This window comes from Scyliorhinus canicula, chromosome 1 (assembly GCF_902713615.1).
Source record: "Scyliorhinus canicula chromosome 1, sScyCan1.1, whole genome shotgun sequence".
Classification (NCBI taxonomy): domain Eukaryota; kingdom Metazoa; phylum Chordata; class Chondrichthyes; order Carcharhiniformes; family Scyliorhinidae; genus Scyliorhinus; species Scyliorhinus canicula.
In genome coordinates this window covers 303456130-303744487 of record NC_052146.1, presented here as the reverse complement: position 1 = coordinate 303744487, position 288358 = coordinate 303456130, and the positions used below count along the sequence as shown (strand labels likewise).

Genomic DNA, 288358 nt, shown 5'->3' with positions numbered 1-288358 from the left:
CCTTCTGCACTGTAAATTCTATGTAAACAATGGATTACTTTTAAGTCTGTTGAATCGTGCACCAAGGTATTGTTCAGAAGGATTCAAGTGGGAAAAAAATGTTCTGAGTTAAAGAGACAATGACAGTAAGTAGATTTAGAACATAGAACATGCAGTGCAGAAGGAGGCCATTCGGCCCATTGAACTGCACCGACCCACTTAAGACCTCACTTCCACCCTATCCCCGTAACCCAATAACCCCTCAAACATTTTTGGTCACTAAGGGCAATTTATCATGGCCAATCTACCTAACCTGCACGTCTTTGGACTGTGGGAGGAAACCGGAGCACCCGGAGGAAACCCACACAGACACGGGGAGAACGTGCAGACTCCGCACAGACAGTGACCCAGCGGGGAATCGAACCTGGCCCCCTGGCGCTGTGAAGCCACAGTGCTATCCACTTGTGCTACCGTGTGCCCAAAGTGGGACTTAAAGTGAGATAACAGACTTCAGAGTTAGAAAAAACATTCGGTGTCATTTTAATACAGTCTGGGATTCGAGAGTCAAGGCAATTGTCAGCTGTTTGCACAGCAGTCAAGAAAAGAGACACTAAAGAGGAGTTGGAGATCCCGGCCTGGATTTTCTGTCAAAAGTTGAATGAAAGCTTTGTTCAAAAGAGTCACTTGTGCAACCTGGGCTGGTTTTCAGAATGTGAACCACCGCGAGACAGCATTATTGTGAGAGAAGATGTTAAAGTGTGTTTTGGGGGTGGGCTTTGGAAACTGTCATGTGGCATTCATCTGGGAGGATTCTGAGGAGAAATACACAGACACTAACTTGGATTCAGAGTGGAGTGAGTGTATTTGACCACGGCCAATCCATGTGCTTAAAAGAGACTTTGTGTTAATGTGACCATTGTAGTTTAAGATGTAAATTGTATTCCATGTTAATCTTAAAATCTGCGCGTAATTGTTGAACTAAAGGGCGAGTGGAGGAGTATTGCATCACGGTTAATCATTTTTTGATGCTGTTAAAACTAATTAGCAGTCCCGTGACTCTGTTCCTCCATGTTTTATTAAAAAATGTAAAAGTTGCCGTTTTGTGAGCCAGGGTTCTATTCTGAGGTCTTCCCTTCCAGTTACTGGATCAACTGGGCCCGTAACACTATTGTCAACATTTGATGTTTGTATAATAATTCTATTTTGTGCATTAAAGGCTACATTGCAGTTCCAGTACAAAGGGATACAATTAAAAGCAATCAAGCGGAATATCTTCAGAAGGAGTTTTGGAATGAGTTACTCGGGGAATGCATTGAAACAGATCTGGACATCTGAGATGTCTAGTGAGAAGGAGTTGAAAAGGATTTGGACCCGTTAAGTCTCTTGGGCTTTTCCCAGTTCCTGAAAGTTCTGCCGCACTTAATCTCTTTAAAATAAGAATAATCGAGTTTGAACTTGTTTCTAAGCAGCGGGAAACAGTTGCTGGAACTTGCTGTCTGTGCATGGTTTCATCATTAGCTCAATATTGACAGTGTGTCGCCATTTCTTCATCAGCACGAGAACAATCCCCTTTGCGATGGCACTCCCTATCTTTTCCCTCTGGGGCAGGCCTCTCTTCGGCCAACATTGCTTCACTAGGATCTGACCGAGTTTCATTCATCATCCCCCAACCTGGCACTACTTCACTGGTGCTTCTTAAAGATGTTTCAAACAATACTCCGCAATGCAGCCATTAATATAAACCTGTCAACTGCTCTGGCAAAGAGTCATCCAGACTCGAAATCCCTTTCCTCTCCACAGATGCTGTCAGACCTGCTGGGGTTGTCCAGTATTTTCTCTTTTAGTTTCAGATTCCAGCATCCGCAGTAATTTGCTTTTAATGTAAACCTGTGGTTCACTTCAAATATACAGCTCATTCTCAGCCCCACTCACTAACAGCACAGAAACATCCCATTGACCCAGCAGATCTATGCGTCACACAGGTCTCCTCATACCTTACCATATCCAGATTCAGTACTCCAGTTCCGGGAGTGGGATTTGAACCTGCACCTCTCAACTGTGAAGCACTGTTGCTTCACAGCGCCAGGGTCCCAGGTTCGATTCCAAGCTTGGGTCATTGTCTGTGCGGAGTCCGTACATTCTCCCCATGTCTGCGTGGGTTTCCTCCGGCTGCTCCGGTTTCCTCACCAACTGAGCCATGGTTGGCACTGAATCGCTGCTTATTCCAGCTTTTGAACATGCCTGACTGATAAAATGCAAGGTTTCCCTTCAAGCCTGACTCCAGAGCTCTATTTGAAATAGGTTTGGTCCAAGGCTGGTTTAGAGTGCTCACAGCACAAGATACGCCACTAATTTGTAACCAACTAATTTGCAATGAAGTTTCTGTGATAAGCTCCTAGTCGCCACACTCCGGCGCCTATTCGGGTACACAGAGGGAGAATTCAGAATGTCCAATTCATCTAACAGTGTCTTTCGGGACTTGTGGGAGGAAGCCGGAGCACCCGGAGGAAACCCACGCAGACACGGGGCGAATGAGCAGACTCCGCACAGACAGTGACCCAAGCTGGAAATTGAACCTGGGACCCTGGCGCTGTGAAGCAACAGTTCTTAACCACTGTGCTACCTTGCCGCCCCTCCATGAGGGCCTGGTGGAGGATGGTTTCACCAGTGCGGCACATCCAGACTTTCCAGTCTTAGACCCCAGCTATTGTAACTTCACCGACTCCGACAAGTGACACCTGACCGCTACCCACTCATGGTGCCAATGAGACGGTGCTGTTGGTGGGAGGAAACATGGCAGGAGAACTCCAGCAGTGAACCACGGCAGCTGTTTCAGGTAAAAGCAAGTCTTTGCTGATGCTGTGGTCACCATCAAGGGAAGGGTAGAATTCCAAAATTCCCTCGCGGGGATGGGAACGCTTCTTCCCCCTTTAAAAATGCATTTGCAGGATATGGGCATCATATATGCCCCCCGTGAGGAAATCCTTGCAAGAACTTCAACGCTTATGTTAAGAAGGCAGACGTCAGATGGTCTATCAATCGCACAGGGACTAATATTCACTGCGGGAGACAGCACACAATGTGTGATATAGATCTGACTCTATGTCAGACAACTCTCTCCATTTGCATTCTCGTTAAAGTCATCAGAGAGAGAGAGAGACGTAAAAGGCGCGGCTTGTCCGACCTCACTCGTTTCCTTCCATCAACCCCCAGCACGTTATGAAATGAACTCATGATGTGCATCAAAATTCGGGGTCATTCAAGGGGCCAAACTGCCCCCTTACCCCAAAGGTCACGTTGGGGAATGCCAAGTGATTTTTTTTAAAAGGTGAAAATAAAGAAAGGTCAAAGGATAATTTACAGAGGACCTTCACGAAACCGCAGAATTCCAATTATTAACAGGAAGACCAGAAATTAATGTAAGGAAGATAAGTGAGCAACTTTAGTGCATTTAGTGCATGCGGATTTAGTGAGTTCAGTGCATGCGAATGTTCCTTCTCTCTCTGTTTAAGTGAAACTCCCTAATACATACCACACTCACCAGAAGCAGAAACAAAGACCAGAATACTACGGATTCTGGAGAACCACAAGAGAGAACATGGAAATGTTGCCAACATTCAGAAGCTGTAGGCTACTGGTGCGGTGACAGAACAGAGTTAAGTTTCACCCATTGTCAGTGGCTCTTTACAGAGTTCACACTCAAATCTTTAACTGTTCTGCTCTCTCCACAGAAGCTGTCTGACCTGCTGAGTGTTTCTGTTTATTCATTTTTTTTTTAACTTAATGATAAGGTTAAAGCGTTTCCACTGGCAGGGGAAAAATATGCAGATAACTGGCAAATGAACAGGGCAGGAGATGAGCACAAATCCTTTCGAATGTTTTATTCGTATCACGAGTAGGCTTACATTAACACTGCAATGAAGTTACTGTGAAAATCCCCTCATCGCCACATTCCGGCGCCTGTTCGGGTACACAGAGGGAGAATTCAGAATGTCCAATCCACCCAACAAGCACGTCTTTCGGGGACTTTGTGGGAGGAAACCGGAGCACCCGGAGGAAACCCACGCAGACACGGGGAGAACGTGCACACTGCGCACAGACAGTGACCCAAACCTGGAATGGAACCTGGGACCCCGGCGCTGTGAAGCACCAGTGCTAACCACTATGCTACCTTTTGCGATCATCTGGAATATGCTGCCTGACGGGGAAGCAGTTTCAATGGTAACTTTCAAAAAAGGGATTCAATAAATGCTTGCAAAGGAAATCATTTGCAAATGTACGGGGAACGGACAGGGGAATGGGACTATTTTGATAGTTCGAGTTAACGCAAACACGAAGGGCCAAATGGCCTCTCTCTGTGGTGGAAGTGTCGAACCAGGGATCGCAGCCTCAGGAGTGGGATGAGGGAAAATATCCTCACTCGGCGGGTTCTAAATGTTTGAAATTCTCATCCATGTTGAGCTATTAGATGTGTTCAAGACTGAGGGCAATAGATTCCTGGATACTAGTGCATGGGAATTATGGCATGGGGATAAGATGAGAACGTGAGGTTGAGGGGCTTTTCACATTAACTTCATTGAAGCCTACTCGTGACAATAAGCGATTTTCATTTCATTTTCATTTTCAGGTGTAAGATTAACCACGATCATATTGAATGGTGAAACAGGCCATGGGGAGCTATGTGGTCTACTCCTGCTCCTATTTATTTTGTTCTTATGTATGATTCTCTGAACATTACCTGTAATATTACCAGTGTTCTAACTGTCCACAAGATGTCCTCAGTCCGTTTCCTGATACAATGCTCCAGGTCCTGTAGCGGTAAGAGAACAGAAGCAACTAATTTCTAATGAGGCCTTTGCTTAGGCATGGTGAATAGCAAGTTTTAACTCAAAGTGTTACCTTTGAAGTGGTGGAGGTTTATCAGTTTGGGAGGTGCTACATGTGCCCATCAAGCCTAAATTTTAATCATCAGATCATGAGACACAGGAGCTGAAGTAGGCCATTTGGCCCATCGGGCCTGCTCCTCCATTCAGTGGGATCATGACTGACCTGATGTGATAACCCTCAGCTCCACTTTCAGGCCTCATCCCCATAACAACTTGTTTGGAAACGAGAAACGTCATCAACACAAAGAAGATAAATTGGTCAGTCACCACCTCTCCTGTGCTCTGGCATTCAATTAGGTAATCAGGTCATTGGCTGATCACCATCTTTATCCATAAAAAACAATCTCCATCTTGAAAATTTCAATTGACCCCCAACACCCAAAGCCCTGTGGGAGAGCGTTAAAGACTCTTCTCTCTCCCCCCCTTGCCCCTTGCCTCTCTTCCCCTTCCTCTCTCCCTTTCTCTCTCGCTCTCTCCCTCACACTTAAATCCTTGTGAATTATCAGTCTCTCCCAATTTCCTTTCCTCCCCCCGATCGCAAGCAGTTTTTCCCGGAGTTAAAATCCATGCGGAATATTGCAAGCTGGAAACATGATCTCCCCATAAATTGACATACCCTCATAACTGGAGATAGAAGCAGCAATTTCAGATCAGTTTCATGTAAGTCAGCAATCCTTGTGTGGAGTGATACAGGAAGGAACTGCCAGAAGCTAGATTACTATTGCAGCGAGACAGAAACCAATCCTGAAAGGAAAAACAGAATTACGATGAGACCCGAGATATGATTAATTCGCTTTGAATTTTTAAGCTATTTGTTTTGCTCGTGAGCTGAGTTCAGATTAAACCCATCTCCAATTTACGGAGAGATGTTATGCTTGGATATGGAAACTCTTTTGGATCTAGGCATGGATGCATTGCACTGCCTGTACCTTTTATTTCAATTCAGCCCCAAGCAAAGCATTTGGGAAAGTACTTGAATGGAAAAGATACATTTAGCATATGGAAGCTATTGGGTAGAATAAGTGCTGTTATTGTGAGGTGGGATTTCCTTCAGAGTGAAAGACATACACTGGGAACTTCCTTAACAAAACAAGACAAATGGATCATTGGGAAAATATTTTACCCGGGATGTGAAGGTCTTTTAAATTTTATACTTGAAGCAGAATTCCTTACCAGAGAAGTGAGAGAGACGTTGACTGCTTAAGCCAGTAGAACATAGAACAGTACAGCACAGAACAGGCCCTTCGGCCCTCGATGTTGTGCCGAGCAATGATCACCCTACTTAAACCCATATACCCGTAACCCAACAATCCCCCCATTAACCTTACACTACGGGCAATTTAGCATCGCCAATCCACCTAACCCACACATCTTTGGACTGTGGGAGGAAACCGGAGCACCCGGAGGAAACCCACGCACACACGGGGAGGACGTGCAGACTCCTAGTGTGATGTGATTGAACCACAGAGTGGAAAGTTACAGGTTGGGTTCTTAACTCGAATGATATCAGCTGCATTGAGCAATAAACTACAACATGATCAAAGTAGAAAACTTGAATGTTATTGCACTTTATATGATGGCCATTTTGAAATGTTGGGAATTTTCTTTATGATATTTTACGAATAAAATATATTTTTACAAACAAAAACTTTGACATGGACCCCACAAGGTCAAAAGAGAGGTGAACACTGATTGGCTTGCCTCAGTGGTTGGTCATTGAGCCCACCTCCATTAGAGAGGAGGGAATAGAATGCCGATGGACGATCCTACACAAGTTTGTTTTCGAGTCCCCCGCTGGCTCATTCAATCTCACTGAGATGCAGTTACAGAAGACTTGGCCAAAAAGGAAGATTTTGGAAAGGTTTCTAAAAGTGGGAAGAGACGGGGGAGTCAAGGGGGAGAAGGTTTAAATTACGCCACTGAGAGGGTAATTGTTCAATGTCACATCTGAAAGACAGCTCAGGCTAGTTTGTTTTAATGTATGTTCACACCTTCCCCATTGGGGAAGTGGTGGAAAGATTCTCAAGCTGACTATCAGCCCATTCAACCACGTTATGAACCTTTTTTCTGTGGCCAACATGACCTGGAGCTGAACTTTAATAATAATAACCATAATCTTTATTGTCACAAGTAGGCTAACATTAACACTGCAATCAAGTTAGTGTGAAACGCCCCTAGTTACCACATTCCGGCGTCTGTTCGGATACACAGAGGGAGAATTCAGAATGTTCAAATTACCCAACAGCATGTCTTTTGAGACTTGTGGGAGGAAACCGTTGCACCCGGAGGAAACCCACACAGACACAGGGAGAACGTGCAAACTCCACACAGTGACCCAAGACGGGAATTGAACATGGGACCTTGGCGCTGTGAGCAGAAGTGCTAACCATTGTGCTAAGTTTCAGATCCAGAGGTAGGGAATGCTAACACAGTGCCACAAGACCTCTTCCTGACAGTGCAGCACTCCCTCAGTACAACTCAGGTTATGTATTTAAATAGCTGGAGTGGGACTTAAACCCATAACGTTATATCACTCATATCAGAGTATCTGCCCACTGAACCAATCACCATCACCTGCCAACTTGCAGTCACGTGACTCATTTAACATTGGAACTATCACAGCACGCTTTTCATTGGAGCGGAAAGCAAAAGGTTTGGAGAAGGGATGAAGAATTCAGATTGGGCAGCACGGTGGCGCAGTGGGTTATCCCTGCTGCCTCACGGCGCCGAGGTCCCAGGTTCGATCCCGGCTCTGGGTCACTGCTCGTGTGGAGTTTGCACATTCTCCCCGTGTTTGCGTGGGTTTCGCCCCCCACAACCCAAAGATGTGCAGGCTAGGTGGATTGGCCACGCTAAATTGCCCCGTAATTGGAAAAAATGAATTGGGTACTCTAAATTTTTTTTTTTAAATTCAGATTGAAGTTACAGTGTGACAGTCAGGAGAGGGGACAGTAAAATTGAGAAAGGATAGGTTTTGAGAAGGTTTACCGAGTTGGAGAGATGGGGTTGAATGGAGGGGATGAGGGAGGGAACTCCAAAGAGCAAGAATGAGGCAACAAAAGGCTGTACCAATGGTGGGGAAAAAGGGATGCTGCCATGAGCTCTGTGGGAATCCATAAACTAAGGTAACCAAATTTTCCGAAAGATGCCCAAATGAGGAAAATACCAACCATATTTCACATTTTGTAACTTTTCTTTTAACATTAGTCAGAATCAATGTGAACTAAATGTACATTGACAGATGAATCACGATTGGTATGAATTAGAACTTACACATGGAAGAGCAGATACAACAGGGACAATCTCACTGATTCTCCAAGCAGTTCCCTCAGTCTGCCTCATCCCAATTCCAGACGCCCAGTTCTCCCAAGCAGGTGTCCAGTCACTTTTCCTCAAGGACTTAGTTGGTTCTCCGCAGGCAGCAGCTCCTGTAAACAAGATTCTGCAACGTGCAATGTTCCCTGTTTGCCGCACATTTTTTTCTGGAAAATTCCCAACTCTCATGTCTCATTTGTCTTGGTCGCGTGGATCTACCAGAACAACCTTCACCTTCTCATGCTAAGGTCAATTCGGGGTTTTAATCGCTCGGAGGTGAAAGAAACCTAGCAGCATTTCTATACGTGTTTTCCCGACTGCTCAAGAATCAAACTCCCTCCTTTCCTCGTTCCCGTTGACTGCCAGCATCTGGTTTTCATGGGTGGAATTTAATGTCCTCCCCAAAGTGAGTTTTAATAGTGGGTGGGCAATTGATTGGGAGGGGGTGTGGCAAAAAGGCCGTGTTTCCCACCCCACTGCCTATTGAAGCCAGTAAGTGGGCCTGAAGTGTCCTCTTCAGTGCCTCAGCCCACTGCCACTGATATTCACTGAGCAGTGGGTGGAGAAATCACCAGGGAAAGGCCAGAAAGCAAACCCAGTCAGGGTTGCTCCCTTCAATGCACCCTGTACCTGATCGAGAGGCCTGACATCAGGAAGGAATGGCCTGGTGATAGATGCCCCTCTGTCCTTCTCCCTGTAACATCAAACCCGCAACCCCACTCCAGCCATCCTCCACCTATGGCCTGTCCCCTTCAATGATCTTTCTGGAGAGGGTCTTCCGTTAGGACTGTCACAATATTTCCTTGACTGCCGGGGAACTTAAGCTGAGCTCTGATTTGATGAACGACTATTTACACAGGTGTCTTCAGTTGAGGAATGGTCACTTTAACACAAAGCCCCACCCCACGCCCACCAGAGGACATTGCTCTTTGAGTACCTTGTGGCTCCTGAGCCCCTTTCCCTACATTCTCCTGCGATAGGGCCATTTCAGTAGCCTTTTCTAGATCCAGATTGGGCTCTGCCAGTAGCCTTTTATGAGTTTTCACTTTGCTTGTTCCGCACACCAATCTTTCTCACAACATCTCTGTCAGGGATGGGCCGAATGGACAATGTTCTGCCTGTTTCCTCAATCTGGTCAAATATTCAGTGACAGGTTTCCCCCAGGGTTCTCTCTGCTGTGTAAAAGTGGTATCTCTGGAGGATGAAAGAGGGATTCAGATCAGAGCGATTTCACACTAGGTCAATGAGCTCATCACATGTTTTTGAGTCGGGGCATCTGGGTAGGTCAGGCTTTTCAATCATGCTAAATATCGGGTCCCGCATACTGGCAGCGGAATCACTTTATGCTTCTCAGCTCCCACAATGTTATTAGCCCAGAAGAGGAAACACATGAGCCTATTGGGCTCAGTCTTCTCCGTTCAAGTCATAGTGTCCGATTTTATTGAAGACAGGCATTTTGGTTCTTACCGGAGAGGCCCTCATGTTTGACTCTGAAGGTTGCTGAGAAATCCGTATCTTTACTCTTCATCGGCAGTGTAATAACTTTGCCAAGGTCAGTCTTCCCACAACACATCCCTTTATTGCAATAATGAGAAAGGCTGCTGCCGCGGCTTACAACACAAGCGTCCAAGCGTGGGGACATTCGGAGATGCCAGGTTGAGCAGCCGGGTTTAAGGTCCAACCACATTTCCTATTGGGTGAGCTATCACCCACTTAATAGGCAAACTCATATTCCACCAAACCCATCGGATATCTAGTGAAGCTCCCCTGTGCCCTTTGTGTGCACCGTAATATGGCCAATGAAGAACTCAAAACTACAGGTACCGAACACCTTGGTGAAGACTTAGACCATAGCACGGTAAGCACGGTAGCATTGTGGATAGCACAATGGCTTCACAGCTCCAGGGTCCCAGGTTCGATTCTGGCTTGGGTCACTGTCTGTGCGGAGTCTGCACATCCTCCCCGTTTGTGTGTGGGTTTCCTCCGGGTGCTCCGGTTTCCTCCCACAGTCCAAAGATGTGCAGGTTAGGTGGATTGGCCATGCTAAATTGCCCTTAGTGTCCAAAATTGCCCTTAGTGTTGGGTGGGGTTACTGGGTTATGGGGATAGGGTGGAGGTGTTGACCTTGGGTAGGGTGCTCTTTCCAAGAGCTGGTGCAGACTCGATGGGCCGAATGGCCTCCTTCTGCACTGTAAATTCTATGATCTGTAAATTCTATGATCTATAAGACCATAAGACATAGGAGCAGAATTAGGCCACTCGGCCCATCGAGTCTGCTCCACCATTCAATCATGGCTGATATTTTCTCATCCCCATTCTCCTGCCTTCTCCCCATAACCCCTGATCCCCTTGGGTGGCTTGATGGCTTGGCAGTAGGAACGAGAGCTGGCACAGTTAGAGACTGTGTTACGGTCTGGTCTGGACAGTGCAGAGTTTCAAACTCATGTTCCTGTTGAAACATTTCTCACTCGCTCTGTTTGACTTTCTGATTGATCTTATCTGGATCTCAACAAAGAAGCCCCAAGCTCAGAGGAGGGAGGATGAACAGACGGTTGGGGTTTAACTGTAGTTCATTCAGGGGCAAGAGGATGCATGGAGCAGAAGTACAGGAACAAACTGGGGAGAAGAATCATTTGGAAAATTCAAGAGAGACTCTGATGGATATTTGGCAGAGGAAGCGTATGAGAGCTGAAGTAGTTTGGAACATTTTGTTAACTTCTGAATTTGACCAGATATACCACAACGGTCTAGTCTGCCCAGACTCTCTGCATTTTTTAGGGTCCCATGGCTTTCACCTCCCTTCGTCCTTCAATCCTGTCTCCCACATTCTGACCAGGCCAGCTGGCATAGAAACTGACCCTCAAAGACAACAAAAGGAGGGGAGGAGGTTTCCACATTGCAGTAATACAATTCCATTTGAAAGTATGGGAAGTCAATTGAGCGTCCGTGATGATGATTAATGTGAGGAAATGTGAAAGGAGAACTTTACTGCGGTCTATAAACAGGAAGATTTTCAGGACATTTGGGAATCGGGGCTTGCTGTATCTCAGAGAATGACATTCACACATGGCCGAAAGTGATGCATTAGCCCTTGTCCCTCCAGCCCAGCAGCATTGACAGGTGGAGGGAGAGGAGCCTCAGCCTGCTGATGAATGTTTGCAGATTGTTTCCTCCATGTCCTCACCTTTGGGGGAGGGAGTGATGGGGGGAGCTGGGGGGGAGGTTGCTCCAAGAACCTATTTAACTCATAGCATTCTGCACCACTGCCTCCAGCTTTCAATGGATGCAATCGTCCCAGTCCCACAGAAGAGGTCCGAAGGCGGGACTAGGAGATCACCTGACTATGAGGGCAATGGGTTAGGGGCCTGACATGTTTCAGCCTCCAGACAGTCATGCCAGGGATTGGCTATCACCAGCAGGAGCTCCGACCCAATGGCAGTGGGTAGCAAATTTAAATAATGAAGTGGTCATTTGGGGTTGATTGGGGATGTCACTGGGAGCAGTGGACAGGCTACACTCAGGCCAATGTACCAGCCTGAAGCCAGTTTGTTGGCAGCTGGGTAGGGTGGCCTGCAAGATCCCCTGTTCATGCCTCCCCTCTGGAACAGCATGGATAAGAGGCTCCAACAGTGACTGCTCACCGTCCAGTGGAGGGTTTTCATCTCTACAGGGGTGGCCTGGCAGCTATGGTCACAGGTTAATTTTACATCACAAACTGCTCAGAGCGTGCCTCAAAACGGAGGCAACTGCGAGGTTCCCATCCTGCAGCGGCAGCTTCCACTTAAAGAACAAAGAAAAGTACAGCACAGGAACAGGCCCTTCGGCCCTCCAAGCCTGTGCCGACCATGCTGCCCGACTAAACTACAATCTTCTACACTTCCTGGGTCCCTATCCCTCTATTCCCATCCTATTCATGTATTTAAACATGAATTTAAACATGTACTTCTGGCTTGCAGCCTCAGGATCCTGCCCACTGCAGTGTATTGAAAAGTGCAATGTGCATTTTGTCCACTTGAGGCTACCATTCAGACACGTGCAAGCAGAGGGAGACTGTTAGGGAAGATAATAAAGGAACGATGCTTAATAGCTCATGAAGTTGGAATTTTAAATACTGCTGCTCACATACATAACTATTTCTGTCCCAAGACCTTCAAACCTGTCATCATTAATTGGACCTGGATAGATCCAGATGCAACCCATGGAAAGATTCCCTTGGCAGATGTACTGGCAGCAAGCACAGATTCTGGATCTGGAAATGGTCCGAGCTCTCAATTATTTTTCGGAGACATCCTGGGGTTACCATTGACCAGAAATGGAATTGGACTAGACAAATAAATACTGTGGCTACCAGAGCAGGTCAGAGTCCAGGAATCCTGCGGTGAGTAACTCACCTCCTGGCTCTCCAAATCTTGTCCTCAGAACACAGGTCAGGAGTGTGTTGGAATATTCTCCACTTGCCTGGGTGCGTACGGCTCCAACAACACTCAGGAATCTCAACATCATCCAGGATAGCCCCCTTGATTGACACCCCATTCACAAACATTCAATCTCACAGACGCACAGTAGCAGCCGTGTGTATTATCTACAAGGAACTCAGCAAGACTCCTTCGGCAGCACCCTCCAATCCCATAACCGCTGCCATCTAGAAGGACAAGAGCAGCAGATGCCTGGAAACACAACCACCTGAAGGTTCTCCTCCAAGTCACTCATCACCCTGACTGAAAATATATCGCCGTTCCTTCACTGTCGCTGGGTCAAAATCCTGGAACTCCTTCCCTAACAGCACAGTGGGTGTACCTAAACTACATGGACTGCAGCGGTTCAGGAAGGCAGCTCACCACTACCTTCTCAAGGCCAATTACAAATGGGCAACAAATGCCACATCCCGTAAAAATGGATTTAAAAAGGATTCCACCCAGTGACTCCAATTCAAAATGTAATGAACAAAACTCAACAGGGGCTGCCTCCAGCGATTGGTTTGGTAAGTATGTTGCGCCGTGTGATACTGAGCCTCATTACCCAGGGTACTTCAGTTTGTGTTGAGTTGGCTGAACTCAGCAAAGTTTGAAAGTGGAAATTGCCTGGCCTAAGAAGTGAACAGTTATCGGGGTTTTCACTCCCAATCACAATGTGACCAAATACAAGTGTGATTATTCTATAATCTGGTGGGTGTCTGATCCAAGTTTTAGAGTCGTCGAACCATAGGATTCCTACAGTACAGAAGGAGGCCATTCGGCCCATCAAGTCTTCACCAACCCTTCGAAAGAGCACCAATCCCGTGCCCTATCCCCATAACCCCACGCAAATTTTGGAAACATAAGGGGCAATTTTAGCCTGGCCAATCCACCTAACCTACACATGTTTGGACTGTGGGAGGAAATCTAAGCACCGGGAAGAAACCCACGCAGACGTGGAGAGAAAGTGAAAACTCCACACAGGCAGTCACTCAAGATCAGGGGTGGGATTCTCCGTCTCTCCGCCGGGTCGGAGAATCCCGGGGGGGGGGGGGGGGGGGGGGGGGGGGGGGCGAATGCCGCCCCAACGCCGGCTGCCGTATTCTCCAGCGCCGTTTTACGTGCGGGGGCGAGATTCCCGCCTTGCTGGTCGGGGGCCATTGACAGCGGCCCCCCGGTGATTCTCCGGGCCTCAATGGGCGAGCGGCCATCCACTTTTGGCCAGTCCCACCGGCGTGGGTTACGTATGGTCCCACATGGGGGGACCTCGCAGGTAAGTCGGTGGGGTCGGTCCTTGGGGGTGGGTATCCGACCCCGGGGGGGGGCCCCACAATAGCCTGGCCCGCGAAAGGGGCCCACCAATCTGCGGGCGGGCCTAATCCGTGGCGGCACTTCTTCCATCCGCGCTGGCCCCTGTAGGGCTCCGCCATGGCCGGCGCGGAGAAGAGAACCCCCTGCCCATGCGCCAAAATATGCCGACGATTCCGTTCACGCACGAGATCACGACGGCCGTTCCGCGCATGCATGAACTCACGGCGGCCATTAGGCGCTTGCTGGAGTGGTGCCAACCCCACTGGCATCAACCTAGCCCCGAGACAGGTGAGAATTCCTCATCTTGGGGGGCCATTGACGCTGGAGTTGTTTTCCCGCCGGTGTGGGGGCTTAGTCCCCAGAAGGGAGAATCCCGGCCCAGAATCGAACCCGGGTCCCTGGCACTGTGATGTAGCGGTGCTAACCATCATGCTATGTTAATCTTGCTCAATATTAAATATTTACTCCCATAGGTACCCAGTCACCAAATCATCTTTGATCGGACTCCCCACACTCTTCTCTTCCACCAGCTGCAAGAAAAAGGTCATCAGGTGTCTGGGAAATCAATCACTTTCAAAGTCCTCTCCAATTTACACCTCATGAAATGAAATGAAATGAAAATCGCTTATTGTCACGAGTAGGCTTCAATGAAGTTACTGTGAAAAGCCCCTAGTCGCCACATTCCGGCGCCTATCCGGGGAGGCTGGTACGGGAACCGAACCATGCTGCTGGCCTGCTTGGTCTGCTTTAAAAGCCAGCGATTTAGCCGAGTGAGCTAAACCAGCCCCTGAAAATATATTGGTCATGTCTTCATTGCCACTATGTCAAAATAATGGCATTTCCCGCCCAACACTTTGGTGGGACCGTCTCTACCCATGAGATTGCAGTGGTCCAGGAATGTCCACCACCGTCACTAGTGAGCGAGGTACGATGGCCTCGTTGGCCAGTGGGACCCACATCCCGAGAATTAATCACAAAAAGTAAACGCTTGGGGATACACAGTTTAACCCACACACAGGGTTGTAATTCAAGCAAAGTACTGTCAGGATTACGACAAATAAACAGGGTCCCACATCTCATTCACGCATCGTAGCTCATATGCATTCTCCAGGAAGGCCCCCTGTGTGGGACACAGAACCAGGCTCTGACGTGAATTTATATCAAAAGATGTTTGCAGGGCCAGAGACTTTAAGATTAAACACACATCACCTACGTGGACAGGGAAAAAGACAATACTTTCTCCTCCGCAGGGAAAGCTGCTCATGGTCCCTTTCGTTCTAGTCAATAGTCATTGCTCTCTTTCTGTAGCCCTTCAGTGATCGCACAGCCAGTGGCTCGTTCCATTATGTTCTTATAACTGAACTCTCTGTAACGCCCTGAATCAGAGAGGTGGGACATTAGGAGATGGAAGAGCTCACTCATGGCTGTGCTTTACTTCAGCTTAATATTCCCAGTATTACTCCATATCACTTAGCCAGCAGAAATATATCGATCTCACCTCAGCTCCAATTGACCCCCAGTTTCAAATTTCTACTCAATTTAGCGAGAGCCTCCTTCCTCAAGGCCTTTAATAATTGTCACGTGCTGTAGACCTCCCCTGTCAGAGGAAATTGACCCTCCATGTCGACCAATTCAAAACAGTTTATTTATTTAGAACATACAGTGCAGAAGGAGGCCATTCGGCCCATCGAATCTGCACTGACCCATTTAAGCCCTCACTTCCACCTTATCCCCATAATCCAATAACCCTTCCGAACCTTTTTTGGACATGAAGGGCAATCTATCATGGCCAATCCACCTAACCTGCACGTCTTTGGACTGTGGGAGGAAACCGGAGCACCCGGAGGAAACCCACGCAGACACGGGGAGAACGTGCAGACTTCGCACAGACAGTGACCCAGCGGGGAATCGAACCTGGGACGCTGGTGCTGTGAAGCCACAATGCTATCCACTTGTGCTACCGTGCTGCACAATCATTTTTCATCATTAAAAACATTGATCAGATCACCCAGCAATCTCCGCTACTCAAGGGAGTACAAGCCAAGTTCATGCAACCGCTCCTCGTAACTTAACCCTTTAAATTCCAGTATAATTCAGCTGAATCTGCCGACCTGGGGCCTGAAGCTGTGAAGTAAGGTTTCTGTTGTGTGACTTTCTTAAGACTCTCGTGTACCATTTCTCCATTTGCTACAGAAACAAAATCTTCAACCTGTTTAAATGACCGTCCACACATACAAATTAGAAGCAGCCGTAGGCCATTCGGCGCCTTGAACCTCCTCAGCCATTTGATATTTGTCAGCCGAGAATATACCTTACCTCGCCTTAAGAACATTCAATAACCCAGAGCCTCCAGCTCTCTGGGTAAGAGAATTCCCCAGACTAGTGACTCTTTGAGAGATTACAATTCTGCTCATCTCCCTCTTACATTAGAGACCTCTTATTTTTAAACTGTGTCCCCTAGTCCCAGTCTCTCCCACAAGGGCTAACATCCTCCCAGTATCCAAACTCAGGATCTAGTATGTTTCAATAAGAGCACCTCTCTTCTAAACTTCACGGGGTGTCGGCCCAACCTGCCAACCTTTCTTAATAAGACAACCCGTCTTATCCCAGGAATCAGTTGAGTAAACACATCTTCTGATTCAACTGTTTCTTTGAAATATTGAACAGAGAGATACCAGGACTAAATCGACGCCAGAAATGCCAGTCCTGTAATCATCTCAAAGTGACCTTTTGCCAATGAACCCATCCTTTTCTCTTCCTTGTTGCTACTCACACTGCAGAAGGTGTTGGCCTTCCTTCCGTTGTAACAATCCCAACTCCAGGGATTTGAACAGAAAGTCTGATGGAGTACTGCACTGTCGGAGGTCCAATCATTTAGGTGAGATGTAAAATCTAGGCCCTGTCCACCTTCTCAGTTGGATGCGAAAGAGCACCTAGCACTACTTAAAGAAGTGCTGAGATGTCCTCCCTTTTGCCCGATTCAATATTTATCTCTCAAGCAACAGAACGCAGATTGTGTGGTCATTTATTTCAATGTTGCTTTGTGAGCTCTAGCTGTGTGAAATTTGGCCGCTGTGTTTCCTGCATGACAACAGAGCCCGCACCACAAAAGTATGCGATTGGCCGCAAAGTGCTTGAGGACGCCGTGGGGTTGTGAAAGCCGTTATGGAAACATAAGTTCAGTCTTTCTTTCTGTTTCAACTCAGTCTAATTGAAAAGCACAGCTTAGTGAAGGATGCAGAGCGGCCGGCATGTGTGGAATGTTTCATTTCTGCTGATGCTGGCGCAAACACAATCCACTCTGGAAATCGGGAAAGCCATATGAAAGATAATTGGTGTGACAACGGAGGCTGAGGACCAACATTCAGAATCATTTGTCATGAAGCCAAAATAAAACCCATTTCCTCTCCCATTGTGCTTTTTGGCAGCTGTTATTTGCAACTATGCAGTAAAGTGAAATACGGACTGTCCTTTTACGGTACTGCTCCTCAAATAAAGCTATATTGGTAACAAGTCACCGATCACAAGAGAGACTCTTAACTGTGTCCAAACAACTATTGTCAGTGCTCCAGCAAGGTCAGCGATCGGGTAACAACTTGCCTCAATTCTTGAAAGCGGGAGCATTCCTGTGGTCTGTGGCAGCCTTCCGTCTCACAAGACAATGGTTGGCACGATGGTGGTCAACTCTCGGGGGAGGTGGTGGTGTCGTGGTACTGTCACTGGACTAGTAGACCAGAGGCCCAGATGCTCTGGGGATCAAATCCCATCTCTGCAGATGGTGCAATTTGAATTCAATGAAAGTCTGGAATTAAAAGCCCAATGACCCATCTGGTTCACTCATATCCTTTAGGGAAGGAAATCTGCCATTCTTACCTGGTCTGGCCTACATGTGACCCCAGATCCACAGCAATGTGGTTGACTCTTAAGTGCACCCTCGAGGGCAATTAGGAATAGGCAATAAATGTTGGCAGAGCCTGCGAAGCCCACGCCCCATGAACGAATAAAGAAAACTCTGTTAGGCATCACCTGATGTGACTCAGGAGCTCCACTCTGGCATGGCTGTCTCTGATGTAGTTGCTTCAGAGGAAGACAGTGGGCTGAGAACATAGGAAGAAGAGCAGGAGTAGGCCATTGAGCCCCTCGAGCCTGCTCCCCCATTCAACTCGAGCATGGTGGATCTTTTACTTCAATGCCATATCCCCATATCCCCGACGCCTCAAATATCTGGAAATCTATCGATCTTGAACATGCTCAATGATCGCGCCTTAATAGCTCTGTAGAATAGAGGATTCTAAAGATTCACCACCCTCTGAATGAAGAAACTCCTCCTCATCTCAGTCCTACATGGCCTACCTCCTGGAATGAAGAACTTGTTGTATGAGGAAAGTTTGAGGACTTTGGGTCTGTACTCATTGGAGTTTAGAAGGATGAAGGGGGATCTTATTGAAACTTACAAGATACTGCGAGGTCTGGATAGAGTGGACGCGGAGAGAATGTTTCCACTTGTAGGAAAAACTAGAACCAGAGGACACCATCTCAGACTAAAGGGACGATCCTTTAAAACAGAGATGAGGAGGAATTTCTTCAGCCAGAGGTTGGCGAATCTGTGGAACTCTTTGCCGCAGAAAGCTGTGGAGGCCAAATCACTGAGTTTCTTGAAGACAGGTAGATAGGTTCTTGATAAATAAGGAGATCAGGGATTATGGGGAGAAGGCAGAAGAATGGGGATGAGAAAATATCAGCAATGATTGAATGGCGGAGCAGAATCAATGGGCCGAGTGGCCGTATTCTACTCCTATGACTTGTGGCCTTATGGTCTACTAAGGCCACCAAAACTGTACACAATACTCCACTAAGATTCTATACAACTGCAGCAGACCATCGGTATGTCTATACTCAGATCCTCTCACAATAAAGGCCACCTTACTATTTGCTTCCTACTTGCTGGCTGCCGCTGTATGTTAGCTTTCAGTGACTCGTGAAGAAGGCGGCCCACGTTCCCTTAGAGACCAACACTTCCCAATCTCTCCCTATTTAAAAAATACTCCACATTTCTGCTTTCCCATCAAATGGGGAATGAGGGGCTGTTTAGCACAGGGCTAAATCGCTGGCTTTGAAGGCAGACCAAGCAGGCCAGCAGCACGGTTCGATTCCCGTAACAGCCTCCCCAAACAGGCGCCGGAATGTGGCGACTAGGGGCTTTTCACAGTAACTTCATTTGAAGCCTACTGGTGACAATAAGCGATTTTCATTTTTCAAATGTGAACAACTTCACATTTTTACACATTATATTCCATATTGCGAGGAAAATAGATATATTTTAAATAAGTTATATTTGTATTTGTATGTGTTGAGGATAAGCTACAGATTTAAGTTTAACTTGATTCATCTTTCTTCTGTTTTAGTTTTTAAAAGCTGCCCGTAATTCTGTGGAGATGTTTGGATACCTGTTTTATAATAAGGTTTTTGTACGACCCCAAAAACAAACACAGGTTACAAAAAAACACGAGGCTGCTGCTTAGCAACCAGGGACCAACACAGAAAAGGATGAGCAGTTAGTTCAGAGAAAATAAGTGCAGTTGAAAGAAGGTAATCCAGGAGTAAGCACATCTCATAGAAACCGCTAGAACAGGCTAGACAATGCACAGGAATAGAAAGCCAGACCCAAGCTAAAGAACAGAAAGTCCCAAAATCCAGGGAGTAGGACAGAGGAGAGTTCCAGGAAGACTTTGAATTGAAGGAACAAAGAACAGGAATCTGGAAAAAAGGTTCTGTGCTGTGAAGTTGAGAGAGGGCAGCCAGGAAAGGCTCCAAGTTAAAAGGCACAGCTGAAAGAGGCAGCCGTAAAAACAAGTTAGAGGTCCAAGGTGATGATAAGGTTGTGAGACCTTAATATGGGTTGTGAAGCAATGGTGTTCTGATGATAGCTGGGATCTGAGAGAAGGCACATGAATATACTCGGCCATCGGGGCAAAAGAAAACCAGAAGGAGAGATTAGGGGCGGGATTCTCTGACCCTGAGGCTAAGTGTTGTCGCCGTCATAAACAACACCGCATTTCTCGACGGCGTCAACATGGCCTCGGGAGCAGCGATTCTGACCCCTACAGGGGGCCGGAATGGCACCGGAGTGACCCACGCCACTCCAACTGCTGATCCAGGCATCAGCTGAGCGCCGCGTGTCTGCACATGCGCAGTGGGACCGGCGCGATTTCCATGCATGCGCAGTGGGACCGGCGCGATTTCCGTGCATGCGCAGTGGGACTGGCGCGATTTCCATGCATGCGCAGTGGGACTGGCGCGATTTCCGTGCATGCGCAGTGGGACCGGCGCGATTTCCATGCATGCGCAGTGGGACTGGCGCGATTTCCGTGCATGCGCAGTGGGACCGGCGCGATTTCCATGCATGCGCAGTGGGACCGGCGCGATTTCCATGCATGCGCAGTGGGACCGGCGCGATTTCCATGCATGCGCAGTGGGACCGGCGCGATTTCCATGCATGCGCAGTGGGACCGGCGCGATTTCCATGCATGCGCAGTGGGACTGGTGCGATTTCCGTGCATGCGCAGTGGCTCCCTTCTCCGCGCCGGCCCCGACGCAACATGGCGTAGGGCTACAGGGGCTGGCGCGAGAGGCCCCCAGCCTGAGAGGCCGGCCCACCGATCGGAAGGCCCCGATCGTGGGCCAGGCCACAGCGGAGGCCTTCCCCCCCCCCCCCCCCCCCCCCCACCACCACCAGGCCGCCCCCAGATTCTTCACGCCGAGGTCCCGCCAGGTAAGATCAGGTGTGAACGGCACTGGCGGGATTTGGGGATTTTCTACGGCCGCTCGGCCCATTCCGGGCAGAAAATCGTCGGGGGGTCCGCGTAGAGCGGCCCCCAACCGGCACCGCACTAACCGTGCCACGCCAATGTCGCTGATTCTCCGCTCTCTGGAGAATCGGCGGACTGGCGTCGGGGCGGCGTCGTGTAATTCGCGTCCTTTCCGGTGATTCTCCGGCCTGGCCCCCGGAGCGGGAGGATCCCGCCCTGGAATGCTGGAACTGGATCTTTGATGAATAAATCCGGGGAAAGTGTCATTTGGGAGAAGATTCCAAGATGTGTTCTTCGATATTGTGGATATTGTAAGGCTCCCCGTGTGGAAGATAGAGTTCTAAATGGCAGCTCATTGGTTAGCACTGCTGCCTCACCGGGCCAGAGACCTGGGTTCAATTCCGGTCTCGGGTGACTGTCTGTGTGGAGTTTGCACTTTGATTGATCATGCTAAATTGCCCCATCATCCAACGATGTGGGGTTATGGGGATGGGTGGGGGAGTGGGCCTCGGTGGGGTGCTCTTTCAGAGGATTGGTGGAGACTCGATGGGCCAAATGAACTCCTTATGCACTGTAGGAATTCTATCTTACTAGCCCACACCACTATAACCAAGAAGATACATGAGAGAAACATAACATGCCAATCCCCCTCTGAGCCACTCACCATCCGAACTTGGAAATATATCGCCATTCCTTCACTGTCACTGGGTCAAAATCCTGGAACTCCCTCCCTAACAGCACAGTGTGTGTACCTACACTACAGAGATCACAGAGGCTTAAGAAGGCAGCTCACCACCACCTTCTCAAGAGAGGGGCAATAAATGCTGATCTCGCCAGTGATGTCCACAATCATGGACGAGTAGATTTTTAAAAGCGGAATGTTACTGTCTTTGGGATAAGTTAAATGGTAGAAGATCCAAAACAAATTTGTAGCTGGTAGCTGCTCTCTCCCACAGGTACATAAGGGGCCAGCACCAATGTTTCAACCGTGGAGATTGGCCAAGCAGAGGTTGTGGCCAGTTCTGAACGTGCAGCACAGTAGCACTGCTGCCTCACAACTCCAGGGACCCGGGTTCAATTCCAGCCTTGGATGACAGTCTGTATGGAGTTTGCATTTTCTCCCCGTGTCTGAGTGGGTTGCCTCTGGGTTCCTCCCCCAGTCCAAAGGTGTGCAGGTTAGGTGGATTGGCCATGATCAATTGCCTCTTATTGTCCAGTGATGTGCAGATTATATTACAGGGCTACAGGGAGAGGGTGGACCTGGGTAGCATGCTCTTTCCGATGGGCTGAACGGCCTCGCTCAGCACTGTAGGAATTCTATGATTCTATGAAACTGATGAGAAATTCACAGAAATTGTTTGGGTGGCAAATGTCACTTCGGGCCACATTATCCGCACAACCTGCTGTGTGTTTCACGGAGGAGGGGCAGACGGCCCGTCATTGGCTGACAACAGGACCTTCTGGTCCCTCCATTGTCAGGGCTTCCCACTGAACGCATACCTCGCTGTCAGGAAACTTGGGGCAGGGCTGTGCCTTCGCTGAGAGTGGGAGATCCCATCAGTGTGAACGGCCGCAAACTTCCGACCCTGGTTTCAGAGTTTGATGTGCCTGACCACAGTTTGCCTATTGGTTTACACGGATTGTGTAGTTACTGAGAGCATTAGAGTATAAAATCGATTTTGTAACTTGTGTTATCCTTAAATGCCTGTATATTTGAGTAAAGGCGTTAGTTCTATTTAATAAATGTTTTCTTCTCCTTTTTCTCGAGCAGTCCCTCAGGGTCGAGGATAGCTTGCATCCATTCCGGGGAGGTGGGTTCTGCGATGGCCGAATCGCCCAATCCTGGATCCGCAGACTCTGCCACAGGATTGGCAGGTGGTGTTTGATGGGTGGGACGCTCAGGAATCTGTGTTCTCCTTCCACCGTTTACACTTGGCCTCCGCGAGCTCCACCCTGTGATGCCCGAGGTGATTGGTGCCTTCATGGATGCTTCTTTTCATTTGGATGTGGTGGGTGGGGTTGGGGTAGGAGACGCCTGTGTGTGGATTCTTTTAACGTGGGATGGTCGCTGAGCACCAACCACTGCGCGGTGCCAGAGGAGCGAGGTCTTGGCCTAGTGGCAGGGAAATCCGGGACCAGGTTTTGCTGCAGGATGGAGACTAACAAACACTCATCATAATTGTTTTATTCTTTTGATAAATGTTCATCGGCAGACCTATGACCCTATTCTGAAGCCACCTTCCACAAGTCTAAACAAAAAAAGAAAGGTTAGGGCACATCAAGTCCAGTTCCACGCTGGGAGCTGACTTGTCCAGTGGTAACTTCAGCTGGGATCATAGCAATCTGCCATGTTCTTACCCACTTTCTTAACCGGTGTGTGTCATGCATATCGCAGAGTGGCTGCATGTTCTTCCAGGGGAGGATGAACAGACAGAAGTGGCGGTCCATATTGGTACCGATGACTTGGGTAGGATGGGGGATGGAGTCCTGCAATCAAAACTTGGGGAGCTGTGCAGACAATTAGCAAACAGGACCTCAAAGGTTGTAATCTCTGCATCACTCCCAGTGCCATGTGAAAGTGAGTACAGAAGTAGGAGGACAAGGCAGATGAATGCATGGTTGGAAAAATGGAGCATTTGAGATTCCTGGGACACTGGGACTGGCTCAGGTGGAGATGGTACCTGTACAAGACGGATGGGTTACACCTGAAGAGAACTGGGACTGAGTTTCTCATGGGCCATTTTGCTATTGCTGTTGGAAGGGCTTTACACTAATTCAGCAGGGATGTGGGAAGTAAGAGGGAATATTGGAGAGGAATACCAGTGTTAGCGGGCATGAAGTAGAACAATCACTCGACACTCGGGTATGCTTGTTGCACAAACGGGGAGCAGTCAGCTGAGCATACCACGCGTCTGTCCACTGGACATAAGAAATCATAAACATTTCATAGAATCATAGAATGTACAGTGCAAAAGGAGGCCATTCGGCCTATCGAGTCTGCATCGGCTCTTGGAAAGAGCACCCTACCCCAGCCCACACGTCCACTCTATCCCCATAACCCAGTAACCCCACGCAACACGGGCAGCAGGGTAGCATGGTGGTTAGCATAAATGCTTCACAGCTCCAGGGTCCCAGGTTCGATTCCCGGCTGGGTCACTGTCTGTGTGGAGTCTGCACGTCCTCCCCCTGTGTGCGTGGGTTTCCTCCGGGTGCTCCGGTTTCCTCCCACAGTCCAAAGATGTGCGGGTTAGGTGGATTGGCCATGCTAAATTGCCCGTAGTGTCCTAATAAAAGTAGGGTTAAGGGGGAGGTTGTTGGGTTACGGGTATAGGGTGGATACGTGGGTTTAAGTAGGGTGATCATGGCTCGGCACAACATTGAGGACCGAAGGGCCTGTTCTGTGCTGTACTGTTCTACTGTTCTATGTCTAACACGAAGGGCAATTTTGGACACAAAGGACAATTTATCATGGCCAATTCACCTAGCCTGCACATCTTTGGACTGTGGGATGAAACCGGAGCACCCGGAGGAAACCCACGCACACACTGTAAGAACGTTCAGACTCCGCACAGACAGTGACCCAAACCAGGAATCAAACCTGGGGCCTATGTTGTTCCTTGTGTCTTAATAACGCTAGTAGTCTTAAAGTTGAAGTAGATACTTTATTGTGAGTTTGTTCTCTCTTCAGTGCTTAAACCATGTTACATCTATGCTGCCAGTCTGTGTCTTGCTACCAGCTCCCGTTCCTGTGAAGTGCGTCCTGACTTCCTGTTCGTGTGTATTTATACCTCTCCCATGCTCCCTCTAGTGCTAGTTCAGTTGTATTGCTGTCTTCACAGATATACAATCACCACATCCCCCCATTTTTCTTTACATATTTTCTGTACAGTGTTAAAGAAAATTGTACAAAACAGTTAAATTACTTATGATATTTTACAAAGCCAATTAATATTTATGAGTCCAATCTTAATAAAAACATTCATGAGTCCAAACGTTTTTTTTTATAAATGTTATTTATTGGGTTTTTGAACAAAGTATATTTACCGTTATGTACACAGGATAAGAGACATATATAATATACACATATATAGAAGAGAAAGGCACACCCAAACATACCAAAGAAAAGAAAATAGTAAAGAATAAAAATTTTCAAAAAATAATAATAAAATAGAATAACTGGTCGGTTACTGTGCAGCAGCTCAACAGCAGCAACTCTGTACACCTGGCAAAATTATTTACAACACATAAGTGGGCGACTGTTGGTAGGGGGGAGGGGGTTGGAGACTGGGGAGGTAGATATACATTTGGGTGCCTGAGAGACAATTACAGTGGGCAATACTCGAATGGGTTTGGTGTTGGTGTTGTCGCTTGCTTCTCCTGGATGGATCTCGCTGCCGTCTCGCGCTCACCTCCACTTCTGCCGTTCCTCCCGTCTTTCGTCTTCATTCTCGCTCCCTGCTCCTGGAGATGCCATGTTCGTTATTGTATCCCGTGCCTTCCTTCCGGCTCTCATTTCCCTGCCTCCCCCCCACCTCCCTGGTTCTCCTCTCTTATTCCCTATCTCTTCCCTCGCCCCCCTCCCCCCCCCCCCCCCCTCCTGTGATTCGCCTTTCTTTCCTCTTAGGTTTAGCTCTCTCCGCCCCCCCCCCCGCCCCTTCCAGGTCTATCTCTCCCTCTCATGCTTTGGCGACTTTCCCCTGATTCTTGGCTACCTGGCTATTCTTACGCTTGTACGTTGGCCACAAACAGGTCCCGGAACAATTGGGTGAATGACTCCCACGTTCTGTGGAAGCCGCCGTCTGACCCTTGGATGGCGAATTTGATTTTCTCCATTTAGAGAGATTCCGAGAGGTCGGACAGCCAGTCTGCAGCTTTGGGTGGTGCTGCTGACCGCCAGCCAAACAGGATTCTATGGCTGGCGATCAGGGAGGCAAAGGTAAGGGCGTCCGCCCTCCTCCCCAGGAATATATCTGGCTGGTCCGAAACCCCGATAACCGCCACTTTCGGGCATGGCTCCACCCTCATCCCCACCTTGATGAATTTGTTTGTTGAGTTTTTTTTTCTTTTTCGTTGTTGACGTGGTGATATTGATATTGCAACTCCGTTGTGAATGTTGTCGGTGTTCTTATTTTTAAGTAACCAACAAGTCATCCTGAGGTGTTTGAATGGTCGAACTACTGATGTTGACTGACATGGACGTTTTTCTGTGCTTGTGGTATCGATTTAGTGTGTCATCTGCCTTGAAAGCTGGTGTGTTTGCTTGTTCTGGAGCAGATGTGAATTTGTGAGATTCTTTATCATGCCATGGCATGTTTGTAGTCTTGTCATTGTTTTGCAGTGTGCTGCGGCATTGTCCTTCATGTGCCGAGTTGTACCATTTTGCACAGGTCGTTGTTTCATTGTTGTTGTTTCTGTCGTTTCTGTCTTTGTTGTTTTCGTTGTTGTTCTTGTTGCTGTTTTTGTCGTGCTTGTTGTTTCTGTTTTTGTTGTTTTCGTCGTTGTTCTTGTTGTTTTTCTTGTGCTTGTTGTTTCTGTTTTTGTTGTTTTCGTCGTTGTTCTTCTTGTGCTTTTTGTTGTCTTTGTGATGCTTCTTGTTGTTTTTGTTGTTGTTCTTGGAGTTTTTGTTGTTGTGCATGTAGTTTTTGTTGTTGCTGTTGCTGTTCTTGTTTCTGCAGTGCTTCTTGTGGTTTTTGTTTTTTTTGTTGCGCTCAATGAGTGTTCCGTGTGGATAATTTGCGTAATTGTCACAGTTATTGGTGCGAGTGTCCTTTGTGGTGTCTGTTACATTGAGCATTTCATCTAGAGAATGATCTGATGTTGCATTGATGTTTGTTACATCAGTCATTTGTGGTGGATTTGATTCCTCTTCTTTGCTTTCTTGGTGCTCCTCTTCTGGAGTCAAAATCTTCAAGATTTCATTCTCTTGTGGGTCTTGGTGCTCCTCTTCTGGAGTCAAAATCTTCAAGATTTCAATTGACGTGGTCTGTCTGGACTCTTGGGTAGCCCTACTCTGTGTTTCTGTACAGACGAGCTGAGATCTGTCTGTCTCGCTGTGATCCTGCACCTCCTGTATGTCGAGTGTGATCACATTGTCACTGTTTTCGCATGCAGTGGGTGGACTTACATCATCTTCTTCTTGATTATGTGAGCTTGGTAGACTTTCATAGTCTGCTTGTGGTTGCTCAGATACAGTGGGTTGACCTTCATGGTCTTGTTCGTGCATGGCGTTCGGTATGAAGTGTTTGCTTGCTTCCATTTTGGAGTCTGTCAATGAGCTGTCTATGGAGGCTTGCCTTGCTCTCTCCATGGAGGCTTGTGTCGCTCTCTCTGTGGAGTCATGCAGTGTTCTCTCTGTGGAGTCAATCTGTGCTCTCTCAACTGAGTCGTTCTGTGCCCTTTGTGTGGCGTCGTCTTCATCTTGGGTATTGCTGTCATCCAATGTCTTGTCGATCTGCCTTGGCATCATGGTATTGGATTAATCTACCATGAGTAGAGTCATGTTGAGCTTTGCAACCGTGTTGCTGATGCTGTGATCAGCATATCCAAATAACTCAGCCATGTCTGAGTAGTATTGTTAGAAAAACAAATCATCATTTTTTGTTTCGGATTTGTTATTGTTCTCTTCACTTTGGGTGGTGCAGACTGCTTGTTCCAGGGTGTTGTGAAAGTTATCTTCCACTGCTGGAATAAGTTGAGGCATGGTTCTGTCTTTTGAGGTAAGAAAATTGGGTTTTACAGCTTTAAGTTTCTTGTTTTCAATTTTCGGTCATTCCCCTTTTAAGTGGGCGTGATCCGGGGCCTCTGACATCATGACGCTCGTGACATCATGCGTAGGAATCGATTGCGCATGTACAAATCGATCTTCCTTTACTCTGCGTTTTTTTGTACACTGCGCATGTGCGGCTTCGGTTTCCTGCGCATGCGCGGACGCAGATGTTCATCTTTTGTTTCCCGGAGACTGTGAAATGTGCTCTGACGCCATTTTACAGTGTTTTTCAGCATGTTTGCTTTGTGAGACATTAAAGTTACTTTTTTCTTTCGATCTGGACTTTTCAATCGCGATTTTCAGAGTTAACCCTTTCTGTTCTGGTTTTGATTGTTTGAGTTTTCCATCACTCATTCCCTGTGCAATCTGGTCTCTGGGCATTGAATGTTTTAAAGCAGCATTGTTACTGATGTTACAGTAATCTTCAATTTTTTTCAGTATTACTTCCATTTTGGTGCTGTCTTCACCTTTCAAGTACTTGAAGCAATTATAGATTTTTCTAGCTTTCTGTCCCGCTGTTGCGAGTAGCAGCATTATTTTTGTTGCGTCAGAGACTGCGTTCATATCATTTGCTACGATACATATCCCGAACATTTGTTTAAAGCTTTTCCAATTGCTACTTAAATTACCGGTTGTTACCAGCTGTGGTGGAGGTCCAAATTGCAGTAAACAGCAAAGTCTTCCAACGTCTTTCTTACCATTTTGGTGTTCTGGGTCTTCAGCTTGTGTAATCTTAAAGTAAGCGTTCCGAAGCCAGTCCTGGTACCATGTGTTGTTCCTTGTGTCTTAATAACGCTAGTAGTCTTAAAGTTGAAGTAGATACTTTATTGTGAGTTTGTTCTCTCTTCAGTGCTTAAAGTTTAAACCATATTACATCTATGCTGCCAGTCTGTGTCTTGCTACCAGCTCCCGTTCCTGTGAAGTGTGTCCTGACTTCCTGTTTGTGAGTATTTATACCTCTCCCATGCTCCCTCTAGTGCTTGCTCAGTTGTACTGCTTCTACACAGATAGACAATCACCACAGGAACCTGGAGCTGTGAAGAAATTGTGCTAACCACTATGCTACCGTGCCCAAGTTACACATTTGTACAGTTACACAGCCTATGTCGGCTGGACAAAATTCCAGAACAAAGATTGATTGCTAGGCAGCGCAGGGCTGTGAGCCTGCTCAACAACAGATGGAATCCTCCCTTCTCAGCTGTCCTTGGGAGCTAAGGAACAGAAAGGGTGCAATTACATTGCTCGGTGTCGTCTATAGGCGGCCAACAGGTGAGAGGGATGGAGCTGAACAAATCCGCAGGGAATGTACAGAGAGATGCAATTATATAGTAGTTATAATGGGGGACTTTAATTACCCAAATGTAGATTGAGACTGTGGTAGTGTAAAGGGTGGAGAGGGACAAACGTTCCAACATAATGTTCAGGAATATTTTCTGCAGCATTATGTATCCCGTGCAACAAGAAAGAATGCACTTATGGACCTGGTTCTTGGAAATGAGGTGGGCCAAATAGATCAAGTTACATACAGTGGGGGAACAGTCAGGAGACTGTGATCATTGCATCGTAAAGTTTAAGATGAGGATAGAAAAAGATAACCGGAAATCCAGAGTAAAAATAATTAATTGGGAAGAGATGACTTCAACGTGACAAGCTGGAACTGGGCCGATTGGACTGGAATGAGAGATTGGCTGGAAAAGCTAGTTAAACAATGGGCTACCTTCAAAACAGAAAATGACAGTGTAAAGGTATATTCCCTTAAAAGGCAAAAGTAAGATATAATAGTCCAGAGCTTCCTGGATGATAAAGGAGATAGAAGATAAATAATGAAGAAGCAGTGTGCTTATTAGCTTTTGACAGGTGTCACATAGGAAATACACAGTTAAGAACCAAATGGAATATATAAGATTCAGGGATAAGGTGAAAAAGCACATTGGAGAAGCGAAGAGGGTTATGAGAAAAGACTGACAGCCAATGTAAAGGGGAATTCCAGACTCTTCCAAAGGTGTATATAGTAAAAGGGTGGTAAAAGAAGGAATACTTTGCATCCGTCTTTACCAAGGAGGTAGATGCTAGCCAAGCTATGGCGAAGGATGAGGGACGAGATTCTGCGAAAATCAGCGGGGCGGGAAACTCCGGCGCGAAGGAATAGCATGAACCACTCCGGCGTCGGGCCGCCCCAAAGGTGCAGAATCCTCCGCACCTTCAAGGGCAAGGCCGGCGCCGGAGTAGTTTGCGCCATGCCGGCCGGCACGCAAGGGGCTTGGCGCCACGCCAACTGGTGCCGAAGGGCCTCCGCCGGCCGGCGCGAGTTGGCACATGCGCGGGAGTGCCAGCGTGTGCCTGCGTCATCCCAGCACATGTGCGGGGGGGGGGTTCATCTTTGTGTCGGCCATCGTGGAGGTCCACAGCCGCCGACGCAGAGGAATAGAGTGCCCCCATGGCACAGGCCCACCCGCGGATCGGTGGGCCCCGATCGCGGGCCAGGCCACTGTGGGGGCATCTCCCGGGGCCAGATCCCCCAGCACCCCACCGGAGGCCCGCCGGAGGCCCGCCGGCGCAGCCAAATCCTGCCGGTAAGTACCTGTTGTAATTTAAGCTGGAAGGACCGGCCTAAAACGGACGGTTACTTGGCCCATCGCGGGCCCGAACATCGCCGGGGAGTTCACTGCCAGCGGCCGCCGACCGGCGCGGCGCGATTCCTACCCCGCCAAATCCCTGGCGCCAGAGAATTCGGCAGCCGGCAGGGGCGGGATTCACGCCACCCCCCGGCGATTCTCTGACCTGGCGGAGGGGTTGGAGAATCACGCCCGAGGAAACTCAGTCCTTAGAAGGAGGATGTGTTGAATAGATTGTCCTTATTGTAAATTGATAAGACATTGGGACCAGATACAAAACTGGCTGAACAATAGGAAGAGTGTAATGGGTAATGGATATTTTTCGGGCTGGATGGAGTTTTGTAGTGGAGTGCCCCAGGGGTTGGTATTGGACCCTTGCTTTTTCTGATATATATTAATGATCCAGACCTAGATATGCAGGGGACTATTTCAAAGCTTGCGGATGACAAAACCTGGAAGTATTGCAAACTGTGAGGAGGGCAGTGTAAAACTTCAAAAGGACATGAACAAATTGGTGGAGTGGGCAGATAGGTGAGAAATGAAGTTCAAACTGGAGAAGTGTGAGGGGATGGATTTTGGTAGAAAGAACATGGAGAGACAGTATAAAATAAGGGGTACAATTCTTAAGGAGGTACTGTGCAGAGGGACAGTTATTAAAGGTGGCAGGACAGGTGGAGAGGGTAGTTAGTAAAATAGAGAATCATAGAACTCCTACAGTGCAGAAGGAGGCCATTCAGCCCATCGAGTCTGCACAGACCCTCTGAAAGAGCGCCCAAAGGCCCACTCCCCCGTCCTATCCCTGTAACCCCCCTTAACCTTTGGAAACATTAAGGGGCAATTTAGCACGGGCAATTTACCGGACATCTTTGGACTGTGGGAAGACACCAGAGCACCCAGAGGAAACCCACGCAGCCAAAGGGAAAACATACAAACCCCACACAGACAGTCACCCAAGGTCAGAATTGAACCCTGCCATGTCCTCTGGGCTTTATTAATAGGGGCATAGAATACAAGGACAAGGTAGTTATGCTGAACTTATACAATATATTAGGTAGACCTCAACTGGAATACTGTGCACGTTTCTGGGCACCACACTCTAGGCAGGATGTGAATACGTTGGAGAGAGTACAGAAGAGGTTTACAGGAATGGTTCCAGAGACACGAAACTTCAGGGTAGATTGGAGAGGTTGGGACTGTTCTCCTTGGAGAGAAGAAGGCTAAAAGGAGATTTGATGGAGATATTTAAAATCATGAGTGGGGTTGTACAGAGTGGATCGGGGGAAACTGATCCCACTCGTAAAAAAGGATCAAGAGCGTGAGAGGACGCAGATTTGAAGTGATTTTCAAAAGAAACAAATGTGATGTGAGAAGAAACGTTTTCACACAGTGAGTGAGTAGTTTGGGTGTGGAATGCTCTGTCTGGAAGTGCGTTGGAAGCAGGTTCAATGGAGGCATTCAAGAGGGAATTAAATAATTATTTGAATAGAAACAATGCAGGTGTATAGGAGCAAAGACAAGAGAATGGCACTAAGTCATAAAGATTGCTTGGAGAACCAGTGCCGACACAATGGGCCGAATGGCCTCCTTCCGTGAAATGAAAATCGCTTATTGTTACGAGTAGGCTTCAAATGAAGTTACTGTGAAAAGCCCCTAGTCGCCACATTCCGGCACCTGTTCGGGGAGGCTGTAACGGGAATTGAACCGTGCTGCTAGCTTGCCTTGGTCTGCTTTCAAAGCCAGCGATTAGCCCTGTGAGCTAAACAGCACAGTGGCATAACAATTCCACGATTCTTCATTAAAACTTTGAGGGATTGCAGCATGAGATCACTGGAAGGGAAGTGTGTCATGCAATCCAGTCTAGGTTTTACTTTGGCCACTGGGCAGAGCACTCACACATAACTCTGCTGCTGAAGTCCACAAGATTTCTATCTTTGAATAAATGCTCCCGTGTGTCTAAATGAATGCATGAAATGGGTGCCTTTATATCATAAAAACAACACTTCTCTGAAGTGCAACTATACCCCTTCTTAATTAGCAGACCAAAATGTTGGCCATTTATGTCCAACAGTGCCAGAGCGATTCATCATTCTTATATTGCAGATGAGGACCTAACGGCTTTGATGAGTCTGGCACTAGATGCGTCAAATAGCAGCAAAGATCAACACTGGTTGGTATGGTCCTGGAGTCACATAGAGTTCCAGACCAAGTACGGATGGTATGTTTACTCTCCTGAAGCCCACCAGCGAGGTCGGTGGTGTTTTTATAACATCCATCTTCTTCCTGGTCACATTTACTGATACCAACATTTTATTTCCAGATCTTTTAAAACTAATGTTAAATTCTCAAATTGCCCATGGCGGATTTAAGCTCACATTCCTCTGGGTTTAAGGTCCTGGCTTCCTGATTATTAACCCAATAAGCTAATCGTAACAATGTGTGGCACAGCTCAGAATGTTTTACTTCGGAAGATTCATCCAATGTTGCCAGCATTAAGTCAGTATTCCGAGCTTCGTCTCATCCTTAGGCGGCACGGTAGCACAGTGGTTAGCACTGTTGCTTCACAGCTCCAGGGTCCCAGGTTCGATTCCCGGCTTGGGTCACTGTCTATGCGGAGTCTGCACGTTCTCCCCGTGTCTGCGTGGGTTTCCTCTGGGTGCTCCGGTTTCGTCCCACAGTCCAAAGATGTGCAGGTTAGGCAGATTGATCATGATAAATTGCCCTTAGTGTGCAAAAGGTTAGGTGAGGTTACTGGGTCATGGGGATAGGGTGGAGGTGTGAGCTTAGGTAGGCTGCTCTTTAAAAGGGCCAGTGCAGACTCGATGGGTCGAATTGCCTCCTTCTGCACTGTAAATTCTATGAATCATGGAGGTGACTTTCTCAACTTACTCCCCTTCATAGAATCATAGAACCTATGGCATGGAGACAGGCTCTTTGGCCCAAACTGGTCCATGCCAACCAAAAGCCCATCTTAAGTATTTGGCCCAGGTAACCTCTAAACCAGGGATGGGCAAACTTTTCCGTGCAAGGGCCACATTCAGAAATTCACAATTTTAAAGGGCCGCATAGTATATTAATTATTAGTCCCGGTTGTAACCAATTAGCGTGCGGCATATACCTCAGCGCTTCCCCCGGCGGTATCCTGCCTTTAGCCCTCTTTTTCTCTACTTTTCAAAAATGGCGCTTCACCTGGTTATGATTCTGGGCGCCTCATATAGAACATAGAACATAGAACAGTACAGCACAGAACAGGCCCTTCGGCCCTCGATGTTGTGCCGAGCAATGATCACCCTACTCAAGTCAACGTATCCACCCTATACCAGTAACCCAACAGCCCCCCCCCCCATTAACCTTATAAAAAATATATTAAAAATTAAAAAAAAAAAATTTTGTTTTAAAAAAAAAAATTTTTTTTTAATATGACTTGATCTTGGTGCCCACCCCTGCTCTAAACCTTTCCTATACATGTATCTGTCCAAATGCCTTTTCAATGTTGTCAATGTCCCTGCCTCAACCACTTCCTCAGCAGCTCATTCCACAAACGTACCACCCTCTGTGTAAAATAAGTTGTCCCTCAGGTTCCCATTAATTCTTTCACCTCTTAACTTAAACCAAAGCCCTCTAGTTCTCAATTCTGGGAAAAAAGACCGAGTGCATTCACCCTATCCGTGCCTCAAATGATCTTATTCACCTCTATAAGATCACCCAAAATTCCCCCACGCTCCAAAGAAAAAAGTCCCAGCCTGCCCAATCTTCCCCTATAACTCAGTCCCTTGAGTCCTGGTAACATCCTTATAAATCTCTTCTGCACTCTCTCCAGGTTAATAACACCTTTCCTGTAGCAAGGTGACCAAAACCTGGCAACAACCTTGTTCCCAGGTTCAAGTTCAAGTTCCATCCAGGTTAAAGGTCACGACGTTCAAGCAACTCACAGAGTTACCATTTGTGTTGTTTTTAATGGCGGTCTCTCATTGGATCCTGCACAGTCAAGGATTGTGAGGGCAAGGGCTGTTGTTTTGTAGCCAGCACCGTTATCTTGTCCTTTCTGATGAACAGTGACATTTATTTGCTCTGCAGTTTTATAACAGGCTGGAACCATTTTTTCTTTGAAATCAAACAAATTTGTCGGTTGCCAGGGAATTTGAACACTTGCTAAGACTCGTCCTAACAGCGGTTTTGTGGACGGATTGCTCCAGTATTTATGATTAAGAGCAGCAAAGAAAGCTAAGTAATTTTGGATTAAGAATGAAATAAGATGTGTGCTTGGGATAGCCAGGTTCACCAAGCGGTCATGCGAAAGGTTTTGAATGATCTCAGTCCCTAACACCAGAGGCAACTACTATTTTATATTTTGAAGCATCATTTTAATAGATTATTTTCCTTCAGGTGTTTGAAGAAATGTGCTGTCACTAACCGACAGACACAATTTTCCATACATGGCTAGAGCTATCCACTAATGAGAAAAAATGATGATAGGTTATCCATCTATCAAGGCACACTTGCTGTCCATATTAAGCTGACTTCTAGAACTACGTCTCTTAAGTCAAGCTTCTTATATCAACATTAGAACATTGCAAAACCTTGGGTCGACATTTTAGCACAGTGTCAGTTATGTCTGAGTGGATTGCATTCTCTTGTACTCTGAATCCAAAGGTTATTATCCGTTCAAATCGCTCCCCAGTGAACAAGGCCGTATATTACAGGTTGACACAGTGCTGCCCTCTCAGAGACATCTTTTAGTGAAATACAAACAGAGGGTTCACAGTCCCCTTCGAGCGCATATTAAAGATCCCATGACATCCTTTTTAAGATGGTTGAGAGAAGATTTAATAGAGGTGCTCAAAGCTATGAGGGATTGTGCTCGAGGGGATAGTAGAAAAACTGTTCCCATTGGCAGGGCCGTGGGGTGGGGGTGGGGGTGGGGGTGGGGGGTGGGGGGGGTGTGGGGGGGGAGGTGTTATCAAGAACTAGGGGGCACAGATTTTAGATGATTTGTGAAAGCGTCAGAGGCGACATTTTTCATGCAGGATCAGGAATAGTGAGAGGCAGATATAATCTGGGATTCCAAAAGGGAATTGGAGAAGCAGTTGAAGAGAAACGCAATGAAGAGCAACAGAGAAAGGACGGGGGAATGGTACTTACTCAATTGCTCTTGCAAGGAACCAACATGAACATGATGGGCCAAATGGCCTCCTTCTGTGCTGTAACGATTCCATGATTCGATGAAGAACATGAACAGTCCCTCTCGCCAACCCCTCCACCCACCAAGTACCCCCCCCTCCCCCCCCCCACCTGCACCCCCCCCCCCCCCAACCTGGTGTCCTGGCCCTTATTTACCTCTCAATCAACATCAGATTTTATCATTACTCACATTGTTTATTGTGTAAGCTTGTTGAACACAAATATAATGGGGCATTGGTAGCACTGTTGATAATCCCTTCCATCACATTACTGTTTATCAAGTGCAGACTGATAGGATGTATTTGTCCTACTTTTTATGTACAGAACATACTTGGGCAATGTTCCACATTGCCGGGTAGATGCCAATGTTTCTCTGTACTGCAACAGCTTGACTAGGCGCACAGCAAGTTATGGAGCACAAGTCTTCAATACTGTTGCCAGAGCATTATCAGGCCCATAGTCTTGCAGTATTCAGTGCCTTCAGATGTTACATGATATCACATTGAATCAATCAAATCGGCTGCAGACTGGTAACTACCATGCTGGGGACCTACGGAGGAGCCTGAGAATGATCATCCACTCAGCACTTCTGGCTGAAGATTGTTGTGTGTGGAATCTTTTTCTTCATTAGCCAAGGTCTAGAATACCAAGGTCATGCTGGAACTGTACGAAACATTAGTTAGACCACAACTTGAATACTGTGTGAAGTTCTGGCCTTCGATAGAGAAAGGTTGTAATTAGATTAGAAAGACGCAGAAGAGATTTACGAGGATGTTGCCATGACTAGAAAATTAATAACAATATTCTTTATTAGTGTCACAAGAAGGCTTACATTAACACTGCAATGTGGTTACTGTGAAAAGCCCCTAGTCGCCACACTCCGGCCCCTGTTCGGGTACACTGAGGGAGAATTCAGAATGTCCAATTCACCTAACAAGCACGTCTTTCGGGACTTGTGGGAGAAAACCGGGGCACCCGGAGGAAACCCACACAGACACGGGGCAGAACGTGCAGGCTCCACACAGACAGTGACCCAAGCCGAGAATCCAACCTGTGACCCTGGACCAATGAAGCAACAGTGCTAGCCACTGTGCTACCGTGACGCATCTATGAGGAAAGTTTGGACTGGCTGCGTTTGTCCTCCTTGGAACAGAGGAGGCTGAGAGGAGACTTAATTGAGATGTACAAAATTGTGAAGGGCCTGGATAGAGTGGATAGTCATTGGACGGGCGTAGATTTAAACAAATTGGTAGAAATATTAGCGGGGAGAGGAGGAATGACATTTCACAAACAGGAGTTTATTAATAATAATAATAATAATCGCTGATTGTCACAAGTGGGCTTCAATGAAGTTACTGTGAAAAGCCCCGAGTCGGCACATTCCACCGCCTGTTCGGGGAGGCCGGTACGAGAATTGAACCCGCGCTGCTGGCCTTATTCTGCAACTCAAACCAGCTATTTAGCCCACTGTGCTAAACCAACCCCTTTTGGGGCTCTTTGGGGGTTCTGGAACATAGGAACAAGAGGAGGCCATTCAGCCCTTGGACATGCTCCACCATTCAGTGAGATCAGTGCTGATCTGTGGCCTAACTGCACACACCAACCTTTGGCTGGAACTCATTGCCTGAAAGAGGCAGAAATGCTCAATTCATTTGAAAGGTGTCTGGCTGTGCACCTGAAGGGTCGTAACCTGCAGAGCTACGGATCAAATAGTGGAAAGCGGGATAAGGCTGGGTGGCTCAATTTTCAGCTGACGCAGACATGATGGACTATGAAGTGCCGTAAAATTTCAATGATTCAATAATGACAACACATGCCAGCCAATGACCCCACAAATCACCGTTTGCCCTGGCATCCTTTGTGCCAACTCACCAAGTATCCTGGGGCCCTTCTTGGAGAGCATTGATAGCCATGGGACTTTTGGATAGCTTGAAAGTTCCTTGACAGCTGGGAAATTCCTTGACAGTTCCATGACAACTGGACAGTTCTTTGATATCTGGACAGTTTCTTGACAGTTTGATAGTTCCAATGCGTTTAAATAGTGGACAGTCATGTTTAACTCAAGCAATCCCAAAGGGAGCCTTACCTGCCCCAAATGTGACCCCGGGCTCAATCTAAAAGGGTACCTTACCATTTCAAATTGATATGCGACCTATCCAAAGAATACGCCCAGACTTCGTCTGACCTTTCCAGAGTTCAGAAATTGGAAATCAGTGGAGGCTGTTTGTGATTTAAATGGCCAGTTGCCCTCCGCGAATAGTGTGTTGGTGAACCCCTGCCCTCCCCCACTCCCAGCTTCGCGAAGTCGGGAAAGCCTGGTTTGTGGACGGGATTTATAAAGTTCAGTCATTTCTGGAATTTTCAACATGAGGGAGAGAGAGCTGGTGTGTATTTAAAGGGCTGTTCCTCCTTGGTTCAAGTGTTGAAGCAATAACCTTATATCTTTCCAGCCATTCCTCCTAAAAGGATGTGCCATTCGTGCTAACTCTGCTTCCCTTTCAAACTCACAGAGAGCCATGTGTCTCATTAACATTTCTTTTAACGGGGCGGCATGGTGGCGCAGTGGGTTAGCACTGCAGCCTCACGGCGCCGAGGTCCCAGGTTCAATCCTGGTTCTGGGTCACTGTCCGTGTGGAGTTTCCACATTATCCCCGTGTTTGCGTGGGTTTCGCCCCCACAACCCAAAAATGTGCAAGCTAGGTGGATTGGACACGCTAAATTGCCCTTTAAGTGGAAAAAATTAATTGGGTACTCTAAATGCTTTTTTTTTTAATTTGTTTTAACACTAGCCCACAGTACAGAAAAAACATAGGACCAGGTGTCATAGTGATTAAGCTATCATAATTGATTGACAGTGGAGTGTGGACTGACCTGACTAGAAATACGAAATAAGCTCAGGTCAAGGCAAAGAGAGCATCCTGTCTGCATTTGCAAAGAAGGTCAGAACATTTACTTTGAGATTAAAATTGAAAGAACTCCATCCGCCTCCCATTCGTTGACTGTGTCTCCAACTCTCACTGCCTTGGAAAAGCGAGTAGCATAATCAAAGACCCCTCCTACCCAGGTTATTCTCTCTTCCAACTTCTTCCATCGGGCAGGAGATACAAAAGTCTGAGAACACGTACTAACAGGTTCAAAAACAGTTTCTTCCCCGATTGACCCTCTTACGGACTGAACTGATCTCTTCGCACATCTTCTCTACTGAGTAGTACTACACTCCTGTATGCTTCACCCGATGCCTGTGTCTATGTATTTACATTGTGCATTTCTGTATGTTTTTTCATGTGTGGAACGATCTGTCTGGACTGCATGCAGAACAATATTTCTCATTGTACCTCAGTACACGTGACAATAAACAAATCTTAAATCCAATTGGCTTTTGGGTGATTTTCTATTTCTAAAGAATTTTTTAACACCAATCCTACAATGTTTATCTTTGCTGATCTGATGAGGTCATGAAAAGGCTCAGAGAGAACATTGGTTAACAAACCAGAGATATGGTGATTGGGTCATAAGAACAGCATAAGAATTAGAAGCAGGGGGAAGTCATAGAACTCCTCAAGCCTGCTCCTCCATTAACTAACACCATGGCTGATCTGATTGTACAATAAGACAAAAGAGCAGAAATAGGCCACTCGGCCCATCGAGTCTGCTCCGCCATTCAATCATGGCTGATACTCATAACTCCTGATCCCCTTATTAATCAAGAACCTATCTATCTCTGTCTTAAAGACACTCGGTGACTTAGCCTCCACAGTCTTCTGATGCAAAGAGTTCCACAAATTGACTCCCTTGCCTGTCAAAAACCAGTCTAATGTAGCCTTGGATAAACTCAGTGGCCCAAACCCCCATTGCACTCTGGGGAACAGAATTCCAATGTCTAATGATCTTCTAAGAGAAAAAAATCCTCCTAATCTCCAACTTAAGTGGAGATATTTCTTCACCCAAAGAGTGGTGAGCCTGTGGAATTCATTATTACAGGACGTAATTGATGCTAAACATTGAATATATTCAAGAGGCGGCTAGATATAGCACTTGGGGAGAATGGGATCAAAGGTTATGGGGAGAAAGCAGGATTAGACTATTGAGTTGGATAATCAGCCATGATCGGGATGAATGGCGGAGCAGGCTCGAAGGGCCAAAAGGCCTCCTCCTGCTCCTATCTTCTATATCCCTTCAGAATCTTATGTTTCATTAAGATCACTTCTCATTCTTCTAAACTCCAGCCCCTTCATCCCAGGAATCAGCTGAGTCAACCGTCTCTGAAATGCTTTCAATGCAATTATATCCCTCCTTAAGCATAAAAGAGACCAAAACTGCACACATACTCCAGGTGAGGCCTTGTGCAGTTCTAGCCCGACGTCCCTACTTCCAAGCCCCATTGCATTGCAATAAAGGCCCAAATGGACAGCACGGTGGCACAGTGGTTAGCACTGTGGCTTCACAGCGCCAGGGTTCCAGGTTCGATTCCCGGCTTGGGTGACTGTCTGTGTGGGGTCTGCACGTTCTCCCCATGTCTGCATGAATTTCCCCCTGGTGCTCCAGTTTCCTCCCACTAGTCTCGAAAGACGAGCTGTTCGGTAAATTGGACATTCAGAATTCTCCCTCAGTGTACCCAAACAGGTGCCGGAATGTGGCGACTAGGGGATTTTCACAGTAACATCATTGCAGTGTTAATGTAAGCCTACTTGTGACAATAAACATTATTATTAATTCCATTTTCCTTCCCAATTACTTGCTGTACTTGCACACTAGCTTTTTGTGATTCATGTAACAGGATAACTAGGTCCCTCTATACCAGAGATTTCTTCAATCTGCTCCATTTAACTAATATTCTGCTTCTTTATTCTTCCTGCCAAATTGGACAAGCCTACATTTTAACCAAATTAAACTCCATCTGTCAAACCTTTGTCAATTCAGTTAACTTATCTATATCCCTTTGCAGACAATTTGTGTTCTCCTCACAACTACCCTACCTAAGTAGATTAACAAATGCTCAATCCATTGGGACCTATCCGGAATCTGGGAAGTTTTGAAAGATTACAACCATCCAAGGAGGGCAGGTTTACCACAGGGCTAAATCGCTGGCTTTTAAAGCAGACCAAGGCAGGCCAGCAGCACGGTTCAATTCCCGTACCAGCTTCCCCGAACAGGCGCCGGAATGTGACAACTAGGGGTTTTTCACAGTAACTTCATTGAAGCCTACTTGTGACAATAAGCCATTTTCATTTCATTTCAGGGTGGTGTGAGGTGGCCATCTTCCAGTGCTGCCGCTGTCAAAGGAGTTTCCTGTTGAATGCACCCTTCCCCTCCCAGCCTGGATGAATGGCCGGAAAATCTCACGCTAGATCTTGCGGAGGGGAGGGAAGGGGTAGGGGAAGGAACCAGTGGAAGTGGGGGAATAGATGCTCTGTAGACTTGTGATTCCTAGCTGTTATATCATTGCTGATTCAATCTAATCCTGTGACAGAATTACTTACTGACCACAAGTACGAGGACAACTTGACATTAGAAAGAACTTTTAGTCTCACACACCAACACTCGGTACATTGTGTAGCCGAGAACAGTCATTGCTGCCAGATCACTGAGTAAGCAACTGCAGCTACAGGAATGATTGGGTGACAGGGTCACAGAGCCGTAGAAAGTGCAGCACAAGAGTGCACAAATGCTGCTTGCCCATCAGTCTACTTGGGTGCTAGGTTTTCCAAATCTGTTGCAATGTTTACAATGTTTGGAGATTGCACATTCCGGCAGATAAACAATGGAGTTACTCACGATCAGCTTCAGAAATGTGCCGGGGAAGTGTTTGAAAAAGTGAAATGTATCGGCTCATGTTTGGGCAGCTGTTACATTTTGGAGATTATTTTCGACATTCTGCTCACGTTTACCACCACTGAATATGCTTTATAAACGGACCTCACCTCTGTGTGCCTTTACTTGCCCAACATCTAACTTACAACGGCAAGGCCCGCATGTAATCACGTCCCTCTTCCTCGTGCCTGATAAATGGATGTACTCCCTGTCAGAGTTAATGTCAGGCTGCAAACTGACAAGAGAATTTATTTAAACTGGAACAAGTAAATGAACTGCAATCAGTGGGAAAGAGTGTAGCCCTGAGGCGTGGAATTATCCACAGCCCTTGTTATCACTGTAGGGGACGATTGGCAGAAACCCAGAATTTCACTGTGTAAATGATCATTTTCAGCCTTTCTCGCAGCTTTACATGTTTCTTGTCAAAGGGTCTCGGCAAAAAATTTCAAGCATGTCACTGACGCTCTCACCTCTGAGACATCTGGGGGCGATTCAACAACCCCAATGCTCCTGCCGCAGATCGGGGCGCAACAGGCAGCACGGTAGCACAAGTCGATAGCATTGTGGCTTCACAGCGCCAGGGTCTCAGGTTCGATTCCCCACTGGGTCACTGTCTGTGCAGAGTCCGCACGTTCTCCCCGTGTCTGAGTGGGTTTCCTCCGGGTGCTCCGGTTTCCTCCCCCAGTCGAAAGATGTGCAGGTTAGGTGGATTGGCCATGCTAAATTGCCCTTACTGTCCAAAAACGTTAGGAGGAGTTATTGGGTTACTGGGATAGGGTGGAAGTGAGGGCTTAAGTGGGTCAGTGTGGACTCGATGGGCCGAATGGCCTCCTTCTGTGCTGCATGTTCTATGTTCTTGGTGAACCGCGCATCAGCTCCAAATCGGACTCCGTTCTGGACGTGAAACTTCGCCGGCGGAATCTGGATCTCGCCCTTACTGGGGGTGATCCAGGTCTGAATATTTAAATGAGCCAACCCGGACACTGGTTCACCTGGTGCCTGAGACTCACCGGCGGTGCCTGAGGGTCCTCGCCAGGGCACCGGTCAGAACTGGTCCACACCAACATGGACCAACCGTAACAGAACCTGGGGAGGTCTCCCAGTCCACTGGAGACTCCCCGGTGGCTGGAGACGCGGCAGGGTAGCACCCACAACGTTCGGCTGGCACCTGGGCACCTTGCTACTGCCAGAGCACCAGGGGAACAGCCAGGGTGCAGGGCTAGCAGTGCCAGGGTGCCCAGTTGCCAGGTTGGCACTGACAGGGTTCAGGATCAGAGGGTGAGGGGAGGTTCCCCGGGGGCCTTCCCAAGGTTGGCGGGGTGAGGGGTCAAAAAAGCATGGGGGGGCCTGAAAGGACAGGGGGCGGGGTGAAAGATTGGGGCAGCCTTCCAAAGTGGCACCCGATCTGCGGGGAGCCTTTACTGCTGGCATGCTTCGATGTGCCAGCAGGAAATCCCTCCAGTGCGGCCTCGCCTGAAGGCCATCCCTACAGTGCCAGTGCGGCCTCGCCAGCAGGAAATCCCGCCAGTGCGGTCTTGCCAGCAGGAAATCCCTCCAGTGCGGCCTCGCCTGAAGGCCATCCCTACAGTGCCAGTGCGGCCTCGGCAGCAGGAAATCCCTCCAGTGCGGCCTCGCCTGAAGGCCATCCCTACAGTGCCAGTGCGGCCTCGCCAGCAGGAAATCCCGCCAGTGCGGTCTTGCCAGCAGGAAATCCCTCCAGTGCGGCCTCGCCTGAAGGCCATCCCTACAGTGCCAGTGCGGCCTCGGCAGCAGGAAATCCCGCCAGTGCGGTCTTGCCAGCAGGAAATCCCTCCAGTGCGGCCTCGCCTGAAGGCCATCCCTACAGTGCCAGTGCGGCCTCGGCAGCAGGAAATCCCGCCAGTGCGGTCTCAGCAGAGAGAAACTCTCCGAGGCCAAATGAAGTGGCAAAATGATGTTCTATAGCCGGTTGTTTCTCAGCACCACAGCTGTGGAGAAACATCCCACTTTAACTTGAGGATACCCTCTATCTTGATGTATCGCACAAACATTGTGCTGAATGAGATAAACATTGAACCGATCTAGCAACTCAAGACTGGGCTGTGGGCCATCAGCAGCAGAATTGTATTCAGCCACAATCTGCAACCTCATGGACCGGCGTATCCCCCACTCTACCATTACCACCAAGCCAGGGATTAACCCTGGTTCAATTAGTGCAGGAGAGCGTGCCAGGAGCAAGATCAGGTATACCGGAAAATGAGGTGTCGACCTGGTGAAGCTACAACACAGGATTACTTGTGCACAGTAGAGAAACAGTGGAGAACCTTCCAAGCGATTTTTCACAGTGTTCAGCAAAGGTTTATACCAACAAAAAGGAAGGACGGTAGAAAGAGGGAAAATCGACCGTGGATATCTAAGGAAATAAGGGAGAGTATCAAATTGAAGGAAAAAGCATACAAAGTGGCAAAGATTAGTGGGGGACTGGAGGACTTGAAAGTCTTTAGGGGCCAACAGAAAGCGACTAAAAAAGCTATAAAGAAGAATAAGATAGATTATGAGAGTGAACTGGCTCAGAATATAAAAGCAGATAGTAAAAGTTTCTGCAAATATATAAAACAAAAAAGAGTGGCAAAGATAAATATTGGTCCTTTAGAGGATGAGAAGGGAGATTTAATAATGGGAGATGAGGAAATGGTTAAGGAACTGAACACGTTTTTTGGGTCGGTCTTCACAGTGGAAGACACAAATAACATGCCAGCGACTGATAGAAATGAGGCTATGACAGGTGAGGACCTTGAGATGATTGCCCCTGCGGATTGGAAATTAGCAAACGTGACACCACTGTTTAAAAAAGGAGGTAGGCAGGAAGCGGGTAATTATAGGCCAATTAGATTAACTTTGTTTGTAGGGAAGATGCTGGAATCTATCATCAAGGAAGAAATAGCGAGGCATCTGGATAGAAATTGTCCCATTGGGCAGACGCAGCATGGGTTCATAAAGGGCAGGTCGTGCCTAACTAATTTAGTGGAATTTTTAAGGACATTACCAGTGCGGTAGATAACGGGGAGCCAATGGATGTGGTATATCTGGATTTCCAGAAAGTTTTTGACAAGGTGCCACACAAAAGGTTGCTGCATAAGATAAAGATTAATGGAAAGCAAAGAGTGGGGATTAATGGGTGTTTCTCTGGTTGGCAATCAGTAGCTAGTGGTGCCCCTCAGGGATCAATGTTGGGCCAACAATTGTTCACAATTTACATGGATGATTTGGAATTGGAACCAAGTGCAATGTGTCCAAGTTTGCAGATGACACTAAGATGAGTTGTGAAGTAAAAAGTGCAGAGGATACCGGAAGTCTGCAGAGGGATTTAGATAGGTTAAGTGAATGGGCTAAGGTCTGGCAGATGGAATATAATGTTGACAAATGTGAGGTTATCCATTTTGGGAGGAATAACAGCAAAAGGGATTATTAATTTGAATGATAAAATATTAAAACATGCTGCTGTGCAGAGAGACCTGGGTGTGCTAGTGCATGAGTCGCAAAAAGTTGGTTTACAACTGCAACAGGTGATTAAGATGGCAAATGGCGTTTTGTCCTTCATTGCTAGAGGGATGGAGTTTAAGACCAGGGAGGTTATGCTGCAATTGTATAAGGTGTTAGTGAGGCCACACCTGGAGTATTGTGTTCAGTTTCGGTCTCCTACCTGAGAAAGGACATACTGACACTGGAGGGTGTGCAGAGGAGATTCACTAGGTTAATCCCAGAGCTGAAGGGTTGAATCACGAGGAGAGGTTGAATAGACTGGGACTGTACTTGTTGGAATGTAAATGGATGCGGGGGGGGGGGGGGGGGGGGGATTTTATAGAAACATCTAAAATTATTAAAGGAATAGATAGGATAGATGCGGGCAGGTTGTTTCCACTGGCGGGTGAAAGCAGAACTAGGAGGCATAGCCTCAAAATAAGGGGAAGTAGATTTAGGACTGAGCTTAGGAGGAACTTCATCACCCAATGGGTTGTGAATCTATGGAATTCCTTCCCCAGTGAAGCAGTTGAGGCTCCTTCATTAAATATTTTTAACATAAAGATAGATAGTTTTTTGAAGAATAGAGGGATTAAGGGTTATGGTGTTCGGGCCGGAAAGTGGAGCTGAGTCCACAAAAGATCAGCCATGATCTCATTGAATGGTGGAGCAGGCTCGAGGGGCCAGATGGCCTACTCCTGCTCATAGTTCTTATGTTCTTATGTGCCAAACAGCATAAGCAGCAAGTGATAGACAGAACTAAGCGACCCCACAAACAACTAATTCGATCTAAGAACTGCAGTCTTGCTATATCCAGTCGAGAATGGTGGTGGACAATTAAACAACTCATTGGAGGAGGAGGCTCCACAAACATCCCCATCCTCAATGGAGCAGTCATTATTGAAGAATTCACAATAATCTTCAGCCAGAACTGCCGAGTGGATGATCCATCTCTGTCTCCTCAGGAGATCCCCAGCATCACAGATATCAGTCTTCAACCAATACAATTCACTCAATATGACATCAAGATTGAAGGCACTGGATACTGCAAAGATTGTGAGGCCTGACAATATCCCAGCAATAGTACTAAAGATTTGTGCTCTGGAACTTGCCGCACCCCTAGCCAACCTGTTCCAGTATAGCTACAACACTGGCATCTACCCGGCAATGTGGAAAAGTGCCCACATGTGTACTGTGAACAAAAAGCAGAACAAATCAAAACTGGCCAATTACCGCCCTGTCAGCCTACTCTGAAATATCAGTAAACTGATGGAAGGGGTCATCAGCAGTGCAATCAAGCGGCCCTTACTCAGCAATAACCTGCTCACCCACACTCAGCTTGTGTTCTGCCAGGGTCACACCTGGCACAAAGGTAGATGGTTGTGGTTGTTGGGGTTCAATCACCTCAGTCCTGGGTCATCACTGCAGGAGTTCCTCAGGGTAGTGTCCTTGGCCCAACCACCTTCAGCTGTTTCACCTTCCTTCCAACATAAGGTCAGATATGGATTTATTCGCTGATAATTTCACTCCTCAGACACGTGCAGTCCACGTGCAAATGCGGCAAGACCTGGACAATATCCGGGCTTGGGCTGACAAGTGGCAAGTTACATTTGCGCCACACAAGTGCCAGGCAATGACCACCTACAAGAGAGGAGCTAAGCATCACCCCTTGACATTCAATGGCATTACCATCGCTGAATCCCCCACAGTCAACATCCTGGGGGTTACCATTGACCAGAAACTGAGCTGGACTAGCCACATTAATACTGTGGCTACCAGAGCAGGTCAAAGTTGAGGAAGTCGAGGAATCCTACGGCAAGTAACTCACCTCCTGACTCCCCGAAGCCTGTCCACCATCCAGAAGGCACAAGTCAAGAGTGTGATGAAATCCTCCTCACTTTCCTTGATGAGTGCAGCTCCAACAATACTCAAGACGCTCAACACCATCCAGGACAAAGCAGCCCCGCTTGATTGGTCCCCCTTCCACAAACATTCACTTTCTCCACCACCAATGCACAGTAGCAGCCGTGTGTAGCATCTATAAAATGCTCTGCAGGAACTCACCAAGGCTCCTTAGGCAGCACCTTCCAAACATATGACCATTACCATCTAGAAGGACAAGAGCAGCAGATACCTGGGAACCCCACCACCTGGATGTATCTCTGCAAGTCACTCACCACCCGGACTTGGAAATATACCGCCGTTCCTTCACTACCGCTGGGTCAAAATCCTGGAATTCACTCCCTAACAGCACTACGGGTGTACCTACACCACATGGATTACAGCAGTTCAAGATGGCAGCTCATCACCACCTTCTCGAAGGCAATTGGGGATTGTCAACAAATGGTGGCCTAGCCAGCGATGCCCACATCCTGTAAAAATGAAGTTAAAAAAACAAATGGCATGGTCCATAAACTCTGATGGAAATATATCTCCCAGTTACAGTTCTTCCCTTTCTTGCACTTTGTGACTCTTCCATTCCCTCTGATTAACACAAGGGTGGGATCTCCCTGTGGCTATGACTCATCTTTCATTCTCACTCCACAGTATAAATATTTCCCACTGTTCAAACACACCCCTGGCTGTCCTTCCACAATCCACCCTCTGTCAGTTTGAATCTGTAGAATAAAAGTCCGGCACATCAAGGGTTAACATGGGATTGAGTATCGTATGTCCTACACAGTGAAGTAGTAGAACACATGACCCTCACCTCGGAGATCGTGTCGTGTTGGACAGAGCCACGTGTAGAAGCAAGCATGGAAACAGCTTAACTGTGTCTTTGTATTTAGTTTTGAATAACTAACCAATATTTACTGTTGAATTACCTAAAACTGCTTGTAACATAATAACAGCTCGCAAACTACACCCAACACCTGACAACAATATCCTGCAAACATCTGCTGTTGTGTCCCAACTCATATCAAGTCCATCAGTCATGTATTCACTGACTTACATTAGCGCCCAGTTAAAAAACACCCCCATTTTGAAATTCCCATCCTTGTTTTCAGGTCCATCTATGGCCTCAGTCCTCTGTATTCTTATAATCACCTCCCATCCTGCAGCGCTCTGAGATATCCATGGTCCTCCAATTCTAGCCTCTCGCACGTACTCAATTTTAATCGTTCCCCGCCATCGACAGCCATGCCTTGTTGTTGCTGTTGCTCCAGCCTGTCTCCATCACAGAAATAGGTCAGTCCGTGCAACGGCTCCATGTCTGGAAAATGGAAAGAAAAAGATTTCCCAGTCTGGAACTGCTGAGGGGAAGTTTTCCAAATACGTCCTTCACGTGGACGGCAGAGATGAATCCTCCAATCAGTTTGGTCAAACCAACTCAGCAGGCAGCTCCGTCATGTCTGAGTTGACAGGTCAGGTGGGTGTAACTGCCCCTCTTATCCACAGGTGGGATTCTGGAATAAACAGTGGGACTTGTGGAAAAGCAACGTCTGCCCTGTGCCAGCAGCCAATGTCATCGGAATTTGGGAGGCGGCTCTGGTGTATCGAATGTGTGCCCCATAATCTGCGCCCCTATCTCAGAAGGTCTTTTCTCAGAAAGGTCAAAGGATTGCAAGGGCAGCGTTTGATTTTGTTTCAAAATTTATCCCCTCCGAAATTATTCCTTGTTCCGTCAGTTAAATCACGTTAAATTTTCAGTTACTTGCGGCCAGACATGGATGGAGGGGGGGAGTGGGGGGCGGGGGTGGGGTGGGGGAGGTTGGTGGGAGGGGGGGAGCGGGAGGGAGGAGGGGGGGGGGCGAGCTGACTGCTAATTTCATGACTGATTGCTCGGCTTTGCGCATGCAGAATCTCTCTTTCACCAAGCATTCTTTGCCTGAGATGCGTTCTTAGAAACAGCTTTTGCAGCTGTGAAGCATCTCGCAAGGGTCAAAATTCACCAATGCTTCCGCAGAGACACATGGAACATGTGGACTGCATGTTAAATCTTGGCCCCAGACTCAAGCCAGTGGAACTACCAAAAACAAAAACAATTGCGCACTGCACTCCTGATTAATAGCAGGAGCAAGAACATATTACTGGCCAAGAAAATCCACTCAGGAGATCTAGCAAAGATAGTAATTTTGCAGATTGTGGTGGAGTAGGAAGTCTAAATTCCAAGGGAAGAGAAGTCCATTTGCTCTTCAAAGAAACAATTTTTTTTTGAACAGGACTGGCTTGCATATGCAGCACATTGAAGGGTGCAGCTCCTGTGAGGATTGACAGACACACTCACACAGCAGACAGGCATGATTCGATGATTCGCAAGAATCTAGCTACAACATAGGAACAGGAGGAGGCCAGTCAATCCCTCGAGCCTGATTTTCTATTTAATGAGATCTTGGCTGGGCTGCATCTAAACTCTATTTATCGCCTTTGGTTCCATTACGTTTAATACTATTGCCGAACAAAAGTCTATCAATCTCAGCTCTGAAATTTTCAACTGACCACCAGCCCCAACCACATTTTGGGTGAGAAGAGTTCCAAATTTTCAATATGCTTTGTGTGAAAAAGTGATTGTTTCTCTCAACTCGCAACAGCTTTGCTCTAATTTTCAAGATTGTGTCCCTTTTTTGTCTTATTCAGAAAAAAGTGTTTCTCTCAATTTTCCCCATTTTCATAGAATCTACTGTGCGGAAGGAGGCCATTCAGCCCATCAGGTCTGCACCGGCCCTTGGAAGGAGCACCCCAGCCAGGCCCACACCTCCAGCACCATCCCCGTAACCCCACCCAACCTTTTTGGCCACTAACGGCAATTTATCATGGCCAACCCACCTAACCTGCACAATTTTAGACTGTGGGAGGAAGCCGGAGCACCCGGAGGAAACCCTCGCACACACGGGGAGAACGTGCAGACTCCGCACAGACAGTGAGCCAAGCCGGGAATCGACCCTGGGAACCTGGAGCTGTGAAGCAAGTGTGCTAACCAATGTGCTGCTGTGCGGCCCATCAATTATTTAGGCACCTCGATTACATTATCCCTCGGTTTTCTATGCTCAAGGCAATGTTTGATTAATGCTCAGTTTCAGATTGGTTAGGACTGATTGTGACAATAATAAAGATTATTATTAATTCAGAGCAGGAGTAACCCACTTGAGCCTCCTCTGCCATTGAATAAGATTTTTTTTTTCTAAATTTAGAGTACCCAATTATTTTCTTCCAATTACGGGGCAATTTAGTGTGGCCAATCCACCTATCTTGCACACCTTTGGGTTGCGGGGGTGAAACCCACGCAGACACGGGGAGAATGTGCAAACTCCTCACGGACAGTGACCCAGAGCCGGGATTCGAACCCGGGTCCTCAGCGCCGTGGGCAGCAATGCTAACCACTGTGCCACTCCATTGAATAAGATAATGGCTGATCTGATTGTAAAGTCAACTCCATATTCCCACTTGCTCCCGGTTACCTTTGACCCCCTTGCTCAGCAAGAATCTATCTTGCTCTGCCTGAAAAATATTCAAGCACTTCGCTTCCGCTGCCTTTTGAGGAAGTGAGTTTCAAAGATTCACGACCCTCTGAGAGAAAATAATTCTTCTCATCCCTGTCTTAATGGGCTACTCCTAATTTTTAAATAGTGAGCCCTAGTTTTAGATTGATGAGGAAAAAGCCAAGTGCACTGAAGTACAGAAGGCATCCATTTCTGCTTCAATCTGCAAAAGAATGTCATTGTCCAGTGCGCTAAATTTAACAAGTGTCAACGGCAAGGGGAAAGTATTGATACGTTTTTCAAAGATCTATATGGACTGGCAGACAAGTATGAATATGGTAACTTTAAAGATGAAGTAATGATGGACAGAATTGTTGTCACAGTCTTGGATGAAGCACTGTCTGACCACGTAAAGACGAGACCTCAACCTTAATAAAGGCAGTGTAACTGACAACCTAACTGTGTCAAGAAGTTAAACTAATCAGTGATTCGGGCTGATAGGAAGAACCATATCACAAAACGACTGACTCGGTGGAATATATTAAATGTAAAAATAATGAGATGACCGCACTCGGTCGGTGGCAACAAGGTTTTATTTAAAATAAACCCTTCCCTTGTAGATACCTTTTCCCAGTCCGAATGTATTTATTTTTCGAAGGAGCCAATTTAAACGGACTTTCCAGAGTCAACGAAAGAGTAAGTTTATTCGTTAGAAATAAAAAACTCGAGAAAAATAAAAAAGGACACAACAGACACATTCACACTCTGATCAGGTCAGAAGAGTCTAGATAAAGGTAAAGGAAGCATATAGGCATCAATGATTGGTTTTCTGTGAGGGTAAATGATGGTGTGTTGAGGCCGTTAAGTTGGGTGATTCCAGAGGAACTGACTCAAGCAGTTAGTTTGAAGACACTGGGTTCTGCAGGCTGGCTAAACAGCTGGCTTGTAATACAGAACAAGGCAGCAGCGTGGGTTCAATTCCCAAACACGCCTCCCCGAACAGGAGCCGGAATGTGGTGACTAGGGGCTTTTCACAGTAACTTCATTGAAGCCTACTCGTGACAATAAGCGATTATTATTATGTTGCTTTGCTAAGCATTCTCCAGCAGCGGAGAGAGAGAGAGAGATCATTATTTGCCTGCAAGCTTTGCCTGCTGTTTCTTATTGTCTCTATGTCACACTCACTCACACTGACAGTCCAGCATCAGTACACACAGAATAGATCTTCAGTTGTTTTTCTTTTATCCCAGTTCCCTGTGCATCCTGAAAGGGAACAAACAATAGGCACGATTCACCCAAAAAATGGCTAAGAGTCATTCTGGTTGGGTTTTGTGGGACAATTTGGGTGTCTGGGCACAATCCAGATTGCAATTGACACACATTTAGTCATTTTTTTTGGACCTTTGGGATATTTTCGCTGAAAAAACCCACACTTCGAATCCCACTTTCTGCAGTGGGGAACGAAAGACCATTTTTGAATGGTACCCAGATCTCAATGTTAGGTTGAGGGTCCCTCACAGCCCCCAGCCCACGGACATCGCAAACCCCTGCAGACATGGACACCACCCCCAACCCAATGATCCAACGAAGAGCTTGTCGTATGAGGAGCGGTTGAAGATTCTGGGTCTGTACTCAATGGAGTTTAAAAGGATAAGGGGGGATCTCATTGAAACCTGGATAGAGTGGACGTGGAGAGGATGTTTCCACTACTAGGAGAGATTAGAACCCGAGGCCACAGCCTCAGACTCAAGGGACGATCCTTTACAACAGAAATTAGGAGGAATTTCTTCAGCCAGAGGGTGGTGAATCTGTGGAACTTTTTTCTGCAAAAGGCTGTGGAGACCAAGTCATTGAGTATCTTTAAGACAGAGATTGATAGGTTCTTGATTAATGAGGCGATCAAGGTTATGGGCAGAAGTCAGGAGAATGGGGATGAGAAACATATCAGCTATGATTGAATGGCGGAGCAGACTCGATGGGCTGAGTGGTCTAATTCTGTTCCTATATCTTATGGTCTTATGGATTCCCTTATTACTTCCTTTTGGGTGGCTCTTGTTTGCCTTCCTCGCTTTCACCTTAGAAGATGGCCTTATATTTTAAAACAATTTGTTCTCTCTTTTTTCAAATTCCAGAATTTCAGTTAAGGATTTTGAAAAACTAATTTCAGGGCTGGGATTCTCTGATCCTGTGTTGACACCATCGTAAACGCCATCGCGTGTCCCGACAGCATCAACATGGCCTCAGGAGCAACGATTCTGACCCCTACAGGGGGCCAGCACGGCACTGGAGTGACCCACACCACTCCAGCTGCCATTCCCAGTGTTAGGTGGGCGCCGCGGGGTCCGCACATGCACTGGCGCCAATACATGCATGCGCAGTGTGACCTGTGTGATTTCCGTGCATGCGCGGTGTCTCCCTTCTCCGTACTGGCCCCGACGCAACATGGCTACGGGGCCGGCGCGGAACAAAGGAGGCCCCCAGCCCGAGAGGCCAGCCTGCCGATCGGGGGTCCCGATCGCAGGCCAGGCCACAGCGGAGACCCTCCCCGGAGTCGGACCCCTCCCCTCACCCCCATCAGGCCGCCCTCGGATCCTTGCACGCCGAGGTCCAGCCGGGTAAGACCAGGTTAGAACGGCGCCGGCGGGACTCGAGTTTTTCGGTACGACCGTTCGGCCCATCCCAGGCGGAGAATCCCTGGGGGGCCCCACAGAGCAGCCCCCAGCCGACGCCGATTCTTCGCTCTGCGGAGAATCGCGTCCCGGCGTCGGAGCGGCGTGGCACAATTCGTGCCAGTCACACCGATCCTCTGGCCCAGCCCCGGGCTGAGAGAATCCTGCCCCAGAGCTTTAACACTGTGACAAGACTTGCATCTGATTTGGAAAGGTGAGAAAATCAGCCGATACACTTCAGACTGGGACCTCCACCACTTACACAGGAGCAGATAGATTAAAGACAGCGTTCCATGTGACCCTTCATCCTGAAATTAAGCCAAATGCCTTGGCGGTTCTCACTGGTGGGATCTTTTGGTCCTGCTGACAGTGACCGCCCACAATGGGTTCCCCAGCGGCAGTGGTTACAAACAACGGGAAAGTCCATTGTCAGTGACGGGGCTGGAAGATGCCGCCACCAGCCAATGGCGGGCTGCCTCCGACGCGGCGAGCGGGTTCCAACAAGTTGATGCACGGGGATAGTCTCTATGACAAAGTCCAACAGATTTATCATAATTTTCATTGGTGTCGTCTACTGACGAAAGTTTAGAAAAATTGCGAAAGTGTTCAACTTTCACAAAGTGAGATGCCAATGGTTTTGTTTTGACAACTACACCTTAAAGAAGAATGTAAGGTGCACACCGCCTTCGTTACTCCATTTGGGAGGTTTTGCTTCAGCAGATTCCCCTTCGGTACCACACTAGAGCCAGAAATCTTCCTGAGGACAATGTCAAGTATCCCAGGATGGAGGACTGGATGGAGTCGTATGTCACACGGACGACGCCTTGATCCAGGGATCCACTCAGGAAGAATGTGACGGAGCGTGCTGCAGTGCCCACAGGAAGCAGAACTTACGCTGGACAACAAATGGGAATTTTCACAGCCGACTGACAAGTTCATTGGACATATTTGGGTATATCCGGTGTCAGAGTTGATGCACAGAAGACAAGAGCAATCAAAGGGTTTCCAGCACCTCAGAATATGGCCAAGCTCCAGAGATTCATGGGTAATGGTGAATCAAGTCTGAAACATTTTACCAACCTCGCTGTTGTCAATGAGCCATTGCAGCAGCTGGAAGACAGTACATGATACTGGGAGAGCACACAACAGGGGTCTCATGAAAATCAAAGAGATGTTGATATTTTAGCTCCGTATGACCCAGAACGACCCACTATAACAGGGGCTGTTTAGCTCACAGGGCTAATCGCTGGCTTTGAAAGCAGACCAAGGCAAGCCAGCAGCACGGTTCGATTCCCGTAACAGCCTCCCCGAACAGGTGCCGGAATGTGGCGACTAGGGGCTTTTCACAGTAACTTCATTTGAAGCCTACTTGTGACAATAAGCGATTTTCATTCATTTCATTCATAATGACTGATAATGCATCTTCGACAGCATTGGGAGATGTACGCTTTCAGATACATGGAAAGTGCAGAGTAGTTTAGTACTCGCCCTGTGCATTGACGGAGTTTGAGGGCACTTTGGAGTGATGGAGAAAGAAGCATTAGCTTCTGCATTGGCTTGTGAAAGGTTTACAGGTTATGTTATTGGTTTCCACTTCAAGGTAGATACAGATCACAAACACTTACACCGGAATTCTCTGGCCAGTCGCTGACAGCGGGATTCTCTTGTTTTGCGGGTTTTCCAATGGTTTGGGATGGCTTCAGTGGGAATTCCCATTGACAGCGGCGGGAACAGCAAACAGCACGCCCCCTTCCACTGCCGAGACAATAATGGCTGGGGGGGAACAGTGAATCCCATCCTTAGTGACGCTCTTTAATTTTATGGAGTTAGCCTCCAAGAGTACAACGATTTGGGTTGAGGACTCAACTTCCTGCTTTCCCACACACACTCATGCTGCAAGTACAAGGTAATGACTTGGGAAAGGTGAGAGAGAAAGAGAGCGAACACCACAAGGGACCCAACCTATCAGATCTCCAACCAGGAGAGGCCGATTTGGTTTGAAATCAAGTTTATTATGGACAGGTGATTGAGCAGACATCACATCCATGATCATATGAAGCAGGAGTGGGCCCCTCAGACTGATAATCTTTGATTCCCTTCCCTAACAAGAATCTATCGACCTCCGACTTTAAAATATTGAATGACCCTGTTCCTACTGCCTTCTGAGGCAGAGAAATCCTCTGAGAGAATAAAATGCTCCTCATCTCTGTCCTAGAAAGGGTAACCCCTAATTTTAAGAGTGCCCCTTCGTTCTGGACTCACCCACAAGAGGAAACATCCTTCCCACGTCCACCTTGGCAATATTGTTCAGTATCGTATATACTTCAATCCAATCACCCCTCTCTCTTCTAAACTCCAGTGGAAACAATCCCAGTCTGTCCAACCTTTCCTCATAAGATTCCTTGCTCATTCCAGGTATCAATCTAGTAAATGTCCTCTGAACCACCTTCAATGCATTTATATCCTTCTTTAAATGAAGTGAAATGAAATGAAATGAACATCGCTTATTGTCACGAGTAGGCTTCAATGAAGTTACTGTGAAAAGCCCCTAGTCGCCACATTCCGGCACCTGTTTGGGGAGGCTTGTACGGGAAATAAGGAGACCAATACTGCATACACTGTTTGAGATGTGATCTCACCAATGCTCTATAATAAATATTTAATTTTAATTCAATTTTATTTTCATGTACTAAATGATCTGTTTGAGCTGCTCGCAGAAAAATACTTTTCACTGTACCTCGGTACACATGACAACAAACAAACTCCAATCCAATAGATAATGGGCACGGTGAGACAGAACAGATTGTGGACTAATTTTTACACAGCATGAACCTTCTACACAGTTGAAGCAGTCATCGGCACAACTGAACAGACTGGAGAGACTGCATTCATCAGGAGTTCCAAACGATGGCTTGATGGTTGATCCGGAATCATTTGTCAATTCAACATCTGCCCAATAGAATCTGAGGAGCAACAGATCTCCTCCAGAGGAGCTGAGGACCCGTTTGGGGAGACGAGTGGAACCACCGCAGCCTATAAAAAATTGATTGAAGTCAGAGACTTAAGGGAAATGTATTCAAAGTGATGCAATGTCTTATGATATTTTTATATCGGCTCGTGGCAAGCTATAGCGACTGCAAAATAGTTCTCAATAAAAATTAATCTCTTCCTTATCTCAGCATACTCTTGTAAATATTTTGTGTTGGCACAATGGGACCACGAATACCAGAGTATCTATCGTTGTATAGGGAGAGATGCATAATTGAGATGGCCACACATTGTGAATGGGTGTGCTGCATGTCAGAGTGTGTACGTCATGAATAGAGATGATTAAAGGGGAGTGCAATGAGAGGTTTAAGGCATCAATGGGCAGTAAATTGTGAATGGCAATTCTTTTTTTTTGTTCTTTCACAGGATGCGGGCATTGCTGGCAAGGCCAGCCTTTCTTGCCCCATCCCTAATTTCCCTTGAGCTGTGTGGCTTTGCGGGAATTAAGAGTCGACCACATCGCTGGTGTCTGGAGTTACGGGTGGGCCAGATTTAGTTCCCTGAAGGGGATTTGTGACAATCATTTCATGGTCATCGTTAGGCTTTTACTTCCAGATTTTTCTTGGACTCAGTTTCACCGTTGGCCCTGGGGGATTGGAACCTGGGACCCAGAGCATTACCCTGGGTGGCTGGATTATAATAATAATAATCAACTTTATTAGTGTCACAAGTAGGCTTGCATTAATACTGCAATGAAGTTACCGTGAAAAGCCCCTAGCCGCTACATTCCGGCGCCTGTTTTGGTACACAGAGGGGGAATTCGGAATGTCCAATTCACTTAACAAGCACGTCTTTTGGGACTCGTGGGGGGAAACCGGAGCACCCGGAGGAAACCCACCCAGACACGGGGAGAACGTGCCGTCTCCACACAGACAGTGACCCAAGCCGGGAATTGAATCTGGGCCCTGGCGCTGTGAAGCAACAGTGCTAGCCACTGTGCTGCCGTGCCGCACGCTTATTCGACCATTGCCACTGCCTCTGACCACTGGAGGTGATGGCAAGAGAACACTTTAAATTGAGAGTGGAGGAGGCCGTAAACATCCCATGGCATCACGATTTTTGGCCTGCCTTAAATTTATTTCTCAATCAAGATTATTAAAACAGATTATCCGTTCATTTGCCTCATTGGTGTCTGTGGGAGCCTGCTATTACTGCTACATAAAATGTAGCAAGCTATTCAATATATATGTTTTATACTATCTCTGTTTTCAGAGCTAATAGGGTTAGATGCAAACATATGAAGTAGGAGTCGGCTACTCGACCCCTCAATCCTGCTCCACCATTCAATAAAATCAGATTGCAACCTCAACTCTACATTCCCGCCTACACCCGCTAACCTTTCACTTCCTTGCTTGTCAAGAATCGATCTCCCTCTGCCTTAAAATTGTTACATTATGCAATAAATTGGCTTGAAACCCCTTGTGTTTGCACTGAGATGTGGTTTAAACAAGGCCCGAAACTACTGAAAGGATTTGATAGTGTGGACATGAAACGTTGTTTCCTCAGGTGGGAGAATGAAAAACAAGGGGAAAGGTTAGGTTCTCTTGGAGCGAAATCAGGAAGCATTTTTGTTGTGGTAAACCCGAACACTCTCCCTTAAAAGCTTTGGATGCTGGGCGTTCAACAAGGACCCTCAAGATTGAGAATAAATTATGTTAGTTGGGTTAAGGTTACCAAGGAGTAGGGAGCAAAGACAGGAAAAGGGGTGGCGGTGCAGCTCATTCATTATCGAATTCAATGGCAGAACAGACTTGAGGGGCTGAATGGCCTCCTCCTCTTCCTAGGGTTTGCCATGGCTGCATGACGAGCAGTGAATCATTCAGCGGGGAACAAAGTCAAGCTTACCTGCATTTCAGCAAGGTTTATGAGACCAGAATCAGATCTGAGACTTTTCAGAACATTACTTACTACCAGTCAATTATTTCCAGAGGTGTTTTGCCTCGTATAGGGCTCACACTCAACAAATCGTAAGCGTTAAACTCCCTGAACTGTGTGATTGAGAGTTTCCCAGATATTGAGCTGCAATGATTTGTTACCAGGTTATTTTGGGAGGTGAATAATTGCCACCATATGAATGATTTCACGGGCCTGATTGAAGCTAGTCAACCAAATGCACAGGGTTTCAGCTGTAGCCTGGGATCTCTACCGGGATCACCGACAAACAAGGACCCCCATCCCTCCTCCCCACCGATCGCCTTCACAAAGTCAACACCGCTTTCTGTCAGAGGAGAACAACCATAGCGTCTTTACTGATACATTAAAACATCCCATGGTACCTCAGAGGCATGTTACCAGACAAAACTTGACAGCCAACCGCACAAGGAGGTATCAGAACAAGTGGAAATGGCAGGTGTTAAGCAGCTTCACCAAAAGGAATGAGAGTTGGAGAAGTTTAGGGAGGATATTTCAGAGTGTAGGGCCCAGGAAGCTGAAGGCACGGCTGTCAATGGTGAGGCGAAGGAGGGGGGGGGAGAGTGTTCAAGAGGCCTGCCTTAGAAGAACGCAGAGATTTCGGAGGGTTGTAGCGCAGGATGGAATTCCAGCGATGTAACGTTCTCTATATGCACAGATAGCGAGATCTTTGTCGTTGAAGTGATCAGAGAACATACGGCTTTGTAAATGAACAAAATTGTTTATTAATTGACTAAAACACCAAGGATTACTGAGATTATAGTTGGATTCAACGGCTAAATACAAACAACTCTGATTAACTATTACTAATTACTGTTGACTAAGGAGCTGCTCGATCTGTGAGTGCTCTCTGTGCCTCTGTCCAGCGTGTGTGTCTCCCTGTGCTGTCCAGGAGAATACGTCCTGTCTCCCATGTGGCCTGTTTTCCAGTGACCTGCTCCTGCAGCCACACCACCTGTGGTCGGATGCTACAATACATCCCTTGTGGGTGTCTTAATTTAATAATCTTTATTGTCACAAGTAGGCTTACATTAACACTGCAATGAAGTTACTGTGAAAAGCCCCTAGTCGCCACACTCCGGCGCCTGTTCGGGTTCGCGGAGGGAGAATTGAGGATGTCCACATTACCTCATAATACGTCTTTCGGGACTTGTGGGAGGAAACCGGAGCACCCGGAGGAATCCCACGCAGACATGGGGAGAACATTCAGATTCCACACAGACAGTGGCCCAAGCCGGGAATCGAACCTCAGACAATGGCGCTGTGAAGCCATAGTGCTAACCACTGTGCTACCATGTTGCCCACAGTTACCTACTCCTGTAGCCACGCCACATGTGGTCAGATGCTAGAATTATAATATATGCATGCAGACATTAATGTTTATGTGCAGTTTGGTTATTATGTTATATACACAAATTATATTCTGCATATCATTACAAGCGGGCGGGATGAGGCCCGTAGTTTAGAAACGGCACAAGGTCCCATTCTCTGAAACATTTCTTAACACAATCGGGAGTGAATGAAATGAAAAATGAAAATCGCTTATTGTCACAAGTAGGCTTGAAATTGAGTTACTGTGAAAAGCCCCTAGTCGCCACATTCCGGCGCCTGTTTGGGAAGGCTGGTGTGGGAAGAAGGAGGGTTGGGGGCTGGGGGAGGGGGGGAATGGGGTTGATGCGGGGGCAGTCGGTGGAACAGCAATGCCAGTTACTGCCAGCAGCAGTGAACTCGGGCAGAGCTCCCTCTCTTCAGCAATCTCACCACCACAACGGATCGAGCCCTCTCAGCAGGCCCAAGGAGCTGAAACCCAGCGGTCTGTCCAAGTCTTAAAAGACTGTGCTTTTTCACGGGTGCACGTGAATGAAATGTCTCTTTGATGAAGTGCGGGCGATGGGGGAGAGTTGGGGGGTGCAAACTGACGCTGCAGTGAAAATAAAAGTGTCTAAAGGCTCCACCGGGACTGAATCTGTGCCTAATATTTAATAATTTCTGCCAACTTTTCTGTTGCTGCTTTGTGCTGCTGATGAGCTCACAGCTGTGTAGGATTACAATATTATTTTTGTTTCATGTAAAATTACATGTTGGGGAGATTTTTTTAATATTATCTGTTTTCCATTACACGTCCTGACTGCATCTTGGCGCTTGATGCTCAGTGACAGGGATTTTTATTTCCCTCCCTTGAACTAAAGAAAAGGTTCAGTAATTTGTTCCTGATTAATTTTATAACATAACTGCGTGAGTGATCTAAGCGCTGTGGAAAACACAAAACCACAGGTGTCCTCTTACAATGTTTACTACATCAGGGCAATAAACCAACAAACGCATATCAAATCTCACCTGGGAGCCTCAAGAGCAATTCTTGAACAGTGACAGAATATCCTGTGAGCTTATTTCTTTTCCCTCATGCAGAAGTAGCCAGCTCCCTATTCATCTTCATCAAACTGCTGCTTGCAATCGTTCCTTCCCCAGCCCAGTGGAATCCATCACCCCCAAGTGTTAAGCGGAGACAGTTATGCGCACAATACCCTGAGCTGCAAGCATTAAGAACGCTGGGCGTTTTGGAAATACAACGTCCGATGAGATCGCTCATTTCTGAAGGGTCAGTCATCCCCCTCCTCACACCCCTCAACTCCTCTTCACTGAGAAAGATCTGGGCCCAGTCCCAGTCCCCGGGTCCATTCGTGGCCCTACTTCCTGGGCCCAAAACTCTGGAACTTAAAACTCTTCCTCTACTCCACATTCCTTTTTGAGAAGCTCCTTAAAACCTCTTTCACCTTTTCCAATATCACCCTGTGTGCGTTGCTGTCAAGATTTGTCTGATAACAGAAAGTACCTTTGGGAAGTTTTAACATACATTAAAGGGTGCTATATAAAGGCACCTGGTTGTTGCACTGTAACGGAAAACACTGTTGATTTGGGAAGGCAAGCAGGAGAGAGGGGTGGGGTTTGTCGGTGACCCCGGTAGAGATCCCAAGCTGCGGCTGAAACCCTGTGCATTTGGTTAACTAGCTTGGGTCAGACCAGTGAAATCATTCATATGGTGGTAATTATTCATCTCCCAAAATAACCTGGTAATATTTCACACTGCTCGGATCTGGGAAACTCTAAATCACACTGCTCAGGGAGTTAAATGCTTACAATTTTTTGAGGGAGACCTCTAGCCAATGTTGTCTAGTCTATATTACCCTCTGCTGAGGAAACTGTAGCTGGGTTTCCTTTGTTTCGACTCTAATCTTCCTTTTTGTCAACTTGCAGCATGTGTTCGAAGCTTCCTCTTAATGAGAAACTTGCCTGGATGGGAATAAGAAGCTGAATTTCTATAGCACCTTTCCACAAACTCAGGGCATCCCAAAGCACCTCCTGTCAGTGAAACATAGTCCCCGGGGGTAAAGTAGCAAATGCAAGTCCATTTATGGACAGAAAGATCCCACACGCAATCATGAGATAATGACCAGAGAAGTGGGGCGATTTACCGGAAACGTTTCTCAGTGTGGTAACGAGCGGGAACTGTCATGAAATTCCCGACGGTCAACCTGGTGAGGCCGTCACCGATATCAAACATTAAATGAGCTACTTAACAGGGCCCCACAGGCTTCATGTCGCAAATGATAGACCCGCAGCTAATTCGCTTCGACCGTGCCCGCCAGCTCCCCGTTAACAAGGAGGATCAGCACTTAAACTGAACCCGCAGAGCAAACACCACACAGCTTGCAACAATACCACCACGTAGACCAGCTCCACGATTCGGGGATGCCGACCTGGCCAGAATGCTCGACACAGTTGAGTCCAGACGGGGAGCTCTGTTCCTCTGAAGGACTCTGAGGGTCAACCACAGGCAACCTGTGCCACCTGGGTGAAAGTGGCAGCGGCCGTCAGCTCGGGGAGCATCACTGGGCAGACTGGCACCCGGACAATCAACAATGTCCACAGGGCCACATGGGTGAGTTGGCACCGGACCCCTGGCACGGCCTGGCCTGCCACCCCCCCCGCCCCCACCGATGACCATGCACCTGGCACCACCCTCGCCCAGCACTATAGCGTGCCTCAGCCAACCCATGACCAGCAGTGGTGCCCCCCCCCCGCCCAGCGATGCATGAAGGATGCGGCTGACGATGCCCCTCTGTGTCCCCGCAGGAGAAGTTGACCCACGCAGACGGCAGAGGGCTCAGACAGGCGGCGGGGTTTCAGACATCAGAGCCCTCACCCCCTACGGGAAATAGGCCCTGGAGGCTGCGGGGGTGGCTGGGGACAGATCTGTCACCAGGATGTTGCCTGGTATGGAGGGTGCTAGCGATGAAGAAAGGTTGAGTAGATTAGGATTGCTTTCGTTGGAAAAATTGAGGTGATTGGGGGAACAGGGGGGACCTGATTGAGGTCTACAAAATTATGAGAGGTATGGACAGGGTGGATAGCAACAAGCTTTTTCCAAGAGTAGGGGTGTCGATTACAAGGGATCATGATTTCAAAGTGAGAGGGGGAAAGTTTAAGGAAATTTGCGTGGGAAGATTTTTACGCAGAGGGTGGTGGGTGCCTGGAACACTTTGCCAGAGGAGGTGGTAGAGGCGGGCACGATAACATAATTTAAGATGCATCTAGACAGATATATGAACGGGCGGGGAACAGAGGGAAGTAGACCTTGAAAAATAGGCGACAGGTTTAGATAAAGGATCTGGATCGGCGCAGGTTGGGAGGGCCGAAGGGCCTGTTCCTGTGCTGTAATTTTCTTTGTTCTTTGTTCTAACTTAGGGGTTGGCGTATGACGCAGGGTAAGGATCCATTGGCCCCACCCAGGTGACCTGTCGCACCTCATTTGTTCATGTCAGACAGTATGATCTGACCATTTGTCCTTTCTCCGGCAGGATCCATCCAATGGCGCCGGCCCAACTGGGGTGGTTCACCCCCCCCTCCGGAAAGACCTCCATTGATGCGTCACAGCTGTCAACCCCACTTTCCACCAACGCAGAGACACACACCTCGGTGGGCAACGTTAGTGGACAGGTTTCTGGGGCACACTCTGGTGAGAACCTCACAGCTGATAATGTACATCAGGTGGAGGCAGGAACCCCCAGGCGAGGCAGCAGTCTGAGGGCTGCTGGATCCCAGGACCCAGCTGTGTCCCAGTCAGATGCTGAGCCTCTGGACCAGGTTTACCCGGAGCTGATGCAGACGATAGGGAGCAGCCATGATAATCAGAGAGGGCTGTCAGCAACCCTCCAGCGGTTCAAAAGCCGATTGGAGGAGTCGCAAAGGCTTGGGGCACACGAGATGGCAATGGTGATGTGTGGCACGGAGGGCAACACTGCCAGGGTGGTAACCGCAGTGGAGAGCCTGGTGCATGATGCCAGCAGCATGAATGGTGGTGTCCAAGGCGTGGCTCAGTCAGTGACAGCCAAGGCTGAGCCCCTCACAGCCTGTCCCAGTCACTGGACGAGATGTCCTTGAGTGGGTTTGCTGAGGCATTCCAGACATTATACCAGTCGCTGGGGGCAGGTCCCGGTCTCAGCTGGACCGTGCCAGGCACTCCAGAGCATGTTCCGGTCACTGAGGAGCATCGCGGAGGGCATCAACACCAGGGTGCAGACATTAGGGAGCCACCAGGCGGCAGAGCCACATAATGTAGGGGCAACCGGAGCTCAGTCCAGCTGTCCCTCTGACTTGAGGTGACCCCCAGACCCCTACTGGCACTGACCAGGAGGAAGGGGCACTGGGTGCTAACCTGGAGCCTCCCTAAGGGGTGGTGAAGGCAGGCATCAGCTCCACCGAGATCCACCCCAACCCTCCCCCAACAACACCGCGTCTCGGAGTCAGTGTGGCACGGCGAGGCATGTGATCCTGGCAAGTGGGCCAGGCAAGACCCCAGGGCCTCCAGAGGACGCATTCCAGGGCATCAAAGGTCCCGGGGTGCTGTAAGCAGCGGGATGCCCCCACCTCTGATGTGTATCCCGGGGACATACCCAGGCATAGCGTCAGAGAATGGAAGGCTAAGCAGGTCGAAGGTCACTGCAGGAGGCGGGGGGGGGGGGGGGGGGGGGGGGAATGGGGGGAAGTGGAGGGAGGAGGGGTGGGAAGGGGTGAGATGGGGATGAAGAGAGGTGCGGAAGGCAGGGGGGTGGCACCATCGGGGACCAGGGGCCGTTGAGGTCACAATTGTGCAGCATTAAAACATGCTGCGCCCGAGACATGTGAAGCCTCTAGCACATTTCTCCACAATTTGGGCCGGCCTCCAGGCCCTGCACAGCCCCGCGAACATAGTGGTTCTGGATTGTGCCCCCCATCCCCCACCCAAGGCATGCCACGTGCAGGTGATGGGTGTGAGCGCTGAGCTGGCAGACAGGTGTCAGACTATGGCATAGATTGAGGAGCATCAGCACCCACTCACAACCGGTTATCATCACCCCCCTGCCTTCGACAGAGACCCGCCGCTGACAGTGCCAACACAGGCCCATCACCCTGGGGTGATGTCACACAGACCCTGGGAGGGTAGAACAGGTGGGGAGGGGAGCGGAGGTGGGTGATGCGAGCCTGATGGGTGATGGGGGAACGGGTGTGATGTGACAGTGTGTGAGAAGGTGGGGGGGGGTGAGATGATGGTGCAGGGAGGTGAGATGATGGACAAACCCACGTCCTGTGAGAAGCGGGTGAGAATGAGGGCCTCCTTGACCGTCCGGGCATGCAGCCTGTCCTCCAGCCTCTGGCTGGTCCTGCGGGTCCTCCCAGAGCTCGTCCTCCAGCCCCGCCTGATCTGGTGCCTGCGCGTCCTCGGCCTCCTCCTCGAAGGCGGCTGCATGATGTTCCTCCTCCACCTCCAGTACATCGCCCACTGCTGCACCAGGAAGTGGAGGGCACAGCAGACCGCCACGAGGTGGGCGACCCTCTGGTGGGCATGCTGCTGGGCACCAGCAGAGCCGTCGCGGCATCACAACCGCGTTTTGAGGGCCTGATGCACCGCTCAATGACAGCCCGGGTGGCTGCATTGGCCTGGTTGTATCGGGTCTCCGCATCGGTCACTGGTCCTGGCTATCCTGGGTTGGTCCTCGCAGAGGCCAGGGATCACCGACTGCCCCAGGATATAGCTGTCATACACACTCCCTGGGATGCGACATGCTGTCACCTATTACCCCCGGGACCTGGGGAAACTTGGCCATGGTGAGGAATCCTGTTACCCGGGAATCCTGTTGGATTTGGACAAGGTCAAAGTTTATATAATTAGCTGCCCGGACAAACAGGCATCTGTGACCTCACGGATGCAATTGTGGGCTGTAGGTTGTGAAATACCGCACAAGTCTTCCGGACTGGACTGGTGGCAAAGATGTTGAAGGCTGCAGTGACGTTGACAGCCACCAGGGGAGGGCATCCTCCTGTTCCACTTGGTGTAAAGTCCGCAAGGACATGGCACAGGTGCCACACCGTCCCCTTGTTGATCCCGAACCTCCTACGCCATGCACTGTCCATCATCTGCTCCAAAGTCCAGCGGCGCCTGTACACCTTGGCCCATTGCTGGCCTCCCCCTCTGGGTCCCACCCTGGCCTGCGGAGCTGCCAGGCCCTCAGGCTGTGGGGCGGGGACCTGCACATGGGCCGCTGCCTTGAACCTCTGTCGATGCTGTTGCTGCCTTTCCGGCGTCTGGCCGTCTGACCTGCCACCAACATCGCAATGGCAGCCTCCACGGGGTCCAAGATATCATCTATCTTGTGCAATATTTGGAAGGAATTGGAGAGGGTGTGATGTACCATCAATTCACTACAAGACGATGAGAATGAGTGAACATAGGCTTTATTATCCAAGAACTTGCCTTCCTATGACTCCTGTAACAAAGAGCGCCGTCCACAGGCGGCTGGTCTATATACCGCCCGGAGGGGGCGGAGCCAGAGGCGGAGCCCACCAGTGTAATACATGGAAGGAGATCATATTACCATTCCCTGGCCAAAGGCCACAGCATTATACAGACAACTTTATTATGGTGAATACATTCACCACAGGGTGATAGACAGACAACCAGCGATGGCTTCCACCCTGAGATCCTCCAGTCCCCCCATAGCTGCCCCCACCGTCACATCCCTCAGTCTGCCATCCAACCTGCCCTGCCCACGCACCACTGGTTGCAGCAGGATTCTTGGGCACCAGACCCCAGACCCTGTACCCCAGACACCTGCTGGTAATGTTGCCTAGTTCAGGCACCGGCTCCCTTACCGGTGCACACACCCAGCCTCTGATTGCGGGAATGTCTCCAATGCTGAGGCCCAGGCCCTGGGTGTTTGGACGTTGGCTGCTGCATCTATGGTGTTGAGGTCTCCAGTGCTCTGGCAAAGTGTCCAGGCCTCATAGTCTGATTGAAATGCGAGGAAATAACTCTCACCTGGGACATGGCATGCCTAGCCACAGGAACCCACTTGGGAGCTGTGAAGTGCTCACAGTACTACAATTCCCAATTCTCTACCAGCAAAAGCCTTCAGCCAAGCGGCCAGAGGCCTCCATGGGCAGTGGGAGGGTTGGTGGGACAGACAGGCAGGAGCTGGAGTTTCCCCCATTGTGGGTACACACAATCCAGGGGGCGGCATGGAGGCCCCATGATCTCTGAGGCACCCCCCACCCCCTCGCCCACCTCCCCCACCCCCCCCCCCCCCCCCCCCCCCCCCCCCCCCCCCCCCGAGCACCGGGACAGCAACCCCAGTGCCGCTAGGCTCGCTGCCCGGGCTCGAAGATGGCGACTCACCTCCTCGGATCCCCACTGCAGCCGTTCCAGCAGTTTCATGTTTTTAACTAATCGGAGCCCACATGACTGCTTGCTGGGGAGGAGTTTAGATCACAGGTGGCCATTAGATAGGGGGCTGTTCCCATTGACAGTATGGAGATTTCTCGCCGCATCGTGGTGGCATTTGGTTCTCAACAGCGAGGACAGGCCGGTTAGATCACAAACCGATCGGCGCCAAGCGCGGTTCCCAGTATTGGCCTCGCCTGTAATCTTGGTCAAGCAAGAGGCGCCCGTTAAATGGCACCCAAGGTGTTTTTGTGATGGTCATTGTGGGATAAATATTGGTCAAAGCACCAGTGATAACTCCCCTTCTCATCTACCAAATACGGCCATCTGAACACTTCCATCCCCCAAAGTCTATGGTTAATGTCTCATCCAAAAGATGGCACCTCCTACAGTGCAGCACCTGGCTGGTGCTGCCAACCTGAATTCTGTGCTCATGTTTCTGGAGTGGAGCTTAAACCCACACACCACTGACCCAGTGACAGGAGTAACATTTGTCAAAACTGCTCCGTGTCTTCACTTACATTTTTCAACATTTTCTATTCATAGAATTTACAGTGCAGAAGGAGGCCATTCGGCCCATCGAGTCTGCACCGGCTCTTGGAAAGAGCACCCTACCCAAGGTCAACACCTCCACACTATCCCCATAACCCAGTAATCCTACCCAACACTAAGGGAAATTTTGGACACTAAGGGCAATTTATCACGGCCAATCCACCTGACCTGCACATCTTTGGACTGTGGGAGGAAACCGGAGCACCCGGAGGAAACCCACGCACACACGGGGAGGATGTACAGTCTCCGCACAGACAGTGACCCAAGCCGGAATCGAACCTGGGACCCTGGAGCTGTGAAGCAATTGTGCTAACCACTGTGCTACTGTGCTGCCCTATTGTATATCACGGCTTAGAAATGACTGTTGCCAATATCAGCAGATCTCTTTTCCTTGCCTTTACGTGGCACTATTAATGAAAGATAAATGGACCAATCCTGCGTTAAACCCACAGGCCAAGGGATGTCAATCTCCTGTGTGAGGCTCCAGTGATCTGAAACTGTTTTTCTGCTGAAAGCATTATTGTTCTTTTCATGACCTTAAAAGGATTCTCAAGATATCTTGGCAGCAATTATCCGGCACTGGCCAATTCTATTTAAAAGAAGCCCAACCACCAAAGTCAATCTGGACTCTCGCTGGTGGTACACTCCCTCTGGGTGATTTTCATCTTGCAATTGTATTTTTAAACGAACCCGCTGAGTGGAAATGTCACGGGATTGGGTGGAATGCTGCTTTTACAGTGTAAAATGTCAGGCAAGAGAATACTCGGGAGCGCCGACTGTAGAAAAACTTAGATTTATTTTACTTATCGAGTTCCACCTCCTGCTCCCTCACGGTTCTCCTGCCCCACTCGTGGGCCGATTATTTATGTCCCACAAGCCCCTGGGTTAAGGAGGTGGCTCCGCCTCCCTCATCCAGGTAGATTGTACTCAGGTGAAGCTGTAGGGATTCTGAGATTGCAGATACCCCCCCCCCATTCCCCCTTGTGGTAAACCACTGTTGCACCTCTATTAGAGGATGTATGGTAGGACCTGTACTACAGGTACGTTGGTAGTCCCTGAATATAAATGTGTGTGTCTTCCATGCTGCAGCCATTTCGCCAGCTGCTGTGGGCGGCCACACCTCTTCGAGCAATAAAGCCTCAGTTGTATCCAACTCAAGTCTTTGTGCAATTGAACGTGCATCAATTTATTGCTCCAAGATTTTCAAAAGGTGGACCTCCATATCAAACCGCATCGCCTGCAGCTGGATCCGCATTAAAGCAACGCCAAAAAGGACTTTCAACATTGGCTAACTTGTTTCGAGGCGTACATCAACTCAGCGCCCAGCCCTGTCTCGGAGGCTCAGAAGAGACAGATCCTGTACTCACGGTTGAGCTCCAGCATCTTTCCGCTAATCCAGGATGCGCCAAACCAGGCTGAAGCCATCACGCTTCTCAAAGAGAATTACACTCAGAAGACGAACACGCTCTTCGCCAGGCACATACTCGCCACTCGCTCTCAACTCCCTGGTGAGTCCATAGAAGACTTCTGGCGGGCCCTAATCCCACTCATCCGGGACTGTGACTGTCAGGCCGTTACAGCCACTGAACATTCAAACCTCCTTCTGCGGGACGCGTTTGTTACGGGGATTGGGTCGGACCTGGTACGCCAGGGACTATTAGAAGGGGCCACGCTTGACCTAGCAGAGATGAAGATTCTAGCACTCTCTGTGACAGTTGCCTCACGCAACGTTCAGGCCTACACCCCCAGCCGCGCGGCCCACCCTTCCTATGCATCTTGGACCCCAAAGACGGCCACCCCAGCGGGGTCCTTACCCTGTCAATACACCTGTGCCACGTGCCAGCCAGCGAACCCCCGGAGTCCTCTATGTAATTTTTCCGGCCAGCAGAAACACCCCCGCCAACGCTGCCCGGCCCGCGCTACCCTTTGTAAGGCTTGCGGCAAGAAGGGGCACTTCGCCGCGGTGTGCCAGGCCAGTGCAGTCACCGCTATCGCCCCCACCCTCCTCATTTATGGACAATGGGCACCGCCATCTTCACCTGTCCGGACCATGCGCGGCCAGTGGGCAGCGCCATCTTCTCCTCCTCAGACCACACGCGGCCAGTGGGCACTGCCACTTCCCCTCCGAGCAACACGTGCGGCCCATGGGTGCCGCCATCTTGTTCAACCCCCGCCACGTGCGGCCATGGGTGCCGCCATTTTGTCCTCCTCAAGATCTTCAGGAGCCGCCATGTTGTCTCCTCCACGGCACATGGGCACTGCCAGCTTTCCAGGACCTGTGCCCCCCGGGCTCCACATCATCCGGCACCAGCGATGACCAACCACGACTCGCCTCAGTGACCATCGACCAGTCCGCACAACCTGGCCACCGCATCAACCAGCGTTAACATCGTCGGACACGTGACCTCTTGCCTGCTGGACTCCGGGAGCACCAAAAGCTTCATCTACCCAGATACGGTAAGGAGCTTCTCCCTCGCGGTACACTCCGCCAACCAAAGAATCTCCCTGGCCTCCGGATCCCATTCTGTGGTGATCCGGGGGTACTGTCCGGTCACACTCACGGTCCAGGGCGTAGAATTCAGCGGCTTCCGCCTCTACGTCCTCCCTAATCTCTGCGTTGCCCTACTACTCGACCTGGACTTCCAGTGTAACCGCCGGAGCCGAACCCTGAAATTCGGCAGCCCCCTACCACCCTTCACTGTGTGCGGCCTCGCGACCCTAAATGTCGATCCCCCTTCCCTCTTCGCAAATCTAACCTCGGATTGCAAACCTGTCGCCACCAGGAGCAGATGATAGAGCGCCCAGGACAGGACCTTCATCAGGTCCAAGGTCCAGAGGCTGCTTCAGGAAGGCATCATCGAGGCCAGCAACAGCCCCTGGAGAGCCCAAGTGGTAGTAGTTAAAACTGGGGAGAAACACAGAATAGTCGTGGACTACAGCCAGACCATCAATCGGTACAAGCAGCTCGACGCGTACCCCCTCCCACGCATATCTGACATGGTCAATCAGATTGCACAGTACCGGGTCTTCTCAATGTTAGACCTCAAATCCGCCGACCGCCAGCTCCCCATTCGTAAATCGGACCATCCATACACTGCCTTCGAGCGAATGGCTGCCTCTATCACTTCCTCAGGGTTCCCTTTGGCATCTGATGCACGATCAATTGTACAAAGACTAAAGTTGGATAAAACTGTGGCTTTATTGCAGTAAGATGTGTGCCTCCGACAGCAGCTGGCGAAATGGTTGCTGAATAGAGGACACGCATATTTATACTCCGCCTACTGGGCGGGGCCAGCAGGCAGGGGCTACCAGCGAACCTGTAGTACGGGTCCTACCTTACATCACCTAATACAGGTGCCACAGTGGTTTACCAAACTCATCCCCTGTTAAAAATGAGTCTGGCGGGGGTGGTGGAGAACTATATACAGTAGTGAATTTATGTAGTGTTTTATCAGGGAAAAAAAAATGTCCTTTGAAAGTCTGGTGCCAGTTAGAGATTCAACCGGTCTGGTGCGTTGACCTTCCGCTGGGAGCGACGTAGCGGTGGCGGCGATGTCGCTGCTGGCGATGTCGATGCTGGCCTGACTCCGGGAGTGTGCCGAAATCCTCTTCATTCTCTGGCGTGGGCAGGGGAAGGAGGGATGGTCCTGGTGAGGTTAATGTTGGGAGCGGCGGGGGAGGGGAGGGTGGTGCCGGGCTGCAGAAGTGTGTATGGGTGGAACCTGCTGGTGCCAGGTCCCTGAGGGAGACAATGTCTTGGCGGCCGTCGGGGTAAGCCACATAGGTATACTGGGGGTTGGCATGGAGCAAGTGCACCCTATCCACCAACAGGTCCGATTTGTGGAGTCGGACATGCCTATGGAGCAGGACCGGTCCTGGAGCTGCGAGCCAAGCCGGGAGCAACACCACGGATATAGACTTCTTGGGGAAGGTAAAAAGACGCTAATGGGGTGTGTTATTCATAGCGGTTCACAGTAGTGACCGGGTGGAGTGTAGTGCATCAGGGAGGACCTGCTGCCAGCGAGCGGCTGGGAGGTTTCTGGACTGTAGGGCCAGTTGGACAGCATTCCATACCATCCCGCTCTCCCTCTCTACCTGCCCGTTTCCCCAGGGATTATAGCTGGTCGTCCTGCTGGAGGCGATACCCCTGCTGAGCAGGAAATGACACAGCTCATCACTCATGAATGAGGATCCCCTGTCGCTGTGGATGTATGCAGGGAAACCAAACAGAGCGAAGATTGTGTTGAGGGCTTTGATGACGGTGGAAGATGTCATATCGGGGCATGGGATGGCGAAGGTGAATCTGGAGTACTCATCGATCACACTGAGAATATATGTGTTTCGGTCGGTGGAGGGTAGGGGCCCTTTGAAATCCACGTTGAGGCGTTCAAAGGGGCGGGAGGCCTTCAGCAGGCGCGCACGGTCCGGCCAGTAGAAGTGTGGCTTGCACTCCGCACAGACCTGGCAGTCCCTGGTGACTGTCCGTACTTCCTCAACTGAGTAGGGCAGATTGCGAGCCTTGACAAGATGGTACAGTCGTGTGACCCCCGGGTGACAAAGGCTGTCGTGCAGGGCCCGGAGTTGGTCTACTTGTGAGCTGGCACATGTACCTCAGGATAGGGGGCTTTTCTACTTACCCCCCTATCGGCCCTTGGTATCATCAGAAACTTTAGCAACCCTACAGTCAGTTTCTTCATCAAAGTCACTGATATAGATTGTAAATAATTTGATGCCCCCACAATGATTCCTGCGGCACACCATTGGATATATCTCTACTCTCTACTTCCTGTTAGCTAGCCAATCCACTATCCCTGCTGATAGGTTGCCCTCTATGCCAAGAGTTCTTATTTTATGCAATAACTTTTGACATAACATCTTGTCAAATTCGTGGCACCTCTCAATGGGCGGCAAGGTAGCACAATGGTTAGCACTGTTGCTTCACAGCTCCAGGGTCCCAGGTTCGATTCCTGGCTTGGGTCACTGTCTGTGTGGAGTCTGCACATTCTCACTGTGTCTGCGTGGGTTTCCTCCGGGTGCTCCGGTTTCCTCCGACAAGTCCCGAAAGACGTGCTGTTGGGTGAATTGGGCATTTTGAATTCTCGCTCAGTGAACCCGAACAGGCGCCGGAATGCGGCGACGAGGGAGTTTTCACAGTAACTTCATTGCAGTGTTAATGTTAGCCTACTTGTGATAATAATAAAGATTGTTATTGTTCTCTTCATGCATCTCGAGGTGAAGTCGAGGTGTTTAGGGCATGTCTAACCCAATGAACACCTCACCTGCCCAACCTTTCAAACATCAGCGGCGGGATTCTCTCAGCCCGGGGCCAGGCCGGAGAATCGCCGTGACCGGCGGGAATCGCACCACGCCGCCCCGACGCGGCACACCATTCTCCACAGAGCGGAGAATTGGCGCCATTGGCACTGGCATGGTTGGCGGTGCAGCGGTCGGGGGTGCTCGACGCGGCCCCCCTGCCAATTCTCGGCCCAGATGGGCCGAGCGGCCGTCGTGAAAAGCCCGAGTCCCGCCACCGCCATCCACACCTGCTCTCAGCCGGCGGGAATTCGGCGTGGAAGGGTCGGAAGGTGGCCTGTGGGGGGGGGGGCGCGGGGGGGGGGGGGGGGGGGGGCAACACCGGGGTGAGCCTCCGATGTGGCCTGGCCTGCGATCGGCTCCACCGATCGGCGGGCCGGCCTTTCTGGCTGGGGGACCTCCTTTCATCCGCGCCGGCCCCGATGCAACATAGCGCAGGGCTGCAGGGGCCGGCACGTTGAAGGGAGCCACTGCGCACGTGCACGTTGGCGCCGATGCCACTGCGCATGCGTGGGATCAGCAGCCGGAGCGACGTAACCCACTCCAGTGCCGTGCTGGCCCCCTGTAGGGGTCCAGAATTGCTGATTCTGAGGCCGTGTCGACGCCGTCGAGAAACGCGACGGCGTTTCCCACAGAGTCAACACTTAGCCTCAGTATCACAGAATCCCACCCCACCTGCTCAGCCCTTCAAACACCACCTGTCCTACATGTGGCGGAGTAGGCAGATCGTACGCTGGACCGACCAGACCAGCCATCTCAGAGCCAGGCTGGAAGCACATCATCCGGTGTATGTGCGTGTACATGCGTGTGCATGTGCATGTCTGTGTGATCAAATAACCAAGAACGGAGCTGAGAGGATATATTTCCCGAACACAACAGAGGATTGGATCAATTGGCATTCCCAGTGTAATTTTCATCAGCCTTTACATCAGAAAGCTGTACGGAATTCAGCAGCTATCACACATTCGGCAGGAAGTCAACATCATAGAATATGTCATATTTATAGCATGTGCGACTGAAGCTGAAATCTGAGCAACAGATGACTAACGGAACAGGAATTTGCAATTGAGAACTGTTCTATTAACGTGGATTAATGCTAGACGTGGATAACAGAAATATTTTCCAATCATTGCGCTCTGTTAAGTCAATAACCTGTCCCTACGGAAGTTTGAGAGGTACCAGACTGACTTGTTTGCTTCTGTGCATTGCTTACGCGTGCATCACACTCTTACAGTGCTCTTCTCTCTGAGAAAATAATTGGCTGATTTCTGCAGAGTCCTGTTGCATCCGATCTACACTTCCTGTCTCCACATCTGTACCTTCCCTGTGTACAGCCCTGTATAAATTCCTAATCCATCCATTGTCCATTCCACTGGACCTAACCTGCACCTTCCTCATTATCTGTTCCTCTACCTGTTCTTTGGTTTGGTATCTATCCATATTTACTGTGGTAAATTCTATTCATTGTTTCAGAAAGGTATGTCACTGTGTGATGTCCTCCTCCCCAATTATAATTGAGTTGACTCATCTCCTGACCCCCCTCCTAAAGCCTGTCCAGAATCTACACACACAAGTCAGGAGTGTAACGGAATACTCTCCACTTGCCTGGATGAGTGCAGCTCCAATTACACTCAAGAAGCTCAACACCATCCAGGGCAAAGCAGCCCCGCTTGATTGCTCCCCCTTCCACAAACATTCAATCCCTCCACCACCAGCAAACAGTGGCAGCCTTTTGTACCATCTACAAGATGCACTGCAGTAACTCACCAAGGTTCCATAGACAGCACCTTCCAAACCCACGGCAGCTACCATCTAGAAGGAGAAGGGCAGAAGACATATGGAAACCCCACCACCTGGAGGTTCCCCTCCAAGTCACTCCCCACCCTGACTTGGAAATATATCCCTGTTCCTTCACTGTCGCTGGGGCAAAATCCTGGAACTCCCTAACAGCACTGTGGGTATACCTACACAACACACACTGCAACGGTTCAAGAAGGCAGCTCACCACCACCTTCTGAAGGGCAAGTAGAGATGAACAAGAAATGATGGCCTAGCCAGCGAAGCCCACATCCCAGGGAGGACAATGACAAATGTTTGGATTTTCCAGAGGCACTGTGAGCTGTGCAGGGCTGAAATAGGAGTCAATACAAGAGATGCTCTGGCAACAGTTGGAAATGTCAATGCAGAAAGAAATGAAAGAAGCTGCAGTGAGCTGGTCAATCATGGAGAGGGGTTGGAGGAGGATGATATGGTTAACAGAGGTTGCAGAGTGGCCAAGAAGGACATTGAAAATGTACCGTTGCCACATCGCAGAAGATGTCTTTGGTAACTTTGATGAGGAGGCAGGCGCTGAAACCTGATTGGAGAGATTGAAATATGGATTTGCGGGAAGGATGGGAACAGATTGGTCACAGGGAGGTGACAACGTGTCCAAAAACATTGAAGAAGAAGGTGATGTTGGCAATGGGATGACAATTTGAAACGTCTGAAAGATTGAGAATGGTTTTATTAACAAGGGAGTTTTCATGGGTGTTTTGAGAAGAGGGATCCATTTACAATATCAGCTAGCAAATACTTACTGCGATATTCGGAGTATCAATGAACAAATAATTTTTCTCCCTCTGTTGACGCCTATCTGCCAATCGCTGCCTTTGACAAATGCCCCGTTGCACAGCGATGGGTTAATTGGAATGATCCAAAAATACATTTATTCTCTTACCCTAAGGCATCTGCAGATATTATCACCAGTTAATATTTCAAGGACCTCAACATTCACACAATATCATTTGTAGGAATAATAGGCGGCCACTATATAGCAGGGATAGAAATGGCTCAGCCACACCTCTTTGAAGGAGGCATGCTGTCTCGCAAACACTTAATTCCTCATCCGCAAGGGAATGAGATTGGTCCCAGTCCAAATAGCATCACGCCTCCTTCTGAATAACAGGGTTGTTGTCACTATTTAACTAAATAAAAACCGCTTAGCACCAAATGCAAAGTAACAGAGCTCATCAACATCTTTGGCATCTGTAAGAGCCCAATATTGATCTGTCCTCAAAATGATGCCCAAGGGGCAGTTTAGACAAGTAAATTTTGACAGACCTCGAGGGAAGGGTTGCGGATGGAGCTGAAGCAGGATTTACAGAGGAGGTTGTGGCAGACTTGTCTCTGATCCAGGAGAGGCACTGGGGCACCCAGCTAATTATAACAGCCGGGACTCATTAATATGTCTCTGTTCAGAGTTGCCAAACAAGAACTGACAAGATAGTCAGCAGCAAGCAGCTGTACGAACGGGATGCCTCGTATTCTAGCAGTCAACTCCAATTAGAGTGGGGAAGGAGGTAGGCAGAGGGTTGGGAGGGCTAGTTACACAGGGCAGTCAACAGCAGGGTGAGGGCTGAATCTCAACAACAGGAAGCTCACACTTCCCCTACCTAATGCCTACTGCGAGCAAGACATTTCTCCAATCTCTTCCAAAGGGACGATTGGTGCCACTTTACCTGGGAGTTCACTCTACATATCCAGAGCTCTGTCAGGAAGCAGTTTCCAGATCGGCTCTCAAACCCTCCACAAAGTTTGTTAACCTTATGCTGAAATCTTCAAGTTCAGCACTTTGCGTTCAAATAACACAGACCTGATGGAATTCACATTAGCCATTCAATGTTTTAAAGGCTGGCTCACATCCCATCGCAATCATCCACCATCCAATGAAAACAACTTCAGTCCTATGAATCTCGCCTCATACTTTTGAACTCTGAGTTGATGAACCATCTCTCTTCATTCATTGGGTTTGCTTCAACAATGTCTCTTTGAAAGAAGAGGGCACAAACATGGATTACAAACTCCAAAGCAACCCTCACTGGTAACCCATCCATGACCGTTCGTCAAATGCATAAAGTTTTTAGGTGCAATTTGGGTATATTTGCTGCTTAGGAAGTTAGCAATAGTCTTCTCAGCGGGCCACTGATGCAGTGGAGGATTTATCACACATCAGGCCTTCAATGCAGGTTTATTTGGATTTTCAGAAGGCTTTCCGCAAAGTCCCACATAAGAGGTGGTCGTGTAAAACTAAAGGGAGTGGGGATAATGTGTTGAGATGGATAGAAAACTGGTTGGCAGACAGGAAACAAAGAGTAGAAATAAACGGGTCCTTTTTCCCAAGCGACAGTCAGTGACGAGTGGGGTATCGCAGGGATCGGTGCCGGGGACCCAGCTACTCACAATATATATTAATGATTTAGATAAGGGAACTGAAATGTAACATCTACAAATTTGCAAAGCTGGGTGGGAAGGTGAACTGTGAGGAGATTGCAGAATGCTTCAAGTTGAGTGGGCAGATGCATAGCAGATGTGGTATAATTTGGATAAATGTGGGGTAGTGAAACAGGAAGGGAGATTATTATCTGAATGGCTATGGATTGAGAGAGGGGAACTTGCAATGAAACCTGGGTGTCGTCGTATACCAGTTGCTGAAAGTATGCATGCAGGTTCAGCAGGCAGGAAAGAAGGAAAATCGTATTTTGGCCTTCATAATGAGGGAATTTGAGTACAGAAGCTAGGATGTCTTGCTGTAATTGCTCAGGGCCTTGGTGAGACCACACCTGGAATATTGTGTGCAGTTTTGGTCTCCTTTCCTGAGGAAGGATGTTCTTGCTCTCGAGGGAGTGCAGCGAAGGTTCACCAGACTGATTACTGAAATGGTGGGATTGAAATATGAGGAGAGATTCAGCCGGTTAAGATTATATTCACTGAGGGCAGCATGGTGGCCTAGTGGTTAGCACAACCGCCTCACGGCGCTGAGGTCCCAGGTTCGATCCCGGCTCTGGGTCACTGTCCGTGTGGAGTTTGCACATTCTCCCCGTGTCTGCGTGGGTTTCGCCCCCACAACCCAAAGATGTGCAGAGTAGGTGGATTGGCCACGCTAAATTGCCCCTTAATAGAAAAAATAATTGGGTAATCTAAATTTTTAAAAAAAGATTATATTCACTGGAGTTCAGAACAGTGAGGGATTTCATAGAATTTACAGTGCAGAAGGAGGCCATTCAGCCCATCGAGTCTGCACCGGCTCTTGGAAAGAGCACCCTACCCAAGGTCAACACCTCCACCCTATCCCCATAACCCAGTAACCCCACCCAACACTAAGGGCAATTTTGGACACTAAGGGCAATTTATCATGGCCAATCCACCTAACCTGCACATCTTTGGACTGTGGGAGGAAACCGGAGCACCCGGAGGAAACCCACGCACACAAGGGGAGGATGTGCAGACTCCGCACAGACAGTGACACAAGCCGGAATCGAACCTGGGACACTGGAGCTGTGAAGCGATTGTGCTATCCACAATGCTACCGTGCTGCCCTCTATGATATCTCATAGACACTATAAAATTCTAACAGGACTAGACAAGATCGATGCAGGTCGTATGTTCCTGATGGTGGGCAAGTCCAGAACCAAAAGTTTGCAATCTAAGGGTATGGGGTAAATCATATAGGACTGAGATGGGGAGAAATTTCTTCACCCACAGAGTGGTTAGTCTGTGTCAACGTTGACCATTTTCACTATCACCTGTAACAGGACTGAAAGAAAGAAAAGGTGTTGCATTTAAAGAACATATTTCATGATTTCAGGAGGGTTCCATAATGCTTTACAGCCAATAAAGTAATTTTGAAGTGTAGCCACTGTTGAATTGTTGGGACATTGCTGTCGAGTTTACACAGCCAACTGCCACAATTAGCAATCTAATAAACGACCCAGGTAATTTGTTGTAGGTGTTGATATTACATTTTACATTTACCGCCACTCAGCTAGGCATAAAATGTGTTGACCTGGGCTGTAACAATGATATCATAATCCTGAACACTCCTCCACATGCACTTGGTCAATCTGCTAAAGGGTGGAGTCATTCTAGCGAGATAAGGGTAGATATGAAACATCAAAGTGATTTAATTCAGGGTCAGTAGTGGCTGCGCTGCCGTTTCAAGTGAGCCATTGGAACCCTATCTTTTCTATCCCAATTTTAGAACACCCAATAACAAGAAGACACAGAAGGTCACTAAACAATTTAAGCAGCAGTGCCACACAAGTAAAGTATGCACTCGTACTAATCACTGCCTTTCACTGCAAACATTACTCATCGTATTCACTATAAGCCATGGGGGCTGTAGTGGGCAAGTATGTACTCTGTCCGATCAGGAGTTCAATCTGCTATTCATAAAGTTCTTTGCAACAGTCTTCATTAATCCATTTTAAAATGTTACCACTACTGTAGAGACTGTTAATGTTTGTAAAGACTTAGATTTTAACCCCCATTCTACTTTTAATTCTACCCAAGAGTTCCTTCATAAATTATAATATCTTGACTGCACATTCATTTCTTCTGGGACCGAGCCAATGTATGCCACAGGTCTCTGGAATTCACTTTGTTTTCTCCTCAGTTTTCCAGCTATTTCTCTGAGATATGAGAGTTAATGAAAATCCTTCCACTAGCTTTTGATTTACTGATCCTCAAACTCCCCTCCAAGGTCTCACAATGATGGACTTCTCAGCAACACCTTGGGACCCCACTGAATTCTTGCTTTGTGACTTTTAACATCAGAAAAATCACTTTTAGTTTCTAATAGGCCTTTGTTATGGTTTCACACCACTTCCCAGCTCTCGGCAGATTCTATCTCCCTCTGTCTTCAGCCAAGATGCTCCAAGCTGATTGCCTGTGTGCTGTGAGAAAATACACAGATGAAACCCACAACAGTGCACTCTTATTTATAAATGTGCTTTTAGCTTTGTTGATCTGTGGACTACATTACTAATTTACATCCCCCAATGAAATAGTTATAGACACCCTATCCCTAGCAAGATCTCAGAGATTGATCATCCATTGTTTATGGTATCCCCACTTCCAATCAGACCTTGCAAGAAACCAGAGGTTACCCTTTGAACTGTAATTGAACCAATTACGTTAGATTCCTTACCAGCTCCTCAACCAAGATTTTCCATGTTTTATATTTAAAAATACAAATTCCAAATCTGAAACTTATATTTCTAAAACATGTTAGATTTTTGCAACGAGAGATTTTATCGCGGGTTTGGTTCCATTGTTTTGCCTCATTGCGACTGACACGTTTTCGAATTTAGCTGAAGAAAAGCTTTTTGATATAGTTTAACTTAATTTATGTTAAGTTAAGGGGAAACACTGGGCAGAATATTTACTCCCAGAGCGCCTTTGATCAGCAGTGTTAAGGAATACAACACATGTGAGCTCGGAACAGCGGTGAAATGCCAAATCACACAGTGGGTGGCTTTATTAGTCAATACACGCTCAGAACTTTCAATCAAGTATTTTCAGACCAGTTGAAATAATTCCTCTTTAAGCAAGAAGGCGATCCATCGAGGACACAGCCTTTAAACGTTGTATTACTCACCAAGGGAAAGCAACCCACTGTACCCTCCAGGGAGGAGTCCATCGATAATCCAAAAGCTTTGTGAATGACTCATTCTCAAGGATCGCTTTCCTCGAGGTGATTCGTTTCAGTGCCTATTTTCCTGGTGTAATATGCCGCTTCATGAGAGAGTCCTTAACGGACTTTCCGGTATTGCTTCCATCGGCATGTGGATATTGTTCTTCAGGGAGCAGCTGAAGTCCACTGGAGGTCCCTTCCTGGACCATTCTTCATTACCTCCTCTCAAGAGTCTGACGTTGGGCAGCTGCCTGTTGGAGACAGCATTGGCCGCAGTTCATAACTGCCTCAAGGAAGAACTCTCCACGGTCGCTTCATCAGCTGCCTTTAACTCGTGCCAGACAGATTGTTTCAGCTGCTCCACAGGTACCAGCTTCTCCCAGATGCTGACGCACTTCCTGCGTGGTTCTCTGGGCACACATGCCTTGGCAGCAGTAGGCTGACTTTTGTTTGGAAAGCACTTCTCCTGGGAAAGGCTGCCTAACGGTGACCTCACAGCATGAACATGGGCACTGTAGTTTGGGAGCAACATGCAAATTGAGGGCTAGCGGCGGTGTTGGGATGGCGGGGGGGGCGGGGGGGCGGGGGGGGGGGGGGGTGTTGGTGGTCAAGTCGGGTTGAATTGAAAGTCGATTCCAAAGAAGAGTCATACTGATCTCGAGCAAAGTAATTAATTATAATTGTGTGATATTCACACGATAAAGCCCCAAAGTGCTGCGCATTACTGAAGAAAATGCGATCTCTGTAAAAGATCTGTTCAACTCAGGCCCCATCTTCCCTCTCACTGGGCAATATTTGATGGGAGAAATTATTCCCGATCGAGGATGAGGATGATTTAAAATGATTTGCAAAAGTACCAAATGTGATGTGAGAATAATAAAATTTCACCCAGCGAGAGGCTCGGGTCTAGAATCCACGGACGGGACGTGTGGTGGAGGCAGGTTTGGTCGAGGCATCCAAGAGGACTTTAGATGATTATCAGAATATGCAGGGTCATCACAGGATCCCAATAGTGCAGCAGGAGGCCATTCGGCCCAGCGGGTCTGCACCGACCCTCCAAAAGAGAACTCCACCTAATCTTTGGACACTAAGGGGCAAATAGCCTGGCCTATCCACCTAACCTACACATCTTTAAACTGTGGGAGGAAACTAGAGCACCCGGAGGAAACCCTCGCAGACACAGGAAGGACATGCAAACTCCACAGACAGTAACCCAAGGCCAGAATTGAACCCATGGCCCTGGCGCTGTGAGGTAGCAGTGCTAACCATTGTGCAACCGTGCCGCCCCCTGGGCTAGCGCACAGTCGCTTCCAGACGTGATCCAAGTCGCAACACAGGTGAATTTAGATGTTATTTTAAAATGCCTGAGGACCTTGGCTGAGCCCAAAGCACAGCGGTCACCAGGGGCTGGATTCTCCCCTACCCGGCGTGACGGGGGGTCCCGGCGTAGGGGAGTGGCACCAACCACTCTGGGGTCGGGCCTCCCCAAAGGTGGGGAATTCTCTGCACCTTTGGGGGCTAGCCCCGCGCCGGAGCAGTTGGCACCACGACGACTGGCGCAAAAACCGGCGCCAGTGGCCTTTCAGGCCCGTCGCCCGGTGCCGGGGTTGGCCGAAATTCTTTTGCCAGTTCGCGCATACGCGCTGTGGGTTTCTCTTCCGCTCTCGCCATGGCGGAGGCCGTGGCGGCGGCAGAGGAGAAAGAGTGCCTCCAGGGCACTGGCCCGATCCCTGATCGGTGGGCCCCGATCGCGGGCCTGGCCACCGTGGGGGCACCTCCCAGGGTCCGATCGCCCCGCGCCCCCCCCAGGACCCCGGGGGACCGGTCGCGCCGCTGATCCCGCCGCCACCAGAGGTGGTTCAAACCTCGGCGGCGGGTGAGGCCTCCCAGCGGTGGGACTTCGGCCCACCGCGGGCCGGAGAATCGCCGCAGGGGCCTCGCCGCTCGACATGGCGCGATTCCCGCTCCCGCCAATTTCCGGGTGGCGGAGAATAGTGGTTAGCACTGTGGCTTCACAGCACCAGGGTCCCAGGTTCGATTCCCCGCTGGGTCACTGTTTGTGCAGAGTCTGCACTCTCTCCCCTTGTCTGCGTGGGTTTCCTCCGGGTGCTCCGGTTTCCTTCCACAGTCCAAAGACGTGCAGGTTAGATGGATTGGCCGTGCTAAAATTGTCCTTAGTGTCCAAAAAATGTTAGGAGGGGTTAATGGGGGATGGGGTGGAGGTAAGGGCTTGGGTGGGTTGGTGCAGACTCGATGGGCCGAATGGCCTCCTTCCATACTGCATGTTCTATGTCCCTCTCAATTTCTCCATCATATCCTTTGCCTTTTTTGTATATCATCAGCTGCAATAGCCAAGGACGATGCAGCCCTATTCTAATCTGATCAATTCAAATGGGCGAGACCTGATCTCTATAGCGCAGCAGCCGCTTTTCAGTCACTAACCAACTGACCAGTGGAAGACAGGAAGTGAGCGCCAATTCCTGGCTGGAGTTGTGCCGCTCACCATATTGGTAGAGCTAGACATGGAGCATTGGACTACAGACTGCACATAAGCCGTTCTCACGCACCCATTAATTGTCATTTGAAAGGACAGAAATGGTACTAGTATGAGAGAAGATCAATAAGCGCGCCAGAAAATTGTTAAAAACAGCTGGAGCAAGAGAAAAAGAAACAAATTCAAATGGAATTGGCTAAAGAAAAAAGAAATGAATTGACTGGTTTGAGTTACTGAAAAATGCCGATGAATATGATCATAATTAATTTTTTTAAGTAATTAACTCATGCTTGGACTTCGAAAACATCAAAACTCTTGTTCTCACTGAATCACATTTTACATCATAGGATGTGGCTATTTGGCCCATCATATCTGTACCAGCTCTTTGAAAGAACTATCCAATTAGTCCCAACCCCTCTTCTCTTTCCCTATAGCCCTTCATATTTTTCTTAAAGTTCATTTTCATATCCATTAACTTCATATCTTGCTTTCAGCTGTCTTTTTGTTGAGGTTTGGATGTCCAAGTGGTGAGGACAGAGAGGCCTGTTCACTGTAAAGAAGGTCCTTGGGTATATCCATCCAATGAGATTAGAGCTTCTTCGCAATGAGTAGATGCTGATGGAATTAGCATGATTCAGGACCTCCAAGTTGGTGACCTTGTCCTGCCAAGAGATATTGAGGATGCATCTGAGACAGTAAAGGTGGAAACTGCTTGGCCTTTTCCCCTGCCCAGTATATGTTATCCAGATCTCCTTCTGTAGGGGAATGCATCGAGGATGCAGGCTTGATACAATCAGAGTTTGATGTTCTCAGTCAGGTTACTATTGTTCCACACACTCTTTGTCTCTGCAGGCTGACTGTTTGGAGGGGTGTTGGAAGAGTCAAGCAGAAAGAAAAAGCTCAGCTGGCCGAGAAGAGGGCACAGAGAAAACCGAGGACAAGCGAATCGTGCACCTTCTCAGCCCTACCGTCTTCATCTGCAGTAAATGTGGCAGAGACTAATGTTCTAAAGTGGGGCTCCTGAGCCACATTAGGTGATGCTTAACAAACAGTTGACCACCCACGGCATAAACCTTCATCCTATGAGAGAAAAGGTGCCACAATAATATATCCATCCGGACCCATCTTCCATCTCTCACCTACAAGCTTTTGAAAGTCAAGATTTGGGGTCAATTAGTCATCATTTCTTGGTTCATTTTACCCTCACGCTTACACTTTCCAATCTTCAGGACAACTTGTATCAAATGAAAATCTCAATTTCTGTATCCACCTCATCCCGAGTACCAACTGAATGCCAGGAACAAATGTTTCCTCCCTGAATTTCAGCCATTTTCAATCTTTCTATCCTTCCAAATTCTGAAGTCTAAATGGCACAATTTGGTCTAAAGTCAATAATAAGTATAAACCTGCTGCATAAATGTGATGTGTTCCCCGACTAGTAACCCAAAGACTGGGAATTCAGGATACCATCACAGTTAATTGCGAAATTAACCGTAATAAACTCAGTATCAGGCATACATGATGGGAAATTTTCAATCAGAAGATCATGGGCGGGATTTTCCGATCTCCCAGCCACGTGTTTCTCAGCGACGGGAGGCGGCACGCCACTGTCAATGGGAATTCCGTCGGGAAATGAATGGGCGGGGATGCGCTGCCGGCAGGACCAAAGAATCCCACCTCCAACGAATGGCCAGAGAATTCCGGCCCATGGGCCAGATCCACACCAAAGACGGGAGCATAAAATACAGGCTAATGGTCCAGTGCTGTGCTGAGGGAATGCTGCATTGTCAGAGATGCTGCACGGGTTTCTCCGTCACGTCGTACCAAATTTCTGGTGCGGCACGCCATTGGGAAGCTCCGTTTCGCCGACTGGTCAATGGGATTTCCCATTGTGGGGCAGCCCCACACCGTCGGGAAATCCCCTGTCTGCCGGCAAAACGGAGAATCCCGACGGCGGAGAATTCAACCCGTTGTCTTCCAAGTCAGTTATGTTATGAAATCAAGACCCCATTTACTTTCTCGGAATGACATAAGGAATACCAAAAGCGTTATTCATGGAAGAGGAGGGATTATCTCTTCCCTCGCTGGATGTGAAACACTCAATTAGGATGTCCTGAGAATGTGAGAGATGTGATATTAATGAAACCTTTATTTCTATCTTTTGTGGATTGGTTCATCAATGCCCAACAAGGAAGGTTAGTTTGCAGATCAGAGTCTTCAAATGAAAGCAAGGACATTTAAGAAGAGAATCGGGAAACATTTTCTCCATGGAAGAAAGTGGAAATCCAGAATTTAGTACCTTAAATCCCTGTGGATGCTGGGCGTCAATGGGAGACTGAGATTGGCAGATTTTCTTTCAGAAAGGATAAAAAGCAATGTAGAAAAAAAAGGTTGACAAATTGAACCATGATCAATCATTGATCAACCATGATTTGATTGAATGATAGAATACATATGAGGGCTGAATGGCAGAGGGAGAGAATGGCCTACACCTATTCCAACATTCTCATGTTATGTCGAAAATCTAGCGAACAATTAAACTCCTATTCAGTCTATGTGGTTGACTCTCAGCTTTGCAATGTGATCACTATAAAGGAAGACCTTCCCAACACCTTCTCAGGGTAACTAGAGACGGGCAACAAATGCAATCTGGCCAGTGTCACCGCATTAAACCACCTTCAGTTGAGACTCTTAATCTGGCAATCCATAAACCCAGTGTTGCAATTTTACAATCTATTTTCTTAAGTAATGAAACATGTGGGCCTAATTGGAATGCTATCGTCTTTGGGATGAACTAATTGCCAGAAGATTTGAATAAAGTTTGCAACTCTGACCTGTAAAGCTCTCTATTATATTGACTGCCAGTCATTTCCAATGTTTCCAACAGAGAAGCATACAAATGGAGATTAAATTGAAAAATGTCAAATAGCAAAGTGGTGATAGAAGTACCGTACTTTCTGCATGCCTTGGGGTCACTGCACATTCCCTCATCATCTGTGCAACAGACCATTTAAGACTGAAGACAAACTGGGAATTCACACTTAGCTTTGTGCACAGGAATTCTGCCTTGTTTTGACATTTCCATCGCTTTTAAAGCTCAATTTGCAGTTCTCTTTCCCGTTGGAAGTGGGATAACAGCCACCACGGATCCAGTAAACATAGAATCTGAACAAACCGCTGTGGTCAATGTGGCTGCTTGTTCTGAAGTTGAGGATCGATTCCCACACATAATTCTGTCTCTCATATCCCACAATCTCTCCCTCTGCCAAATCTCTCTTAATCATTCCTTAAATCAACAACAACAATTGGCCCACATTACCCCCCCCCCCCCCCCCCCCCCACCCCTCACCTCCCATATTATGGGAAATCCTCTTGGTGAAGCTCCACTCCATTGACCTCACCATTCACCTTAATAATGGAAAAACTGAGGTACATTTGCACGAATGCAGTCAGCTGACTTTGAGCATAATGCAAGTCAGGTTGATCAAGCAAGGTATGTTAGATTTTCACAAAACATAAGACAAAGTTCCCCATGAAAGACTTTTCGTTATTCATTTTTTGAGATGTGGGCATCGCTGGCAAGGTTGGTGTTTATTGCCCACCTATCGTTGCCCTCGAGAATGTGAAGGTGAGCTTCTTCTTAATCCACTTTCAGTATGTCGAATGCCCCACTTCTGCCAAATGGGAATCCTCAAAATCATCCTGCAAATCTATTCCAATTCCTAAATTCAGTTCATGCACGAGGACAAAACCAAGAACACCATGGGGATGGTTGGCGGTGTAACTTAATCCAAATTTTCTGGGCGAGAATCCCATGAAATCAAGCAAGACGCTGCTTTTAGTAAAATCAGACGGAGGTCAAAAACGCACACTGCACTTGACCCAATGGGTTTGATGTGATTGAAAGGTGAAAAGGAATGTTTTACTCATCTTCCTGCAGTTCCCATGTTCTGTTTACTGGAATCATCACGACGCAGTTGGCTTCTAACCTTTGACAATACATTCCACGCCCAGCCAGCATCTTCTCAGGACACCCATCTAGGGGCAACAGAAGCAGCCTGCGCACTGCCACCCCTGTTAACGTGACTCCATTTTAAATTCTGAATTTTTATAGACTCAGTGATGCAGTTTTGCCTTTTTTTTTAAACACTGAATCATGTGGCTGGATGAGTGCTGGACACCATGGACACAAAATCAGCCCGTTTGATTGGCACCCCATCCACCACCCTCAACGTTCACTCCCCTCCACCACAGTCACACAGTACAATCTAGGAGATGCACTGCAGGAACTCACCAAGGCTCCTTAGGCAGCACCGTCCAAACCCACGACCATTATAATCTAGAACAGTGTTCTTCAAACTTTTTTTCCGTGGACCCATTTTTATCAACCGGCCAACCTTCGGGACCCAACCCGACCGAAAATTTGCGACCCACGCCGGCCGACCTTTGCGACCCATGCCGGCCGACCTGCACAACCCACCATTTTCTCTTACCTTGTTTGCTGCTGACAAAAATGGAGGAAATGGTTTTGGGTCCCTTTTGCCCTCGTACACACTCCTCCAATGGAACCTGTTGGATGAAGGTGAAGCCTTCCGGTGTTGGAAAGTATGGAGTCTCCCTCTGTCCAAAGTTCTGCACTTTTTTCCTGTAAACTTTTATCAAATAAGGCAGATAATCTGCCAACTAAAGTCCCTTCTACACTTAGTCAGCAATTTTCAGCCAGTTAATACGTGAAATCATTTATTATAAAGCATAGCTACACAACATGATTCTGTTCCTGCAAATACAAACACTGTCCGTGACAGGAGTTCACTGGACACCTACTCCATTCCTGATCCTGTCCTCTCGGGGAAACCTTTTCCAGAATTCTCTGACTCCATGGCAATGGTGGAAGAATGAGGAGAGGTATAATGGCAATTACCCTCTCGAAGACAGGCCGCAAAAAGTGGATCAGTTATCTAGGAGCCTGTTATGGGGCAATGGAAAATAGAATCATTTTTTTAAATTATTTTATAGGATGTGGGCATCGTTGGTTAGACCAACATTCATTGCCCTCCTCTAATTGCCCTTGAGAAAGTGACAATGAGCTGCCTTCTTGAACCGCTGTAGTCCCTGTGATGTGGGCAGCTCCAGAGTGTTCTTGACAGAGTAAATAAGTATAAATTACTGCCACAGATAAACATGTTTGTAATCAAGGGATACCGATTTAGGTGAATCGAGAAAAGAGCCAGGGGAGAGATATCATTTGATTTGATTTGATTCATTGTCATGTGTACCGAGGTACAGTGAAAAGTATTGCTCTGTGTACAGTCCGGCAGATTGTTCCATGCATGAAAAACACGGGGTGGGATTCTCCATCCCGCCACACCAGTGCTCTGGAGGGCCGCGCCCCTGCCAGCGGCGGGATTCTCCATCTCACCAGCTGGCCAATGGGATTTCCCATTGTTGGCAGCCCCACGCCACCCCCAGGCATGGGCAACAGAGAATCCTGACAGCAGAGAATCCAGCCCAGGATATATGATAGATACACAATATAAATACTTAGACATTGGGTGAAGCATACGGGGTGTAGAACTACTCAGTAGAGAAGATGTGTAGAGAGATCAGTTCAGTCCATAAGAGGGTCATTCAGGAGTCTGGTAACAATTGGGAAGAAGTTGTTTTTGAATCTGTTCGTGCATGTTCTCAGACTTTTGTATCTCCTGCCCGATGGAAGAGGTTGGAAGAGAGAATAACCCGGGTGGGAGGGATCTTTGATTATGCTGCCCGCTTTCCCAAGGCAGCGGGAGGTGTGGACAAAATCAATGGATGGGAGGTGAGTTCCGGCAATGGACTGGGCTGTGTGCACCACTCTCTGCAGTTTCTTACGGTCTTGGGCCGAGCAGTTTCCATACGAGGCTGTGATGCAACCAGATAGGATGCTTTCTGTGGTGCATCTGTAAAAAGTGGTGACAGTCGATGTGAACATGCCGAATTTCCTTAGTTCCTGAGGAAGTATAGGTGCTATTGTGCTTTCTTGGTCGTAGCCTTGACGTGGGTGGACCAGGACAAATTGTTGGTGATGTGCACATCTGGGAATCTGAAGCTGTCAACCATCTCCACCTGGGCCCCGTTGATGCAGACAGGAGTGTGTATGACACTTTGCTTCCTGAAGTCAATGATCAGCTCCTTAGTTTTGCTGGCATTGAGGGAGATGAGAAGAAATCTTCCACACATGAGGCAGTTGGGATCTGGAGGTCGGTAGGAGTATATTCAATGTAACTTTTGGAAAATAATTGGAAAAAGAAAACTTCACAAGGACATTGGGAAGGAGGGGGATAGCCCTTTCAGAGGGCCAGTACAGACACAGTGGGATGAATGGACTCATCTCGGGCTGTGATTTTGTGATTCTAAGTGAGGAAGGAGAAACATCTGAGTAATCAGGGCCAAAAGGAGGGCATTTGAAAGGAAGTTACAATGGGCATGACAGGAAATGAAAAGATATTACACCATCTTACAGTCAAAATAGCAAGGAAGACCAAAAGACGTCTTAGACATGGAGCTGTTGAAATTATGAGACTAGCAGAATGGTAGTGCCTTGCACTGTTTATTTTTGGTAAAGGTTTTTACAATTGGGAAGGTTTGACAGAGAAGTGGTAGAGAAGGCGTCTGAGGTTAAGGGAGAAATGGCCATTTAATAATGAAAATGTTGTCAAGCAATTGGAGACCATAATATGGCTAGGTCCAGTTTGGAGGCACTAAAATACAAAGAGAGAATTTTTCCTCAGTGTGTCAAATAATACAGGGTATGTTTTTAACTTCAATCGTGTCAAATGAGTGTAATGGATTCAGCCACCCCTCCGATCCATCCCTCCCCTCAGTCAACTGCGTGGAAGTTAATGAGGGAGAGATGTATAATAGGCTGCTCCATTGCTAGAAAGCATTTTATGCCATCACCCCGAGCCAACAGGACAGCTAGTGAATGAGAGTCTTCAAAACCAAAAGAGACACACTGCTCCTGGGGGCTTCAAATTTATGGTGAGAAAAGCTGAGAGGAAGAGATTGAATTGTAAGCAGAGTCAAGGCACTTGATGGAGCTCTGAAAGACCAGACATTCGCAGTTGAGTCATTTCAGAGGCTTGTGGACAGTACATAGTTGAAAGATATTAAATAGTGAGAAGAATATCATAACTAAAATTCAATTTGTATTTGGGTGACATAGTAGCACAGTGATTATAGAAAAACTTAGAAAATAGGAGCAGGAGGAGGCCATTTGGCCTTTAGAGCCTGCATTCATGATGGACACGCCTTCTCAATCTTGCTCCGCGCCTGAGGTGTGGTGACCCTCAGGTTAAATCACCACCAGTCAGCTCTCCCCCCTCAAAGGGGAAAGCAGCCTATGGTCATCTGGGACTATGGCGACTTTACACTTACACTAGCACGGTGGTTAGCACTGCTACCTCATAGCACCAGGGACCCGGGTTCAACTCCAATCCAATCAATAAACAAATCCAATCCAACTCCAACGTCGGGTGACTACCTGTGAGGTATCTGCCGCTCTCCCCCGTCTGAGGGTTTCCTCCGGGTGCTCCGGTTTCCTTCCAGAGTTCAAAGATGTGCAAGTTAGATGAATTGGCCATGATAAATTACCCATTAGAGTCCAAAGATGTGCAGGCTAGTTTACCGGGATTGGGTGGGGTGGGCAGGGGGTGGACCGAGGTAGAATGCTCTTTCACAGTACCAGTGCAGACTCAATGGGCCGAATGGCCTCCTTCTGTACTGTAGAGATTCTATGAATCTATGGATTCTAACAACTATTTTGAATCACTTTTCCAACTGCTGCCATGTGAAATGGAAATCATGTGGGGCAAGAGTTTCATTGCAATATTCAGTGAAGTGTTTTTTATTTATTCTGGGGTTAGGTGATGCTGGCAAGGCCAGCAATTTGTTGCCCAGATTTTACTGCATTTTCTCAATTTGTTGCCCATCCCGAGTTGCCCTGAGAAGGAGCTGACAAGCCATTTTGTCTTTTGGACTGATGCGATTGCCTCTCGAGGTTTGATACAATTGAGTGACTAACGAAGGCATTTCAGAGAGGAGTTAAGTGTCAGCCATGTTAGTATGGGACTGGCATTGTCACACACTTTTTTTTATTCTTTCACGTGGGGCATGATTGTCGCTGGTGAGGCCAGGCGGTCGTCGCCCGTCCTTAATGGCCCTCGGGAAAGTGGTGGTGAGCTGCCTTCTTGAACCGCTGCAGTCCAAGTGGTGTAGGTACACCCACTGTGCTGTTAGGGAGGGAGTTCCAGGATTTTGACCCAGCGACTTTGGACGAATGGCCGATATATTTCCAAGTCAGGATGGTGAGTGACTACAGGGGAACGGGCAGGCGGTGGTGTTAACATGCGCCCGCTGCCCTTGTTCGTCTAGGTGGGTAGAGGCTGCAGATTTGGGAGTGGCTGTGGAAGGAGGGCTTTTGTAGATGGGAGCTTATCTAAGAATCTGACACCTTCATGGTCACGCACACCAGCTTTTCTTTATTAAACTGAATTCAAATTTGTAAAACAGCCTGTGGCAACTTTTTGAACTCATATTCATGTAGGACTCCCAGCCAGGGAACATAACCACTGCACTACTGTACCCTCACTGAGATTGTGTGACCTTTTAGGACTGAATTATACTCGGTGCACTATTTAGCTCTCTGAACTGGGCTCCAGCTTCATATGCAAAGGAGCCCTTAAAGAGGGAGAGGCTGTATTTTTTTTTCACATTTCTATTGCTTTAATAACTCTTAATGCTGTTTTGTTCTGTGTTTTTTGGCGTCAGAACAGGCGGGATATGTTTACACAGAAACAAAAACAGCCAAATATTTTCTATAAAATCCCAAGCAAGCTGATTGTAATTAAAGCAATTTTATGGGTTCAGCAGAACATGAAGCTCATAAAAGATTGGTTATGAAAGCAGAGCTCTTGCAGTGCAATCTTTCACGGCAGTTTAGGAGGTGAGCAGGTATCTGACTGTAAGCCCTGCTGAAGGGGACAGGAGGTGGTGGTATTGGGGCTGCTTATAAAGGTCATGATCAAATGAGTAGAGGATGAGGGAGGATGCGTCAGCTGAAGATGGAATTAAATGCCCAGCGTTGTGATGGTGAGAGTTGAGGGTTCTGCGTGGTGCATCGCTCCAGCCACAGACAAGGACAACTATCTCTAACAGGCTCCTGGTTCAGCTCCAGAGTGGCTCCGCTATCTGCTGAGAGGGTGCGGGCCTGTAGTCACCAAGATGGCTCTGCCACTGCCAATCATGGTCTACATCGCAATCGACCTTTCCCTCCCAATGTGAACTCTCAGCAACCATTCAATGTTATTGAGAAGCGCTATGGGATGGTCTGATATTGGGAAAAGAGCAATGTAAATGCAAATCATCCCTTCCTTCTGCTACCCCTCCCACCAATATGTGTTTCAGTTGGCCACACTCATGTCTCTGCGGTAGACTGTTCTGGCTTCAAGTCCAACATCAGACGTTTGGATCCGTCGTCCAGGCTGACGCTCCTGAGTGTCGTGCTGAGGGAGTGCCGTACTTTTGGAGGTGCCATCTTCCAGGTGGGATGGTAAACTGAGATCCTGCTTCTTCTGATGCAAGCTAATGATCCAGTGACAATATTGGCACTCTGGCACGGTGGCACAGCGGCTGACCCAGTAACACAGTGGTTAGCACTGCTGCCTCACAGCACCAGGCACCCGGGTTCAATCCCGGCCTTAGGTGACTGTCCACGTGGAGTTTGCACATTCTCCTCGTGTCTGCGTGAGTTTCCTCCGGGTGCTCCGGTTTTCTCCCGCAGTCCAAAGGTGTGCAGGTTAGGTGGATTGGAATATTTTGAAGAATATGTGGCGGGCATGGTAGCACAGTGGCTAGCACTGTTGCTTCACAGCGCCAGGGACCCGGGTTCGATTCCCGGCTTGGGTCACTGTTTGTGCGGAGTTTGCACATTCTCCCCATGTCTGCGTGGGTTTCCTCCGGGTGCTCCGGTTTCCTCCCACAAGTCCCGAAAGACGTGCTTGTTGGGTGAATTGGACATTCTTAATTCTCCCTCTGTGTAGCCAAACAGGCGCCGGAGTGTGGCGATTAGGGGATTTTCACAGTAACTTCATTGTGTTAATGTAAGCCTACTTGTGACAATAATAAAGATTATTATTGTTAAAGATCAGGAGAGTTCCCCCAGTGTCCTGAACAAATTTAACCCCAGGCTCAACAAAAAAAAAAGAAAGCAGATTCTCTCTCTGGGCCTTTATCTCATTGCTGCTTGTGGGATCTTGCTGTGTACAGATTAGCTGCCACACATCTTACATTGCAGCAGGGACTCCACTTCAAAAGTGCTTCATTGGCTGTGAAGCACTTTGGGATATCCGGAAGCCCTCGAAATGTCGGGTTTTTCTTTCCGCCTCGAATGGAACTGTATTCCAGTAAAGAATGGATATCTTTGAGGGGAGGACTGACACAGGACAGAATAGATTGACAAAAGGTCGTAAAGAAATAACTCACTGAAAGCTGAAATATTCTCAGCTTAAGAGTGAACTATAGAAAAAAAAAGGAGACTTTTGACTCTTGACGGGCATGATCAGAATGTTTCACTCATTCCACTTCTTATTTAACTTTATATGTGCGTGTGTTGGCCTAATAGGTGCAGTGTGTCCCTTCTTCCCTTTGATCTTCAAGATCAAGCACCTGTGAGGTAGGCCTGTGTGATGATCGGAATACCTTGCCCCTTTAAGAGGCTTGGAACCCTGGGGGACTCCGCCTCTGGCTACGCCCCCTGGGAAACAGTACTTTTGATGAGACTCCATTTTGCGAGCACACTTCTCATGGAGGCTGCCATTGTTCACTGCTTATTAAAGCCTTTGATCACTGACCTAACTTTCGTGTCGTAATTGAGAGTGCCTCAGCCTGGCAAGCAGACGTTGGTCCGGTTAAATGGAAGACAAATGAAGCTCTAAGTTTGAGTATCCACCTGCTTTGAATATTACCTCCTGTCACCCACTTGCTTCACCTTCACTCTGTCATTGCACTTACAGCGGAGTACGGGCTGAGTTTTCCACTTATTCTTTTACTGTGAAAAAAACCATTTTAACATGCCAAAGAAAACTAACCTTATCCACAAAGATGTCGGAAGCTATTCCTTCCCAATGTCCTGAGCAGCTCACAAGTAATGGGTTCGAAACAGAGACAGGGGAACTGACTTGATTGCAATGGGTTTGGCAATAATGCTTATCTGAAAGGGACTGTGCCATCAATATTCTCTGGCTAAATGGAACATAAGAACAGAAAAACTCGAGCCCATCCGCCATTCAATACAATCGTGGATGATCTCCTCTCGGCAGCAACTTTCCTGCCTGTTCTGCATAACCCTTCAATCCATTACTAGTTAAAAATCTGTCTATCTCCTCCTTAAATTTACTCAATGTCCCAGCATCCACTCTGGGGTAGCGAATTCCACAGATTCACAACCCTTTGAGAGACGTGGGCTGCGGTTTAGCTAAATGGGAACGAAGTCCCACAGCGAGAGCGTTCAGCCTCAGGTTTCCCAGCACTCGCAGCGCCGAGAAACACAACACGATGGAACGGCATTCGGGTTAGATAGAGGGTCTCAGCGGGGCACGCGCGGCTAAGGATGTACGTAGGCCCGGAAGAGAAGATGAAGACATGTAAATGGAGCTTGGATAGACATGAACCAGAATCTAATTGAATGTCAGAATCGACTCAAAGGGCTGAATGGTCTCCCCCTGCTCCTGTGTACTGAACAATTCCTGTGTTCCCAAGGTGGTCTAATCAGCAGTTTAACAAATCTGATATTTAGGGGACCAAATGTCAATGGAGGTTGAATGATAAACAACGGGTGGGATATTTCGGCTGCGCCTGCCCGGCGACCGGACATTCCCACCCCAGGTCAACGGACCTTTTCATGGTCCCCGCCGCGTCTGTGGTGATCTTGCGGAGGGCGCGGTTGAAACGTCCAACCCAGTATTTCCTATTGATCCAAATATGCCCATTTCTTGAAGCTTCCCAGATTCCCTGCAGGTGGCCAACATTTTCCAGCGGTTCCCGTCAACCGGATCTCCCGGTCCTGTCATCGGCCCCCCCTCCACCCCCCCCAACCCCCCTCTGTCACCACAGATTCCCTGGCAGCAGAGGGTGTGAACAATGGGAGACCCCATTGACAATGGCGCAGCCAGGCGATCCCACCGCTGCCCAGTGGCGGGCAACCTCCCCTGCCACAAATCACACGGTGGAGAGGGTACGGGAAGCCTTCCGTTGTCTCTCTGACATACAGAGCGTGAATGGAAGCCCAACATATTTTCTAAATGGGAAGATGCTTAGGAAATCAGAAGCACAAAGGGACTTGGAAGACCTTGTTCACGATTCTCTTACGGTTAACGCGCAGGTTCAGTCAGCAGTTAGGAAGGCAAATGCAATGTTAGCATTCATGTGAAGAGGGCTAGAATACAAGAGCAGGGATGTACTTCTGAGGCTATATGAGGCCCTGGTCAGACCCCATTTGGAATATTGTGAGCAGTTTTGAACCCCATATCGAAGGAAGGATGTGCTGGCCTTGGAAAGGGTCCAGAGGAGGTTCACAAGACTGATCCCTGGAATGAAGAGCTTGTCGTATGAGGAACGGTTGAGGACTCTGGGTCTGTAATCATTGGAGTTTAGAAGGATGAGGGGGGGGTCTTTTTGAAATTTACAAGATACTGCGAGGCCTGGATAGAGTGGACATGGAGAGGATGTTTCCACTTGTAGGAATTACTAGAAGCAGAGGACACCATCTCAGACTAAAGGTACGATCCTTTAAAACTGAGATGAGGAGGAATTGCTTCAGGTGGTGAATCTGTGGAACTCTTTGCAGCAGAAGGCTGTGTAGGCCAAATCACTGAGTGTCTTTAAGACAGAGATAGATAGGTTCTTGATTAATAAGGGGATCAGGCGGTTATGGGGAGAAGGCAGGAGAATGAGGATGAGAAAAATATCAGCTGTGATTGAATGGCGGAACAGACTCGATGGGCCGAGTGGCCTAATTCTGCTCCTATGTCTCATGGTCTAACAGTCTTAACAGGGAGTAGACAAACTAAATTGCTAAGTGTCAGTTTTATAAAAGTGGGACATGCTATTCCACCCTCATGGGCACTATTTATTACAGTCTCGAAAGCCTCGATTGTTGGAGGAGTTTTTTTCAGCTGGGCTGATATTTCCAGGCTTCAGCCCAAGATGCCGAAAGAATAGGAGCCACGAGTTTTGCAGCGGGATTAATGCCTGTGAATAATGGGCCCAGGCTTTATCATTTCTAAATTGGAGGCTTACAATGAAAGTTTTATTGTTTTCTTAACATAACAAACTGTAAAAGCATAATAAATATAACCTGCATGAAACCATCTAGTGAACTCATAAGTAATTCAAATACAAAGATAATTCAAAGACCGTTAGAAGATATTTCTAACCATGGAAGATCTGTGTGTCTGCATGCATTTCTGTGTGTACATGTGTGTCTATCTGTGTGTGAGTGTGTGTGTGACAGAGAGATTGTGGGGCGCAATTCTCTGACCCCCACTCCGAGTGGGAGAATGGCGGGCGTGCCGGGCAATTCCTGCCACGCTGACCTGGCACCCGCATGCGATTCTCCCACCCCCCCCCCCCCCCCCCCCCAAAATGGCGTGCCGCGTTTCACAACAGGCCGCTCGGAGAATCGCCGCTCGCCGTTTGTAGCAGGCGAGCGGCGATTCTCCGGCCCAGATGGGCCGAGCGGCCTGCCGAATCCGACGGGTTCATGCCGGCGCCAACCACACCTGGTCGCTGCCGGTGTGAACAGCGCGCGAACGCTGCGTGTGCGGCTTGTTTGGGGGGGGGGGGAGGGAGGATTGAGCACCAGGGGGGCGATCAGTAGGGGTCTGGCCCGCGATCGGTGTCCACCGATCGGCGGGCCGGCATCGCTAAAGGACCCACTCTTTTCCTCCGCCGCCCGCAAGATCAATCCTCCATGTCTTGCGGGGCGCCCGCGGGGAGGACGGCAACCGCGCATGCGCTGGTTTGTGCCGGCCAACCTGCGCATGCGCGGGTGATGTCATTTACGCGGCGCCAGCCATGTAATATACGTGGCGTCGTGATTGACGCGGCGCCGCTCCTAGCCCCGTGGGGGTGGGAGAATAGGGGGCGAGGAGCGGCCTCCAAAGCTGGAGTGAAAGACTCCGGTTTTCACTCTGGCGTCGGCACTTAGTCTCACAATGGGAGAATTTCGCCCTGTGTGTGTGTGTGATTTTGTTTCTATGTGTGCGTGTTTCTGCGTGTGTGTTTCTACAACTGCACATTTGCTTTAGTGTGTACAGATATATTTCCGTGTGTGTGAGGGCAGCACGGTGGTCCAGTGGTTAGCACTGCTGCCTCACGGCGTCGTGGTCCCGGGTTTGATCCTGGCCCTGGGTCACTGTCCGTGTGGAGTTTGCACATTCTCCTAGTTTCTGCGTGGGTCCAAACCCCCCACAACCCAAAGATGTGCAGGGTAGGTGGATTGGCCAAATTGCCACTTAATTGGAAAACAATAATCTAAATTTTTAAAGAAAAGAATGTGAGTGTGTGTGCATGTATTTCTGCACATGTGTCTTGCTCTGTGTGATTGTGGGGCAGCACATTAGCACAGTGGTTAGCACTGTTGCTTTGCAGCTCCAGGGTCCCAGGTTCGATTCCCGGCTTGGATCACTGTCTGTGCGGAGTCTGCACGTTCTCCCCGTGTCTGCGTGGACTTCCTCCGGGCGCTCCGGTTTCCTCTCACAAGGCCCGTAAGATGTGCTTGTTAGGTGAATTGGACATTCTGAATTCGCCCTCAGTGTATCCGAACAGGCGCCGGAATGTGGCGACTCGGGGATTTTCACAGTAACTTCATTGCAGTGTTAATGTAAGCCTACTTGTGACAATAAAGATTATTATTTTTATTGATGTGGAGATGCCAGCATTGGACTGGGGTGAGCACAGTAAGAAGTTTGACAACACCAGGTTAAAGTCCAACAGGTTTGTTTCGAATCACTAGCTTTCGGAGCACAGCTCCTTCCTCAGGTCCACTCCGAAAGCTAGTGATTCAAAACAAACCTGTTGGACTTTAACCTGGTGTTGTAAGACTTCTTCTTAATGTTATTATGTATATCTTCCTGTGTGTGCATGAGTGTGTGTGGTGAGTGTGTTACTGTATGTGGGTATGTATCTCCGGCTGCATTTGTGCGTGTGCATGTCTGTGTCTGTGTACAGACACACGCATGAATTTATGTGCAGACATTTGGCCAGTACAGCTTTGGATTCAATGGTGATGCCTCCCACAGTCCTATATCCTGCTAAAGCTCAATTAACACTCACTTGGATCAGGCACTGGAGTACATGACTGAAGAATAAAGAAATACGTCAGAGGTTACCAAAAAACAAATGATATTAACACTAATTTTTTTGTTCACGATTAAAACAGAATATCCCATGTATAATTTTATTTTGCAGTATAAGTAGCCAGATTTATGGCCTCTTGCCTGGAACAAAGAGCCTGTTTGGGTGACTCTAAAATAGTGTGTGGACCTTCTCAGCCTTGTTTCAACGCACCCAGTGTTTGGAATTTCGGAACCTTTCCCATCTATAATTATAATGTTCCTTTTTTTTTAACAAGTTTTCTGCAGATTGTACAGGAAATGTATTATTCTCACTGTGAACTTAACAACGTGGTTTCAGCCCAGACAATATTAACATATCCTCATTAATTTTAGGGCAAGAAATCTTAAAATATTAAACAGCGGGAGTTCAGTATGCGTTATGCAAAATTCCTGGATCACATCCAGGGAGCCAGGAAAGAAATAGTTGCCGAGGGTTTTTTTCTTTCCTCTGATTTTGAGGGTAAGCAGGACAGGCAACTGAAATGGTCCCTCGACTTAAAGTCGGCAACTCTCCTAGGCTGCCCTGGAGTTTAAAGGAATTCACGCCTCACGCACAGAACCTTTGCACAGTGACAAAGAGAAAATGAAAATCTTCGGGCGTTAATAGCATGGTGTGGGGTGGCAAGGTGGCGCAGTGGTTAGCACCGCTGCCTCACGGCGCTGAGGACCCGGGTTCGATCCCGGCCCCGGGTCACTGTTGGTGTGGAATTTGCACATTCTCCCCGTGTCTGAGTGGGTCTCACCCCCACAGCCCAAAGATCTGCAGGGTAGGTGGATTGGCCTCGCTAAATTGCCCCTTAATTGGAAAAAAATGATACTTTAAATGGAAAAACAAAAGTATGGTGTGTATTTTACATTTGCATTTATTTGTTGTAGAAACTTTGAAGGAGGCTTTAAAAAATGGTCTGCTCCACCGTCTTATAGACAGGTCACCAAAATCTTCAGGAGTACCGCCAAACAGCATGCATGGCCTAGCATGCATGGCCCAGCTACCCCTCACTGGCCAAAGAAGAGTGTTTGTGCCGAATGTTCACTGTGAAAGGAACCCGTGCCTCTTGTCTTAGTGGGAAGTGGGTGAAGGTGTCAGGAGTGAAAGGATAGTCAGGCGCGGGGCAGATGGCAAAACTTTAGCAAACCTGCAGGGATGCTAAATTAAAGGATTTGCATTGATATAGCACCTGTCACAACCTTGGGGCATAATGCCGTAACTGCACAGCCAGGTATCACAAACAGCAATGGGATCGTGACAAGCTCATCTGTTTCGGTGACATTGGTTGAGGGAGCAATATTAGCCTGGGGACCAGGGAGAAGTCTCCTATTCGTCTGTAAAGCCAAGCTCGGGGATCTTTAACATCTATTCGTGAGTACAGATGGAGCATCGGTCGATTCAACGCCTCGACTGGCAATGCCTCAGTGCTGCATTAGAGTCTCAGACTAGATTACATGTTCAAGTCTCAGAAATGTGACCTTCTGAGAGAGCCGCCTCTGAGGCATTGATGAACCTATGTTCATAAGATGTAAGAGCAGAGGTAGGCCATTCAGCCCATCGAGTCAGCTCCGCCATAATGAGATCATGGCTGATCTGATGTAATCCTCAACTCCATTTTCCCTCTTTATCCCCATGGTCACTGATCACCTTCCTGATTAACAACCTGTCTACCTCGACCTTGAATATACTGAATGACCAAGCCTCCACAGCTCTCTGCAGTGAGGAACTCCGCAGATTCACAAGCCTCTGAGAGTGGGAAGCCTTTGTGATCTCAAAAACCACAATGAACTGGTTTAATATGAATACAGCTCCTAATCTGCACCTCTTAACTGCTACTTGAGGACTCTGAATTAATTAAATGGTACTCATAATCATTTTTTCCTTCCAAATTTTCAAGATATGGCAAAAAAAACATTGAGGCACCTCCTGTCATTGTCACTGTCATTTTGGAGGCAAAGGCAGTAGGTGATGGTGGCACAGCACGATCCCAAAGGCAGTATGAGATAAAGTGCTCATTGATCCAATTTACATCGAGCAAATGGAACGTTTACATCCATTTGAGCAACACGACTGGGCCTTGTTCTAACATCCCACCTGAAGGACAGAGCAGCACCCCGCTCAGTGAAAACACAAAGCAAATCTTGCATTTATAGAATGACGTTCTCAACCACAGGATGTCTCAATACACGTTACACTCAATGAAATACTTTTGAAGAAATTTATGCACAGTAAGCTCCCATAAACAGCAATGGGAAAATTACCAGATAATCTATTTTTTGTGATGTCAGTTGAAGGATAAATATTGGGTTTATCTCCCATGTTCTTCTTCAAAGTACTGCTTTATGATCTTTTACACTGGGGGCTTGAATTTGTTATCTGGCTGGAGACAGTCCTTTCACCCCCTTCCGAGAGGAAGAACTGCCTCTGAGATCTGCCGCCCAATTAGAGAGCTGGAAGCCCTCTTTTCCCAACAGCACCACCAGGTTCAGTGGCCACTGCCGGGACTGCAGCCAGTCCCCGGGGACAGACTGTGAGGTGAATCTGAGGTCATGCCACAGCCAGGCTGGCAGATCCCAGAGAGGGAGAGGGCAGGAGCAGCTCAAGTGGGGTGGGGGAGGGGGGGGGGGGCAGAGAAAAACCTAGGATGGGAGTTCATACTTGAGGTGGAGGCCTCCTTTGGCGAGAAAGGATGACAATACGAGGCGCCAGACTTGACCGGCCACCGGATTGACACTTGATGCCAGCCTCCCCCACCATGGGTCAAACCTCAGTGGTGGTCCAAGGGCCTCGTTCCCATGTTTTGCTTCCAGGCAGCGCCATCCCCTTTACTGCCATTAACATATTCTGCCTTGTTGCTTTAAGACCGTGCTGACCTTTACTCTGCTATTGACACCTGCTTTATTCTTTAATACCATAATCACCACTCCCCTTGTCTTGTGTGTTCCACACCGTCTTTGTCATTTGATCTCTCCTGGCTTCCAACCCTCCCCCTGACCTTCCATTTTGCTGCTCCTGAACGCCTCCCCTTTTTGCAACAGCATCAGACCCATCACATTTCTATCTCTCCCCAGTTCTGCTGAAGAATCATATTGAACGCAAAATGTTCACTCTGTTCCTCTCCTCACAGATGCCCCCCCTCTTCGCAGACGCTGCCAGATCTGCTGGGTGTTTCCAGCAATGTCTGTTTTTACTTCAGATCACCAGCATTTGCCGTATTTTGTTTTTATATTCATGTATTTTTGTACGGCATGGATATTAAGGGCTGTGGGATTAAGTTGTACTCCTTCCTGGGTGATGACAGACTCAGCCTCCCATGGCATTTTTAACATCAAGCAGCTGTAACTCATTGATATTTCTGCCAGAATTAAATGTAGATGTCACAATCTGAAACTGCAGGATTATCGCTATTATTCAAGGTGAGATTATTCAAGGGGAGTCTCTATTGTTGGAATCACTGCCATGTTTCCAAACGTTTTATACGATCTGGTATTTGTGGACGCAGCTTTAGTTAATTTTCCATCCTTGTTTTGCCAATCACAAATATGCCTGAGTGTGTTATTAATTATAATGGATCTCTAACAAAACATGGCTCGGACTACCTGAGAAGGAGCGATAATGGATCGTATTTCTTTTGTCAAAACCCAACCGAGAGGCTAAGACACATAGGACGGCAGCAAGAGTGACAGAGAAATGCATAAACCGAGAAAGTAAATCAAGAAATGTTGGCTTGGTGATGCACAGTGCTCATTTTTTGAAAATGCATTTTATGGGACAGGAACGTCACTGGTTGGGCCAGCATTTATTGCCCGTCTCCCGAACCGCCCTCATTTCAGAGGGCATTTGAGAGTCAACCACATTTCTGCGTGTTGTGGATCTGGAGCCACATGTAGGCCAGGCCAGGTAAAGACGGCAGATTTCCATCCCCAAAGGGCATTCATGAACCAAATGGTTTTTTCTGGCAATCGTTTCATCGTCGTCATTAGACTTTTAATTTCAGAATTTTATGGAAGTCAAATTTCGCCATCTGCCATGGGTGGATTGCAAACTCAGGCCCTCAGATCTTGCCGTGGGTCTTTGACATTATCACTGTACCACTGCCTCCCCAGTCCAGACGTTCCCGTGCTGTGCTGAGGGAGCGTTGCACTGCCAGAGGTGCAGATTTCCATTTGAAACTATCGCCCGAGGGGGAGCCAGTGGCGTAGTGGAGGCGGAGGCAGTGGAGTCGTGGTATTGCCGCTGGACTAGTAATCCAGAGACTCAGAATCATGCTCTGTGGACCCGCGTTCGAATCCCACCATGGGAGATGGTGAAATTTGAATTCAATTATAAGGCTGGATTAAAAGTCTAAAGGTGGCCATTAACCATTGTCGGTTGTCGTAAAAACCCACCTGGTTCACTAATGTCCTTTGGGGAAGGAAATCTGTCGTCCTTACCTGGTCTGGCCTACATGTGACTCCAGACCCACGGCAACGTGGTTGACTCTTAAATGCCCTCAGGGATGGGCAATAAATGATGGCCCAGCCAGCGATGACAACATCCCGTGAATTAATAAAAACTTCTGCCCAATAAAATTGGACAGATGCGGTACAGGCATCTGTGGAAAGAGAGAAACAGAGTGATACATTTCCAATCTGCATGGCTCTTATTCAGACAGATATGATGCTCTCCCCTTCACAATCAAATGTTCACTGTTCACTAACAAGACTCAGCTGTGTAAAATGGTGACAGGTGTGTAGGTTTACACGGTGTGTGGTTGGGCAGGTGTGTCAGTGTAGGTCTGTCTATGGGAAGGCATGTAGGTGTGTAATAGGTGGATAGGTGTGTCAATGTGCAGGTGTTTTCAGTATCAGTGCGCAGCAGTGGCCGAGTGTAGGGGGGTCAGTGAATGGCAAGTGGGCAGATGGCTAAATTGGTTGTTGTTTAGATGGGTATATATGTAAGGTAAATGAAGAGGTAAATGCCATTCATCTCTTCAAATTATGCACGGTAGCCATTCCACCCCCCCCCCCCCCTCCCTACACCCTCCCTCGTATTAAAGCATGCATCATTTGTGTGCACTTTATAATTAGAGAGCCAGTTCAAATTCATTCCATCCAACTACGGAACATTTTACATTAAAAATACGTTTTGGTTCAAACCCATAAATTAGATGGTATTTGTTAGTTTATTCCAGGCAGAATTCTTTATGAAACAATCTGGCATCTCCTTTCCCTACCTTTTATATCATTCCCAGTTTGACTTTGACAGTGTTATTGAACCTATGGTGCACAGTGGTTAGCACCTCTGCCTCACAGCGCCAGGCACCCGGGTTCAATTCTGGCCTTGGGTGACTGTCTGTGCGGAATTTGCACTTTCTCCCGTGTCTGCGTGGGTTTCCTCCAGGTGCTCCGGTTTCCTCTCACAGTCCAAAGATGTGCAAATTAGGGGGAATGGCCATGATAAATTACCCCTTTGTGTCCAGGGGTGTGCAGATTAAGCGGGGTTACAGGGTTACGGGGATAGGGAATGGGCCTGGGTGGGGTGCTCTTTCAGAGGGTTGGTGTAGACTCGATGGGCCAAATGGCCTCCTTCTGCATTGTAGGGATTTAATTACTTCGATCATAAGTGTCTCAACCATTTATCTTTGAAATGGAAAAGGTTTTGCACTTAACTGTTGGGAATACAGCTCTGAAGCCAAGTATTTCTATCTGCCAACTTAACTCTGAAGATTCCTTAGGTTCTGGAACTTTCTGTCAGAAATTAAGATGTTGTATTTCTTGCAACCTTGACACCTACAGGGATGCCCAAAGCACTTCAGAAGTTGCAACTATACAGGGCTTTCCACAACATCAGAACACCCAAAATCCGTCTGCAGCTACTTTTGAAGTGTACATGCAAACATAGAAATAGGAGCACGAAGAGGCCATTCAGCCCCTCGAGCCTGCTCCGTCATTCAATAAGAACATATTAAGAACACAGAACAGTACAGCACAGAACATGCCCTTCAGCCCTCGGTGTTGTGCCGAGCTTTGTCCGAAACCAAGATCAAGCTATCCCACTCCCTGTCGTTGTGGTGTGCTCCATGTGCCTATCCAATAACCGCTTGAAAGTTCCTAAAGTGTCTGACTCCACTATCACAGTCCATTCCACACCCTAACCACTCTCTGAGTAAAGAACCTACCTCGGACATCCCTCCTATATCTCCCACCCTGAGCCTTATAGTTATGCCCCCTTGTAACTGCTACATCCACCATAGAACGATAAGATCATGACTGCTCTGTGTTTTGAATTCCACGTTCCCATCTACCCCCAATAGCCTTTGATTCCCTTGTCCTACAAGAATCTAGCTCCTTTCGCCTTGAAAACATTCAGTGATCCTACTTCCACCGCCCTCTGAGGCAGGGAGTTCGAAAATTTCACAACCCCTCGAGAGAAAAGAAGATCTCCCCATCTCGGTCCGATAAGGGTGAGCCCTAATTTTAAGAAGTCTTACAACACCAGGTTAAAGTCCAACAAGTTTGTTTCAAACACGAGCTTTCGGAGCGCAGCTCCTTCCTCAGGTGAATGAAAGGTATGTTCCAGAAACATATATATAGACAAAGTCAAAGATGCAAGTCGATACTTTGAATCCGAGCATTTGCAGGTGATTAACCTTTTACAGGTCCAGAGATAGGTGTAATCCCAGGTTAAAGAGGTGTGAATTTTCTCAAACCAGGACAGTTTGTAGGATTTTGCAAGCCCAGGCCAGATGGTGGTGTGGGGGGGGGGGGGGGGGGGGGGGGGGGGGGGTGAATGTAATGCGACATGAATCCAAGGTCTCGGTTGAGGCCGCAGTCATGTGTGTGGAACTGGGCTGTAAGTTTCTGCTCGCCGATTCTGTGTTGTCGCGTGTCCTGAAGGCCGCCTTGGAGAACGCTTACCCGGAGATCAGAGGCTGAATGCCCTTGACTGCTGAAGTGTTCCCCGACTGGAAGGGAACATTCCTGCCTGCCGATTGTCACACGATGTCTGTTCATCCGTTGTCGCAGCATCTGCATGGTCTCTCCAATGTACCACGCTTCGGGACATCCTTTCCTGCAGCGTATAAGGTAGACAGATGAGATAGACTAATTTTGAAACAATGCCTCCTAGTTCCGGACACATCCACAAGAGGGAAAATCAGTTCCGTCTCTACCTTTGTCAATAACGTTCAGGATCATTTATCCTTCAATCAAGTCAGCCCCTCCCTCACCTAATCTCTCGTGGAAACACACCCAGCCTTTCCCACCTATCCTCCTCAGACAACCCCCTCGTTCCTGGTGTCAATCCAGCGAACCTCCTCTGAATCGCCTCCAACGCATTTACATCTTTCCTCAAATAAGGAGACCAAAACTGCACACACTGTTCGAGATCTGGTTGTTGTTGTAATGTAGGTAATGCGACTTCCAATGTGTGCACAGCAAGATCCCACTAAATAGCACCACGATAACGACCAGATAATGGGAGGGACTCTCTGGACCCCCAGCCACGTGTTTCTCGACGGCGCACTATTCGATGGCGACGGGATTCTCTCTTCCCATCTCTTGTCAATGGGATTTCCCATTGAAGCCGCCGCTCCCCGTGCTGCTGGGAAACCGACAGGCAGGTGTGCACTGCCGGAGAATCCCAACAGCTGGCGAGCACCAGCCAATAGGTTTCGAGTATTTGTTGTGGGATAGATATTGTCCAGGGCACAGGGGAGGACTCCCTGTTCTTGCCTGAGATACAGCCAAGGCAATTCGTCCGAGAGAGCAGACAGGGTCTCAGTTTAACATATGTTGAGAGACAGCTATCGCTGACAGTGCAGTGTTCTGTCAGTACTGGCACAGGAGAACCGCCCCGAGGGGAACTTATACCCACAAAATTCAGAGCGCGAAGCAAGACATCTAGCTAGGATTAAAAATCAATGCTGCTTTAACTCTTGTGGATGTGGAAGCTGAACAAATGACTTTTTAAAAACAAGGCTGGAGGCAACCATGTAGTCTCGACATTGGTTATGTCTGGGAATGTAATTTGCTTCATTTCCTTCCACATGAGACCCGGATTCACGTGCCTTCCAGAAACCTTGTTTCAATCACTGTCGGGATGTGAGCGTTACCGAGAAAGCGAGTATTTGTTGCCCATCCCTTTGAGAAGTTTGTGGTGAGGCTCGTTCTCAAGCTGCTCCATTCCATGTGGTAACAGTGCAATGCGGAGAGGAGGCCCAGGATATTGAGCCAGTGAAGGAGCGGCGATAAAGTTCCTACATTTTATGAGTTGGAGCGGGGGGGGGGGGGGGGGGGGGGGGGGGATCTTGAGTCTGTTTTCTTGCACCTGAATCTTATTGTTCTTCAAGGCAGGGGATGGCTTCAGCTTTGGGCTGTGCAGCCAGAGAGAGTCCTGGCTCTGCACTCAGCTTCTGCCCCATCAACAATGGAATTCGGCACCAGCTGGAATTTTAAACAATAGAACACATCGCCCAGGGAAACGAAACAGCCCCATTGTTCTGATTCCAGGCCCGAAAGCCTCTTAAATCAGTCCAAGCCTCCCCGCTCTGCCCCAGCCTGTGGCATATGGAAGATCTTTCCGCACCAGAATTCTTTGGCTTTCATGCTGGAATGAGCTACAGTCAATTCCACCTCCTCACAAATGAGGAGCCCCGGGGAACTTTAATAACTTCAAGTGCATCGAGGAAGGAGCTTAACTCCCACCATTAATAGACGGTCTGGAACCCACAGCTGTATGGAATTAGAAGGCAGTGTGAATGTGTGAACCCTCTGATCTCACTCTGGTCTGGAATTCTATCTTCTATAAATGGATTAAGTAAGGCTGCCGCCTGAGGTGTGAACGTGCATAATGGTAGGTCGGGAAAGTGATCCATCAAACTTGCCCCAATCCTCATGACAGTCAGGGCCCTGTGACTGGGCTCTTCCTTCCCAAACGGTCAAGCGTCCATTACACCCACAGCCAATTCATCCCCTGGTCGATGCAAAACACCAGAGGTGTAACCAGCGCTAATAATAATCGCTTATTGTCACAAATAGGCTTCAATAAGTTACTGTGAAAAGCCCCCTAGTCCCTTATTCCGGTGCCTGCTCAGGGAGGCTGATACCGGAATTGAACCCACGCTGCTAGCCTTGTTCTACATTACGAGCCAGCTGTTTAGCCCGCTGTGCTAAACCAGCCCCTAATAATAAATGAAAAGATGTTCTCCAGAAGTCTCTCCAATCCCCTCAGATGATTGAAACCAGTCCAGGGGATATCATAGACAAAGTATAATCAATAACGACATTGCTTCCACATGAAGGTGACCCCTCAGATGCCAAGGCAGTCTGTCACCTGTGTACAGCATGGGCTGGATAAATAACATTCAGACCAGGACTTACAAGTGGCAAGTCACATTTGCGTGGCTCCAGCGCCAGGCAATGTCCATTGTTGTAATATGTCTTTAAGGTACAGAAGCATGATACCACCAGAAGGGAAGTGTGTCACGCAATCCGGTTTTAGTTTCACTTCTGCCTCTAAGCAGATAGCACCTTCAAGAAGACCACCATTATACCGGTGTCAAAGAAGAACCAGGCAACGTGCCTCAATGACTACCGTCCGGTGGCCCTGACTTCAGTCGTAATGAAGTGCTTCGAGACGTTGATCATGAAACGCATCACCTGCATACTCCCAGAACACCTTGATCCACTGCAATTCGCGTACCGTTGCAACCGGTCCACAGCAGACACCATTTCCCTGGTCCTATACTCATCCCTAGAGCATCTCGACAGCAAGGACTCCTACATCAGACTCATATTTATTGACTATAGCTCCGCCTTCAACACCATAGTCCCAGCCAAGCTCATATCAAAGCTCCAAAACCGAGGGGCGAAATTCTCCGCCCCCCACGACGGGTCGGAGAATAGCGGGAGGGCCTTCCCGACATTTTTGCCGCCCTCCCGCTATTCTCCCCCCCCACCCCCCGCCGAAGTCCCGACCCGAATCGCTGCCGCCGTTTTTTTACGGCCGGCAGCGATTCTCAGCTGTTAGATGGGCCGAAGTCCCAGCCCTTTACGCAGTTTTTACGAACGGTAAACACACCTGGTCTTGCCGTTCGTAAAAACGGCGTGACTAACTCGCTATTAATAACCATGGCACCGACCACGGCCGTGCCAAGGGTGCCATGGGCCCGCGATCGGTGGGCACCGATCGTGGGCAGCGGGCCCGATGCCCGCGCACTTCTTGTCCTTCCGCCGCCCCGCAGTATCCATTCGCGGGGCGGCTGAGGGGCAACCCGGCCCGCGCATGCGCGGGTTTTGCGCAAAAACGCGATGACGTCACCCGCGCATGGTTGGAGTCTTCCGAACTGCGCATGCGCGGCTGACGTCATATGACGCGTCAGCCGGCGCTAACTCCGGCAAGCGGGCTTAACGATTTTCGTTAAGCCCGTCTTGCCGGAGCCTACGGCGTTGGGCTGCTAGCCCCGACCGGGGACCAGAATCGGTCCCCGGTCGGGAAGGGGCGCGCTGCCGTAAAACCCGCCCGGGTTTTACGGCAGCTTTACGATTTCTCCCGTTTTGGGAGAATCGCGCCCGAGGACTTGGCTCCCCACTCTGCAATTGGATCCTCGATTTTCTGACCAACAGACCACAATCAGTAAGAATGAACACCAACACCTCCTCCACAATAGTCCTCAATACCGGGGCCCCGCAAGGCTGCGTACTTAGCCCCCTACTCTACTCCCTGTACACACCCGACTGCATGACAAAACTTGGTTCCAACTCCATCTACAGGTTTGTTGATGATACGACCATAGTGGGCCGGATCTCAAATAACGACGAGTCAGAATACAGGAGGGTGATAGAGAACCTAGTGGTGTGGTGCAGCGACAACGATCTTTCCATCAATTCCAGCAAAACTAAAGAACTGGTTATTGACTTCAGGAAGCAAAGTACTGTACACACCCCTGTCAGCATCAACGGGGCCGAGGTGGAAATGGTTAGCAGTTTCAATTCCTAGGGATACACATCTCCAGAAATCTGTCCTGGTCCACTCATGTCGACGCTATCACCAAGAAAGCACAACAGCGCCTATACTTCCTCAGGAAACTAAGGAAATCCGGCATGTCCACATTAACCCTTCCCAACTTTTACAGATGCACCATAGAAAGCATCCTATTGGGCTGCATCACAGCCTGGTATGGCAACTGCTCGGCAGAGGATTGCAAGAAAATTCAGAGAGTCGTGAACACCGCCCGGTCCATCACACAAACCTGCCTCCCATCCATTGATTCCATCTACACTTCCCGCTGCCTAGGGAAAGCGGGCAGCATAAACAAAGACCCCTCCCACCCGGCTTACTCACTCTTCCAACTTCTTCCTGATATACCATCAATTGAACGCGAGACGAGTTGCTGTACAAAAGTAAGGCTTTAATAAGCTAGATGTTAGCCCTGCGGTCGACTACAGTAAATGGACGACCGCCGGGCGTACTGGGTATTTATACCCCGCTCTGGAGGCGGGGTTAACTCAGCCTCTCGACCAATCGGGGAGCCATCACATGACTGGTCTCAACCAATCGGTCGAGAGGCACATGACCGACCAGGGCCAATGGTAAGCCGGTGTTCTGCACCAATGGCAGGCAGCTATGTTAATCATACCACCACACTTCCATCGGGCAGGAGATACAGAAGTCTGAGAACACGCACGAACAGACAGCTTCTTCCCCGCTGTTACCAGACTCCTAAATGACCCTCTTATGGACTGACCTCATTAACACTACACCCTGTCTGCTTCATCTGATGCCGGTGCTTATGTAGTTACATTGTATATCTTGTGTTGCCCTATTATGTATTTTCTTTTCATCCCTTTTCTTCCCGTGTACTTAATGATCTGTTGAGCTGCTTGCAGAAAAATACTTTTCATTGTACCTCGTACACGTGACAATAAGCAAATCTAATCCAATCCAATCCAAATGAACCCATACCATGTTTACCCAATCCCTTCAAGTGATTGATGTCTTTATATAATCATAACAACACAACATGGTGCTTAGTGGTTTTCATGCAATCTGGCAGCAAGATTAAGGGGTAGCACAGTGGTTAGCACAGCTGCCTCACAGCCCTAGGGACCCTGGGTGCAATTCTAACCTTGGCTTACTTTCTGTGTGGAGTCTGCACGTTCTCCCTGTGTCTGCGTGGGTTTCCCCCACAGTCCAAAGATGTGCAGGTTAGGTGGATTGGCCATGCTAAATTTCCCCTTCGTGTTCAAATGTTAGGTGGGGTACTCTTTTCCAGGGTTGGTGCAGACTCGATGGGCCGAATGGCCTCTTTCTGCACTGCAGGGATTCGATGATTTAAGTATAGGTACGACATGGTGCACGGGCTTGGATCATTCTATCTGGCATGAGATGAGATGACCCTCGATATTTTGGTCAGCCAACAGCTGACTGCATAGACACGCTTTGAAGATACAGTGCCCAAGTAAAGAGCTAAGCAGAGGGATCCCTCATGGTGAGATGGGTGCCTAGCCAGTCAGTTCAGTGAGTGGAACAGTGCATTGAAAGGACCAGCACTGGGGACTTCCAGTGATGACACTGGGCTGAGCAGTCACATGCCAGGTGGCTCTCCTCCCTTGGATCCATAAAACAATCAATTTTTAGCAAAAACTTGCCAGAAAACCCAACGGTCCGTTCCCCAAACGTTAACAGGACAGGGGAAGAAAGAAAGAGAGAGGAAAATGATGGGGAAAAGCCAATCCAGGGGCCGCACAGAGACCAGGAGCGGACGGGGTCTGGAATGGAGACAGTCGAACGAGCTGATCAGTGCACACGGCAGTGGAGCGCAAGTTTCGCCGGAGCGAAAAGGGCAGACCAGCCAAGCACAATACCCTCCCTCACCGGGAGGGAACTGGATGGCATCCCTCTCAGAGGCACTGAAGGAGCACCGGCAGGAGATTAAAACGGAAACACGGCCACAGTGAAAGACGCGGTGGCCGAAACCCTGGTGCAGATACAGATCACCCTGAGCAGGGCTGAAAAGAAACTGGAGGCCCAAGAGGCCACCATCCAGTACCGAGGAAAAGCCGCAACCGACCCGCGTGATCGGATCATGGTATTTGAAAAAGAGGTGGCAAGGCTGGTCGCGACGCAAGACAACCTGAGGGGAAAGGTCGAGGACCAAGTGAACGGGTAAGGAGGCATTCGGAATGTGGGCCTACCAGAGGGAACCGAGGGCAGGGGCCCCACGAACTACGTGGCCCAGACGCTGGGCAACCTGGTGGGAAGGGAGACCTTCCCTAACCCACCAGGAATAGACAGGGCCCACCGGGCACAGTGGCCGAAACCCAGAGCCGGGGAACAACCAAGGGCAATAATAGCCAAACTGCACCAGTAGCAGGGCCGGGAAAGAATCCTGCGATGGACCAGGCAGACCAAGAACTGCCACTGGGAAGGACATAGACAAGACAAGAGAAATTAAGAAAAAACAGGAAAAAATAAATGAACAATGGCCGAGACTGAGAAATGTAAATCGCATCGGGGCAACACCCGGGTGCCCCCCCACCCCCCCCCCCCCCCCCCACCCTGTTTTAGTGTTTTGTAAAAATTAAAAAATAGAAGAAAGTGGGGGGTACGTGTTTCCTATCTCCTTTGTGTTGTGTTTTTCTGTGTAGATATCTGTATTTATATCATGTACAAAACCCAATAAAAGCATTTAAAAAAAAAAGAAAGGACCTGCATCGGGTTAGGACAGTGGGGAAAGTGAGTGCCCTGGGTGTGGGCCAGATTGATAGTGATGGTCTAACTGGATTATCGGTGCAGCTCCATGTAACCTTGTCCAGTAACATAACCAGAATTGTAGCCGACATTGAAGTGAACTCCCATTCAACTGCAAGATGGGAGATTGGGAAAATGGTCTCTTCGTCTGGAAATAATTCATCCTGTGGACGTTCATCTGCAATTTTTTACGTCAGCGTCAATGTGGCAGCATGTTTGGAGCAATTGGCCGGAGGGGTGGCGGGGTGATGTTGTTTAATGCAGTCGCTCAGTAGAATGACCAGCAGTAGAAGAGTGGTCACTACCTTCTCCAGAGCAGAGGCCTTGGTCTGTTACATATCATTGGGTTCAGGCCTCAGCTCTCCCTCACCCAGGGTATAATACTAATAAGATCATTTACAGGGTCTCTGTCTTCAACTGGGCAACAAATGATAAAAGGTTCATCACAACACCTCGAACTTAATAGAAATTCAGAACCATATGCTTATCAATTTATTTTATACATATTGTGATTACCTCAATTCCTCTTGTTTTTTTAATGCAGTGAATGTGGGTGTTGCTGGCTAGACCAGCATCTACTGTCCATCAGTGAAACATCAACCACATTACTGTGGATCGAGATAAAAGCAAATTACTGCGGATGCTGGAATCTGAAACCAAAGAGAAAATGTTGGAAAATCTCAGCAGGTCTGGCAGCATCTATAGGGAGAGAAAAGAGCTAACGTTTCAAGTCCGATGACTCTTTGTCAAAGCTGACAGACAGAGAAAGTGGGAAATATTTATACTGTGGAGTGAGAATGAAAGATGAGTCATAGCCACAGAAACCCAGGGAAACCGGATGCTAATGGCCACAGAAACCAAAGGGGAAAGAGGGCGAATGGCAGTCCCCAGAGAGGACAAAAGATGTGAAAAGCCAAACAGCAGAGAAACTAACATCAGAGGATGAACTGTAGATGTGGGGGGAGAGGAAGGGGGAAGCAAAGAGGAGAAAGGTTAAGGAAAGGTGGATAAGATTGGGGGGGCGGGGGGGGGGGGGGGGGGGGTCTGTGGATCTAGAATTGTATGTAGGCCAGACCACGGACGGATGACAGATTCCCTTATGATCTCAATGGGCTTTTATTACATTGGTTACATGGCCGTCAGCATTAGACTTTTAATTCCAGATTTCTATTGAATTGAGATTTCACCATCTGCCACGGTGGGATTCGAACACAGGTCCCCAGAGTATTGGGCGGCATGGTAGCACAGCAGTTAGCACTGTTGATTCACAGCTCCAGGGTCCCAGGTTCGATTCCCGGCTTAGGTCGCTGTCTGTGCGGAGTCTGCATGTTCTCCCCGTATCTGCGTGGGTTTCCTCTGGGTGCTCCGGTTTCCCCCCACAGTCCAAAGATGTGCAGGTTAGGTGGATTGCCCATGCTAAATTGCCCCTTCATGTCCAAAAAAGGTTAGATGGGGTTACGGGGATAGGGTGGAGGCATGGGCTTAAGTAGGGTGCCCTTTCCAAGAGCTGGTGCAGACTTGATGGGCCTCCTTCTGCACTGTAAATTCTATGATTCATTGCGCTGTTAATGTAAGCCCACTTATGACACTAATAAAGATCATATTATTACATTGTCCTCATCATATATCACAAGGAACTACAAAGTAATAATAGTAAGCCTATTCCACACTCCTGTTTAAACTGCATGTCAACCTACACCCACCTTTCTCCATCTAAGCCCATCAGCACATCCCTCGAATTCTTGAGGTGCGAAAACAAAACCCTGCCATCGACTTTGCTTATAACCTTGGCTCAATCGGTGGCACTTTCACCCCTAAATCGGGAGCACTTTCACCCCTAAATCAGTAGCACTTTCACCCCTAAATCAGTAGCACTTTCACCCCTAAATCGGGAGCACTTTCACCCCTAAATCAGTAGCACTTTCACCTCTAAATCGAGAGCACTTTCACCCCTAAATCAGTAGCACTTTCACCCCTAAATCAGTAGCACTTTCACCCCTAAATCGGGAGCACTTTCACCCCTAAATCGGTGGCACTTTCACCCCTAAATCAGTAGCACTTTCACCCCTAAATCGGTGGCACTTTCACCCCTAAATCGGTGGCACTTTCACCCCTAAATCGGTGGCACTTTCACCCCTAAATCGGTGGCACTTTCACCCCTAAATCGGTGGAACTTTCACCCCTAAATCGGTGGCACTTTCACCCCTAAATCGGGACGCTTTCACCCCTAAATCGGTAGCACTTTCACCTCTAAATCGGGAGCACTTTCACCCCTAAATCGGTAGCACTTTAACCCCTAAATCGGGAGCACTTTCACCCCTAAATCGGTAGCACTTTCACCCCTAAATCGGTAGCACTTTCACCCCTAAATCAGTAGCGCTTTCACCCCTAAATCAGTAGCACTTTCACCTCTACATCGGTAGCACTTTCACCCCTAAATCGGTAGCGCTTTCACCCCTAAATCGGTAGCACTTTAACCCCTAAATCGGGACGCTTTCACCCCTAAATCAGTAGCACTTTCACCTCTACATCGGTAGCACTTTCACCCCTAAATCGGTAGCGCTTTCACCCCTAAATCGGTAGCACTTTAACCCCTAAATCGGTGGCACTTTCACCCCTAAATCGGTGGCACTTTCACCCCTAAATCAGTAGCACTTTCACCCCTAAATCGGTGGCACTTTCACCCCTAAATCGGTGGCACTTTCACCCCTAAATCGGTGGCACTTTCACCCCTAAATCGGTGGCACTTTCACCCCTAAATCGGTGGAACTTTCACCCCTAAATCGGTGGCACTTTCACCCCTAAATCGGGACGCTTTCACCCCTAAATCGGTAGCACTTTCACCTCTAAATCGGGAGCACTTTCACCCCTAAATCGGTAGCACTTTAACCCCTAAATCGGGAGCACTTTCACCCCTAAATCGGTAGCACTTTCACCCCTAAATCGGTAGCACTTTCACCCCTAAATCAGTAGCGCTTTCACCCCTAAATCAGTAGCACTTTCACCTCTACATCGGTAGCACTTTCACCCCTAAATCGGTAGCGCTTTCACCCCTAAATCGGTAGCACTTTAACCCCTAAATCGGGACGCTTTCACCCCTAAATCGGGAGCACTTTCACCCCTAAATCGGGACGCTTTCACCCCTAAATCAGTAGCACTTTCACCCCTAAATCGGGAGCACTTTCACCCCTAAATCGGGACGCTTTCACCCCTAAATCGGGAGCACTTTCACCCCTAAATCGGGACGCTTTCACCCCTAAATCGGTAGCACTTTCACCCCTAAATCGGTGGTACTTTCACCCCTAAATCGGTGGCACTTTCACCCCTAAATCAGTAGCACTTTCACCCCTAAATCGGGACGCTTTCACCCCTAAATCGGGAGCACTTTCACCCCTAAATCGGTAGCACTTTCACCCCTAAATCAGTAGCGCTTTCACCCCTAAATCAGTAGCACTTTCACCCCTAAATCGGTGGCACTTTCACCCCTAAATCGGTGGCACTTTCACCCCTAAATCAGTAGCACTTTCACCCCTAAATCAGTAGCGCTTTCACCCCTAAATCAGTAGCACTTTCACCTCTACATCGGGAGCACTTTCACCCCTAAATCAGTAGCACTTTCACCCCTAAATCAGTAGCACTTTCACCCCTAAATCGGTGGCACTTTCACCCCTAAATCGGTGGCACTTTCACCCCTAAATCGGGAGCACTTTCACCCCTAAATCGGGAGCACTTTCACCCCTAAATCGGGAGCACTTTCACCCCTAAATCGGGAGCACTTTCACCCCTAAATCGGGAGCACTTTCACCCCTCAGGCCGAATGATCATGTCCCACTCCATAAAATTAAATATAGAATTTGGACACTACTCCCTCTGGTGGAAGAGGCCAGAAACGAGGGCCACTGGAACGTTCAAGACTGGGTTTGTTTGAGTCAGGGTATTAAAAGATATGGAGCTAAGGCAGGTAAATTGGGACACTTTCAGTCTGTAACCGGTGCTGTATGAATTCAAGTAATTTTAAGAAACCTGACTTAAGACTCCCTTGCTACTGCTTCAGTGAGAAGGGGGATGTATTTTGCCCATTTACCTCAGAGGATTTATTGTTTAATAAATGGATATAATGACAGCCTATTCCAGACAGTAATCAGCCATTTTGTGTGTTGCAAGAGAAGATTAGATTTTGAAGATGGGATTCTCCGTCCTGCCTCACCTGTTTTCTGGCCCGGTGCGCCCCCATTGGCAGCCGGATCCTCCATCCCAGCATCCGGCCAATACGGTTTCTCATTGTGGGAAATCCGTAAGTGTGAGTGCTGGCGAAGCGGAGTATCCTGGCGATGGAGAATCACTTATAATCAGGCTCTCCTGAAGAAGGAAATATCATAAATTTGGTAAGTATGGTGCACTTGTATAATGCGGAGCTAGGTAATTGAATGGTATTGGGAAAATAGTTTATTAAGTTATCTGTTGGACGGGACATTTTACATGGAGCAACAATGCTCCCTGCTGGTAAATGCCCAGAACTAAGGGGAAGGAGTTGTGTTTTTGTTACCTCTGGACTTAACTATTCCAATCCTCTCCTGGCCAGCGTCCTGCACCTCACTCTCCATAAACATGGTAAGAGGTCTTACAACACCTGGTTCAAGTCCAACAGGTTTGTTTCGAATCACTAGCTTTCAGAGCACAGCTCCTTCCTCAGGTGAATGGAGAGGTAGGTTGCAGAAACATAGATATAGACAAAGTCAAAGATGCCAGACGATGCTTTGAAGGCAAACATTTGCAGGTAATTAAGTCTTTACAGATCCAGAGAGAGGGGTAATCCCAGGTTAAAGAGGTGTGAATTGTCTCAAACCAGGACAGTTGATAGGATTACGCAAACCAGGCCAGATGGTGGGGGGTGAATGTAATGCAACATGAATCCAGGGTCCCGGTTGAGGCCGTACTCATGTGTGCGATAACTTGCGATAACTTAGATAACTTGGCGATAAGTTTCTATTCGCCGATTCTGCGTTGTTGCGCGTCCTGAAGGCCGCCTTGGAGAACGCTTACACTGAGATCAGAGGCTGAATGCTCTTGACTGCTGAAGTGCTCCCCGACTGGAAGGGAACATTCCTGCCTGGCAATTGTCGCGCAATGTCCGTTCTTCCGTTGTCGCAGCGTCTGCATGGTCTCGCCAATGTACCACGCTTCGGGACATCCTTTCCTGCAGCGTATGAGATAGACCACGTTGGCCGAGTCGCACAAGTATGTACCGCATACGTGATGGGTGGTGTTCTCACGTGTGATGGTGGTAACCATGTCGATGATCTGGCACGTCTTGCAGAGATTGCCATGGCAGGGTTGTGTGGTGTCATAGAATCATAGAATTTACAGTGCAGAAGGAGGCCATTCGGCCCATCGAGTCTACACCAGCTCTTGGAAAGAGCACCCTACCCAAGGTCAACACCTCCACCCTGTCTCCATAACCCAGTAACCTCACACAACACTATGGGCAATTTTGCACACTAGGGGCAATTTATCATGGCCAATGCACCTAAACTGCACATCTTTGGACGCTGGTCATGGTCGCTGTTCTGAAGGCTGGCAAACTACCCAGCCTTCAGAACAGAACAGCATCTATCCAGCCTTCACAACAGTGACCACAACAGATCCTTAGTAGCTTATAGGGTACAGTGTTACCTGGATGATATATTGATCACTGGCACAAATGAGCAAGAACATTTCTCGCACTTAGAAGCTACACTGAAACAATTTCAAATGCACAGGCTTGGTGTCAGGATAGATAAATGTGATTTCTTCCAGACATCTATACAATATCTGTGACATGTAATTAATAGTAAAGGTCTGCACAAAGGGCCTACAAAATGGAAGCCATTATGGAGGCTCCAATGCCAACTAATTCACTCAATTTCTGTCTTTCCAAGGGTTAATCTACCACAGGGGCTGGTTTAGCACAGGGCTAAATCGCTGGCTTTGAAATCAGGCCAGCAGCGCCGGTTCAATTCCCGTACCAGCCTCCCCGAACAGGTGCTGGAATGTGGCGACGAGGGGATTTTCACAGTAACTTCATTTGAAGCATACTTGTGATAATAAGTGATTTTCATTTCCTTCACTATGGAAAATTCATCTAGAATCTGGAAACCCTATTGAAACCCTAACAAACATTGTTCCGGCGTACAAAACAGGCATGTCAATGGACACCAGAATGTGAAGAAGCATATCAAACTGCAAACGAATCACAAAACAAAAATCGGAAATGTTGGTACCTTTCAACCCCAAGTTACCATTACAATTTGCCTACGATGCTTCACAGTACGATGTTGGAGCAATGGTTCATTCTCATATAGATGATATCATCAAGATCCCCCAAACGTGGGAACAGTAAAGTCACACAATCATTTTCATGTTGTTTTCTCCAAGGCAATGTCTTTGTCAATCAGCATTGTCTTGTCAATCAGTTAGCACCCTGCTGTAATATAAATTGATGTGATTGTTTGTCCTGATTAATGCAAGATGAAAAGCTTCGGTAACTAATGTCATTATCTGGGCAGAGATGAAGAAAGGTGGATTTCTCTTAAGGGGCAATTTATCATGGCCAACCTCACCCAACCTGCACATCTTTGGACTGTGGGAGGAAACCGGAGCGCCCAGAGGAAACCCACGCACACACGGGGAGGAAATGCAAACTCCACACAGACAGTGACCCGAGGTCGAATTGAACCCTGGCGCTGTGAGGCAGCAGTGCTAACCACTTGCCACCCCTAATCCTTTCTCCCACTCCCCATGTCCTCTGAATCTGTTAGTTTCCAAATATCTGTCAATCTCCATCTTGTATAAAAACGTAAGAAATAGGAGCAGGAGTAAGCTATTTGGCTCATTGAAGCTTCTCAACCATTCAATTAGATTAGGGCTGATCTGATTGTAGCCTCGACTACACTCTCTTGTCTACCCCCAACATCCATTGACTTCCTCGTCAATCGAAAAACCGACTCAACTCAGCTTATAATATGTTCAATGACTCAGCTTCTGCTGTTTGGGTGAGAAGAAAATTCCCAACACTAACAATCTTCCAAGGAAAGGAATTCCCCCTCATCTCGTCTTTACCTGGAGATCCCATGTTTTGAATCTGTGCTCCCTAGTTCTAGATTCCCCCATGAGGGCAGTCATCCTCTCAGTATGTACTCTGTCAAACCCCCTCAGAATCTTTCGAGCTTTCAATCACATCACCTCTCATTCTTTTAAACTCCAATGAGTATAGGCCCAACCTTCCCGCTTAAGAAAATGTATTTGATGAGTGAGCATCCACAGATACAGATTTCCACGATTCTTAATGCTCTTGTGGTGAATGTGATTCACACTATATATAGTTGCCAATATCACTCCATGTATATATGTTCGTTATCTACCCATTGTAAGTGCAGTTGCATTATCCGACCACCAGGGGGAGTCGCTCTGGGAGTATGTGAGAATTTGTACTGGGCTCCTCCCTTGGCTCCGCCCAGGACTCCTCCTCCTGGGACCGATGTATAAAGATCAGTGCCTTAGAGCCAGCCTGCCAGTTCACAAAAGTTCAACGACGAATAGGCTGGCTCTATTGTAAGTGTTTTAAAGCCTCTGTTCAGCTCCAACTACACGTGTTCGCTGAATTGATGGTTCCATCAGCTCTTAGAGAAGAAATTCTTCCTCCTCTCAAACATAAATGTGCTGTGCGATTCCGTGGGGTGGGGTGTGGGGGGAGTTGACATAGGAACATTTCCAGCTACTTGTGTGGCCTACATGGTATTTATTTTCCATCGATGTCAACAGTTCAGGAGAAGACATGTCATCACCATCTTCTCAAGGGCAACTAGAGATAGGCAATAAGCAATGGCCTGGCCAGCAATGCTCACATCCTGGGATTGAATGGGGAAAAATACCAGACACAGCTCTCTGTTGGCAAAGCTGGAAAGACCTAATTAATGGATCAAATAATCACATGGAATGAGGAAGGTAAATCCATCCCTTTGCATGTATTCCTTCCAGGTCATGGATACTCCACTAGTTCTGAGCTTTACATGATGGCCCATCCTCCTACTGTAGACAAGTAATTAAACTTCAGCACGCATTTGTTAAGAGTTATAAATTCATAATTTTATAAGATTTAGGAACAGCATTAGGCCATTTGGCCCATTGTGTCTGCCCCACCATTCGATCAGGTCTGATATGTTCCTCATTCCCATTCTCCTGCCTTCTCCCTGTAACTCCCTGATCTTCATATTAATCAAGAAATCCCCTTGTTGATCATGAACACCATATTTGTGCTTGGGATGCTGTTACCTACAGTGCTGCAGACCAAGAGCTGGATGGTGAAATCAACCAGAGTAGTTCTTTCTTCGAACACATGAACTAGGAACAGGAGTCGGCAATATACCTTCTCGAACCCGCTCCACCATTCAATACGATCATGGCTGATCTCATCCCGGCCTTAATTCCACCATCCTACCCATTCTCCAGAACCCTTCAACCCATTACCAATTAAAAATCTGTCACACTCCTCCTAAAATTTACTCACTGTCCCAGTATTCGTCACACTCTGAGTCCTTCCTTTTTATTTCTCTTTGTTCTCATTTCATTTTATGTTATTGTTTTTAGTCCATGGGCTCATCATGGGAACGCACCTTTAAGCAGTGGCCTTAAGCTGAGGCAACCTGCCAGTCAGCACAATGTGTTCCAAGTTTCGTTATTTGGAGAGGAGGAAACAGACTCATCGGCACTGAGGGAACCTTAAGGACCAGCTTCGGGGAAGTTGGCTTGATTGGTTGGCTGGAAACCTGTGGGTTGGCCAGGGACAGTGTTCTGCCTGTCAACAGCCAGTGCTTTGTTCCTGCAGGGTGCCTCTGAGAGAGCTGCGCAGAAGTGATTAGACTTTGAATAAAGAAGCAACTCTCTCTGCCGATGTAGGGGACTGCCTTATTGTTCTAAAACCAGACACATCTTTACTTTGTGGTTGAAATTATCTTGAATTTACAAAGAAAGTAAACAGCTGTGCCAGAGAAAACCCTCTCAAACTTAGAAGGAAGAAGCTTCAAAGCGAAAGCTTGAACTCCTGAAATACTTCAATAGACGTACGGCAGCATGGTACGGCAGCATGGTAGCACATGTGGCTAGCACTGTGGCTTCACAGCACCAGGGTCCCAGGTTCGATTCCCGACTTGGGTCGCTGTCTGTGCAGAGTCTGCATGTTGTTCCCGTGTCTGCGTGGGTTTCCTCCGGGTGCTCTGGTTTCCTCCAACAGTCCAAAGACATGTAGGTTAGGTGGATTGGCCATGACAAATTGCCCTTAGTATCCAAAAAAGGTTAGGAGGGGTTATTGGGTTACCGGGATAGGGTGGAAGTGAGGGTTAAGTGGGTCGGTGCAGACTCGATGGGCCAAATGGCCTCCTTCTGCACTGTATGTTCTATGTACCTATGTATGTGAGTGCATCGGAGGTCTTTTATCCTTTTTACTTTAGCATCATTTTTCTTACGTCTCCATTACCCTTTCCCTCTATGTTATGTGTGTGTGTGTATGTCTGTGTGTTTCTGTGTGTGTATGTATATAGAGTGGTGTGAGTTGGAAAGGGGGGAAGGGGGTTGGATAAGAGGTATTAGGTAGTCAATACAGTAATATTTTGTGCCAGTTTAAATTATGTCACTGTTAAATAATAAAAGGTAATTTGTGTTAAATTTACAAACCTGGTGATTTCGGTTTATTGGACTCAGCCAAGGTCCTCAGGTATAGAACATAGAACAGTACAGCACAGAACAGGCCCTTCGGCCCTCGATGTTGTGCCGAGCAGTGATCACCCTACTCAAACCCACGTATCCACCCTATACCCGTAACCCAACAACCCCCCCCTAACCTTACTTTTTAGGACACTACGGGCAATTTAGCATGGCCAATCCCCCTAAACCGCACATCTTTGGACTGTGGGAGGAAACCGGAGCACCCGGAGGAAACCCACGCACACACGGGGAGGACGTGCAGACTCCGCACAGACAGTGACCCAGCTGGGAACCGAACCTGGGACCCTGGAGCTGTGAAGCATTTATGCTAACCACCATGCTACCGTGCTGCCTCATATCTTTAAAGAACATCTCATTTCACTTGGTGTTGCAACTCCAGGCCGAGGTGGGGGGGGGGGGGGGGGGGGGCTGGAATTGACCGCACGCTAGCCCAGGGGATCGTGGCACATTTAAAAGCAAACCAACAATTAACCAACCCGAAACAATAGCCTGGCCTATTCTCTTTTCAGCCGATGTTGGACCTGTTCTGACAAAGAACGGGAGGAGGAAAGTGGGGACAATTTATTTTATCGGGTGGGTTGTTGGTACAGCAAGCAGTTAGGAAGGCAAATGGACACTGGTCTTCATTGCAAGAGGGCTTGAGTACAGGAGCAAGGATTTCTTCCTACGGCTGGACAGGGCTCTGGTGAGACCGCATCTGGAGTATTGTGTGCAGTTTTGGTCTCCATATCTGAGAAATAATATACTTACCACAGAGCGAGTACAACAAAGGTTCACCAGACTGATTCCTAGAATGGCAGGATTGTGGTTTGAGGAAAGATTGGGTCGTCTGGACCTATATTCACTGGAGTTTAAAAGAATGAGATGGTGTCTAATTGAAACATATAAGGGTGAAACATTGAAACATTAGGGTTAGGGTTAGGGTTAAGCAAAGAGTGGGGATTAATGGGTGTTTCTCTGGTTGGCAATCAGTAGCTAGCGGTGTCCGTCAGGGATCAGTGTTGGGCCCACAATTGTTCACAATTAACATAGATGATTTGGAGTTGGGGACCAAGGGCAATGTGTCCAAGTTTACAGACGACACTAAGATGAGTGGTAAAGTGCAGAGGATACTGGAAGTGTGCAGAGGGATTTGGATAGGTTAAGTGAATGGGCTAGGGTCTGGCAGATGGAATACAATGTTGACAAATGTGAGGTTATCCATTTTGGTAGGAATAACAGCGAAAGGGATTATTATTTAAATGATAAAATATTAAAACATGCTGCTGTGCGAAGAGACCTGGGTGTGCTAATGCATGAGTCGCAAAAAGTTGGTTTACAGGTGCAACAGGTGATTAAGAAGGCAAATGGAATTTTGTCCTTCATTGCTAGAGGAATGGAGTTTAAGACTAGGGAGGTTATGTTGCAATTGTATAAGGTGTTAGCAAAATGTAGACTCTCTTACCCTTTTCTTCCTATAAACTTCTAGCTTTCAAACCTCAAGTTGCTGGTTATTCAATCATTTTATGTCTATTTTCCTTCCACCATTTCACATCGAGTCTCCAGCAAAGAAGGAGAGCATTGGGGCCTAGTCTTGTCAGATCTCCAGATCTCCAGGCTGTAAACCAAAAAGTTGGTTTACAGGTGCAACAGGTGATTAAGAAGGCAAATGGAATTTAGTCCTTCATTGCTAGAGGGATGGAGTTTAAGACTAGGGAGGTTATGTTGCAATTGTATAAGGTGTTAGTGAGGCCACACCTGGAGTATTGTGTTCAGTTTTGGTCTCCTTACCTGAGAAAGGACGTACTGGCGCTGGAGGGTGTGCAGAGGAGATTCACTAGGTTAATCCCAGAGCTGAAGGGGTTGGATTACGAGGAGAGGTTGAGTAGACTGGGACTGTACTAGTTGGAATTTAGACGGATGAGGGGGGATCTTATAGAAACATATAAAATTATGAAGGGAATAGATAGGATAGATGCGGGCAGGTTGTTTCCACTGGCGGGTGAAAGCAGAACTAGGGGGCATAGCCTCAAAATAAGGGGAAGTAGATTTAGGACTGAGTTTAGGAGGAACGTCTTCACCCAAAGGGTTGTGAATCTATGGAAATCCTTGCCCAGTGAGGCAGTTGAGGCTCCTTCATTAAATCTTTTTAAGATAGAGATAGATAGTTTTTTGAAGAATAAAGGAATTAAGGGTTATGGTGTTCGGGCCGGAAAGTGGAGCTAAGTCCACAAAAGATTAGCCATGATCTCATTGAATGGCGGAGCAGGCTCGAGGGGCCAGATGGCCTACTTCTGCTCCTAGTTCTTATAAAATTCTGAGAGAGCTGGAGAAACTGGACGCAGGGATGTTGTTTTCTCTGGCTGGGGAGGGGGGGGGTGGTCTAGAACAAGGTGTTACAGACTCAGGATACAGGTTAGGACATTTAGGACTGAGATAGGGTGAAACCTCTTCACTTAAGAGGGTTGTGATCCTGTGGAATTCTTTACTGCAGAAGGAAATGGAGGCCAAGTCACTGAATATATTTAAGAAGGAACTAGATAGATGTCTCGACTCTAAAGGCATCAAGGGGTATGGGGAGAGTGAGGCGTTCTGTTAAAGGATCAGCCATGATCATGTTGAATGGCAGGGAAATTTCAAAGGGCTGAATGGCTTCCTCCTATTTTCTATGATGGTTATGATCTGGAATGCAGTGTCTGAAAGGGCAGTGGAAAGAGATGGACTAATAACTGTGGAATTGGATTTCTATTCTGATAGTTGTTTTATTTTATTCATTCATGGGATGTGGGCGTCGCAGGCTGGGCCAGCATTTATTGCCCATCCCTAGTTGCCCTTGAGGGGGCAGTTAAGAGTCAACCGCATTGCTGTGGATCTGGAGTCACATATAGGCCAGACCAGCTAAAGTTGGGCAGATTTCCTTCCCTAAAGGACATTAGTGAACCAGATTTTTCTAACAATCAACAGTGTTTCATGGTATTCAATAACCTTTTTAATTCCAGATATTGTGCTGAGTTGAAATTGCATCACTTGCCATGGAATTTGAACCTGGGTCTCCAGATCATTATCCTGGTTCTCTGGATTACTAGTCCAGCGACAATACCACTATGCCACCACCTCCCCTCAAATGGGGACAGATTAGGAGTGAGTGGGAATAAGTGGATAGCTCATTGAAAGAGCTGGCACTGGGATGATGGGCTGAATGGCCTTCGTTTGTAGTATAAGATTCTACAATCTGTAACACTGCAATCCTCACTGTGCTTATTCCATCAGGTATACACCTGTTGGTTGTGGGTTAACTTCCTGCAATGTGCTCCTCGCCTTGGATTAACTATGGGTGACATGCTCCTCACTGTGCATTTTTGTGGACATGTAACACACGGAAAACTAATCTGGGACGATACAAAATCAGGGTGAGCCCTTGATTAAGCAGATGCCTGAATAATGGAGGTGGTTTTAAGACCGTTTTACTGAGACAATGTCTGCAGCAGCTGTTTGATAAAGAACTGCCAAGACCCAAGAGTGGAAATCTGATTTCATACTTATTTATTATGGTAATCCCCTCCCTCCACCTTGCCAGCCAGCGCACCCAATGTAATTACAATTTACCCAGCGGCGAATTAAAGATTCTTGCAATTTGTTTCATTTTCTTTAATCCCGTTGCGAACCTGGGCTTGCGAGTGGAAAGGAAAAAGGCACTACACAAAGCAAATGCAGGACAGGGGCCAGGAAGGAAAGCCGAGAACACCACTCGCTACGTGAATATGGAAGCATGTCAGCTTTCGAAAAGAGGAAAACGAAGCAAGCGGATTGATCCAAACATTCTCCCAGTGGTCTCAACAAAACCATAACTCAACGAGCGGTTGTAAATTCTGAATATTGGACCGTCTCACTTTCTCCGAAATCTGGAACTTTGGCACTTAGAGGTTAAGCGATACCAGCTGCAACGAGGGGGGTTAAGAACAAAAGCATTCACAAGAAGTTACCCCTTTTACACTCACCAGCATACAGCCCAAGGACACTAGAAAATCATGAACAAGAGTTTACAGAAAGCACTTTACTAGATTACAGAGGTTTCTAAAGCCCGGATACAAAGGCTGGCCTTTCTCCCCCATCTCCCATCAAAGCAATAATTATTTCACCCAGACAGCGAGAGATTTTGCAATCAATGACGCCTGTGCAATTAAGACAAACTCAGATAAATACTAAGGAGGCCCAGCACGAGTGGAATTGGGTCTCCGAGAGTTGGCAGTGCTGCAGACAGGACTGGTCCATCACCGAAGTTTGAGCGACAGAGACTGCAGTTAAAGCCACAGAAGGTGCAGGAGTCTGTGACAGACATCACTTTCGAGTTGTACGTCCTCACTGTCCTACTCCCTGTGTTTAAAGCAAAACATGACAATCATTTGCGCTGAATTACATTTTCAAAAATCTATTTTAGCACGAGAATATCAGCAGTCCTGGGATTCCCTCTGTTAGGGGAAATGGATAGATTTGATAAAAGAGCAATTGAAGCTAACACACAAGTATATGCTGGTCAAATTCTTATAAGGGCTGGTTTAGCTCAGTGGGCTAGACAGCTGGTTTGTGATGCAGTGCAAGGCTAGCAGCACGGGTTCAATTCCTGTACCAGCTTACCCGAAAAGGCTAGGGGCTTTTCACAGTAATTTTCATACTTGTGACAATAAAAGATTATTATTAGGGGCTGGTTTAGCACAGTGGGCTAAATAACCAGCTTGCAATGCAGAACAATGCCAGCAGCGTGGGTTCAATTCCTGTACCGGCCTCCCTGAACAGGTGTTGGAATGTGGTGACTAGGGTCTTTTCACAGTAACTTCATTGTCAGTAACTTCAGCTTGTGACAATAAACGATTATTATTATTGTACCCAAGTGAGCTTTACACAGCCCAAGGATCTGAGATGAGCAGGACTCGCCAGCAAGGATGCTTATAGTTTGACGCAGATAGTCTCTGGCTAGAAGATAATGGTCCTGCTTCTAGGTGAAGGTTTAATAACCATAGTGTTAGTTTTTATCATATAATTTACAGTGCAGAAGGAGACCATTTGGCCCATCGAGTCTGCACAGGCTCTTGGAAAGAGCACCTTACCCAAGGTCAACACCTCCACCCTATCCCCATAGCCCAGTAACCCCACCCAACACTAAGGGCAATTTTGGACACTAAGGGCAATTTATCATGGCCAATCCACCTAACCTGCACATCTTTGGACTGTGGGAGGAAACCGGAGCACCCAGAGGAAACCCACTCACACACAGGGAGAACGTGCAGAATCCGCACAGACAGTGACCCAAGCTGGAATCGCATCTGGGACCCTGGAGCTGTGAAGCAATTGTGCTATCCACAAGACAAGATCAAAAATGAAACAATGTCCTGAGGACTGATTAACTGTGTATCTGTGACTCAGAGCTGAGAGTGTTGTATTAGAGTGTTGCAGAATCATCAAATCCCTGCAGTGCAGGTGGAGGCCATTCGGCCCTTCGAGTCTGCGCCGACCCTCCGAGAGAGCACCTACCTAGGCCCACTCACCCGCCCTATCCCTGTAACCCCACCTAACCTGCACATCGTTGGACTTGTGGGAGGAAACCGGAGCAACTGGAGGAAACCCATGCAGACACTGGGAGAACGTGCAGACTCCACACAATCACCCAAGGCCGGAATTGAGCCTGTGTCCCTGGTGCTGTGAGGCAGCAGTGCCACCATGCTGCCCTTCATGCCACAGTGCCACCCTTGATTTATTAGTGGTCACCAAGACAGTGCTCGCCATGAATAAACTATTGTAATCTGTACCCGGGTTTCCTGTGGTTAGTTCGTAGAAGTCCTTCATCATCACTTGGTCAAAGTCCTGGACCTCCCTACCTAACAACACCATGTCAGCAGCTTCACCATACAGAGGACGCAGCCCATCTTCTTCTCAAGGGCTCCTAGGCATGGGCAATAAGTGAAGGCTTTGCCAGAAAAGTCTACATTCTGAGATGCATTAAAAAAGTTAGAGGCTGAAGGTTGAGTTATTTTTTCAACTAATTATTACCTTAAATGCCCTTACTAGTTTCTATCGAGAGAGCAAGATGGAGAATCAAAACCCCCAGAGTAGGACCTCACCCGAAGGTCACATGTAAAGACTGAAGTAATTTAACAAGTGCTGAGTGTTCTTTGGGTTGAACAGCAACTGTGAACATGTGGGGTGGGATTCTTCTGAAACCGGCAGGGCGGGCAACTCCGGCGTGAAGGAGTGGCGTGAACCACTCCAGCGTCGGGCTGCTCCGAAGGTGCGGAACTCTCCCCACCTTCAGGGGCTAGGCTGGCGCCGACGTGGTTTGCGCCGTGCCGACCAGCGCAGAAGGGGCTTGGCGCCATGCCAACTGGTGCCGAAGGGCCTCCGACGGCCGGCAAGAGTTGGCGCACGCACGGGAGCGCCAGCGTGTGCTGGCGTCATCCCAGCGCATGCGTGGTGGGGGGGGGGGGGGGGGGGGGGGTTCATCTCCGTGCCAGCCATCACGGACCGGTACACCAGCCGGCGCGGAGGAATAATGTCCCCCTATGGCACAGGCCCGCCCGCGGTTCGGTGGGCTCCGATCGCAGGCCAGGCCACCATGGGGACAACCCCGGGGCTGGATAACCCCCCCCCCTCCAAGGACCACGGATGCCGCCCACGGAGCCAGGTACCACAGGTAAGTACCTGTTGTAACATATGCCAGTGGGACCGGCCAAAAACGGGCGGCCACTCAGCCCATCGCGGACCGGAGAAACGCCGGCGGGGCCGTTGCCAGCGGCTGCCGATCAGCGGGGCACGATTCCCACCCCCGCCAAATCCCCGGATCCGGAGAATTCGGCAGCCGACGGGGGCGGGATTCACGCCGCCCCCCCGGCGATTCTCTGACCCGGCAAGGAGTCGGAGAATCCTGCCCACGATTCCCAAAGCTCTCCACGAGCGGAGATTTTCCTCATCTCAGGCAGCACTTTATTCCTTCCTCCTCTGTTGGGAGTTTCTCAGTGGGTGGCAGCATATGATGGACAGGAGGGCAGCAATGGGGACCCCAACGGCATCCTGCCTTCACTGTGGCCCGTGGTTGGGTTTCCCACCCTGCTGCCAATTGAGACGATGAAGTAGCATTTATTACCCAATGAAGGGCCTCTCCCCTCTGCTGCTGGTATGAGCCCAGTGGCAGGCGGGCCTGCAGTCACACAGGAAACATCCAAACTTGTGCTTGTGATTTCCTGGGGAGGGGTGGTGAAGTCGGGGGGGGGGGGGGGGGGGGGGGGGGGGGGGAATCTCTTGTTCAAAGGTGTTCAGGGCCTGATCGAGCAAGATGGCGTCGGGAGGTGGAGAACCTGCTGAGAACCACCCCCTGCCCTCCCTGTCAATCCCCCTCCTGTATTCTGCTGCCCCCTCCCATCACCACTTACCACTGACGTGGGTCACTCTGCAATCTGAGCCTCTGGTGGGCGTCCTACTGGTAGCAGCCATTGCCTCTCCGGCCACGCTGCTGGTAAAAGAACTGCCAGCCTCTGATTGGCTGGCAAGCTCTTGGTGGCCAGCCACTCCCTGCTCCCAGGGTCCTGATCCTGTGGAAGGCTCACTGTCTTGACTGCCCGATTGGTACTTAATACCTGAGGGCCCTCCGAAGGAGGTGGTGCAGGCTTCTCGCCAGCTCAGCAGCCAGTGGTCGAGCTTTCGGGAATTGGAAGATGCAGCACATTTTGGTCATTTGAGCAGCCATGTTCGGGAAATATGAGGGTGCATATGTGCGGTGGGGGGGGGGGGGGGGGGGGGGGGGGGGGGGTGAGGAAAATTGACCTTTGGGTTTTAACCTTTCACCCATTCCGAATAAAACCTCTGTGGGCAATGTATTGCTGGCGCCCTACGCCCTACTCCTGCTTGCCCTAGTGGCAGACTACAGAATAGCAAATGCAGAGGTCAGGTAGGTTACCAACCACATTGGTCACAATTACTTTATGACTTGGCCAGACTCAAAGGAAAGGAAGCTGGATGGGGCACTTTCTCTTCCAAATGGCCCTCAGTCACTGTGTGGAGAACCACAGGACAATAAATATACACAGCGCCAACACAGAGTTTCTTGGTGTAGTGAAGACTATCATTTCAAGTCTCCATCTAAACAAAAGCAATTTGTATCCCATTTCAGATCGCTCCATCTCAATGGAATGTGTTATGTTCTGTGTCGTGGCCGTAGTATAGATGCTCACAGAGCATCTAGTTCTTTAACTAGTAAGATAGTTTATTAACAAAATGAACATGGGGAAAGATAAGTAATGATACAAACGGTAATGAATAAGCAAATTCAGTGAATTCTCCTGGAGTTACTTCTAGTGTGACTATCCTCTAATACGGCTTACTACCAACTGACGGATATTTCGAGTCACATGATGGATCTCTTTCACCACCTGCTGGTTGGAGATTGTATCAATAACTACATACATGAATGGATGCCTATGGACATTACCGGGGACATGCATATCACCACAGAGTGCAGTTCAGCCTTGGGATCTATGCTGGAGCCGGAGAAAGACATCAACAGGTTTGGGATACAACATTTGCAAAAAGGGAGAGAAAAAGCTTTAAAAATGGAACTGGACCAATATATGGAGTGAGTATGAAAGCCACTGTGACCGCCATTAAGTTGAAGGCAGGAATGGATTGCAAACAGCAAACACAGACTATTCAACTGAAGAAGCACTGCCAATCCTGGAAAATTGAAAGACAAACTGAAAGCGCTGGAAATACTCAGCAGGTTAGGCATCTGCATAGAGAAGAATAGAGTCCATGTTTCAGGTTGATACTTAAACAGATTAATCTATTATAAAGAGCTTCTCAAAGGCAGCAGCATTATTTCGCCAACAATATACAGTCAGTGCAGGATAGTTACATCGTACAAACGATCCCAGTCACTCATTGCAGTGCAGGCTCCAGATATGATGGGGAAATTTCTCAATCTTCTCCATTCAGGCCACAGACCCACAACCACACCCAAAAACACGCAAAATAAATAAGCATCTCACCTGGCTCGTAATATTCAAACACGCTCACCACAGCATCCTGCGCATTCGCGACTTTGGAATCCCTTACAACTGGAATGGTCAGACAAACCTCCGTCTCGTTCAACTGGAAAGCAAAAAGAGCAAATGATGTTTCTTTGTGAATGCACTTTACACAAATTCACTCCTAAATCGACACAGGAAAATCTTTTCTTAAACACTGAAGTCATTAAAGGAAGCTACCACTGATGCCCATGAATGGTTGAAAAGTGTTCTCCAACTCACCGAGTCAAAATACACGCACACTTTCCCAGCTTCGAACTCTACTTTTTTGATGAGGTTGTTGGTCTGTACACCATCCATCTCCGGGACGAAGCCACTCAGCATCCCAACTTCCATCAGAACCATGCCTGTGCTCGAACTATTTTCCCCACCTCGATACCTTAAGCAACAGAGGCAAAACAAAACTCACTCTTCTGACAAATTAAGTGCATTGCACTTTTCTCCTTCCCTTTCAAGAGCAAGATTAGGCGTTGCTCATCCAGCCTTCGTCTTTCAAAGATGTGCAGCATGGTGGCACAGTGGTTAGCACTGCTGCCTCACAGCACCGGGGATCCGGTTTCAATTCCCGGCTTGGATCACTGTCTGTGCGGAGCCTGCACGTTCTCCCCGTGTCTGCGTGGGTTTCCTCCGGGTGCTCCGGTTTCCTCCCACAGTCCAAAGATGATGAGGTTAAGTGGTTTGGTCATGATAAATTGCCCCTTAATATCCAAAGATGTGCAGGTTAGGTGGGGATCGGGCGGGGGAGTGGGCCTTGGCAGGGTGCGCTTTTGGAGGGTTAGTACACACTCAATGGGCCAAATGGCCTCCCTCTGCACTGTAAGGATTCTATGATTATATGAGTGCTATTTGCCAATATTCGCTGTCACTCCCTCAAAGAGTATGGGATGGAATTGGAGTTGGATATTTTCCTTCATATTTATTTCCAAATCCAGAACAAACTGACAATTACTGACTTGATTTGATTGACTTATTGATTTATTGTCACATGTACCGAAGTACAGTGAAAAGTATTTTTCTGCGGTCGAGGGAACGTACACAGTACGTACATAGTGGACAAAAAGAATAATCGACAGAGTACATTGACAAATGGTACATCGACAAACAGTGATTGGTTACAGTGCGGAACAAGGGGGCCAAACAAAGCAAATACATGAGCAAGAGCAGCAGAGGGCAGCGTGAAAAGTGTTCTTACAGGGAACAGATCAGTCCGAGGGGGAGTCGTTGAGGAGTCCATTGGTTGTGGGGAAGAAGCTGTTCCGATGTCCTATGACACAGAGTTGAATATAAATATTACTGCAGTTCTTGAACTGACAGTAATAATTGATGTCAAAATGTATTGTTGGGTTAAACATATAGTTAATGTCGATGAAATCATCGCTACATTCAATTGGAATGACATTGAGCCAATTGGAATGGCATTGAGCAACAGAATGAAGGTAGAAAATGCAGTTAAATGGTTTTGCAACAACTGACGGCCAAACAACTATAAGGTAGAGATTGGATCATCTTTTCATGAGGATGTAACAAAGTTGTATTGTATTCATGGGAGTGCTGATTTTCATGCTCGCATGAACTCATTATAAATAAAGTGGTTTTGTGTAGGCATAGATGCAACAGGACATAACTGCATTATATATCCGGACAGGAACTTCTAAAAGAAAAAGAGGTTTTACTTTAATATAGGAGCATAAAAATATGAGGTCAGGGGTAGGTGGGAGCTCAGGAGAGATTTGACAAAGGTGTCATGGAGACACGGCAAAGGGAGTGTTAATGATAGTGTTAAAGACTAAAGAAGGTGCTAATAGTGCCATAAAAGTCATATAGCAGAACGTGTTTGTAGCAGAACTGGGGTGAGCATTCAGCAAAAGCAAAATAAGATATCAGTCGCCCCATGGGAAAGGGAATTAGGGAAAAATATAAAATATCAAAATGAAGGAGGGAGTCCACGGCCTGAAGTTGTTGAAGTCAATATTAAAAGTCCAAAGGGCTGTTAAGTGCCTAATCAGAAGATGAGGTGCTGTTCCTCCAGTGAAGTGAAACACAAACTGTTTCTCTCTCCACAGACGCTGCCAGACCTGCTGAGACGTTCCAGCATTTTCTGTTTTATTTCACATTTCCAGCATCTGCAGTATTTTGCTTTTCTTATAAAAAATGAGAAGTGGGAGCTGGAGTAGGCCATCTAGCCCCTCAAGCCAACATTTAATAAGATGATGGCCGATCTTCTACTGCAAATCCCTTTCAAACCCGACTCATACTTCTTGATCTCCTTCTTGTCCAAAAAAAGGTATCAATGAGCTGGACCATGAATTAAACTTATGTGGCAGTGAAATGCAAATTCTAATCAATGGACCACCATAGTGCATTATACAACCTCGGGACAGCCCAAACCTTTATATCCAATGAAGTGCTTTAGAAGTAACAACAAGGTCATAATGTGGCTCATTTATGCTTGCTCAGAAAAAACATGCATTGGCATTAAATGATGCATTTCCTGCAAACAAAAGGAATACGATCAAGACTTGTTCCTTTCTTTGAAATACCCAGAAGCTTGGGGAGGCTATATTTCCCTGAAGGTTTCTCTCTGGCAATGTCTTGGCCAATCAGAGTTGACTTGCCAGCCAATCAATGCCCTTCTCTTTTGCAGTGTAAATTGTTGCGGGCATTTGAAATTTGCTCTTCTTGCATTTGTCCTGGTGAGTGTAAGATGGAAAGCTTCGGCAACATTTCGCAATACTTTAAAGATGGGGTACTCGCAGGGATATCTGCTGCTTTTTTTTTGTTGCTCCTCAGATAAACAGAGTGGTGAAGGAGAGCGACAGGAGATCCATCGTCTGTCGCAACACAAAGAGTCTCACCAGTCTGTGGTGGATCTTGCCGATTAATCAGCAAACCCTCAAGCATTTGGTTGTGCGTGTACTGTACAGCTCAGGAAGGAACAGTAGTTGGGGAAACGCCTCAGTTGATAAATCACAAGATATGTTCACCAAAGAGCCAACTTCCCTCTATGTCCCTCTTACAACATTCAGCTGGGCCCTGGACCTAAGCCATTGTTGCTGGCATTTTGTTGATGCACTCAACATTGCCAATTTTTGATTGTCACAGAGAAATTGATGGTTCTCTCTGCTCAGGACGCCCTTCTACTGATATCCTTGTAAAACATTTTATTGTTCCTTATCATGTTCCTATTAATTCTTCTCCCATGTACTTCCCCTTTGCTACCATTCGGTATTCCCAGCATTAACCTCCTTCACTTTTTTCCCATTTTGCTGCAGGTTTTCATTCATTACAAATACAATGTCGCTCGAAAAACGAGCAGGTTGAGGAGTGAATAAATGGACGTCTTTAGAATAATGACAGAGCTCATTAGGATAGGCTGTGAGAAGGTGGTCCTGTCTGTCAGGGGAGAGCAGAGATATAAATATTAGATAATCACTATTAAATCAAATAGGGGATTCAGGAGAAACATTTTCAACTCAGAAGGTGGCGAGAACATGGCACTCACAAGGAGTAACCGACGTGAATTGTATCGATGGAGTTAAGGGGAAACTCAGTAAAGAGAGGGAGAAAGGAATGGAAGGATATGCTGAAGTATGGGGTGGTAGGAGGGTCACGTGGAGCATAAAACCCGCCATGAGCTGGTTGGGCTGAATGGACTGCTTTCTGCTATTAATTCCACATAATCTTCACTCACTTTCTTCTTCCATTCTAATTGTTTGCGAACTGAACCTTAGCTTACAGAAATGATGAATAACGTCCTTTTGTTTAAAGAAAATGGAATAGCTTTAGTCTGTACCTTTACTGTCTCCTTTTTAAAAATATCCCAGTGTTATTCTCCTCTCCTGTCAGCCAATTTCTCATTTGGAAATCCATCCAAAACCAATCTGGCGTTTGAGATTTTACCCTAAACCTCCCAGCTCGTGCACATCAGCAATTCCAGTCAGGGACACTGGGTGGCGACTGGGAGCACGACCCCAAAGCTGCTTTGGCTCAGGTACATTTAGTACTGCTCCGACTGAGATCAGTTAACTCGTGGGAAATAATGGCCCAGATCTTCCGATCTGATCGGAACCCATATTTCTAACCACGATCAGAGAACAAAATGCAGACTTTATCTTCCTCCGATATCTCTGAGTGATGTAATGATGGAGGATCCTGCAGAAGTCAGTGCAGGAAACGTGGGAGGGAAGAGCGTAGATGCCATGTTCTCTTTTAACGGCACTCGATGCCACATCCAAGTAAGAAAAGCGCTTAATGCCCCAAAGCTTCTTCGGGAGGTTATGGAGAGAATTTAAGTGCATTGGGTAAATGGATAAGGGTGTGTGAGGGATGGGGTTAAGAGGGCAGGGTCTGTAAGGTAAGGTGAGGGGTACGGCTTGTAAGGTAAAGGTGTCGGACAGCTGGATGGGTCAGTGGCTAGAGTGAGTAAGGCAAGAGGGTAGGATGTGTGAGGTAACTGGGTTAAGGGTCAGGTTGAGTAATGTAGTTGGGTAGAATGGCAGGTGGAAGGTGACCATCAAAGTTACTCACTTATTCTAGACAGAAGAAGACATAAAAACATAAAAAAAATAGGAGCAGGATTAGCTATCTGGCAGGGATGGCACAGTGTTTGACACTGCTGCCTCACAACGCCAAGGACCCGGGGTTCAATTCCGGCCTCGTGTGACTATGCGGACTCTGTACGTTATCCCTGTGTCTGCGTGGGTTTCCTCCGGGTGCTCCAGTTTCCTCCCACAAGTCCAAAGACATGCGGGTTAGTTAGACTGGCCATGCTAGTGTCCCTTAGTGTCCCGAGCTCAGGTGGGTTTACGGGGTGGCGGCGAGTGGGTCTAGGTAGGGTGCTCTTTCAGGCAGTGGGTGCAGACTCGATGGGCCGAATGGCCTCCTTCTGCTCTGTAGGGATTCTATGATTCTATTCAGCTATCGAGCTGATCTGATTGCGGCCTCAACTCTATTTTCTTGTCTGCTCTCACTCCAAAAATCATCCATATATTCAATGACCCAGCCTTCGCTGTCTGCTGGGAGAGAGAACACCAACAACCCTCTGAGAGAGGAAAGTCCTCCTCAGCTCCACCTTAAATAGGAGACCCTTTATTTTTAAATTGTCCTCCCTCCTTCTAGATTCTCCCACAAAGTGGACACATCGTCTCAGCATCTAAGGGCAATGAGGGATGGGCAATAAGTGAAGTACTTTTGAAGTGTGTTCCCTGTTATATTGAAAGGAAAAAATTTGCTCACAGCAAGCTCCCACCAACAGCCATGTGTTAAATTACCAAATAACACAAGGGTGACTAACCAGCAATTGTCTTGGCAACGATCCTGAGGATGAAAGAATGAATTGAAAAAATCCGAGCGATGGTTACCTGGTACAGATGTGCAGTATCAGGTGATTCAGGTCATCCTTATGATCCAAAACATCAACATCCAAATCAAACACCTCCTGCGACTCCGCAGACTGAAGCCTCGTCGATGCGACTTTACTTTGCAGATTGAAGAGAATATTAAACTGGAGAAATAAAATCCTGCATTTATTATCCAATAATAACATCAAATTATTCTCCCGGTTAAACTCGCGACTTCCTATTTGTTCGAACAAATGTTACTGTCCACGTATACTTCTTTAAAATTGAATTCGCTATTTTTGCTGTTCACTATATTGTCTCCATTTACACTGGTGGGACCAACGGCAGATTGAGCAATCACTTTCCTGAACACCTCCATTCCGCTTGGCAGTACAATCTGAAGTTTCGGGCTGGTGTTGTTTCAACTCTCTGTCCATCTCCCACACTGACCTCATTATCCTTGGCTTCTTCAATGTTTCTATCAGAGTCCAGTGGAAACTCAAAGAACAGCACATAATTTTTAAATTCCGGACTTAACATCGAGCTCAACAATTTCAGTTCCTAACCACGGCTTGCATTTTATTTTAGACAGCAGCTGCCGAAGATGCTTCTGCTGTTGCCATTCACACCTCTTCTATACCCATCTTTCTTTCCTTCCTTTATTTGTCCCATGATCAGCCCCTTTTGTCATTGAGATGCCCCCGTGTCTTCCACCCTAGCAGGGACTTTCCCTTTTGATCTTTCCTCCCCCACTTTCCCCGTCTCTGTGCCTGTTTCAAATCAGTTAAACTTTTCCCCGTATTGATGACAGGTCATCGACCTGAAACATTAACTCTGTTCCTCTCTCTGCAGTTATGCCAGAACGTTCCCATCATTTTGTGGTCTTTTTTATTTGTGGTTTCCAGCATCCGCAGTAACCTGTGTTTGTTTTGTCACAGTTTCCATACCATTTACACAATTGTCAGCCAGACAGTATTGTGTAGAATTATGTGAAAATGAAACATTTGCTACATCACCAGTACGACTACGCCCATTGGCTGTAAAGTGCCTTGGACCATCTTGGCGTTATAAATGCAAGTTCCTTCCATAAAGATCAAAAAGATTGCAAAGTCTCCGAATGGTTTTTACGGTTTCGAAATTCTCTCTCTCACATTCATTGTACACAAAAAGAGCATAACGGCTATTTAATGCCAGAAGTGTGCAGCAAACATGTCCTGATAGAGTGCTGTGCAGTTAGTTGACTGCCATGCCTCTGATAACAGGGGCAGAATTCTCCGACCCCCCGGGCGATTCTCCGGCCCGCAATGGGCCGAAGTCCTGCCGCTGACAGGCCAATCCCGCCGACATGGTTTAAACCACCTCTGTGCCGGCGGGATTGGTGGCGCGAGCGGGCCCCCGGGGTTCTCGGGGGGCGAGGGGCGATCGGACGCCGGGGGTGCCCCCACGGTGGCCTGGCCCGCGATCAGGGCCCACCGATCGGTGGGCGGGGCCAGTGCCGTGGGGGCACTGTTTTCTTCCGCCCGCCGCCACGGCCATCCACCAAGGCGGAGGCGGAAGAGACCCCCTCCGCCGGCGAAGGCCTTTTGGCCAGCCCAATGCCGGGCGGCGTAGCGCCAAAGGCTGTTGGTGCCAGTTTTGACGCCATCGGCGGAGCGGGAGCCACTCCAGCGTGGGCCTAGCCCTTAAAGGTGCGGAGAATTCCGCACCTTGGGGAAGCCCGACGCCGGAGTGGTTGGCACTACCCCGCTACGCCGGGACACCCCCGCCCCGCCGGGTAGGGGAGAATTTCGCCCCAGATTTGGGAGAGTGTTTATCACCTAATTTCTGGCATGATACAGATGCTTTTCATAGTAACTTCATGCTTGTGACAATAAAAGATTATTATTATATTATTATTATATTGTGGTTCCTCAGGTTCTGCAGGCCTTGCTTCCATTTGAATATGAGAGCTGGGATATTCAAAATACCGGGAGGTCTCCACATGTATTTTGTGGAATAAAAAAGCAACAAACTGGTTCAACAACAAGAAATCTCATGGCAGCAGCAAATGGGTTTCGGATGCTATGATTTGTTCACAAAACTATTCTAAAAGCTGCAGTAATTTAGGGAATCCTGCCCTGTTTGTCGTTACCCTTAGCAGGATGTCGGCTCCCATGTTACGTCTCACTCATCTGTTTTGCACCATCCTCACATATCCGCTGCATCTCGTCTGCAACCGCTCTGTGAGGTCAGTCATCCAACTTTGCCGAGGTCGACCCCCCCTCCTTATTGCTGCCTTCCACGTTGCCCTCTCAAAGAGATCTCTATGGCTTTTTATAATAATAATCTTTCTAATAATCTTTATTGTCACAAGTAGGCTGACATTACCACTGCAATGAAGTTACTGTGAAAATCCCCTCGTCGCCACATGCCAGCGCCTGTTCAGAGTTTCCAAATGACCTAAAAAGCACGTCTTTCGGGACTTGTGGGAGGAAACCGGAGCACCCGGAGGAAACCCACGCAGACACGGGGAGAAAGTGCAGACTCCGCACAGACAGTGACCCAAGCCGGGAATCAAACCTGGGACCCTGGAACTGTGAAGCAACAGTGCTAACCACTTGTACTATGGTGCCGCCTATCGTGCTTTTCAGCTCTGATGAATTGGCTGAAATACTGGCATTGACTTTTCTGGATGTCACTTCTTACAGTTCTTTCTGCTCCCTTAATTTCAAGCACCTCCCAATTTGTCCTATGGTCTGTAGCTGGTTTAGCACAGTGGGATAAACAGCTGGCTTGTAATGCAGAACAAGGCCAGCAGCGTGGGTTCAATTCCCGTACCGGCCTCCACGAACAGGCGCCGGAATTTGGCGATAGGGGCTTTCCACAGTAATTTCATTGAAGCCTACTTGTGACAATAAGCGATTATCACTGTTATTAGATGAAATTTTTCGCATAGGTCTTGGCATCCACATTTCAAAAGCCTCTATTGGTACAGACTCGATGGGCCGAAGGGCCTCTTCTGTGCTATACTATTCAATGATTCTGTGTGATTCTTCCACAGATCTTTATTTCTTTTCCCTTCCCAGAGGCAGTCAGAAGAGTGAATAGAATGTTGCCTCTCAGGAAATTTTTCCTTGTGACAAGTTTGACTTTTCTTGTTGTTATTACGTACTCCATTTCACAAAATCACTTCTGTCTATCTCTATCCTTTTTTTTCTAATTTCAGCCTCACATCGACTATCTTCTGCTACCATTCACCCGAAATAGACAAACTTATCTATTTGTTCCAGTGTGACACCATCCACTTCAATCTTCACTCTCGTTTCTTCTGATAGACATAGACATAGACTTTACAGTGCACAAGGAGGACATTTGGCTCATCGAATCCGCAGCGGAAAGGCCAACCCTCCTAAGCCCACACCTCCACCCTATCCCCACAACCCAGTAACCCCACCTAACCTCTTCGAACACTACAGGCAATTTGTCATGGCCAATCCACCTAACCTGCACATCTTTGGATTGTGGGAGGAAACCGGAGCACCCGGAGGAAACCCACGCAGACACGGGGAGAACGTGCAGACTCCGCACAGACAATAACCCAAGCCGTGAACTAAACCCAGGACCGTGACGCTGTGAAGCAACTGTGCTGACCACTGTGCTACCGTGCCGCCCACTCAATCTGCATTCTAAATGTCTGGAATTTATTTGATCTATGAGCCTTGTGGCATCAGCATTCATGGAAAGAGGGATACGCACAGCAGGGCCATTCAGCCCATTTTCAGTTTGCGAGGCGCATTGATGTTAACGCTGTATTGACCCGGTATTCTCTGTGATTGGCTGCTTGATGACAAAACCATTTGGCATCATACAATCTGACAGCAGAGAAGGAGGCCATTCAGCCCACTGTGCTTGAGTCAGGTCTTTGGGCTGCCCAATTGTCTCCCACCACTTCCCACCTCCCTGCCCACCATAAATGTTTTCTGTATCAGGTACTGACCCAGTTCTGCTTTGAGAGTATTGAATGTGCTCCCACTGTTCTTTTGGGCAGTGCGATCAGAGTTGTTATTCAGATTAGATTGCATTCATATGTGAAAAGTGACAAAGACAGCTGCTTTCCTTTGCTGGCGCCTCGCTAACAAAAGTGGCAGCCTTGAACCGCGTGGACTTCGGAGAATTTGTTTCTGGTAGTGGCTCAGAAAGCAGAAAGACAATCGCCCTCCTGCTTTTCATTACAGGAGGAATTTCAATGTCCTAAATTATAGAATTATACAATGAAAAGTTAAACCCTGAGAGAGACAAATAAAAGAATCAGTCCATAAATTATCATCACCCAGTGGAACAATATCTGATTGGCAGCCTGAAGCAATGTGCATGCCTTTGAAAAGTTTGGAGGAGGTCCGTCTTCACTGTGTTACCTCCGGACTCGCCTATTCCAATGCATTCCTGGCTGCTATCCCATAGTCTCACATCGGGATGACTTGAGGTCATCCAAAACTCTACTGTTTGTGTCTTAACTTGCAGCAAGTTCCATTCACTCCCATTACCCCTTTGTCCACTGCCCTGCATTGGCTCCCGATCAAGCACCATCTGAGGATGGATTCTTCCGCCCCGCCCGCCGTAGGAACGCCACAGGCTGGATGTGGGCCTGTAAAGGTACATTGTCATCGGCGGGAATTTCCAGTGGCCGGGCAGGCACGGCCGGAGAATCCCGCCCCTTGATTTCAACATGCTAAACCGTGTTGTCGAATCCCTCCATGGCGTTGCGCACCCTCATCACAACCCACCCCTCACTATCTCTGTAATCGTCTCCATCTCACAACCCTTGGAGATATCTGCAATTCTGGCCTCTTGTGCATTCCCAATGACTCCAGAAATTCAGAGACCTGGAATTCCCACCCTAATGCTCCCTTCCTCTCTACACCCTGTTCGCCCTTAAAGATGCTCCTTGAAACTTACCTCTTGCACAAGCTTTTGTTCATCTGGTGTAGATGCCTCGGTGTCATACTCTGTTTTATAATGGTCCTGTGAAGTGCTTTGAGGTGTCTCATTATGCAAAAGACGCTATTAAATATAAGCTGCTGTGTTCTCGTTGTTGAGTGGAAGAGCTTTTAGCTGCAAGAACAGCCTTAAGATCGGAGAATCACACTGCACAGCAGACCAATCGGCCCATCATCCCTGTTCCATTTCTGTGGTGGAGTTATTCATCCCATTGCCTCACAGCTCCAGGGATCCGGGTTCAATTCTGGCCTTGGGTGTCTGTTTGTGTGGATTCTCCCTGTGTGTGCGTGGGTTTCCTCCGGGTGCTCCGGCTTCCTCCCACAGTCCAAAGATGTGCGGGTTAGGTGGATTGGCCATGCTAAATTGCCCGTAGTGTCGGAATGTTTAGGTGGCATTATGGGGTTACAGAGGCAGGATGTGGGATTGAGCTTTGGTGGAGTGCTCGTTCAGAGGGTCGGTGTAGACTCGATGGGCCGAATGGCCTCCTTCTGCACTAAGATTCTCTGAAAATGCCTTTCCAAATCCCATATAAAATCTCCCCTTCAGCTTCTCTTATCGAAGCAGAAAAATTCCAGGTCTCTCCACATAATTGATCCCTCATATTCCTGGTATCTCTCCACAATCCCTTCAATGCCTTGACATCATTCCTCAATGTGTGGTGCCTGCAGAAACCGGCCACCATTTATCACACAGCAACAGAAAAACTGAGCACAAGAACATAAAAAAATAGGAGCAGGAATGGACTTTAAGACCTATCGAACACGGCCCAATCCCATTTTCCCGCCCACTCGCCATATCTCTTAATTCCGCAAGAGACCAAAGATCTGCCTATCCCAGCCTGAAATTTATTCAGCGATGGAGCATCCACACCCCTCCGGCATGGAGAATGCCAAAGATTCACAATCCTCTGAGTGAAGAAACTTTACCTCATCTCAGTCCTAAATGATCCCCCCCCCCCACCCCCCCCCCCCCCCCCCCCCACCACCACCACTCCGATCCTGAGACTGTGACCCCGTGTTTTAGATTTCTCCGACCAGCGGATCCAATCTCTCAGCGCCCACCCTGTCAAATCCCTGCAGGATATTGTAGGTTTCAACGACGAAGACGCTCATTCATCTAAACGCAGGTGATGAAGTTACATACCTGGAAAATGGCCAGTCCTTGTCCCTCTGCAGTTACAGTGACCAACATGGGCTGCTGAATTCCAATCTGCGCATTAAAAAAGATGGAAGTTTATAAATTGAAGCGCCTTTGCAAGTAATAGGGTGAGTAACAGAGCAAAGAGTTCTCAGCAGAATAATCTATAATGTCAATAATAATGAATATTCCTTCGTATGTCAGGAAAACAAAGGTAGTGTTTTATGGGATTTATGTTTGTACGGTAAACATGAGAAATATGGTATGGTTTTAACTGGGTTTAATTTAGTATTTCTATTTAAGGGAGGGTAAACCTATAGTTAGATTCCTGCTGGACAAAGGTGTTTCTATGTGTGAGGGTTTTGGTTTCAATTCAAACTGTGTTTAGAGAAGTTACCATGTGAAGAATGAATAAAAGCTATGGCAGCATTAATGGGGTCTTTAGGGACTTTTATGGGGAACTGTACCGGTCTGAACCCCCGGTGGAGGGGGGTGGAATGGGGCGCTTCTTGGACAAGCTGCAATTTCCGAGGGTGGAGGAGGGGCAGGTGGAGGGACTGGGGGCGCCAATTGAGCTGGAGGAGCTGGTTAAAGGGATAGGGAGCATGCAGTCGGGGAAGGCGCCGGGGCCGGACGGGTTTCCGGGCGAATTCTATAAAGGGTATGTGGACCTGTTGGGACCCCTGTTGGTCCGGACCTTTAACGAGGCAAGGGAGGGGGGGGGGGGGGGGGGCTTTTCCCCCAACTATGTCATGGGCGCTGATTTCCTTGATCCTGAAGCGGGACAAGGACCCTCTGCAGTGCGGGTCATATAGGCCGATCTCGCTGCTAAATGTAGACGCCAAGCTGCTGGCAAAGATCCTGGCCACTAGAATAGAGGATTGTGCGCTGGGGGTCATTCACGAGGACCAGACAGGGTTTGTGAAGGGAAGGCAGTTGAATACAAACATACAAAGGCTCCTCAACGTTATTATGATGCCGGCTGTGGAAGGGGAGGCGGAGATAGTGGTGACATTAGATACGGAGAAGGCCTTTGATAGGGTGGAGTGGGGGTATCTGTGGGATGTGTTGGAGAGGTTTGGGTTTGGGGTGGGGTTTGTCCATTGGGTGAGGTTGCTCCATGAGGCCCCGATGGCGAGTGTAGAATAGGAGGAGGTCGGAGTACTTCTGGCTGTACCGGGGGACGAGACAGGGGTGTCCCCTGTCCCCCTTGCTCTTTGCATTGGCAATTGAGTGCCTGGCCATGGCATTGAGGGAGTCAGGGAACTGGAGAGGCCTGGTGCTGGGTGGGGAGGAGCATCGAGTGTCACTTTATGCGGACGACTTGTTGCTGTATGTGGCGGACCCGGTGGGGGGGATGCCGGAGGTGATGAGGATTCTTAGTGAATTTGGGGGCTTCTCTGGGTATAAGCTGAACCTGGGCAAGAGCGAGTTGTTCGTGGTGCACCCAGGGGATCAGGAGGAGGGGATTGGTAGGCTCCCACTGAAGCAGGCAGGGAAGAGCTTCAGGTACCTAGGAATCCAGGTGGCTGGGAGCTGGGGGGCCCTGCACAAGCTCAACCTCACAAGGTTGGTGGAGCAGATGGAGGAGGAGTTCAAAAGGTGGGATATGTTACCGCTGTCACTGGCGGGGAGGATGCAGCCCATTAAGATGATGGTGCTCCCGAGGTTTTTGTTCCTGTTCCAGTGCCTCCCCATCCTTATCCTGAAGGCCTTTTTTAGGAGGGTCAGCAGGAGTATTACGGGATTTGTGTGGGTGCATGGGACTCCGAGGGTGAGAAGAGTGTTCCTGGAACGGGGCAGGGATAGGGGGGCGCTGGCGTTGCCCAACCTCTGTGAGTACTACTGGGCTGCCAACGCAGCGATGGTGCGTAAGTGGGTAATGGACGGGAAGGGGCAGCATGGAAGAGGATGGAGATAGCGTCCTGTGTGGGCACGAGCCTGGAGGTGCTGGTAATGGCGCCGTTGTCGCTCCCTCCAACGAGATATACCACGAGCCCGGTGGTGGCGGCTACCCTTAAAATTTGGGGGCAATGGAGACGGCATAGGGGAGAAGTGGGGGGCTCGATGGAGGCCCCGATACGGGGGAACCATCGGTTTGTTCCAGGGAGCATTAATGGTGGATTTCTGGGCTGGCACAGGGTAGGGGTTAGGAGGTTGAGGGACCTGTTTGTGGAGGGGAGGTTCGTGAGCTTGGGGGAGTTAGAGGGGTAGTTTGGGATCCCCCCGGGGAACATGTTTCGGTACATGCAGGTTAGGGAATTTGCCAGGCGGCAGGTGGAGGGGTTCCCCTTGTTGCCCCCATGTGGGGTACGGGACAGGGTGCTCTCGGGGGTGTGGGTTGGAGGAAGGAGGATTTCGGACATATACTGGGTAATGCAGGAGGTAGACAAGGCATTGGTGGAGGAACTGAAGGGTAAATAGGAAGAGGAGCTGGGTGAGGAGATTGAGGAGGGGACGTGGGCGGATGCCCTGGAGAGAGTGAATTCCTCCTCTTCCTGTGCGAGGCTTAGCCTCATACAGTTCAAGGTGCTGCATAGGGCCCACATGACTGGGACGAGGATGAGTAGGTTTTTCGGGGGCGAAGACAGGTGTGACAGGTGCTCGGGGTGCCCAGCAAAACACGCCCATATGTTTTGGGCGTGCCCAGCGCTGGGGGAGTTTTGGAAGGGGGTAGCAAGGACGGTGTCGAGGGTGGTGGGATCTAGGGTCAAGCCAGGCTGGGGACTCGCAATTCTTTGGGTTGCAGTGGAGCCGGGAGTGCAGGAGGCAAAAGAGGCCGGTGTTCTGGCCTTTGCGTCCCTAGTAGCCCGGCGGAGGATTCTTCTTCAGTGGAAGGATGCGAGGCCCCCAAGCGTGGAGGCCTGGATCAATGATATGGCGGGGTTCATTAAATTGGAGAAGGTGAAATTTGCCCTGAGGGGATCAGTACAGGGGTTCTTTAGGCGGTGGCAGCCTTTCCCGGACTTCCTGGCGGAACGGTAGGGAAATAGGCCGGCAGCAGCAGCAACCCGGGGGGGGGGGGGGGGGGGGGGGGGGGGGTTTGGTTCGGTGGGAGGGAGAATTGTGTACATGGGTTTGTTGGATGTGGCGGGTGTTATCTCTTTCCTTTTTGTTGTTTGCTTTTTTTTTGTTTTTGTAGTTGCTTTTATAGTTGGGTGGGTGTTGTTCTTGGGTTTTTACCATGGTTGTTTGTTAATATTGTTTTGTTGTTTATATTTTGTGAAAATCTTAATAAAAATTATTTTTTTTTAAAAAGCTATGGCAGAAGCATTAAGTAGTTTTTTAGCAACCGGGGACTCTTTTAAGATAGAAACATGTTTTGGGGTTTTGCTTAACTGGAAGCCAGGGCAATTGGTTTAGAAGGCTAGAGAGGGGACATCTCTCTCAGCTTTGGGAGAAGAAAACCATACCATGGAGTAATGGTTCAAAAAATAAGTGCAGAGATTGGAAGAGAAGTTGGTTCAGGGAACTGAAGAAATAAAGAGAAGTTTCAAAGAAGCCTGAGGTTAAAGGTACTAGAACTGTTCAATAAAGACAGGCAGAGCTGAGAAGAAGACTGAGATGCCGGAATAATATCTGTAGTGATTCACAGGTTTGGGAGATGTTAATACAGTTTGGAAGACAGTATTTGCAATAAAGGTGAAAACTGGTGGCTGGAGCTCAGAGTTTATGTGAAAGCCTTTAAAGACAGAAGAAATCCTGAAGAGAGAGGTGTAAACCTGAAAGCCAAGCCTTTATGAAAGGTGCTCAGAGGGAGGGAGCACTGTGTAAAAGAAGATTTGAAAATGCGTCTTTTTGAAAGTTTCATGTGGAAACCGGAGTTCAGTAAGACAAGGGGCGTGATTCTCCATCGGCCGATGCTGGAATTGGGAATTGTAATGGGCAGAGAATTCACCAACCACTGAAAATTGAGGTTAGTGTCGGTGCCAAACGGAATGCCATGCTTCGCCCATTGAAAGCAGCAGGAATGCATTCTACGCCCCATGCCGCGTGGGCATGCACATTGTACAATAGAAACTGTTGGCATAGCATTAACAAGCCTGACCCAACATTTTCCGGGCCTTCCACGATGCTCTGACTCCACCAGGAGGAATTACTGACGGCGAGGTTCACTTGGCCACTGTGGCTGCTGAGGGTGTGCAAGGGGGTACAATGTACAACATCGTTATAGTGTGCTGGTAGTTGTGCCTTCTGCCCGGTGGGCCGGGGGGGGGGGGGGGGGTTGGCATCTGCTAGGGCGGGGAGGAGCGGGGGGGGGGGGTGTTTGCGGGGAGAGGGCTATGGGCTATGAGGTGGACTGTGGTGTCAGGGTGGATGGGCACGGACCGCCATTGCCAAAGCCTGCAAGGCATCCATGTGGCTGTGCAAGCTTCTGACTGACCACTGGGAACTAAGCACCATGGGTCGTATGGGTGCCCCCCCCCCCCCCTCAGCCCACCCCCTAGGTGCCTCTGGCCCCAACTCACCCATCAACGGAATGGGCATGCTCCAGCACAACCAGTGTTATCATCGTGGCTGGGATTAGGGTCGGCGTGCATTGGAATTGCCCGAGTTCGATGTGACATCGGTGCTGGCCCATTAACAGGACCTGAATCGCTCTGGGACTGGCACCGCGTCCGTCACGTAGAACACTCGCGATTCAGTCCCAGCGCCACTACTTCATCTCTCAAACCAAGAATTTGCCCAAGGTGTGTCACATCATCAGAATCATCTGGGGAGGGATTTTGAGGACATATCCACAGACATTCACTTGAATTCAGAGTGGAGCTTGGGTCTGACCACAGCCAGTCAGTGAATTTAAAGGGACTGTGTGTAACTGAGACCATTACTGAACCGAAGATAGACATTGTAATCCATGTTAACGTTAAACTTTGTGTATATTGGTGAAGCTAAATGGGGGTAAAGGAGTATTGTATTAGAATCAAACTTTTGATGTTTACAAAAAACATTTTCTTGTTATGAAAACTAATTAGCAGTCCTGTGATTATGTTCCTCCATATTTTCTTTAAAAATAGTAAAAAGTCACAGTCCTTTGAGCCAGGGATCCATTCTAGCATCTTCCTGTCCAGTTATAACACCAACTGGGATCATAATACACAAGTTAAGGCACAAGTTATGTTTGAATCATAGCATCATAAAATGTTTACCGCACAGTAAACTTGACCCATAATCCCCCAGCCTCATCCCACTTCCAAGCATTTGGTTCCTAGTCCTCCAGGTTACAGCGCTTGAGGTGAAGTACCAGACATCTTGTAAAAACGTTCAGAGTCTCTGCCTATGGTGCCCTTTCAAGCAGCGATTTCCAGACCCCCACAACACTCTGGGTAAAAAATATATATATTTTCTTCATTTCCCCTGTAATCTTACTCTCAATTACTTTAAACCAATACCAACTTGTTGTCAACTTTGCTATTAAAAATAAATAGACCCTTCCCATCCACTCCACCCAGGCCCTTCACAGTCAAATCTCCCCCTCAGCCTCCTCTGTTCTATATTACTGTACTAATAATCCAGGGAACTCAAGTTCAAATCCCAATACTAAGGCATATACTGAATATCGGAAGTGTTTTTTGCTTTGATGAAATATTAAGCTGAGGCGGCACCTACCTTTTTAGATGGGCGTCAGACGGTACTACTTTGAAGAAGAGCAGGACGCCCTGGTCAGTTTGTACCCTCACCCAACTCTTTAACTCATTGCTGTTTGTGAGCACTTGCCGTGCGCAAATTGGCTGCTGTATTTCCAAAGTTGCAGCAGTGACTACATTATGAATCCTGCAGCGAGTAACTCACCTCCCGAGTCACCAAAGCCTACCAACATCTACAAAGCATAAGTCAGGACTGTGATGGAATACCCTCTCCTGCTCCGACAGCACTCAAGAAGCTTGACGCCATCCAGGGCAAGGCAGCCCACTGGATTGCTATCCATTCACCACCTTTAACAGTCACCCGCTCTATCACGATGCATTGTGGTCAACAGTGTGTACCATTTGCACCAACTCATCAAGGACTTTCAACAGGACCCTCCAAATCCACACAACTCTTCCATCGACAAGGACAAGGGTCTTTAAATGGAAATTATTTGCATTTTCTTCCTATTGTATCCATATGTCACAATGCACTTTGTGTAGCCGAGGGTGCTATTGTATAGGGCACAGTGAGAGGTTACCTGTTGGGTCTGAAGCACAATTGCGTTTTTGGAGGTGATGCTGAAGATTGCTGGGGTGGCCAGTCCGGGCCCACTGACCGTCACCGTGAGGTTCGTTGTAGGGGAGAAGCTCTGAGCCGCAAACTGGGATAAAGCCTGGAGCGCCACCACCGTATCCTAAAATCAGATGAACATTTTGGAGAATCCTGTGAGCAAACTGCAAAGCTGTTCCCGGACAAAGGTGAAGCTAGGGGCAGGGTCCGCTCTATTCATTCATTTTAAACACACAACAACAAAACAAGGGGTGAATTTGAAACTGGGAACAGAGTTTAATAATAATAATCTTTATTATTGTCACAAGTAGGCTCACATTAACACTACAATGAAGTGGAAAGCCCCTATACGCCATACTCCGGCACCTGTTTGGGTACACAGAGGGAGAATTCAGAATGTCCAATTCACCTAACAGCACATCTTTTGGGACTTGCTGGAGGAAACCGGAGCACCCGGAGGGAACCGACACAGACACGGGGAGAACGTGCAGACTCCGCACAGACAGTGACCCAAGCCGGGAATCGAATCTGGGACCCTGGCGCTGTGAAGCAACAGTGCTGACCACTGTGCTACCGTGCCGTCTTGGATTTGCTCTCCTAACTTAGTAAAACGTGGCAATTTGCATCGCCATTAAAGCAAGATTGAGAAAAGGTACGTCACTGGCAGATAAGAAGGTGCATCTTTTTCCCCCAATGAGAAACTCCAGTCATGCGGAGAGACGAGAGAAACTGGGATTTCTCTCCACGGAGAGAGAAAGTTCAGGAGAGATTTTCCGAAGGGCTGGATTCTCCAGTACCCCAGCCGCGTGTTTCTTGGCGATGTGCCATTCGCTGGTGGCGGTATCTGTCTTCCCGTCGCTTATCAATGGATTTCCCATTGCAGCCAACCCACACCACCGGGAATCCCCTGGGCGGGGATACGTTACCAGTGGGAAAAGTGAATCGCGACTACCGGAGAATTCCGGCCAGAGATTTACAAAATAATGAGGAATTCTGTTGTGTAAGTCAGGATAAAGTGTTTCCACTGGCAGGAGGCTCGATAAACAGAGGAGATGGATTTACGTTAATTGCCAATATAACTGGAGGGGAGAAATGAGAAGAATTATGTTTACTTAGCAAGTTGGTGCGATCTGGAATTCACTGCCTGGAAGGGTGATGGAAGCAAATTCAATCAGGGATTTCAGAAAAGAATTAGATGGATGGTTAAGAAGGAACATTGGAAGATTTGAGGAAAGAGCGGGGTGGGGCAAATCGGGTCGAGCTTTCAGAAATCCAACACTGGCACGGTGGGCTGAATGGCCTCATTCCGTGCAGTGCGGTTCGACAACTTTAATTCGTACACATGAGCACAGACGTATATATAAGGCAGCGGAAGCAAAGGCTGCTTCAGACCAGCACGGGACTGACGGAACGCCATTGCAGGTGACAAACCTGAGTTGAAGAGAAGCCTCCAAGATGGTTCCTGCTCTCACTGAGCCACTGCATGATAGGGAGCCCCTCCAGGAGCTTCCCCTGCCTCAAGTGCGACAGCAATGCATAGGCAGCAATTTCGATGTCCGATGAAAGAGGCTGCTTGCCCCGCCATGTGGAGGGTCTCTTCGTGGACGATGACCAGAATCTTACACCATCTGAGTCAGGAGACAAAAGTAACGTTCACTCTGAAGTGTCTTCTCCTTTACCCCAACCAACCTCATTGAGGTAACTACATGGAACACATTCCTGAATAACAGCAAGATTGATTTACACCATGTTTGAGACACATTTGCCCTGGGGGTTCATTAAGGTCAAGTGTGCAATGGAAATATTCTCCACTTGCCTTGGATAGGTTCCATTAGAATAACAACTTCCATTTAGACAGAACTTTAAACGTTATAAAATAGTCCAAGGTCCTTCATTAGCTGAGTTATCAGACTGCAATCGCACATTGAGACACTGAAAGAGATTTTAAGGTGGGTGACCAAAAACTAGGCCAAAGAAGTAAGTTATAAGGAGTGATTTACAGGTGAGGGGGAAGGGGGAGCCATTTGGAGAGGGCATTCCAGAGCTGATGAATCAGGCAGCTGAACGTATGGCCGCTGATGGTGGGTTCAAGGAAATTGGGATTGGGCAAGGATGGCCAAGGAGCTCGAAACCATCAAATCAATTCATCCGATTGGGACCTCATCCAACAGATTAAACATTCACTCCTCCTTACCACCAGGCTGCCATAGGTAATGTCTGCAAGATGAACTACAGCAATCCATGAGGACTTCCTTCCACCTTCCAAAGCTCATGACCTCCACCACCTCGCAGGACAAGGCAGCTGGTGAGTGGGAACAGCATCATCTCAAAATTCCCTCCAGATCATAAACCATCCCAACTGGGAAACATATCGGCCACATCATGCAGCTACAGCACACCGCCTGCCCAGTGATATCGACTTTACTTAGTTCATCAGCTTTTCAAATTTAGTTCCTATTGGTTAATGCTTCATTCAGCACTGGTGGAAGAAGTTAAGACCATTCAATCCCCCAAGTCTTTTCCGCCATTCAGTCGGATCTTGAACTCCAGCGAACCCCCTTACCAAACAGAAACCCAGCAAACTCAATTTCAGTCGACCACTCGCTTCAACAGCTTTTTGGGGAGTGCGTTCCGGTTTTCCATATTCCTTTGTGAAGGGATGCTTCCCAATATTGTACAGTAAGAAGTCTTACAACACCAGGTTAAAGTCCAACAGGTTTGTTTCAAACACGAGCTTTCGGAGCACGGCTCCTTCTTCAGGTGAATGGAAAGGCTTGTTCCAGAAATGTTTATATAGACACAGTCAGAGATGCCCCGGAATGCGAGCACCTGCAGGCAATCAAATCATCAAAGATGCAGAGAGAGAGGTAACTCCAGGTTAAAGAGGTGTGAATTGTCCCAAGCCAGTTCAGTCGGTAGGCCTCTGCAAGTCCAGGCTTGTTGGTGGGGGCCGAATGTAATGCGACATGAATCCCAGATCCCGGTTGAGTCCGCATTCATGCGTGCGGAACTTAGCTATAAGTTTTTGCTCAGCAATTTTGCGTTGTCGCGTCTCCTGAAGGCCTCCTTGTAGAATGCTGACCCGGAGATCAGAGGCTGAATGTCCTTGACTGCTGAAGTGTTCCCCAACTGGAAGGGAACAGTCCTGCCTGTTGATAGTCGCACGATGCCCGTTTATTCGTTGTCGCAGTGTCTGCATGGTCTCGCCAATGTACCACGCTTCGGGACATCCTTTCCTGCAGCGTATGAGGTAGACTACATTGGTCGAGTCGCACGAGTATGCGCCGCGTACCTGGTGGGTGGTGTTTCCACGTGTAATGGTGGTGTCCATGTCGATGATCTGGCATGTCTTGCAGAGATTGCCCTGGCAGGGTTTTGTGGTGTTGTGGTTGCTGTTCTGAAGGCTGGGTAATTTGCTGCAAACAATGGTTTGTTTGAGGTTGCGCGGTTGTTTGAAGGCCAGTAGTGGGGGTGTGGGGATGACCTTGGCAAGGTGTCCATCCTCGCTGATGATGTGTTGGAGGCTGCGAAGAAGATGTCGTAGTTTCTCCGCCCCAGGAAAGTACTGGACGACGAAGGGTACTCTGTCAGTGGTGTCCCGTGTTTGTCTTCTGAGGAGGTCGGTGCGGTTTTTTGCTGTGGCGCGGTGACCCTCGTACGAACGGGATATGGCGCTCGACTCATTGATCGACAGTTCCACCGCGCCACAGCAAAAAACCGCACCGACCTCCTCAGAAGACAAACACGGGACACCACTGACAGAGTACCCTTCGTCGTCCAGTACTTTCCTGGGGCGGAGAAACTACGACATCTTCTTCGCAGCCTCCAACACATCATCAGCGAGGATGGACACCTTGCCAAGGTCATCCCCACACCCCCACTACTGGCCTTCAAACAACCGCGCAACCTCAAACAAACCATTGTTTGCAGCAAATTACCCAGCCTTCAGAACAGCAACCACAACACCACAAAACCCTGCCAGGGCAATCTCTGCAAGACATGCCAGATCATCGACATGGACACCACCATTACACGTGGAAACACCACCCACCAGGTACGCGGCGCATACTCGTGCGACTCGACCAATGTAGTCTACCTCATACGCTGCAGGAAAGGATGTCCCGAAGCGTGGTACATTGGCGAGACCATGCAGACACTGCGACAACGAATAAACGGGCATCGTGCGACTATCAACAGGCAGGACTGTTCCCTTCCAGTTGGGGAACACTTCAGCAGTCAAGGACATTCAGCCTCTGATCTCCGGGTCAGCATTCTACAAGGAGGCCTTCAGGAGACGCGACAACGCAAAATTGCTGAGCAAAAACTTATAGCTAAGTTCCGCACGCATGAATGCGGACTCAACCGGGATCTGGGATTCATGTCGCATTACATTCGGCCCCCACCAACAAGCCTGGACTTGCAGAGGCCTACCGACTGAACTGGCTTGGGACAATTCACACCTCTTTAACCTGGAGTTACCTCTCTCTCTGCATCTTTGATGATTTGATTGCCTGCAGGTGCTCGCATTCCGGGGCATCTCTGACTGTGTCTATATAAACATTTCTGGAACAAGCCTTTCCATTCACCTGAAGAAGGAGCCGTGCTCCGAAAGCTCGTGTTTGAAACAAACCTGTTGGACTTTAACCTGGTGTTGTAAGACTTCTTACTGTGCTCACCCCAGTCCAACGCCGGCATCTCCACATCATCCCAATATTGTGGCTGTACAACCTAGCTCCAATTTTAAATTTATGCCCCCTTGCCGTGGATCCTCTACCAGAGGAATCATAAACATTCGCCCCACCTCCATGAACAACACAGCATTTTAACAACAATGCAAATTAACACAATATAAAGTTACAGAATTGACACTACAATAAGGAACCCCCCCCCCCCCCCCCCCCCCCCCGGTTGCTGCTGCTATTGATCAAGTTACCTATCTTTGAGCCAGGAAGACCAGAAAAGGCTGCCATCGTTTATAGAACCCTTGTATTGATCCTCTCAGGGCAAATTTGACCCTTTCCAATTTTATAAATCCCGCAATGTCACTGATCCAGGTCTCCACACTTGGGGGCCTCGCATCCTTCCACTGTAGCAGAATCCTTCGTTGGGCTACTAGGGACGCAAAGGCCAGGACACCGGCCTCTTTCGCCTCCTGCACTCCCGGCTCTACCGCAACTCCAAAAATCGCGACTCCCCACCCTGGTTTGACCCAGGATCCAACCACCCTCGACACCGTCCCCGCCACCCCCTTCCAGAATTCTTCCAGTGCTGGGCATGCCTCTTGAGAATTCAAGAGCGGACCAACAATAAACTAACCAACACCTCAAAACTCCGTGTGTATCAGGCTTGTGTTCTCTGCCCCCTTTACAATGGTGACAACTTATGCAAGCCAAGAAAAGAATCATAGAATTTACAGTGCAGAAGGAGGCCATTCGGCCTATTGAGTCTGCACCGGCTCTCAGAAAGGGCACCCTACTTAAGCCCACGCCTCCACTCTATCCCCGTAAACCAGTAACCCCATCTAACCTTTATTTTGGTCACTAAGGGGCAATTTATCATGGCCAATCCACCTAACCTGCACATCTTTGGACGACAGGAAGAAACCGGAGCACCCGGAGGAAACCCACGCACCCACATGGAGAAAGTGCAAACTCCACACAGACAGTCACCCGAGGCCGGATTGGATGTGGGACCCTGGAGCTGTGAGGCAGCAGTGCTAACCACTGTGCCACTGTGCCGCCCTCAGCTGAACAGTTTCCACCTCCACCACCTCAGGCAAATATTGGGCATCTCCTGGAAAGACAGAGTTCTGAATACGAAAGTACACCAGTGTCCAAGGATCCCCAGAGTGTGCTCCCTCTCAAGTCAGTGGCAACTGGGCTGGGCTATGTGAACTGACTGGGTGATAGCTGTATCCCCCAGAGACACGCTGTATGACGAGCTTGCTATAGGCACGAGATGGATTGATCACCCATGTCTGCGGTACAAGGATGTCCGCAAGCAAGACCTCAAGTTGACCGGAGTGGAGCCAATGCATGGGAAGTGCACACTGATGACCCGAGTGTCTGGAGATAAGTGAAGAGTTTGGAAAAAGCAGAGGACCAGAGAAATGACCAGACGGTGGGAAAGAGAGCTGAATGACCTCGAGCCAGCACTATTCACCTGTTCCAGATGTGGAAGGGACTTCCACATCCACAACAGTTAATATTCAATACAGAAGTGGCACAAACCTTGGGCAAAGCCCATTGCCTCCCAAGACAGACAGTTGCCATCATAGGAATACAAGCTGAGTCCTCCTGCTTAAACATTCAGGAGAATCAGCCGCCAACCCCAATAAAAACCTATGTCCAGTATTTTATTCCCAAAGTCCAATTTTTTAAAACTGACCAAAATGCAATTCCTACCCACTGATAAAATATACACGTTACTTCAAAATGGCTGACTTTTTAAACTTACCCTTCTCATCTGCTCTTTGATTCAACTCATTGAGGGCTTGTGTTGCGTAGCTGCTGTTGGCCAAGGTTAAAGCGTACGTCACGAGGGAAAGGGTGTAGTTACTGCTGATTCCATCTTGTAGCTTCCCTTCGAGATAGGTTACGGAGCTTGACACCTGATCTAAAACCTTACTCTGGAAGACACAGCATTCAAAATCATTGTCTAGTCAGGCTCACAGGATGGAAGAGAAGTGGACAAATGGTGTTGAAATATTAATGGAGTGGAAAGTTCTTTAACAAATGATTGCACATTTTCAAGCTGGTGAAGATCAAACTGTTGGCACCTCTATCAAGCACCCGGGCTTCACAATAAAAAGCAAAATACTGCCGAGGCTGGAATCTGAAACAGAAAATGCTGGGGGGGGGGGGGGGTTTCACCTATGCGTCGGCCATCGCGGAGGCTGACACGGCCGGCGCGTAGGAAAAGAGTGCCCCCAGGCCACAGGCCCACCGCGGATCTGTGGGCACACCCCAGGGCCAGATCCCCCCGAGCCCCTCCCCCCCCCCCCCCCCCCCCCCAAGGACCCTGGAGCCTGCCCGCGCTGCCAGGTCCCGCTGGTAAGGGACCTGGTCTGATCTACGCCGGTGGGACTGGCAAAGAACCAGCGGGACTTCGGCCCATCGCGAGCCAGGGAATCGCCGAGGTGGGCCGCTGTGAGCGGCCGCCGACCGTTGCAGCCCGATTCCCGCCCCCGCCAAATCTCCGGTGCGGGAGAATTCGGCAGATGGCGGCCGCGAGATTCACGCCGCCCCCCCGGCAATTCTCCAACCCGGCGGAGGGTCAGAGAATCCCGCCCTGGATCTCTGTGTACAACTGTGTGTCACTTTTGGCAAGCATAAATGAGTCACATTATGAGCTCATCTGATGATTTTAAATTGGTTGTTAGTGTAACTATTAACACACTCAGAGTTGTTCATCAAGTGCTGCCCAATTGTGGAATCACATTGTCTGCAGATGAGTTATTTGTGTTTTGCGAGTGCAGGCTTTGAGTACAATCTCAGCAAGATGGCGCCGGAGTGAGGCGATTCTCTGCAAGCGCTCCCGAACAGATCCTCTTTTTATTTATCTTATACTCGTTCGAATCTTTTAAAATTTAAGACTACGTTGTGTACCTTGTGTTGTCCTATTGTGCATTTTCTTTTATTTCTTTCTCTTTTCATGTACTTTATGATCTGTTGAGCTGCTCGCAGAAAAGTACTTTTCACTGTACCTCGGTACACCTGACAATAAACAAATCCAGTCCAATCTGTATTCTGACCTCGGTCCCTTTGTCAAGCTTGTAAATATGTATGGCTGGATTAATCCTGAGGCCTTGCACCAGGCACTCTCGCAACATAACAAAATCAGAAAGCCATTAGGTATTCCGCAATATATATATTTGCAAAAAGCTTTGGCAGCAGATCTCCCTTTTTATGGCATAATGATTTACTTAGGGAACGGCACAAAGACCACTGGACCTACCATGTAGCTCTGATCCTCCAGCAGAGCTGTCAGTATGTAAGCGGTGAGCGATGTAGGCCCGCTCTGGCCTCCTTGGAGGTTTGAATGGATAACTCGCCCAGGCTCCGAGAATTCGCCGTTTTTCGCCTGATGTTCCAATATCCAGGAAATGGTTCCATCCAACACCAACGTGTCGATGTAAATAAAGCTTTGGGCCTGCAAGAAGCACCTCAGCACAAAGGCAGACAACCTATTTTTGGTGGGGATCGGGGGGGGGAAACATTTCAAAAGACATTTAAGATCATGGTTCTTATCCATGTATCATAAAACAGATGTAGAAGTAAAATACAAAATAGAGTTACAAGAATAATTACAGCACTTGGAGATTATAACTATCAATAGACTATCACCTAGGGTAGAAATGGCTGAGAGGAGACGGAATAGAGATATTTAATAATAATAATAACTTTGTTAGTGTCACACGTAGGCTTACATTGCAATGAAGTTACTGTGAAAATCCCTTAGTTACCACACTCATGGCTTGTGGGAGGAAACTGGAGCGCCCGGAGGAAACCTACGCACACACGGGGAGAACGTGCAGACTCCGCACAGACAGTGATCCAAGCCTGAAATCAAACCCAGGCCCTTGGTGCTGTGAAGCAACAGTGCTAACCACTGTTATAACATTATGATAGTAGAAAATTAACGGGTAAAAGGGAGGGAGAAATTTAAAACAATCATTATCATCAGAGAACAACTATTAGGTACCCCTATGGGACTAAAGGTTGACAAGTCTCCTGGACCTGATGGCATGCATCCAAGACCCTTAAAAGAAGTGGTGGGAGAAATAGTGAATGCATTCGTTGTAAAATTCCAAAATTTCCCAGCTTCTTGAAAGATCTCAGTGTATTGGAAAACCAATGGCAGGATTCTCCCGTACCCGGCGGGGCGGGGGGTCCCGGTGGGATGGAGTGGCAGAACCACTCCGGCGTCAGCCCGCCCCAAAGGTGTGGAGGATTGGGCTAGGCCTTCGGCTGGCGCAAGCCCGTGCATGCGCGGAGCGTCAGCGACTGCTGACGTCATCCCCGTGCATGAGCGAGGGGTGGGTTCACCTATGCATCGGCCATCGCGGAGGCTGACACGGCTGACGGCACAGGCTCACCCGCGGATCGGTGAGCCCCGATCATAGAACATAGAACATTACAGCACAGAACAGGCCCTTCGGCCCTCGATGTTGTGCCGAGCCATGATCACCCTACTCAAACCCACGTATCCACCCTATACCCGTAACCCAACAACCCCCTCCCCCCCTTAACCTTACTTTTTTAGGATACTACGGGCAATTTAGCATGTCCAATCCACCTAACCCGCACATCTTTGGACTGTGGGAGGAAACCGGAGCACCCGGAGGAAACCCACGCACACACGGGGAGGACGTGCAGACTCCGCACAGACAGTGACCCAGCCGGGAATCGAACCTGGGACCCTGGAGCTGTGAAGCATTTATGCTAACCACCATGCTACCGTGCTGCCCCTAGCCAGATCGGAGATTCGGCCCTCACTAGCCAGGCCACCGTGAGGGCACCCCCCCCCCCGGGGCCAGATTGCCCCGCGCCCCCCCCCCCCCCCCAGGAGCCCGCCCGCGCCACCAGGTCCCGCTGGTAAGGGACTTAGTCTAATCTACGCCGCCGGGACTGGCAAAAAACCAGCGGGACTTCGGCCCATCGTGGGTCGGAGAATCGCCAGGGGGGCCGTAGCGAGCGGCCGCTGACCGGCGTGGCCGAATCTCCGGTGCTGGAGAATTCGGTGGACGGCGGGGGCAGGATTCACGCCGCCCCCCCCAGCAATTCTCTGACCCAGCGGCAGGTTGGAGAATCCCGCCCCACAAATGTGGCATTTCTATTCAAGAAAGAGGGGAGACAGGTACCAGGAAATTATAGGCCAGTTAGTCAAATATCTGTTACTGGGAAAAAATCTATTGTTAAAGAAGTAGAAGATGGGTATTTAGAAAATCAGAATACAATCAGGCAGAGTCAACATGGTTTTGTGAAAGGGAAATTGTGTTTGGCAAATTCGCCAGAGTTGTTGGTGGTTGTAGCAAAGAGGGTGGATTTTTTTTATTCGTTCATGGGATGTGGGTGCGTCGCTGGCAAGACCAGCATTTGTTGCCCAACCCTAATTCCCTTGAACTGAGTGGCTTGCTCGCTAATTCCATAGGGCAGCTAAGAGTCAACCGCATTGTGGTGGGTCACATGTAGGCCAGACCAGGTAAGGATGACAGATTTCCTTCCCTTAAGAACATTAGTGAACCAGATGGGTTTTTATGACTATCAATAATGTTTCATGGTCATCATTAGACTTTTAATTCCAGATGTTCACTGAATTCAAAGTTCACAATCTGCCATGAGTGGGTTTCGAACCCAGGTCTCCGGACCATTACTCTGGATTACGAGTGCAGTGACAATACCACTATACTTCTGGATAAAGGGGAACCAGTAGATGTAGTGTGTTTGGATTTCAAATTGTCGTTCAATAAATTGCCACATAAAAGCTCCCTCCTACACAAGATAAGGGCCGGGATTCTCCCCTACCCAGCGGGGCGAGTGGTCCCTGCGTGATGGAGTGACGTGAACCACTCCGGTGTTGGGCCACCCCAAGGGTGCGGAAGTTTCCGCACCTTTAGGGGCCAAGACCACACATTGAGGGGCTAAGCCCGCGCTGGAGTGGTTGGCGCTCCGCCGGCTGGCGTGGAAGTCCGCGCATGCGCCGGAGCGTCAGCGGCTACTGACGTCATCCCCGCGCATGCGCTGGGGAGGGGGTCACTTCCACCTCCGCCATCGTGAAGACTATGGCGAATGCAGAAGGAAAAGAGTGCCCCCACGGCACAGGCCCGCCCGCCAATTGGTGGGCCCCAATCGCGGGACAGGCCACCGTGGGGGCACCCCCCCGGGGCCAGATCGCCCCGCGCCCCTCCCCCCAGGACCCCAGAACTCGCCCACGCCGCCTGCTCCCGCCGGTAAGGTAGGTGGTTTGATCCACGCCGGCGGAAGATGCATGATACCGGCGGGCATTCGGCCCATCACGGGCCGGTGAATCGCCTTGGGGGGGGCACGCCGACCGACGCGGCCCGATTCCCACCCCCGCCGAATCTCTGGTGGTGGAGAATTCGGGACACGGCGGGGGCGGGATTGATGCTGGCCCCCGGCGATTCTCCAACCTGGCGGGGGGGTCGGAGAATCCCGCCCCCTAGCTTATGGTATTGGTGAGGAGAGGTGGGGGGGCGTTACATATTAGCGTGGATAGAGGACTGACTAGCTGGAAACAGAGACAGGATAAATGGGTCATTTTCAGGTACATAAACCTGATGGAGTGTCGCAGGGATCGGTGCTGGGGCCTCAACTATTTATGATCCATATTAATGACTTGATAACTCTCAAGATATTAATGACTCTCCCTCTCTCCTTTTCACTTCTCACTTGCCTCTCTCACCATCTCTGCGCCTCTCTTCATTTCTGTCTCTCTCTCCTTTCCAGCTCCCTCCCTTGTCCTCTTCAATTTTGTCCATCTTTCCATTTCTCATTCTGGTATCTCTGTCCCTATTGCTCTCTTCTGCTTCTTCAACTCTGACCCCTTCTCTCCTCATCTTCATTTTTTAACCTTCCTCCCCCCCCCATCCCCGTCTCATTTTTCTCCTCTGTCTCACTCATCTTCTCTTCCGTCTTTCTGTTTTCGCCCGTGAATCTTCTCTTTTCTTCCACCTCCTTCACTTATGTAGATTTCCTGCTTTCTTCATGAGCAACCTCCTTTCGATCTCTGCCGAAAATTAATTTTGCTTGTATAAAACAGACCACGTCTTCAATAAATCACTAAAGTATTTGGAATAACCAAGCGCTCGTCTGCTTCAGAAGCTTTATGAGATTCAGCAAAACAAAATATGTTTGACTTAAGGCGTACTTTACTTGCCCAGATCAGCAACATTATTCCTGAAACCTGAGTCCCTTCAGAGCTGAATCGTGTCAATAAACAACACTCAGCAGACTGTGACAGGTTGTGATGTCGTTGTTTGACGCTATGCTGTGGTTTTAAAGTAGATGTGAAAGGCTGGAAGTTTTCCAATACTGCTCACTTCCTTGCAGGACTTGCTGAGCACAAAAGGGCTTAGTTTAGTCAAACATTAGTCAAATGTTGATTAAATGTAGATAAGAGTGAGGTTGTCCATTTTGGCCAAAAAAATAGAAAGGTAAATTATTATCGAAATGGAAACTGTCATAATATACACACAAGTATATGATGGTGCACAGACAGACACCGACTGACACACTGAATGACCAATCAACACACAGAACACAGCAGCAAATCACCAGACAGGACACGGCCACTATAAAGCCAGAGGGCACTAGTTTTCCCGCTCTCTTGGGATGCAGCCTCTGAGACAGTCAGAGCTCGTGATCAGCAACATGAACATCTACCACGTGCCAGCAGGATAGTCTGGTCAGGTTAGCCTCAGGTCTCCAGTCAACTTAACATAGTGTCAACCCACAGTGCAAGCATGTTTAACAGTTCATAGCCAAATAAAATAGAGTTGTACTTCTACAAGTGTTGGTAGTCTGTCTCTCTCACTGCTCTGGTAAACGCAGTCCTCGCAGACCCAGCATACCCAACACATCAGAAACAAGATTCAAAATGCATCTGAGCAGAGGGATCTGGGTGTCTTTGTTCATGAATCACAGAAGGTCCGTATGCAGGTACAGCATGTAATTAAAAAGGCAAATGGATTGTTAGCGTTTATTGCAGAAGGACTGGAGTATAAAAGTAGAGAAGTGTTGTTGCAATTGTATAGGGTGTTGGTGAGACAACATCTGGAGTATTGTGTCCAGTTTTGGTCTCCTTATTTGAGGAAGGATGTGGTGGCATTGGAGGCAGTTCAGAGGAGATTGCTTCCGGGGATGAAAGGGTTGACGTGTGAGGAGAGATTAAACAGTTTGGGCTTGTCCTCACTGGAGTTTAGAAGGATGTGAGGGGATCTGATGGAGATATATAAAATACTAAAAGGGATTGATCAAATAAATGTAGATCAAATGTTTCTCCTTGTGGGGAAATCTAGAATGAGAGGTCAGAGATATAGGGCGCGATTCTCCGCACTCACGACGGTGCGGAGAATAGCGTGGCTCGTAAAATTTTACGGCCACGCTGTTCCGACGCCCTCCCGCTATTCTCCCCCCCCCCCCCCACCATGCCCGACTCCCGATACGAATCGCTGCCGCCGTTTTTTTACGGCCAGCAGCGATTCTCAGCTGATCGATGGGCCGAGTTCCCAGCCCTTTACGGCTGTTTTTACGAACGGCAAACACACCTGGTCTGGCCGTTCGTAAAAACGGCCGTAAACTCTCGATTTTTAAAACCATGGCACCGATTGGCACGGCAGTACCACGGCCGTGCCAAGGGTGCCATGGGCCCGCGATCGGTGGGCACCGATCGCGGGCAGCGGGTCCGATGCCCGCGCACTCTTTGTCCCTCCGCCGCCCCGCTGTATCACTTCGCGGGGCGGCTGAGGGGCATCCCGGCCTGCGCATGCGCGGGTTTCGCGCAAATGTGCGATGACGTCATCCGCGCATGCGCGGGTTGGAGTCTTCCAATCCGCGCATGCGCGGCTGACGTCATATGACGCGTCAGCCGGCGCTAACTCTGGCAAGCGGGCTTAACGAAATTCGTTAAGCCCGCGATGCCGGAGTTTACGGCCGCGGCATGCTAGCCCCGACCGGGGACCAGAATCGGTTCCCGGTCGGGAAGGGGGGGCTGGCGTCAAACCCGCCCGGATTTGACGCCAGCCTTACGATTTCTCCCCATATGGGAGAATCGCACCCATAGTTTGAGAGGCGGTGGATTTAGAACTGAGACGAGGAGGAACTACCTCTCGCAGAGGGTGGTGAATTTGTGGAACTCGCTGCCCCATAATGCAGTGGAATTGGAGTCATTAAATGGTTTCAAGAAGGAGATAGATATATTTCTGATTTACAAAATGGGTTAAAGGGACATGAGGAACAGGTGGGGAGGTGGATTTGGGACCAGGAAGAGATCAGTTATGATCTGATTGAATGGCGGAACAGGCTCTCAGGGCTGAATTGCTTATTTCTGCTCCTAATTCCTGTGTTCATGTTCCTTATCTCCAATGTGCATTTTGCATGTTGAAAGCTCTTTGTAAAGTAGAGCTGACCAATTGGAACAACATCCTCAGGGAGGCTTGAGGAGGAAGGAGGTTATGCAAGGACTGCAGAAGGAGATATTGTGTTAGCTCATCATTTCTAGCAGAGTCCCGATTGAGGGGCTGGAGGGTAGAATACCTGAAGCTTAGGAAGAGCCCAAGAGGATAGTTTAGAGGAGTACTGAAGGACTGAAGTAATAGCAAGGGAAGACGTAGGAGCAGGATTAGGCAATGCAGCCCCTCAAGCCTGTTCCACTGTTCAATATGAGCATTGACCTCATCTCGGCCTCAGCTCTACTTTCCTGCCCGTTCTCCATAACCCTTCACCCCAATACTAATTAAAAATATGTCTATCTCCTCCTTAAATTTACCCAATGTCCCGACATCTACTGCACTCTGTGAATTCCACAGATGAGCCAGCACAATAGCTCCTTTGAGAGAAGTAATTTCTCCTCATCTCTGTTTTAAATTTGCTACTCCTTATCCTAAAACCATGGCCTCTTGTTCTCGACTATCCCACAAGAAGAAACATCCTCTCCATGTTTACTTTGTCAGTACATTTTATCATCTTATATACCTCAATTAGATCTCCTCCCATTCTCCTAAACTCTGGAGAGTATCGGCCTAAACGGTGCAATCCCTGTTCATAAGGCAAACCCCTCAATTCTGGAATCAATCCAGTGAACTCCCGCTCAACTGCCTCCAATGGCACTACATCCCTCCTCAAGTATGGGGACAAAACTGGACATCTTTGGAATGCAAATGGGAGAACAAAAGAGCAAGAGTTAGAGAAAAACAGAGAAAGCAAGAGAGAATGAAAGAGCGAGAGAGATCTTGAGAGACACGTGTACATTAGAGAGTGATGACAAGAGAACAAGAGAGAGCAAACGAGAGAGAGATGGAAACAGGTGAAGGCAAGAGGAAGAGAGCGCGGAAAATTTGTTACAAAAATAGAGGTGCAATTTAATGGCTGTGTTGCACGTGAGCAAGCGCTTGAGCCGGCTGTTAGATCGCAGGAGAGGCCAAAATCAAGGTCCAGGCCGGGCGCCAATTGGTTTACGATCCAACTGGCCCACTCCCGTTGGCAAAATCAGTGACGTGAAACCAATAATCACCACTTAAGGCCAATTTCCACAGTTACTGGGAGCGGCCCCTTATCTAACGGCCTTCCGTGATCTAACCACCTGCTCCCCAGCAAGTGGACACGCGGGCACTGATTAGACTCCTTTTTTAAAACGTGACGCTGGCGGAAGGGCGTCTGTGGGGATCCGAGGAGGTGAGTAGCCCTCTTCGCTCACAGGCAATGAGCTGGGGGGCACTGGGGTTGCTGCCCTTGTGCTCGGGAGGTGAGGGAGGCGAGGACTAACCTCGATCGGGGTGGGACGCCATCGGTGGGGGGTGGGCATTTCTCAGCAACACCATGGGTGCAGTAGCCAATATCTGAACACCCAGGGGCTGGGCCCCAGCACCAGGGACATTTCCGCAACTAAAGGGAGGGATGGGATGGGACCAGAGCCCAATCCAGGTAATGTTACGTGTGGGTGTCTGATGTACAGGGTGTGGAGGCCGGTGAGCAGGGGCTGGCCGGGGGTGCATGGGATGAGGGTGCATGGTGTGTCGGTTGGCAGGGGATGGGGGAGCAATGGGGGAATGGAGTGTCCAGGGTTGAAGACACCACTGACTGTCAGACTGTCACCCTCTCCCAGTTCCTTACTGATATTACACGGGATGGACGATATCATGGACCCCGCGGATGTTGCCCATCTGGTAATGCTGGCAGGCCAGGCGGACAGACGTCGGAAAGGCAGCAGCAGCGTCGACAGAGACTCGAGGTGGCGGCCCATGTGCAAGGCCCCGCCCCATACTCTGGGGGGCCCATCAGGCCACGGAGGGACCCAGAGGGTAAGGACGGTGACGACCCAAGGTGTACAGGTGTCAATGGTCTTTGAACAGATGACGGACAGCGTGTGTCACAGGAGGCCCCGCCTCAACAAGGGGACAGTGCGGCATCTGTGGCAGGTCCTTGCAGGCTTGGCACCACGTGGAGGAGGAGAATAACCGCACCTGATAGCCGTCAAGGTCACTGCAGCCATGAAACTTTACATCCCAGTCCTATTCCAGGGTTTGAGTGGAGATTTGTGCAGCATCTCACAAACTACAGCCCACAAGAGCATCCATGAAGTCACGGATGCCCTGTTTGCCCGAGCAGAGAACTATAGACTTTGCCATGGATCAAGCCCAACACGATGCCCGGCCATCAGAATTCTTACCGACACCGGGATGCCAAGCCCAGGGGGGTAATAGATGGGACGCATGCCATCTTGTGCTTACCAGGCCGTCTGAGAATGACCTTCATCAACAGGAAGGGGTTCCACTCCCTGAAAATCCAGCTCATGTCCAACCACCACATGAAAATCATGCCCGTGTGTGCCCGCTTCTCAGGGAGTGTGCATGACAGCTGCATCCTGGGGTAGTCAGAAATCCCAGTTTCTTCGAGGACCATCCGGGGATGGCTGGTTAGTTGTTGGGGGATAATGGGTACCCACTGAGGAACTGACTAATGACGCCAGTGCAGAGGCTGGTGACCAATGTGGAGACCCAATACAACAAAGCCGATGCGGCCCCCCCAGGATGTCATTGATCGGTGCATCAGACTCCTCAAAATACGGTTCCGATGCCTCGGCCGTTCTGGTAGTGCACTGCAATACACCCCCCAGAGGGTCACCAGCTTTGTGGTGGTCTGCTGTGCCTTCCAAAACCTGACACAGTAGCAGAGCAGCTTGCAGGAGGTGGAGGGGGAGGAACATGTGGCCACCTCCAAGGAGGAGGACAAGGAGGTACCAGACCAGGAGGGTCTGGAGGGCGAGCCCAGTGCGGACCCACAGGACCAGCCAGAGAATGGAGGACAGCAGCAGCGACGAGGGTCCCGCAAGCCCGGAGGGTCAGGGAGGCCTTCATTCTCGCCCGCTTCTCATCCCCTGCCCCCCCCCCCCTCTATTCCCCCTGTCTCTACCGCCTGCCATGCTGCGCCTAGGTGTATCCCCAGGATGCACAGCAGAGGTGGAGCCAGTCTGATGCCTACCACGTGCCATTGCCTTTGATGCCCATGGTAGGGGCACTGAGGCCAGAGGGCCCCAGCTCACTTGCTTGAAGCACGTGCCCTGCCGTGCCACACCAGGTGCTGACTCCGAGACGCGCCATTGCCAAGTGGGTGGGTAGTAGGGGAGCTGGTGGGAACCTTTTCCACTCCATAGGGTGGCTCTAGGTTGGCACCCAGCGCCCTCTCCTCCTGGTTGGTGCCCAAAGGGCCCTGGGGTTCAGCGCGGGATGGAGGGGCACTTGGATTGAGCCCCGGCTGCCACTGCGCCTCTGGCTCTGCCAGTTCTGGCGGCTCCCCTCTATTTGAACCATGTCGTTGATGCCCTCGTCGATGCTCCTCAGTGACTGGGACATGTTCTGGAGCACCCCGGCAATGTCCACCTGGGACTGGGACACACCCCCCAGCAGCTGGTACAGGCTCAGCCATGGCCGTCACTGACTGAGCCACGCCTTGGACACCACCATTCATGCTGCTGGCACCATGCACCAGGCTCTCCACTGCGGTCGCCACCCTGGCAGTGTTGGCCTCTGTGCCACGCATTGCCAGCACCATCTCCTGCGCCCGTAGCCTGTAGGACTCCTCCAGTCAGCTATGGACCTGCTGTAGGGTCATTGACAGCCCTCTCTGAATATCGCAGCCGCACCCTATCGTCTGCATCAGCTCTGGGTAACCCTGGTCCATTGGCTCAGCATCTGACTGGGACCCAGCTGGGTCCTGGGATCCAGCAGACATCCGACTGCTGCCTCGCCTGGGGGTTCCTGCCTCCACCTGATGTACATTATCAGCTGTGAGGTGCTCACCAGAGTGTGTCCCAGAAACCTGTCCACTAACGTTGCCCACCGAGGTGTGTGTCTCTGCGCTGGTGGAAAGTGGGATGACAGCTGTGCTGTGAATACAGTGGGGGTCCCATGGCTGACCCTCCAAGATCCTCGGGGGAACAGGAAACCCGTCTGATCTCGACCGGGTCCAACAGTCTGCCCAGGTCAGTGTCCCTGAATCATGGAGCTGCGCTCCTCGGTGACATGTCTGCGAGCTGAGTAGGGTTGGCTGTGCAGGAACGGTTTAAGTGCTGCTCTCTCTTGTTAGCGGGAGAGCTGGCGAGCGCGGTCCCGGCGAATCAGCCGGCAGGACAATCACTTGTGGTGTGAAGCCTATAGGGCCTCGTTAAGTGGACCAATTAACATTTGATATTGGTGACGGCCTCACCGGGGCGAGCGTTGGGAAGCTCACAGCAGTTCCCACTCATTACCACACTTAGAAACATTTCCATTAAATCGCACCAGAGAATTTGGAAGCTAGAGGTGAGAGAATACTTCGCTATCCAACAATCCAAAGTATGGACATCAATTGAGAACTGCAGCTAATTTCTCTTTCTATGAAGTCTCATATTCAGAATGAAGTAAAGTTGTTCATATTTATTTCTGTGAATTGGTTGGTCATTCCTTCCTAGTGTATTCCCTGCTGATACAGTAGTAATCCCCTCAATGTTCTTCGGTAATTAAGCTGAAGAAAAATACTTATAAATCTTGTAACAGTTTTTTGGATTGGTTTCGCAGTTCAGTGGATGAGAGCTTTGCAGCCAGAGATACAAACAAAAGGAACATCAGTCATTTGCCAGCAGAAACCTTACCAAGTACTTCCAGAAGAATCAGAATTTCCAAATGCGCTGAAGGAACCATCAGATCGTTGGTATGTCAGCTCCCTCTGGTAACCTGAAGGACAAAATTGTTAGTTTAGGACTGGATTGAGCATCGAGAAGGGATTGGATCCAACTGTTGTTTGGGCAGAGATCCCAATACGAAGGATATGATGACACTGGAAGCGGTACAGAAAAGCTTCATTGAATTGGTCTCTGGGTGAGGGGGGAGTGTCCTTAGATGAGAGGCTGAGTAAATTGGGCTTATAGTCTCTTGTGTTTCGAAGAATGAGTGGTGATCTCATTGGCACCTACAGGTTTCTGCAGGGTTTTGACAGGGATGGACACTGAGAGATTGTTCGCGCTGGTGGGGGAAGCTAAAACACAGGGTCACTGTCTGAGGATAAGGTGGGCCGACCATTGAAATGAAAAATCGCTTATTGTCACGAGTAGGCGTCAATGAAGTTACTGTGAAAAGCCCCTAGTCGCCACATTCCGGCGCCTGTCCGGGGAGGCTGGTACGGGAATCGAACCGTGCTGCTGGCCTGCCTTGGTCTGCTTTAAAAGCCAGCGATTTAGCCTGGTGAGCTAAACCAGCCCCTGCTAGGACTGAGAAGAGGAGAAGTTTCTTTCCTCAAAGGGATGTGAATCTTTGGAATACTCCAGCCCTGAGGGGTGTGGATGCTCCATTGTTGAACACATTTAAAGCTAGGGTAGACAGTTTTTCCGTCTCTCAGGGAATTTAGGGATATGGGGAGCAGACGGGAAAATGGAGGTGAAGCCCAGGAGTAGCCCGGATCATATTGAATGGTGGAATAGGCCTGACGGGCCATGTGGTCCACTCTGGCTCCTGTTTCCTACAATCTCGTGGCTATTGCATGCAGAAAATCACAACAAAAAAATGGATAGAGCAGGTGTAACAATTAAATGGACACTGAAGGAACTCCCAAATGTTGAATGATTTTTATCACACATATTTTATTCTTATGCGTGTCCACATTCATCTCTAGAAGGGTCACTCAAAGTCAAAGCTCTCTTTTTCTGACTGCGTCTTTGCTTCTCTAACACTTAATTCTTCCTGTCACCATCCTTTCGCCGGTCTTCCCTCCATTCTCTATCTCCATATCATGAACATGTCTGCACGTTCTCCCCCGTGTCTGCGTGGGTTTCCTCCGGGTGCTCTGGATTCCTCCCACAGTCCATAGATGTGCAAGTTAGGTGGATTGGTCATGCAAAATTGCCCCTTAGTGTCTAAAAGGTTTTGTGGGGTTACTGGGTTACGGGGATAGAGTGGAGATGTGGGCTTAAGTAGGGTGTTCTTTCCGAGGGCTGATGCAGACCCGATGGGCCGAATGGCTTCCTTCTGCATTGTCAATTCTATGATTCCATGATCACGCATTTGAAATGAAATGAAATGAAAATCATTTATTGTCACGAATAGGCTTCAATGAAGTTACTGTGAAAAGCCCCTAGTCGCCACGTTCCGCCGCCTGTCCGGGGATGCTGGTACGGGAACCCCCCGGGTTCCCCCCTCAGTACTGCAGCCCCCCCCCTCAGTACTGCAGCCCCCCCTCGGTACTGCAGCCCCCCCTCAGTACAGCAGCGCCCCCCTCCCCCGGTACTGCAGCGCCCCCCCCCCCCCTCTGTACTGCAGCGCCCCCCCCCTCTGTACTGCAGCGCCCCCCCCCTTGGGTCCTGCAGCGCCCCCCCCCCCCCCCTTGGTACTGCAGCGCCCCCCCCCCCTTCGGTACTGCAGCGCCCCCCCCCCCTCGGTACTGCAGCGCCCCCCCCCCCTCGGTACTGCAGCGTCCCCCCTCGGTACTGCAGCCCCCCCCCCCCCTCGGTACTGCAGCGCCCCCCCCCCCCTCGGTACTGCAGCGCCCCCCTCCCCCTCGGTACTGCAGCGTCCCCTCGGTACTGCAGCCCCCCCCCACCTCGGTACTGCAGCGCCCCCCCCCCCCTCGGTACTGCAGCGCCCCCCCCCCTCGGTACTGCAGCGCCCCCCCCCCCTCGGTACTGCAGCGCCCCCCCCCCCTCGGTACTGCAGCGCCCCTCCCTCGGGGGGTACACTCGGGAGGGAATAAAAGATTCTTGCATCTCACTGGGTGTTAATGTTAACATTGGCAAAACGAATGGGAAGATTTTCTGCATTCACAATTCCAATGAAATTTTAACTATTTCTTCACACAGTGGCCTCCTGTGGCATCTTTCTGAGCAGCGGCAGGATCTTCTGGTCCTGCTGCTGTCAATCGAATTTTCCACTCAATCCACCCTTCGCCACCGGAGATGGTGGGGTGTCACCAGGACAGAAGATCCCGCTGGCATGAACAGCTGGAAGATCTCTCCCAAGGTCTTTCCAGTCTCACTAGAAACATAGCGCAGTATAAGCAGCAAATGCTGGCATCTCTCAGCAATGAATTCCATCCACCAACCATCAGCTCTTTGACATTGGCCCCCTCTCCTTCAATGCCACAAATTTCAATTATCATTCCTATTTAATGTCAGAATAATCTTTATTTTCACAAGTAGGCTTACATTAACACTGCAGTGAAGTTACTGTGAAAAGCCCTTAGTCGCCACATTCCGGCACCTGTTCGGGTGCACAGAGGGAGAATTCAGAATGGCCAATTCACCTGACAGCATGTCTTCCAGGACTTGTGGGAGGAAACCGGAGCACCCGGAGGAAACCCACGCAGACACAGGGAGCGACCCAAGCCAGGAATTGAACATGGGACCCAGGAGTTGTGAAGCAACAGTGCTAACCACTGTGCTCCCGTACCACCCACACGGTCTTATCTTCACAGCCTTGCTGCTCCCATATATTTTACCTCCACCAATCATATAAACACTCCAAAACCTCTGAATTCTTCCAATTCTAACATCGTCGATTTCTTTCACCCATCATTGTCCATCCCTAAACCTCTCTCTTTAAGACACTGTGGTGAACGTATTGCTGCTGCAATTCACCACTGTATTGTACTGTATTATGTTGATGCCCCTGTGGGCTCCGCCTGTGGCTCCGCCCCCTCGGGGGTGGTATATAAACCAGCAGCCTGTAGGCAGCACTCAGTACAGAGCAGTCGCAGGCAGGCATCGATCTAGCTGATTAAAACCACTGTTCACTTCTACTAATCATCTTGTGTGAATTGATGGTCGCATCAGACACATAGGCTATAAAGTCAATTTGTTTTGTTGGCACATTCCCACCCCCAGAACAGCCAGCAGGACTGCAGCCAACATGCATTCCTTCAGAATCCGGCGCAGGGATTGCGACTGGGCTGTGGCTTTGAGGAGATTTTCCAAGATGCATGTGAGGAACTAGCAGTGAAGGTGTGAGCTGAGAAAGACAATGCAGGAGGGCCTAAAAGCTTGCATTTTTACAGCACCTTTCGCAACCTGAGGACCACCCAAAGCATTTCACATCCACACTTGATATACAGTCATGGTCGCAAAAAGATGGCAGTCAATATACGGACAGCAAGTTCACAGGAATGGCAATGAGATAATAAGCTCACATTTATTTGTTCTTATTACTTATTTATAATATTCATAAACATTAGTTATCCTTGAATCAAAAACAGACTGTCACGGATACCAGAGAGAACTCCCCTCTCCTTCAATGAAATTAATCTTTTACATGCACCCGAGAGGGCAGATGAGGCCTCAGTTTAATGTCTCACCTGAAAGATAGTAATGATGGCAGTGCAGCACTCCAGTGGAGAGTCAGCCTCGACTTCTCTGTTCAAGTCTTTGGAGGGGTATTTGATTCCACAACCCTCTGATAGCACATTCCTCTGAGCCGCCGCTGACTCTGGGGCTTGAGTTGGGTCTGAAGCAATGAACCACAGCAAAACGTGGGTGGTCTTCCCCTTGAAGGCCTGAAAGATCTGGAGCCATAAGCCCAAAGCCCTGAAGCACTCAAGTGTGAGGGAGGAATTGGATTCAGGGGCCTTGCTGGGAGTTAGGCTTTAGGCCTGGAGTAAAAGGCTGCAGAGTACGAGGCAGACTGTTCCTGAAGGTGGCTCTCAAGCAAAAGGCTAGTGAGAAACAAAGTCATGATCATCATAAAACAAATCCTACCTTGGTTCATGTATGACAAAGCTTTCTCCTCGATCTCCTCATTCACTTGGTTTATGGCTGTGAAGTATTGTAAAATGTAGACATTTGGAGCAAATCTGATCATATTTTGTTCACCACACCCATAAGGCATCTGGAGCAGGTCCTCTAAACCATTAATAGAAGGTCCTATTATATCACCTGAAAGACACAATTCAATCTCACAATCCATTTCATTCACATTGGAATTGCAATTGCCACATATTGCCAATTCGGCTTCTCCACACTGACTCTTACCAACTTTTACAGATGCACCATAGAAACCATCCCATCTGGCTGCATCACAGCCTGGTATGGTAACTGTGCAGCCCAAGACAGTAAGAAACAACAGAGAGTCGTGAACACAGCCCAGTACATCATGCAAAACAGACTTCCATCCATTGACTCTGTCTACACCTCCCGCTGCCTTGGGAAAGCAGACAGCATAATCAAAGACTCCTCCCAGCCGGGTTATTCACTCTTCCAACCTCTTCCCTCGGGCAGGAGATACAAAAGTCTGAGAACACGCACGAACAGATTCAAAAACAGCTTCTTCCCCGCTGTTACCAGACTCCTAAACGACCCCCTTATGGACTGAACTGATCAAAGAACAAAAGAGACAAAGAACAAAGAAAAATTACAGCACAGGAACAGGCCCTTCGGCCCTCCCAGCCTGCGCCGATCCAGATCCTTTATCTAAACCTGTCTCCTATTTTCCAAGGTCTACTTCCCTCTGTTCCCGCCCATTCATATACCTGTCTAGATGCTTCTTAAATGATGCTATCGTGCCCACCTCTACCACCTCCGCTGGTAAAGCGTTCCAGGCACCCACCACCCTCTGCGTAAAAAACGTTCCACGCACATCTCACTTAAACTTTCCCCCACTCACTTTGAAATCATGACCGCTTGTAACTGACACCCCCACTCTTGGGAAAAGCTTGTTGCTATCAACCCTGTCCATACCTCTCATAATTTTGTAGACCTCAATCAGGTCCCTCTTCAACCTCCGTCTTTCCAACAAAAACAATCCTAATCTACTCAACCTTTCTTCATAGCTAGCACCCTCCATACCAGGCAATATCCTGGTGAACCTCCTATGCACCCTCTCCAAGGCATCCACATCCTTCTGGTAATGTGGCGACCAGAACTGCATGCAGTATTCCAAATGTGGCCGAACCAAAGTCCTATACAACTGTAACATGACCTGTCAACTTTTGTACTCAATACCCCGTCCGATGAAGGCAAGCATGCTGTATGCCTTCTTGACCACTCTATCAACCTGCGTTGCCACCTTCAGGGTACAATGGACCTGAACTCACAGATCTCTCTGCACATCAATTTTCCCCAAGACCCTTCCATTGACCATATAGTCCGCTCTTGAATTTGATCTTCCAAAATGCATCACCTCGCATTTGCCTGGATTGAACTCCATCTGCCATTTCTCTGCCCAACTCTCCAATCTATCTATATTTAGTTGTATTCTCTGACAGTCCTCCTCGCTATCTGCAACTCCACCAATCTTAGTATCATCTGCAAACTTGCTAATCAGACCACCTATACCTTCCTCCAGGTCACTTATGTAGATCACAAACAGTGGTCCGAGCACGGATCCCTGTGGAACACCACTAGTCACCCTTCTCCATTTTGAGACACTCCCTTCCACCACTACTCTCTGTCTCCTGTTGCCCAGCCAGTTCTTTATCCATCTAGCTAGTACACCCTGAACCCCATACGACTTCACTTTTTCCATCAACCTGCCATGGGAAACCTTATCAAACGCCTTACTAAAGTCCATGTATACGACAACTACAGCCCTTCCCTCATCAATTAACTTTGTCACTTCCTCAAAGAATTTTATTAGGTTTGTAAGACATGACCTTCCCTGCACAAAACCATGCTGCCTATCACTGATAAGTCTATTTTCTTCCAGATGTGAATAGATCCTATCCCTCAGTATCTTCTCCAACAGTTTGCCTACCACTGACGTCAAGCTCACAGGTCTATAATTCCCTGGATTATCCCTGCTACCCTTCTTAAACAAAGGGACAACATTAGCAATTCTCCAGTCCTCTGGGACCTCACCCGTGCTCAAGGATGCTGCAAAGATATCTGTTAAGGCACCAGCTATTTCGACCCTCGCTTCCCTCAGTAACTTGGGATAGATCCCATCCGGTCCTGGGGACTTGTCCACCTTAATGTCTTTTAGAATATCCAAAACGTCCCCCTTCGTATGACAACTTGACCGAGAGTATTTAAACATCCATCCCTAGCCTCAACATCCGTCTTGTCCCTCTCCTTTGTGAATACCGATGCAAAGTACTCATTAAGAATCTCACCCATTTCCTCTGAGTCCATGCATAAATTCCCTCTTTTGTCTTTAAGTGGGCCAATCCTTTCTCTAGTTACCCTCTTGCTCCTTACATACGAATAAAATTCTTTGGGATTTTCCTTAACCCTGTTAGCCAAAGATATTTCATGACCCCTTTTAGCCCTCTTTATTGCGCGTTTGAGATTCTACTTTCCCGATATTCCTCCAAAGCTTCATCAGTTTTGAGTTGCCTCGATCCTATGTATGCTTCCTTTTTCATCTTAGCTAGTCTCACAATTTCACCCGTCATCCATGGTTCCCTAATCTTGCCATTTCTATCTTTCATTTTCACAGGAACATGTCTGTCCTGCACTCTAATCAACCTTTCCTTAAAAGACTTCCACATTTCAAATGTGGATTTACCCTTAAACAGCTGCTCCCAATCCACATTCCCTAGTTCCTGCCGAATTTTGTTATACTCTGCCTTTCCCCAATTTAGCACTCTTCCTTTCGGACCCCTCTTGTCCTTGTCCATGAGTATTCTAAAACTTACGGAATTGTGATCGCTATTCCCAAAGTAATCACCGACTGAAAAATCAACAACCTGGCCGGGATCATTCCCCAATACCAGGTCCAGTATGGCCCCTTCCCGATTTGGACTATTTACATACTGCTCTAAAAAAAGTCTCCTGGATGCTCCTTACAAACTCTGCTCCATCTACGCCTCCAACACTACACGAATCCCATTCAATGTTGGGGAAGTTAAAATCTCCCATCACAACCACCCTATTTCTCCTACATTTTTCTATAATCTGTCTGCATATTTGTACCTCTACTTCATGCTCGCTTTTGGGAGGCCTGTAGTAAAGTCCCAACAATGTTACTGCACCCTTCCTATTTCTCAGCTCCACCCATATTGCCTCAGTGCTCGAATCCTCCATCATGCCCTCCTTAATCACAGCTGTGATATCATCTCTGACGAGTAATGCAACTCCTCCACCCCTTTACCTCCCTCTCTATACCTCCTGAAGCATCTATACCCTGGGATATTCAGTTGCCAGTCTTGCCCTTGCCTCAACCAAGTCTCAGTAATACCAATAGTATCATATTCCCAGGTACTGATCCAAGCCCTAAGTTCATCTGCCTTACCTGCTACACTTCTCGCATTAAAACAAATGCACCTCAGACCACCTTTGCGTTCATCATCTCTTCCCTGTCTACTCTTCCCCTTAGTCACATTGAGTTTATTGTCTTGTACCTTACTGGCTTTAGAGATCACTCCACATATCTTCTCTACTGAGTAGTACTACATTCCTGTATGCTTTACCTGGTGCCTTTGCCAATGTGTTTACATTGTGTATTTAGGTATGTCCTACATTTTTTTCATGTGTGGATGATCTGTCTGGACTGTTCACAGAACAATACGTTTCATTGTACCTTGGTAGACGTGACAATAAATCAAATCCAATCAAATCCAATCCAATCCATATTGGCCCAGTTCCCAGGAGATGTAAATAACGTATACATTTAGACATTAAATATACATTTTATAAAACTTCTTGTAGTTGTGCAGACAGGTTGTGGATGATAAATTGGGCAGTGGTTAGAACGGAGAGCCGATTATTTATTACCCAGGATTAATTTCTATTCGGTTATTTCTTGAATAAGTCACGATACCGGATGGGGCTCTGAGCAAAGTGCAAATGATTCCCATTTGGGATTGAGGGCAGAGGCTGCACGCCCACTCTCTGCAGTCCTGCTTACTGATTTCCTTAACCTGATGGCAGGGTTGTTTCCCTGGTTGACTGACCCTAGTTGGCCATTCTTCAGGTGGTCAACCAAATAGCCAGTCGGACGAGCACACATTTCCAGCACATTTTGTTCAATAGAGGTCACAGGTGGAAAATCAGAGGACCGAGGTACCAGGGGATGCAGGCACCAGAGGGCGGACCTAACGTACCAGAGGAGCCAAGTTTATAGGACCCATTGCATTGGATAATTCAGGCATATGGTGACTCAGCTATATGGCATCAGGTGACGCAAGTGTATTGGGGGCCCAAGTACTTTGACACCCTCAAGCCAAAAAAACTAGGGGGTGGGAGGGATGAGGTGAAGGGGCGGGTGCGAAAGGAAATTACTCATTTAAAACAAAGCTGCAGTTACACAGCAAGATCCAACTAAAGGAGAATGAGATCAATGATCAGATTAGCTATCTCAGTTATGTTGGGCGAGGGATAAATATTGGCCAAGGCAGCTCCTTTGAAGAACTGCCGTTGGATCTTTCACTGGGCAGACAAGATTGCTGATTGATGGCTGGGAGCATCAGGATAGATTTTCTCCTCAGGTTTTTGGAGCATCTCCCAAGCCCATGACCTTCTGGCTCAGAGTCGATAGAGCTACCCACTGGGCCAGGCCTGACACTTAAACATGCAACCGCAGATATTTATCAACTGTCCTTGGATGAAAAATGTGGAAAGTTCCATATGGGAGCGCCTGAGCTGATGAGAGCTCTCCAACTGGAGTTACCTGAACTAATCCATATTTCTGGCTCAAACACAGGCCCTCTTATCTTTATATTTACTGGTGGTCCCCAAGGGAGTCAGTAACTCGTTTGATAAGCCTTTAAGACTGCTGGAGTCTCGACTTTAAAGGGGATTGGATTGCCTGCAACAATGTAGTTCACGATCATTTATTTCCCCTCGTAGCCTTTACCCAGACACAGAATTGTGTTGTAAAAGAGCTTCCTTGATGATTGGACCAATGCTGCTCAGGTTGATGATAGATGCTCAGTGAATATTTACCTGTACATCAATAGCTTTGTTTGCCGTTCCCCTGACCTAACAGTTCTGCTCGATGAAAGATGGGAAAACCAAGATTGTATCCTTGGGAATTCGGAAGGTTCGTCGATCAAGGTTTTCAAGATATTGAGTGGGACAGGTATGGTAGTTTGGAAGTACCTATTTCTGCGGGTTAGTGAGACTAGGGCCAGGATTCTCCATTGCGAGTCTGCCCCACCACCGCTGCTCGCGAGGACGGAGAATTTGGTGCTCAGCCGAATCTCCCATTCTCCGCTGCCGTGAACGGATGGAAAATCACCCCGAGGACGAGTGGGCAGAGGGAAAGAAATTAGAGCCAGACTTTTCAGGAGCCGATTTCGGGAACGCTTCAATACACAAAAGGTGACAGAAGGTTCGAAATTTCTTCACAAATGACAAGTGATGATACATCAGTTGTTAAATTTTAAACTAAGGTTGATTAATTTTTGTTGGCCAAATTTAATGTCCTTTAATTGGGCTGATGTTGAATCTTGATATTGTTGTGTGAGCAAAGAACATTAGCCTTTTTTTATAAACAAAGTTATTTATTACTAACACTACACTAACGAATTACGAACATGTCTAAGATTAATACAGTCGGAAATAAAGGTCTAACACTAACTTACACTAAGATGCTACAGAGCTACTCTAATATGCGACTGCTACAAACTCCTTAGTAAGGAGAACAACTTCTATTGGAACACACGGTGTGTCTGCGTCCCGTGTCTACATGCTCACACCACCTTGTGGCCGGATGCTGGAACTACAACAGTTACACAGATATTATTATTTACATACAGATGATAATATAGATGACAATCTACTTATCATCACACAAACAGGTTAAGGGATATGGGCTAAAGATAGGTATTAGGGGCGAAATTCTCTGCAGACCGTCGTAACGCCGATTTCCGGCGAGAAAAATCGGTGTACATGACTCCGGCGTCGGGGCCTTCTTTTAGGCCGCTATTCTCCGTTCCCGGAGGGGCCAGCAGCTGACTGACGCGATACGCGTCAGTTTCACCAGCTGCGGAAGTGGTGAGGCCCGGCGTTTTTTGGAGGACGAGGAGGAGAGAGACTGACCCGGCGTTTGGGGGGGGGAGGAGAGAGACCGACCCGGCATTTGGGGGGGGGGGGGGGTTGCGGCATCGGGGGGGGGGGGGGGTTGCGGCATCGGGGGGGGGGGGGGTTGCGGCATCGGGGGGGGGGGGGGTTGCGGCATCGGGGGGGGGTTGTGGCATCGGGGGGGGGAGTTGCGGCATCCGGGGGGTTGCGGCATCGGGGGGGGCATCGGGGGGGGGGGTTGCGGCATCGGGGGGGTGCAGCATCGGGGGGGGGGCATCGGGGGGGGGGGTTGCGGCATTGGGGGGTGGGTTGCGGCATGGGGGGGGTTTGGGGGCAGCGGCGTGCAGAGAGGGGGGGCAACGGATGCCCTGGGCCAACGCACCATCGCCCCCCCCCCTCTGTACGCCGCTGCCCCCTACCCCAACCACCCCCCCTCACCACCCCTACCTCCCTCCAACGCCCCTACCCCCCTCCCCACCACCCCTACCCCCCCTCCCCACCACCCCTACCCCCCTCCAACGCCGCCCCCCATCTCTCGCAACGCCGCAACCCCCCACCCTCAACGCCACAACCCCCCCTCATCGCCGCAACCCCCCCTCTCAACGCCGGGTCCCCCCCTCAACGCCGGTACCCACACCCCGTCCCCCTCCCTCTGAAGGCCGGTACCCACACCCCCCCTCTCTCCTCCTCCCCCCTTCTTCCTCCTCCCCCCCCTTCCTTCCTCCGTCCCCCCTCCTTCCTCCTCCCCCCCTTCCTTCCTCCGTTAGTGGGGGGGGGGGTGCGGCGTTAGTGGGGGGTGGGGGGGTGCGGCGTTGGAGAGGGGTAGGGGTGGTGAAGGGGGTAGGGGTGGTGGGGAGGGGGGTAGGGGTGGTGGGTAGGGGCGTTGGAGGGAGGTAGGGGTGGTGAGGGGGGGGTTGGGGTAGGGGGCAGCGGCGTACAGAGGGGGGGGGCGACGGTGCGTTGGCCCAGGGCATCCGTCGCCCCCCTCTCTGCACGCCGCTGCCCCCAAACCCCCCCCCATGCCGCAACCCACCCCCCGATGCCGCAACCCCCCCCGATGCCGCAACCCCCCCGATGCCGCAACCCACCCCCCCGATGCCGCAACCCCCCCCCCCCGATGCCCCCCCCCGATGCCGCAACCCCCGGATGCCGCAACCCACCCCCCGATGCCGCAACCCACCCTCCGATGCCGCAACCCACCCCCCCGATGCCGCAACCCACCCCCCCGATGCCGCAACCCACCCCCCCGATGCCACAACCCACCCCCCCCGATGCCGCAACCCACCCCCCCCGATGCCGCAACCCACCCCCCACCGATACCCGCAACCCACCCCCCCCCGATGCCGCAACCCACCCCCCCCCGATACCCGCAACCCACCCCCCCCCCCGATGCCGCAACCCACCCCCCGACACTGAACGGCGTCAACCATCATCAATGGTTGACGCCATTTTAAAGCAACTGTGATTTTCGCCGACGTGACCCGTGGCCACGTCGGCGGGACTTCGGCCCATCCGGGCCGGAGATTTGTGGAATCTAAAAAAAAAATGAAATCCCGCCGGCGCCAGCTGTTTTCAGAGGCTGCCGGCGGGATTTGCACAGCGCCGGTTTTTGGCCGGTCAGAGATTTAAAAACCCTGCGGGAGCGGGAATAACGCCGCTACCGGCCGATTCTCCGACCCTGCGTGGGGTCGGAGAATCCCGCCCTAGGTCAGAAAAACACAAGAAATAGGAGGAGGAATAGGCCATTTGTATCTTTGAGCCCGCTCTACCATTCAGTCAGGCCATAGTGATCTGATTGTGATTTTAACTCTGCCTTCCTGCCTGTCTACTGATCACCCTTGACTCCCAAACTCTATTTAACTCTGCCTTGATAATAGTCAATAACTCAGGCTCCGAGGAAAAGCGTTCCACAGACTAAAGACCCTGAGAGAAAGAAATCCTCCTCACCTCCTTATTAAACGGGAGAGCCCGGGTGGGATTCTCCGTCCCGCCACACCAGTTTTCAGGTGGGGCACGCCCCTCCCACCGGCAGCGGTACTCTCCGCCCCACAAGCCGGCTGTCGGGAAATCCCTGGGCGTGGGTGCGCTGCCTCTACAACGGAGAATCCCGCCAGCGGAGAATCCAGCCCCCCTTATTTTTAAACGGTATCCCCCGACTTCTAGATTTCCCCACAAGAGGAAACATCCTCCCAGCATCTACCCTGTCAAGTACCCTGAGAATCTTATCAATAAGTTTGCCTCAATTTCTCAATATAAAGCATATAGGCTTAAGCTGCTCAACCATTCTTCATATGAAATGAAAAATGAAATGAAAATTGCTTATTGTCACAAGTCGGCTTCAAATGAAGTTACTGTGAAAAGCCCCTCATCGCCACATTCCAGCGCCTGTTCGGGGAGGCTGGTACGGGAATTGAACCCGCGCTGCTGGACTGCCTTGGTCTGCTATAAAAGCCAGCTATTTTTCCCTGTGCTAAACCAGTATGACAGCTCCTTCATCCTAGGAATCTTTTTCTGAACTGTTTTTAATTATACCGATGTGGCCTCACGAAGGCTCTGTACAGCTGCCGCAAAGATTATCTCCCTCTAGCATCCATTTCCATTGCATAAATGGCAACATTCCATTTGCCTTCCTCATCACTTGCATATAGGCTTTTTGTGACTCATTTACCAGGACCCATAGAATCCCTACAGTACAGAGGGAGGCCATTCGGCCCACTGAGTCTACACTGACCCTCTGAAAGAGCATCCTACCGAACCCCACTCCCCCGCCTGTCCCCCACCCAATCCCTATAACCCCACCTAACCTGTACATCTTTGGGCATTGAGGGGCAAATTCAGCATGGCCAATCCACCAAACCTGCACATGTTTGGACTGTTGGAGGAGACCGGAGTACCCAGAGGAAACCCACTCAGGCACAGGGAGAAGTTGCAAACTCCACACAGGCAGTCACCCGAGGCTGGAATCGAACCCGGGTCCCTGGCGCTGTGAGGCAGCAGTGCTAACCATTGTGCCACCGTACCTCCCAGATCCCTCTGTACCTCTGCTTTTCTATTCTTCGTGCCAAAGTGGACAACCTCAGATTTTCCCACATTGTCCCAAATGCCAAATCTATACCCACTCGCTTAACCTATTGAAATCCCTTTGTAAACTCCTCTTCACAATTTGCTTTCTGACCTGTCTTTGTGCCATCAGCAAATTTAGCAGTGATACATTCATGTCCTATTCATTCATATAGATTGTAAATAGTTTGGGCCACAAACTGATTCCTGTGGCACACCGCAAGTTACGGTTGTCAACTCAAAAATGATCCATTTATTCCGTCTGTCTTCTTCCTGTTCACTAGCCAATCATCTGTCCATGCTAACATGTAACCCCCAATTCTTATGAAATTAGATCACAGCCATGATCTGACTGAATGACGGAGCAGAGCAGAGAGAAAATGGTCTCTTCCCGTTCCCTCTGCTCTTATATGTATGACTTGGCTTGGAGGTTGCAAACAACTTTGTGTCAGTGTTCATGGAAAAAGCAGCATGCCAGTGGATCAGAATTATTACTGCAGGGAAACGTGTGTCACGATGGAAAGAAAGGAGAACGAGCTAACCCGGTCATTACACACTGGCCCGAATTTTCGCTACATCGGAAAGTCTCCCCTCCTTCACAAAAATGGCACCAGAGCCTCGATTCCGGGAGTCTTACCCATGAACCTCGCACCGTCTATTTTTTCCAGGTGGGGTGGAGGGGGCAGGGGGACAGGGGGACAGGGGGAAATTCACACTCTTCACATTGAAAAGAGCAGCTGATCAGGAGGAATTATCCAAACGTGGAATTTCAAGGCATGACTCGTGGGCTTTTGGTATTCGAGAAAAGGTCTAAAACTGCCAGAATCTGAATGTCAGAGAAGCCGCCAGATGGAGGGTAACTCGAGCTCGGAGGTTTGTAAGCAACTGAAGACCTCAAAGCGCAGGCAACGCTGGAGCTCAGAGGAAGAGACCACCATCATAGCGGTGCCAAAGAAGAACCAGGCAACGTGCCTCAATGACGACCATCCGGTGGCCTTGACATTGAGCATTATGAGGTGCTTCGAGAGGTTGGTCATGAGGCACATCAACTCCATACTCCCGGAATACCTAGATCCACTGCAAGTCGCATAACACCACAACCCCGGTCCACAGCAATCACCATCTGCCTGGCCCTCCACTCATCCCTGGAGCATCTCAACAACAGGGACACCTGCGTCAGACTCCTATTCATTGACTACAGCTACGCTTTCTACGCCATAATCCCCAACAAGCTCATATCCAAACTCCAAAACCTAGGACATGGCTCCTCCCTCTGCAACTGGATCCTCGACTTCACCAGTAAGCGGTGAAGGAACTGGAGTTAGAGCATGAAGATGTTAATAAAAGTCTAAAAGAGTTGAGAGAAAAAGCACAGCAAAACTCAACACCAATGGTCATAGCCTGGAATTCGAAGAGCCAAGGAAATCCCCATGTAATGGATGCTATCAGTTTTGTAATGGGTGAGAGAACTGCTAGTCTCAGAGTGAAAGACATCAAAGATTTAATCCATGGTGCCGACATAGGACACCCTGGAACATCTACTGCAAGAGTCACCGTATTGTTGAAGAAGAAATCAGAGCCGAGAAATCATTTATCAGAGCCATTATTGGGAATTCTATTGTGGTCCAACTGAATGATCGAGCTACTAGTCGTGTGGAGAACACAAATGGACCAGAGGCCTTGGCATTCTGCAGAGAGGCAGAAATTGTGCGGTGTTGAGGGTGCTGAGGAGGACTTAGCAACAGGCAAACCAAAAGAGAGATCACAGCTGTTGGAACAAGTTAGCAATTCAGCAAACTGTCCAATAAATATCACAAGCAGAAATAAATCATGAATGTAGAATTGGAGTCTGTTGTAACTACAAAAGGAATCCGTCAGTTCTCTGAAAACATGCAGAGCTTGAGAAGGGAGAGATTGTTAACAAATATTGTCAGAAGGGAATAATTGATTCATCTTGGGCAGCACGGTGGCGCAGTGGTTAGCATTGCTGCCTCATGGCGCCAAGGTCCCAGGTTCGATTCTGGATCACTGTCCATGTGGAGTTTGCACATTCTCCCAGTGTTTGCATGGGTTTCGCCCCAAATAGCCAAAGATGTGCAGGGTAGGTGGATTGGCCTCGATAAATTGCCCCTTAATTGGAAAATATGAATTGGGTACACTAAATTTTTTTTTAAATAATCGATTCAGCCAGGAAGAAACTCAGAAATGGATAACTGAATAGATTGCACAAGCAAAGCGATGGACAAAAGAATGATTGTGATTCTCTTTGCCAAGAGAAAGTTATTTTAATAGAAACAAAAAACTGCAGTGGTTAATGGAAGAATTACAATGTGTCCAGGAACGGAGCGTTAAGCTGGTGGAAATGTCAGTGGATCAGGAATTTCTCTCAAAGCTGGAAATCAAGGTCAGAATGCTGATGGAGCAACGTTTACACCGAGGCAAATGGACTCAGAGTAAAGCTTGTACGTTCTGAGAATGAGAATCAGAAACCAAGAATCATCAGATACAAATAAATCAGCCCTCAACTGAGTGAGAGATTGGGAAGGCCACAGTTGGGAAATAAAGCAGAGTTGGAAAATAATTTGGAAACGGTTGAACACTGCAATCGCTGCAGAGAACTCTTAACAAAGATGGGCCATTTAAATTGGTCAGTTCATCGAAGAGTACTTCAGATGAATATCAAGATAAAGGGGATGGAGCTGGAACTGGCTTAGCTCAAACTGCAGCTGATGGAGGGTGTAGTGCAAAATACAGGTGGTGAAGAAAGTCGATGCAAAACAAGCAGAAGATTGTTTGATGCAAAAGCTGAAAGAAAGAGGTTGTGAAATGAAGGACTTTGTGCAGGAGAGATGTAGACAGAGGAACAATTCAGACAGAAGGAAACTGAGATTAAGTGCCAGGCCAAGATTACTGAAACGGTCACACCAATAGAAAAGCACAAGAACTAATATGACATGGTCGATGGAAAAGATGCTGAATAGAAATGCGAGAAAGAAAAGGAACTTTATCCCATGGCCTAAGTACCAGAAACAGGGTACCATGACCACTCTTTCGCATGTGACAGATTGAGTTTGTGAATGAGCTGTCAAGGCACAGATTGCATTGTATTGTGATGATGGTACCGCCATGCATTGTAGAGTAAGGTGCGTGACAGAAAAAAGGATTAATAAAGGATTTGAGAGTGACACCGTCCGCAGAGTAAAGTATATCACACCTGATCAGCGCAGAGTCTAGAACTGGACTCAAAAAGCAGCAAACCTGTGTGGTAGAATCTCATGCAAGACTGTATTTGGAACTGTATATAGTTGAAACATACTAGGAGAAGTGTTATGTTGAACTGCAAATCTCAAGAACTGAACACTGAACAATCGCTACTTTGATTTTCAAATGTCTAACTTATATATTATTTAGAATATGGATTTTAGTAAATTGAATTTGAAGATTGTATAAAAAAGGTAAAGGGAGAGGAGTGTAGCGTTTGTGGTGTCTGCCTCTTTAAGAGGGTCACCTGACTGAGGGTCCGGTGGGCACCGAGGGTGAATGATCACCCCAGTGGGTGGAGTCCAGTCTTGGGAAGAATACATCTAGCAGCCATGTAGGAAGCACGTAAGGACTTGGGAGTTGCTGCTCCACGGCAGACCCATGCTGCACAACCTCCGGTGCCAAGCTATTCTTTATTAATCAACATCTTCTTGTCCCTAACGAGGTCTGAAGGCTCTTGACAATGCCAGGAGTGTACCACACTACATAACGCATCTCCACAAGGACTGTGTGGTCGTCACTCCCACCAACAGATGCACGGACAGATGCATCTGAGAGATGCAGATTGGTGAGGATGAGGTCCAGTATGTCTTAGGGGGAGTCCCTGTGTTTTATATCGGAGATCAAACAGGCGCCCCGTTCTTGGCATTCCCGGCTGTCGGATATCTCTGGCCCCTCTCTGCCAGCGTGGGCTCCGCCACCAGATTTGTTCTGCAGAGAATGCTGGAGAAAACCCGGCCATGCAGCCTGCGAGATGCACAATGGTTTTCCCAGCTCAGCCAATAATCTGTGCAGAGAATGGAAATTTCCGCCACTCGCCATGTTTTCATATCTTTCCATTGTCTCCCTATCTCTGTTATTGCTTCCATCCCCACATTCCTCCAAGCTGGCTGCAGCCATCTAACTCTGGCCACTTGTCATGCGAGAGTACCTTTAAGAAATGGGTGTTTATAAATGGGTGTGTATATACATATCTGTAGTGAGAGTACCTTTAAGAAATGGGTGTTTATAAATGGGTGTGTATATAAATATCTGTAGTGAGAGTACCTTTAAGAAATGGGTGTTTATTACTGCAGTGATGTCAGAGAGTGGGTGGAGCTTGGCTGTCTGCCAGCTTTTTACTTTGCTTTAGGCTTTTTGCTGCAGGGTGGGTTTGGTTTCATTTTAGTTTTGGAGAAGCTGAAATCACAGCAGGATGTGTGTGAATCTCTGCAAGCTTATGAATGTTCATTTGCTGGTTTAAACATGGTAACTGCTCTCAATAGCGAATTTAAACCTGATCTTTGTGTTAAACAGGTCTTTTGTCTGCTGAATGTTGTTTGGGAATTCAGTAAGGATTACTTAGTGTTGTATTCTTTAGGGGTTGTATTTAAATTGATGGTTGCTAAGATGTTCACTGTATGTTTTAAAAAGGTGAACTTGAGTTCATAGAATAAACATTGTTTTGCTTTAAAAAATACTTTTCCATTTCTGCTGTACCACATCTGTAGAGTGAGCCGTGTGCTCCCCATACCACAATCTATTAAAAGTTGTGGGTCAGGTGAACTCCATGATACATATTGGGGTTCGCTAAATCCTGGCCCATAACACTCTTCAGCACCTCCAATTTTAATTGTCCCACCATTCACGGTCATGCCTTTAGCTGCCATAGCCACTAGCTCTGTAATTCCCTTCATAAACCTCTTCCACTCTCTAACACTCCTTCCTTCTCTAAACTTAACTCTTTAACCAAGAGTTTTGTCATCTGACCTAGTCAGCTGATTTTAAATGGCAGATGGGACCCGGATCCAGAGGTCCGGCCCCATTTCTGGCAGACCCCATTTCTGCCAGGAGGTGAAACGAGTGGAGCATGACTCGAAGAAGAGGGAAATGCAAACTCAGCAGGGCCTTAACTCACTGTGTGGGAGTCATAAATTAATATGTCAGGCATAGAGACTCCTCAAGGTCGGGTAAGGTATGGAGAACTATCAAGCAGACAAATTATTTAAATACCCAGCCCTTAAAAATTTGGAAAAGTAAAACAGCCAGCCTGATTTGAAAAACACTTGTTGTAGCTGCTACAAAAGCTGCTGTTGACATTAGGCAAAGGCTAATGATAATATCATTACTGATGGTTGACTGCTTTCCACAACCTACAATTAATCTAGCATGGGGATTGCAAATTCACAGTTTGATTGACAACTCAAAGATGTTATTAAATAATTAACTGTCTTTGATGTGGAATTGTGAGTGCAAGCCAAATTGTTTTGATAAGGCATTAAGCACTTGAGGGTCTTCTAAAATGTTTAATGGGCTTTCATGATTTGTTTTTTTTATTGTAGTGAAGACTATAATAGGTATTCAGACCGTTATTTTATTTAATCTAAATATGTCTCCTGAGATCTGCCCATGGTGGTATTGGATGAGTTGGCATGGAGGCTGTGTAGGCAAAGAGGTGGTGGGTGGGGGTATAAGTTGGAATAAGTTGGCACTAATTTAGCATGGAGGATAGAACATAGAACATAGAACAGTACAGCACAGAACAGGCCCTTCGGCCCTCGATGTTGTGCCGAGCAATGATCACCCTACTCAAACCCACGTATCCACCCTATACCCGTAACCCAACAACCCCCCCCCCCCCCCCCCTTAACCTTACTTTTTAGGACACTACGGGCAATTTAACATGGCCAATCCACCTAACCCGCACATTGTTGGACTGTGGGAGGAAATCGGAGCACCCGGAGGAAACCCACGCACACACGGGGAGGACGTGCAGACTCCGCACAGACAGTGACCCAGCCGGGAATCGAACCTGGGACCCTGGAGCTGTGAAGCATTTATGCTAACCACCATGCTACCGTGCTGCCTACTATTATTAGATATTAGATGGGTGGGTGCAGGTGTTGGCACGAGTTGGTAATAGGTTGGCATGGAGCTAAAAGGGGCCATGGGGATTGGGGGGCATGGTTTGGCATGAATTGCCGTGTACCGCCATTGGACATGGGTGGGGGTGTGGGGTGTGAGGCCAAAGAGCAACTAATGTTTAACAAAACAAGTGGGACGATCCCAGAGAACCGAGGTGGGCTGTTTAAAATACAGACCCCATGGACATCTCCAAGGGTGACTACCTAACTCTGTCCCACACCCACACAAAAATCCGGTCTGATAGGAAACGTTTTCTTGAGGCGGGTGCTGAGAAATTTCCCAACTTAAGATACCCCCTTGGGAGTGAAAGTCTGGCCCAGCACCGTATTTTGTTTTAAAATACTCTTGTGAAGTAACTTGGGGTGTTTTATTACATTACAGGTGCTATATAAATATCGTTGTGGATGACCTAACCCAACAGAAATCCCAATCCTGAAAGCTCAGCATCCTTTTGCTGGAGAAAGTAACACGTGTGCCACAACAGTGCCAGGCAATGGCCATCTCCAGCGAGACAGAATCCAACCAGCTCGCCTTCACATTCAATGACATTGTCATCTTTGAATCCCAATCTATCGACATCCTGGGGGTCATTGTTGATCAGAAACTGAACTGGACCCAGCCATATGGGTAGCCATTTGGGCAGCACGGTAGCATAGTGATTAGCACAATTGCTTCACAGCTCCAGGGTCCCAGGTTCGATTCCCGGCTTGAGTCACTGTCTGTGCGGAGTCTGCACGTCCTCCCCGTGTGCGCGTGGGTTTCCTCCGGGTGCTCCGGTTTCCTCCCACAGTCCAAAGATGTGCAGGTTAGGCGGACTGGCCATGATAAATTGCCCTTAGTGTCCAAAATTGCCCTTAGTGTTGGGTGGGGTTACTGGGCTATGGGGATAGGGTGGAGGTGTGCTGTTGGGAAGGGTGTTCTTTCCAAGAGCCGGTGCTGACGCGATGGGCCAAATGGCCTCCTTCTGCACTGTAAATTCTATGAATATAAATAGTGTGGCTCCAAGAGCAGCTCAGACATTGAGAATTTCATAGCCTGTGAATCAACCCCTGACTCCCCAAAGTCTGTCCACCATCTACAAGACACAAGTCAGAAGTGTAACAGAATACTCTCCACTTGCCTGGATGAGGGCAGGTCCAAGAACATTCAAGAAACTCGACTTCACCCAGGACAAAACAACCCATTTGATTGGCACCCCATCCACACCTTCAACATCCACTCCCTCCATCGCCAATGCACAGTGACAGCCATGTCTACCATCTGCAAGATAGACACAGCAACTCACCAAGGTTCCTTAGGCAGCCCCTTCCAAACCTATAACCTCGCTCACCAAGAAGGACAAGGGCAGCAGACACATAGGGACACCACCACCTGGAGGCTCCCCTCCAAGTCACTCACCACCCCGACTTGGAAATATATCTCCGTTCCTTCACTGTCACTGAGTCAAAATCCTAGAACTCCCTCCCTGACAGCACAGTGGGTGCACCTACACCACATGGACTGCCGTGGTTCAAGAAAGCAGCTCACCACCACCTTCTCAAGGGCAATTAGGGGTGGGCAATAAATGCTGGTCTAGCCAGTGATCACCAAATCCCGTCAATGAATAAAATTAAAGTGTAAGATTTAAAGTCTCCTTTGTGTAAGAAGTCTTACAACACCAGATTAAAGAGCACCAGGTTTGAGGAAGGAGCAGTGCTCCGAAAGCTCGTGTTTGTAACAAACCTGTTGGACTTTAACCTGGTGTTGTAAGACTTCTTACTGTGCTCACCCCAGTCCAACGCCGGCACCTCCACATCCTTTGTGTAAGACAGTGCTTCATGACATCACCCCCTCAACTTCAATCTCCAATTTTAAGATTGTAGGCCTCGTCCTGGACTCCTTCACAGAAGAAAAAAATTCTCTGTATCTATCTCATAGAATCCTTTTACGATATTGATCATGAACCTACAATCAGGTCACCTGCCAATCTTCTATGTTCAAGAACTGTGAGAAAACTTCATAATTTAAGCTTTGAATTCCTGGTGATAATTTAACTGATTTCGAGCCGGAGATGGGGGCATGATAACTGGTTTCATATTCAGCATTCTTGTGCCTAGAATAGGGGAAACGGACAAGGGGTCCCACTCCGGCTGGTTGTCCAGTCAAGCTCGTTGGATATTGTACCCAGCGAGTGTCGACATCAGGAGGAGATGCTGCTGTGATGCCCCCAGAGTTGTATAAGAAAGGGCGGAGTGTTCAACATTCACTGAACGGCAGCCGAGCAGTAAACAGTGCTTTCAGGTGAGGACAAGGGAGCAGTGCAAGGCAAAGCGAATAGAAAATAAACTGAAAATTATTCCCCAGCTGACCACTTCAGTCTAAATAAAACGATTGTTTTGAAATGAAATAGATTAGACACAGATGTGTCTCGCAATTCAGAAGGAAGAAAAAGAACGTTTCTTTGTAACAATAAATTATATTGCCCAAAATAGACCTGTTAGTTTGAGAATGATATTCAGATGAAAAACACATGCTGCTTGAAACTGGAATGGTTGCTGATGATTAGAAGATGAAGCCAAGTGGATGAGACACGAGATCCAGCAGCAATCTGTTGAGGCTCTTCCATCGTACACATAATCCTGTTGCTGCACACACTTCTTCTGTCTTGAACTTATCAACCATACTGGCTTTGATTTTAACTGTTCCGACTGTTCAGGGGATGGGTGGCAATGGATGGTGTTCGTTGGATTATGATAGGTTCCCATTCCATAGGTTTCGCCACCCTCCCTTTCGAAACCATTGACACCGTCACTTCAGGAAGCCACCCTTAACCCATGACCTAGTATTTACAGCACAGAAGCAGGCCATTCAGCCCAACTGATTCATGCTGGTGTTTATGTTCCACACAAGGCTCCAACCCCTTCTACTTCACCTGCTCCAATCAGAATATCGTCCCATTCATTTCTCTGACATGTCTTTGTCCAACTTCCCCTTGAACACATCTATTCACCTCGACCACTCCCAATGGTAACACGTTCCATATTCTCACCACTCTCTCAGTAAAAAGGATATGCCTGAATTCCATATTGTATTTATTAATGGCAACCTTATCATCCCTGGTTCTTCTATTGCAGGTGGAAAACATCTGCTCTATGTCTACCCTATCAAACTCCTTCAATGACTTCAAAGACCTCTTTATCTACTATTTTCTAGGGAAAATAATCCCAGACTAATCTGTTCCACTTTGCTGTGACCAGACTCCTCCTCCTTGTAAAATAGATCTCCACCTTTAAAGTGTTTGAATCCTTATCCAGCTGTCCGCCCTGGCTGGTCTGAATGAAAATCGTAATCATGGTGCATTATTTCCACTTGTGTTCTCTGCAGCTTCTTGCAATCCGCTCTCCAACCACCCTCCAACAGCCCATCAACAACTCTCCAACAGCTCTCCAACAGCCCTCCAACTGCCCTCCAACAGCCCATCAACAACTCTCCAACAGCTCTCCAACAGCCCTCCAACTGCCCTCCAACAGCCCATCAACAACCCTCCAACAGCTCTCCAACAGCTCTCCAACAGCTCTCCAACCGCCCTCCAACCGCCCTCCAACAGCTCTCCAACAGCTCTCCAACAGCTCTCCAACCGCCCTCCAACAGCTCTCCAACAACCCTCCAACAGCTCTCCAACAGCTCTCCAACCGCCCTCCAACCGCCCTCCAACAGCTCTCCAACAGCTCTCCAACCGCCCTCCAACCGCCCTCCAACAGCTCTCCAACAGCTCTCCAACCGCCCTCCAACCGCTCTCCAACAGCTCTCCAACAGCTCTCCAACAGCCCTCCAACAGCTCTCCAACAACTCTCCAACAGCTCTCCAACCGCCCTCCAACAGCTCTCCAACAACTCTCCAACAGCTCTCCAACCGCCCTCCAACCGCCCTCCAACAGCTCTCCAACAGCTCTCCAACAGCTCTCCAACAGCTCTCCAACCGCCCTCCAACAGCTCTCCAACAACCCTCCAACAGCTCTCCAACAGCTCTCCAACCGCCCTCCAAACGCCCTCCAACAGCTCTCCAACAGCTCTCCAACAGCTCCCCAACCGCCCTCCAACCGCCCTCCAACAGCTCTCCAAGAGCTCTCCAACAGCTCTCCAACAGCTCTCCAACTGCTCTCCAACAGCTCTCCAACAGCTCTCCAACCGCCCTCCAACAGCTCTCCAACCGCCCTCCAACCGCCCTCCAACAGCTCTCCAACAGCTTTCCAACAGCTCTCCAACCGCCCTCCAACAGCTCTCCAACCGCCCTCCAACCGCCCTCCAACAGCTCTCCAACAGCTCTCCAACAGCTCTCCAACCGCCCTCCAACCGCCCTCCAACAGCTCTCCAACAGCTCTCCAACAGCTCTCCAACCGCCCTCCAACCGCCCTCCAACAGCTCTCCAACAGCTCTCCAACAGCTCTCCAACCGCGCTCCAACTGCCCTCCAACAGCTCTCCAACAGCTCTCCAACCATCCTCCAACATCCTTTCAACAGTCCTCCAATAGCCCTCCAAAAATCCTCCAACAGCTCTCCAACAGACCTCCAACAGCTCTCCAACAGCCTATCAACAGCTCTCCAACAGCTCTCCACCAGCTCTCCAACAGCTCTTTAACAGCTCTCCAACAGCTCTCCAACAGCTCTCCAAAAGTCCTCCAACAGCTCTCCAACCGCCCTCCAACCGCCCTCCAACAGCTCTCCAACAGCCCTCCAACTGCCCTCCAACAGCCCTCCAACAGCTCTCCAACTGCCCTCCAACAGCCCTCCAACTGCCCTCCAACAGCCCTCCAACAGCTCTCCAACTGCCCTCCAACAGCCCTCCAACAGCTCTCCAACAGCTCTCCAAAAGTCCTCCAACGGCTCTCCAACAGCCCTCCAACAGCCCTCCAACAGCTCTCCAACAGCCCTCCAACAGCCCTCCAACTGCCCTCCAACAGCCCTCCAAATGCCCTCTAAATGCCCTCCAACAGCCCATCAACAGTTCTCCAACAGCTCTCCAACAGCTCTCCAACAGCCCTCCAACAGCCCTCCAACAGCTCTCCAACAGCCCTCCAACAGCCCTCCAACAGCCCTCCAACTGCTCTCCAACTGCCCATCAACAGCTCTCCAACAACCCTCCAACAGCCCTCCAACTGCCCTCCAACTGCCCTCCAACAGCCCTCCAACAGCCCTCCAAATGCCCTCCAACAGCTCCCCAACAGCCCATCAACAGCTCTCCAACAGCTCTCCAGCAGCTCTCCAACAGCCCTCCAACAGCCCTCCAACTGCCCTCTAACTGCCCTCCAACAGCCCTCCAAATGCCCTCCAACAGCTCCCCAACAGCCCATCAACAGCTCTCCAACAGCTCTCCAGCAGCCCTCCATCAGCCCTCCAACAGCCCATCAACAGCTCTCCAACAGCTCTCCAACAGCCCTCCAACAGCCCTCCAACTGCCCTCAAACTGCCCTCCAACAGCCCTCCAAATGCCCTCCAACAGCTCCCCAACAGCCCATCAACAGCTCTCCAACAGCTCTCCAGCAGCTCTCCAAAAGTCCTCCAACGGCTCCCCAACAGCCCTCCAACAGCCCTCCAACAGCTCTCCAACTGCCCTCCAACAACCCTCCAGCAGCCCTCCAACTGCCCTCCAACTGCCCTCCAACAGCCCTCCAACTGCCCTCCAACAGCCCTCCAACAGCCCTCCAAATGCCCTCCAACAGCCCATCAACAGCTCTCCAACCACCCCCAACAGCTCTCCACCAGCCATCCAACAGCCCATCAACAGCACTCCAACAGCTCTCCAACAGCCCTCCAACAGCTCTCCCAGAGCTCTCCAACAGCCCTCCATCAGCCCTCCAACAGCTCTCCAACAGCTCTCCAACAGCTCTCCAACTGCCCTCCAATAGCTCTCCATCTGCTCCCCAACAGCCCTCCAACAGCTCTCCATCTGCTCTCCAACAGCTCTCCATCTGCTCCCCAACAGCCCTCCAACAGCTCTCCAACAGCTCTCCAACTGCCCTCCAACAGCTCTCCAACAGCTCACCATCTGCTCCCCAACAGCCCTCCAACAGCTCTCTATCTGCTCCCCAACAGCCCTCCAACAGCCCTCCAACAGCTCTCCAACAGCTCTCCAACAGCTCTCCATCTGCTCTCCAACAGCCCTCCAACAGCTCTCCAACAGCCCTCCAACAGCCCATCAACAGCTCTCCAACAGCTCTCCATCTGCTCCCCAACAGCCCTCCAACTGCCCTCCAACAGCTCTCCATCTGCTCCCCAACAGCCCTCCAACAGCCCATTAACAGCTCTCCAACAGCTCTCCATCTGCTCCCCAACAGCACTCCAACTGCCCTCCAACAGCTCTCCATCTGCTCCCCAACAGCCCTCTATCAGCTCTTCAACAGCTCTCCATCTGCTCCCCAACAGCCCCCTATCAGCTCTTCAACAGCTCTCCATCTGTTCCCCAACAACTCTCCTCTTTGGTTGGTGTGTAACCAATCCCCAATCTCAGCCTTTATTCACCTTTATCCTGCAGGACAAAGGCCCACCAATGGCACAGCTGAGATACTCTCTGGTATTATTTCAGAGGGCAGGAATCAACCATGTTGGTGTGGGTCTGGAGTCAAATGGTGACCACACTGGATAAGGTGACAGATTCTCTGTCCTAAAGAACCATACGGATTGTTGGGACATTTTCACAACTCACCGTTACTGATACAATTCAAAATTCTCTTTTACTTTGATTCCTACTTTAATAATTGAATTCTCATTAACCTACTACCTTAGTGAGATTTGAACTTGCATCTTTTGACTAATAGTACAGTGCGTATGATCACTAGTAATATAACTGTACCTGTGAATAAATAACTCATTGGGGCAGGTTGGGGGTGAACTGATCAAGGTGTTTAAAATGTGAAAAGGATTTGGTTGGGTTGATATTGGGCAGGGTGGTCAGGAAGAAAGGCATAAGGTTAAAGATGCAATTTCAATATTGAGATTGATAGATTTCTGAAGAGTCATGTTGGACTTGAAATTAACTCTGTTTATCTCCCTACAGATGCTGCCAGATCTGCTGGGCAGAATTCTCCCAACTCATCCATGGCACGTTTGTCGGCAGGCAGATGTGGAGAATATGGCAAGAGCCAGAATGTACATTGGCGTCACACCTGGCTGCTAAAGAGTGGTGTGGACAAGATGGCCCTCAGTTTGCCAGAGACATCTGGGTAAGTACAATAACTTTGTGCCATGCTGCTGCACTGCGCCTGATGTGCTGCTCACCACTCTGCCAGGGCTGCCCATTTCCTGCCTCTATCTCCATCTCCATGCCCAGCTGGTCTTCATGGACAGCACCATGCTGTGGCACTTATGCAGCCACTGTAAGAAAGATCTGAAGTTTGACGGTGGTGATGGGGGAGTGTCAGCTTGACGAAGGCAAGGGGCCAATGTGGCAGGAGGGCTGTGCCAGGAGAAGGGGGGATGGGTGAATGCTTATGATGGCAGCCAGGTGGGCAAGGAGTTGAATGAGGAAGATGAACAATGCAAGGCAGAGGGAAAGCCTCAGGGTGTGAAGCTGGACCCTAACAATGCTGCATGGGGAGACAGAGGCGCAATAGTATGTTCACTGGACGGGTAATCCAGAGACCCAAAGCTAGATCCAGAGACTAGCATTCAAATTTCACCACGGTATATGGTGACATTTTAATTCAATAAAAATTTGGATTTAAAATATCTAATGATGATCGTGAAACTATTGTCAATTGTGGGTCTGGTTCACTATTGTCCATTCGGGAAGGAAATTTGCCGTCCTTACCTGGTGTGGCCTACATGTGACTCCAGACCCACAGCAACGTGGTTGACTCTCAAATGCCCCCTGAAATGGAGGGCAGTTAGGAACGGGCAATAAATGCTGGCCCAGCCAGATACTCTCACATCCCATAAAATTACCGAAGAAGAAAGCTCAGAAACAAGGAACTCAAAAGACTACCATATTGTTTGCTGGAAGGGGATGGATGAAGACTCTACAGGCTGCAGGGAGAGGTCCAATTGGGGCAAGGCAATGGGCCTAGGGGAAGGAAGGAACAGATTGAAGGGATCGAAGGACAGACTTCTTCTTGAGGTTGCTAGCCCTTTCCTTCTGGGTTGTTGACATCTAGTTGCAAATCAGGGTTTGATCTAACTGAATGGCGGAATGGGCTCGAGGAACTGAAATGAAATGAAAATCGCTTATTGTCACGAGTAGGCTTCAATGAAGTTACTGTGAAAAGCCCCTAGTCGCCACATTCCGGCGCCTGTCCGGGGAGGCTGGTACGGGAATCGAACCGTGCTGCTGGCCTGCTTGGTCTGCTTTATAAGCCAGCGATTTAGCTGAGTGAGCTAAACCAGCCCCTTTAGGCCTACACTAGTTTGTTAGGTTCCCAGTTAATTCTCTGCTCCACCAGGAGCAATGCTAGAGGCGATTCAGCGGATGTTTGTCTAAGTACAGCAACCAGAGCTCCTTACCGATCACAGTGACGTGAGCGATTTCGCTGCCATCCACCACATTATCCGGGAATGTAAATCGCACCTCCTTAGACCAAAGCCGCTTGCCAGCCTTAGGGGCCACGAAGAGTGACTGCGAGAATGACTGCTGTATTCCTTCAGCCTAGAGACAGACAGGAAAGTGTATTGTTAAGCGTCTCCAACTGAAAAGGGCAACCTGAGAGCTGCAAATCCAGAGTAATAAAGAAAAGGAAGACTTTGGACTGGGAGGCAACTTGTAATGAGAAAATCAGGGTCGATGAAGATGCAGCAGAACAGGAGAACAGTTGGCCTGTGAGTTACCCAATTGGGTCGAGTTACCCAATTTGTCCATCGCTCATCCAAAAATCGCTCATGATTTTAAGCAGGGCTATCAAATCACTTCTTCACCTTCAATCAGATCAAGACTGATTGATGTTTATTGTACTGTTTCCTGTTCTGAGGCATTCCTTTCTAAAACCACTGGTGAATATCTAGTTCAGAGTTCATGTTGATATGTTGGGGGCACTTTTTAGCTCTGAAACGATTAATGTTTAACTGCCGAAAACGGGGTAAAGGCAACTGAGGCAGATAGATAATTCTCTCACATTTAAATGATTGGGATCAAGTCGACCTAAGGGGTTAGCAGCTAAAGAAGGTCAGAGCCGTAAAAACAGCACATGGCTTTATTTCACTGGCGAACTGGAGATCTGATGCCTACACTACTTGCAAAGGAGTGCAGTCCAGAAAAATACTTTGTTTCGGAGATGGAGCTAAATTAGTTTAAAACCATTCAGTCAACCCTAAAAGGCTACATCATCATGGGCATGTGCGGAGCTTAAGAAGGTCCTCTGGTTTCAATTTAGGTGACTATCCTGCAGCAAGGAAAGGGGTTAGGTACCAAAAGGCTCCAGGCAGTTCGGGCTCAGAGAAGCCCTGGGAGCCATTTTTAGCTCGTTGAACCTGAGAGACTGTAGAAACTGAAGTGAAGCTAATAGACTGTGAAAGAGCTGCAATGGTGATGGTAAATAGATATTGGAGAACAATTTTGTGAATCTCATGGAGCACCGTCTCTGGAGAAGTGTGAACCATTGGGAGGTGAGGAATTGTTGAGGCAGTCCAAGTCGCAATGGCGTTTGATGGAATTCAGAGGATAGGTCTTTGAAAGTGAGTTGAAATCCCTCATGAGGGAAACAGAGTTTTAATGGGATTTTGCGACTCACAATGGTCACTGACATCTGGGTCGGTTGCTGAGAAACTATGGGATCCGTCTTGGATCATCTGTCATATAATGTGCAGTGTGGTGCGTCCAACCACAGTTGGTCTATTAATTCATACTTACCTCATATTAATTCTGAATGTTAGAGATAAGATGGATATTGTAGATTGTTTCACTTTTCTGACTTTGGATAATACATTTTATTTTGTTTGTTTATAACTGTGAAAAAGTGTGTCTTTATTCTCCTGGTTGGTAACTGGATTATGAACAAAACGTTACAGGTCCCCAGCAAAATGTAGACCCTCTTACCCTTTTCATCCTATAAACTTCTAGCTTTCAAACCTCAAGTTGCTGGTTATTCAATCATTTTATGTCTATTTTCCTTCCACCATTTCACATCGAGTCTCCAGCAAAGACGGAGAGCATTGGGGCGTAGTCTTGTCAGATCTCCAGGCTGTAAACCAAAAAGTTGGTTTACAGGTGCAACAGGTGATTAAGAAGGCAAATGGAATTTTGTCCTTCATTGCTAGAGGGATGGAGTTTAAGACTAGGGAGGTTATGCTGCAATTGTATAAGGTGTTAGTGAGGCCACACCTGGAGTATTGTGCTGATTTTTGGTCTCCTTACCTGAGAAAGGACGTACTGGCACTGGAGGGTGTGCAGAGGAGATTCACTAGATTAATCCCAGAGCTGAAGGGGTTGGATTACGAGGAGAGGTTGAGTAGACTGGGACTGTACTCGTTGGAATTTAGACGGATGCGGGGGGATCTTATAGAAATATATAAAATTATGAAGGGAATAGATAGGATAGATGCGGGCAGGTTGTTTCCACTGGCGGGTGAAAGCAGAACTAGGGGGCATAGCCTCAAAATAAGGGGAAGCAGATTTAGGACTAAGTTTAGGAGGAACTTCTTCACCCAAAGGGTTGTGAATCTATGGAATTCCTTGCCCAGTGAAGCAGTTGAGGCTCCTTCATTAAATGTTTTTAAGATAAAGATAGCTAGTTTTTTTAAAGAATAAAGGGATTAAGGGTTATGGTGTTCGGGCCGTAAAGTGGAGCTGAGTCCACAAAAGATCAGCCATGATCTCATTGAATGGCTCGAGGGGCCAGATGGCCTACTCCTGCTCCTAGTTCCTATGTTCTTATGTTCTTTATGCTTCATACAAGTCTCTTCTCAACCTTCCTCACATCCTCCCATCAATACACCCTTCTATTCCTCTGGTATTCCTCCTTCCTTGGCCTCACGCAAATCAAAAGGATTTTTGGCTCTTACACCTGAGTTTCCCCACTTTAACAGGTTTGCAACCAGTTATTCATCCGGTCTGGCTTTGAAGGAGGCAAACCAGCAGAATTTCCCACTTATCCACTAGTCTGGGTTAAAGGATTAGTCCTAATCTCTAAGGTCGCTTGATGTTACTCATAAACTTAAACTGGTGCTCACGCTCCAAGTTAAACAACAAGCTTATGTCTGCATCATCTGAAACTCTCCCGGCTTGTTAGAGATTCGCGCCATGCAACATCTGTTACACATTTGTAAAATTTGGATCAATTCAACCTCCTTATTGTTGCCCCCTTTAGGGAAATACAGCAGCAATGATCTGTATTGCATTCGACACGGTCCGTAGAATCTAAATGTGCAGCCAGGAAAGCCAAATACCAAATTCCGAAAACTTGGTCGGAGCCTCAGATTCAGTGAGCTGCAATGAACTGGAGGTTGCTCAGTGTTTGTCATGGCTCAGTTGGTCGCTCTCACCCCTCTGAGTCAGAAGGTTATGGGTTCACATGGCCCTCTTGAAACTCGAGCATGTAATTTAGCACTGGGGAGTGCTGCACTGTCAGAGGTGCCGCCTTTGAGGTGCGACATTAAAACCAAGGTTCTTTCTGCCCTCTTGCGTTCCTAATGGATCCTGCGGCAGTGTTTCAAAAAGGAGCATGGGAGTTCACCCCTAAGCCCATGCCCTCAACCAACGTCACAAAAACCGATGACCCGCTCATCGCCTCATTGTTAAATGCGGGAGCTTGTGGGTACATCCTTCCTAAAGTGTGGTGCCCAGAATTAGATACATTACCCTCTAGTTGGAGCCTAACCAGTGATTTTATAACCAGTTTTGCACCATCTCTTTGCTTTCGGTTAACGTTCCACTTTACATAGAGCACAATACCCAATTATTCTTTTTCTGATTAAGGGGCAATTTAGCGTGGCCAATCCACCTAACCTGCACATCTTTGGGTTGTGGGGGTGAAACCCACGCAGACACGGGGAGAATGTGCAAACTCCACACAGACAGTGAACCAGGGCCAGGATTTGAACCCAGGTCCTCAGCGCCGTAGACAGCAGTGCTAACCACTGCACCATCGTGCCGCCCGGCTCTCCTCATGATTTGTTGAGGGGCATTCTCAACTTGTCCTTCCACCTTCAAAGATTTGTGTCTGAGCAAGGGAGTGAAGCAGAAGGTGGGAGAGTGGAGTTAAGATTGAAGATGAACGATCAATGATGGAGAAAGTGAGAGACAATGTTTGGCCCCTGGCTGCTCTTTATTCCTAATCTTCATAATCTGCTGAGTTTACCTCAGTAAATAAAAGGCATGAAAATGGAACCAATCAAACCAAATACAATACCTTCACTAAAATGTACTTGGAGACAGCGTCGAATGAGACTTCCGATGTGGCCTTAACTTTGATAGGCACCTTTCCAAGGGCCTTCAGCTTGATGGGGAAATAAAAGACGTGGGAATCTTGATTTAACACAGAACCTTTCTGCTTATTGGGCACAGTGTCCTTCTCATCTGGTATGATGATGAAATCAAATAAATCATTCCACTCAACCGTCACCCAAACCTGTGCATTAAAAACATCGATAGTGTTATTCATCCGACCATCAGCTTTTTATCGGCAGATCTCTTTCTTTTAAGAAACTAAATCAAAATTATTAAACATTGGGATTTGGACACACATCCTACTAAAAAGTCCAGGCACCAGGGTTCGCAGTCCAGTAACTTTTTTTTTAATAAATTTAGATTACTCAATTATTTTTTCTATTAAGGGGCAATTTAGCGTGGCCAATCCACCTACTCTGCACATTTTTGGGTTGTGGGGGCGAAACCCACGCAGACACGGGGAGAATGTGCAAACTCCACACGGACAGTGACCCAGAGCCGGGATCGAACCTGGGACCTCAGCGCCGTGAGGCGGTTGTGCTAACCACTAGGCCACCGTGCTGCCCTTACAGCCCAGTAACTTGACCGCCACCCTGGAGGGAGATGTGATTGAAGAATAGATGAAATATTGAGGAATCCTGTCTGAGGTTTCGGTAAGACATGAACAGATTAGTGCTTGGTCCATTCAAAGAACAAAGAACAATACAGCAGAGGAACAGGCCCTGCGGCCCTCCAGGCCTGTACCGGTCATGATACCAACCTTGGTCAAAACCTTCAGAATACCCAATATATCAGGGACGTCAGTGGGGAGCGAAATATGGTTCTTATACCCTCATTAGCATTTTAGATTACTGCCAATGAAACTTGTAATTATTGACTTCCGAGACCCACCAAGTCATTTCCCCAAAAGACATCCGGGAATATTTAGCACAGGGAACATTTATCAAATCTGCTTGGGGCTGAATGATGATCAACTTTAACCCCTCAATCTTCTGCTCTCTGTCCTTATTCCAATGGTTATAACCTGTGCTCTCTACTTGCTGCAGTGTATAGATCACTAATCTCTAATATTTATACAGGATAAAATGATCCCAAAGGATTCCGAAAACATCACGGGCGGGATTTTCCGGTCCCGCGCCAGGTCGGAGAATCGCCGGGCGGGCGCGAATCCCGGGTCGCCGCTCTGACGCCGGGCCGCCGATAGCGCTGGCGCGGTTGCCACGGCGCTGGTGGGGGGCCGCTCAACTCAAACCCCCCCACCCACCCCCCCGCAGGCGATTCACTGCGCTCAATGGGCCGAATGCCCGCCGAGCTCGGCCGAGTCCCACCGGCGTTGTTCGCATGTGGTCCTACCTGGCGGGACCTCGGCATTCTGGCTGTGGGGGCCGTCCTGGTTGGGGGGGGGGGGGGGGTGGGTGGCCAGGCCCGCGATCGGGGGCTACAGATCGGCGGGCAGGCTAATTCCGGGAGAGGGGGGCTATATTCCTCCGGGCCCGGAACCCTGTAGGTCTCCACCATGTTGCCAGGGGGCCAGTGCGGGGACGGCAACTCATATTCATGGCCCCATCCGGCGTGCATGCGTGGACCTCCGCTGGCCGTGGCGTGCATGTGTGGACCTGCGTCGGCCGTGGCGCGCATACGTGGACCCGCATCACCCCGTGCTGGCACCCGTATCAGCAGCTGGAGCTGCATGAAGCGCTCCAATGCCGTGCTGGCTCCCTGTCCGGTACAGGATCGCTGCTCCCAGTGGCCAGATGACGCCGTCGCTAAACGCTCCTACGACGGCGTCAACACTTAGCCCCGTTCTCGGAGAATCCCGTCCCATATACGGGACATTTGAAATGAAATGAAAATCGCTTATTGTCACGAGTAGGCTTCAATGAAGTTACTGTGAAAAGGCCCTAGTTGCCACATTCCGGCGCCTGTCCGGGGAGGCTGGTACGGGAATTGAACCGTGCTGCTGGCCTGCTTGGTCTGCTTTATAAGCCAGCGATTTAGCCTTGTGAGCTAAACCAGCCCCGGTTTAAAGGCTTAAATGTTTTATTTTAACTCCAACATACTAAGCCAATCTTGTGAGAGATCAAAACTGTTAGAGGCGCTACCTCCAGTGTCTGTTCCTGGTAGTTGAAGATATTTATTTCCAGAACAAGTTGCTCGCCTCTGGTTATTGAATACGGGAGGTTCAGTTCCAGGAAGAAAGACTTGAAAACCTCCAGCTGTTAAATCAAAAAGAACAAAGTAGTGTTAACATAGACACAGGAACACAGATCACTGAAGTGGCGATGAAACACACAGTTAAAGGCACCTCTCAAGTAATGTACAGTTAACATGTGGCGTGAACGTTTCACTGCGTCAATGAGTGGAGAATCCTTCCAGTCTCACTCTGTTAGTGGAGATAAATATCAGGGGCGGGATTCTCCGACCCCCCACCGGGTCGGAGAATCGCCCGGGGGCGGGGTCAATCCCACCCCCCGGCGTGTCCCGAATTCTCCGCCACCCGAGATTCGGCGGGGGCGGGAATCGCACTGCGCCGGTTGGCGGGCCCCCCGCGGCGATTCTCCGGCCCGCGATGGGCCGAAGTCCCGCCGCTGACAGGTCTCTCCCGCCGGCGGGAATCAAAACACCTACCTGACTGGCGGGATTGGCGGCACGGGCGAGTGCCGGGGTCCTGGGGGGGCGCGGGGCGATTTGACCACGGTGGCCTGGCCCGCGATCGGGGCCCACCGATCGGTGGGCGGCCCTGTGCTGTGGGGGCACTCTTTTTCTTCCGCACAGATAGTGACCCAAGCCGGGAATTGAACCCGGGACCCTGGCGATGTGAAGCAACAGTGCTACCCACTGAGCTACCATGCCAACCATGAAAGGACATAAGATTTAGATTTAGATTTATTGTCATGTGTACAGAGGTACGGTGGAAAGTATTATTCTGTGTACAATCCAGACAGATCGTCCATACATGAAAAAACATAGGACATACGATAAATACACAATGTAAATACATAGACATAAACATTGGGTGAAACATACAGAGTGTAGTACTACTCAGTAGAGAAGATGTCTGGAGAGATCAGTTCAGTCCATAAGAGGATCATTCAGGAGTCTGGTAACAGTGGGGAAGAAGCTGTTTTTGAATCTCTTAGTGCGTGTTCTCAGACTTTTGCATCTCCTGCCCGATAAACAAGGTTGGAAGAGAGAATAACTTGGGTGGGAAGGGTCTTTGATTATGCTGCCCGCTTTCGCAAGGCAATGGGAGGTGTAGATAGAGTCAATGGATGGGAGGCAGCTTCACGTGATGGATTGGGCTGTGTTCACGACTCTCTGTAGTTTCTTACGGTCTTGGGCTGAGCAATTGCCATTCCAGGCAGTGATGCAGCCCGATAGGATGCTTTCGATAGTGCATCTGTAAAAATTGGTAAGAGTCAATGTAGGCATGTCAAATTTCCTTAGTTTCCTGAGGAAGTATATATCGGTACTGTTGTGCTTTCTAGGTGGACCAGGACAGATTATTGATGACGTGCACACTTATGAATTTGGAGCTGTTAACCATCTCCACCTCAGCACCATTGATGCTGACAGGGGTGTGTACGATACTTCGCTTCCTGAAGTTGATGACCAGCTCCTTAGTTTTGTTGACGTTGAGGGAGAGATTATTGTTGTTACACCACACCACTAGGTTCTCTACCTCCCTCCTATACTCTGGCTCATCGTTGTTTGAGATCCAACCCGCTACGGTTGTGTCATCAGCAAACGTGTAGATGGACTTGGAGCCAAATTGTGCCACGCAGTCGTGTGTGTATACAGTGTTTAGTAGGGGACTAAGTAAGCAACCCTGTGGGGCCCCAGTATTGAGGAGGAGGTGTTGTTCTTCATTCTTACTGATTGTGGCCTGTGGGTCAGAAAATCAAGGATCCAGTTGCAGAGGAAGGAGCCAAGTCCTAGGTTTTGGAGCTTTGATATGAGTTTGGCTGGGATTGTGGTGTTGAAGGTGGAGCTGTAGTCAATGAATAGGAATCTGACATAGGAGTCTTTGTTGTTGAGATGCTCCAGGGATGAGTGTAGGGCCAGGGAGATGGCGTCTGCTGTGGACCGGTTGTGGCAGTATGCAAATTGCAGTGGACCTAGGCATTCTGGGAGTATGGCTATGATGGGTCTCATGGCTGACCTCTCGAAGCACTTCATAATGATCAATGTCAAGGTCACTGGATGGTGGTTGTTGAGGCACGTTGCCTCGTTCTTCTTCGGCACCGCTATGATGGTGGTCTTCTTGAAGCCGGTGGGACCCTCGGAATGGAGTAGGGAGAGGTTGAAGATGTCTGCGAACACATCCATCAGTTGTTCCGTGCAGAATCTCAGTGCACAGCCAGGGACTCCATCAGGACCCATTGCCTTCCGAGGGTTCAATTTAAAGAAGGCCGATCTGATTTCTGAGGCTGTGATAGTGGATATGGGTGTGTCCGGGGCTGTCGGGGCGTGTTGGCTTTCTGCTCACAGCGAGCATTGAGATAATTGGTGAGGGGTACGCGGTTGGCGGAGATTCTACGCAGAAGGAGGAGATTACACCCAAGTAAAACTAAGAAACAATTTGAAGGCAAACAAGAACCACGAGAAATGTCTCCTTTTGACACTCTACCCAGCATGCAATTTGAACAGCCAAGATATTGTGATTTATTTTTCTGCCTTTTGTTGTGGAACGGGAATGAAAGTCTGTACGTGTTACAAATAAACACATGTGTATGGAATGCCTGATATTTTCCTCCAGATCCTTTTCTCTGGAGCCATCTTGTGGATATGTTTGAATTTCGCACCCTGCCCTTCAATGAGAAACTAAACATAGAAAATAGCCCCTCGATCTAATTCCATCATTCATTGAGATCTAGGACCTAACTCCGTATACCTATTTTTGCCCATTAGCTCTCAATATCTTTAGTTAGCAAAGGACGGTCAACATTGCAATTAAATTTAACAACTGATCTTGCATCAAGTTATTTTTTTTTTAATTTAGATTACCCAATTATTTTTTCCAATTAAGGGGCAATTTAGCATGGCCAATCCACCTACTCTGCACATTTTTTGGGTTGTGGGGGCGAACCCCACGCAGACACGGGGGGGGAGAACGTGCAAACTCCACACGGACAGTGACCCAGAGCCGGGATTCGAACCTGGGACCTCAGCGCCGTGAGGCAGCTGTGCTAACCACTAGGCCACCGTGCTGCCCTATCTTGCATCAAGTTATGTTGAGAGATGAGGAGTTTGAAACTTTTACAGCTTTTAAAGCAGTGATGGACAACCCAGGCTGGTGAGTGGGCCTCACGAGTGACCCTCCTTCACGTCAGTGGACCGCAGGATTGAAATCGGGCTTCTTCACTCCCCATGTCCCCATGAATAAGATTAAATACATTTAATATATCACAGAATGAGAATCGCAGCAAAATACAGTCATGAAAATGCCGCTCGGCCCATCGAGTCAGCACCACCACATGAAAGGCACCTGGTCTGCCATTCCTAATTCTATTTGCCAACACTTGGCCCATCGCTTCGAATGTTAAGACGTGCCAAGTGCTCATCCAGATAATTTTTAAAGGGTGTGTGGCAACCCGCCTCTACCACCCTCCCAGGCAGTGTATTCCAGACCATCACTACCCTCTGAGCAAAACATATTTTCCTCCAATCAACCCTGAACCTCCCACCCTTCACCTTCAACCTGTGTCCCCTCATAACCGACCCTCCAACTGAGGTGAACAGCTGCTCCCTATCCACCCTGTCCATGCCCCTCATAATCCTGTACCCCTCGATCAGGTCACCCCTCAGCCTTCCCTGCTCCAGTGAAAACAACCCAAGTGTGGTGATATAACCACTGTAGATACGCGTACTTGCAGTAGGGGGATGTATGGGTGTACCTGTAATACAGGTTCCTCCGGTAAGCCCCTGCCGGCTAGCTCCGCCCACAGGGAGCTTGTGTATAAATAGGCGTGTGAGTCACTGAGATCCTATTCTACAGCTGCCGCCTGAGGAATAGCATCACACAGCAATAAAGCCTCGATTGTACGTGCCTCGGGTCTTTGTGAGCAATTGTTAGCGCCACACCAAGCCTATCCAACCTCGCTTCATAACTTAAATGTTCCATCCTGGGGAACGTGCCTCTGCACCCACTCCAGCGTAATCACATCCTTCCTTTAACATGCCGACCGGGAACTGCACATACTATTCCAGCTGTGGCCTCACCAAAGTTCTGTGCAGCTCCATCATAACTCCCTTGCTTTTATAATCTATGTCATGATTGATGAAGCTCGTGCCCCACATCCCTTTTTCACCACCCTATTAACCTGCTCCTGTGCCTTCAGAGGTCTATTTCCAAACACGCCAAGGTCTCTTTGACTGTACCTGAGCAGGAATAGTGGCCACTTGAAGCCCTTGACTCTTGGATATGGCGAAAGCACTGGCGACCCAGGTGGTGAGGGAATCTGGGACTGTTCTCTGCAAGGTAACTGTTGAGCTTGAACTAAACAAAAGAAAATAACATTAGAATGATGATCATAAAGTGTGACTTGCCTATGGAAAGAATTAACAAACAACATCAAACTGATACAGCAATGCTCTCGGGGCGTCCTAATACAAAGGAACTGGGAGATTAGGAACAGGAGGAGGCCATCCAGCCCCTTGAACCTGATCGACCATTCAGCTAGATCATGGCTGGCTTGCACCTCAATCCTACTTCCTTCATTTTTCCTTGGCACTGTCACCCATAAGAAGCAACCAGATCTCAGTCTTAAAAGGATGGATTTGCATCTTAGAGGTGAGTAGCTGGACTCAGGAATGTTCCTGATTTGGCACCCCCACCTTCGGAAATAGTGGCCCAAATATTGTGATTTGTGTTGCAGGGGAGTGCAGGCATGTGTGACACGTCACCCCTGGATGCAGATTGGAGGTGGCTGCAGAGGCCATGGGCACCAAGGCGGGTTGGCTAAGAGGCCTGCCTCAGTTCCCTGGAACTTTGTCCCTGTGGTTTTGTTAAACACAAATCCCTCCAGCCCTCACCCCTCACATCCGATCGCTTCCCCAGCCCATTCCACTTTCCATGCCAGTTCATGCCTCGCCACCCACCCACAATCATACCCTCCAGGCCAATCCATGCCCTGACCCGATGATAAACCGGCCCAAAAGCTCCAATTGTCCCAGAATCCATTGCTTCCTATAGGGAAGGCGTTCCAAACTTCTATCCTTTGAGTGAAAAAGTGCTTTCTGCTTTTGTTCCTGACTCGGCCAAACCTGTGGTCTCTATCAGCTCGACAGACAAGGGCAGCGGCTGAATGGGAACACCACCATCTACAAGCTCCCCACCAAACCACTCACCATCTTGACTTGGGCATACATCCGTCACCATCAGTGAGTCAAAACCCCTGGCCTGACAGCATTATGGGGTTACCCCAACTGTTCATTTTCCCTTAAAGCGCTCCCCGTGTTAGCGATTTTCCCCAGCCTCTGTATAAAGACATTTCTCTTAAATTACCCATTGGATTTATTAGTGAAGACCTTATATTCATGATCCCTGCTTTTGGATTCCAGCACAAGCGGAAATATCTCATTTATGTTTATCCTATCTGATCTCTCAGTCCACACTGGTATCATCCATGTAAATTATTTGTGCTTCTATATCTGGAGAATGAACTGAATACTTTTCTTGGATACTGCTGTATCTGCTAGACTGGTTTCCGGAGACAAATGTCAACAGGTTTTTCCCTGTGTCTGGACCTTGCTGAAAACTATCATTGATACCTGCACCACACCCCTCCAGCCTACACCGGAAATACATCATTATTGGGTTAAATTCCAGGAACTCCCAAACACCATCATACAAGCATTAAAAAAATTAATTTACAGGGTGTGGGCATCGCTGGTTAGTGTTTTGTTATGCTCTTGACGTAGCATAAGCTTCTTCCATGATGTGCACTCTGACAAAGGAAGGTTCAGACTTGGAGATAGCTTTAACACATTTATTAAACTGTTAACGCTTCTCCTACTTGGATTCGACTCTCCTGTTAGTCCTGCTATAGCTACTCAGACTGACGAACCAGTCTGCTACAATCCAGGTGGTGGGTGTGACGTGTTTCAAATCAACCCTGTCTGTACTTACTAAGTGTCTCCACTGGAAAGAGGAAGATCATGTGTGCTGTGTCCATATATATGGGTTGGTGTAATGCCCTCCTGTGGTAGTGTCACCTCTGTGTGCGTCTTGAATGGCCATTGGCCATGTCCTATCTTACGGACCTATTGGTTGAATGTCTGTGTGTCATGTCTCTGGTGCTCCCTCTAGTGTCTAGCTAGTCTATGTGTATTTACAGTAACCCCTTGTGTATTTACAGTGATGCATATCACCACAGTTATCCAGCATTTATTGCCCATTCCTAGTTACCCTTGAGAAGGTGGTGGTGATCCACCTTCTTGAACCACTCCATGTGCTGTAGGTACACCCACAATGCTGTTAGGGAGTGAGTTCCAGGATTTTGATCCAGCAATAGTGAAGGAAAAGCGATATATTTCCAACTCAGGATAGTAAGTGACTTGGAGGGGAACCTCCAGGTAATGGTGTCCTGCTGCCTTGTCTCTCTCGATGGTAGTAGTCATGTATTTTGAAGTTGTTGTCGAAGGAACCTTGGTGAGTTGCTGCAGTGCATCTTGTAGATGCCACACACGGCTGCCACTGTGCACTGTGGTAGAGGGAGTGGATGTTGAAGGTGGTGGATGGGGTGCCAATCAAGCAAGGCTGCTTTGTCCTGGATGGTGCCAAGCTTCTTGAGTGTTAGAACATAGAACAGTACAGCACAGAACCGGCCCTTCGGCCCTCGATGTTGTGCCGAACAATGATCACCCTACTTAAACCCACGTAACCCGTATACCCATAACCCAACAATCCCCCCATTAACCTTACACTACGGGCAATTTAGCATGGCCAATCCACCTAACCCGCACATCTTTGGACTGTGGGAGGAAACCGGAGCACCCGGAGGAAACCCACGCACACACAGGGAGGACGTGCAGACTCCACACAGACAGTGACCCAGCCGGGAATCGAACCTGGGACCCTGGAGCTGTGAAGCATTGATGCTAACCACCATGCTACCGTGAGGCCCCTCCACTGTTGTTGGAGCTGCACTCATCCAGGCAAGTGGAGAGTATTCCATCACACTCCTGAGTTGTGCCTTGTAGATAGTGGACAGGCTTGCCACAGGATTCCTTGCCTCGGACCTGCTCTGGTAGCCACAGCATTTATACAGTTGGTCCAGTTCAGTTTCTAGTCAATGGTAAACCCAGAATGTTGATTCAACAATGGTAATGACATTGATTGTCATGGGGCATTGATTATATTCTCTCTTGTTGGAGATGATCATTGCCTGGCACTGGTGTGGCATGAATGTTGCTTTCCATTCATCAGCTCAAGCCTAAATGTTGTCCAGGTCTTGTTGCAAATAGACATAGATTGCTTCATTATCTGAGGAGGCATCAACGATGCTGACCATTCTGCAGACATCAAGAAACATCCCCACTTCTGACCTTGTGATTAATGAAAGGTCATTGATGAAGCAGTTGAAAGTGGTTTAGCCAAGCACCACCCTGAGGAACTGCTGCAGTGATGTCCCAGGACTGAGGTGATTGGGCTGGTTTAGCACGGTCTGCTAAACAGCTGGCTTGTAATGCAGAACAATGCCAGCAGTGCGGGTTCAATTCCTGTACCGGCCTCCCCGAATAGGCACTGGAATGTGGCGACTAGGGGCTATTCACAGTAACTTCAGAAGCCTATTTGTGACAATAAGCGATTATTGTTATTATTATGATTAACCTCCAACAACTACAGCCATCTTACTTTGTGCTAAATATAACGATGTCCAGTGGAGATTCACCCTCATAATTCCCGTGAGCTTTAATTTTGCTCAAACCTTTTGACGCCAAACCTGGTCAAATGCTGCCTTGATGTCAAGGGCAGTGAGTCTCACCTCACCTCACTTCTTGAGTTCAACTCTTTTGTCCTTGCTTGGACCAAGACTGTCTAGTTCCTCGTGTCAAGTAACAAGGCTATCATGCTCAGTTCTGCTCTTGGAATTCCTACCCGGTCAACATGTCCAACCACATCCAGGTCTCTGGGAAATACGTTCTGACTCTCTGCTTCTCTTCTGCCTTATCCGAAAGGCTCGTGGTCTTAAACGCTATGCCGTCCTCAATAGCTATGCTGTCTGTGAAGGGTAGATTCACTAGGTTAGCCTCAGGTTAATGTCACACTTACATTTCATTCAGCAGCTGAGGACAAGGTGAGATTGAAATGCAACAAAATACGCACTCACTGAATATTGTTTGAGTCGGTCAAATCTAGGTGGAACTTTCCACGAGTTCTTTTCCAAATCATATAAAACACAAAACTAAATTATCATCAAGGAGGAATTGTGTGAAACAAGGAAGTTGTGTTCAGCTGATGTCAACCATAGTTCTCTCCGAACCTCCTAACACATGGGCAAAATTACAGAAATGCCTGTAATAAAGAGCAAGCCCAGAATTCTCTGCCTGTTGGGATTGTAGTTTCCCACTGACAGCGCAGCCCCATCCATGGGTTTCCCAGTGACGTGGGATGGCTGCGATGGGAGATCCCATTGACACGTGGCAGGGAGAGAGAAACCGGCTGCCAGCGAATGGCGCGCCACCGAGTGGGGGGGGGGGGGAGGGCGAAGAATCAAGCCCCTAATCTTCAGCCTCTCTTTAGAAGCTGAGGATTCTGTTCTTGGACGAAGGAGATATTTATGCAACTCAGTCACATTTCTTAGGCAACCAGGAAGGTTTAGTATCCACTCCTTGGCTAGACTGTTCAAATGAAAAAAGGTATTGGCTGTTAAAATTGGTGACAATGTTAAATAGATACATTTATCAGGACCGTAACAAGGGGTATTAAATATCACAAACTACGTCTTATTAAATTAATTGTACAAACATTATTTATTACGCAATTGATGAGGACCAAACTCTTCACGAGAATTGCTGTTAAAATGATGTATCGCCTTTATAAAATGCAAATATGAAGAATTAACCACAGTCCAGGTCAGAAAATGAAAATAAAAAATGGTACGCAGGTGTTGGGGAAGCAGGGGAGCTGCAGAAGGACTTGGACAGGCTAGGAGAGTGGGCAAAGAAGTGGCAGATGGAATAAAATGTGGAAAAGTGAAAGGTTATGCACTTTGGTGGGAAGAATAGAGGTATAGACTATTTTCAAAATGCGGAAAGGTTCAGGAAATCTGAAACACAAAGGTCCTTAGAAATCCGAGTTCAGGATTCTCTTCAGGCTAACGTACAGGTTCAGTCAGCAGTTAGGAAGGCAAATGCAATGTTAGCATTCATGTCGAGAGGGCTAGAATACAAGAGCAGGGAAGTACTTCTGAGGCTATATAAGGCTCTGGTCAGACTCCATTTGGAGTATTGTGAGCAATTTTGGGCCCCGTATCTAAGGAAGGATGTGCTGGCCTTGGAACGGGTCCAGAGGAGGTTCACAAGAATGATCCCTGGAATTAAGGTCTTGTCATATGAGGAATGGTTGAGGACTCTGGGTCTGTACTCGTTGGAGTTCAGAAGGATGAGGGGGGATCTTATTGAAACTTACAGGATATGTAAGGCCTGGATAGAGTGGACGTGGAGAGGATGTTTCCACATGTAGGAAAAACCAGAACCCGAGGACACAATCTCAGACTAAAGGAATGATCGTTTAAAACTGAGATGAGGAGGAATTGCTTCAGGTGGTGAATCTGTGGAACTCTTTGCTGCAGAAGGCTGTGGAGGCCAAATCACTGAGTGTCTTTAAGACAGAGATAGATATGTTCTTAATTAATAAAGGGATCTGGGGTTATGGGGAGAAGGCAGGAGAATGGGGATGAGAAACATATCAGCGATGATTGAATGGCGGAGAGGACTCGATGGGCCGAATGGCCTCATTCTTCTCCTATATCTTATGGTCTGAGCGTTTGCTACCTTTAAGCACAGCTGCCAGTGATGGAGTGAAGGAAATCAGGGGATTCACACAAGGCCACAGAGGAACACAGAAATCGCTCAGAGGGCGTGTATTTTCTTTCCGGTGATATTTATTTGGCAAAGTATAAAGCAGCTGTGTGCAGAATAGCACACATTTGGGCATCTTTGATAATACTTTCAAGGGAAACTCCATTTCCCCACAAACTGAGTTTTCTTAGAAATGTTTATACTTACAGACCGGCTTCCTGTATGGAATATAAGCATCTGTTAACACGATTAAACCATTGTCCTATCAATGAAAGGCCAGAAAACATTTCAATTAGCATTTTATAGTTGTGAATTTTGTAATCATCAAGTGCAGGAACATGCATTTGGGGGGAATAGAGTAACATAATAAAATTTCACAGGCCTCCTCCAACATTTCTACACTCTCCCATGATCCTTTGTGCCCTTGCTGCCCTCACCACCCTTACCCTCTCTCACTTCATCCCCACTATCCTTATACCCTCCAGAACCTCCTCTCCCTCACCTCCCTCTCCCCAAACCCTCACCTCATCCATCCCATTCTCTGCCCACCCTCACCACACCTTCTCCACTCCCTCCCTTCATTCTCCCCACATCCTTCGCACTCTCCACAACCTCCCCGTACCTTCTCCACTTTCCCCACACCCGAACCACCCTCCTCACATCCTCCCTGCCTTATTCTGAGCCCTCCCTCACCCCACCCCAGCCCACAGTCCTCTCAATTCCCCTCTCTGTGTCCCTCTGCACCCTCCCCATACACCTCCTTACCTGAAATACGTCGACGTAGGGGTGATACCATCCATTAATAGGCTTGTTGTATTTAGCTGCATCTTTTAACTCTTGAATAACCTGCAATTCAAAGGGAAAAAAGCAGCATTATCGTCATAGCCCCTTACTCAGTGAAGAATGAACTAATGTTGCATCTTCTGTCTCTGCAGCTGCTCTTCGTAAGCCATACTCCATCTGGCCACTAGGAGGTGCACAACAGCCTTTAACCACATTCTCTGATGTTCTGACCCCTTCTACAAAGGAGGATCCCATGCTCAAAGATCAGCTGACTGAGTCTCAACTTTGTCTGTTGCTCATCTTCTGTTTTGCCGCCTATAATTTTACCAAACAACATACATCTCCCCCAGTCTTCCCGTTTTGGATTTCCACAGGGACTGTTCCCTCCGTGATACCCTGGTCCATTCTCCTGTCACCCTCACACCCCAGCCGTACCTCTGGATTAATTCAGTCTAAGTGCAGGAGATGCAACACCTTCTTCTCCTCTCTTCACAGTGTCTAAGACCCCAAACACACCTTCCAAGTGAAACGTAAATTTAGGTGTTCTTCCTTTAAGTTAGTGTTCTGTATTCCCTGCTCACGACATGGTCTCCTCTACACTTTGGAGATCAAACTTGGTGACCTCTTTGGGAACATCTCCGCTCAGTCCGCAAGCGTGACCCTGAGTTTCCGGTATTACGATCACAGCTGATGTGACCTCTGGACAAGTGAGATCCCAGGGTGGAAATCAGCACGATGGATCGATCCTAACTTTTATTTTATCTTTAGAAATGTGGAGGGTAGATACTGAACAGAGTCACAGGAGTCTGCTTAAGAACTTTTAACAAAAGAATGAAACAATTATTAAACAAGATATTACGCTACCCCTTCACCCACAACTATACCATTAGAGACATATACAGACTCATAAGGATGATGCACAATCAATGGACATGAAACGTAGGTGAAGTCCGAAATGAAAGGCTTTAATCAGCAAGAAGTGAGCCCAGCAGCAGACGTACAGAAATGGCCTGGCTGCTGGGGAACACGGGTTCTTATACCCCGCCTCATAGGCGGAGCTACCTTCCTCTTGGCCAATAGGAACACAGAGAACACGATACTTGGGCCAATGGGTAGCGAGCCCTCTGCACCAATGGCAGCTCACACTCCTAGGTACCGTAATACCCCTAGTCATACTACTACATTCACCCCTTGTTGAGAAAGGAACTGGGGGGGGGGGGGGGGGGGGGGCATGTACGGGGGATGCGGACATGGAGAAGGGGGGGTGTCCTGTGCGAGTGGGTAAGAGACTGGTAGTATGACTAGTGATGTTGGATCGTACATCTCCAACAGTGGCTGCCCACTGGCCCGAAAACTATGTACAGGGTCGAGTCAGAGCATAGTAACTATATACAGGTTTGAGAGGAAAAAAACGAGAGAACAAGCAAGAAAGGGTCCATCAACAGTTCACATAGACTCGATCAGCCGATTGGGGGCCTTGGACGTCTGTGCGACCTGCGGAGCTTCGCTGGAGATGTTGGAGTTGCGGGCATCCATGATCTCCGGGAGTGATGATCCGGTCCTTGTGGCTGCGTCCGTACCCCTAGTCGGACCTGGCGAGGGCCGGGCCGGGGGAGGGGCGTCCGGTCCTCTCGGCAGCGCGTGTAAGGGTGTCGGCGGGCCAGGGAGGGGAGCGCCTGCTGGGAGTAGTTGCAGTTGGGGGGTGGTTGGGGGGGCTGGCACCGGCAGCAATGGTGGGGATCCGGCGGGTGCTAGGTCCCATAGGAAGACCGTGTCCTGTCGGCCGTCGGGATACTCCACATACGCATACTGCGGGTTTGCGTGGAGCAGCTGGACCCTCTCGACCAACGGGTCCGACTTGTGTACCCGCACGTGTTTCCGGAGCAGGATGGGCCCGGGGGTAGCCAGCCAGTTCGGGAGCGCGGTCCCTGAGGAAGACTTCCTGGGAAAAACAAGAAAGCATTCGTGAGGCGTTTGATTAGTGGATGTGCAAAGTCGTGACCGGATTGAGTGGAGGGCGTCTGGGAGAACCTCTTGCCAGCGGGAGACTGGGAGATTTCTGGACCGTAGGGCCAGCAGGACGGTCTTCCAGACCATCCCGTTCTCCCTCTCGACCTGCCCGTTACCCGGGGGTTGTAACTGGTCGTCCTGCTGGAGGCGATGCCCCTGCTGAGCAGGAATTGACGCAGTTAGTCACTAATAAAGGAGGACTCCCTATCGCTGTGAATGTACGGGGGGAATCCGAACAGGGAGAAAATGGTGTGAAGGGCTTTAATGATGGTGAGTGTGGTCATGTCAGGGCAGGGGATGGCGAATGGGAAGTGGGAGTACTCGTCAATCACGTTGAGGAAGTACGTGTTGCGGTTGTTGGAGGGGAGGGGACCTTTGAAGTCCATGCTGAGGCGTTCAAAGGGGCAGGAAGCTTTAATCAGATTCGCTTGTTCAGGGCGGTAGAAGTGCGGCTTGCACTCCGCGCAGATGTGGCAATCCCTAGAAACTGTCCTGACCTCCTCGATGGAGTAGGGCAGGTTGCGGGTCTTTACAAAGTGAAAAAAGCGGGTGACCCCCAGGTGGCAGAGGTCCGCGTGGAGAGTTCGGCGGCGGTCCACTTGTGTGTTGGCACAGGTGCCGCGGGACAGGGCATCGGGAGGGTCATTTAGCTTCCCGGGACGATACAAGATGTTGTAGTTGTAGGTGGACAATTCGATCCTCCACCGCAAGATCTTATCGTTCTTTATCTTGCCCCTCTGTGCGTTGTCGAAAATGAAGGCCACTGACTGTTGGTCTGTGAGGAGGGTGAACCTCCTGCCGGCCATATAGTGCCTCCAGTGTCGCACAGCTTCTACTATGGCCTGTACTTCCTTCTCGACCGAGGAGTGGCGGATTTCGGAAGCGTGGAGGGTACGGGAGAAGAAGGCCACGGGTCTGCCCGCTTGGTTGAGGGTGGCTGTCAGAGCTACATCGGGTGCGTTGCTCTCAACGTGGAAGGGGAGGGACTCGTCGATAGCTCGCATCATGGCCTTTGAGTAAAATCTTTGTGGTCGCTGTGGAGAGGGTACGGGGCCGAGACTGATCCAGTGTGACTGAAGCGAGTCGTGGCAGATAGTCGGAGTCTTCATCAGGCAGGGAGTAGTCACCCGCGGGGTCCTCGGAGCCGATCCAAGATGGCGGCACCTGTCAGCCGCACGTGATGGGGGGTGGACAAAATGGCGACGCTCGTTTCCTGCACGTGGAGTCGGAGGTCGCACATGGCATTGGGGCGTAAAATGGTGGCGCCCGGAGATCGCACGTGGTGTTGGGGGATGGGGGCAGCGAGGTCCGCGGGCCGCACGGAGCCCCTGAAGAGAGCGAGGGGGGAGGCCCACAGTCGCTGCTTGGGACCACAAGAACCGCCTTTGCCTGGCAAACGGCCACAAAGTGGCCTTTCTTCCCGCAGCCCTTGCAGGTTGCGGAACGGGCCAGGCAGCGCTGACGGGGGTGCTTCGCCTGGCCGCAGAAATAGCAATGGGGCCCCGCTGGTTTTTCGGGGCACCCTGCAATGCAGGCCTGGGGGGGGTCCAAGTCCGTGGGGGAGAGAGAGGAGGGGTTCCATGCTGCCCAGGCGGCCGTCGTGTGTTCGGGAGCGTACGAGCGTGCGTTTCGGTTCGCAACGTCTAGGGAGGAGGCGAGGGCCTGTGCCTCCGTGAGGCTTAAAGTTTCTCTCTCCAACAGTCTTTGGTGGATTTGTGAGGACTGCATGTCTGCAACGAAGGCGTCTCGAATTAGGAGTTCAGTATGCTCAGCAGCAGACACCTGTGGGCAGCCGCAGTTCCTTCCCAGCACGAGGAGAGCACGGTAAAAATCGTCCAGTGATTCACCAGGTATCTGCTGCCTTGTGCCTAGTAAGTGCCGAGTGTAGACTTGGTTTACCAGCCGTATGAAATGTCTTTTGAGCAAGTCCATAGCCGCGTCATAGTCTGTCATGTCCTCTATGAGCGTGCATATGGCAGTGCCGATGCACGAGTGGAGGATGTGCAGTTTCTGCTCCTTCGTCGGGACATTTTCCGCCGTTCTAAGGTAACTGTTGAAGCAAGCCAGCCAGTGCTTAAATGCGGCTGTTGCATTCGCTGCATGGGGGCTGAGTCGAAGACACGCTGGCTTGATGCGGAGCTCCATCCTTTAATAATCTTGCTGATTAAATTGATGCACAATCAATGGACACGAAACGTAGGTGAAGTCCGAAACGAAAGGCTTTAATCAGCAAGAAGTGAGCCCAGCAGCAGACGTAAAGAAATGGCCTGGCTGCAGGGGAACACGGGTTCTTATACCCCGCCTCGTAAGCGGAGCTACCTTCTTGGCCAATACGAATACAGAGAACACAATAATTGGGCCAATGGGTAGCAAGCCCTCTGCACCAATGGCAGCTCACACTCCCAGGTACTGTAATACCTAGTCATACTACCACAAAGAATGACACAAGTTACAAAAGCTATGTTATTCTCTAGTGCTCACAGTTAAGTACACAGTCCCTGTAAATTAATAAGTGGTCTGTGGTCAGACACATCACACTCTGAAACCATGGGTGGGATCTTCCACACACACCAGCAATATGTTTCACAGCAACAGAAGTGGCCTGCCATTGGCTGGCAGCAGGATCTTCTGGTCCTGCTGCTGCCAATGGGGTTTCCCATTGCATGCACCTGTCACTGCTGGAACATGCCATGCGTGGGAAAGGCTGGAAAATTCGAGCCTAAGTAACAGTTGCTACCCAAAACAACTTCTACAGATTTCTCATTAATTCTCCCTGATGCTTAAGTAGTGTACTCTTTCCAAGTGCCGGTGCAGATTCCACGGGCTGAATGGCCTCCATCTGCACTGTAAATTCTAAGAATCTAAACTCACTTGACACTCACTGTTACCTTCACTTTTGAATAATTCATCTAAGGTAGAGGCATATATTGCTCCCTTAACCTTAGAGCATAATGACCAACTGAACTTCAAACTGTCTTTTGTTCCTCTGAGGCCTCTCTGTTGCTCAGCAAAAACCCTGTTCTTTAAACACTGTGTTTGTTTTGGCATCATAAAACCACAGTAAAATGCAGGCATGTTTTAATGCGGATATACAAACAAACAGCACATGCAAACACAAATATGAATTACCGAAAACCCTATCTATTTCCTAACAGCTGTTGTCTGTCATTTTAATTTTTCACTTTGCTTTCGCCCTGACCTTGCTGTCCTTGACCTGCTGCAGTGTTTCAGTGAAGCTCAATGCAAGCTTGAGGAACAGTACCTGGGGCGGGATTCTCCGACTCCCCGCCGGGTCAGAGAATCGCCGGGGGCTAGCGTCAATCCCTCCCCCGCCGTGTCCCGAATTCTCCGGCACTGGAGATTCGGTGGGGGCGGGAATCACTCTGCGCTGGTCAGCGACCCCCCCCCCCCCCCGGTGCTTCTCCGGCCCGCGATGAGCCGAAGTCCCGCCGCTGTCATTCTGTTTCCGCCGGCGTCGATCAAACTACCTACCTTACCGGCGGGAGCAGGCGGCGCGGGCGGGCTCCGGGGTCCTGGGGAGGGCGCGGGGCAATCTGGCCCCGGGCGGTGCCCCCACGGTGGCCTGGCCCGTGATCGGGGCCCACCGATCGGCGGGCGGGCCTGTGCCGTGGGGGCACTCTTTTCCTTCAGCCTTCACCATAGTCTTCACCATGGCGGAGGCAGAAGTGACCCCCTCAGCAGCCGCTGACGCTCCGGCGCACGCGCGGACTTCCGCCGGCCGGCAAAGTCCCTTTGGCCCCGGCTGGCGTGGCGCCAATGGCCTTCCACGCCAGCCGGCGGAGCGCTAACCACTCCGGCGCGGGCCTAGCCGTCAATGTTAGGGCTTGGCCCCTAAAGGTTCACGCCACTCCATCATGCCGGGACCCCCCACCCCACCGGGTAGGGGAGAATCCCGGCCCTCATCTTTTGACTAGCCTCTCCACAGCCTTCTAGACCCAACAGTGACCCCAATAACTTTTGATCACAACCCCTACCTCCATCTTATTCTATATGTTTTTTTAATCCCTTCATTTTTTGTTTATAAATTTAGAGTACTCAATTCATTTTTTCCAATTAAGAGACAATTTAGCGTGGCCAGTCCACCTAGCCTGCACATTTTTGGGTTCTGGGGCGAAACCCACACAAACACAGGGCAAAGGTGCAAACTCCGCACAGACGGTGACCCAGAGCCAGGATCGAACCTGGGGCCTCAGCGCCGTGAGGCAGCAGGGCTAACCACTGCGCCACTGTGCTGCCCTGAGGCAGCAGTTCTAACCCACTGTGCCACCGTGCTGCCCTGTTTTTTATCCCTTCATGTTGCACTCAGATGGCTGTTGTTTAGCCATTCCTGCCTCACTTGGACACAACGTTTGTTTCTTTACTATACCCATTCTCTTTCACTGTTGAATCGTGAATTTATGTGTTATTTAATTTCCGCTGCCCTCCACCCTATTGCAGACTTCTCTTTTTATTCCTCCTACCCCCTCTCCTTTCACTGACTTCAAATCTTTGACCTTTCTATCTTTCTTTAGTATTTATAAATTACTTTGCTGTGTCTTAATTTCTTTCATCACTCAAAGATCATTTGTATAATGTAGCCTACTGAGTGACCTTGGCTGCTTTCAGTCCATGTCACCTATCAGTGACAAGAATAATGGACCCATCAGCCTCTCGTTTTTTTTATAAATTTAGAATACCCAATTCTTTTTTCCAATTAAGGGGCAATTTATGGCTGCTCCACCATTCACTTAGCTCAGGCCAGATCTGTATCAAAACTCCATTTATCCAACTTAATTCTGGCAATGCATAATAGAAAAGCTTTCAATCTCAAGTGTGGCAAATTTCATTTAGCTCCCCATCCACAGCAGCTCTCTGTGGACGGAGGGAGGGGTGGGTGGGGTGGCAAGTGTCCCAGTGATCTTCAACGTTGCAGGGCCAAATCCCTGGAACTCCCTCCCTAACAGCACTGTGGGTGCACCTACACCACAGGAACGGCAGCAGCTCAAGAAGGCAGCTCACCACCACCTTCTCAAGGACAATTAGGGTTGGGTAAAAAATGCTAGCCTAGCTAGCGAAGCCCACATCCTGTGAAAGAATGAAGAAAAACTTCCCTCTGTGTGAAGAAGTGCTTCCTCACATAACCCCTGAATGGCGAAGCTCTGATATTAAGATTTTAAAACATTTTTGTTTGTGTGCCATACCTTGTAGTTTCTTAGCATTTTTACAGGTGCAATGTTTGCTTCACTTGTGATACCAAATTGTATTAACCTTCGACAATATGCCTTCAAAAGACATCTCGACAAATACATGGATTGGGTGAGTATAGAGGGATACGGCTCTGGGAAGCGCTGAGGGTTTTGGCCAAGGGTGGGATCATGACTGGTACAGGCTTGGAGGGCCGAAGGGCCTGTTCCTGTGCTGTATTGCTCTTTGTTCTTTGTAATACCTGTCAACTGCCTGTTGTTTTGCACTTATTGATGTGGAAAGTTTGTGCAGATATAGATGCGATCAAGATACATTTGTATACAACCGCCAGCCGTAGTTTTGTGGTTTCTATGGAAAGCGAATCCTAAGAACATTGAAAAAAAATCCCATCTAACAAAAAAGGAAATGGGACTTATTCTGAAAACCCTGACCTGTAACTTGAAACATCTCATCATTTCCTGTTTCAGATAAATTGACTGTTGAAAGGCTAATAGTTATTGCTAAGTTATTGCTCAGCCTCTGCCAAATATTTGTAGGACACAGTGATCAGGTTTCTCAAAGTTATTTTAATCAGCGCTTACCATCTCCTCTGTGAGGTCATTCCCTCCCTCGAGCAGTTGAACACTCTTGTCCACCACTAAGAGCCCAATAAACGATTGTTCTTCACTAGTGGAGACACGGAGAGAGACATTATCGGCTGGCTTGACTTGATCCTCGCTCCAGGACAATGAGACCTGCACCAATCAAGATAATTGTTACATTTCCATTTGCATTTACGCACCACCTTTAATGTAATGTGTCTCAAGGTATGAGAAGTCTTTTAGTTATTTAATGTAATGAAATGCTCGAAAGACAACTGAGATGGCCGAGGCATATTTCAAGAATGGGAACAATTGGAATATCTTTCAGGGTCAGGTCCAACAGAGGGATGGGGAACACAAAGCCGGAAAAGTGCTGCTCAGACAAAGTCTAAGAATTGACTTGTCCAAGGAAGGAATACAGACAACCACAGTGACTGTGGTGATATGCATCACTGTAAATACACAAGGGGTTAATGTAAATACACGTAGACTAGATAGACACTAGAGGGAGCACCAGAGACATGACACACAGACATTCAACCAATAGGTCAGTAAGATAGGACATGACCAATGGGCATTCAAGATACACAAAGAGGTGACACTACCACAGGAGGGCATTACACCAACCCATATAAAAGGACACAGCACACATGATCTTCCTTTTATCAGTGGAGACTCTCAGTGAGTACACAGGGTTGATTTGAAACACATTACACCCACCACGTGGATTGTAGCAGACTGGTTCGTCAGTCTGAGTAGCTACAGCAGGATTAACAGGAGAATAGAATCCAAGTAGGAGAGTTGTTAACAGTTTAATAAATGTGTTAAAGCTATCTCCAAGTCTGAACCTTCCTTTGTCAGAGTGCACATCAAGGAAGCAGCTTATGCTACGTCTAGAGCATAACAAAATAGTGACCATGTTAATTCAGAATTGACCAATAGTGGAATTCCTGCAGAAGGAACTCTGAACTCTGCATTTCTGTAACTGTCCCGCTCCCACAAATAAGTTTAGGCAGAAATGAATTCTCTCACCTTGTTTCCAAAGATGCCTTCCACATTCAGCATCAAAGCATCACTGACAATCTGACCATCTTCTGCAATGTAGTAGACAAGGAGGCTGGCTGAAGGTGCCCAAGAACGTTCCGGCGTCAGTTTGATTGTGGTGAGGTGACTTTTTCCAGTGAATACCACTTGTCCCCTTGATACAACCTGAGGGAGCAGGCAGGAAAAGGACAGGTAACTGGATATACTCCCAATGTGCTCCAGTCTCACGCTGACAACTGTTTATCCATATTCCACCAATTAACACCTCATAAAAATATTTTAGAATTCAGCACTAAACAAATGGTGTCTACGGAACTCTTCTCGGAGCTCCAGTCTTCTGGCAATAAATCCATCAGGAAATGAATAGAACAGGGAACAAAGCAATGCAGTATTGGGGAACTGCCTCAAGGGGAGAATTGCCAACTACCTCATTTCCAAAGCTAACATTGGTGGAGGAGCCAGTCTGCGTGGTTGGGGTGGGGTGGATTTGAGACTTCAACAACAACTTGCATTTATATAGCATGTTAACATAAAAATAATGGGGAATTATAGGCTCCCAAGCCCCTTGGTAGTTCAAGGTTTGAGTATGTTCCTTTTGTTTGCAGAGAACTGGTCCCAGCATCTGAATGTATGTCACCTCAAGCCAGTATAAATGAGCCACATTATTTGCTCAACAGATTATATGAAATTGGTTGCTGATGTAACTATTAGCGCACTCAGAATTGTTCAGCACGTGCAGAATTGCAGTAGACATTGGGCTGGGTTCTCCATTGGCCGGATCATCCGTTTCGCCAGAGGCGCACTCACGCCCGTGGATTTCACAACAATGTGGAGGTGCCGACAATAGAAACCTCATTGGCCAGCTGGCGGGACGGAGAATCCCGCTGCCGGTGAAGGCACGCCGCGCCCGAAAATGGGTCTGGCGGGACGGAGAATCCCATCCATTGTGTTTTGGGTTTTGCAAACGTAGTCTGGTTGAGTACAATCTGTATTCTGCCAATTACAAAGGTTGTCTAACCTCCCCTTTTCAACCAACTTCACCAAATACAGATTAACCAGGGATTCACCACATTGTTTTCTGTGTTTGTCCACATTAACACCATTTGTTGACTATTGTAATCTCTCTCAGAAGTGAGGGGCGAAATTCTCCGCACTCATGACGGTGCGGAGAATAGCGGGGGTCGTAAATTTTTACAGCCACGCTAGTCTGACGCCCTCCCGCTATTCTTCCCACCCCCCACGCCCGCCTCCCGACACGAATCGCTGCCGCCGTTTTTTTACAGTGAGCAGCGATTCTCAGCTGGCCGATGGGCCGAAGTCCAAGCCCTTTACGGCCGTTTTTACGAACGGCAAACACACCTGGTCTGGCCGTTCGTAAAAACGGCCGTAAAGTTCGGATCTTGGCAACCATGGCACCGATTGGCACGGCAGTACCACGGCCGTGCCAAGGGTGCCATGGGCCCGCGATCGATGGGCACCGATCGCGGGCAGCGGGTCCGATTCCCGCGCACTCTTTGTCCTTCCGCCGCCCCGCTGTATCCATTCGCGGGGCGGCTGAGGGGCATCCCGGCCCGCGCATGCGCGGGTTTCGTGCAAATGCGCGATGATGTCATCCGCGCATGCGCGGGTTGGAGTCTTCCAATCCGCGCATGCGCGGCTGATGTCATGTGACGCGTCAGCCGTCGCAAACTCTGGCAAGCGGGCTTAATGAAATTCGTTAAGCCCGCGATGCCGGAGTTCACGGCCGCGGCATGCTAGCCCCGACCGGGGACCAGAATCGGTTTCCGGTCGGGGGGGAGGCTGGCGTCAAACCCGCCCGTTTTTGACGCCAGCCTTACGATTTCTCCCTGTTTGGGAGAATCGCGCCCGAGATACCTTCCTACACATATGAACCTTTCCATTAAAATAATAAATTACTGATAAATCACCTGATAGGTCATCTCGTTCAATACCTCCGAACCTTCAATGGAGACTTCAAACGGCAGCCCCACCTCAAAATAAAGAAAGCTTATTAACACACTTTAATATTAAGCTGCTGAGATCAACTGCATGCAATTCTCTGATGATTATGAATAGTTAGACATATTACCTTGACATCAAAACTCATTGTTTGAAGCTGAATAAATGGTCTCCTGGACAATTGTTCGTTCTGGTACACCGAAATATGTTCCACTGCTTTCTCAAATGTAACCTGTTGTGAATTTTAGCACCACAGTCAGTCACATTGTGTACATTTTCCACCTGTGTCTGAAGCCCCAGATTCTACTGACGCTACTTTATTCTTTACTAAGCGAATGAATTAACCGACCAATGTGAGGATTTTACATCCAACAATTCTTTATCTTGACGTTGTCTGGGTTACAACTGTGAAATGCATAATATACAGTGTTAGCTTCTATCAGTTTCCAGTCAACAGCGAGGGGACGGGTTGTGTCTATGGGCATTTTCTTAGTGTAAGACTGACAAAGTTTTGCAAATTGGAATGTAGTTTCATTTGTGCTCCACTGAATCGTTAAGAAATATGAATTTATTTAATACTTTCTGCCTTCCGTGTGAGCCTCCACACATCTGTACTTTGCGGGCACGTGTGTTTCTATCTGTGTGTGAGTTAGACTGTGTTTGTGTCTCTGTATGTGCAAACCTGTGTACGGGTTTAAGTTTAAGTGTGACTGTGTGTGTGTCAGTGTGTGTATGTACATACTGTGTAAGCATGTGTAAGTGTGTGGTGAATGATCATCTGTGAATAATAATTATCTTTTTATTGTCACAAGTAGACTTACATTAACACTGCAATGAAGTTACTGTGAAAATCCCCTAGTCGCCACATTCTGGCGCCTGTTCAAGTACATAATAATAATCGCTTATTGTCACAAGTAGGCTTCAATGTAGTAGCTGTGAAAAGCCCCTAGTCGCCACATTCCGGTACCTGTTCAGGGAGACCGGTACGGGAATGGAACCTGTGCTGCTGGTCTTTTTCTGCATTACAAGCCAGCTGTTTAGCCTACTGTGCTAAGCCAGCCCCAGAGGATGGTTTACATGGAAGGAGAATTCAGAAATATCCAAATTATCTACCAGCACGTCTTTCGGGACTTGTGGGAGGAAACCGGAGCGCCCGGAGGAAACCCACGCAGACATGCGGAGAACGTGCAGGCTCCGCAGACAGTGACTCAAGCTGGGAATCAAACCCGTGTCCCTGGCACTGTGAAGCAACAGTGCTAACCACTGTGCTACTGTGCCGCCCCTGAATGAAGGAAATGCATCTCTGTGTGAGTTAATATGTGTGCCTATGTTTGAGTGTGCGTGTGGGTGTGCGTATGTATGAGTGTGTGTGTGATTGTGTCAGTGAGTTTGTGAGTGTATGTAAATGTGAGTGTGAGAGAGAATGAGAAATGGTTTAAGAGGGTCTAGGGGTGGGTAACAAACCCTGGCCTAGCCAACGGAGACCCCATCCTGTAAAAATATTTTTTTTTAAAAAGCCTCTACCTTTATCCATAAGTTCACAATGTTTGGCAACAACGGAACCTGAATCTTAACAAATCCACTCTCAGGAACAGTGACATTGATGGTGGATGTGTGCCTGACATTCTTCGCATTGCTGTTGTATTCCAATGGCTCGCTGGTAAATGTTACATTTGATGCAGTTGGCAGAGTTTGGGTCTGCGATACGTAGACAATCAGAATGTTCTCTCTGTCTTCTGGTGTCAGTTTTCTGTGATCGATACGAGTCACTTGAACCTTGAAATGAAAAGGAAAAGTGTTTTGCCCATACAGTGGATACTAAAGCAATGATAAAATTGACATTTTTTAAAAAATATTTATTTTTACGGGATGTGGGTGCTGGCTAGGCCAGCATTTATTGCCCATCCCTAGGTACCCTTCAGAAGGTGGTGGTGAGCTGCCTTCTTCAACCGCTGCAGTCCATGTGGTGTAGGTAAACCCACTGTGCTGTTAGGGAGGGAATTCCAGGATGTTGCTCCAGCGACAGTGAAGGAACGGCGATATATTTCCATCAGAATGGTGAGTGACTTGGAGGGGAACCTCCAGGTGGTGGGGTTCCCAGGTATCTGCTGCTCTTGTCCTTCGAAATGGTAGTGGTCATGGGTTTGGGAGGTGCTGTCTGAGGAACCTTGATGGGTTCCTGCAGTGATGGTGTGGAGCTTCTTGTGTGTTGTTGGAGCTGCTCTCATCCAGGCAAGTGGAGAATATTCCATGAAATGAAATGACTTATTATCACAAGTAGGCTTCAAATGAAGTTACTGTGAAAGGCCCCTCGTCGCCACATTCCGGCGCCTGTTCGGGGAGGCTGGAATTGAACCGTGCTGCTGGCCTGCCGTGGTCTGCTTTCAAAGCCAGCGATTTAGCCCTGTGCTAAACCAACCCCTTAAGTCACACTCCTGACTTGTGCCGTGCAGATGGTGGTCAATCTTCAGGGAGTCAAGGTGAAATGAAATGAAATGAAAATCGCTTATTGTCACGAGTAGGCTTCAATGAAGTTACTGTGAAAAGCCCCTAGTCGCCACATTCCGGCGCCTGTCCGGGGAGGCTGGTACGGGTGAGTTAGTCGCCGCAGGATCCCTAGCCTCCAACCTGCTCTTGTAGCCACAGTATTAATGTGGCTTGTCCAGTTCAGTTTCTGATCAATGGTGACTCCCATAAAACCCCGCGAGTAAGGAAGGTGCTGTTGGAGCGGAGCCGAAGGGGGGAGGGTTGGCCCTACCAAACTTTAGGCATTACTATTAGGCGGCAAATATAGCCATGATTAGGAAGTGGGTAGTGGGTGAGGGGTGGTGTGGGAGCCGGCGGAGGCGGCATCTTGTCGGGCACAAGTTCAGGAGCACTGGTACGGCAACTCTGCCATTCTTGCCGGCTTGGTACTCCACAAGCCTGGTGGTAGCGGCAGCTCTGAGGGTCTGGGGGCAGTGGCGGAAGCATATGGGAGTGGAGGGAGCGTCGGTGTGGGCTCCAATCTGTGGCAATCACCGGTTCGTCCCGGGGAGGTTGATGGGGGGTTTTGGAGGTGCCAGAGAGCAGGGATTGAGAAGTTGGGGGATCTATTTATTAATGGGAGCTTTCCATGGTCAGAGGATTTGGAGGAAGAGTTTGAATTGCCGGGAGGGTATGGGTTTCGATATCTGCAGGTGAGAGACTTTGTACGAAGGCAGGTTTTGACCTTTCCGTTTCTACTGCCACAGGGGATACAGGATAAGGTAATTTCAAAAACGGGATTGGGGGAAGAAAAGGTCTCGAAAATTTATAAAGAGCTCATGGAGTGGAGGGAACCCAGATAGGGGAGGTAAAGCGCAAGTGGGAAGATGAGCTGGGTAAGGAGCGAGAGGAAGGTCTGTGGGGGGATGCTCTGAGTAGAGTCAATACATCCTCACCATGTGCCAGGCTTAGCCTAATACAATTCAAGGTGGTTCACTGGGCACACACGACGGTGGCCCGGATGAGCAGGTTTTTTGGTAGGAGGACAGGTATACGAGGTGTGAGGGAGGGTCCGCAAACCATGTCCACATGTTTTGGACATGTCCGAAGCTGAGGGGATTCTGGCAGGGATTTGCTGATGTCATGTCCACGGTGTTTAAAATGAGGGTGGCCCCGAGTCCAGAGGTGGCAATTTTTGGAGTGTCGGAAGACCCGCAAGTCCAGGGAGCGAGAGAGTCTGACGTTTTGGCCTATGACTCCTTGGTAGCCCAGAACGGATCCTATTATCCTGGAGGGATTCAGAGCCCCCGAAATCAGGGATATGAGTGAGCAACATGGCTGGGTTTCTCAAGCTTGAGTTCGCCCTGAGAGGGTCAATGTCTGGGTTCGTTCGGAGGTGGCAGCCATTTATCAATGTCTTTGGGGAAAACCAAAGTGTTAGCAGATACAATAGGAGGGGGTGGGTTAGGGGAAGGGGCGAGGGGGGGGGGGGGGGGGGGGAGGGGGGGGGTGGGGGGTTGGGGACTTAATTTAGTTTAAGTCCGGCAGGATCAGCAAGAGGAGATGGAGGGACTGGGGAATTGTGTGTGTAAGCCATGTTGGCTGGGTATGGTTGTTGGTTGCGGGGGGGGTGGGGGTGGGGGGGGGGGGGGGGGGGGTGGTTTGTACTGAATTATGTTCACATTTGTTTTTGTACTCTCTGTTATTATAAAGTCATAAATGCCTTAATAAAATGTTTTAACACAAAATGGTAACCCCCCAGGATGTTGACTGTGGGGGATTCACTGATGGTAATGTCAAAGGGTGATGGTTTTATTCTCTCTTATTTGGGATGGTCATTGCCTGGCACTTCTGTAGCATCACTGTTACTTGCCACTTGTCAGCCCAAACCTGGATATTGTCCAGACCTTGTGGCATTTGCATGTAGACTGCTTCATTATAGATCATAGAATTTACAGTGCAGAAGGAGGCCATTCGGCCCATTGAGTCTGCACTGACCCTTGGAAAGAGCATCTTACTTAAGCCCACATCTGCACCCTATCCCTGTAACCCAGTAACCCCACCTAACCTTTGGACACTAAGGGCAATTTAGCACGGCCAATCCACCTAACCTGCACATCTTTGGACTGTGGGAGGAAACCGGAGCACCCAGGGGAAACCCACGCAGACATGGGGAGAACGTGCAGATTCCGCACAGACAGTGACCCAGGCTGGGAATCGAACCTGGGACCCTGAAGCTGTGAATATACCTAGACAGTGGTAAAAACTGTGCTACCAAGCCGCAGGAGTCACAAATGGTGCTGAACGTTGTGCAGTCATCAGTGAACATTCCCACATCAGACCTTATATTGCAAGGGTGGTCATTGATGATGCAGCTGAAGATGGTTGGGCCTAGGGCGCTAACCTGAGGAACTCCTGGAGTGATGTCCCAGAACTGACTGAAATGACTGACCTTCAACCACCACAACCATCTTCCTTTGTGCCAGGTATGACTCCAACCAGCGGAGAGTTTTCCCCAATTCCATTGACTCCAATTTAGCTGAGGATCCTTGATGCCATAATTGGTCAAATGCTGCCTTGATGTCAAGGGCAGTCACTCTCACCTCACATCTGGCATTCAGCTCCTTTGCCCATGTTTGAACCAAGTCTGCAATGAGGTCAGGAGCTGTGTGACCCTGGCGGGACCCAAACTGAGCGTCAGTGGCAGGTTATTGCTCAGAAAATGTGTCTTGATCGCGTGTTGATGACCCCTTCTATAACTTTCCTGATGATTGAGAGTAGACTGAGAGGGTGGTCATTAGCCAGGTCGGCTTGCTTTTTGAGTACATACCTGGACAATGTTCCAAATTGTCAGGTAGTTGTCAGTATTGTAGCTATACTGGAACAGCTTGGCTAGGGGCGCAGCAAGTTCTGGAGCACAAGTCTTCAGTCTTCATATTGTCAGGCACATAACCTTCCCAGTATCCACTGCCTTCAGTCGTTTCCTGATATCACTTGGGTGAATTGAATTGGCTGAAAACTAGCATCTGCGATGTTGGGGACTTCTGGAGGAGACTGAGACGGCACGTCTGGCTGAAGATTGCTGTGAATGCCTCAGCCTCGTCTTTTGCACCAATGTGCTGGGCTCCTCCATCATTGAGGATGGGGATATTTGTGGAGCCTCCTCCTCCAGTGAGTTGTTTAATTGTCCACCATCATTCACAGCTGGATGTGGCAGGACTACAGAGCTTAGATCTGATCCGTTGGTTGTGGAATCGCTCAGCTCTGTCTATTACTTGCTGCTTACTTCTGTTTAGCACACAGGTAGTCCTGTGTTGTAGCTTCACCAGGTTGACACCTCATTTTCTGGTATGCCTGATGTTGCTCCTGGCATGCTCTCCTGCACTCTTCATTGAACCAGGGTTGATCCCTGACTGGGTGGTAATGGTAGAGTGGGGGATATGCCGGGCCATGAGGTTGCAGATTGTGATTGAATATAATTCTGCTGCTGCTGATGGCCCACAGCGCCTCATGCATGCCCATTCTTGAGCTGTTGGATCAGTTCTGAATCTATCCCATTTAGCCCGTTGGTCATGCCTCAACACACAATGGAGGGTATCCTCAATGTGAAGATGGAACTTTGCCTCCGCAAGGACAGTGTAGTGGTCACTCCTACCAATACTGTCATGGCCAGATGAATTTGCGGCAGACAGGTTGGTGAGGATAAATTCAAGTATGCTTTTCCCTCTTGTTGATTCCCTCACCATCTGCTGCAGTCCCAGTATAACAGATATGTTCGATCTGTGGTGGTACTACCACCCAGAGTACATTGTGTGTCCCTTGCCACCCTCAAGTGGTGTTCAACATGGAGGAGTACCGATTCATGGTGGTGGACGGCACGTGGTAATCAGCAAGGGGTTTCCTTGCCAATATTTAACCTGAAGCCATGAGACTTCATGAGGTCCAGAGTCAACGTTGAGGACGCCAAGGGAAACTCCCTCCTGACTGTATCTCACTGTGTTGCCGGTGAGACAGGACATTCTGGTGTCTGGGACATTGTCTAAAAGGTATGATTCTGTGAGTATGACTATGTCAGGCTGTTGCTTGACTAGTCTGTGAGACAGATCTCCCAACTTTGGCACAAGCCCCCAGATGGGAAGGAGGACTGTACAGGGTTGGCAGGGCTGGGTTTACCATTCCAAGGTTGATACCAGGTGGTCTGCTCGGTTTCTGCATTGAATTTAGAGCAGTTTGATACAATTGAGTGGCTTGAAATGCCATTTCAGAGGGAATTTAAGATTCAACTACATGACAGTGGATCTTGAGTTACATACTGGCCGGGTCAGATGAGGATGGCAGATTCCCTTCCCTAAAGGGCAATGTGCAATGGTGAACCAGCTGGGTTTTTGACAACAATTGACAATGGTTTCATGGTCACCATTAGACTTTTAATTCCACGATCTGCCAGGGTGAGAATTGAACCTGGGACCCCAGAGTACTACCCGAGATTTCCGGATCACCAATGCAGTGACAATACCACTACACCACTGCCCCCAGTGGACAGGTCCTTGGATGTTTTTGGCACAATGGGGGCAATTTTGAGCCCGCATGAGCCCTCAGCATAATCAGTGACCCACGTGCAAAATCTCACGCGAATCGGAAAACAAGATTCTCACTAACGAGATCTTGCTTTCCAATTTTCCCTACCCCTTTCCGGGGAAGTCATGAGATGACTTTCATGGAATCATAGAATTTACAGAGCAGAAGGAGGCCATTCGGCCCATCGAGCCTGTACTGGCCCTTGGAAAGAGCACCCCACTTAACCCCACGCCTCCACCCAATCCCCGTAATCCAACAACCCCACCGAACCTTTGGTCACTAAGGGCAATTGATCATGGCCAATCCACCTAACCTGCATGTCTTTGGACTGTGGGAGGAAACCGGAGCACCCGGAGGAAACCCACGCAGACACGGGGAGAGCATGAAGACTCCGCACGGACAGTCAGCTGAGATTGGAATTGAACCTGGGTTCCTGGCGCTGTGAGGCAGCAGTGCTAACCACTGTGCTGCCATTCAGCCCTTCCTCGCCACACATTCCACCAGGTAAGGATTTCCCCCTTGGATGGCGTGAGGTCGCGTTGGCAAGGTTTACGACAGCTATCGCAAAACGGGAATCGGTCGAGGCAAACCTGCCCCGGGGAGAGTTGGATATGCCCAGTCAGCGACCTGGCACTGCCTGCTGCCAACCTGGCAATGCCATGGTGCCCCAGTGCTTGTGTGGGAGGAGGGGAGGTTGACCTGTTGCTTGTGAAGGCTCCTCCTTATGTGTGGGAGGGGGAGGGTTGCCAAAGTGCTAGAGGTGGGGGCATGGGGGCCAGTGCCCTGATGCTTGTGGGGGGGGTCCCCCTTATCTTTTCAAGTTTCCTTTCAACACAGATTGGGGCGCCCTTTTCTGTTGAGAAAATGTTGCTGGCTCTATCAGGTGCCACAGTGGGCGGGATCCAGACTTGCAGATTTAAGTGAGTTTAAAAGCTGACTTAACTTTGCTGACTCCACATGGAACCAGGTCCCAGGATCTACCGGCCTCACTCAGGAGACCCCAGCTTGTTGCCATTTAGCACTGCGCCCCACAAATGGGGACTGGGTGGAACTGCACTTGGGTGGGGTCTCCCAGGTGATTAGAGGCACATGGGTGCCTGGACAGGGTGGCACCCCTCCACTGCTGCTCCCTTCCTCTCTCCCTCCCCCTCTACCGCCCCAACTCCCTCACATTACCCCTCCACTCTCTTTCCCTCTCCCTCCCTCTTCACATCCCCATCTCTGTTACACTCTCCCTCCCCCCCCTCCCTCACACTACCCCTCTCCTCCCCTCCCCTATCTCTCCCCATCCTCCTCCCCCTCACTCTTCCCCCCCCCTTATCGCGCCACCCGCTTCTCCCCTTCTCCCCAGACTTGTTCGGATTGGGCCTTGAGGAAAATGGCGGGCTCTCAGTTAGGACTTACATTGGCGGTGAAGTTGAGAGGCGGTTTTAGGATTTTCTGGTGGTTGACAATCTCCAGCTTGTACTTCTTGAATGAAATAGTGACATTTACATCGGTGGACTGCGTCAGACCTGTTATCACAAAACAGGAACTTCATTGACAGGCAAAAATTGAGCTGATCGAGCGATCAGGGATGAAATCACTCAGTTTAATATCCATTAGTCACTTGAGTATGGAACTTGAATCCTGCTGAAGAATAGAGACTGTGAGTGTTGGATCACTTACACTGTTTCATTTCAGGGGATGTGGCCGCCACTGGCAAGGCCAGCGTTTATTACCCATCCCTAATTGTCCTTGAGTGGCTTGCTGGGTCATTTCAGGGTGGCAATTAAGAGTCAACCATATTGCTTTGTGTCTGGAGTCACCTAGAGGAAGGCGGCAACATAGTGATATTGTCACTGGGCTAGTAATCTGGAGACCCAGGGTAATGCTCTGGGGGTCTGGGTTCGAATCCCACCATGTCAGTTGGTCAAATTTGAATTCAATTTTTTTAAATCTGGAATTAAGATTGTTGATTTCTGTAAAAAAAAAGAAACCTGGTTCACTAATGTCTTTTCGGGCAGGAAATCCGCCGCCCTTACCCAGTCCGGCCTACATGTGACTCCAGATTCTCTTAACCGCCCTCTGAAATACCACCCATTTCAGGAGCGATTAGGGGTGGGCAATAAATGCCGGCCCAGTCAACCACACCCAATGAATATGAAAAAAAGTGTCGGCCAGACAGGGTAAAGATCTCCCTCCCTAAGTGAACCAGATGGGTTTTTAAAACAACTAATGATAATGATCATGGTCACCATTACTGATACTCGCTTTCATTCCCAGGCAAAAAGGAAGATGGCCAGGCGTTACGCCATTTCTGAGTCCAACAGCAGCATGGGTAACAATAGTTCCCTGACCCGTTCTCCATGGCACTATCTCAGCCAATCAGCGTTGACTTGCAAACCAATCAGCACCGCGTTCTCGCGCAGTAGAAATGGCCGCTACCTTTGAAATTTGGGACCCTTGCACGTGATTGGTGCACAATGACAAGTTTCAAGAGTTTAATACCTATTAAAATTCCAACTCAGTCACAGCGTTGGGCAGCTACAGATCGTGGAAATGATGATTGCTGTGTGCAAATTGGCTGTCACATTTCCCAGTAATACAAATAAAAAACCAGAGGTGGCTTCACAGAATTTAGAGTGCAGAAGAAGGCCATTTGGCCCATCCGGTCTGCACCGGCCCTTGGAAAGAGCACCCTACTTAATCCCATGCCTTCACCCTATCCCTGTAACTCAGTAATAATAAGAATACTAATAATAATAATCACTTGTTGTCACAAGTAGGCTTCAATGAAGTTACTGTGAAAAGCCCCTAGTCGCCACATTCCGGCGCCTGTTCGGGGTGACCCCACCTAACCTTTTTTGGACACTAAGGGCAATTTATCATGGCCTAGCCTGCACATCTTTGGACTGTGGGAGGAAACCGGAGCGCCCGGAGGAAACCCACGCAGACACACGGGGAGAATGTGCAGACTCCGCACAGACAGTGCAGTGGCCCAAGCCGGGAATCGATCCTGGGACCCTGGAGCTGTGAGGCAGCTGTGCTAACCACTGTGCTACCGTGCCGCCCACTTGGAGACAAACGTCGTCACGCATCGTGTGGTTAGAGTTTACAGTGCACTGCCGGATAGGGTGGTGACTGCAGGTTCAGTGGTAGCTTTCAAACGGAATTTGGGTAAATACTTGACAGGGAGAAACTTTGCAGGGCTGGACTGAAGAGAGGCCGAGAGTGCGACTAAAGTGGATAGCCTCATTCAACTAACGGCGTGATGGCCGATCGATCTCATTCTGTGCTGTTAGATTCTATGAACTCCATTCAAGGCTGGGCAGAAGGAATGGGAGGACTGGAGAGAAACATACATAAAAACAGATGAATTAGGAGCAGGAGTAGGCCACTCGGCCCTTCGAGCCTACCCCGCCAGTCAATAAGATCGTGGCTGATCTGATTGTAACCTCAACCCCACAGTATCCCTGATGACCTTTCACGCCTTTCTGATCAAGAATCTATCTACCATCTTTCATCCTGCAAATGAGGTTCCTGACAGCAGAATTTGCTAGCTTGCAAGATCAGGAACATTTCCTCTGAACCACTACTTGGAATTACATTTTCCGAGTAAGATAAATGAAGTCTGAGACATTTGTGGGGATAGAGATGGTCGTTTGGGTGTTGGAGAGTTTTGATTGGTCATCTCGGTAGTCGGGCAGCAGGTCAAGTGACATCCAGTTAATAGCAGCTAATAATCTCATGGGTTGTACACAGTAAACACCGTCATTTTGTGGTCCCACCTTACCTGTGAGCGATTCTGTCACAACAGCTTTGATTGTCATCGAGAGCTTAAAATGTCTGTATGATTCTAAAAACGATTCCATCAGCGATTCGAATGAGTGGTTTGCGGGGATTGAACCGCTTAACCCCAGCACCCTTCCATACACACTCAGAAAAAACTCCTGAAGCCCAGAGAAAGGGATGATGAAATGTACAGTTCCGTTGGTCTGGAGAGGTAGATATAGAGAGAGTTAATGCTTGCTCATATTGGATCACCTTGTGATAAATCAAGCATTTTTGCCTCTGCTAAATCATTCACAGGAATTACGCAATTTTTAAAAAATTCCTTCAAGGGGTGCGCGTTGCGCTGGTTCGACCAGCTCATCCCTAATTGCCCTTAAGAAAGTGGTGGTGAGCTGCCTTCTTGAACCATTGCAATCCATGCAGTGTAGGCACATCCACAGTGCAATTAGGGAGGGAGTTCCGGGATTTTGACCCAGCGACAGTGAAGGAACGGCGATATATTTCCAAGCCTGGATGGTGTGTGGCTGGGACAGCGACTTGGAGGTGACGGTGTTCCCATGTGTCTGCTGCTCTTGTCCTTCTAGATGGTAGAGCTCCCAGATTGGGAAGGTGTTGTTGAAGGAACCTTGGTGAGTTGCTGCAGTGCATCTTGTAGATGGTACACATGGCTGCCACTGTGTGTTGATGGTAGAGGGAATGAACATAAGAACATAAGAACTAGGAGCAGGAGTAGGCCATCTGGCCCCTCGAGCCTGCTCCGCCATTCAATTAGATCATGGCTGATCTTTTGTGGACTCAGCTCCACTTTCCGGCCCGAACACCATAACCCTTAATCCCTTTATTCTTCAAAAACTATCTATCTTTACCTTAAAAACATGTAATGAAGGAGCCTCAACTGCTTCACTGGGCAAGGAATTCCATAGATTCACAACCCTTTGGGTGAAGAAGTTCCTCCTAAACTCAGTCCTAAATCTACTTCCCCTTATTTTGAGGCTATGCCCCCTAGTTCTGCTGTCACCCGCCAGTGGAAACAACCTGCCCGCATCTATCCTATCTATTCCCTTCATAATTTTAAATGTTTCTATAAGATCCCCCCTCATCCTTCTAAATTCCAACGAGTACAGTCCCAGTCTACTCAACCTCTCCTCATAATCCAACCCCTTCAGCTCTGGGATTAACCTAGTGAATCTCCTCTGCACACCCTCCAGCGCCAGTACGTCCTTTCTCAAGTAAGGAGACCAAAACTGGATGCTTAAGTTGATGGATGTGGTGCCAATTAGGTGTTGGGCTTCTTGATTATTGAAGCTGCACTCATTCAGGCAAGTGGAGAGTATTCCATCGCACTCCTGACTTGTGCCTTGTAGATGGTGGACAGGCATTGGGGAGGCAGGAGGTGAGTTGCCACTGCAGAATCCCCAGCCCCTGGCCTGCTCTTGTAGCCACAGTATTTATATGGATAGTCCAGTTCAGTTTCTGTTCAGTGGCAATTGACCAGATGCCGATAGTGGGGGATTCAGGATTTATTCCGGCATTCACTCATTTCTAGGGGGCCCCAATAGGATTTGGCATTCTCTTCCCCAGAGAGCAGTGCAGGCTGGGTCACTGAATATACGAGCTAAACAGGTGTTTGATTGGCAAGGAGGTCAAGGGTTACAGAGGGAGGCAGGAAAGTGGAGTTGAGACCACATCCGATCGGCCATGATCATTTTGAATAGTAGAGCAGGCTTGAGGGGAGGAATGGCCTACTCCTGCTCCTGTTTCTTATGTTCTTCCAGATGGTGTGGCTGAAGAAAACAGTCAGGCTGTTTTTAAGCAGAAGCTGGATCAGGCCGTGAGGGAGAAGGGAATAGAAGGATAGGTTTATAGAGTGAGATGAATTAGATTTGGAAGAAGTTTATGTCGCGCACAAACACCAACAGAGACCAGTAGGGCTAAATGGCCTGTTTTGGGGCTTTACCTTCCATTTAATTCTATCTTATGGAAATTTGCTTTCTTGACTAACTTGCTGTAGGAGGAGGAAACTGAAGGAGGCGCTTTGAAGTCATCGGGGTAGGGATGGAGGAAGAAATAAAATTCCAAACGTACCTCAAAGGTTTTGTTTATTGTTGACGAGATGTGTGGGAAGGATACGATGATTGTCACATTTCCTTTCACGGGTTTTCCATACAGGTACCTGTAAAGGAACAAGATATTAGGAATACCGCACAAATGCTGCTGCAATAACCTGAGTTTGTCAGAGGAATGGACAATAAATGCTTCCCTTGTCAATGGCGCCACTTCGCAAGCAGGCATTATTCACAAATATCGGCAGCCTCTCCAGCTCCCTCTTTCACTGCCTGTGCAATCGGAGAACAAGCCCAATGCTGTCTGTCATTCAATGGGTTAATTCTGGCTTGTTCAAGCCTCCCCCTCATGGCCTGCGGACTGGGTTTTGGCCTGCGCAGCCCCTCAATATGGCCCCTCGGAGCAATTGCTCAAAATGCTAGTGTGATTGGTCAGTGAGGTGGTGATTTCTGCAGGGGACTGCTCCTCCAATCACAGGCTGCTCCTCTCCCACCTTTACCGCTGATTGGCTCACACCTACCCTGCCCCTGCTGATTCAGTGAGTGACGGAGAGTGAGTGAAGGTGGGGGAGAATCAAGGCGGGTAGGTGAGTGAATGAATGAGGGTGGGTGACTGAGTCGAGTTGGGTCGGCGAGTGTGTTAAGATGGGTTGGTGAGGGTGTGGGTGAGCGAGCGGGTTAAGGTGAGTGGGTGATGGTGTACGAGGGAATGAGTGAATGAGAGTGGGTGAGTGAGTTTCGAGGTGGGTCAGTGTGTGTGTTAAACACAGTGAGCATAGATCAGTTACCAGACTCACATAATGAAACAGCGGAGTCCCCAGCAGCAGGATAGGTAAGCCACACAAAATTGCTTAGACATGGGCGGGACTGGAAGATCATGTAGGCAGCCAATGGCAGTAAAGCACACAATGCCCGGGGGAGGGGGGGGGGGGGGGGGGGGGGGGGGGTGCTGAATTCCTGCACTTTGTTTATTGCTGTTTTTTAAATTATCAATTTATTGTTTTGACATTGTTTTTGTTCAGTGGGCAGCACGGCGGTGCGGTGGTTAGCATTTCTGTCTCACGGCGCTGAGGTCCCAAGTTCAATCCCGACTCTGGGTCACTGTCCATGTGGAGTTTGCACATTCTCCCCGTGTTTTGCGTGGGTTTCGCCCAACAACCCAAAAGATGTGCAGGGTAGGTAGATTGGCCACGCTAAATTGCCCCTTAATTGGAAAAAATGAATTGGGTACTCTAAATTTATAGAAAAAAAAAGTTTTGTTCAGCGCATTGTCACTTTCCATATGTAAGCTTCTTTTGAAAAATCATGTTTAATGTTGTGTCATACCTTATCTTCCAGAAATTGCTCTTTGTCCAGCCCCTCCATTGGGTTTGGGAAGGATTGAAAAGTTGGACAAACCTGGTTTAATTGAACCGTGTTTTATTATGTGAGTCTGGTAACTGATCTATGCTCACTGTGTTTCATGCAATAAACCTGTTTGCGAACTCAGGACAAAGTAAACAGACAGTAAATCGAAGCTGAGCTGTGAGCACGAGTGCAGACATTTTCTGATTGGAGAAATATTTTATAACAATTGTAAATAAACCTGTTTCACACTTGGGAATGCACAAGAGGTCAGAATTAGAGGAGTGCAGACATCTAAGAGGGTGTGGGATCAGCGGGGATTACACAGATAGGGAGGGGACAAGGACATGAAGGGATTTGAAAACAAGGATGAGAATTTAAAAATCTGGGCAATACTTCATTGAAAGTCGGTGTAGGTCAGAGGACACAGGGATAATAAGGTAACAGGATCTGCTGTGAATTAAGACATAGGTAGCAGAGTTTTGGATGACCTAAAGTTTACTCTCATAGAATGAGGGAGAATAGGCCACATTTATAACCCTCCTTAAGAAATTTCTCCTTGAGCGGCTGCTTTCCAACCACCCAATGATCCATTGTTATTTCATTGAATAATCTTTTAGTTACCACACAACTTTCCTGCATTCATTTTCACACTCTGAATGACTCACCGTCCAGTAACAGTTCCAGTTATGTTCATTTGGTCAAGTGGAAGGTAAACAGACGATGTGTTGAGCAAAACTTCAAATCGGGATAACACTGCAAATGGAAATCAGCAAACAGCAAATTGAACTCAATTGGCGCAGGAATCTGACGGGTCTGATAAAACAGCAACTGGCCTTCTCCGAGGTGGATGTAAAGCAGAACAAATATCTAGAAGGTACAGGGCAGTTCACCCCAGAACCATGGCCCATATTTACCCCTCAATCAACGTCACGAGGATAAATTAACTGGCTATACACCTCATTGCAATCTGTGGAAACTTACTGTGCTACAACACTTCCTACATACCAACAGGGGAATTCTCTATCCCAGGGTGCAGTGGACGCCAGAACACTAAACAGATTTAAGGAGGAGAGAGACAAGGGCCGGGATTCTTCCCTACCCGGCAGGGCGGGGGGCTCCCGGCGTGATGGAGTTGCGTGAACCACTCTGGCATCGGGCCACTCCATAGGTGCGGAAGTCTCCGAACCTTTAGGAACCAAGCCCTAACATTGAGGGGCTAGGCCCGCGCCGGAGTGGTTGGCGCCCCGCCGGTTGGCGGGAATGGCCTTTGGCGCCACGCCAGCCGGGGCCGAAGGGACTTCGCCGGGCGGCGGAAGTCTGCGCATGCGCCGGAGTGTCAGCGGCTGCTGACGTCATCCTCGCGCATGTGCAGGGGAGGGGGTCACTTCCGCCTCCGCCATGGTGAAGACTATGGCAAAGGTGGAAGGAAAAGAGTGCCCCCACGGCACAGGGCCGCCTGCCCATCGGTGGGCCACGATCGCGGGCCAGGCCACCCTGGGGGCACCCCCAGGGGCCAAATCGCCCCCCCCCCCCCCCCCCCCCCCCCCCCCCCGGGGCCAGGGCCCCGGAGCCCGCTCGCGCCGCCTGGTCCCACCGGTAAGGTAGGTGGTTTGATCCACGGCGGCGGGATAGGCATGACAGCGACGTGACTTCGGCCCATTGCGGGCCGGAGAATCGCCGGGGGGGGGGAGGCCGCCGACCGGCCCGGCGCGATTCCCGCCCCCGCCGAATCTCTGGTGCCGAAGGCTTTGGGACACGGCGGGGGTGGGATTGACGCCAGACCCCGCCGATTCTCTGACCCAGCGGGGGGTCGGATAATCCCGCCCAAGTTTTTAATTAGTAATGAGATGAAGGGTTATGGGGAGCGGGCAGGAAGGTGGAATTGAGTCCGAGATGAGATCAGCCATGAGCCCATTGAATGGCGGAGCGAGTTCGAGGCGCTGACTTGCCGACTCCTGCTCCTAGTTTCTATGTAAACTCCGTCATGCCTGGAACCATTCTGGGAAATCGCCTGCCCAGAGAGTCATGGAAATGTGGAGCTTGCTACCACATGGAGTCGGAGATGCAAACAGCATCAATGCTTTCAGTGAGAAGTGAGATACCGACAGAAGGAATGTAGGTGTCACTGCCAAGGCCAGAATTTATATTGCCCATCCCTAATTGCCCTGGGGAAGGTGGTGATGAGTCACCTTCATCATCTGCTGCAGTCCATGTGATGTAGATACACCCACAGTGCTGTTAGGGAGGGAGTTTCAGGATTTCAAACCAATGACAGTGAAGGAACGGCAATATGGGTGGCACGGTGGCACAGTGGTTAGCACTGCTGCCTCATAGCTCCAGGGACCCGGGTTCAATTCTGTGTGAAGTATACACTTTCTCCCCATGTCTGTGTGGGTTTTCTCCGGGTGCTCCAGTTTCCTCCCTTAATCCAAAGATGTGCAATTTAGATGGATTGGCCGTGCTAAATTGCCCCTTAGGGTCCAAAATAGATCTGTAGGTTAGATGAAGGGGTCATTGGAACAGGTTTGGGGACTAAACTTGGATGGAGTTCTCTGTCAGAGAGTCGGTGCAGACTCGAAGGGCTGAATGGCCTCCTTCTGCACTGTATGTTCTATGTTCACCAGCGACCCTGACGAGCCACGCTGCGCTGCTGCAGAATACACCGCAGAGAGGGAGGAAAATCCCGCCTTTCAACTTACTCACCATACTCGGCAGCAGTGAAAGTCCTTTCCTTCAGTACACCCTGCAATAGAATAACAAAGCTATAGATGGGATTTCTCAGAAGAACCTTCTTGTGTAATGCCAGATGCCCTCGCTCATCACCCACTTACTAAATAATGGTTTATCCACTGTTAACAAAGGGCTACCAGCCCTTCAGGACTAAGTGAGACACTTTGGAATCTGCACCGAGGAGTAAAATAATCACAGAAACATTTAAAAAGTAGTCTTTTTTAAACACTTTGGTTTGTTAGTTATAAAACCGGGTTAAAGTCTGACAGGTTTGTTGCGAACAACTAGATTTCGGGGCACAGCTCCTTCCTCAGGTGAATGAAGAGGTGGGTTCCAGAAACATATATATATAGACAAAGTCAATGATGCAAGACGACACTTTGAATGCGAGTCTTTGCAGGTAATTAAGTCTTTACAGGTCTAGATGGAGCAACTCGAGAGAGGGTCTTTAGATTTCAGTCCCTTTGCAAGAAAACCTTCCTTTGCAATCTATAGATTGCAGTCCCTTTGAGATAATTGGATAGGTACATGGATTACGGTAGAATGATGGGGTGTAGATTAATTTGTTCTTAATCTTGGACAAAAGTTCGGCACAACATCGTGGGCCGAAAGGCCTGCTCTGTGCCGTATTTTTCTATGCTTTTCTATGTTCTAAGACCTTCCCTTATAATCCCCCTCTCTAGTTGCTCTGTCTGGACCTGTAAAGACTCAATTTGCTGCAAAGACTCGCATTCAAAGTATCGTCTTGCATCATTGACTTTGTCTATGTATATGTTTCTGGAACCTACCTCTTCATTCACCTGCAGAAAGTGTTGCGCTCTGAAAGCTAGTGATTCGGAACAAACCTGTTGGACTTTAACCTGGTGCTGTAAGACTTCTTACTGTGCTCGCCCCAGTCCAACGCCGGCATCTCCACATCTTAGTTATAAAACACTGGAGACTGGGGCTAAAGGCTGTTTGACTGGGCTTGATCAGTTAGGATTCGGAGGTATTATTCAGGGTTTTGCCAATGGGCCTTTTGCCACATGGACACGGTACGTACAGGTTAAAGCTGGTAAAACCACCTTCCTGGACCGAATTCTTGGGATGTGACCATCACCGGCAAGCTTTCCCATTCCTAATTGCAGTTAAGAAGGTGGTGGTGAGCTGCTTTCTTCAACCGCTGCAGTCCATGTGGTGTAGGTGCACCCACTGTGCTGTTAGAGAGGGAGTACCAAGGTATCGACCCATCAGTGTTAGCTGGAGGGGAGAGCAGTGCTGGTAGAATAATACGGTGGTCACCCACATAGAGAGATTGCAGAAACCCAATTAAGTTTGTCTGTGTAAACCCATGTCATGGATATAAAGTTAGATACAAAATAGGAACATACATAGAAAATACAAGCAGGAGGAGGCCATTTGTCCCTTCGAGCCTGCTCTGTCATTCATTATGGTCATGGTTGATCATCAAGTTCAATACCTTGATCCCGCCTTCCCCCATATCCCTTGTCCCTTCAGCTCCAAGAGCTATAATTAATTCCTTCTTGAAATTACACATTTTGGCCTCAACTACTTTCTATGGTAGTGAATTCCACAGACTCATCACTCTCTGGGTGAAGAAATGTCTCCTCACCTCAGTCCTAAAAGGTTGCCCCCTTATCCTCAAAGTATGACCCCTAGTTCTGGACTCGCCCACCATCAGGAACATTCTTTCTGAATCTACCTTGGTCTAACTCTGTTCGAATTTTGTAAGTTTCTATGAGATCCCCTCTCACTCTGCAAAACACAATGAATATAATCCTCACCGATTTAGTTTCTCCTCATATGACAGTCCTGCCATCCCAGGAATCAGCCTGGTAAACCTTTGCTGCGCTCCCTCCACAGCAAGAACATCCTTCCTCAGATAACTACACCAAAACTGCACACATTACTCTAGGTGTGGCCTCACCAATGCCCTATACAAGATTCTAGCCGTTCTTTTCTAGATGGGGAACAAATCCGCGACAACTTGGAGTGCAGCACAACCGCTTCACGCTTGAATGAGCGTCAAGCGGCTCGAGATGTGAATTTCACCCCTCACCAGGGAGGAGGTCCTGCCTCCGAGAGCTGCCAGCTGATCTGACTAGCCGCCAGCTCCTGCAGTGACAAGTTTTGAAATGGACAGAAGAGGAACTTCAAGAAGATGCTTGAGCCAAAGTCCCGGGTTCAGAGTGCAAGAAGTCCCAGGGTAGGGAAGGCCTGTGACATTGCAAGGGGGGCAATTGAGGCGTTGAGGGAAAGGGAGCGGGGGTGGTTAAAGGGGGTCTAGAAGCCACTAGACCTTAAGTGGGAGCAAAGTCAAAATTCGCCCCACGCCAGGTCAATCCGCCCGACCACCTAAAAACTGAAGCTGGGTGGGACATGGCGCTTAAGTGCCCATTTAAGGCCCTCAAATGTGGAAAGGGCGGTGGTCTCATCTGAGACATTACCGGCCTCCGTGTAAAATCGCTCCGAGGTCAAGATGGAGAGGAACACAGAGACAATCCTGTTCCTTCAATTTCACACTCCTCCTCCTCCCCCCCCCCCCCCCCCCCCCCCCCCCCCCCCCGCACCCACCCCAGCCTAAAAACTGGGGCAGGCAGCGTGAAATTCAGGCCCATGAAGGGGTTCAATGGGGTGATGTGAAGAAGGTGTTCCTACTCGTGGGAAGAGGCCATAAATATAAAATAGTCACAAATAAATCCAACAGGCAATTCAGGAGAAACTTTTTCACCCAGCGAAAGGTCAGAATATAAAACTCAGCACCACAGGAAGTTCTTGAGGTGAATATCAAAGGTGCGCTTAAAGGGAAGTGGTATAAATACATGGGTGAGAAAGGAGTAGAAGGATAGAGTTTGATGAAGAGGGGTGGAAGGATGTTGGTGTGAAGTACAAACACCAGCAGGCAACAGTTGGGCCGAATGGCCTATTTCTGCACTATACATTCTAAATGACTGAGTTAGAACAAAGAACAAAGAAAGGTACAGCACAGGAACAGGCCCTTCGGCCCTCCAAGCCCGTGCCGACCATGCTGCCCGACTAAATTACAATCTTCTACACTTCCTGGGTCCGTATCCCTCTATTCCCATCCTATTCATGTATTTGTCAAGATGCCCCTTAAATGTCTCTATCGTCCCTGCTTCCACCACCTCCTCCAGCAGTGAGTTCCAGGCACCCGCTACCCTCTGTGTAAAAAACTTGCCTCGTACATCTACTCTAAACCTTGCCCCTCGCACCTTAAACCTATGCCCCCTAGTAACTGACCCCTCTACCCTGGGGAAAAGCCTTTGACTATCCACTCTGTCTATGCCCCTCATAATTTTGTAGGCCTCTATCAGGACGCCCCTCAGCCTCCGTCGTTCCAGTGAGAACAAACCGAGTTTATTCAACCGCTCCTCATAGCTAATGCCCTCCATACCAGGCAACATCCTGGTAAATCTCTTCTGCATCCTCTCTAAAGCCTCCACATCCTTCTGGGAGTGTGGCGACCAGAATTGAACGCTATACTCCAAGTGTGGCCTAACTAAGGTTCTATACAGCCGCAACATGACTTGCCAATTCTGATACTCAATGCCCCGGCCAATGAAGGCAAGCATGCCGTATGCCTTCTTGACTACCTTCTCCACCTGTGTTGCCCCTTTCAGTGATCTGTACACCTGTTTCAATACTCTTTAGGGTTCTACCATTCACTGTATATTCCCAAGCTGCATTAGACCTTCCAAAATGCATTACCTCACATTTGTCCGGATTAAACTCCATCTGCCATCTCTCGGCCCAAGTCTCCAAATAATCTAAATCCTGCTGTATCCTCTGACAGTCCTCATCGCTATCCGCAATTCCACCAACCTTTGTGTCGTCTGCAAACTTACTAATCAGACCAGTTACATTTTCCTCCAAATCATTTATATATGCTATGAACAGCAAAGTTCCCAGAACTGATCCCTGCGGAATATCACTAGTCACAGCCTCCAATTAGAAGGACTACCTGCCTACTCTCTGCCTTCTATGACCTATGATGTGGAGATCCCAGCATTGGACTGGGGTGAGCACAGTAAGAAGTCTTACAACACCAGGTTAAACATGTACAACACAGGCTAACATACCTCGGCATTCACCTGAGGACGGAGCTGCGCTCCGAAAGCTCGTGTTTGAAACAAACCTGTTGGACTTTAACCTGGTGTTGTAAGACTTCTTACTGTTCTATGACCTAGCCAGTTCTGTATCCACCTTGCCAGCTCATCCCTGATCCTGTGTGACTTCACCTTTTGTACCAGTCTGCCATGAGGGACCTGTCAAAGGCCTTACTGAAGTCCATATAGACAACATCCACCGCCCTACCTGCATCAATCATCTTTGTGACCTCTTCGAAAAACTCTATCAAGTTAGTGAGACACGATCTCCCCTTCACAAACCGTGCTGCCTCTTGCTAGTACGTCCATTTGCTTCCAAATGGGAGTAGATCCTGTCTCGAAGAATTCTCTCCAGTAATTTCCCTACCACTGACGTTTGGCTCACCGGCCTCTGGTTCCCTGGATTATCCTTGCTCCCCTTCTTAAACAAAGGGTTTTTGCCTTTGTCACTGAAGAGTCTTATCAAACTGCGCAGTAGGATTGACTGTACTCACATTCGATGTAACCTGTATGTACCAGTTTCCCAGTAGCGAGTTAGGAGACAGGTGAAATTCCTTGGAAACGACACCTAATGTGGTCTCCAAATCTGTCCACTGTTGGATCACGGACCTGCGCGGGCTCTGTTGGAATAAAACATAAATTTTTTTCAGCGTAATTACTGTTCAGCTCTCTAGCCATCTGGGATGGCCACTGACAAAGTAAACATGGATACTTGCAAAGACTCAAGGGAAATATGGCCAATACAGGATTCAGGCAAACCCAGAGCCTAAATGTATATTTTCTGGTAGCCATGATGTGGAGATGCCGGCGTTGGACTGGGGTGAGCACAGTAAGAAATCTTACAACACCGGGTTAAAGTCCAACATGTTTGTTTCAAACACTAGCTTTCAGAGCACTGCTCCTTCCTCAGGAGCCAATCCTCGTTGGAGCTGTGAGCGGCATGGCATGGAAGCACAGTGGTTAGCATTGTTGCTTCACAGCTCTAGGGTACCAGGTTCGATTCCCGGCTTGGGTCACTGTCTGTGCGGAGTCTGCACCTTCACCCCGTGTGTGCGTGGGTTTCCTCCAGGTGCTCCGGTTTCCTCCCACAGTCCAAAGATGTGCAGGTTAGGTGGATTGGCCAGGCTAAATTGCCCTTGGTGTCCAAGGGGGTTGGATGGGGTTGCGGGTATGGGGCGGAGTTGTGGGCTTAGATGGGGTACTCTTTCCAGGGGCTTGTGCAGGCTTGATGTGCCAAGTGGCCTCCTTCTGCACTGTAAATTTTATGTTCTGTAAAGCAATTGTGATAACCACTAGGCTACGGCGCTGATCTCAATATAACATGAGCTACTTTTGAGTGACTGACAAAGAAGGATAGTGTTATAACCCTCACCAGAACCACGGCATCACCATCATTGATCTCTCTGTGGGAGGCGCGGAGTACGAGCTTCCTAGATAGTGGGGGAAGGCCAACCTCATGTGGCTCATTGTGAACTAAGAGAAAAGAAGCCAGCCCAAAGCAAGGCCTGGTGTGTTTATTTCTCCCAGCAAGGACTGGACTGAGAGCGAGTTGCTGCCTTGAGCAGTACTTTGTAAAGAGTTAAATAAACCTCTGTTTGTTTACTGCCGGCTTCAAGTTACCAAAGATAGATTTGCATTTATATAGCACCTGACATGACCATCGGACATCTCGAGGTTCTTTACAGCCCTCTGAAATGGCACAGATTACTTGGAAGTGTCGGCCTCAAGGCGGCCATTTTCAATGTGGCAGCTGCTGACAAACAGCTCTGAGGTAGAATCAGGTCTCGTTTTGTGGTGGAGAGTTAGATGCCGGCCAAGCTGCTGAGGTAACTCCCTTTCTCTTTTCAGGGATGTTTAACGCACTCCTGAGCCACGGGATTAGGCAAAGGATCTCACCTGAATGACTCGGCATGTTGTCTGACACACAGAGTAAACAAACCCTGGCCAACAAATAGGTTTCAGCTTAGGTTTCTGAAGGTGTCCCTGAATAGGCAACAATTGAGACAAAGAGGCCCATTCAATTCCGAGCATTGTGAGGGTGCGGGATATACAACACCCTGCTCGTTAACCGTCTCAGGTGGCAAATCCCCCAAAAGCACAGCATCTCAATTCTCAATTTAATTTCAGTCAAAGCACCCGCGTAATATCCCACTGGAGCGAAGGGTCAGGAAATCTCTCCCTTTATTTTCAGAAAACAGTCCGTTTCTGAACCTTGTTGGATTTCCGCAGCAGATTGCTAGTGTTTGAGGAGTTGTGTGGTATATAGTAATAATAATCTTTTTTGTCACAAGTAGGCTTACATTAACACCGCAATGAAGTTACTGTGAAAAGCCCCTAGTCGCCACATTCGGGCGTCTGTTCAGGTACACAGAAGGAGAATTCAGAATGTCCAAATTACCTAACAGCACGTCTTTCAGTGCTGGTGGGAGGAAACTGGAGCACCCAGAGGAAACCCACGTAGACACGGGGAGAACATGCAGATTCCCCTCGGACAGTGACCCAAGCCGGGAATCGAACCTGGGGCCCTGGCCCTGTGAAGCTACAGTGTTAACCACAGTGCTACTGTGCTGCCCACTAAAGTGATAAAGATTTGACCTTGGGTACTATTGCTGGATTTTTATAGATAAAAGTATTTAAGGGAGTGGTTGCAAACAAGGTAGTTCATTGCGTGAAGCAAATGGGTCGCTCGGGGGATATTTTGTAAGACTGCTTTTATTGTGTAACATTAATCCTATGTGCTTTAGATTTTTCTTCTTATTAATAAATCTTTTGATATTTAAAATCCTGAAGGTGCTCTATGCTTCTGGTGTCGATGGTAGCCATGATGTAGCAGGGGGATGGGAACCAGATTAGGAAGTTAGAGGTCTGTAAAGAGGCAGCAATTTAAGCCAGTAAGGTACTAGATAATAAACTCAATGTGAATAAGGGGAAGAGTAGACAGGGAAGAGATGGTGATCGCAAAGGGACAGGTGGTCTGAGGTGCATTTGTTTTAATGCGAGAAGTGTAGCAGGTAAGGCAGATGAATTTAGGGCTTGGATTAGTACCTGGGAATATGATGTTATTGGTATTACTGAGACTTGGTTGAGGAAAGGGCAAGACTAGCAACTAAATATTCCAGGATATAGATGCTTCAGGAGGGATAGAGAGGGAGGTAAAAGGGGTGGAGGAATTACATTACTGGTCAGAGATTATATCACAGCTGTGATTAAGGAGGGTACGATGGAGGATTCGAGCACTGAGGCAAATGGGTAGAGCTAAGAAATAGGAAGGGTGCAGTAACATTGTTGGGAATTTACTACAGGCCTCCCTAACGCGAGCGTGAAGTAGAGGTACAAATATGTAGACAGATTATCGAAAAATGTCGGAGCAATAGGGTGGTTGTGATGGGAGATTTTAACTTCCTCAACATTGAATGGGATTCATGTAGTGTTGGAGGCGTAGATGGAGCAGAATTTGTAAGGAGCATCCAGGAGAGTTTTTTAGAGCAGTATGTACAGGGCCGGCCCAAGGTACCGGCAACTCGGGCAGTCGCCCGGGGCGCCATGTGCTAGGGGGCGCCAAAGACTCGGGTCCCGCGCATGCGCAGTTGGGCCGGTGCCAACCAGCGCATGCGCGGTGGCCGCCCTCCCCCAGGGCGGCCCCCCCCTCCGTCCGCCCCTGCCCGCCCCTCGGCCCCGCCCGCCGCCTCGGCCCGACCCGCCCCACCCCGCCGCCTCGGCCCGACCCGCCCCACCCCGCCGCCTCGGCCCGACCCGCCCCCCCGCCCCCCGCCCCTCGGCCCCCCCCCCCCCCCCGCCCCCCGGCCCCACCCCCCCCCCCGGCCCCCCCCCTAGTCCCACCCCCCCCCCGGCTCCAGCCCCCCCCCCCCGAAGGGCGCTGAAGTTCAGCTTGTCCGGGGCGCCAGCAACCCTAGGGCCGGCGCTGAGTATGTAAATAGTCCAACTCGGGAAGGGGCCATATTGGACCTGGTATTGGGGAATGATCCCAGCCAGGTGGTTGAAGTTTCAGTCAGCGATTACTTTGGGAATAGCGATCATAATTCCGTAAGTTTTAGAATACTCATGGACAAATAGGAGAGTGGTCCTAAAGGAAGAGTGCTGAATTGGGGAAAGGCCAACTATAACAAAATTCAGCAGGAGCTAGGGAATGTGGATTGGAAGCAGCTGTTTAAAGGTAAATCCACATTTGAAATGTGGGAGTCTTTTAAGGAAAGGTTGATGAGAGTGCAGGACAGACAGTTCCCTGTGAAAATGAGAGATAGAAATGGCAAGATTAGGGAACCATGGATGACGGATGGAATTGTGAGACTAGCTAAAATGAAAAAGAAAGCATACAGAAGATCGAGGCGACTTAAAACTGATGAAGCTTTGGAGGAATATCGGGAAAGTAGGACAAATCTCAAACGCGCAATAAAGAGGGTTAAAAGGGGTCATGAAATATCTTTGGCTAACAGGGTTAAGGAAAATCCCAAAGCCTTTTATTCGTATATAAGGAGCAAGAGGGTAACTAGAGAAAGGATTGGCCCACTCAAAGGCAAAGGTGGGAATTTATGCATAGAGTCAGAGGAAATGGGTGAGATTCTTAATGAGTACTTTGCATCGGTATTCACCAAGGAGAGGGACATGACGGATGTTGAGGCTAGGGATGGATGTTTAAATACTCTCGGTCAAGTCGGCATAAGGAAGGGGGATGTTTTGGGTATTCTAAAAGGCATTAAGGTGGACAAGTCCCCAGGTCCGGATGGGATCTAACCCAGGTTGCTGAGGGAAGCGAGGGACGAAATAACTGGGGCCTTAACAGATATCTTTGCAGCATCCTTGAGCACGGGTGAGGTCCCGGAGGACTGGAGAATTGCTAATGTTGTCCTTTTGTTTAAGAAGGGTAGCAGGGATAATCCAGGGAATTATAGACCTGTGAGCTTGACGTCAGTGGTAGGTAAACTGTTGGAGAAGATGCTGAGGGATAGGATCTATTCACATTTGGAAGAAAATAGACTTATCAGTGATAGGCAGCATTGTTTTGTGCAGGGAAGGTCATGTCTTACAAACCTAATAGAATTCTTTGAGGAAGTGACAGTTAATTGATGAGGGAAGGGCTGCAGATGTCATACACATGGACTTCAGTAAGGCGTTTGATAAAGTTTCCCATGGCAGGTTGATGGAAAAAGTGAAGTCGTATGGGGTTCAGGGTGTACTAGCTAGATGGATAAAGAACTGGCTGGGCAACAGGAGACAGAGAATAGTGGTGGAAGGGAGTGTCTCAAAATGGAGAAAGGTGACTAGTGGTGTTCCACAGGGATCCGTGCTCGGACCACTGTTGTTTGTGATATACATAAATGATCTGGACGAAGGTATATGTAGTCTTATTAGCAAGTTTGTAGATGATACTAAGATTGGTGGAGTTGCAGATAGCGAGGAGGACTGTCAGAGAATACAGCAAAATATAGATGGATTGTAGAGTTGGGCAGAGGAATGGCAGATGGAGTTCAATCCAGGCAAATGCGAGGTGATGCATTTTGGAAGATCTATTTCATGAGTGGACTATACGGTCAATGGAAGAGTCCTGGGGAAAATTGATGTACAGAGAGATCTGGCAGTTCAAGTCCATCATACCCTGAAGGTGGCAATGCAGGTCGATAGAGTGGTCAAGAAGGCATACAGCATGCTTGCCTTCTGTACGGCAGCACAGTAGCATGGTGGTTAGCATAAATGCTTCACAGCTCCAGGGTCCCAGGTTCGATTCCCGGCTGGGTCACTGTCTGTGCGGAGTCTGCACGTCCTCCCCGTGTGTGCGTGGGTTTCCTCCGGGTGCTCCGGTTTCCTCCCACAGTCCAAAGATGTGCGGGTTAGGTGGATTGGCCATGCTAAATTGCCCGTGGTGTCCTAAAAAAAGTAAGGTTAAGGGGGGGGGGGGGTTGTTGGGTTACGGGTATAGGGTGGATACGTGGGTTTGAGTAGGGTGATCATTGCTCGGCACAACATCGAGGGCCGAAGGGCCTGTTCTGTGCTGTACTGTTCTATGTTCTATGTTCATTGGACGGGGTATTGAATACAAGAGTTGGCAGGTCATGTTACAGTTGTATAGGACTTTGGTTAGGCCACATTTGGAATACTGCGTGCAGTTCTGGTCGCCACATTACCAGAAGGATGCGGATGCTTTAGAGAGGGTGCAGAGGAGGTTCACCAGGATGTTGCCTGGTATGGAGGGTGCTAGCTATGAAGAAAGGTTGAGTAAATTAGGATTGTTTTCGTTGGAAAGACGGAGGTTGAGGGGGGACCTGATTGAGGTCTACAAAATTATGAGAGGTATGGACAGGGTGGATAGCAACAAGCTTTTTCGAAGAGTGGCAGTGTCAATTACAAGGGGTCAAAATTTAAAGGTGAGAGGGGGAAAGTTTAAGGGAGATGTGCGTGTAAAGTTTTTTACACTGAGGGTAGTGGGTGCCTGGAACGCTTTGCCAACGGAGGTGGTAGAGGCTGGCATGATAGCATCATTTAAGATGCATCTAGACCAGGGGTGGGCAAACTACGGCCCTTATGCGGCCCACCAAGATCAAGTCATTAAAAAAAAAATTTTTAAATAATAATTTAGGGTTAATGGAGGGGGCTGTTGGGTTACTGGTATAGGGTGGATACGTTGACTTGAGTAGGGTGATCATTGCTCGGCACAACATGTGTTTCATGTGAAGTTTCTACTTTAAAATATTAATTAATAAAATTAATTGCTTTTTTTTCTTTAAACTGAGTTACTTTGTTTTTCAAATAAATGTGTTTCATGTAAAGTTTCTACTTTAAAATATTAATTAATAAAAATTAATTGCTTTTTTTTTCTTTAAAACCTTTTATTTTGGCTATTTTAAATATTAATTATTTTACTTAATATACTATGCGGCCCTTTAAAATTGTGAATTTCTGAATGTGGCCCTTGCACAGAAAAGTTTGCCCACCCCTGTTCTAGACAGATATATGAATGGGCGGGGAACAGAGGAAGTAGATCCTTGGAAAACAGACGACAGGTTTAGATAAAGGATCTGGATCGGCGCAGGCTGGGAGGGCCGAAGGGCCTGTTCCTGTGCCGTAATTTTCTTTGTTCTATGCCGGCGTTGGACTGGGGTGAGCACAGTAAGAAGTCTTACAACACCAGGTTAAGGTCCAACAGGTTTGTTTCAAACACTAGCTTTCACCTGAGGAAGGAGCAGTGCTCCGAAAGCTAGTGGTTTGAAACAAACCTGTTGGACTTTAACCTGGTGTTGTAAGACTTCTTACTGTGCTTCTGGGGTCAGTAGCTTTCCCTCCTCATTTTCAAAATGCTAAAAAAAGGTATGATCCGGAAGACAGATTTCCCTTTGCAATCTGGCTTGCTCAGCAAGTGGCATCTGTAGTGGTCGTAACAGAAGGTTAATTTATTACCTCTCAGTAGACTGTCTGACACCAGTCAGTTGGATTATAGCCAAGCTGAGTGAAAACACTATTAGTTCCTTATACCTGATTAAACCTGGCTGGCAAAATATCTATTGATCACAGTCATCCAACTTTCAAATTGATCCTCAGACTCAACAGCTTTTGGAGACAGGAAGTCATAGCTTTTCACTCCCCTTCTTGTGAAGACGTCCTTCCTAACGTTTCCCCCAAACAGCCAGGCTCCAGTCCATTCCTGTCCAGACAAGTTTATTTCGATTTTTCCCAATCCGACCCATTAACCGTCTCCGACACCTCAATTCGATCACTCCTAAATTGCCAATGCTCAAGCCTGTAACTGTCCTCATAGTTTAACTCTGTTCCCCCCAGTGGCATTCCGCTACTTTAGACAAAATCTGTTAAAATGTTTACAATATCAAACTATAATCAGGTTGAGTGTGTAGACTAATGTGATAAATTGCCCTTAGGGTCCAAATTGCCTTTAGTGTTACTGGGTTATGGGGTTATGGGGATAGGGTGGAGGTATGGGGTTGGGTAGGGTGCTCTTTCCAAGAGCCGGTGCAGACTCGATGGGCCGAATGGCCTCCTTCTGCACTGTAAATTCTATGAAGATAATGTCACTGACAGTCATAATCCAGGCAATGGCCAGGCAATCACCATCTCCTCCAACAAGAGGGAATCTAACCATCGTCCCTTGACATTTAACAGTATTACCACTGCTGCTTCCCCCACTGTCAACACCTTGGGATTTACTATTGACCAGAAACTGAACTGGGCCAGCCATATAAATACTGTGGAGAGAAGGTACAGACTGGGAATTATGAGGAGATGGGCAACTTGCTTCCTGACTCTCCAAAGCTTCTCCAGCTTCGACAAGGGGCATGTCAGGAGTGTGACAGAATACTGGATGAATGCAGCTCCAGCAACATTGGAGGAAGCTCAACACCATTCAGAAACAAAGCAGCCCTGCTTGACCAGCACTCCATCTGCCACCTTAAACATTTGCTCCCTCCAGCACCAACACACAGTGGCAGCCGTGTGTACCATCTACAAGATGCACTGCAGCAACTCATCAAGGCTCCTTCAACAGCACCTTTCAAGTTTGTGACTTCTAACATCTGAAGGGACAAAGGCAACACCATCACTTTCAACATCCCTTTCAAGCCATACACCACCTTGACTTGCAACGGCCAAAATGATCAAACTCTGTCAGAGCACTAAGTGGTTCACGATGGAGCCTCAGCACATCCTTCTCAAGGGCAATTAAGAATGTTGGCCGAGGCAGCAACGTTCACATCCCATGAACAATAAAGCTGTCGGCTCACAGTTACATTTCGGCAGGAATGAGGGAGCAAAGAAGACAAAATTGTAACACTCACACGAATAATGATGCTGATTTTCCCGAGGAATGGTTTGAGATCAGGGTAGATGCAGATGGCTCGGATTTTCACTGCCTGTCCTGGTTTGTACAGTGCCTTGTCCGTCTGGATCAAGGTGGAGACAGTTTCCGTAACTACCTCCACGTCAGTCGAGTTGTGAAACAGCAAACTCTCCTCGGCATATCCCCGTACCACCAGCTGATAGTGACTGGCTGACAGACCTTCCTAGAGGTTGAGAGAGAGAGAGACCAAAACCTTGAGATCACAATAATAATGATAATAATAATCGCTTATTGTCATGAGTAGGCTTCAATGAAGTTACTGTGAAAAGCCCCTCGTCGCCACATTCCGGCACCTGTTCGGAGAGGCCGGTACGGGAATTGAACTCGCGCTGCTGGCCTTGTTCTGCATTACAAGCCAGCTGTTTAGCCCACTGTGCTAAACCAGCCCCTTCAAATCGTTCTTAATCTAAACAATGGCCAGAAATACACATCAAGAAATTGACGCTGTGCCCTCATCCCTTCTGTCATTTAATCTCTCCTTTCAACCAATCACACGCCTTCCCCTTGGTTCTTGCCTCCCCCCAGCCCCCATCCCCACCTGCCCTTCACCTTTCCTTGCTCAAAACCCGTTCAATCTCTAATGTTTTCTAGTTCCGAGGAGAGGTCTTCGACGTGAAACTTTAACCCTGTTTCCTTCTCCGCAGACACTAAGGGCTGGATTCTCCGCTGTCGGAATTCTCCATTGGGCCGGCAGCACAGGAATTCCCGACGGCACGGGGCTGCCCGCAATGGGAAACCCCATTGGCCGGCTGGCAAGACAGAGAATCCCGGGGATGCGCTGCACAGGGAATCCTGGGCGGGATTCTGTGATCCTGAGGTTAAGTGTTGACTCCGTCGAAAACGACGTCGCATTTCTTCCCGGCATCAACACGGCCTCAGGATCAGCAATTCTGGCACTGCACTGGAGCAATTCACGCTGCTCCAGCTGTTGATCCTGGCATCAATTGGGCACCACGGGAACCGCGCATGCGCAGTGGCACGGTGCCAACACGCACATGCGCAGTGGCTTCCTTCAATGCGCCTGCCCCGATGCAACATGGCGCAGGACTACAGGGGTCGGCACAGAGCAAAGGAGGCCGCCAGCCAGAGAGGCCGGCCCACCGATTGCGGGTCAGGCCACGTCGGAGTCCCCACCCCGGGGACGGGCCCCCCCACCCCCCCCGCCCCCGCACACAGACCGGCCCTGGATCCTTCAGCGCCACGCTCCCGCCAGCTGAGAGCAGGTGTGGACAGTGCCGGCTGCTCGGCCCATCCCAGGCCGAGAATTGGCAGGCCGGCCGCGTAGAGCGGCTCCCGACCGGCGGCGCACCAACTACGTCGGAGAATCGCATGCCGGCATCGGGGTGGCGTGGCGCGATTATCGCCGGTCGCGGGGATTCTCTGGCCCGGCCCTGGGCTGAGAGAATCCCGTCCCTGGTGCGGCGGGAAGGAGAATCCCAGCCTAATCATTTCCAACATTTTTTGTTTTTATTTCAGATTTCCAGCATATGCAGAATTTTGCCTTTGGGTGAAGGCCCAGGTTTACCGAGGCCCCAAATCCAATGTCATCCCAATCAAAATCCATCCACTTTCAGGGAGTTAGAACAGGGGCCCTCAACACCCATCAGTGCAGCTTTCCAATATTGACTGAAGGCAGGATTGGTGCCTTGCTGCAGGTAACTCCTGTGAACATCTACCCTCAGGGGCTTTCAGTGTCAGTTAGTTTAATAACTAATAAGCAATCGTTCAAAGAAAATCTAAAACATAATGGGGCGGAATCTTTGTTTCTGAGACTATGGGCAGGATTTCTCCGTCCGCCCCTCCGGGTAGGGCAGAATCCTGCCCCATGTGTTGAATCCGACGCAAGATTTGGGGACTTTCACGACAGCGAACCGGGACCGATTCGGCGACTGTTGAGGGCTAGCACCGGTGCCACATGGAATACAATCGATTCCAATGAAAAACGGTGCAGAATTTGCCGGTCCATGATTGACACCCGTGTCATGTGAGAGTACCTTTAAGAAATGGGTGTTTAAGCAATGTACCTTTAAGAAAATAGTGATGTCAGAGAGTGGGTGGAGCTGAGCTCACTCCTGCTTTTTTGGGAGTTTTTAGTTTCAGTTTGAAGAAAGCTTGGGTGTGGCTGGGAGCTGCATTGCTGGTGAGCTCTGCCATGAAGGACTATCTCTTAATCCTTTGGTGAAATCGGAATTGTAAAAAGGTCTCAGTATTGAATTTAAATCTAATGTGCTTCTGTTTGAAGGATTTGTTAAGTCTTTTGGATGTGTAAAGGAACGGTTTTCAGGATTGGGTAGTGCTGTATTATTTTCCGGGTTATCTTTGAAGTCAGGGGTGTTGAGAGATCCAATGTTTATTTAAAAGGTTAATTTGAGTTAATGGAATAAACATTGTTTTGTTTTAAAAACCACGTGTCCATAATTGTAATACTACACCTGGGGAACAAGCTGTGTGCTTCAGAAGCAACAATCCATTAAAGGTGGGGGTTGGTTGAACTCCATGATACATTTTGGGGTTCTGAAAACACCTCTCCCATAACACTCGGGAGGCTGACAAGTTGCAGCCACACATACGCATTACATTCCCCACACACACTCATCCCAGCCAACAAGATGGCACTGGTTGTGCTGGAGCAGGTCCATACACATGATGGGTCGGCTGGGGCCAGGGGACACACAGGGGGGGGTGGACTGGGGGGGACACCAATATGACCCGTAACCCTAATTTCAAAGTGAGCTGTCAGCCATGTGCGCAGGTGTTACTCCCAGGTGTAGTATTTCCGGCTGTGGCAATTGTGGTCCATGCCCGCCCACCCTGACCCCACAGCCCATCACCTGGCCGCCCCGTCATACTCTCCCTGCCCTGGCAGAAGCCCCCCATCCAGCGGCACAACTGTCAGCAAACTATGGCGATGTCAGACATCTTCTGTACCCCCTCTCTCTCCCTCAGCAGCCACGACGCCAGTTTCACGATTTTTAAAAGCGTAAGTGAACCGCACCATTGGGAACTCGGCCCGTCGGAGGCGGAGAATCGCGGAGGCGCCGGAGAATACCGGGTCAGGTCCGCTAATGATAAGCAAACGGAGTTTACTGTATGTGCATTCCGGAACGCACTGACGCCGCTGTCTAGGTGACGGGGAATTGCGATTTGGTGTCAAACTTAGCGTCGGAACCTATTCTCCGACCACTCGCGTTTCACAATTTTGGCATCAGCCATTTGAGGATCCCGCCCTTAAACGTCGACTGGACCTTGAGACTTTTTTGCCCCGGGTGTTGTATCTCTTGATGTCCTAATCTAGGAGACTCTCGGAGTATCCTGCAGGATTGTGAACCTGCTTCAGTCGCCAATGTGAGGAAGCTAAGTGTTATCAAGCCTTATGCTGAATCTAATCTTACACATCTTCATTACTGTAATATAATACTTACTGTTGGAAGTACCAATTTTCCTGTAGTACCTGAAAGGTGCAACACAGAGAATACCTTCCATTAGTCATCATAAGTGAAAAAGTGACAAAGAATTAGATATAATATTGTTTCATTCTTTTTGCACAGTCGAAGGATTGCTCCTGAATTGAGAACTGCATCCACAAATGAACGAAATAGGAGCAGGAGGAGGCCACTCGGCCCCTTGACCTGCTCCGCTATTCAATAAGGTCACGGCTCATCTAATTTTAACCTTAACTCCACATTTCCTCCTGATCCTAATAACCTTCACCCCCTTGTTTATCAAGAATGTATCTAGCTCTGTCTTAAAAATATTCGAAGACTCTGCTTTCACCGGCTTTTGAGGAAGAGAGATCCAAAGATGCATGACACCTCCGAGAGAAAACAAATTCTCCTCATCTCTGTCTCAAATAGGCGATCATTTAGATTTAAACGATGACCCCTAGTTTTGGACTGCCCCACAGGAAGAAATATCATTCCACATTCACCCTGTCAAGACCCCTCAGGATCTTTCAATCAAATCGCCTCTTACTCTTCCAGATCCAGCCCGTCTAACCTTTCCTCATTAGAGAAGCCACCCATTCCAGGTATTAGTCTCTGAACTCTCTGCACTGCTTCCAATGCATTTATAATCTTCCTCGAATAAGGAGTCCAATACTGTACACTATACTCAAGAAATGCAACTATGCCTCCCTGAATTTAAAATTCTCATCCTTCTTTGCAAATCCCTCCATGGCCACACTCCTCCCTATCTCCCTGATCTCCTTCGGCACCACAACCCTGAGCATCCCCAAGTTCCATCGTTGGTGGCCTGGTCCTTAACCTCCACCATCCTCCTCTCTCTCCCTCTCACTTTCCTCTCTTAAAACATTGATGCGACCATCAATTCACTCGAAACATGAGTAGAAGTAAACCGTGGCTTTAATCAACTTAGAACAGTGCCTGCCTGCGACTGAACCAATGCTGAGAACCGCCTTCAGGTCGACTGCTCTTTATACCTCACTTCAAGGGGAGCAGTCATGTGCGGAGCCATACATGCCCCAACATGTTCCCCTATGGATAATGCCATACAATGGCCCATAGGAGAAGCTCACAAGGGTAACAGCATAGCACAGATACAAATACAAGGGCAACAACAGCACAGAGACAAATACACTGGTGGATTATTAGTATAATACATTCACCACAGACATCCCACAAAACCTATCACCTGTTTGATTATGCATCCCAAATATCTCCTCTACAAGGTGTCAAATTTTGTTTGATTGGCCTCCTGTGAGACACTGTGGGATGTTAACGGTGCTACATAAATGCACCTCGTTGCACTGCCAGAATAAGAGAATTCCAATATTTCTCAGCCTGTTACCCTCCAAAACGGCCAGGAAAATGATTCAATCCAGAGCTCCCAGGATTGATGTCATAATGTTAAAATTACTAGAAATATAAAAAACCTCAAATCCAGAAATACAGGTGATCCCGTGCCAAAGGCTTTTAAACTTAGAGAGGATTGAGTGAAGTGAAGAGTGTCACAGTTTTGAGAATGAATTAGTTCAGAGGAAGACACATGAGTGCCGATTAAACCAAAGGTGGAATTGAGAAAGTGTTTGGAGTAGAGAGCATTCAGGGTTTGAAGGGATTCAGGGATCTAACAGCCGCGTTGTGCCCAAGCGGGGATGTGATGCAGCCGGTAGATGCTGACATCCATTATGCCTCGTGAGATCTAACCAAATCACGCGAAATGTCGCGATCTGGATCCTGCCCAAAATTGGCGGGTTCCTGTCTCGCAGAGTGAAGTCGGCTTAGAAGGTGACTTACCTCCGCCTTCGCCAGATTGAATGGCCACCAGGAATCTACCAGCCTTGCCTTGGAGACCCTGCCGGGCACCATTGAGTACAGGTCACCACAAACAGGGACTAGACGGAATGGTATATGGGGGGGATCTCCCAGGCAATCGGAGGCTCTTGGGCAGCGCCACCGAGGTGCCAGACTGACAAGGTGCCCCGGTGACATTGCCGGGCTGGCAGGGGCACTGCAGGGTGCCAGGGTTGAAGTGCCAAGGTGCCAAGCTGGCATTGTTTCCAGGCCAGGTATCGCGCCTAAGGGTACCCAATCCATATGTGATGGGATGTCGGGACCGCCGACAGGTGAGTTGGGGCATTGTGGGGTTTCGGGGGCTGCGTCGGTTGGGGGGGTGGGGGTGGAGGTCATGAGATTGGGCGCCATTTAAAAATGGTGTCTTGATCCTTTCCTGTACTCAGGATCTCCGCTCACCGGAGCTCCTCAATGCAGTGCAGCACTCCAGCAGCGCAGCACTCCCCAACAATCCAGCACTCCTGCAGTGCAGCACTCCAGCAGTACAGCAGACCAGCAGGGCACCACTCCCCAGCAATACAGCACTCCAGCAGTGCAGCACTCCCCAGCAATCCAGCGCTCCAGCAGTGCAGCACTCCCCAGCAGTATAGCACTCCAGCAGTGCAGCACCCCCAGCAATGCAGCGCTCCAGCAGTGCAGCACTCCCCAGCAGTATAGCACTCCAGCAGTGCAGCACCCCCAGCAATGCAGCGCTCCAGCAGTGCAGCACTCCCCAGCAGTATAGCACTCCAGCAGTGCAGCACCCCCAGCAATGCAGCACTCCAACAGTGCAGCACTCCAGCAGTGCAGCACTCCCCAGCAATACAGCACTCCAGCAGTGCAGCACTCCCCAGCAATCCAGCACTCCCCAGCAGTGCAGCACTCCCCAGCAGTATAGCACTCCAACAGTGCAGCACTCCCCAGCAGTACAGAACACCCAGCGGTACAGCACCCCCAGAGTGGTGAACCACTGTGTACACCTGTATTAGGGGATGTACGGGCAGGTAGAGAGGGAGAACGGGATGGTTGGGAGGGCCGTCCAGCTGGCCCTACGGTCCAGGAACCTCCCAGCCTCTCGCTGGCAGGAGGTCCTCCCTGGTGTACTACATTCCATCCGGTCACTACTGTGCACCGCTACAAATAACACACCCCATGAATGACTTCTTACCTTCCCCAGGAAGTCCACATCCGGGGTGTCACACCCGACTTGGCTCGCAGCTCCAGGACCGGTCCTGCTCCGTAGGCACGTCCGACTTCACAAGGCGGACCCCTTGGTGGACAGGGTACACTTGCTCCGTGCCAACCCCAGTATGCCTACGTGGAGTTCCCCGATGGCCGCCAAGATACTGGCCGCAATTCTCCGCCCCCCCAGGCCGGATGGGAGAATCACGGGAGGGCCGGGCGAATCACGCAACGCCACCCTGGCACCCCCCCCCCCCCCCCCCCCCGATTCTCCCACACACCCCCAAAATGGCGTGTCGCGTTTTGCAACAGGCCGCTCGGAGAAACGCCGCTTGCCGTTTCTAACGGCGACCGGCGATTCTCCGGCCCGGATGGGCCAAGCGGCCTGCCGAACCCGACCGGTACACGCCGGCGCCAACCACACCTGGTCGCTGCCGGCGTGAACAGCGCGCGACCGCTGTGTGTGGGGCCTGTGGGGGGCGGAGGGTGGATCGAGCACCAGGGGCGTGCTCAAGTGGTGTCTGGCCCGCGATCGGTGCCCACTGATCGTCGGGCCGGCGTCTCTAAAAGACGCACTCTTTTCCCTCCGCCGCCCCGCAAGATCAAGCCGCCATTTCTTGTGGGGCAGCGGAAGGGAAGACGGCAACCGCGCATGCGCGGCTGACATCACTTAGGCGCCGCCGGCCGCGTCATTCCCGACGCGCTGCTTTCACGCAAGCGTCAAGGCCCGCGCCCGAGATTCCCGCGCCGCCGCTCCTAGCCCCCTGGGAAGGGGGGGGGGAAGAATAGGGGGTGAGGAGCGGCCTCTGTGCCAGAGTGAAACACTCCGGGTTTCACTCCGGCTTCGGCTGTTTGTCTCCCTTTTGGAGAATTGCGCCCACTGTCTCCCTCAGGGACCTGGCACCCCCAGCAGTACAGTACCACCAGCAATGCAGCACTCCAGCAGTACAGCACCCCCAGCAGTACAGTACCACCAGCAGTACAGCACCTCCTGCAATGCAGCACTCCAGCAGTACAGCACCCCCAGCAGTACAGTACCACCAGCAATGCAGCACTCCAGCAGGACAGCACCCCCAGCAGTACAGAGGCGAGAATGTTGCACGAACCATGAAAGGATAATGTGCACCACCCATTCTCTAAAGAAGGAGAACAAACTCAATTTGTGGGAATCGATTAGAGTTCCTACAATGGCTTTTATAAACACACACCAATTCCAGCTGAGAGATTACGTAGAAAAGGCAGCTCCATCAATAGGGAGAGGATCAGACTAGAGAATCTTTAACACTTGATCCCTCACATGGCCACGCCCAACCATTGAAACAACCTTCTAGTCTTCTTTTCTCCTGGAACATTCCCACAACAGCAACATATTAAAGCCTCTGCCCGGAATGCAGTCAAAGACCAAATTATATGGAAACAAATTGAGCAATTCCCATTCAGCGAGATGGTCAGTTTTCAAGGCAACAAAGGTTTAAAAAGTGGTGCAATTATTAGTTAACAGATAAAACCCGACCTATTTCATATCAATATCATTACAGTGTGGGGGGGGGAGGTTTGCAAACACAGGTTTGTTTTGTGGACCTTGGTAAGCACATGATTCATAATCTGTAGTAATCCACGGGAGGCAGGAGTTCCGTCACCACACCAATATTTATTTACAATAACGATATTACAGGAGCAGCTACAAACAGTGCTGCTAGCAGTCCAGTCAATTTAAGACTGGCTCGGGCAGCACGGTGGCCTAGTGGTTAGCACAACCGCCTCATGGCGCTGAGGTCCCAGGTTCGATCCCGGCTCTGGGTCACTGTCCGTGTGGAGTTTGCACGTTCTCCCCGTGTCTGCGTGGGTTTCGCCCCCACAACCCAAAAATGTGCAGAGTAGGTGGATTGGCCATGCTAAATTGCCCCTTAATTGGAAAAAATAATTGTGTAATCTAAAATTTTAAAAAAACTTAAGACTGGCTCACAAAGCCTACACAGGTGCTTATATGGCCCCCTCAATGAGCTATCATTGAGGGAGCTCATACTCCAATTGGCCAACCAATAAAGCCAATTGGAGTTCATTACATAATCGTTGTGGGTGGGAGTGCGACTCACTGAGCTCGTCATTGTAAAGAAATTAAAAACTCCGCCATACCTCTCCTGGTAATGCAGAAGGGATATTGGGCCTCCTTTTAACCTTGTCTATCTTACCTGGAGGGAAGGTGCCTTCCGCACTGCTCAGATTCTGTCCATTCTTACTGATCTGTACAGTTATCCGCAGAGGGGATAGGTTGTCCAGCAGTGGATACACTGTGAAGGTCATGTTCATTCTGGGGGAAAACTTTCTTGGTGCCGTGATGAAATAGGTCGGCCTTCAACACATAAAAGAGAAACATGGTCACTCATTCAATTTTTCTTATTGTTTCTTGGGATGTGGGCGTCGCTGACTGGGTCAGCATTCATTACCCATCCCTAATTGCCCTTCTGAAGGTGGTATCGCTGCAGTCCATGTGATGTAGATACACACCCACAGCGCTGTTCGGGGTGGAGGATTCCATGGTTTTGACCCAATGCCATACAATTGGTTGTTTTTCCCAGTTATCCACGCCCCATATCCTTCCAAACACCCCCCCCCCAAAGGGACAGACTTGTGCCAGCTCGAAGCGATTGAAGCGATCAAAGCATTTGATTGGGTCGCAAGGAAAACGATTTCCTCAGGTGAAATATTTCCTCGGGGGGGGGGGGGGGGGGGGGGTGGGGCAGAATACGCAGTAAAGTTAGAGCTCGGCTTGCTCAAGGGTGATGTCATAGACCACAGAATTTACAGTGCAGAAGGAGGCCATTCGGCCCATCGAGTCTGCACCGGCTCTTGGAAAGAGCAGCCTACTTAAGCCCACGCCGCCACCCTATCCCCGTAATCCAGTAACCCCACCTAACCTTTTATTTTGGACACTAAGGGGCAATTGATCATGGCCAATCCACCTAACCTGCACGTCTTTCGGGACAGTGGGAGAAAACCGGAGCACCCGGAGGAAACCCACGCAGACACGGGGAGGACATGCAGACTCCGCACAGACAGTGACCCAAGCCGGAAATCGAACCTGGGACTGTGGAGCAGCGAAGCAACTGTGCTAACCACTGCGCTACCATGCTGCCCGTGTCACACAAGGGGTAGAGGGAGTCTGGATCTCCCTCCCCCAAAAACCCCTTGAGACTGCAGGACAGTGGAAAATCTCGACACAGACGTTCAAAGATTTGTATGAGGCAAGTGGACTGGGGCAATAAAACAACAGTAAATGGTTGGAATTCAGATTCAGGTCAACCATGATCTAATTAAATGGCAGGCCGAACTCAAGGCGCCTCTTCTGATGCTCCTACATGTGCAAGGCAGGTCAGTAAAGTTAGAGCTAGGCTTGCTCAAGGGTGATGTCATAGACCACAGAATTTACAGTGCAGAAGGAGGCCATTCGGCCCATCGAGTCAGCACCGGCTCTTGGAAAGAGCACTAAAGAATGATAGTAAGCCACCTTCTCATCGAACGTTTCCCTTCCACACTCGCCAACTGCAGTCAGGGGATGATGGTGAACGGTAGAAGCCCTGGCTCATTTTGTTCTTCCCCCCTCTGTTGGAAACTGTTATTTTCCCCTTCTCTTGAGGTCGGGGACGGAACGTCCACTGGATGACCCAGTACCGCAGCGCATTTCTCAACCCAGCCACCAGGGGGCATTTCTTTCAACATGGAACTAACCACCACAGGAGTGGGAAGAGGGTCGTGTGGAGCCTGCATGATAGAATGGGCCAGCAGGGCCGAATGGCCTGTTTCTGTGTTGGAGACTATGTGAGTGCTGCACTGGATAATAGTAAAAATCAAATTACTGCAGACACTGTAAATCTGAAATATAAATGGCAGATTTTGGAAATATTAATCAGATTAAACATCTATGGATACTCCAGATTGATGACCTTAATCAGGAACTGAAAGGACACAAACATGGAAAGTTGGACTGGGACTCAGAAAGACTGGCAGGATAAGTGAGGGAAGCGGCTGGGTGGCATGCTGATATCTTCCTTCTGCCATGCCACCTTGCCATCAACGAGGGAAGAGGTCACGCACGGCCCTTCCACCCAAAGCCTAATTGAGCCACAAACGGCCTCTTCCAACCTCAGCTGAGATTTTACCAGCACTTTTTCAAAATTAATTTACGGGATGCGGGTGCCGCTGGTTCGGCCAGCATTTATAGCCCACCTCTAGTTGCTCTTCAGAAGGTAGTGGTGCACTGCCTTCTTGAACCCTACAGTCGCTGAGGTTAGGTACGCCCATATTGCTGTTCGGGGGGAAGTTCCACGATCTTGACACCTGGTGATCGCGACGGAACGGTGATATATTTCCCAGTCAGGGTGGTGTGTGGTTTGGAGGGGAACTTCCAAGTGGTGGGGTTCCCAGGAATCTGCTGCTCTTGTCCTTCTAGGTGGCAGTGGCCGAGGATTTGGAAGGAGATGCCGAAGGATCCTTGGTGAGTTCCTGCAGGGCATCTTATTGTCACTGTTCATCAGTGATGGAAAGATTGAATGCATGTGGAAAGGGTAGCAATCAAGCTTTGGCGTGGAGTGGGGGGTGGAATTGGAAGATCTTGGGGTTGGGTGTTCCTATTTGGGCACTTTTTGGCCCACAGAGAGGTCCCCCTCAATCCTCGCCAGCAGCAGTGTCTGCTCCCGCAGCAACAGTACATCCTGCCCTCAGAGACCACTGACCCACCTTGCCAGGCCTCCCTGACTGATGCCAACAACCCTAGACTCAGTTTAATAGGTTTAAGATGACCGTCGATGAGCCTTCCTTCCCCAGGTCCAGTCCCAGCAATGGCCACCGCTCTCCATGGCGCAGTTGAGCTGCCAGTTATCTGGTTGGGTGATAGCTGTTGATGGGAGGCTGCCATTCTTAATGCAGGCAGCAGCCCCGGCAGTAACCACCGAATTGGCTAAGGATGACAAGATCCTGTCCCGTGTTCCCGTGTCCGCCAAGGTTAGTTTGTCCCCCCACTTTCGCCCTCAGTGGTGGACTCCAGTCACCTCTATAACATTCATCTCCTTAACTCTACTTCTCTCCCTACAGATGCTGCCTGTACCTGCTCAGTATTTCCAGAATTTTCCACACTGTGTAAAACTCTATAGAGACTAGAAAAAAAACAATTGATAGAGGGTGATTTCGCCGCCCTGGGGTAGAGCTAATCTCATTTATCTGGAATAAGGAATGGGAGGGGGTGGGGTTGGCAGTATACTAACATGGTCAAAGGATAGGTGTTGATTTTCACTGTCGTTGCCTGGTATTAATAGGGTGGTAATAATTCAATGTATCGTTATCGTAGCTCCATTAACACCAGCAATGCAAACAGGTCCTATCACCAGGTGTCAAATTACAACTGCCTCCTCTTAACATGGAAGTCAAGGTACATCGTTGATTTATTGACAGGTGCCAAATTGTGACAGTGATACAATTATAAAAGTATTTGTAAAAGTTGTAGATAATTGTCAAAAAATGAAGTGCAAACTAATAATAGAGTTGCACAATTATGAACATTTCAGTTTATAAATAATTACAATACAATATAATAGGGCAGCACGGTAGCACAGTGGTTAGCACAGTTGTTTCACAGCTCCAGGGTCCCAGGTTCGAATCCCGGCTTGGGTCACTGTCTGTGCGGAGTCTGCACGTTCTCCCCGTGTTTGCGTGGGTTTCCTCCGATTTCCTCCCACAGTCCAAAGACGTGCAGGTTAGGTGGATTGGCCACGATAAATTGCCCTTCGTGACCAAAAAATGTAAAGTGGGGGTTAGTGGGTTATGGGGCTAGGGTAGATACGTGGGCTTCAGTAGGGTGCTCTTTGTAAGGGCCGGTGCAGACTTGATGGGCCGAATGGTCTCCTTCTGCACTGTAAATTCTATGATTGCAAAGTAGAGGTCTGTTTAATTTAAGGAATAAAAATGAAAGGTCTGTTACTCTCCGTATTTTGTATTAGAGTCTGTCATATATTGGCAGGCTAAGTTTCTTAAATTCTCAATCATTTATATACTATTGATGAGTTTTACAAAATACGGTATCGAGGGGTCACATAGTCTATTTGTTGTATCTATAATTAGTGGAATGTTGTCTTTTCTCCTTAATCCCATCGCACAATTGCCTTGTGTGGTTGTGCAATAGTCAGTGGCAATGGCAGGTGGGATTCTAGTGAAGTCCAGACAGAGCTTTACCCAACTCTCAACGTGGTGACATTTGGGCAGCGCGGTAGCATAGTGGTTAGCACAGTTGCTTCACAGCTCCAGGGTCCCAGGTTTGATTCCCGGCTTGGGTCACTGTCTGTGTGGAGTCTGTACATTCTCCCCGTGTGTGCGTGGGTTTCCTCCGGGTGCTCCGGTTTCCTCCCACAGTCCAAGGACATGCAGGTTAGGTCGATTGGCTATGCTAAATTGCCCTTAGTGTCCAAAAAAGATTAGTTGGGGTTATGGGGATGGGGTGGAGGTGTGGGCTTGGGCAGGGTGCTTCTTCCAAGGGCCCGTACAGACTCGATGGGCTGAATAGCCTCCTTCTGCACTGCAAATTCTATGATTCTATGATATATTCAGTTGTTTGTGTCAGAGTAGCTGTGGTGCGCATTACGTGGGTCAGTTTCTGTGTTTCTTTCCGATGCTTTCGAGCTTGTTATGGTATAAACAGTAACATTCAAGCAGCAAACCACCAAAGATGAAGCATTGTTTTGGAAAATTTATCCCATGATTGATAAAGATTGGAATTTGCACATTTCCGCATAGATCCACACACACACATATACAGATCTATTATATATAAATATTAGACATGGAAGCACACAAAACCTCACATTCATTAATCAGGTGGATAGTTGTCCTGTGTGTAAATATGCAACATTTGCATAATTATGCTTTTTTTACAAGTTGTTACATATTTGATGGTGTCCAACTAGACACATGATTTGTCTTCATCTCTTCACATACCCGGACAGATAGACAAGAGACATGGTTAGAAAATATTTTAAAGTACAAAACTTTCTAAACACTAGGAAAGATGCAAATGCGATCTCTGTGTCGATAACAGTTACACACCCGGTCAATTTAGCCAATATTTCTGAAATCTCATGTTACATATTAAATGGAATAAACCATCCACACAGAGAGGTATTTAGATAATTACATTCCAGGAGAAGCGCAAATTCAACATTCGGTTTTTTAACAGGTTTCAGAATAGATGGGAGTTAATTAACCTTCACACTGATTTACACAAACTGTTAGCAACACACATTTACCAAATATATCCGAAAGCTATACTCAAAAGGAATTTCAGATCCTGCCCCCATTCTCTGCTTGGTTGAATAGCAGGATGGAATTACTATTAAACTGTTAAACAGACAAAAGAACATTTTTAAAAAGCGGCAGAACTTTATTACATACCGTACGGGTCTAACCTGGGACTTACCTGCTGGCATTGCTGGTGAGGAGGAGAGCGAGGAGAAATTGGGCACAGACTGAGAGAGACTGGGTGAGAGATGCCATGGCGTGTGCCCAGTGAGGTTTGTTCCTCTCAGGGTTACGGTCTCTGTCAGGGGCACACTCTATACAGAAGAGGCTGTCTCACTTTGTGGGGGAATCTCTGTAGCACACCCTCTATCTGTCGCAGTCTCTCAATCTCTAACTCTCTGACACGGGCTCTCTCTCGCTGTGACACACCCTCTATGGAATTCCAACTCTTTCTCTACAATCCTTTTCCTGAGGTACAGTCTCTCTCGCCTCTCTCTCCCTCTCTCTCTCTTCTGTAGCACCATTTTTCTCTTTCCCTGGCTCTCACCCTCTCTCTATTGCACGGTCTCTCTTCCTGCGGAACCCGTTTGCTTTCTATGTCACAGTCTCTCTCTTTCTCCCCCCCCCCCCCCCCCCCCCCCCACCCATTGCATCCTCTCTGATTCTCTCTCTCTCTCTCTCTTTCTCTCTCTCTCTCACTCTTGCAGCCTCTCCATCTCCAGACTCAATGAAGAAATTATGGAGTTCACGGTGCCGAGGACCCGGGTTCGATCCCGGTCCTGGGTCACTGTCCGTGCGGAGTTTGCACATTCTCCCCGTGTCTGCATGGGTCTCTCCCCCCACAACCCAAAGATGCAGCGTAGGTGGCCACGCTAAATTGCCCCTTACTTGAAAAAAAATGTTTAAAAAATAAATTCTTGAGTCAAGTGCAGAGTTATATTTTCTTCAGCACAGGCCACTGTGCTCGCTGCCACCATCTCTCCCTCCCCTTTCAGTGGAATGCACATGGAGAACGGTTCGGGAATATGCAACTGTTGCTTACCACAGCAATCAATTCCTTTCAATGTACCTTTAGAAACACAGGTACATGTCCCAACAATTGTGACAAATATAGATATTTTCCTTCCTTTATGAAGTTTATTTAATTGTTTTGCGATATTTAAAATCAGTTGCCACGTTTCCCACCTTGCAACAACCTTCAAAAAGGTACATCACTGGTTGCAATGCACTTTGGGAGGTTTGAGGCTGTCGAAGGCGTTAGGCAAATGCAGGTCCTTTTCTATTTGTGGCTGATGCTGATGTACTGCAGACCTTTTGCAGGCTGGCGGCAGTTTGAAGAATCGTTCTTCCCGGATTGACTGGCTTGGTCACGGAGTTTGGGTGTAGAACAGCTTCTAGAGCGGCCCCCGAATGAGCTCGATGGGCCGAATGGCCTTTCTCTCATTCCGCACCCTCGTGCCTTTCCCAACCTATTTTGTTTTTATGTACACCTTTGAATGATTTGATTTTCAGTAAGGGCATTAAAGTAGAACAAAGTACAGCTTTTGTTCTCTCCCTTTCCTTCACAGTTGACCCCTCCCAGCATTTACAAGTTAGTTCTTAAATTACACCCACGGGCCTGGGTGATTTGGTACCGCCCGGATTCTGTGTCAGCTTTCAGAGGTGGCAAACAATGAGGAAGAACTTGTGTAACCGGCGCAAGTGTCCAACCCACAAGGCAATGCTAATTGCCTCCTTCGTATTATTGTGATGTGATGGGGTGGTACGGTAGCACAGTGGTTTGCATTGTTGCTTCACAGCGCCAGGGACCCGGGTTTGATTCCCGGCTTGGGTCACTGCCTGTGCGGAGTCTGCACGTTCTCCCCGTGTCTGCGTGGGTATCCTCCGGATGCTCCGGTTTCCTCCCACAAGTCTCGAAAGACGTGCTTGTTAGGTGAATTGGACATTCTGAATTCTCCCTCTGTGTACCCGAACAGGCCCGGAATCTGGCGACAAGGGGCTTTTCACAGTAACTTCATTACAGTAGAATAGAATAGAATAGAATAGAATAGAACAGTACAGCACAGAACAGGCCCTTCGGCCCTCAATGTTGTGCCGAGCCATGATCTCTACTCAAACCCACGTATCCACCCTATACCCGTAACCCAACAACCCCCCCTTAACCTTACTTTTATTAGGACACTACGGGCAATTTAGCATGGCCAATCCACCTAACAGTGTTAATGTAAGCCTACTTATGACACTAATAAAGATTATTATCATTATTGTTGGCAAAGGTCAGCATTTATTATCCATCCCCTAAGTTTCTAGAGGTCGATACACAAACAGATCATGCAAACCTCGGTGAAACAATGATTCACATAATGGCAAATGATTTTGGGTGAGGGGTAAATATTGTCCAAGACACCAGAGAGTATTCGGAAAGCCCTGTTGGAATACTGCACTGGGATCTTTCCTGTCAACTGAGAGGGCAGACTGGCTCTCCTCAAAAGGACAACACCATGACATTCCAGGTCTGTCGTGTCAGCCTCTATTAAAGGTCTCAGAAACTGAGCTTGAATCCATGAGCTTGACTCAGAGGAGATGGAGCTTCCACAAACTGGAGGCCAATGAGAGGAGTTGGTTCAGCACTCGCAGGGCTGTGTGAACACCAGGAATAGGATCAGGGGCGTACCAACTGGTCCACTCAGTCTGCCCTGCCATTCAACATGATCAGGGCTGACCTTGTGCCCTGAACTCCGTTTTCCCGCCTGCTCCCCATATCCCTTAAATTCCCTGAGGCCAAAACGCCGGCTGGAATTTCCCGGCCGTCGGGATTCTCTTTTCCCGCTGGCATCGCACCCCCGCCAGTCGGGCGGTTTCAATGGGAAATCCCATTGACAAGCGGCGGGAGGATAGAATCCCACCACCAACGACTGGCTCGCGGCCGAGAAACCCGAGGCTATTTTCATAGAATTTACAGTGCAAAAGGAGGCCATTCGGCCCATCGAGTCTGCACCGGCTCTTGGAAAGAGCACCCTACCCAAGGTCAACACCTCCACCCTATCCCCATAACCCAGTAACCCCACCCAACACTAAGGGCAATTTTGGACACTAAGGGCAATTTATCATGGCCAATCCACCTAACCTGCATATCTTTGGACTGTGGGAGGAAACCGGAGCACCCGGAGGAAACCCACGCACACATGGGGAGGATGTGCAGACTCCGCACAGACAGTGACCCAAGCCGGAATCGAACCTGGGACCCTGGAGCTGTGAAGCAATTGCGCTATCCACAATGCTACCGTGCTGCCGTGCTATTGGACTGGAGAGTCCCGCCCACTGTCCATCCCAATCTTAAGTGTATTCAACAACGGATTAACCACAGCCCTCTGGGTAAAGAGTTCCAAAGATTCACAACCCTTTGAGTGAAGAAATTCCTTCTCATCTCAGTCCTAAATGGTCAGCCCCTGAGGCTGTGACCCCGTGTTTTAGATTGCCTGAACTACCAGGTAGACAGCAGGGGAATGGGACTGCTGGATTGCTCCTACAGAGAGCTGGCATGGACTCAATGGGTTGAATGGCCGATCTCAGTGCTGTCATGGCTCTATGACCTGATGAGAGCTTGTCTGATGGAAGCTTTTATTGGCCTACTCCTACAAACATTTAACAGTCTGAACCACATTTTTGGAACAACATGAAATGTAACTCCCCAAAATTTGCAACATAATAAAAACAAATGTTTCCCTGGTGAAAACATCACCTTGGTTTAAATGCGATGGATACTTTCCCCGGAGTGCAATCTGCAAACGCTGCCCCCTTTTTCTTGTGCTTTATTATTCACAGAAAGTCTTTGCCTGTTCTTTGGGCCTCAAGGAAGAAGGCAGCTGAAATGTTTCTTGCTCCATAATCTTAGCTGGAAGACAGGGGTACAAAATTAGATAATGCATTTTATTTGCACTCACTGTATTGACTCTGTAGTTTCTGCATCTCCTATTCTCTCTTCTTGTCTATTGTCCCTCTGGCTTAAGTTTTGTTTTGTCCTGAGCAAACCTTGCATTGATAAAGTGCCTTTTGTTATTTAACACTTTGTGGTAATATGTCATTATTCTTTGCCTTGTGATCCAGAATGATCTGATGAGTTGATGATAAAGAAACCACCAATCTTTAGATTGAAGCAAAACTAATTTATTGAATAACAGTTAATTTAAATAGACTTTGCACACTCTTCAGAGCTATAACTACTAATAAAATAAGATTGAGTCTGTTCAGCAATAATCTATAATCTATCATTAACTAATGATGTCCTTGTGCTACTTCTCTCTAATCTAAACTACTCCTTGAGCTGTGATCAATATTTCCCCTCTGCTGACACTACCCAAGATTCCCTGAAGTTTGATATTTATACTGGGAACTGGTGGTCCCCTCTAGTGTTTGAATTACACTGAGATGTAATAATTAACCCTTCACTGGCGTATCTATATACATGTCATTACACTTAGGAAATGTTCCCAATGTGATTCCTAAGAATACAAACAAATAAGAACACAGGGACAAAGAAAGAGACATTGGGTAGAATGCTCTGGTGAATATTTTCAGAACTCAGCACCACCTTGGGTTCTGACCCCACTTGGGTCTAGCAGTGCACACTCTGGAGCTACCTTCCTGGAAAACTCGCCGCCCCCTTCAATATAGGCTGTAGTAAAATGAATCTTCGGCCCAACACAGAATTGGACATTTTAAATTAAAGCCACACTTAGAACCTGATAGGCTGGATGGGAAGTCAAACAGCCAAACTCGAATACATTAGACAGAGACCGACAACCGTGGTAAGTCTGGGCCTGTCGTATAAACAAGGTGTTGTGTTGTGTTATTTCTCGTAACATAAGCTGCCACTTGTTGTCGACTCTGCTGAAAGATGCTCCAGACTCGGAGATAAGTTCAACGTATTTATTGAACGATTAACAATGCTCTTAAATGAGTTTGACACTCTACTAATCTGCCTCTAGTAACTCAGTCTATTCTGCTAACTATACAAGCTTGCTCTCGGCCATGTGCTCAGGTCTGATGTTGCTGATAATCAACCCTGTCCTGCTCTCTTGGTTTCTGCCGGTGGAAGAGGCAGAGCCTGTGTGCCTTGTCCTTTTGATATGGGTCGTGTAGTGCCTCCTTGTGGTAATGCCACCTCTGGGTGTCCTAATTGCCCATTGGTTGTGTCCTGTTCTAATGACCCATAGGTTGCTTGTCTGCATGTCATGACATCTCTGGTGCTCCCTCTAGTGGTTACATAGCTGTAGTGTATTTCCATTAACCCCTTGTACAGTGATGTATATCACTACATACCCCATTTTATGTTACATATTTTCTGTACTTTGTTGAAGAAAATCATAGAAAGCAATTGGATGAATGATGACATGTACAAGTTATGATGATATTGATGATTATGCAATACCAATTATTGTAGCTTGTGGTAGCGATTCTGTATGTCATCTTTCTTGAAAGCTGATTCGCTTGTTTGTACTGGAGCAAACGTGAATTGGTGAGATTCGTTGTCATGCCATGGTATGTTTGTACCCTTGCCATTGTTTTGAGCTGTGCTGTTACATTGTCCTTCATGTGCAGAGTTGTACCATGTCGTACAAGTTGTTGTTTTATTGTTGTTGTTTTTGTTGTCCTTGTTGCGCTCAATGACTGTTCCGTGTGGATAATTCGAGTCATTCGCAAAGTTATTTGTGTCAGTGTCCTTTGTGATATCTGATGCTTCATTGAACGTTTATTAATGAGGATTGTGAGAATGACTGGATGTGGCATTGATCTTGGTGACATCACTCCTTTGTGGTTGATGTGATTCCTCTTTGATTCCTTGGTGCTCTTTCTGAAGTTAAAATCTTCAAGGTTTCATTTTCATGTGAATAGGCTCAAGTGGATGAGGTTTTAATTGACGTGGTCTCACGGGACTCAAGAGTAGTTTCACTTGGATTGTTGAGTGTCCCTGTACATACGAGCTGAGAGCTGTCAGTCTCGCTGTGATCTTGCACATCTTGTATGGGAATTGTGATTTCTTCGTCACTTGTCTCACATACAGTGGGTAGACATTCAGTGTCTTCCTATTGGTTAAATGAGCTGGGTAGACTTTCATAGTCTGCTGCTGGTTGCTCAGGTAAGGTTGATAGACCTTCATGGTCTTGTTCATGCATAGACTTCGCTATGGAGCCTTGAGTTGCTTCCATCGTGGAGCCTCTCAGCGAGCTCTCTGTGGAGGCTTGTATCGCTCTCTCTCTGTGGAGTCTTTCATCGTTCTCTGTGAGGAGTCGTGTAGTGGTCTCGCTGTGGAGTCTTTCATCGTTCTGTGTGTGGAGTCGGGGACTCTTCGTGGTGCGTGGACCATTGGTTTGGCATCAGGCCGCAGTAGAATCCTGTACTCGTCCGGAAATGTGCCCATCCCGCCCGACAGGCCGCGATAACCCTGGGAGATGAAGCCGAAAACCCATACAGCCTGTACCCTCAGCTAGACACAGAACCGAGGGCGTGAAGGTGCCAGGCCTCACCGACTTGAATATGTAACACCAAGTGGGAAAGTGTAGGGAGACCCCTGGTACAAGACAAGGTAGAAGGTCACCCCGTCAAGTTCAAAGAACAAAGAAAAGTACAGCACAGGAACAGGCCCTTCGGCCCTCCAAGCCTGCGCCGACCATGCTGCCCGTCTAAACTAAAATCTTCTACACTTCCGGGGTCCATATCCCTCTATTCCCATCCCATTCATATATTTGTCAAGATGCCCCTTAAACGTCACTACCGACCCCGCTTCCGCCACCTCCTCCGGCAGCGAGTTCCAGGCACCCACTACCCACTGTGTAAAAACCTTGCCTCGTACATCTCCTCTAAACCTTGCCCCTCGCACCTTAAACCTCTGCCCCCTAGTAATTGACCCCTCTACCCTGGGAAAAAGTTTCTGATTATCCACCCTGTCTATGCCCTTCATAATTTTGTAGACCTCTATCAGGCTGCCCCTCAACCTCCGTCGTTCCAGTGAGAACAAACCGAGTTTATTCAACCGCTCCTCATAGCTAATGCCCTCCATACCAGGCAACATCCTGGTAAATCTCTTCTGCACCCTCTCTAAAGCCTCCACATCCTTCTGGTAGTGTGGCGACCAGAATTGAACGCTATACTCCAAGTGTGGCCTAACCAACGTTCTATACAGCTGCAACATGACTTGCCAATTTTTATACTCAATGCCCCGGCCAGTGAAGGCAAGCATGCCATATGCCTTCTTGACTACCGTCTCCACCTGTGTTGTCCCTTTCAGTGACCTGTGGACCTGTACACCTAGAACTCTCTGTCAGTACTCTTGAGGGTTCTACCATTCACTGTACATTCCCTGCCTGCATTAGACCTTTCAAAATGCATTGCCTCACATTTATCCGGATTAAACTCCATCTGCCATCTCTCCGCCCAAGTCTCCAGACGATCTAAATCCTGTTGTATCCTCTGACAGGATAGACATGGGGCTGGTTTAGCACAGGGCTAAATCGCTGGCTTTGAAAGCAGACCAAGGCAGGCCAGCAGCACGGTTCAATTCCCGTACCAGCCTCCCCGAACAGATGCCGGAATGTGGCGACTAGGGGCTTTTCACAGTAACTTCATTTGAAGCCTACTTGTGACAATGAGCGATTTTCATTTCATTTTCATAAATGACCCAAGGTTCTTCACTGTGTCACACAAGGATGAACAGGGCTGGTGTTTTAAGCAGCAACTTTAAGGGGGTGGAGAGGTTTAAGGGTTGAATTCCAGACCTTAGGACCCAGGCAACTAAAGTCACAGTCCCCACCCATGGAGCAACTAAAATCAGGGAATGTGCAAAGGCCAGAATTGGAAGGGATCAACCTTCAAGTGGAAAGAGAAGCCAAGTGGGGTGTTTAACATGAAGCCAACTCAATAGCACTCATTTATCCACATTGCATGAAGTTAACATGACTCCCATTGAATTTTCTCTCCATTCAAAAAGCAACGCTGATACATTAAACCACAACAACATTGCTAAGCACTGACTTCAGAAAGATGTCCCAGCCTCTTCACCTGAAGCTAAAGAGGACACTGGTTTTATTTTTTTTAAATAGGTTGTGATGAATGTGAGATAGCCTCATTAGATGGTTTCTGAATACATTTTTGTTCAATCAAAGATGTAATCAGTTGTGAACGGAGAACAGTACCGTGACAAAGGCTAATGACTGTCTATGCAGCATACCATACCTCTCATGTCTCAATTAGTGACCTACTTACCACACTCACACAGGATGTTTACAATTGCTCCCAACCACCGCTAATGTGCAAAAATGTGAATTATCCCACTCTGATAGGGAGAAGTGAAAGTGGTATCTTATTTGAATGCAGAGAGGTTGCAGACCTCTTCGATACAGAGGGATCTGGGTGTCCTGAGTGCATAAAGGTGACAAGGTAACACAGTGGTTGGCAATGATGCTTCACAGCGCCAGGGACCTGGGTTCGATTCCCGGCTTGGGTCACTATCTGTGCGGAGTCTGCACATTCTCCCAGTGTCTGCGTGGGTTTCCTCCAGTTTCCTTTCACAAGTCCCGAAAGATGTGCTGTTAGGTGAATTGGTAATTCTGAATTCTCCCTCTGTGTACCCGAGTGCAGCCACGAGGGGATTTTCACAGTAACTTCATTGCAGTGTTAACTTAACTCTACTTGTGACACGAATAAAGATTATTATTATTATAAATCACAAAACATTGGTGTGCAGATGCAGCAAGTGATTAGGAAGGCAAATGGAATGTTGCATTTCTTTCAAAGAGACTGGAATATAAAAGTAGGGAAGTGTTGTCACAGGGATACAGGGCCTTGGTAAGACCACATCTGGAATATTGTGCAGTTTTAGTCTCATTTACAAAAGGATATAATTGCATTTGAAGCAGTTCAGAGAATCTTCACTTGACTGATTCCTGGATCAAAGGGCTTGCCTCATGAGGAAAGGTTGGAGAGGTTGGGCCTATACACGTTGGGATTTAGAAGACTGCACGGTGATCTTATTGAAACATGTAAGATCCTGAGGGGACTTGGCAGGGTGGATGCTGAGAGGATGTTTCCCCGTGTGGGGAGTCTAGAACCCGGAACACAGTTTAAAACCTTAGATGAGGAGGATTTAATTTCTCTCAGAGGATCATTAGTCTGTGAAGTTCTCTTCCCCAGACAGCAGTGGAGGCTGGGCTGCTGAATTTATTCAAGGCTGAGTTCGAGAGATTTTTGTTCGACAAGGGAGTCAAGGATTAGGGGGGACTGACAGGAAAGTGTGGTTGAGGCCACAATCAGATCAGGCATGATCTTCTCAATTGGCGGAGCAGGCCTGAGGGGCTGAATGGCCTACGCCTGCTCATGTTGTTGGCATGTCTGTCAATAAGCACATCTTAGTGGATCACTTGTATAGACCTTCAGTGGGATGGCATCTGGAGAATCATGTTCAGTTGTGGACACTGCACCTCAGGAAGGAGATGTTCGCTTTTGGAGCAGGATGCACTTTCCACTTCACTGGAAAGTTCCCTGGGCACAGAGGGTTTTATAAGGTCCCAAAGGAGTCCACACCGAGTAGCTCAAAGAATATTAGGACCCGATCGAACCAAACAACCTGGGCAGGATCAGTGGAGTCGTTCCCAGCGCCCTGCCAGCCTGGCAATGCCACTTGGCGACTCAGGTATTGCCAGAATAGCCCCTGGGTGGCACTGCCAGGGTGCCATGGTGGTATTCCAGGGTGCCAGGCTGGCAGTGCCAAGGTGCCCGGTTGGCACCGGCAGTGCCAGGGTGCCACCCTGCCCGGAGGCTGACCAGCCGGGAGCCTTCAATCGCCTGGGAGACAGCCCGCCCCCTCCCCCAGGTACTGTTCTGCCTGGTCCCCTTCTGTGGGGCACCAGCTGGGGTCAATAGAAGCTGGGTGGCCATTAGATCCGGCGGGATTACTGCGGGGCCCAGATCACAGACCTTGCAAGGCATAACGGCCATTGGGGATCCCAGGGTGGCTTCTCCCAGGATCTACCAGCTGTGTCCCGCCCCGGTTACGGCTCGATGCGGGCGGTAGACTACGCCCTTAGTATATTTACAATAACTATTATATTAATCACACTGTCGATGCCAACTGGATCTGCCTTGCCGGGACCTAACTGGCCGGCTTTATACACCCGAGAACGATATATTGTTTAGAGGTTCCCCCACCCCATAATGGGGGAGTTTGTACTCTGCAAGGATCACGGGGGAGTTAATTGTTCCCACCCATAAGGTATTTACGGACTGGTATAACACAGTGGGTTAAACAGCTGGCATGTAATGCAGAACAAGGCAGCGGCACAGGTTCAATTCCCGTACCGGCCTCCTCGAACAGGCGCCGGAATGTGGCGACTAGGGGTTTTTCACAGTAACTTCATTGAAGCCGACTTGTGACAATAAGCGATTATTATTATATTTGCGGGTTAATAAGAGGCCATGGGCAATCCAGAGAATTACCCGTGCCTGGGAGAGGGGGGTACAGGTGCAAGGTGAGCCTAAACCCAAGGGGGCGGGGAATATAACCCCGTTCAAACAAACCCCGACCACGGCACGAGGCGGAGGGGGGGGGAGGGGGAAGCAGGAATAGGGGAGTTAACTACAGAGGATACCCACCCCCTATAATCCTCCCAACCCTAGAAGCAGAGATCAGTCCCGAGGGGGCCCCGGTATTCACGTCCACAGGGATGGTGTCACAATTGTGGCCAGGCTGGCCGCAATGTTCGAGAGTGTAGGGCGCCCCACCATCAGCTGCAAACACGCCTTTTAGTATCCGGAACAATGATCCCGTTACCACTGAACAGGAACAGGCCCTTTGACCCTCCAAGCCAAGCCAACGCCGACCATGCTGCCCGTCTAAATTAAAATCTTCTACAATTTTGGGGTCTGTATCCCTCTATTCCCATCCTATTCATGCCCCTTATACGTCACTACCGTCGCCGCTTCCACCACCTTCTGTGGCAGCGAGTTCCAGGCACCCAGTACTCTCTGTGTAAAAACCTTGCCTCGTATATCTCCTCTAAACTTACCCCTCGCACCTTAAATCTATGCCCCCTAGTAATTGACCCCTCTACCCTGGGAAAAAGTCTCTGACTATCCACTCTGTCTTTGCCCCTCATAATTTTGTAGACTTCTATCAGGTCGCCCCTCAACCTCCGTCATTCCAGTGAGAACAAACCGAGTTTATTCAACCTCTCCTCATAGCTAATGCCCTCCATACCAGGTAACATCCTGGTAAATCTCTTCTGCGTCCTCTCTAAAGCCTCCACATCCTTCTGGTAGTGTGGCGACCAGAATTGAACACTCTACTCCAAGTGTGGCCTAACTAAGGTTCTATACAGCTGCAACATGACTTGCCAATTTTTAAACTCAATGCCCCGGCCAATGAAGGCAAGCATGCCGTATGCCTTCTTGACTACCGTCTCCACCTGTGTTGTCCCTTTCAGTGACCTGTGGACCTGTACACCTAGAACTCTCTGACTGTCAATACTCTTGAGGGTTCTACCAATCACTGTATATTCCCTACCTGTATTCGACCTTCCAAAATGCATTACCTCACATTTGTCCGGATTAAACTCCATCTGCCATCTCTCCGCCCATGTCTCCAGACGATCTAAATCCTGCTGTATCCTCTGACAGTCCTCATCGCTATCCGCAATTCCGCCAACCTGTGTGTCGTCCGCAAACTTACTAATCAGACCAGTTACATTTTCCTCCAAATTATTTATATATACTACGAACAGCAAAGGTCCCAGCACTGATCCCTGCGGAACACCACTAGTAACAGCCCTCCAATCAGAAAAGCACCCTTCCTTTGCTACTCTCTGCCTTCTATGACCTAGCCAGTTCTGTATCCACCTTGCCAGCTCACCCCTGATCCCGTGTGACTTCACCTTTTGTACCAGTCTGTCATGAGGGACCTTGTCAAAGGCCTTACTGAAGTTCATATCGACAACATCCACTGCCCTACCTGCATCAATCATTTTTGTGACTTCCTCGAAAAACTTTGCCAAGTTAGTGAGACATAACCTCCCCTTCACAAAACTGTGCTACCTCTCGCTAATAGGTCCACTTGCCTCCAAATGGGAGGAGACCCTGTCTCGAAGAATTCTCCCCAGTAATTTCCTTACCACTGATGTAAGGCTCACCAGCCTGTAGTTCCCTGGATTATCCTTGCTACCCTTCTTAAACAAAGGAACAACATTGGCTATTCTCCAGTTCTCTGGGACATCACCTGAAGACAGTAAGGATCCAAAGATTTCTGTCAAGGCCTCAGCAATTTCCTCTCTTGCCTCCTTTAGTATTCTGGGGTAGATCCCATCAGGCCCTGGGGACTTATCTACCTTAATATTTTTCCAGACGTCCAACATCTCGTCTTTCTGGATCTCAATGTGACCCAGGCTATCTACACACCCTTCTCCAGACTCAAAATCCTCCAATTCCTTCTCTTTGGTGAATACTGATGCAAAGTATTCATTTAGTACCTCGCCCATTTCCTCTGGCTCCACACATAGATTCCCTTGCCTGTCCTTCAGTGGGCCAACCCTTTCCCTGGCTACCCTCTTGCTTTTTATGTACGTGTAAAAAGCCTTGGGCTTTTCCTTAACCCTATTTGCCAATGACTTTTCGGACCCCTTTTAGCCCTCCTGACTCCTTGCTTAAGTTCCTTCCTGCTTTCCTTATATTTCATACAGGCTTCGTCTGTTCCCAGCCTTCTAGCCCTGACAAATGCCTCCTTTTTCTTTTTGACGAGGCCTACAATATCTCTCGTTATCCAAGGTTCCCGAAATTTGCTGTATTTATCCTTCTTCCTCACAGGAACATGCCGGTCCTGAATTCCTTTCAACTGACATTTGAAAGCCTCCCACATGTCAGATGTTGATTTACCCTCAAACATCCGCCCCCAATCTAGGTTCTTCAGTTCCCACCTAATATTGTTATAATTAGCCTTCCCCCAATTTAGCACATTCACCCCAGGACCACTCTTATACTTGTCCACCAGCACTTTAAAACTTACTGAATTGTGGTCACTGTTCCTGAAATGCTCCCCTACTGAAACCTCCACCACCTGGTCAGGCTCAATCCCCAATACCAGGTCCAGTACAGCCCCTTCCCTAGTTTGACTATCTATATATTGTTTTAAAAAGCCCTCCTGGATGCTCCTTACAAACTCTGCCCCGTCCAAGCCCCTGGCACTAAGTGAGTCCCAGTTAATATTGGGGAAGTTAAAGTCTCCCATCACAACAACCTTGTTGCTTTTACTCCTTTCCAAAATCTGTCTACCGATCTGCTCCTCTATATCCCGCTGGCTGTTGGGAGGCCTGTAGTAAACCCCCAACATTGTGACTGCACCCTTCTTATTCCTGATCTCTACCCATATAGCCTCACTGCCGTTTGAGGTGTCCTCCCACAGTACAGCTGTGGGACACAGGACACAATTCCTGTGGAACAAAGGAGGATCCCGCACTACCATTAATACATCACGTGTCTTGGGTAACATGGGAACTACACAGGTAGGATTTCCACCCTGGGGGATTGATGAATGAAAGCCACCAACATGACGCATGACCGCGGGGGTTGGGGGGGGGGGGGGGGGGGGGGGGGGGGGGGGGGCAGGGAATCCTTGTAAAGCACACAGGCATTCGCAATCCACAAACATGGACGTGGCCAGATGATAGGGGAAGTCAGTATAGAGGGCCGGTCCAAAACTCCAAAGGCAGTACGGCTTCCCCAAGCAAGCCGAGGATGAGTTGGCCAAATTCATCAACAGTTTATTGCAACAGCGAGTCCTCCACCAATAATTCCCCGATTTGGCTGAGAAAACCGAATGGGTCATGGAAGCTGACGTTACATTCCATTGGTCATGGCAGCATACATTACCAGGAACTGAACCGAACCACCCCGATCACAGTCCCCAGACTAGCGACTAATCCTGAAGCCGTGATGAGGTAGGCCCCACACACCAAGTATTTCACGGTGCTGGACATCAACAATAGTTTCTGGTTGATCCCCCTAGACAGGCGAAGCCAGTATAAGTTTGCCTTCTCCTTCCAGGGGCAGCAGTATACTTGGAGGTGCCTGCAACTAGCCTCATTCTGTTTAGCACAGGGCTAAATTGCTGGCTTTAAAAGCAGACCAAGGCAGGCCAGCAGCACGGTTCAATTCCCGTACCAGCCTCCCCGAACAGGCGCCGGAATGTGTTGACTAGGGGCTTTTCACAGTAACTTCATTTGAAGCCTACTTGTGACAATAAGCGATTTTCATTTCATTTCATTTTCATTCATAACTCACCCTCCATATTCCACCAGAGACTTGCAAAGGTTTTGGAAGGATTTCCAAACCCAAATGCATGGTTCAGTATGTGGACAATCTCTTCAGGGGGGAATGCCTTAAACTATTGAAGAAGCTGCTAAACCTCTTCACTAGGCTAGGCCTAAATATACATACCAAGAAAGCCCAGATTATGAGATCGCAGGGGGCAGCAATGAAATGAAATGAAATGAAATGAAAATCGCTTATTGTCACGAGTAGGCTTCAATGAAGTTACTGTGAAAAGCCCCTAGTCGCCACATTCCGGCGCCTGTCCGGGGAGGCTGGTACGGGAATCGAACCGTGCTGCTGGCCTGCTTGGTCTGCTTTAAAAGCCAGCGATTTAGCTGAGTGAGCTAAACCAGCCCCCTTGACCGAGGGGAAGCACAAAATAGAAAGGAAGTGGATCGTGTTGGAAACACGCATTCCCCTGCCAAACGACGTGAGCTAGTTACGCTCCTTTCTGGGCATGGTGGAGTACCGCTGAAACCACATCGATGGTTTCGTCACCAACACCGCCTCCCTCTCAGACCGCCTGAATAAAAATGCCCCATGGGAGTGGACCGAGCACCACACACTGGTTTTCTCGGAGCTGAAATAGGCCTGAGCGTAGGTACCTAGTCCAGACCTCCCGGATGCACTAGACGTAGTAGCCACGAACAGCACACTTGTAGCTGTAATTCTGCAGAAGCGCCATGGGAGACTCGGGCTGTGGCCTGTGCCTCCTGGCTCCTAACCCCAGGCAAACAGGTTTTCTCAGTGAGTGAGTAGCACCTTTCAATGGTTTTCTGGGCAGTACAACATTTTAGCGATATCTTTGAACTAAACCCATTCAACATTCTCATGGAGCACACCCCCATACTGTTATTGTTGGATAGCCGGATTAAGGATGGGACAGTTATCCAGAGCAGTATACGCGCTGGGCCCTCATGCTCCAGGGCCGCAACATAGTGGTAAAACGTACCCGAGCCCCCACCTTTCCAGTGAACAACTTGAGCTATGCAGGAGAATCTCATGAGTGCCAGGTCATGGCAATAAATTACCCCAAGGGGCCATTTGTGCCAAAACAAAAATTGGGGGGGGGGGGGGGGGGGTGGGGGGGGTGGGGGGAGAACCAAGGAAGCAGACAAACAGGCCCTGAGAATATTTGTAGCTGGATCCTCTGTGGTTAAGGGCAGGAAGAGGAAGACAGGGTGCGTGATCTATGTGGAGAACCAATGTGAGGGAGATAGCCTTGAAGATTCTCACTCAGATGAGAAGGGGATTCGTCTCGGCAGACGGGAAACCTTTAGCTGCACCCCAGCTTAAATATATTTTTCAGACGGCCCAAGGCCCTGAGTACGGCATCATTGAAGTTAAGGCCCATCGTAGAACTTCCCCAATTGAGAACACAAGGGCAGATGAATTGGCCAAGCAGAGCCCCCGGGAGGGGGGGGGGCGGGGGGGGGGGGGGAAACCATGGGTACACCCCATTACCGAGCGGATCGATGCCGTTGCTGTGAGCCAGACTCAGGCCGAAGATCTTAAACCGGCCCATGGGAGGTTACAAATACATCCTGGCCATACTGACACTGTTAGTAAGGGGGTCGAAGCCTCCCCCAGTCGAACCAATACAGACAAAGTCACAGCAGATATCCCACTGCAGAAAATCTTCACCAGATGGTATAGATTTGGACCAAGGCACTCATTTCGCCATCCGGGTGTTGCAACGGGTAATGAGTTTATTTGGAATCAACCAAAAATTCCACCGTGCGCGTCATCCTCAATCCAGTGGGATAGTGGGAAGGATGATCCACACCTGGAGCACCTTCCTGCCATTTGTGCTCATGAGAGCAGGGAGGTCAGCTTCCAGTTCCACCGGGTTCACCCCCCACGTACTCATGGCAGGGTGACCCCATTGAGGGATCGAACCCCTGCCTGGGCTGGATTTTCAGAATCTGAGCTCACAGCCCTTAGCCATGAGACCTCTGTCAAAACTGTTGGAGAACATCCAGCTGTTAAAGTGGGGAAAAGAAAGAAGCAGAGTGAGGCCTACTTTGACGACAATGTGAACCCATTGAATGTGAGGTTGGGCAGAAGGTTATTGATGTGTTGGGCAGGCTGGATCGACGTGGACTGCACTTGATGCAGTGTAGCGAGAGACAGACCTCCAACACTTGATAAGATGCAGTACGATTTTATTTAACGTCTTAACTACTATACATGTTCAACTGTGGGTTGACACTATACTGACTTGACTGGAGACCTGGTACTAGCCTGACCAGACTTACTAGCTACCACATGGTGTTTGCACTGACTAGCTCATGAACTCTGACTGTCTCAGTAGCTGGGTCCAGAGAGAGCGCAAGAACTGTTGCCCTCTGGCTTTATAGTGGTCGTGTCCTGTCTGGTGATTGGCTGCTGTGTTCTGTGTGTTCACTGGTCATCCTGTGTGTCAATCACTGCCTGTCTGCACTCCATTATATACATAGATGTATATTATGACATCTCCCCCCCCCTTTTTCTTTAGATAATAAATATTAAGGTGCATGTACGTGTGGATGTGTATGTGTGCGTGACTACATACAGAATGTGCTAAAATGGACTTATATACATAAGAAGGTGTCGCTAGTGCAGATATAGGGCAGATGAAATGGTAAAATGATATTTACAGAGGTCAAAACAGTGAGGTAACAAGATGGACAAAAGTTCAGTCTATAAATTTAGTCTCTGTGGCGGGCGCCGAATTCTCGTTGATCACCGCAAGCGTGGATCGGGGCCGCCTGCACTTGGATAGGCAGGACCGCCGCCAATGTGGTGGTCACAAGGGTCGGCAGGATTGCTGGTAGACCGGTGGCCTCGTGGTAGGGCACATCCGGAGGAAGCATTGTGGGTGGCGGGGCATTTTGGTCAGGTGGCGGGCGTGGAACTCCACGCAGTGCCCGTCTGTTGCGTTGTAGCAGGGAGCCATCAGCCATGCGGACAAGGAACGATCTCAGGGCCACTTTCCTGACCGCCACAGCTGTGGCTGGCCAGCCGCCATCAGGCAACTGGTCACGTACACGATCAGTTGGGACCAGCTCGTGGAGATCCGTGGCATGAGCATTATGTGCTGATTTCTGTTGGGCCCGAGACTGCTGCATTTTTTGTACGACCGTGAGGTGGTCAAGGTCTGGAACATGGATGGCTGGAACCGTGGTCCTCAGAGTGCGATTCATGAGCATCTGCGCTGGAGACAACCCAGTGGACAGCGGGGTTGCCCTGTATTCCGGCAGCATCAGGTTGAAGTCGGAGCCTGAGTCTGCAGCTTTGCATAGCAACCTCTTAACAATATGGACCCCTTTCTCCGCCTTCCCGTTTGACTGCGGGCAGTGGGGGCTGGAGGTTACATGACGGAAGTTGTATAACCGTGTAAAATCAGACCATTCCTGTCTGTAAAAACAGGGACTGTTGTCACTCACCATCGTGAGCGGTATCCCATGCCTGGCGAATGTTTCTTTGCAGGCTTTAATCACTGCCTTCGATGTGAGGTCGAACAGTTTCACCACTTCTGGGTAACTGGAGAAGTAGTCGACCAGGAGGACATAGTCACGCCCCTTGGCGTGGAAAAGGTCGACACCGACTTTGGACCATGGGGAGGTCACTATCTCATGTTGCTGCAGTTTCTTTGGATTGAGCTGCCTGAAATTTCTGACAGGTGGAGCAGTTGAGGACTGTGTCGGCAATGTCCTGGCTGATGCCCGGCCAATAGACCGCCTCCCGAGCTCTGCGTCGGTATTTCTCAACCCCCAGATGACCCTCATGGAGTTGGCCGAGCACCATAGCTCGCGTGCTCTGCGGAATCACGATCCTGTCGAGCTTCATGAGGATGCCGTCCACCACCGTCAGGTCGCCCTTGACGTTGTAGAACTGGGGACATTGTCCCTTCTGCCAGCCATTTGTAAGGTGCTGCATCACTCGCCGTCTCCTCACGAATTTGGATGACCCTCTCATTAGAGGCCAGGAGGTTGGTGGCACACAATTGCACCTGTGCGTCGATGTGGCAGATGAAGTCACGGTGTGGTAATGGACCTGGAAAGGGCATCTGCAACAATGAGCTCTTTCCCTGACGTGTAGACAAGTTCAAAGTCACAGCTTGAGAAGGATTCGCTGTAACCGAGGCGTCATGTCATTTAAATCCTTCTGGATTATGTGGACTAGTGGCCTGTGGTCAGTCTCTACCGTGAATTTTGGCAGGCCATACACATAGTCGTGAAACTTGTCGATTCCCGTTAGGAGGCCCAGGTATTCCTTCTCAATCTGAGCGTACCATTCGCTCCGGAGGTGGTGATTGTAAGTGGACGGGCTCTGGTTACCTGGGACTTGCTCTGGCCCCACCTCCCTGGAATGGACACCAGGATACAGGCCCACAACAGGAGGATCGAATTAACAAATCCTGGAGAAAGAACTAATGCGGAGCCTGGAGGTGGAAACTGTGATCCGGCCCCACAACCAAGGGATATATTAAGAACTCTTGCCTCCAAAAGTTTTTATTTATTTATCTGTATTTCCTACAGTTTATTTTCATATATGAACAGTCTAATTAATATAATATTATATTTATGATATCTACAGAATGTACGTATATTGGGTTAGGGATTAGGATTGTTTGCCTGAGATTCTCGTACTTGCCCATCTGAGGATTTGGTTAATAATAATAATCTTTTTGTCACAAGTAGGCTTACATTAACACTGCAATGAAGTTACTGTGAAAAGCCCCTAGTCTCCACAATCCGGCGACTGTCCAAATTGCCTAACAGCACGTCTTTCGGGACTTGTGGGAGGAAACCGGAGCACCTGGAGGAAACCCACGCAGACACGGGGGGAAACTTGCAGACTCTGCGTAGACAGTGACCCAAGCCGGGAATCGAACCGGGGACCCTGGAGCTGTGAAGCAACAGTGCTAACCATTGTGTTGTGTGATCTGGTTTGCTGACGCCCACTGGATCAAGGGAAAGGACTGTGGTAAAATGACCAAAGGCCTGAATCGTAGGCCCAACGCAGAATTCAACAATTTAAATTAAGAATTCAAATGGATCAATTGTTGCGGATTGCCCAGATGAAGACAGACCTCATGGCACCTAGATCACCTTATATGGGGTAAGGTTACGTGCAGACAATGCATCTGAGGATGGATGCCTGGGGGGGGGGGAGTTCCTGGTGTCCTGCAGGGTTGCAATCGGCAACTCCATCGGGTGTTGAAACTCCTGTTCAGTGACCTCATTGGCTGAGTGCCAGAGAAGCTTCTGGAAGGGCTCAAAGAAGGAGGCATACAGAGACCCTCCCCAGCGAAGGCTCGACGCAGAGGCTGCGAGAAGACTCAATGACGGACCGGAGGACAGAAGGAACCTTCACAGATGGAAGCCTGGAGACGTGATTCAGAGGATTGGACTAGCAGCTCGATCACGTCCATCGGCATGGCTTGTATTAGATTCTTGGGCATATCATTGCTGAGATCATTTGGGGGATAAACTGCCTTATTGTGTTTGAAAATAAACTTGGGTTGAATTGTGAACTTGTGTCTGTCCTTGGCTCATCTCACAAATAAGGGTCTCTGGGTAAAACGTTTGAACAATAAACTAGTCAAAGTGTCTGAATTTTACAGACAACAGCAGTAAAACACTAACGTTGCCTTTAAACCAATTGTTTTTTCTTCTCTCAGCCATTAAGGTAATTAGTGTTCAAATAAACAGAGGCTCTTCTCCTTTACCTACCATGCTCGTCAGGTGACTACATGGAAAAGGCTTGGTCCCAGTCCAAAGCTAAACCTATGACCTTTATTTCTTAAAAATCCAAATATTGCAATGTGTCCTTCCAAATTTTGCATGAAATAAAGGCCCAGAAGATATGATTCTAACAATATACATCACCAGGTCTCTCTGCTCCTGCACCCACTTCAGAATTGTAACCTTTATGTTGTATTGCCTCTCCTTATTCTTCCTACCAAAATGTGTCACTTCACACTTTTCTGCATCAGATTTAATCTGCCGCGTTTCTACCCATTCCCCAGCCTGTCTATGTCCTCTTGAAGTCTATTGCTGGCGTCCTCACAGTTTACACTTACAAGTTTGCATCAAACTTTGTAAATTATCCCCCCACCCACCCAAGTCCAGGGGTGGAATTCTCTTCTCCGGGGTTAAGTCCCGTGGTTCGGGTGGGGCATATTTCGCACTGCGGGGGGCCAACAGGAATTAGCGCCATGTCGCGTGACCTCTGCCTCAATCATTTTGGAGTTGGCAGTTTCTCAGTGTACCGCACGGCGGGGCGGGTGGATGGCGCTCTCTGCCACCATATCCAGGTTTAAAAGGCATTCGGACAACTTACCCAGGGTCTTAGCATTGTGAAAACTACCTATGGAGTTCCCCTTCAGTTATCCAGTTGAGATGACCTACAACCGGCCCACCCCTGATGACCCAACCTCCATGTAGCATCTGAAGGTCTCTACCATGAGGCTCTATATTGTTGCGACTGCCCCAGCCATGTTGGCAGTAATATTGTATCTGAGCTCCAACCCCTTTTCCCCTTCACGTTGTCTGTAAAATTCAGACACTGCGACCAGTTTATTGTTAACGTTTTACCCAGTTGCCCTCATTTGCGAGATGAACAGTGGACAGATACAAGTTCACGACCCAACCAAGTTTATTTATTTAATAAACTTAAGAGTACCTAATTATTATTTTTTTCCAGTTAAGGGGCAATTTAGCATGGCACATCTTTGGGTTGTGAGGGTGAGACCCATGCAGACACGGGGAGAATGTGCAAACTCCACACAGATGGTGACCCGGGGTGGGGATCAAACCCGGGTCTTCAGTACCATATGCAGCAATGCTAACCACTGTGCCACCGTGCCGTCCAACCCAAGTTTATTTTTAACCACAATAAAGCGGTTCATCCCTAAATTATTCCAACTAGAATATGCCTAAGATTCTGAATACTACCCGTGCTGATGAACTGGATCAGCCTGGGGGTCCAATCCTCTGAGTCTCGGTCATCTTAGCGCCTCCGTCTGCGAAGGTGGATCCCGCACATTGCTTCCTTCTGTCCTCTGGTCCGCCATGGAGTCTTCTCTGCTGCCTCTTGGTCGAGTCTTCACTGAGAAGTGCTCTGGATGCCTCTTTCTTATCCCCCTCTTTGTGCCCTTCCAGAAGCTTCTCTGGCACTCAGCCCATGGGGTCACTGGGTGAGGGTCGCAACAGCCAAAGGAGCTGTCGATTGCAGCTCTGCAGGATACAAGGAATTCCTCCCAGAGGTCCATCTCAGGTGTATTGTCTGCACGTAGCCTTATCCCATTTAAGGTGACCTAGGTGCCAGGAAGTCTGGCTTTGCAGTAATCCACGGGAGGCAGGAGTTCCGTCACCACACCAATATTTATTTACAATAACGATATTACAGGAGCAGCTACAAACAGTGCTGCTAGCAGTCCAGTCAACTTAAGACTGGCTCACAAAGCCTACACAGGTGATTATATGGACCCCCTCAATGAGCTATCATTGAGGGAGCTCATACTCCAATTGGCCAACCAATAAAGCCAATTGGAGTTCATTACAGGCTTCATCTGGGCAATCCGCATCAATTGATCCATTGTCTATTGAGAGAAAAAGCCCAGACTTACCTCGGCTGACCAGTGTATTCGAACTTTGCTGTTCGAATTCACATCAGGCCAGTCTGCGACTTTAATTCAAAGTGCCCAATTTCATGTCGGGCCTATAATTCGCCCTCATAACCATTGATACCCTCCCAATTGTCGCTCTTCAACACATCCCCATCACCTTCAGTAACATTCAGGTTAATGTAGGGGTCTGCTCCCTCCCGTGAATCCCCTACCCGTAACTTGCCTGCCATCAGCTTAACAATCCGTCAAATCCGGGTCCAGCTCCAAATCTCCACCATACAACACTCAGCTCCCCTTCATGTGACATTGTGACACCCTCGCCCTCCTGGCTCCCTTTAACTCTCATACTTTCCTACCAGTTGCCCATAATTTCCAACACTGACCTTTCCGTTAATGCCTTTGCACCTCTACAACCCCATGCTCCTTCACATCTCTACACACTCCTTCACACCTCTTCACACACCCATACCATTTCAGACCTGTATAT

General features: G+C 48.7%; 1 protein-coding gene across 1 annotated transcript; it reads right to left on the bottom strand.

The window, feature by feature from the left end:
• Positions 1 to 124697: 124697 nt before the first annotated feature.
• Positions 124698 to 266370, bottom strand: cd109 (CD109 molecule). The gene is made up of 33 exons (XM_038816851.1): positions 266080 to 266370; positions 260810 to 260970; positions 255567 to 255595; positions 252083 to 252307; positions 243779 to 243904; positions 239131 to 239170; positions 237093 to 237180; positions 235103 to 235190; positions 233019 to 233220; positions 230648 to 230757; positions 223724 to 223975; positions 222330 to 222431; positions 222169 to 222231; positions 220229 to 220405; positions 219197 to 219349; positions 211383 to 211463; positions 210825 to 210879; positions 208693 to 208816; positions 204972 to 205089; positions 200693 to 200806; positions 198553 to 198771; positions 194717 to 194858; positions 170814 to 170990; positions 166728 to 166809; positions 155817 to 156045; positions 154317 to 154488; positions 149292 to 149488; positions 147829 to 147984; positions 141666 to 141731; positions 135567 to 135709; positions 130429 to 130585; positions 130168 to 130270; positions 124698 to 125509 (listed from the first exon to the last, which is right to left on the bottom strand). Exons 1-33 carry the CDS (start codon positions 266154 to 266156, stop codon positions 125316 to 125318), a joined length of 4422 nt encoding a protein of 1473 aa, XP_038672779.1. The 5' UTR covers positions 266157 to 266370; the 3' UTR covers positions 124698 to 125315.
• Positions 266371 to 288358: the final 21988 nt, after the last annotated feature.

Coding starts and splice junctions, on each gene's coding strand:
- cd109 (XM_038816851.1), bottom strand. CDS start 266,156: ATGGCATCTCTCACCCAGTCTCTCTCAGTCTGTGCCCAATTTCTCCTC. Junction 237,181..239,130: donor TTTCACTGCTGCCGAGTATG/GTGAGTAAGTTG, acceptor TTCCATTTGCAG/TGTTATCCCGATTTGAAGTT. Junction 222,232..222,329: donor CAATGAGTTTTGATGTCAAG/GTAATATGTCTA, acceptor CTTTATTTTGAG/GTGGGGCTGCCGTTTGAAGT.